Source organism: Cervus elaphus, chromosome 27, assembly GCF_910594005.1.
Source record: "Cervus elaphus chromosome 27, mCerEla1.1, whole genome shotgun sequence".
Lineage (NCBI taxonomy): Eukaryota > Metazoa > Chordata > Mammalia > Artiodactyla > Cervidae > Cervus > Cervus elaphus.
Window position 1 is genome coordinate 11,849,444 of NC_057841.1, and position 282,518 is coordinate 12,131,961.

General features: G+C 42.3%; 2 protein-coding genes and 1 pseudogene across 7 annotated transcripts; 1 reads left to right on the forward strand and 2 right to left on the reverse strand.

Annotated features, from left to right (window-relative positions):
- Positions 1-33,541: 33,541 nt before the first annotated feature.
- SOCS6 (suppressor of cytokine signaling 6) lies at positions 33,542-66,541 on the reverse strand. 3 transcript variants are annotated; one of them, XM_043889113.1, is made up of 3 exons: positions 66,518-66,541; positions 60,384-60,570; positions 33,542-39,188 (listed from the first exon to the last, which is right to left on the reverse strand). In XM_043889113.1, the coding sequence occupies exon 3, from the start codon at positions 39,057-39,059 to the stop codon at positions 37,482-37,484; it is 1,578 nt and encodes a 525-aa protein (XP_043745048.1). In that variant the 5' UTR covers positions 39,060-39,188; positions 60,384-60,570; positions 66,518-66,541; the 3' UTR covers positions 33,542-37,481. The 3 variants fall into 3 exon arrangements, with proteins under 3 accessions (XP_043745048.1, XP_043745047.1, XP_043745050.1); XM_043889112.1 differs by lacking the exon at positions 66,518-66,541 and adding an exon at positions 66,065-66,206; XM_043889115.1 differs by lacking the exons at positions 60,384-60,570; positions 66,518-66,541 and adding an exon at positions 66,065-66,191.
- A 56,904-nt stretch (positions 66,542-123,445) lies between these two features.
- Positions 123,446-242,222, forward strand: RTTN (rotatin). Of its 4 annotated transcripts, none has more exons than XM_043889088.1 (49): positions 123,446-123,671; positions 123,980-124,167; positions 125,013-125,190; positions 127,399-127,488; positions 129,529-129,619; positions 130,970-131,084; positions 132,027-132,177; positions 135,876-136,041; positions 138,036-138,199; positions 140,736-140,851; positions 147,273-147,443; positions 152,550-152,762; positions 153,981-154,093; positions 155,867-155,993; positions 157,684-157,809; positions 158,363-158,479; positions 159,292-159,431; positions 162,439-162,610; positions 164,153-164,252; positions 166,224-166,312; positions 166,895-167,012; positions 168,589-168,685; positions 169,327-169,395; positions 171,527-171,715; positions 172,366-172,605; positions 173,827-173,971; positions 180,043-180,197; positions 181,548-181,767; positions 186,763-186,891; positions 187,356-187,466; positions 189,370-189,528; positions 190,705-190,776; positions 202,470-202,659; positions 204,118-204,209; positions 213,885-213,978; positions 216,321-216,513; positions 218,034-218,124; positions 221,274-221,427; positions 222,443-222,580; positions 222,894-223,111; positions 223,613-223,718; positions 224,677-224,774; positions 226,469-226,546; positions 229,900-230,026; positions 231,078-231,280; positions 234,420-234,687; positions 239,669-239,772; positions 240,769-240,838; positions 241,915-242,222. In XM_043889088.1, exons 1-49 carry the CDS (start codon positions 123,641-123,643, stop codon positions 241,998-242,000), a joined length of 6,672 nt encoding a protein of 2,223 aa, XP_043745023.1. In that variant the 5' UTR covers positions 123,446-123,640; the 3' UTR covers positions 242,001-242,222. The 4 variants fall into 4 exon arrangements, with proteins under 4 accessions (XP_043745023.1, XP_043745022.1, XP_043745024.1 ...); XM_043889087.1 differs by having other exon boundaries at positions 123,447-123,671; positions 129,526-129,619; XM_043889089.1 differs by lacking the exons at positions 123,446-123,671; positions 123,980-124,167; positions 125,013-125,190 and adding an exon at positions 125,234-126,716 and having other exon boundaries at positions 129,526-129,619.
- LOC122684769 lies at positions 145,908-146,772 on the reverse strand (annotated as a pseudogene).
- Positions 242,223-282,518: the final 40,296 nt, after the last annotated feature.

Here is a 282,518-nt window from a genome sequence, read left to right on the forward strand (position 1 = left end):
TGAAGAAGCTGAAGTTGAACGGTTCTATGAAGACCTACAAGACCTTCTAGAACTAACACCCAGAAAAGATGTCCTTCTCATTATAGGGGACTGGAATGCAAAAGTAGGAAGTCAAGTAATACCCGGAGTAACAGGCAAGTTTGGCCTTGGAGTACAAAATGAAGCAGGGCAAAGGCCAACAGAGTTTGCCAAGAGAACGCACTGGTCATAGCAAACACCCTCTTCCAACAACACAAGAGAAGACTCTACACATGGACCTCACCAGATGGTCAATACCAAAATCAGATTGATTATATTCTTTGCAGCCAAAGATGGAGAAGCTCTATACAGTCAGCAAAAACAAGACAGGGAGCTGACTGTGGCTCAGATGATGAACCCCTTATTGCCAAATTCACACTGAAATTGAAGAAAGTAGGGAAAACCACTAGACCATTCAGATATGACCTAAATCAAATCCCTTACAATTATACAGTGGAAGTGAGAAATTGATTCAAGGGATTAGATCTGATAGACAGAGTGCCTGAGGAACTATAGACCTATAGACAGAGGTTCGTGACATTGTAAGGAGGCCGTGATCAAGACCATCCCCAAGAAAAAGAAATGCAAAAAGGCAAAAGGATTATCTGAGGAGGCCCTACAAATAGCTGAGAAAAGAAGAGAAGCTAAAGGCAAAGTTGAAAAGGAAAGATATACCCATTTGAATGCAGAGTTCCAAAGAATAGCAAGGAGAGATAAGAAAGCCTTCCTCAGTGATCAATGCAAAGAAATAGAGGAAAACAACAGAATGGGAAAGACTAGAGATCTCTTCAAGAAGATTAGAGATACCAAGGGAACATTTCATGCAAAGATGGGCACAATAAAGGACAGAAATAGTATGGACCTAACAGAAGCAGAAGATGTTAAGAAGTGGTAGCAAGAATACACAGAACAACTGATCAAAAAAGATCTTCATGACCCAGATAACCACGATGGTGTGATCACTCACCTAGAGCCAGACATCCTGGAATGCAAAGTCAAGTGGGCCTTAGAAAGCATCACTACGAACAAAGCTAGTGGAGGTGACGGAATTCCAGTTGAGCTATTTCAAATCCTAAAAGATGATGCTGTGAAAGTGTTGTACTTAATATGCAAGCAAATTTGGAAAACTCAGCAGTGGCCACAGGACTAGAAAAGGTTCGTTTTCACTCCAATCCCGAAGAAAGGCAATGCTAAAGAATGTTCAAACTACCGCACAATTGCACTCATCTCACACCCTAGCAAAGTAATGTCTAAGTAATAAAGAAACATTAAAACAAGCCCAAGGATTTCAGTCTGATGGGGAAACTCTGCCAATCAGATGTCTGGAGCAGTATAATACAGGAGATACTGTTTTCCAGGCTATAAGTGCAAATGTAATTAGACTTGTTCTAAGAATTGGTTTATCTTTTCCTCTTGTGTTGTGTTTCCTCTTAAACCTGTTCCTTTTTAATATGATACCACAGATCTCATTAAATTGCAAATGTAAATTCAACAAACAGCTACAAAGGTGTTCAAAGCGGGAGAGAGGTATGGAATGTTTGCTTGTTTCACCAGATAAAGTTAAAACTTTTATTTTTTTTTTTAATCACTGGTTCTCTGATGCCTCAGATGGTAAAGAATCTGCTTGCAATGTCGGGGACACGGGTTCTATCCCTGGGTCAGGAAGATCCCCTGGAGAAGGGAATGGCTACCCACTCCAGTACTCTTGCCTGGAGAATCCCAGGGACAGAGGAACCTCACGGGCTATAGTGCACAGAGTTGCAGAGAGTCGGTTAGACACAATGGAGTGACTGATGCTTTCACTTCCTGAATCCTGGAGAATGTCATTGTAAGCTACTATTGCCACACCAAAATACTAGCCCCTTTCTTACGTTCTCTGTTTTCAGCAGATATTTGTATTTGCTTTATATAAGAACACTGACTAAGCAAAATTATAGAATATTTATAAATGCTTAAAATAAAAATTACCCTCAGAGCCCAAGCATAACAACTGTTTTCATTCTTCGTATCTTTCCATCTTCTTTCCCACAATTAGTGTTAAGCGTAAGATAAATTCAAGTTTATATTCTGCCTTTTTCACTTAAAATCATAATATTTTCACAAATGCCCATGGCTATAATTTCTACTTGCTGTCTAATAGTGACTTCTCTCTGTACTAGATACTGATTCTTATAGATGGGACTGCAGTTAATAGCTTCATGTTTATAGAACAGGAATACTTAGGCAGAGGCGGATGACTCTTTGGCAGGGCTGGCAGCAGTTATCATGTGTGGCAGGGGAGGGGAAGTTACAGTGCACACACTTTAATGTCTGTTCAAAGATAAACAGAGGCATACTTAAAATGCTACAGTTGGGACTTCCCTGGTGGTCCAGTGGTTAAGACTCTGCCTTCCAAGGCAGAGGGTGAAGGTTCCACCTCTGGTCAGAGAGCTAAGATCCCAGGAGCTTCAGGGCCAAAAAACAAAAACATAAAACAGAAGCAATATTGTAACAAATTCAGTAAAGACTTTTAAAATGGTTCACATCTCTTAAAAAAAAAAGAAAGAAAGAAAAGTTAAGAGTTATTGAGTAAAAATTACTGAGTTACGAGTTATTGAGAAAAGTTATTGAGTAAAAATGAATTCCAGTTGGGCAGCACCAAACTGGAAGTGGCTAGGAACTGGGAGAGACTTGAGAGAGAAAGTGAACGAGAAAGTCAGGACGTTATGGGCCAGCTTAGTTGGGTGTTCATGATCAATTGTCCTTAGATTTCGATTTCATAACCTTGAGGCATTTACAGGCTTATCTTTTTTGGTTTGCTTCCTAACTCTTCATAGGCATGAGTGCCCCTGGGTCTTCTGGCCTCCTTGGTTAAGTGGGTTGACATGTCCTTGCCATCTTTAAATTCTGCTTCCCACCAGCACAAGAAAAAACCACAAGTGGTCTCACTGATCAGACAACCAGCGTCCAAACCAAGGATGTTTGCAGTAGGCTTGTCCAGTCCAACCAGGGCCCCAAGGGATTTTGGAGTCTTGACGTCAGTGAGGGCACGGGCGGTTACAACCATCACTGTGAAATGCCTCCACCAGGCATTTAAGACAGAACATCCCTCATGGCGCCCAAATTCTGTGTAAGCTGCACAGCCCAATCCTGACTCACGCTTTCTCTGGGAAAAGCAAGACACTGTTGAAAAGGTCATCTCGCTGACTTGTCCCCCATGGATCAGGAAGCGGAGGTAGAGAGAAACTCAGGATCCGTGGGGACCTCGGCCAAGGCGCAGAAGTACATGAGCACATTTGCAAAACTTCCTTGGAACACGACGCCTCCGTGTGACCCAATCAGTACTGTTAGGGGAACTACTGACCGAAACCACCCACGCCGGCCAGGCACCATAGAAACCACTTGCATGAGTTATCTTTTTTTTTTCTAATTTATTTTTAATTGAAGGATAATTGCTTTACAATATTGTACTGGTTTCTGCCAAACATCAACATGAATCAGCCATAGGTATACATATGTCCCCTCCCCCCTGACCCTCCTTCCACATGTTATCTTCCACAGGAGGTCATGGTAAAGAAACGGGGAACTAACACCAACCAGAAGAACTTGGGAAAGGTCAAAAGGAGAGAGGAGACACTGACCACATGCCCCACCAACCTCCCAGAATCTTCCTCTCTGGAATCCACCTCTGGAAGGACTCTGAATCAGAGCGACTGACCACAGACAACCCAGAAACTGAGCGCATCACCATAAAACCCGAGACTGGGAGCCACGTGGTGGAGCGCCCTCCTGGGCTCCCTCGCCCCCGGCTCTCCACCGGGCGCCCCTTCCCAGCGAAGGCCTTTGCTTTGTCAGCACACGTGTCTCCCCCGCAATTCACTTCTGAGTAGACAAGAGCCTGCTCTCAGGCCCTGAAAGAAGTCTCCCTTCCTGCAATAGTCCTGGGCTCGACTCCACTAGGTTGCAAATACCTACGCTGCTGTTGATCTGATGAGCAAGTTTCTTATTCTGTGTGCCTGCGTGAGTGTGTGCTCAGCCGTGTCTGACTCTTTGCAACCCCACGGACTATAGCCTGCCAGGCTCCTCTGTCCCTGGGATTCTCCAAGAATACTGGAGTAGGTTGCCATTTCCTTCTCCAGAGGAACCTTCCCAACCCAGGGATCAAATGTGGGTCTCCTGCATTGTAGGCAGATTCTTTACCAACTGAGCTATGAAGGAAGCACCTGCTGCTGCTGCTGCTGCTAAGTCACTTCAGTCGTGTCCGACTCTGTGTGACCCCATAGACGGCAGCCCACCAGGCTCCCCGTCCCTGGGATTCTCCAGGCAAGAACACTGGAGTGAGTTGCCATTTCCTTCTCCAATGCATTACAGTGAAAAGTGAAAGTGAAGTCACTCAGTCATGTCCGACTCTTAGCGACCCCATGGACTGCAGCCTACCAGGCTCCTCCATCCATGGGATTTTCCAGGCAAGAGTGCTGGAGTGGGGTGCCATTGCCTTCTCAGGGGAAGCACCTAGGAATCCCCTTATTCTGGGAAGGCTATAAATAAGACATAATTTACAGAATACCTGATATCCTGTTACTTTGATTCATTTAATCCTCATGATTAACCCCATTAAGGAGCTTTTTAATTGGCTTTTTGTGATATCCACCCAAACTCCTGTCATGGAAGTGATTGAATTCATCTTCCCAGATAAACTGACATTCTATCTGGAGAAGAAAAGAGAAAGGAAAAAGAAAGAAACTGGTGTTCATCCATGCTGCTGCCTTCTGGGCACTAAAGTAGTCATCAAAGGGATAAAGCCAGAAAGAATAATAAATTATCTAGACAAACAGGGGTGTGCCAGGACCTGATTTGTGTTTTACAAAGATCAGGCTCGAAAACACAGAAAATAATGTAGAGGCAGGAGATTTGAAGCACAGAGAACTTTTAAGAGACTATTATCAAAACTTCCCTGGTGGTCCAGTGGTTAAGACTCCAAGCTCCCCAAGCAGGGGACCCAGGTTCCATTCTCAGTCAGGGAACTAGATTCCACATGCCCCCAACTAATGGTTCACATGCCTCAACCGCATGCCACAGTCAATGAAGAGTACTGCAACTAAAAGCCAGCTCAGCCAAGTAAATAAATATTAAAAAGAGAGGGAGAGAGAGAGAGAGAATATTATCTTTGGCTTTGTCTTCTCCATTCAAGTCTAGTTTTTTTTTTTTAATCTCATACTGACCCCAGGCCATTTGTATCACCCATCTGCATCTCATACTTAACATATCTAAAAGCAAACTTGCCATTATCCTCTCAGAGTGAAATGCGTGTGACCTTGGCCACTCACTTGAAATGGCAATCCCCACCACCTCCCCCGCATTTCTATCCCCTGACATTGATTTTTCTGTTCCTTAAAGCCCTTCCTCCTTCTAGATTACTATGCAATTCACTTTTTTTTTTTAATGCTTATTGTCTGATCTCTCTTCTAAATGAAAGTTATTAAGGCAGGAATTTTCATCTGTTGTGATCACAAATATATCTCCAGGGGCTACCCTTATGCTGGGAAAGATTGAGGGCAGGAGGAGAAGGAGACGACAGAGGATGAGATGGTTGAATGGCATTACCGACTTGATGGACATGAGTTTGGGTAAACTCCAGGAGTTGGTGATGGACAGGGAGGCCTGGCATGCTGCAGTCCATGGAGTCACAAAGAGTCGGACATGACTGAGTGACTGAACTGAGGGGCTACCCAGCAGGCCCTCAGCTTCCAACCCAGGAAAGAAGGGATGAAAGGGGAGGTGCTCCTTCTTGAAGTCAGGAGACAGGCCTAAGGGAGTGGTGGGCAGGGGGCTCCTTTCCTGTGAACTCTTAGAAATAAGTGGAGAAACCTTCCAGAGCTGGATGACAGGAGAGTCGGTTACAAGATACACATGAAATAAGTATGCAGTATAGCAGATGGCTTCCCAGGGGGCGCTAGTGGCAAAGAACCCACCTGCCAATGCAGGAGACTTAAGAGACACAGGTTCGATCCCTGGGTCGGGAAGATGCCCTGGAGAAGGAAACGGCAGCACACCCCAGTATTCTTGCCTGGAGAATCCCATGGGTAGAGGAGCCTGGGGGGCTACAGTTCAGTTCAGCTCAGTCGCTCAGTCATGTCCAACTCTTTGCAACCCCGTGGGGGTACAGTCCATGGTGTCAAAGAGTCAGACAGGACTGAGCCACTATACAACGACAACAAGGAACCCGGATGATAAGATCATAGTCGATTTTATTTACCGAGGTGTGTTCTTTCCTCTTCCTTCCCTTGTCTTCTGGAGGAGTCAGTGAAAATGAAGGTCATGGGAAAACACAGTGATGATGAAGCAAGGCCATGGGGGTGGCAAGGGGAGTCAGGGGAGTCTTCTGTGACCGTTTCCTCATTCTGCCTCCCGGCGGCGGCCTCGGGCCCAGCCAGTCACCTCTGACACCGGGTTTAAACTTCGAGACATTCTGGTAGGAGGAGCAGTGGAAATAAAGAACCTTGTTGTGAAATAGCAGACAGGCTCCGCCGAGAGGCTGCAGAGGAGGAAGAAGTAGGAAGAGCTGAGAGAGGCCCTGAGGTGCTGAGGGTGCTCAGGCGCTCAGTCCTGTCTGACTCTCTGTGACCCCCATGGACCATATCCCACCAGGCTCCTCTGTCCATGGGCTTCTCCAGGAGAGGAAACCGGGGTGGGTTGCCATGCCCTTCTCCAGGGCTGGGGTGTTGAGCTCTCTTCAACTAAGAGCATGGTCGTGTCAACGTTGAGACCAGGAGGAACCCCAAGGGCAGATTTTGTTCCTCTGCCCCTGGTTTGGAAGGGAGGGGAGCCAGGAACAGGCGCAGCCTCACAGGTTTTGGGGGAGCTTTGCTTCTGTGTGGAATTAACCGGGCCTGTTTGAGCAGAGCAGGGATCAGACTTGGGTTTTCAAAGGACGACTTCTGGGCAGCATTGCAAAACCACTTGACTTTTGTGGTCATGAATTGAAAATAAACCAGTCAACCCAGCTGTGGGTTTGCATCCAGCTGTGGCCAGCTCTAACTGGGCAGACAGACAGATGTATGTGGAGGTTTAGATTTGCTCAGACAGCTCAAAGAAGGGCAGGGTGGCAGGTTCAGCGTGTGAGATTCCACAGAAACTCACAGAATGCTTTGTAGTTGTTGTTCAGGCGCTCAGTCTTGTCTGACTCTTTGCAACGCCATGGACTGTAAGCCCAGCAGGCCTCTCTGTCCATGAGATTCTCCAGGCAAGGATATGGGAATTGTGTTGCCATTTCCTCCTCCAGGGCATCTTCCTGAACCAGGGATGGAATCTGTGTCCCCTGCATTGTCAGGCGGATTCTGTACCACTGAGCCACCTGGGAAGCCCCAGTCATCCTGAACATTCACGTCTAAAAAAATTAAGCTTCTTGGAATTCCACTTTCAAATTTCTGTCTTGAAAAGTTTCTGTATTTCTCTGTTACCTGCAGGTCTGGTTTGTATACTTTGGTCCATGGATTGGACCATCTAAAGAACTTTAAAAAGCTGCAGGTTATAGGACTCACCAAGTTTCTGGGGCAGTCAACTAGAGGCCCAGGAGTCTGCATTTCCATAAAGCTCCCTGGAGAGCCTAAGACACTACCAGGGGGCAGAATGGTTGATTTATGAGATAAAACCCAAGCTCCTTCCCAAGTGTGTCAAATTTCTCCGCAATACATTACTACCTGATCTATTTATCCCTGTTTATTTCTCTCTCTCTCTCTCTAAGTCTCTCAGTCAAGTCCAGCTCTTTGCAACCCCATGGACTGTAGCACCCCAGGCTCCTCTGTCCATGGAATTCTCTTGGTAAGAATACTGGAGTCCAAGTTCGATGCGTGAGACAGGGCACTCAACGCTGGTGCACTGGGACAACGCTGAGGGATGGGATGGGGAGGGAGGTCGGAGGGGGGTTCAGGATGGGGGACCCCTGGTTGATTCATGTCAATGCACGGCAAAAACCACCACAATATTGTAAAGCAATTAGCCTCCAATTAAAATAAATTACCTAAAAAAAATAAAAGATACTTGAGTGGGTTGCCATTCCTTCTCCAGGGGCTCTTCTTGACCCAGAGATGGAACCCAGGTCTCCCGCGTTGCAGGCAGATTCTGTGCCATCTGAGCCACCAGGGAAGACTTGCAGCCCATATCTTCTATCCCAGGAGAGGAAATCAATGCAAGGATCTTTACAAGGCCGGCTCCCTCCTACTCCTGTTCACGCCATGCATCATTTCGGCTGGCTCTTCAATCCTGTGTGCCTGTTCCAAAACCGGTCCATCGTCCCAGCCCAAGTCCCCCTCCACCCTCCACAAAGCCGTCGGGATGATCGCTGCCCAGCGATGGATTCCGGCTGGGCCTAAATAAAGTATCACTTGATACTGTTTGACTGAACTTATGGCATTATGTGCAACTTGTCTAAGGAAACTGCTAGCTCCTCTTAGATAGGCCGGTGTTCATAGCCCTAGGGATCCGAACTACACATGGGACGAAGGCTGGAGGGAAGAGTCTACATCACATGCAAAGCCCCCAGCACTTTCCTCTTGCCCTTTCCTCACTCCCACAATGTAACTATCATAAGATGCTTTCAGATATCTTTTAGCTATCATAAAATGAGGCAGCGAAGATCGCTTGGGTCTCGTTTGTTATTCTTTTAATCCCTCACTTTCTATTAGTTTTTTCAGGTGGTACAGGGTAAAGAAACCACCTGCCAATGCAGGAGAGGTAGGTTCCATCCCTGGGTCAGGAAGATCCTCAGAAGAAGGAAATGGCAACTCACTCCAGTATTCTTGCCTGGAAAATCCCATGGACAGAGGAGCCTGGCAGGCTACAGTCCATGGGGTCACAAATAGTTGAACACCACTGAGCACCCACATGTGCATTGCTATTATTATATTTACAAAGAACCACAGATAAACTAATGTACTTCAGCAACTGCAATAAAATAATTTTTACAAAGCACATGGGCTGTGTGCTTTATATGTTTTTTTGTACCTTTTTGTTTTATATTTTCCTTGAGCAATAATATTCATCTCATGGATTTCACTTCTACTTATGGCTGATTACACTTCCTGGTTCCCATAATCCAAAGAATGTTGCTACTATAATTTTTTGTCCCCCATTCTCTGATCATTTCAAAATCATTTTAGAGATTTTTATTGATCTAATAACTCCTTGGTGTTCCACTTTAATAATAAATCCCCAGTGAGGAGCTTCATCAATGTCTACGTTCTTAGTTCTGTGATAGAACAGAAACACCCAATTTAAGGGCTTTTAGTGTCATAATCAGAGAAGGCACTGGCGACCCACTTCAGTATTCTTGCCTGGAAAATCCCATGGACAGAGGAGCCTGGTAGGCTACAGTCCATGGGGTCTCGAAGAGTCGGATACTACTGAGCAACTTCACTTTCACTTTCATGCATTGGAGAAGAAAATGGCAACCCACTCCAGTGTTCTTGGAGAGTCCCATGGACAGAGGAGGCTTGCAGGCTACAGTCCATGGGGTCGCACAGAGTCGGACACAATTGACGCGACTTAGCAGCCGCAGCAGAGTCATAATGGGAAATACACACTGCACATCACTATTTTCCTGGGGGCTACTAGGGGACCAAATCTCTATTTTCTGTAAAGATTTTAGAGGAAGTTGTTATTTTAGTGAAGGCTACTATACACAAGCTGCTGTAAGATTTCTTTCTGGTCTAGACTTTTTTCCCAAAGTTGACATTTGCAATCTATCATTCATCAGGTTGCAGAGTTGGACACGAATGAATGACTCACACACACACACACACACACACACACCTATAAATTTCATGAAAGCAGGAGTCATAGTTTCCTGTTCAGTGTTTTATCTTGTTCGGTGTCCAACATGGAGCCTGTTCATGGTACTTGTGCATGGCAAAAGAAACCATTAACAAAAATGAAAAGGCAACCTACTTAGGTGGGAGAAAATATTTGCAAATTATATATCTGACAGGGGTTAACATCCAAAGTATACAAAGAGCTCATACAACTTAACAGCAAAATAAATAAACAATCCAGTTTAAAACAGGCAGAGGATCTGAAAAGATATTTTTGCAGAGAAGACACACAGACGGCCAATAGGTGCATGCAAAGATGCTCAGCATCACTAATCGTCAGGGAAGTGCAGATCCAAGCCACAAAGAGGCAGTGAGATATCATGTCACACCTCTTGGGATGGCTATTACCAAAAAGCAAGAAATGACAACTTTTGGCAAGGATGCGGGGGAAGAGAACACTTGTGCATGATGGGTGGCAACGTAAACTGATGCAGCCACTGTGGAAGACAGGATGGAGGTTCCTCAAAAATTAAAAATAGAACTACCATATGATCTAGCAATTCCATTTCTAGGTATTTATTCAGAGAAAATGAAAACACCAAGTTGAAAACAGATATGCACCCCTGTATTCCTAGAAGCACTGCTTACAACAGCCAAGATATGACAGCAACCTCAGTGTCCACCAGTGGATGACTGGACAACGTGGCACATATACCCTGGAACGTCATTCAGCCATAAAAATAATGGAATCGTGCTGTTTGCAACAACATGGATGGACCTTGAGAGCACTATGCTAAATGAAATATGTCTAAGAGAGAAACACGATTACATGATCTCACTTAATACATAGCATCTAAAAAAAAACAAAAGTTTACCAAAAAAGCAAGCTCAGAGATATGGAGAACAGATTGGTGGCTGCCAGAGGAAGGGGCTAGAAAAGTAGGATGCAAAATGGATGAAAGGAGTTAGAAGGTAGGAACTTCCAGTTATAAAATTAAAAAGTCGTGGAAATAAAATGTACAGCATGGTGACTATCAGTTCAGTTTAGTTCAGTCACTCAGTCGTGTCCAACTCTTTGTGACCCCATGAATCGCAGCACGCCAGGCCACTCTGTCCATCACCAACTCCCAGAGTTCACTCAAACTCATGCCCATCGAGTCGGTGATGCCATCCAGCCATCTCATCCTCTGTCGTCCCCTTCTCCTCCTGCCCTCAATCTTTCCCAACATCAGGGTCTTTTCCAATGAGTCAACTCTTCGCATGAGGTGGCCAAAGTACTGGAGTTTCAGCTTCAACATCAGTCCTTCCAAGGAACACCCAGGACTGATCTCCTTCAGGATGGACTGGTTGGATCTCCTTGCAGTCCAAGGGACTCTCAAAGGTCTTCTCCAATATCATAGTTCAAAAGCATCAATTTTTCGGTGCTCAGCTTTCCTCACAGTCCAACTCTCACATCCATACATGACCACTGGAAAAGTCATAGCCTTGACTAGATAGACCTTTGTTGGCAAAGTAATGTCTCTGCTTTTGAATATGCTATCTAGTTTGGTCATAACTTTCCTTCCAAGGAGTAAGCATCTTTAATTTCATGGCTGCAGTCACCATCTGCAGTGATTTTGGAGCCCAAAAAATAAAGTCTGACACTGTTTCCAACTGTCTTGCCATCTACTTCCCATGAAGTGATGAAACCAGATGCCATGATCTTAGTTTTCTGAATGTTAGCTTTAAGCCAACTTTTTCACTCTCCCCTTTCACTTGCATCAAGAGGCTTTTCAGTTCCTCTTCACTTTCTGCCATAAGGGTGGTGTCATCTGCATATCTTAGGTTATTGATATTTTTCCCAGCAATCTTCATTTCAGCTTGTGCTTCTTCCAGCCCAGAGTTTCTCATGATGTACTCTGAATATAAGTTAAATAAGCAGGTTGACAATATACAGCCTTGACGTACTCCTTTTCTTATTTGGAACCAGTCTGTTGTTCCATGTCCAGTTCTAACTGTTGCTTCCTGACCTGCATACAGGTTTCTCAAGAGGCAGGTCAGGTGGTCTGGTATTCCCATCTCTTTCAGAATTTTCCACAGTTTATTGTGATCCACACAGTCGAAGGCTTTGGTTTAGTCAATAAAACAGAAGAAGATGTTTTTCTGGAACTCTCTTGCTTTTTTGATGATCCCGCGGATGTTGGCAATTTGATCTCTGGTTCCTCTGCCTTTTCTAAAACCAGCTTGAACATCTGGAAGTTCTCGGTTCACGTATTGCTGGAGCCTGGCTTGGAGAATTTTGAGCATTACTTTACTAGCGTGTGAGATGAGTGCAATTTTGAGGTAGTTTGATCATTCTTTAGCATTGCCTTTCTTAGGGATTGGAATGAAAACTGCCCTTTTCCAGTCCTGTGGCCACTGCTGAGTTTTCCAAGTTTGCTGACATATTGAGTTCAACACTTTCACAGCATCATCTTTCAGGATTTGAAATAGTTCAACTAGAATTCCATCACATCCACTAGCTTTGTCTGTAGTGATGCTTTCTAAGGCCCACTTGACTTCGCATTCCAGGATGTCTGGCTCTAGGTTAGTGATCACACCATTGTGATTATCTGGGTTGTGAAGATCTTTTTTGTATAGTTCTTCTGTGTATTCTTGCCACCTCTTCTTAATATCTTCTGCTTCTGTTAGGTCCATACCATTTCTGTCCTTTATCGAACCCATATTTGCATGAACTATTCCCCCTTGGTATCTCTAATTTTCTTGAAGAGATCTCTAGTCTTTCCTATTCTGTTGTTTTCCTCTATTTCTTTGCACTGATCACTGAGGAAGGCTTTCTTATCTCTCCTGGCTATTCTTTGGAACTCTGCATTCAAATGGGAATATCTTTCCTTTTCTCCTTTGCTTTTCACCTCTCTTCTTTTCACAGCTATTTGTAAGGCCTCCTCAGACAACCATTTTGCCTTTTTGCATTTCTTTCCCATGGGAATGGTCTTGATCCCTGTCTCCTGTACAATGTCATAAACCTCCATCCATAGTTCATCAGGCTCTCTGTCTATCAGATCTAGTCCCTTAAATCTATTTTTCACTTCCACTGTATAAAAATAAGGGATTTGATTTAGGTCGTACCTGAAGGGTCTAGTGGTTTTCCCTACTTTCTTCAATTTTAGTCTGAATTTGGCAATAAGGAGTTCATGATCTGAGCCACAGTCAGCTCCCAGTCTTGTTTTTGCTGACTGTATAGAGCTTCTCCATCTTTGGCGGCAAAGAATATAATCAATCTGATTTCGGTGTCGACCATCTGGTGATGTCCATGTGTAGAGTCTTCTCTTGTGTTGTTGGAAGAGGGTGTTTGCTATGACCAGTGCGTTCTCTTGGCAAAACTCTATTAGCCTTTGACCTGCTTCATTCTGTACTCCGAGGCCAAATTTGCCTATTACTCCAGGTGTTTCTTGACTTCCTACTTTTGCATTTCAGTCCCCTATAATGAGATGGACATCTTTTTTGGGTGTTAGTTCTAAGAGGTCTTGTAGGTCTTCAAAAAACCATTCAACTTCAGCTTCTTCAGCGTTACTGGTTGGGACATAGGCTTGGATTACCATGATATTGAATGGTTTGCCTTGGAAAGGAATAGAGATCATTCTGTCGTTTTTGAGATTGCATCCAAGTACTGCATTTCGGACTCTTTTGTTGACCATGATGGCTACTCCATTACTTCTAAGGGATTCTTGCCCAGAGTAGTAGATATAATGGTCATCTGAGTTAAATCCACCCATTCCAGTCCATTTTAGTTCGCTGATTCCTAGAATGTCAACATTCACTCTTGCCATCTCCTGTTTGACCACTTCCAATTTGCCTTGATTCATGGACCTAACATTCCAGGTTCCTATGCAATATTGCTCTTTACAGCATCAGACCTTGCTCCTATCACCAGTCACATATATTGCATATGTGAAAGCTGCTAAGTTCAAAAATCTTAAAAGATCCCTTCAGAAGAAAAAAAATTATGTATATATGGTGGTGAATGTAACTAGACTTATTGGAGTGATCATTTCATAATATATACAAATATAAAATCATTATATATTCTTAAAATTAATATAGTGTTGTATGTTAGTTACATAGGCTTTCCAGGTGGCTCAGTTTTAAAGAATCCACCTGGATTCTCCATTTGCAGGACATTTGGGTTTGATCCCTGGGTTGGCATCTTATATATATATATGACATTTTCAGGTATTGTTTTAAGTGTTGTTTAGTTGCTAAGTCATGTCCAACTCTTTGCGGCCCCACAGACTGCAGCCTGCCAGGCTCCTCTGTCCAGGCAAGAAAACTGGAGTGGGTTGCCATTTCCTCCTTCAGGGGATCTTCCTGACCCAGGGATGGAACCCATGTCTCCTGTACTGGGTTCTTGGCAGATGTCTCCTGCCAGATTCTTTACCACTCAGCCACCAGGGAAGTATTGCCTAAAGTACTTTTCATATATTGATTCGTTTCCATATAGTGACTTATTCCATATATTGGTTCAAGGCATGTCTTTCCATATACTGACCTCACCTACTGACTCATGGTCTTCACAAAGGTCTGACAAATGAAGACACCTCGGGACAGAGCAGTGCAGAGACCAGTGAGGACAAGGCTGGGATGCGAACCCTGGCCTCGTGCCTGAGTGTCTGTGCCATGCCCTGCACAGCCCCATGTTCAGTTCAGTTCAGTCACTCAGTCATGTCCAAATCTTTGCGACCCCATGAACCACAGCATGCCAGGCCTCCCTGTCCATCACCGACTCCCGGAGTTTACCCAAACCCATGTCCATCGAGTCAGTGATACCATCCAACCATCTCATCCTCTGTCTTCCCCTTCTCCTCCTGCCCTCAATCTTTCCCAGCATCAGGGTCTTATCCAGTGGGTTGGCTCTTTGCATGAGGTGGCCAAAGTACTGGAGTTTCAGCTTCAGCATCAGTCCTTCCAATGAACACCCAGGACTGATCTCCTTTAGGATGGACTGGTTGGATCTCCTTGCAGTCCAAGGGACTCTCAAGAGTCTTCTCCGACACCACAGCCCCACGTGGTAGCCATTAACCACATGTGGCCATATTTAAAATTTAAATTAACCTAATTATGCCAAAGGGGAGGGGTGTGGGGAAGGGATGGTTAGGGAGTTTGGGATGAGCAGATGCAAACTATTACATTAGGATGGATACATAACAGGTCCTACCATACAGCACAGGGGACTATAGTCAACATCCTGTGATAAACCATAACAGAAAAGAGCATGAAAAAGAATGTCTATACAGGTATAACTGAATCACCGTGCTGTACTGCATAAATTAATGCATTGTAAATCAACTATACTTCAACAAAATAAAGTTTTAAGAATAAATTAATTAACCTAATTAAGAACAAACAATACTACAGGTTCAGTTCTTCCATGGCACTAGCCATGGTTCAAGTTCTCAATAGCCATGCATGGCCCAAGGCTTCTCCCAGGCAGAGCAGATGGAGAACATGTCCATCATCACAGATGCTTCTACAGTCTGGTGCTCCTGACCAAGACACTTCCCTGCCTCATGGACTCCAACAGTCTGTCTGCTCTGCCCAGCTATCATAAAGGTTACAACCTGAATTCAAAACAACTGTCTCAGAGCCAGACACGACTGAAGCAACTTACCACCACCACGACTATCATCACTCTATTATTGAGCAAAAAGCTTATTCTGAGCCTACATTTTACACAGCTATTCAATATAACACAGGTGGCAAAGCAGCCTGGCAAGACAGTGGTTTGGATCCCCGTAATTTAAAGAAATTGGGCAGGGAGTTTGGGGGAGAACGGGTACATGCACGTGTATGGCTGAGTCCCTTCGTTATTCATCTGAAATCATCACAACATTGTTAATCGGCTATACCCCAATACAAAATTAAAAGTTTTGAAAAAAAGTTAAACTCAGGTAGGAGTCAAGAAGGGCTTCACAGGTGGCGCTCATGGTAAAGAACTTGCCTGCCAATGCAGGAGACGTAAGAGACATGAGTTCAATCCCTGGGTGGGGAAGATCCCCTGGAGGGAGGCATGGGAATCCACTCCCGTATTCTTGCCTGGAGAATCCCAGGGACCGAGGGGCCTGGCCGGTTACAGTCCATAGAGTTGCAAAGAGTTGGACTGAAGCAACTTAGCACGCACGTGTGCACAAGAATCAAGAAAAAGTAATTGCTTGCACAGGAGTGAGGTGGAAGGCTATTGGTACAAACCTAGCAGCGGAGTCAAACTGCACCATGTCTGGGATCATCTGTCTCTAACCAAAGGCAAGAACCCAGAAAGGAACAGAAACGCTTGACGACCATCAGCTGCTTTCCATCAACATCTCTGCTCTCTGCTCTGCTTTCCATCTCATCTCCCATCCTCCTACTTGGTCTCTGCTTTTCTTCTAACGTCCCCTGAGAGTGCCACAGTCTTTTCAGGATCCGCAACTTCCACGATCCCTTGTGAGAATTTGGGAATGGGTTCTTCCCTTCAAACCCCTCCTCCTCCTCTTTCTCCACCTTCTCTTCCTGCTTTTCAATGACAGCAGCTGCCCTAATGGGGAATCTGTCACTATATGCCAAAGCACTGTGTGATGTGTCTTATTTTGTTATCTCATTTAACCCCAGAACAGCCTCCTCTGGTAGGATTACAAAACCCTGTTACAGAGCGGAAACCAAGGTGTAACTTACCCAGGCCACATGGTAAGAGCAGACGCCTGGATGTGGACTCAGGTCTGGGTGTCTCCGAGGACTGTGTTCTTCATGGTGCAGGAGGCCGTCTTCAGCATCCTCAAATCAGGTTCACCTGTTATAGTGGAAAGAGTTTTTTAACTGAGGGAATAAAAAAAACCCCTCACTTTTCACCCTATTCCAGAATAAGTTCACTGATTATTGTGGGGAAATTATCTAATGTCTCTGGACTTCACTTTCTTTTTTGACCCTGATGCTGGGAAAGATTGAGGGCAGGAGGAGAAGGGGGCAACAGAGGATGAGATGATTGGATGGCATCACTGACTCAATGGACATGAGTTAAGCAAACCTGGGGGAGATGGTGATGGACAGGGAAGCCTGGCGCGCTGCAGTCTATGGGGTCGCAAATAGCCAGACACACCTGAGCAACTGAACAACAACAAATCTGTCAGATGAGTTGAGGGAGAGGATTTTTTAAGTCCCTTCCAGCTCAAAACTAAGAATTCTATTCTACCGATATATTTTAGTTTCCTCCTAAGTATCTAATTTTTAACCACACTTTAACTGATGGCAACTAGTATTCACTATTGTCAATAGGAGCCAGGCATTTTAGACTCATCTTGATCACAACCTGGGGAGGCGAATTCAGCATGGATTAAATTAATTCCATCATGCAAGAATTGAAACTCAGGGCAGCTAAATAACTTGCCCCAACATTTTTTTTTTTAATTTATTTCTGGCCGCTCTGGGTCTTCGTTGCTTCGTGCGGGCTTTCTCTCGTTGCACCAGATGGGTCTCCTCTCCCACGCGGGCGCGGGCTCCTCGCTGCTGTGGTTTCTCTTGCTGCAGACCACAGGCTCTAGAGGCTCAGGCTCCAGCTTGGTTGCTCCTCGGCAAGTGGAATCTTCCCAGACCAGGGATCGAACCCATGTCCCCTGGATTGGCAGGCGGACTCTCAACCACTGGGCCACCAGGTAAGTCCCAACTCACCCCAAGTACGAAGGATGGTGGCTGAACCCAAACTCAAGGCACCTGGCTCTGGATCAAAGTCTGCACTGACCCCTGGGCACACCCACAGGTCCTCCCTTCCCTGGTCAGAGGCCATATGCTAGACTTTTCATAGCACACAGACATCTAGCACTAGACAGGAGTAGTGCAGAGACACATTCACTCTCAAGGAAAAGTACACAGCAGAGAAAAAAACAAGCAAACATATCTTGATGGCCGGCCTCCTAATGGGCTGTGAGGCGGCAGGCATATTCAACTTTTACCTGCCTCACTGAACCCACAGAATAGACTTTCATTTGTGAGTTAAGCTGCAAGGGCATGCGTGCTCAGTCGTGTCCGTCTATGCGACCCTGCCAGGCTCCCCTGTCCATAGGATTTCATGGAATCTTCAAAAAAAATCATATGACAAACACTGATTGTAGTAGCTCCACTAAGCTTAAAATCCCATGTAATTTGTTTTTTTTTTAATTGGCATTTCTCCCTACAAGTTTAATAAAAGTCATTTTTAAGACTGGAGACGAGAAAGGCTACCCACTCTAGTATTCTGGCCTAGAGAATTCCACGGACTGTATAGTCCATGGGGTTGCAAAGAGTCGGACACGACTAAGCAACTTTCACTTTCACTTAAAGACTAGGTAAATTCTGGCTCAGTAATGCTATCAAGAAAGGAACCTTTAGCACTTTAATTGCCTAAAGTCCATGTACACCAGAAGCCTTATACGGGAACTGAGCCCCTCCCATGTTTGGCAAACAATAGTGGTTTATAAGGGCAATTAAGATATTTCTGGAGCTATCACTGATTATTCTGTTGAACTAGGAACTCTCCTCATGTAAGTAAGTTTATAAACTTTGTTTTTTAATTAGCTTAATCAAATGTATCATACGAAAATCCCCGCTGTGGAGAGAATACACGGACAGATATTTGACGAAGCAAACACAGTAACATTTTAATTATAGAATCTAGGTGATAGTGACATGGATGTTGACTGTACAGCTCTTTCCACTTTTATACTTGAAAGTTTTTACAGTAAAATGTTGGGAGAAAGATCCCATTTTATAAAATATGTATTGTATATTCTATGAATGGGCTTCCCAGGTGGAGCTAGCAGTAAAGAACCCACCTGCCAATGCACATAGATACCAGAGACAAGGGTTCCATGCCTGAGTCAGGAAGATCCCCTGCAGGAGGGCATGGCAACCCACTCCAGTATTCTTGCCTGGAGAAGCCCATGGTCAGAGAATCCTGGCGGGCTACAGTCCATGGGGTCACAGAGAGTCAGACACGATGGAAGAGACTTAGCATGCATCTCTACGAATACTTCTTGACTCCTTACTATATGCCAGGCACTGGTATATGCTGAACACTGAGCTCGGAGTTTGATGCAATGATCCTGCAGCGTTGGCTTAGGCTGGACTTAGAGCCCACGGCAGAGGACCAGATATCCTTTCAGTTGAGACACGAACACCCCCATGGCCTATCCGTGAGAAGACTCCCCCCCCAAAAGCCTAAGGACAGTTAACCAATCCAAGACTGTCAAATAAGTTTGCAAGTCAGTCTGAAGACTCCTCACCCACTACCCATTCCTACCACCTCCAAACTATTTTCAAAAACCCCACCTGAGGGAACAATCCCTCCCAAATAGGACAATGACCAAAGACTGAAATTTCCTCCTTTTACTCTACAAAATCATCCTTTCAAACCCCTTTGAGTCTCTTCATTGTTGTTTAGTCACTCAGTCATGTCTGACTCTTTGGGACTTCATGGATGGTAGCCCGCCAGGCTCCTCTGTCCTTGGGATTGTCTCAGCAAGAATACTGGAGTGGGTTGCCATTTCCCCCTTCAGGGGATCTTCCCAACTCAGGGATTGAACCCCAGTCTCCTGTGTTGGAAGGCGGGTTCTTCAGCGCTAAGCCACTGGGGAACCTTGAGTTTCTTATAGGAGTGCAATAGTAATGGACTCCCTCTCAACTTGGATGAGCTCCACAGGTGATCTTCAACCTTCAGATAGTCCTCAGCTACCATCTACATGCTCAGTTAAAATCAGCTGTGACAACCCTTCACAAACAAATCGGTCCTTGTTAGTTATTCTTTCATAGGTTCTTGTTGGTTATGCATTTTATATATAGCAGCGTGCACACGTCCATCCAAAACTCCCTAACTACCCCTCCGCCATCCCTCCCCCAGCCCTGAACAAACATAAGTTCATTCTCTAAGTCTGTAAGTCACTTTCTGTTTTGTTAGTAAGTTCATCTGTATCTTTTTTTTTTTTTTTTTTAGATCCCACACATAAGGGATGTCATACTGCATTTCTCCTTCTCTGACTTAACTGCTTCACTCAGTATGACACTCTCTAGGTTCATCCACAGTGATGCAAAGGGCATTATGTCATTCTTTTTAATGGCCGAGCTATATTCCATTGTGTGTGTGTGTGTGTGTGTGTGTGTGTACATATATATATATATATATATATATATATATATATATATGTACCACATCCTCTTCATTCATTCCACTTTGCTTTTTCATTTGACTGTGCCTTAGTTGTGGCACACAGGATCTTTGATCTTCATTGCAGCATGTGGGATCCTTAGTTGCACCATGCAAGCTCCAAACTGTGGCTTGTGCAAGCTAGTTCTCTGACTGGGGATCAAACCCTGGGCCCCTCAATTTGGGAGCACCAGGGAAGTCCCCTAAACTCCATCACACTTCTCTTGCAAGGTGAGCTGCTGAAGTCAATATTTTATTGACTACAATAAAAACAGAGAGAATATCCAGGATAAGGATGCCAGGATACGCTTCCTATTTTCCTATCCGCAGGAACTCTTCTAGAAGTAACACACAGAATTGATTGTGCTGTATATTGCCTAGTGATAAGGTCATCCTATGCCATTCTTCAACTAATTAGAGCCAACAAAATACAAACTTCACTATAAAAGCATGGAAATCAGAAACAGTGATTTAAAAGGACAGACCCATGAATTTCAGATGAATTCCAGCTGTCCATAAACTTATACCAAACACGTTTTGGACAGAAAACTCATAGTCCAGGCACCTTTGGTCATTCAGAGCCTAGAAATGAAACTGTTCACACCTGATTCCTAGAATCTGAACTATTACCCCTTTAACTGGGGCTTCCCAGGTGGTACAGTGGTAAAGAATCCACCTGCCAACGCAGGAGATGCAAGAGAGGTGGGTTTGATCCATGAATCAGGAAGATCCACTGGAGAAGGGCATGGCAACCCACTCCAGTGTTCTTGTCTGGAAAATTCCATGGACAAAGGAGCCTGACGGGCTACAGTCCATGGGGTCACAAAGAGTCAGACATGACTGAGTGACTGAGCACACAGACACTCACAGCACACCCGTTCAACCTCTCATCATTATTTATAAAATCAATAGCATCAACAGTTGCCTGCCCCCTTCACAAGGCAGTTAAGAGCAACAGATCCCCAGTGGTAGAGCTTTACCCCTCGATTCTTCAGCTTGCACAGTTTTGTGGTGCTTTGGGTAAATTTCAAAGCGATTTAAACGAACCTGCTCTGTTCACCAACACACAGGAGCTGATCACCTTTCGTGTAGCCAAGCTGGGAACCCAACTCTTCCATGCTTGGTAGGAAGTGTCAGCAGCCACCGTTGTAACTTTCTCCGTGTCTGTTCCTGAGCCGGGGAGGCTGTCGTCAGATGCTGCCGTCTGTAAACAGAGTAGAAGCCAGAGAGAGAAATAAAGGGAGCTGGTTAGTTGCAACAAATGCTTTGGTCAGCAGTTCCCCACCCCTTCTCTCCCACCTCCAAATGCAGATGCCGAAAAAGCGAGAGCCTTCCTTTTCCAGCCACTTACGTGGCTCAGAAAGGGAAGCCATGAGACCCCTTCTGCCCAGAGAGATGTAGGCAGAGCGACCTCCGGGAAAGATATTTCTCCGCAGATACAGGAGACAGGTGTGTGGGAAGGGTGGCCTTTTCCACCCTGACAGCCCTCCTCTCCTGCATTCACACTTGGGCATGTGAAGACCTGCTGTCTGTGGGTGTGGGAACCACCTGGTGACCTTGAAGCATGCCACCTAAGGATAAAACGAGAACCTGCTACAGATGTTGAAACATAAGGAAATGTGACTTCCCTGGTGATCCAGTGGCTAAGACTCCGTGTCGCCAATGCAGGGGGCCCAGGTTCGATCTCTAGGCAGGGAACTAGATAAAGCGTTCTCATGACACAGTGAAAGATCCCGTATGCTGTAACTAAGACTGGGCACAGTCAAAATAAATAAATAAAAGTAATTTTTTTAAAAAAAGGAAACGTAAGGAAAGAAAAGAGCACGGGACTCCCATGAAACTAAATCACAAACCAATTCAGAAGCACCTCCCGCTAAACATCAAGTTAGCAATAAATGTGTTTTCTTAACAGGACACCTAAAAGAACAATACTGACTCAGTTTTAGCATTGGGACCTACCAAATCATAGGGGTTCTAAAAATACAACACAAAAATAACTCAAGACCTGGCAACAGTAACGGCCAAATCCACGAACAACCAGTTTAAACAGCTTGTTCATGGAAATATTTACCTGGCAAGAATAAGAACCTGCTGGAACAATTCCAGAGTTCCTCAGCCTCCAGGTCAATTCAGAATGAATGCCAGACTTCTCTGGAAGGAATTGCACAACACCCTCTTCATTGAGAACATGCTGACTTACCCTACAGACACAACTATAAAGACCAAGGAGGGACTTCCCTGGTGGTCCAGTGGCTAAGACCCCACGCTCCCAAGGCAGGGGGCCCAGGTTCCATCCCTGGCCGGGGAACTAGATCCCACATGCCGCAACTAAAACCTCTCGCATGCCACAAATGACACCTGATGCAGCCAAATAAATATTTAAAGTAAAGATATATTCTTTTTAAAACAGACCAAGGAAATAATGAGAAGTGTTTCTTAGATAGGAAACACCTCCAGAAAGATTGGCAATTTTGTTTTTAATAGTAAATCATTGGACTTCCCTGATGGCTCATCAAGTTAATAGTCTGCCTGCAATGCAGGAGACAGGAGACTTGGGTTCAATCCCTGGGTCGGGAAGATTCCCTGGAGGAGGAAATGGCAACCCACTCCAGTTTTCTTGCATGAAAAATTCCATGGACAGAGGAACCTGGCAAGCTACAGTCCATGGGCTCACAAGAGTCAGACAGAGTCTTTGCAATATCCCAGTTGGGGTGGGATAAAGAATAATTACTGCCATTTTACAGGGAAAAAAATACAAATAACATGAGATTAAGTGATCACTTATACATCATAGTCAACATTCAGCCCCACGTAAAGATAGCCAGGGACTTCCAATAGTTAAGACTCCACGCTTCCAGAGCAAGGCGCCCACCTTCAATCTCCTGTCAGGGAGCTGATGGGAAGATCTGACTCATTGAAAAGACCCTGATGCTGGGAAAGATTGAAGGCAGGAGGAGAAAGGGACGACAGAGGATGAGACGGTTGGATGGCATCACTGACTCAGTGGACAGAAGTTCGAGCACACTCGGAGAGATGGTGATGGACAGGGAAGCCTGGAGAGCTGCAGTCCATGGGGTGGTAAAGAGTCAGACACGACTTAGCGACTGACCGATGACCTGCCATCCGAATGCCAAAGTCTGTTTTAAAGTATTTTATGAGTATATACTATTATTTCTGTATTTCTTGTTTAAGCCTTAACATTAAGACAAATATTTAACTCTTCTGTGTGCCCACACATTCACATCATACCTACTCCTCCTTTCCCCATTCTACCAATTTATCAATGATTTAACCAAAAATTATATCCAATTTTTGGTTAAATCATTATCCAGGTGTTTACATTATTAGAAGCATGTAAACATTTTTAGGCTTCCCTGAGGGGTCATATGGTAAAGAATCCATATGATTCTATGCAGAAGACATAGGAGACACAGATTCCATCCCTGGTAAGGCTGCTCCCTGGAGAAGAAAACGGCAGCCCACTCCAGCGTTCCTGCCTGGAGAATCCCACGGACAGAGGAGCCTGGGGCCTGCAGTCCGTGGCGTCGCAGAGTCGGACACGACTGAGCACACGTCGTGGAGACCGGGGGTGGGGGGGGGGGGGGTGTCCACAGCAGCCCGGAGCCGCGGGGTAACAGAGGACGGCTGCGGAGGCGTCGCCCAGAAGGGCACCTCCATCGTGGCACGTTCTCAAGCAGATCACTTTTAGAAAACAGCAGACACTTGCCAATCTGGGACATGGTTCTCTTAGAATATCCATGCCTCCATGGTTGAGAATAGTTTTCATGTATTTTACCTCTGGACTTAATCCACACGCTTCACACAGTTTGAGGACCACTGTTTTAAAGCATTAACTCTTTCTGGTAACGTGGGATTCAAAAGGCAAAAAGAAATAAAAACACGAACTTTCTTATGCTCTCCTTATTTTTAACTTGGCGCCTTTACTATTTTTTTTAACAGAAGCAAAGAGCTTTAGTTACTTTGTTCTTCTGAAACACTTCCTCCTTCCACCTAACAGAATGGGGTGGGGAAAGTGGCTCAGCAGCTTCGATGTGATCCCGATGTTCAATAACCTGTAATTCCCTAGAGTCTAGAATACGCCAATAGAATCATCAACGATGACCATTTTCTTTTTTTCTCATTTAAAAATTTTAACTGGAAATGTCTATGGTCCTGTTGGCAAGATGCGAACATTTTAAGATGTATATGTACACTATAGACAAAAAAAAAAGAGAGATTCATGATATTTACAGATTTTAAGATAAAGATGATTTTAAGAAGTCAAGATAAAGAAGAAAAGAAAGATCTCAATAATTTTCCAATCACCCTTATCTTTATTGTGAACACTTTTGGCATATGTGCCTGCTAAAGAAAATTATTATTAATTTTAGTAAAATTTTAAGAAAGTCACCAAATCCTAGATGCTGAATATTATGGAAACATTGTAACTGTACTTTCCAGGTTCTTATCATCTGTTTGTGGAGACCAGACAGTTAATCAGTTAAACAGTGTATGATTAATTGCTGAAATGAGAGCTATGAAAATATAATATCTTAAACAAAAGAAAATATCTGATTCAGGATCATTAAAGACTTAGACTATTAGGAAATTTGCTCCAGAACTTTATCTTTCATTTATTTAGATGAAAAATAAATTTGACTAAGCTGTGAATTGCTGAGAAATGCAACTGAAAAGTTGACACTAAAATTCATACAGATTACCTTAATATATATTCAACCTCTGGGTCTAAGCATATTCATTTCTACCAGAAGTTCTGAATAGAAACAAACATGATACTAAAATTGAATTTTAGTCTAATGCCAACACAGAAACAAAAACTGAAAAACAACAGCACAATATGGTACATTTATTTCTTTTATTCGGAGTTTTGTGAAGAGTTTGAAGCTATTTGAACATTCAGACTTCTTACATTTTAACTTCCTCTGAAAACAATAGACATATATTCCCACCCTGTTACAATTTTATCTCCCAGTTCCTATAGAGAAATCCTTTCAACTGAAACAGTTTACAAAAAGGTTAAAATCCAAGATTCTATCAATTAATGATGAAGTTTAGCAATTTAGTAGTTGATAAATGTTACATATTTAATGTACTTAGATGAATTCTTTCATGCCCTTGAGCTAATAATGCAAATTAATTAAATTATTAATTTAGTTAAATGCAAAATTAACATTTAATCTTCTTGTTCCATGGCAAAATTATCTTTTCATCACATGGCAAATGCTGATAACTTGAAAAGCCACAAATGATTAGATATGTGTGTAGCTATTTCAGTATATAGAAAAGAAAAAAATTTAGTATCTGGTTCACATTTTTCTAAAAACTCAAGTTCAGACTTCCCTTTTCAGTCAGCATTTGCCACACCTCTGGATTCCACTAATTGTCTCTAAGTTGTAAGCAGTGAAAAACTACTTCTTCAGAAGTAGACCAAGAAAAGAAAGAAAATGAAATCCCCTTTAAAGCAATGAAACCCAACCACCGACCATCATTACTAGGGAAATAAGTAGTCAGGGTTTCAGTGAGACCCGAATATAAACTTCCGCATACCACACCTGAGCTGTGCTTCTCATCCGAAGGCTCCAAAAATTACATGGTTTCTAACAAGTGAATTGGGCTTCCCTGGTGGCTCGGTGAAGAATCTGCCTGCTACTCAGGAGACCCGGGTTCAGCCCCTGGGTTGGGAATATCCCCTGGAGAAGGAAATGGCAACCCACTCCAGTGTTCTTGCCTGGAAAACCCCATGGACAGAGTAGCCTGGGGGGCTACAGTCCACGGGGTCACAAAAGAATCAGCTATGTTAGCGGCTCAACAACAATAAGTGAAATAAATTTGTATTTTTTCCATAATCAAAGGATATAGATCAAAGTTTGAGTTCTTTAAGCAACCTTGTTGCTTCCTGAAGTGGCATTCTCATGCAAAAATGAGGCCATCACCGGGTAATCAAGACACCAGCTCAGAAAGCGATCAAAGTAGTGAAAAAGTCATTTTGTAAATTATTGAGGGGTATGCAAACACACTCTATTGAGAGTTCCAAGGTCACAGCAGAGAAAAGTATTGAAGTATATTTTTGCCTTGTGCTTTATCATTTTCATTGAAACGGCTTCATTTGGAGGCCTATAGGGAAAGGCAGTGTTGTACCAAAAGAAGGTAAAGAGGCTGTAGATTTTAACATTTCATGGAATCATTTAGATTTCCTTTTTTACCTTTAATCTATTCATGTGGAAGAAATATTTTGGAAATGAGCCTCTACCTTTCCCCGAAAATCAATTCTTGTTTTTGAACAGGGAATTTTGTTAGATATTGCTCATCTTGCACAAATCAATATAGAATGAATTAAAATGTTATTTCTGGAAAGAAAAAAAAAAGGCTGAGTTACAGTTGGAAGACTTCTGGATGGGGGGTGGCAAGAACAGAATAAAAGCAAATTAATAACAGGATGTTTTCCATCCTGAGCTAATTCATCTACTGACAATGAAAGGGTTGGAAAAAATTCTCTTGGTTATGGATTGGGTTCGGAACTTTTAAACAACCAAAAACACTGTTACAAATCATATGCGCCATGAGAAACACTGTTACAACTAAACATTTAACTAAATGGGAAAAAAGTTCTGCCCATTAGGCAATGCTAAGTTCTTAACTTTGTTATAATGAAAGTTGTCCCTTTAAATAATTCAGTAAAACAAAGGCTTTTCTTTATTTCCATAAATGGGTCAAAGGTATATGCAGGAACTGATAACACTCTATATATAGAGTAAGCGCTCTGAGCACAGCAGTATTCATACCCCTGCAGACAATTCTTTTAGGAAAAAAAAAGAAAACAAAAAATAGAAATAACGTAGAAAATTTCATTCTAAGGGAATCTTGTATCTATTCTGCAGCTAATACACCTAAAAATTATTAGTTATCAAATGATTGTCAATCAGAATTATTTTTAATTCAGTTCAGTGCAGTCACTCATTCGTGTCCAACTGTTTGCGACCCCATGGACTGCAGCACGCCAGGCCTCCCTGTCCATCACCAACTCCGGGAATTTACTCAAACTTATGTCCATTGAGTCGTTGATGCCATCCAACCATCTCATCCTCTGTCGTCCCCTTCTCCTCCTGCCCTCAATCTTTCCCAGCATTAGGGTCTTTTCAAATGAGTCAGATCTTCACATCAGGTGGCCAAAGTATTGGAGCTTCAGCTTCAGCATCAGTCCTTCCAATGAATATTCAGGGTTGATTTCCTTTAGGATTGACTGGTTGGATCTCCTTGCAGTCCAAGGGACTCTCAAGAGTCTTCTCCAAAACCACAGTTCAAAAGCATCAATTCTTCGGTGCTCAGCTTTCTTTATAGTCCAACTCTCACATCCATACACAACCACTGGAAAAACCATAGCTTTGACTAGATGGACCTTTGTTGGCAAAGTAATGTCTCTGCTTTTTAATATGCTGTGTAGGTTGGGTCATAACTTTTCTTCCAAGGAGTAAGCATCTTTAATTAATTATTTTTAATTAAGATACTTCAAATTGTTTTAAGTGTTTTAGTTTAGGCAATATTTATTAAAGTCAAAACATAGAAAAATCAGAAGTGAAATTCAAATAACCTCCTCTCTGTTCCTCATTTTAATGAGATGACTTTATTCTAAGAGGATTTTCACTTTTCTTTGATCTCTATCAAAACTCAACATAAACTGACTGATGTAATCAGTAGACTTACAAGGTTCATAAATGGTAGCTGGAGAAAACTAACGAGAATTTCTGACTAGCGGAGGGAATCTTTTAGAGTGAGCAGAAACTTTTCAGTCAATGAAGCTCACCTGCCACTAATGGGTCAATAATTGTGTGCACTTAGTCGTTTCAGCAGAGAAGGCAATGGCACCCCACTCCAGTACTCTTGCCTGGAAGATCCCATGGACGGAGGAGCCTGGTAGGCTGTAGTCCGTGGGGTCACGAAGAGTCAGACATGACTGAGTAACTTCACTTTCACTTTTCACTTTTATGCATTGGAGAAGGAAATGGCAACCCACTCCAGTGTTCTTGCCTGGAGAATCCCAGGGATGGGGTCGAACAGAGTCGGACACGACTGAAGTGACTTAGCAGCAGCAGGAGTCGTTTCAGTTGTGTCCGACTCTTTGTGACTCCATGGACTGTAGCCCACTAGGCTCCTCTGTCCATGGGATTCTCCAGGCAAGAATACTGGACTGGGTTGCCATTTCTTTCTCCAGGGGATCTTCCTGACCCAAGGATCAAACCCGCATCTCTTATGTCTCCTCCACTGGCAGGCAGGTTCTTCACTAGTGAAACCTATTGAGTGATAGTTGCTCAGTCATGCCTGACTCTTTGCAACCCCATGGACTGTAACCCACCAGGTTCCTCTGTCCATGGAATTCTCCAGGCAAGAATACTGGAGTGGGCTGCTATTTCCTTCTCCAGTGAAACCTATTAGAGGTAGTTTATTTTTAATTATAATACAAAGGCACTGAAAAGATTTCAAATGTTTTCACATAATTTTCCAAGAAATGGTCAACACTGGTATACTGTCCCACATCTATGCCTTCTAGATACTTTATTATCTGATGGGGACAAGTTAGCCAGGTAATCTCACCATTCTATAAAATAAATAAATCTAATCATGCTTACAGTAGCTAATCCTACTTGATTACCTCATAAAATACAATGTGGAAGATCTACTGCAATATTTAAATGTGCTTCATAAAAAGTGATACTTAACACAAGCTATTCATGGGAAAGTACTCACATTTTTATACATATTGAACTATTTTGATTTTATTAGCACGTGTTTTGGTTCATTAACATAGTGAAGCATTAGGTACCACCTTCCCCTCTGTGAGCAAGAAGGGGCAGGTCTAGTTGGAACAGACTCCTGTCTTCCCACCATGGAGTAGCCATGTGACCCCACTGGATGCATCTGAGAATTTTATTATTCTGGCCACAGAGATTCGTTCAAGAATGAATATATGATCCAGTTTAAGCAAATTAGGAGTCTTGGCTAGGATCACTCTGCTGTACCTGAGAGGAAAGAAACACCTTTACTCCACTGATTACAAAACTATAACAATGTGTCTTGGGGACTACCAGCAGTCAGGTCCCTCATCACATGGAAAAGCTGGAGAACAGAGCTGACATCCAGAGACGACAGGTGAAATGAAAAGGTCAGGATGGCATGGAATCCCTGGTTCGAGCTCTGGGAGTGAGCCACCCACCAAACCATGAAGTTATAATCTATGATTTGGGGGAGTAAAGGCATTGCTTATTTAAAGATGGAATAAACTATCTTCAGTTCCTTGATAACCACCTCCCTCAAGATTACATTAGGTCTTACTGAACCCTACCTTTCTTTAACACTCATCTCACTTATAATTACTTTTACAGTTTGGACACATAATAGAAGCTCAAGAAATACTTTTGGAATCAATGAGTGAACCAATGATAAAGGAATCCACTAGCAGTGGAACATGAAAAGTGTGAAAGTGTTAGTCGCTCAGTCGTGTCTGACTCTGCGACCCCATGGACTGTAGCCAACCAGGCTCCTCTGTCCACGGAAGTCTCCAGGCAAGAGTACTGGAGTGGGTAGCCATTCCCTTCTCCAGGGGACCTTCCCGACCCAGGGATTGAACCTGTGTCTCCTGCATTCTAGGCAGGTTCTTTACCTCTAAGCCACAGGGGAGCCCATAAAGCAGGTATAAACCGTTATTTCCCAGAAATGTGGAAAGGAATGTTCCTTAGATTGATCACGGCATTTATCATATGAACAGGTGGTATATTTTTCTACCCATTTAAATGAAGGCAAAGAAGCTAAAGACAAGAGTTTAAGTATAGCTAGAACTTCTTCTGTAAGGAAGTTCTTGCTCAGGGTGTGGAAAGAGAGTTGGCTAAGCACTGGAATAGGAAATGAAAGAGAGAAGGTGGACAATCACGGCTACTAGTACAATAGGGCAATTTCATTATTTATTAGCAAAAAAACCCAGAATTAATGCTTTTCCTTATGCACCAAACATGTGGAGAAGTCCTCCCAAGAGTTCAGCTTCACTGAATCTTGTTCTTATGTTAGTATGTTAGGTAGTTAAAAGAAAACTTGACGAGACCATACAAGGGACAGCAGAAGTCACCTCCCTCAGTAATAGAAGATAAAGCCCCCCAGATACACCACCAGCCAGGCTTCTGTCAGTCTTTTTCTGCCATTGCTTAGACAAGAGTATTTTTTGCTTAAGCCACAGAGTAATCCCCTAGAGAAGATAGTAGGTCATTCATTTACTTACGCTACAGTTCTTTCCCAGACAATCACAGACAGAAACGCTCCAAATAATAGAAAGCCCCGAAGAAAGGAAGGAAGTATATCCTACAGGCTTCAAACATAGATTTTTGGAGCCAGACCGTATGACTTTAAAACTGGTGGGGTTTGTTTTTTTTTTGGTATGTGGCTAAGGGAAGGTTCACCTCTGTGTTTCACTTTCATTTTTTATAACCCTCAAGTGTCTGCCTTGCATGGGGCTTAGGAAATGTGAAATAAACGTTAAGCGTTAGAGGTATCAGGTATTAGAAATATGACTTAGCGGACACGACTTAGCGACTGAACAACACTGAAGCACAGTTCATTTGCTATCATAATTGAGAAATAGTGCCAAATCCAGTTCTCATTTCACCTACTGATTCCATTAACTGTATTCTGGGAAAACTCGTATTTTCTTGCAGACTAATGGATTCTTCTGCATTTAAAGATATATCAATGCATCTGTTGATTTTCTGGGCAAGTGTCACACCCCATGGTCACAGTTAGGCTTGTAATTCTCAGCGCCAAATGGGGCTAACGATTTGCCAGCCACAAGAAAAAAGGTGCCAAAGACTCCAGTGAGAAATGGGCTGCAGTGAAGGCCATTTAGGTGAGAAGGAGGCTTCACAGTGACACTTCTCAGTGGGGAGGACCAGAGACTCCACGTTCTGAAGCTGTTACATGTGCAGTGGGGACAGAAGGCAAATTATTTACACAGAGGAGAGGTTCTCTTTAATGAGACTCCAAGATGGAAGCCCGTATACTTAAAAGAACATTTTATGGGCTTCCCAGGTGGCACCAGTGGTAAAGAAAAAGATCTGCCTGCCAGTGCAGGGGATGCAAGAGACAAAGCAAGGAGACGCAAGACAATGGCAGGAGAAGCAAGGGTTCGCCCTCTGGGTTGGGAAGAGCCTCTGGATTGGGAAATGGCCACCCACTCTAGTATCCTTGCCTGGAAAATTCTACGGACAGAGAAGCCTGGCGGGCTACAGTCCACGGGGTTGCAGAGTCAGACACGACTGAGCACACACACACACACACAACTTATGACCTAAGCTGTTATCAAAAACTAGTGTGTATTAGACTTCCATAGGGTCGCAGAGTTGTACACAACTGAAGTGACTTAACACACTCACACACACATTAGACTTACAGAACAGAGACCAGAAAAAGCTAGCCTCCTAAAAGAATCTGTGCTTCCTAAAAACTTCCTTGGTGTGAAATCCATGGCTCGTGATCGGAGTCTCTTTCCAGCTTGAGATGTACCCTTATTTGCAAGCCAGTTAGCAAGGACAGAATTTGACGGCCCCAAATGACCTCTAGGCCAAGGCAACTGGCCCTGTTCATAAATCCTGTAAAAGTATTGATAATCCCTGCTCTGGTCAGCCTCTCCTGGGCTTTTACAATCTGAAGGAGCCTCTCCTAAGAGGAGACTCCTCTAATTCTTCCGGAAGAGGTGGGAGGCTACCTGGTATGAAACAGGGAAAATGCAATTCAAAACAAAACTCCAGGAGTCTAACGACTACAAACTTCAGCTGTGCCCAGATATGGATATTTAATGTCAATGCTACTGAGCTCTTTGTCAGTGTCAGGCTCTGGTGCTATCAGGAGGCCCTGGATTCTGGGGAGGTAGCTTGGGGAAGGGGGATGGGGAAGGCGGATGAGGCCAAAACATCCATTAGCAAGACAAGTCATGCAAAAACAGCAGGAAAAACAGAAGTCAATTTTTTTTTTTTTTGAGATGTTACTGGTTAGGAAGCCCTTAAAACTGGAAAATGGAATACAAATACCAAAAAGAATTAAAGGATTTTTTTTTAAATGAAGTTTAAGTGAAGCTAAAGAGTTGAAAAAAGACTGGAGATTAAAATAGCAGACAATAAGGACTAAATTCAAGTGAAATAAAGGTTAAAATATTTTTGATTCAGAAAAGTTGAGAAGCATAAGTAAAACCTGTGGGGTTAAAAAAAAAAAGAATTTAAAGATGAGGTGGCAGCGAGTACTGTCTGCATGACCATCAATTAAGAGGAGCTTCATCTGTATTATTTCATCTGATTGATGACTGTCATTTATCACTTTATAGATACTTCTGTCTCGGGTATTCCTTTGGAAAAGGTGTACGGATTCATTACCTATTCTAATGAATTGTTTATAGGTTATAAGCTAAAGTCAAGCATGTATCTGCTGATACTTTTTAAGTTGACCTGTCTTTATACTTAGAAATGTCTCTTAATAGTAAGCTACCCCGGTGGCTCAGATGGTAAAGAATCTGCCTGCAATGCAAGAGACCTATGTTCGATCCCTGGTTCAGGAAGATCCCCTGGAGAAGGAAATGGCAACCCACTCTAGTATTTCTGCCTGGAGAATCCCATGGACAGAGTCGGACACGACTAAGCGACTCTCACTCACTCTCAGGATGTTCTCAGTAAGTCATCTCTACTGTAGAAACAGGTCTGCTCTGTTTGAAAGAGTAAGAATCTATTTGGCTAGGGTGTTAAGTCTGTAAAGTCTAAACTTCTACATAGTTCTTGAGGCCTGACCATCTCTTTTCCTTAATTTCCCATTTCATTAGCACCACCATCAGCAAAGTCTGATACTGGAATCAATCCTGTCAATTGATACCAGTCCTAGAAAACATGGTTAGAACAAGACATTATTTGCATTCTATGAAAGTCAAAATTTGTGATATATTCTCAACCAGGTCATTAAAAAATTTATCTTTGTATTAGCTAGAATAAAAGACCTGTTAAAATGTTAACTGAACGACAAATTTTGAAGTGAACGTTCAACCCGATGTGGTGTTTCAAGAACTTCATAACACATAAGGCAACTCAGTGGCTATCAGAAATCATTTTCTATGAAAGGATTTTTAAGTAACTCCTACAGAAAAGATCACCTGATTCTATTAAATACCATGAAGTAATAAGGGACATATTTTTTAAATGTCAAAATCCAAACATTTTTATCATTTGGCCTAACATTCTGTTAGAGAGGTTTTATTATTACTGTGTTCACTTTAATTAGTCTTTGTTTTGCAAATGTTCTGCCAACTCTCTCCAGCCTTTGTGCTGAAGGCTTTAGGATATTAGCAACACTGACTGTCTCCCCATCACCATTTCACTCTTCCCGTTTTACTAAAACTTGGTCCCTACCTCCAGTCTCTGCCCAGTTTATGGGACATCCAGAAATTATCTAGTTAGCTCTATACTAATTACAGGTCAAACTCTGCATCTGATTATTAAATAGACCACAAGGCAGATCTTGTGAACGAAATTTTTATTTACACATTGTATCTAGAAGCAGATACATAAATTCTTTATACGATTAATCTCCAAAAATGTGCAAGAAATTACTATAGTTTGTTTACAAACCAAAACACGTATTAAAATCAATGGACTTTGGATAATTCATTCTGTGGTGTTCTCAGTACAAATGGTACACACCTGATTCGAAACATACAGAAAAAGTGTAAACTACAGCAATCTGGATTGCAAGTATTAATTCCATGGCACTCCGACAACTATAAAACTTCTTTAACCCAACATGTATACTTATTACAAAATTCTATAAGAATTTTTCATCATCTCTGGAAGTAGAGGTTGGATCACTTTTCAGAAACAGCAACTACACATTCGCCATGTTATGACTGATTAATAAAAAGGATGTTTATAAAAAATCTTCTTTACAGGATTAAAAAAGTATTAAAAGAAACCGAATTTGTGATTACTAGCGTACCAACACTTTGTTTTAGAATTTTAAAGTTATTTATGGAACTGGCAAGTGTTCCTTATTAGAGTTTTCAACGAAACTGTCTATTGCTGGTAGTGTGATTTCAAATTAAGACTTCACATTGGATGAAAAGCCATGAAGATTTAAAACGGATTATTTTGAATCATTCATAAAGCAAATCTCTCTCATATACAATGTGAACTGTACAATGATCAAAATTGGCATCCTGAAAGCATTGTTAAGAAAGAGATTCAGGCTGGTAGCACTAGCAGGGACACTGAATATAACCTACTGAAGATTTCAGTAAATTTTATCCTGTTTTGGTAATACTGGCTCAGAAATTATCATGTATATTGTACTTGGGTTTTATTTCCTATATTCCAATGGTTTAGCCTTTTGGCACGACTTCTTTTAACAGCAAGATGGTTGCCCTGTGTAGCTGGTTTCCTTAAAAACTCTTTTAAATTCTATGATCGTTTCCTGTGACATTTTTTGACCTTCTAAAATTTTCAAATTATTGCACCAAAATGGGGCACAGTTTTCCTTAGGAAGAGAAAGGAGACTTTTTCAAGTACTTTCTATGCTTTCTTATTATTTGTTAAAAAAAAAAAAGCACAATAGTGTCCTAGTAAGCCTGGAAATAGCTTCTGGCTTCCATCATGTCTCTGGGATGTAATATTTGATAAAAAGCAACTCTGATTCATTTCGTACGGCAGAAGGATACAGCTTTCCTGTGTTTCTCTTGCCTTGAGCTCAGATTTTCAGAAGCAAACATTTAAGAAATCACTTATAAGCAGCACCCATGTCATCTAAGCCACCATTCTACGGAATCCAGAAATTCACCCAAATGCTACCTGCAAAAAAACTACAGGGTGAAGACTTCTCTTTTTCCCCTTTCCATTTTTAACCAGACCATTTTACTAGCCTATAAAGCCAATTGTTCACATTATGTTGTGCTGCCTCAGCCAAATGGTTCTCTCTAAACAAAAGCAAAATAATTTGCAATATTCCTTTCTGTTTGTAAATGATTTCTTGGCAAACACTTTTATTTTTATTGATACACTATCAGACCCTAGCAATCTGAAATTGGATTAGAATAGGGCATTTTACTTAAAGGTATTTTATATTATGAACATACAAAAGCATACTACGAATTGGCTTTCTGAATTAGAACAGTATCAAGACTTGCCCTCCATAAAAACACAAAATACAATTTTTAAGACATTTATATGGAAATCAGGATGATCTTAACTTGAAACCAAATGGCTCGATCTTAAACACATGGTTATCATGAGGAAGGCGTGGGGAACAGGCTACGCCCACACAAGACGGGGTTCAGGGCAGTCCAAAGACCTCTGTGCACCACGGTCTCACAAAGAGTACATGTCAATGCTTCTAGAAACACGGAGAAGCCATCTCAACACTTATTATTAACACACAGTGACTCTGTGACAATGCCTGCCATCTAATATAGATGCACAGGGACTTTTAACTCACCCTAGATATACTTTAAATTGTTTAAAAATAAATAGTTTTGCAAAAAAATAGTTTAAATGTCTTGCATTAATTTGATAACAAGTTTACAACTCTGTAATAATTCTTAATCCAAATAGCTTATAATGAACACTTAAATTATATTATTACAGTATACTCCATATTCCATCTTATTAGGTGAAAACATATCAGAAAATGAATGAGGAGTCTTTGCAACAAGGTACAATCAAACATTCCACCAAAATTAAGTACCTTTTCCCCTTTAAGTCAAAATACCATAACACAGGTATTAATACACTGGGCCTTTTCTTGGTAATCCTCAGTTGACTCTAAAAAAAAAAAACAAAAACAGAAAAAAAAATGGGGATACTGATATGTCTGAATGACAAAGTTATTAAATTTGACCTAAGACCTTTACTCTGTTTTGTTTTTTTTTTAAATGGGGTTAAGAGATAGGAAAAGGAAGAAATGTCTTAAATTACATGTTTCATTGGAAGGGGAAACATTTCCTTTAAAATTATGTAGCTAGAAACATCTTCTGGATGGAGCAATTTCAAAACACTAAAGAATCTGCAGTAAACAGGCACTGCATTTCAAAATAACTAAAAAGTATTGGCTATAACATACTACCCCCACCCCGCAAGGGCTGAATCAAAAGAGATGAAAAAACTAATGATGCTAATTTACTTAAGACTTAGCTAAATTAAAAACAGAAACCCTATTGGTAATGGCAGTATATATGGTAGGTAAATGCACACACCTGACTCAGTGTTAACATTTCTGTTACACAGTGCGCCACAATTTCCACAATTTTTCAACTAAAGTCACTGGGATTTTTTTGGTTTTGTTGCTTGTTTTTTTGGTGGGGGAAGGAAGTGTTAAATCTAGCACATTTTAATGGTGACGACATTAAAGAAAAATATAAACCCAACTTTAAAACATTTTCTTTCTAGTCAGATCAATTTAAAACTTTATATAGACTTTAAACGTTGCAAGAGGATCTAGTCCATTCATGAAAAGCATTTCGACATCAAGTTCACCCAAGAAAATGTTGTCTAAGCTAAAGAAATCACAGATAAAACATTTTACCAGAGGAAAGTATAGACAACAAAAAATTGCTTATCACAGGAAACTAAGATCATCTAATAATTTCTTTAATAGTTCTAGTTCCATAGGTCTTTATACATTAAGCCAATTTGTACCAGAGTTTAATGACAGAAAAGGCAACAATTTTTAAATTGGTGGTATACATTTCTTTACAACTTTTTAATGTAAGGCCATTTATTAAAAACAGACGAACCACAAGATGAAAACGAAGGCAACAGAAACATCCAGCTTCTAAGAACCAAAAGACAGCACAACCTCAAACATCGTTTAGAAACGAATGTGGCAGAAAGATATGTCGCAGACCTGCATTCTATTACCCAAGGTGATGTCAGTTCACAATTCTAAATAAACCTTTGTAGAGCATGAAATTAAAAATCATTTTCGCTGTAGGTGTAAACTCTTGTGATGAATCACACGGCTATGCTGACTCAACACTATCTTTGAAGATGGGCCATTGAAAGAGAGACATAACAGGTTCATTCTGCAAGTTTCATTCAACTTTACTCAGGATTGGATACACATGAAATGTGCTTTTAATGCATAAAATCACAGTGGATAGCAGCAAAGGACTGGGGGTGGGTGGGTAAGGAGAATCTGATCATTCACATTGTGATTATTCTGCGCGCTGATGGAAGAGACTTCACACCTCCTCAAACCTCCAGACTTCCCTTTGTAAAGAACGAAAATGAACCCAAGACACCTCGCGGACGGTTCCCCACCCCTAAACGGACTGGACACTCTTTTACACATAAAACTGAAATAAAGAGTATGGCAGCAAAAGATTCTGATGGCGATGAAGAGTCTGTAAACTGTATCTCAGTCTCTCTCTCTCTCACTCCCAAAGTGCACGATGCCGGGCTGCGGTCCTGTCAGTAGTGCTTCTCCTGTAGGTAATCCTTCATTTTGTTGGGCAGGGGCAGCTTCTGGATCAGGTCTATCCGGGTGTACTGGCGGATGACGAAGCGGCACAGGTACTGCAGCGAGCGCACCTGCATGAAGCGCGACACCGGGTTGGTGAGCCGCACGGGGTAGGTGGCGGAGCCCGGCAGCCGCGAGCGCGAGTAGCAGAAGGCGCCGTTCTCCGAGTCCCTGATGGAGTGCTCGATGAGGTCCACGATGGACGTGTGCCCCTCCACGTCCGGCTGCTCGTAGAAGCTGAACCGGCCGTTCGAGTGCTCGATCCGGGTGTGCAGGGTCTTGCCGTGCGAGCGGAAGCTCAGGCTGAGCAGGTAGCGGTCGTCCGAGCTGTCCCGCACCAGGAAGGAGCCGTCGGGCACGTTGGCCAGCTTGCCCTCCGCCTCCCAGCGCGTGATGGGCCCCCAGTACCAGCCCTGCCGGGCCAGCTTCTTGAGCTCCTCCGTCAGGCTGGTCACCGCCAGGGGCCCGCTGCTCTGCACCGAGTCGTACACCCTGGCGACCCCGGGCGCCGAGGTGGGGTCGAAATTCAAGTGGCAGCGCACGCTGTCGGCCGCGTGGGCATCCGGGCCAGCCAGCCCGGAGAAGGTCCTTTGGCTCGGGTCGGTCTGCAGCGGAGGTAGCAGCGGGGAGAGGGGGGGCCCGTCGTCGGGGCCCGCCCGCGGGCTCGGCAGCACCCCCGCCACGGGGCCCGCCAGCAGGCCGCCCGCTGGCGGGTCGCCGAAGAGCTCGGGCGCCTGGCGCCCGGCGTCCTCATCGCGGCGGGCGGGGCAGGGGCCCCCGGCGGCCGGGGGCGGCGGGACGGCCGAGACCTCCATCGGGGAGGAGCCGTCCAAAGGCACGGTGTACGGGAGGTAGTCCTGAGGCAGCAGGCCCAGGACCACAGGCACGTGCTCGCCCAGGCGCAGGCGTAGGTCCCCGGCCGCGGGCACCGGGCTCCCGGGCGCGGTGGGCGGCTCCGGGCACGGGCAGGCGGGCTCGGCCGCCGGGCGGAGCTCACCGAAGTCCTTGCGCACGCCGTTGAGGGCCGGGCCGGCGCCGGGCGAGTGCACCAGCGCCTTGACCCGCACCTCCATCCGGATGCACGTCTCCTCCGAGGCGGTGGGCCGCAGCGGCCAGGGCGTGGGGCTGTAGTGGTGGCTGCGCAGCGACGTGGACCGCATGGGCCGCGGCGCCCGCGCGTCCTTGAACACCAGCGGCGCCGACGAGGACGAGAACGTGTCCTCGTCCGCCGCACCCCCCGCCGCCGCGCCGCCCTTGCCCTTGGCCTTCTGCTTGGCGCTCAACCGCCTCTTGAGCGTGCCCATGAGGCTCTCGCTCTTGGCCCGGTTCTTGCCGCCGCCGCCCTTTTCGTCCTCGCTGTGCAGCTCGCAGCCGGCCATCTCCTTCCCGTAGCAGCTCCCGAACAAGGACTCCTCTTTGCCGAAGTCACCGGCTAGTGCTGGCTGTTGCACTACCATGAATTCCGCGTCTTCTTTGCTCTTACTCAAGTTGAAAGATTTCCGGAAGGTCTTAAGGCTGATCTTCTTCATTCTGACGAGCTACCTGATCCGAGGGGCTCAATTTCTCTCGGGGAGATTATCCGCGAACATCTGGGCAGGCTGCAGGCGAGGCTGCATCCATGCGTTTTTCTAGCTTCATTTCCCCTCTGGAGTCACTGTCTAAAATAAAAAAAAAAAATTAAAAGGTCACATTAAATAACGTCTCCACAAGTCTTGGTTTTAATTCTTCAGCTTCTGAACAAGGATGCCTGAGTATAAAAAGACTGCAGCAGATTTTTTTCCCATTTCACACAGCACAGTAGATCGCTGCGTATTTGACCAACATTTGATAATGCTTCAGGAACAAACCCTAACTACCTTTTGTCCCTGCACCTCTCCTTTGGTTTAACCCTAATTATGGTCCATGTGCCTGTCCTTCTGAACACTGAGTCAGTTGCCCTTTTCACACTGACCCACACCGGTCCTGCCGCTCCTGCCACCAGCCTGTCCTGCAGACAGCCAACACTCAGCAAAGGAGGCACCACGTCGGTAACAAGCCCAACCGATTCTTCAACAACCTACATGTATTTTTAAATGTTTAAACAGCTGTAAAAATGAATTAAAGGAAGTCCATAATCTGTGACAAATTATCTGGGGAAAGCCTAGACATGTCCTCCATAGCCAGGAGTCTACTGAGAACAGTCTGTCCACCTGCAAGATCCCAGAGCCTGCCCAGCCCAGACCTCCCAAGACAGGCGCTTTCCCCGGCAGGGGACACCCGTAACAAGAGGTACAGTTCTTCACAGTAGGAGAAACTGCGTTATTTGTCTTAACAGGCAGAAAATGGTGATGTGAAGACTAATAAAAAACTCCGAGCGTTAAGTGGTCATTTTCTGGCTCACTAGCAACGAATCCAATTTTGTCCACCAAAAAAATCGCCATCAATTTACAGAGATTAAGAAAACTTAATTACCAATATCCATAAAACTAGAGGCAGTGAATACAAGAGAAAACAAACATGCTTAGCCCCCACAACAGAGATGCTGTAAAGAAAGTACCGTTTATAATAAGAACTGAAAATCAGCAAATTCTTGATAAACTAGATCAATGGCTCAGTATCCAAAATGGATTATGTCTGGTGTGTCTGGAGTGTTACCCCAATATTTCCCAAACCCAAGCAGGTAAACCTGTTGTACTTAAAGCTTGACCTAGTGGGTCAGGCCCCATCGGCTTTCTATGAATGGTATAAAATGTTAGTTCAGCTCTCTATTATTTAAAAAAAAAAAAAGCAAACCAAAACTACAATGAGGTACTAGCTCACATCCCTCAGAAGGGCTGTCATTAAAACCTCTACAAATAACAGGTGTTAGAGAGGATGTGAAGAAAAGGGAACCCTCTCCTACACTGCTGATGGGAATGCAAGTTGGTACAGCCACTATGGAAAAGAGTATGGAGGTTCCTTAGAAAACTAAAATCAGAATTACCATATGATCCAGCAATCCCACTCCTGGGCATATATCCAGAGAAAACTCTAATTCAAAAAGATACATGCACCCCTTTGTTTATGGCAGCCCGATTCACAACAGCCAAGACATAAAAACAACTTAAATGTTCATCAATAGATGAATGGATGAAGAAGATGTGGTTTATACACACAATGGAATACTACTCAGCCGTTAAAACAGAACAAAGTAATACCATTTGTGGCAACATGGATGCAACCGGAGGTTATCATACTAAGTGAAGTAAATCAGAAAGAGAAAGACAAATACTGTCTGATATCACACATACGTGCAATCTAAAACATGACACAAATGAACCTATCTGTGAAACAGACTCACGGACACAGAGAACAGAACTGTGGTTGCCAAGGAGGATGGAGAGGGGAGGGACGGACTGGGAGGAGGAGTTTGCAGATGTAAACCATTACATACATAACGGATAAACAAGGCCCTACTGTGTAGCATAGAGCACAGGGAACCAGTCAATATCCTCTGGCAAACCCTAATGGAAAACTGCCTCATTTGAAAAACAGATGAACATTTCTGAATAAAATGCAAGATGTTAAAATGTTAAAAACAATCGCCTAGAGTCATTTGGAGCACTCTGGGAGGGCTATCCAAGCTTTCCCAGCACTCCCTGTAGCCTCTAAAATTTTCTAACAATGAATGGGCAGGAAGAGCTCAAGTTCAACACATAAGCACTGGAGAGACTCAAATATGAGTCAATTGCTAACATCTAACTTCCATTTGCAAGTAATTCTTCATAAGGTCCCAATTTTGTGACATAATTTTAGGGACATTAAGTAACATTCAGCCTCAGTTCTGGCAGGCAACAGCTGCAGCTGCAAACCCTTCTAGGGCCACCAGTTACGGCTATACTGATCATTAGAAACATGTGTGTGCAGACACAGTTAATGCAGCGAGGAACACACACAGACGTGTGCCAGGGCTGGAGGGAAAACCTCTGCGGCACGTGCCACATGCTGTAAGTCCAAGCTTCAGAGATGCATAAGGAGGTTAAGTCCTGAAAAGCAAGCCCAGAAGATGAAGAAAGATCCAGAACACGATGCGGAAAGGAGGCCTGACTAGGAGAGAATCCGCGGCAGGATCTGGACTGCCTGATCCTGCCCACAGACACTCTGGTCTCCCTCAAACCCTGCCTGCCCCACTGCAGGACGACCTGAAAGAGCTTCTGGGCTCCCTCAGTACAGGACACAGGGGCCTGAGGCTCCCGTCCTCAGCCCGTTCCTCCTGGTGCTCAGAACACTATAAACTCGCTGCCATCGAGGGCCTGGGTGCTGGCTGCAACATTATAACCCCCCACCCCCAGCTTCGGTCAAGTCTTCCCAATGGTCACCTTTTTGATGAGACCTGCCCTGATCATGACATTCAGGCTGCACCACAAACCCTCTTACCCAGGACAACCGAAGTGTCTTGCTGTAACAGGCTCTCCGTCACTCCCCTCCTCTTCCACTCACTGACGTGTCCCAGGCATCCAGGACCGTGGAAGGGGCCCAGGAGTTGCAGTGATCGGACACCCCGCCCACCTCCACTTCCCTCACACGTCACCTCAAGAGGTAATTCATCATCACAGGAAAAGGTTACACAGCTCCTTAACACGGTCAATAAAGTTCTACACGGTGTGGCTGTCCTGGGTGATTTCTGCTCCACTCATATTCACCATATCCTCATTCAACACAGAACTTTTTAACACACTGCTCCTTGGACCTGAACTGCTTCTGTATTCCTTCTCCTCTGACTAATTCCTTTGAACTTCAGCTCACCTGTCAGTTCCTCAGGGAACATAAGCTGCTCTTCCTGATTAGGTGAAATCCTCCAATTAGGGGATCTGAGGACACTGCACACCTCTCCAGCTTCTAATTTCCATCTGGGATGTGTGCTTACATCTATCTGTATGATTACGTGATTAATGTATACCTATGACCCCAGAAGGCTATAATTGACACAAAAGCAGAGACTAGTGTCCATTTTTTTCTCAGCATGTTATCCCAGCACCCACCATGGGTCTGGCCCAAAGAAGGCACGCCACAGATATCTGTTGAATGAACAGCAAAGTAAAATGAGTGAGAACACTCAGAGGAAAGGTCCGCAGTGACCGACAACTCGATGCTGATGTGTGCAATTGCCTCAACAGCACAATCAGTAACCAACTCGGATGTGCAAGTGTCATTTCAACTCACCCTTACTAGGTCTGGCTTCCCTCGTAGCTCAGATGGTAAAGATCTGCCTGCAATGCAGGAGACCCGGGTCCGATCCCTGGGTCGGGAAGTTCCCCTGGAGAAGGAAATGGCAACCCACTCCAGTATCCTTGCCTGGAAAATCCCAAGGACAGAAGAGCCTGCTGGGCTGCGGTCCACGGGGTCGCAAAGAGTCGGGTACAACTGAGTGACAACACTAACTAACTACTAGGTCTGTGGGTCAAATGTCCCTGCTTCCCACTGTCGCATCCATCTCACAGAAAACAAGACTGGTAACTACACTAAAACTACTTGGTAACTATCCACTTGATGATAATTCCTTTTTTCAACTATAAATCCATATGCAACTTAATAATAACACTCAATAAACAAAATTCAAGCCCAAACATAAGAAACTACACAAAGTTCTATCAGGCCATATGGTCTTTTATCTCTTCCTTTCCTTTCCTAGGCAAAGATTACTCTGGAATTTTTAAGAGTATCTGTTTTTCTGTTTGCACTTCCAAAAATATATGCCATCTTTTTATAGGACTACCATCTGTCTCATCATGCCTAAGTACATGTTCTGAATTAGTTTCACTGCTTTTCTAATTGTAAAATTTTAAGTTTACACATGTATTGGCTTGGCCAAAAAGTTCACTCGGGTTTTTCCATAAGCGCTCACAAGAAAACCCGAACAAACTTTTTGGCCAACCCAATACTCGCACATGTGCATAAAGGTTCAAGGGGAAGTTTTAGACGTGAATACGCCACCCAGGCAGAAGATAACATCTTCAAATAATTTCACAATCTCTTTTTTAAGACATGATGGGTGGTAGTCATGCTTGGCATTGTAATACCTAATGAAAAAACTTTAAAAGACAACATCAAAACAACTACTTAACCTTCAACGAACAAAACAGCTTTATTAACCGTCAATTTTACAAGTAAGGAAACTAAGTCTCAGAGAGAGAAAATTTGCCCCAATAGATTAGATAACTTGCCTCTAGGAAAAACAGCAGATCCAGGCCGTAAAGCCAGCTGTTAACGCGAGACACACACTTTCTCCTCTAACAGCCGCCCTGTTGGTCACGATAGCGCTGAAGTCAGTGGTTCCCAAACTTCCAGGTCTCGGGACCTCTTTTTCCTCTTAAAAATCACTGAAGATTACAAAAAGCTCTGTCTATGTAGGTTATATAGAAATTATTTCTAAAGTCAGTTGCTCTGGGAAATCTGAAAGCTTTTTTTTTAACCCTATTACATTCAATTCCTATTAGAAATTAAAACTGAGATTTAAAAACATTAATTCGTTTAAAATGACAATGTACTCATTACATGTTAACATAAACCACTTTTCAAGAAAAATAGATACGTTTTCCCAAAGAATTAAAATTCAGAGAGAAGGGGCACTGTTTTACATGAGTGTAAATCTTTTCCTGTCCAATTTATTAAGACAACTGGACTCTCCTCTGTGTTTGTACGGAATGTGTTACAATATGTTGTCTTAAAGTGGAAGAAGAAAACCCAACCTCTGACAGAAGCAGAACTGGAAAGGCAGGATACTTTAATAACCTTCCGTGTAACTGTGGGTGGTCTTCTTGTGATAACAGAGCAAAGTCAAGGGATAGTTTCTTAAAAGTCAGTATTGCTGAGAAATCTACAACCATATCATTTTTTTTTACTCTATTACATTTAAATCTATCGGTCTAGGTTACACTTTGAATGAATCTTTTATACATGCCTGAGTTTTTAACATCATGTATTAGTTATTTCATCATACAATATGAAAAAATTACATTTACTATCACCACTGATCTCATAAGCAAAGTCTTTAAGTATTGCGAAGCTGTGAAGCCAAGAGTGGTAGGCAGAAGAAGTTTTGCAGTTGATTTTTGCTTGAAAGCTTGAATTTAACATGGGCAACAACACTGTCAGTGAAGTGAAAGGCTGTACTTTGACCATTTATGAGAAACCATCTACTAAACACTCAAGATGATTAAGTATCATCTGTCAATTGTTCTTTTAGGTAAAAGCAGTGCATCATGAAAAAGCAGCTAGTTAAGTCAGTTGCTCACACAAGGCTTTACTGTGGACACCTTCTCTAGTATGTGGTAGAAGTGCTTCCTACACACTTCCATTTCATCGTAAGGATTTTTAAAAGATGTGTACTCAGGGTCAAAATTTGATAAAAATAATAATTTTTATAGCCACCTCAATGACATTCTTGAATGTAACAGGAATCTTTTTCCTACCACAGTGCTTGGAGGTGAAGAACATATGGCCATCATGGAAGTTTAATACGATCACAGTCAGTGCCCAGCCTTGTTTGTGAACAGGCACCATCATTTTTATTCACGGCACTTTTGCACCTTCAGCAGAAATGGCAAAAACAGTGGAAAAGGCAAATAATGTTTCAGCATTATGATGAAAGGGGATCCACAGACCGTATTTTGAGGATTGATAAGTGAAAACTATCTGTGAAGACAGTTTAAAAGAGAAAGACTTTTAATGTAGGCAAAGTATCCACATAAAAAGTCAACAAGACAGGAGGCTGGTTCACCACTGTAAATATCTCTCTGCAGGTCAACGTCCAGCCGGTCTTCACGCACACTATGGCTCATGCCTTCCAGGTCAGCGCCCTGGATCCCACTCCCTGCTCCTGAATCTGCCAGCTCACTACCTGTCATCACCTTTACCTAAAAAAAGGGAAAATAAAAAACAGATACAAAAGCCTTTCCATGAAGGGAGAAACAGAAATGAGAGAAAGGAACAGACCAATAAAAAAGAAAAGAAGGGTAATGGCCAATGTAAATGAGATGGAATTTATGGCCCAGGGCTTGCTGCGACAATAAATATGAAGGGGGTACCCCCAACTGTAAGAAGAGAGCGACTTTCAGAGCTGGTTTTTAAAACTCCAGTCATATGTTATAATTTTTTATCAGCTGAATTATATCTGCTTGTTTACTACTTTAGATCTGGAGCACTCACTATTACTTGGTCACTAGTTGGACCCTATACCTGAAATAGTTCCTGGGCACTGCTGACATTCATCCAGACTTTGCTAAACTTAAGATTCATTGTTTTTTTTTTTTTTAAGTTCTTTCTATTAAAAAAAAGTTAACTGATTTGTAAACACTAAATAAATGCAGACAGCTAAAATTTTTTTCTATGGAATTAGATGTAAGCAAAAGCACTCTAAAAAACTATGAAAACAGTACCTTAAAAAAAAAGAAAAAAAAAATCTAGGCCTTTGTATGAAGACTGCTTTGCAAATGTGATTAACTTCTAATTTTACTTAAAACTTAAGTGCCAAACTGGAAAATCATAGATGACGCATTATGTAAAGCCAGAGATGACATAATTCAAACCAAGTTTAGTCACTGAATATTTAAAGAAAGACATTGGTCCTACACTTGGAAACAAACAGTGCATATTTACTTCTTTTAATTTAAAACAAAATGTTTAAAAGTACAAGAGTACATACTTTCATGCAATTTTTCAATGAACTAGTAAATATCAATACTAATTATTTTCAGAAAAGATCCTCTAACAGAAAAGAATGAAAAAAGGCATATGCTAACGACAACTGGCTGTGAGAATCAGGAAAAAGGGGGGAATGGATTCATACAAAATTGGAAATGGAAAGAGCAGTTTAACAATAAATCTATAAGAAATCAAAATATGTAAAAGTACGTGGAGATGCTATGAAAATTAAGCTGAAACTCAGAAGAAATGGACAATTTTATGGCTAATATATATTTTTACACCAAATTCTATCAGAGGAGGCAGGAACCTAAAACAGGCTGACAGCTGTCAAAGAACCTGAGAAAGTTACCCAGGAACTACCATGGCCTTCTCTTCCCCTGAGGAGAAAAAATGACAAGTCACTGAAGACATACGTCCAATATTCCCATACTAAACTACGTCCAGTACTCACTAAACTACTTCAGGGCAGACAGGGAAAAATTGGCTCCCAGATTTATTTTTGAAGTCAAAAGAACATTGATACCACAACTGGACTAAGACAACAAATTAAAAAAAAACAAAAAAACACCCAAAACACCAATCTAACTTATGAATACCAAAATAGAACTCTTAAATATTAGCAGACATTGAGAGTGGTAGGGGGAAACAACTCAAATTAGATAAGATACATCCCAGGTTTGCTGGTATTACTGTGTATTTGTAAATCTACTAATATAATTTACCATAGATCAAGAAGAAATATTATGATCACAGCTGCAAATAACAAGAAAGATCTGAAAAAAATAACATTAATTCTTGATTCCCCTCAAAAGTAGTCTTTGCAAAATAGAAACAGATGGACATTTAACACAATAACTGTAACAAAATATGAGCCATAATGAATAAATGCTGACAGGCGGCAACAAGGAGGCCAATTATCAATACTATTAATTAGCATTATTTTAACTGAGTAGACAGTTAATCTGTCAAGAGTAAGAAGCATAAATATTGGAAAGGAGGAAACAAGTTGTCATTATTTACAAATGACATGATTGAATGAACACTTGGAAATAACAGATGCAGCTGAAAAACTATTGGAGGGGGAAGAAAATTCAGTCAAGTAACTACTTACAAAATGTATACATAAAAATCACTAGTAATTCTATATTTTTTAAAAAGCTGATAAAATATAAAAGACTAGATTCTACTTATAATGGTTTTTAAAAGATGGAGGGTCAGGATGGGGAACACATGTATACCCACAGGGAAAAAAATGATGAAACTAATTTTTTAAATGTCCCGAACTTTATGAAAAAAAATTCTTCAAACTCCTCAGAAGGGAGCATAAAAGACCTAGACACATTATGTTCTTCAATAAAACAGTTCAATCCTCTCAAAAGACTAGTTTCAAGAGCCCTTGAAAACATCAGTGATGTTTTTGCAAGAAACCTGACAAGATGATGTTGAGCTCAGACATACAAATGATGAAAAGAGAACTAAGGAAGACACTACAGGACAAACAAAAAGGATGAGCTGCACAGGGTCACCACCCACTGCCGGAGCTCAGACCCGAAGGAAGCCTGGAAAGTCAAGAGACAGACCACGACGCACGGAAGGAGTCTGTGACGAGGAAGACAGCTTGAACTACTGGACGGAAGGTGGGTTACTAAGGAAGCGATGAGAGAAGGCTGGAAAACCACTTGAGCATGGTGGGGAAAGCAAGACTTTGACTTCATTTCTTATGCAACTATAAATTTCAGAAGGATCAAACTCGCAAACAAAACAGATAAGTGAAAGTTGAAAGAACTCTTAAAAAACTTAAGACGAAAAAAAAAAAAAAAAAAAAAAAAAAAAAACTTAAGACGGCAAGTTTCTATGCATAACATAAAACCTTGACTCCATAAAGGAAAAGATCGACAAACGTTAACAATGCAAATGTACGGCATAAATAAACCCAAAAAACAAGCTGGAGGGAAACTGCGACACATATGTTGCTGTTGTTTTGTCTCTAAGTTATACCTGACTTTTTTGTGACCTCTGTGGACTGAAGGCCACCAGGCCACGGGATTCTCCAGGCAAGAATACTGGAGTGGGTTGCCATTCCCTTCTCCAGGGGATCTTCCCGACCCAGGGATCAAACTTGCATTGGCAGACAGGTTTTTTGGGTTTTTTTGTTTTTCTCTAAAAAACACACTGAGCCATCAGAGAAGCCTGCAAACACACACGACCAAGGATGAATTTCTATCACAGAGACCATGCTCTTAGAAATCAGCAAGAGGAAGGTACACGTTCTAGAAGCAAATGAGCAAAATATAAAAAGGAAAAATTGACACAAAAAGAACAGAAGGAAAGTCAGGAAAACAACAAGAGAGAAATCAAGCAATCAAGAGAAGGAGACAAATTCAAGTGGCCAGTCAACACCCTAGAAGATCCTCAACTCATCCACCACGAAGAAATTAAAGGAATCTGGGCATGATGGGAACTCTACTGATACACTGAGATTGTGGTGGTAGCCACATGACTGAGTGCATTTGTATAAACTCAACAGATTGTACACTATACAGGGTGAGTTTCACTGTATTTAAACTATTAAAGAGATGGGAATACCAGACCACCTTACCTGCCTCCTGAGAAATCTGTATGCAGGTCAAGAAGCAACAGTTAGAACTGGACATGGAACAACAGACTGGTTCCAAATCGGAAAAGGAGTATGTCAAGGCTGCATCTTGTCACCCTGCTTATTTAACTTATAGTGCAGAGTACATCATGTGAAATATTGGGCTGGATGAAGCACAAACTGAAATCAAGACTGCTGGGAGAAATATCAATAACCTCAGATATGCAGATGACACCACCCTTATGGCAGAAAGTGAAGAGGAACTAAAAAGCCTCTTAATGAAAATTAAAGAGGAGAGTGAAAAAGCTGGCTTAAAACTCAACATTCAAAAAATGAAGATCATGGCATCCAGTCCTATCACTTCATGGCATATAGATGGGAAAACAGTAAGAGACTTTATTTTCTTGGGCTCCAAAATCACTGCAGATCGTGACTGCACCCATGAAATTAAAAGACACTTGGCTCCTTGAAAGAAAAGCTATCACCAACCTAGACAGCATATTAAAAAGCAGAGACATTACTTTGTCAACAAAGGTCCACCTAGTCAAAGCTATGGTTTTTCCAGTAGTCACGTATGGATGTAAGAGTTAGACTATGAAGAAAGCTAAGTGCGGAAGAAATGATGCTTTTGAACTGTGGTGCTGGAGAAGACTCTTGAGAGTCCCTTGGACTGCAAGGAGAAAAACCTGTCAGTCCTAAAAGAAATCAGTCCTGAATATGCATTGGAAGGACAGACGCTGAAGCTCCAATACTTTGGTTACCTGATACAAAGAACTGACTCATTGGAAAAGACCCTGATGCTGGGAAGGACTGAGGGCAGGAGGAGAAGGGGATGACCAAGGATGAGATGTTGGATGGCATCACCAACTTGATGGACATAAGTTTGAGTAAGCTCTGGGAGCTGGTGATGGACAGGGAAGCCTGGCGTGCTGCAGTCCATGGGGTCGCAGAGTTGAACTGACTGAAACTATATGTTAACTTTAAAAACTCACTAACAAGAAAATTCAAAACAAAACAAGACAATATCCTTCACCAGTGAGTTTGAAAAAACTAAATCAATAACAATGCTGGCAAGGGTATGGGGAACTAGCCCTGACAGTTAACCAACTGCTCAAGTGTAAACTGGTACAACTTGTGGAGGATCACTTGAAAATATTTATCGAAATTTTAGAATTCACATATGCTTGAGCGAAGTAATTATGCTATTAGGAATTTGTCTTTTAGATATATATACATGCCAAAAACAGGGACATATGGAAAATGATGTGCTGCAGAGAATTAAAAAAAAAAAAAACAGAAATATTACTTCATCATTTACCTAGTAATGACCTACTATTAGCAAATATAGGCCACATATTGGCCTACTATGTACCAGGCCTTGGAATATACTGCGTCTCATTCAATCCTCATAACCCAGTGAGTTTGGTTCTAGGCACAAGGAGTACCAAGTCTGACACAGCGGGACGCACTCACCTGGAGCCAGACTGCTCCGGGTCACCTGCATCCCAGCTCCAATTTCATCAGCTGTGTCATCTCAGAGGTATCAGTGTCCATCACCCAAGTTAGCGGTGAGATTTCAATGTGCCCATATATGTGATGTCCTTAAAAATGCCACCCACAGATTAAGCTACACAGGTGCTCGCGGCTAAAGGCAGCAGGAACATGAGTAACGCCAGCTCTATACGAGTGGGGAAGCTGAGGCAGAGATCACGGCGCTCGCCTGCGATCACACCCTGATTCTGCAGGATGATCTGCTTAATCTAAACTGCGCGAAACTTCTGCTGCATAATGCATTCTGGTAAAAACGTGGAATTGATCTGAATATCAGGGAGCAACAGTGAAAATACACATCAAAAGTTAGTGAACTAGTTTAGTAAGTTATAGTCCATCAATATGATGGAGTATTATATACATAAAGAAAGGGGTCCAAGAGACACTGGAAAAAGGCAAGTTACAAAAGAAAAGGCAAATATGATCCCATGTGTGTATTTATATGGCTAAATATATACAGTATATTTACTGTATATCACTGTGTATCAGTGACCACACGTCCAGGTGGACGACACGGGATCAGGAAGCCACAGCTGCAAGGAGACACACGTTTCCCACAGAGGACCTTCCCGTGACCACGGAGCAGGTTTTACTTTACACAGAGGCACCAACACTGCCTCCTCCCCGCGGGCTAGGGAAACAAGTGTGTGTCTGTGTGTTTTTGCCACCTGGGTCACAAAAGCAGGACGCTGATGCCCTCGGGGTCAAAGGTCTCAACAGCTTTCCTGAGTCGCCCATCTCTGTGGACCCTCTTGAACTGCTTCCAGTCCTCCCAGTTTCCAAACTCGTGATGCACCTGCCCCCCACCCCGGGCCTGGCCTGGTCTCACCCCCGGTACCTCACTGTCTCAGTCTTCCGCTTCCCCACTAAGACTCCCCCCGGGCTCCGCTCCTATGAACAAAAGCCCTGGCGCCTGACAACCCCAGGACCTGAGCTCAGCCCGGACAAGGCGTCCTCACCGCTCACTACGGTTTCTGTAAGCTCCCTTAACCGCGCTCACCTCTTTGCCTCCCTCTCCTGCGGTATTTATCACTTCAGCTCACACACGTGTCTTGACACTGATAAAACACTGCACTTCCTCCACCAGTGTGAGGCGAGAGCTGCAAACCAGGGATGAAAGATAAAGTCCTGACCCTCCAGGGCCTTCGATCCTAGTGCAGAAGGTAAGTAAGCAAACATTTGCAGAAGGGTTGTAAAAGACACATATTTACAGCCCAAATGACGCTCTCATCCTTGAGAGGAGAGACCTCGCTCACACCAGGAGGCAGAGGCTTCTTGTCACCCACTGCGATCACTTCTGCTGCCAGACTACTTCCAACGCCACCGCAACCAGCAACCCCAGGGGGATTACTGAGCACAAAAAAATGCACATGAATCTTCCTGAATCCTCACAAGAACTCTATTTTCAAGGTTCCAGCTTTATTTCTGTTTTATAGAAGAATAAACTAAACCTTAGAATGTTTATCAGTTGGCCTGAAGTTGCAAGGGAATTTGCCAACCAACAGACACAAGAGCTGACTGTCGGCAGTTCCCGACAACGTGCTGTTTTATCTAACTGCGTTAACGCCGAATGGAGCTGGGAGGACAAAGCCTCGCGGTTCTGAGCAAGACTCTGCAGTCACCACTGCCTAATGACCCTGGGCCCCACGCCTCAGTTTCCTCATCTGAACATGAGAATTTAAAAGCATGCACCAAGAGGGATCCACTTCTGGCATGATGGAAAGGGAGGCTGGTAGATCTTCTCTCTAAAAAGCAGAGAAAAACTCTGCAAAAACTATAAAGTTTTTTTCCTCTGTAAAAACTATAAAGCTGGGCCAAACTGTCGACAGCAACCATTTCAGCATTTTAAAGATAAACTAACAGAATACAACTGAGAACTGATTCATAAAAACCACTAAGCACTGGGACTTCATTAAAATTAAAAACTTACATGCTCCAAAATGCATTGTTAAGAAAAAAGACAAGCTACAGATCGGGAGGAAATATTTGCTTACCGTGTATCTGATAAAGGAATTGGACCCACAACAAATATATAAAAAACTCTTAAAACTGAATGATAAGACAATCTGTTCTTAAGTGGGCAAAAGATTTAAATAAGACCTTTTACCAAAGACATACAAATGGCTAGTAAGGACATGAACAGGTGCTTGACACTACTGGTGGTGAGGAAAATGTAAATGAAAACCGCAATGAGGGACCACTACCCAGCCCAAGGAGGGCAAGACCTAGGGTCAGCAAGGAGGGAGAGAAAGTGGAACCCTTCTACACTGCTGGTGGCAATGTAAAATGGGCTCTTTTAAACACTCTTCCTTTTTTCCTTATTATAGGGAGAATTACTAAAATGCATAAGTAGATGTGCACATCACAAAGGCTTATGACAAGGCAGGTGCGTTTCAGACCCCTAGGACTCACCCCGTCAGTTATACAGATCATCTACTTTCTTTTTTCTACACTGTATAGTACTTGTGTCTTGACTTCTTCCTCTTCTTGTGGTGTCCTGAGGAACTGAAGTTTCTCAATGTATTTCAGCCGAATCTGTAAGTTTTCTTTTATTGTCGGCTGCTTCTATTGTCTTAAGAAACACCTTCAACACAGAAAGCATGCTATCTCCTGTTATTTTCTCTAGAAAAGTATTACAGGGTTTGTTTCTCACAGGTAAGTTCTCACAGGTGAGTCCTTGGTTAATACTTGGTTAGTACTGACTCAAGTGTGAGGAAGGGATTAATTTGCATCTTTGCACAGGGGTAACCAATTAGCTCGACATATTCAGAGAAGAACATTGACCCTCTAAGAATCCAAAGAAATGCAAATTAAAATAGTAGTGATTTTTCACAAATCAAATCAGCAAAGATTTTTCTAAACAGTGATATGCATTAGTTGAAAACACCTTAATATAGCTGTAAAACAGCACCTGGCTATATGCAACTCTTAAAAACATACTCTTTGACCCAATAATGCTATTTTTATGAATCTTGAATATAAAAACAAAGCATAATAACATCCCCTGCGTTTATAACGTGGTGAAAAGATAAAATAAATTTAAAAAAAATCAGAAACATTCTGATTTCCAACATTATGAGAACTGTAAACAAAATTCTTGCACATCTACACAATGGAACTTTAGGGAACCACTAAAATTGATATTTAAACAGAGTTATAAATAACATGGGGGAAAAGTTCATATTGTTCATTTGTAACGTGCAAAAACACAGGAAATGAAATCTTATGTAAAATGTGGCCTCGATTATGTAGAAAGAATGGGGAGGAAAATCAGACCAGAAAGAAATACAGCGTAACTGTCAACTGGATCACAGAAGACTTTGTAAGTATTATTTCCAATACCTTATTTTCAAAATATTCTACAAAAAACATGGAGTGTTTTTTCCAGAACAAGGTCTGTAGGCTTGTTTGTTGGTAAGGCACTGTTTAGAAGGGGATGGCTGAGTAAATCCATCAAGTCAGAGCAGAGTGCAAAGCCTTTCCTCGGTTCTCAGGCACGGCATGATCATCAAATAATAATGCAGGTCAACAGGTAAAAAGTTATTATTTTTGCTGTATTAAGAACCTAGACAGCCTCCTCCTCCTCCTCAGCCCACTTAAAATAACTTTTTGCCAATCTGACATTACATTTTATTTAGTGTATATGTAGTCTGGACTGAAACATTCGGAGTTTAAACGTTAAGAGTAATAGGCCCACCAGCTCTTCAATGGCCTTACCCTGGCTTGTATTCCATGGTTAATCACCGTCATTCCATAGAACATTCCTTCAATTCCCTTCCCCCATTCTCACTCTGAAAAACGGTCCTGGCAGAACCACAACCCTGGGGACACCGGCTGCCTGCAGCCTCCCCGGGAACGGGGCTGGAGAACCCGGCCGTCTGGCTGGTCTCAGTCTGCAGCCGTCTCCGTGAGCCGCAGGGCAGCCTGAAGGCACGTGGAAGTCAGGCTCCAGCCCCGGGCCACTCAGCTCTCCCCTTCCTCGCCGGGACCGTCTCACGTCTCTCTTCCCGCAGACCTCTGACATCTCCCCACCCTTCGATCTCAGCTGAGGGCCCGGCTTCCCACTTTTCGGAGACAATCCAGACCTTCAGAAGCAAAGGCGAGGCTGCGGCCCGCGTCAGCCCAGGCCCGCCCTAGCCCAGGCCCGCCCTGTTACCGTAAACCCCGGGGCCTTTCCACAGGCCGCTCCGCTGGTGCGCGTGACTCCTTCTGCCAAGCGGCCCCTCGCTGGGTCACTCCTCAGGATGCCACTCCACAAAGACACACACCAGCCTGCCCCACCGTCTATGCTTCGCTCTTTAATCCCCCCTGCATCTTACCACACGTATACGTGAGGACTCCCTTGCCCCCATTTTTCTGAAACTCCCACCAGAGACCTTCTCCCCCGCGGTTACAGGGACCGCTCTCGCCAAGGTCACTAACGCCGGCTCTGCTGCAAATCCAGCGCCCGCCCTCAGGCCTGCGCTCGCGGACCAGCCGCACCCCCGACACGCTCGGCCAAGCACTGACTCGGGTCGTTTCTCGTCCGTCTGCACTCACATCCGTCATCCTCACGCACGAGATCACAGATGTGCAGCCGGCTCCCGAACCGCCCCTCTGTTCAGTCCAGTTCCCGCCAGGTCCTCTTCTCTGGACTCTGCCGCTGCGCTGTCTTACAGATACCTGAGACTCAAGCACGTTCAAAATGAAAATTTGGATTTTTTTTTCCCATCCCAGCCCTAAACCTGATCAAGCTGCACTCTTTCCCACTTTCATTCATGGCTACTCTGTTCTTCCAGCTGTTCAGATCAAAACCTTCAGCACCATCCAGGGCTCTCCTCTTTCACTCCACATCCAATCTCAATCCCTATCGTCAAAATATATGCAGAGACCGCTCACTTGTGGGTCCACTCACCACACCGGCCATCACTGCCGCAGCCTCCTCACTGGTTTCCTGCTCCATCTCCCCCCGGCCCCACATCTTCCCTCCACATGGCACTGGCAACAGATGCCTGTTACCATCCTGAGTAATAAAGGCCTTTATCTCTGACCCAGGAGTCTCATGTCTTCTGGCAGCAGCAATGAAACTGTTTTTGGCGAACTTGGTAGCCTGCAAGTAGCATAAAATCTCTGACTCTTCACTAAATAAGTGAAATGCAATAAACATAACAGAATCACTTTGACTTCTTTTAGAGTCTCTGATCTTTGCACAATAAGCTTTAAGAAGTCATATGAATATTTGCATGGCTATAAAGGTAGATAAGTGGGTTTCCCAGGTGGCTCAATGGAAAAGAATCCCCTGCTAATACAGGAGACGGGGGTTCAATCCCTGGGTCGGGAAGATCCCCTGCAGAAGGAAACGGCAATGCACTCCAGTATTCTTGCCTGGAGAATCCCGTGGACAGAGGAGCCTGGTGGGCTACAGTCCACGGAGTTGCAGAGTCAGACACAACTGAGGACGCACACACTGTGTTGACTTAAGTCGCAGAGTCATATCCGATAATCAAGTTAAGAAGAATGGACTTAAAGTTGCCATATAATTTAAAATTAAGAATGATGTTTATGAGTACAACAAAAGCTCTAATAAATTTTCAAGTTCCAACTCCCACTTGTGGGCTAGATACAAAACTATACCGTGGCACTAAGTTTTCTGTGTGACACAGTCCATCTCCAGTCTCAAATCTCCCATATAAAATGAAGACGCTAATCTCTAAAACACATGCAGCTCTAAAATTATCTGATTCAGTGAGAACAAAAATGTGCAGAGACTTAGAAATTTAACCTGTAGAGAACTTTTATGTGAGCACTTCTAAATACATTTTCCTATTACTGTGTCCAACACATTCCTATTAAATTGAATACAGAAAAATTCATAAATTCAGTCATTTAAACCATCAATGGAGCTAGCTTATAAGATTTGATTACTGAAATAAACTCGCTCCTCGATTTTTCAACTGAGATTTTAACACTTTGGATTTGAAAAGTGTGTGTGCGCGCAGTTGCTCAGTCGTGTCCAACTCTTCGCAACCCCATGGGCTGTAGCTGCCAAGCTTCTCTGTCCATGGCATTTTCCAGGCAAGAATACTGGAGTGGCTTGCCATTTCCTATTCCAGGGGATCTTCAGAACCCAGGGATCAAACCCACATCTCCTGCATCAACAGGCAGATTCTTTACCACTGCACCACCAGTTACCCATTAAAAAGCAGTACACCTATTACTAGTTCATTACTGTCTCTATGTATACATGCTAATGTTTATTTATTTTTATCATTTATTTTCAAATTAATGCTATACTATCTAGTGTTATTACACTGTCTGTTTACTGTGCGGGGTCTCTGTTGTTGCTCGGGCCTCCCTTCTTGCTGAGGACGGGGGGCGCCTCTCTAGCTGCGGTGGGTGGGCCTCCACTCCTGCTGAGGACAGGGCCCCCTCTCTAGCTGCGGTGGGTGGGCCTCTCGCTGTGGCGGTGTCTCTTGTTGCCCGAGAACACAAGCTGAGGAGCTGGCATGCGTGGGCTGACGTGCTCCACAGCATGTGGGGTCCTCCCGAACCAGGGATCGAGCCTGTGTCCTGCACTAGAAGGCAGATTCTTTACAGGAGGCTATGCATCTTCTGAATGTATACATTTTCACACCTTTCCAGGCACTTACCAATGTTTTAGCTAAAAAACAGCAAATTTCCAAATAATCTCACCACTTTCACTGCCGATAAGAAAGTATTAAACTATTGGTTAAACTACCAAGTAGGTAAGATCCTTTGAGAATTCCTGACCAACTGTTGACAATTAAGCAGGGCCCAAGTATCTGTCTGTTATTTACTTTTATTCAGGGGCAGGGGTGCTGTCCTAAACAGTGTAATGATGAAGTTCCTTCATTACTTTTCATTCTTCAAGATTTGTTTCTACACAAGGTCTATGAAATATACTGAACTACTAAAGCAAAAATTTTTAACTCCTAGTGGCAACATGCACATAAAAATAACTGAAAAGTAAAGCAACTGCTTTGACTGTTTTCAGCCTTTCGGTCTTAACACAAAGCTCCAATCTAAAAGGCAATTTGTCAATTACGTGCTCAAACGCTTTTGCACAAACATTTAAGTTTTTCATTTGATTTGCATTAGAGAATAAGAGTTTTTAGCTAAAACAATCTTTTCCTCATTTTATGTAAGTATACACAAATAAAGAAGAGCACATTTGAGATACAAAAAGTAATCCACATAAGATTTATTAAATGTATATTAACAGTGAATGTAAACTTCATTCATTGATAAGTAGCGATAAAGGAGATCCCATAGAGCAATAATTATTCAAATGAATGATACAGCCCTATTAAGCAAATATAAATATCTTACAAAACGGAAAAGGTCATACACATTGTAAAATGGTAACTTAATTGTCAAAAGTAATCACTAATTCAAGGCTGCCAAACAGGGGACATTTAATACTTTTAAAATGATCCAAGTGAAAATAATTCACATTGCCCACTGCTGATCAGCAGGTATTTCGTAAATTAAGTTCCACAAAGTTCAGTGGCATGGGTGTGGCTTCATGACAGCACTAACTGAAAACACAATGAAAATCTTTATTTAAAGAAAAATCAGACTCGGGTTTCCCCGAAAGTAAAAGACTTTATTATTCCCTGATGCTGGCAAAACAAACACTTTGGACAAGCTTCTGATGAAACATACACTTCTTTATCACCACAAAAAAACCCACAAGGAATGTGGAATTTCCTGGCGATCCAGTGGTTAGGACCCGGTGCTTCCACTGCAAGGGGCCTCGGTTCAATCCCACCAGCCACTGAGCCAAAACATTAAAAAATTAAAAAAAAAAACAGGAGGACAATGAAAACTGGAATGCAAATAACAGCAGATGACAACAGTGTTAACCAGCTCAGACAAATGAGAGAAAGCTGAAATTTAAGCCTGCTACAAGGGCAGGCAACAAAAACAAACCTAAGAAAAAATATCACAAATCTGAAACAAGAGTCAGATGCTAGTCATTAAAAAGTGGGAGTAGAAAACAGTTAGAAAACAAAAACTCTTACAGCCAAAATTAAAATTCAATAGAAGAAAAACTGAGAAAATCCTCCCCGCCAAAAAACCCCCAAAATAAACTGACTTAAATATTTGAGAAAAAGCTAAAAAAAAAAAATTAATACATCAGTCTAGGAGACCCAACACCCAACAAAGAAGAGTTTTAATCAGGAAAGGGAAGCAAATGAAGAGGGGGAAAAATTATAAAAGAAAATTTTAAACTTTTGCCCAAACTGAAAAATGCAGTTTCCACACTGAAAGACTCCATGGAATGCTCAGTACACACACCCAAGAAAAAAAAATAATAATCAGGCACATCGCGGTGAGATTTTAAAATTTAGGTGATAATAGAAGAGATATTATAAAGTTCCAGAAAGAGAAAAAAATGTCACGCACAAATGAATGGGAAAGAGATGGCAGCTGACACAGTGGCAACACTGAAAGCTAGAAGTCAGCCTTCCATTTCAGGAGGAAGCCCGCTCCCAGTGCGGCCCACGTGCACGTCACCAACTCTGCCTGAGCACACCCCCCGCACCGCACCCGCAGGGCCCCGTGAGGGCTTCCGGCCAACCGACTTCCAGCAGCAAGGGCAGTCACTTCTGGGCGAGACAGCTCGTGCCAGCTAACCAGCTCTCTTCTGCACCTGCTGGGGTAACCCGGAGCCACCAGGCGACACGATGGGGGACTGCAGGAAGGCGCCAGGGGAGCCCCCGGCAGTGGACTTGGTGAAAGCGAGCAAGAAGCATCACTCACACACGGAGGTTTCAGACTTTCATCTGCCACTGCAGCAAAACCTATCCTGTGCCGACTAACACAGCGACCTCGCGCTTCTCCAGGCAAGAACACTGGAGTGGGTTGCTGTGCCCTCGTCCCGGGGACCTTCCCGACCCAGAGACCCTGGTCTCCTGCGCTGCAGGCAGATTCTTTACTGTCTGAGCCACCTAGGAAGCCTGAACACAGCCAGACAACAAATCAAATATTTAGAACACAGACATTTTCTGACATGTAAGATCTCACGCTCCATCACCTTTCTAGGAAGTTACGAGGAGGATGAGCTCCATCAAATCAAGGAAGTAAACCAAGAAACAGAGAACGGGTAACGTCACCTAGAGAGAAGAGAAAGCAGCCTCTAGGTTGACGGCTCCCGCTGCTCAGCCTGTCTTCGATACTGTCCTTTCACCTACAGCCCTGACGAATGCTGCCCCAGAGTCAGCTCAACTGTGACATCCTCCTTGAAGACACAGTCCACGTTCCCTGGCTACCAGAAGTAATACATCCTGCATCGATGGCCAGGGGAGCTGCATTCTGAAATCTGCCAGCGACGTGGTACGCGACTCAGGCACGCTACATTAGCACTCTTACCTGCCTCCTCATTGTCTGCATGAGGATAAAGTTATCAGAAGGTGCCCTCTAATTCGAGAAAGGCAGTAATTCTTCAAATGAACAAAAGCACTAAAATCCTAATATAATTCTTTGTTTGGTATACGTTATACACTCTGACAGCGATACTTGGTAGTAATGTTATTCCCTAAATATATATACGTATATTTTTATGTTAAAAGCAATGTCAATAGACAGAAATGACTTTCATCAGAGGGACGATACCTTCTTTAAAACCAAAACTCAGGTATAATAACAGACACTTTCATTATTATTATAAACATCAAAACAAAAGGGAAGTCACATGAAGTGACAAGTCTATCAGTAAAAATTCATCTTCCTTTTTTAAAAAGAGTATTCATTAACCCTGCTGCTCCCACCACCCAGCATGTTGCTGATGTGGCCAGAATACCGCCCATCACAGTAAGGACAACAGCAGGCAGCATCAAATGATGATCTGCAGCACCTGCTGCATACATCTTTTCCAAACAGTTCGAAAGAGTAACATTAAACTGTCTTTGCAAGAACTGTTGTCTAAGAGCAGGTATATATTCCACTGCCTTCTTGGAAGAGACACTTTACACACAAGCGTGAGATGCCACTAAACCGCTCCAGACAGACAGACATCTCTTCACATGGCCAGACTCACCTGGTGGCAGGCTTCAGGACGGCATGGTGACGCCGGCAGGGTTCTGACGCCCGACGCCTTCGGCTCCCAGGCCTGCAGAGCTGTGGTCTCGTCCTCTGTGTTCCTCGTTCTCTACTACGCGAGAGTCGGCTCCCCAGGACAATGGAATAGCCACCGCTCCCCAAACATAGTCTCCAAGTGTGATGTCCTTTTAATAATTTTAAGAAAAAATTTCAGTGGGATGGCTGTTAAGAGTGATAACACAACATTAAAACACATAGGAGGAGAACAAGCGCCAGGGACCTTGCAGGTAGCCGTGTGTGGTATGTTCCACTCAAGATTTCCCACCAATCGACCACGATGACCCGGGGCCAGTTAGCCCACCGCTGCTCACACTGTCAAAGTGTCAGTCGCTCAGTCCTGTCTGACTCTTTGAGGACCCCATGGACTGTAGCCTCTGTCCATGGAATTCTCCAGGCAAGAATACCGGAGTGGTTGCCATTCCTGTTTCCAGGGGATCTTCCCAACCCAGGGATCGAACCCAGGTCTCCTGCACTGCAGACGGATTCTTCACCACCTGAGCAGCTAGGGAAGCCCCAGTGTAGCCACGTGTAATCCTCAAACTCTAGTAGCTGCACCAGCAGTACTTCCGTAGACGCCCATTCTCCTTCCTCTTTTATATCCATTCTTCTCCTCTTCTTGGTTTCACACCCTTTCCCCACAGAAGGCTTGCTCAGCAAGAAAAACCAAGTCTTATGCAGATACTGCAGGTTAATCAGAATACTTCTTTTAACTAATCATGGTATAAGGGAAGTGGAGTCGCTCAGTCGTGTCCAACTCTTTGCGACCCCACAGCCTGTAGCCTACCAGGCTCCTCCGTCCATGGAATTCTCCAGGCAAGAATACTGGAGTGGGTTGCCATTTCCTTCTCCAGGGGATCTTCCTGATCCAGGGATCGAACCTGGGTCTCCCACCTTGCAGGCAGACGCTTTACCGTCTGAGCCACCAGGGAAACCACCCGTCATGGTATAGCTTAAACTAATTATTACTGTTGTGCATGCTCAGTGGCTCAGTCATGTCCGGCTCTGTGACCCAATGGACTGAGCCCACCAGGCTCCTCCGTCCACGGGATTTTCCAGGCAAGTGTACTGGAGTGGGTTGCCATGCCCTTCTCCAGGGTATCTGCCTGACCCAGGGATCAAACCCAAGTCTCCTGCATTGCTGGTGGACCATCTGAGCCACCACGGAAGCCCCTTACATACATCATCTCATTTAATTTTTACACCAATGTGGAAGAAGACACACTATTATTATTTTACAAGAAGATAAATAAGATTTTTATTTTATTTTAAAAATCACTGCCCCATAAAATCACAGGGCTGAAATTCAGGCCTTGATCTGCAGCCCTATGAGAGTGCGCCTTCACCAGCTACGCTCAGAGTCACCTAGGTCTCTGGCTGGTCTAATTCCAAATGAGTTCTTCCTTCCTGCTGCATCCTGAGGGTGCCAGAGGTTGCAGACAACTGGAGTCTCATCCCACCAAGTTCTGTAAAGCAACTTCAAGGGAAACGTGCCCTGGGGCGGGTCCTCTCATCACACTCTAGGCAGCTGTGATTCCAGACGAGACAGACCAGCCAGCCGGGTGCGTGAGTGAATTCATACAAACACCTCGGCCCGACAGGTAGGGGTGACTCTCTCCACGTGCGGCTATGCAGGCCATGGAGTTTCAAGAACTCAGGCCTCATTAGTGCTATGATTTATTCAGCTGAGCAGATCAGCACAGCCAGGGGTGAAGAAGAGAAACAAAAAAACCAACAGGCGTCCACGATCCAAGCTGCACACCGCTGCCTTTACTGTGTGGACAACCACGTGGAAACCACAAGAGCTTTCTGCACCCGCATCCCCACCCAGGGACAGGAAGCACGAGAAGTGTGAGGCGGACAGAGGAGGAAGACCACAGCCCAGGCCCTCCACAAGTAACTCAGTAATGAACGTTAGATCAGAAACACACCAACTGATAAATGGGATTCCTGAAGGAGCTGTGAGGAAGCGGAGTCATGGAGGGCTTCCCTGAGACGGTGACCCTGGCGATACAATCCGAGGATGAACCAACCTCAGGAGGAGCCAGTGAAGAGCAGCCCTGGGCAAGGTGAGGACCGAGATGCAGCCGGAATGCCGAGGGAGAGAAGGGCTGGACCACGACCGCGCGAAGGCAGAGAGAGGTTCTTCAAGACGAACCGAGAAGTCAGGCAGAAGTCTCACTTGTGACAATGGTAAACAGCTTGCACTCACAGTAACTCTGTCAGATGGATTATTACCCCCATCGTAGCCCCAAATGAGGTATAAAACTCCGAGGGGATATATAGTGTGTTCAAGGTCACAAGCTAGCAATGTACACTCCCCTCCAAAGACTTAACGCCTCCAAAATGTCCTCTGTATGCAAAGGGAGTGCGGAAAACTTCAATGACTTATCTGTCTCCGACTATTCGTCTATTCTTCAAACATCAACAAGGCCAACAGTCACCCAAAACAAATGTCACAACAAAGTAAATGTAAAGTCTGCATGAATCATCAAAGACGACCCCAACGGCGGTTTAAGGGGAAATAGGCCCTAAGTCCAAACGTCTTCCCTACTTAACAGATAAAGCAACATGTTATGCAGCATAATAAATTAACCATAAAAACACTAATGACAATTTCACTCTCAGTACACTTTAGAACACGTCCCACTGTTGTTTCTCTTTTACTACCTGGATAGCTTTTTTTTTTTGATAACTCTTTCAATCAGGCTAGTCATACAAGAAAGTTTCCCCTTAGCATGACACACTAATATTATAAATGTCTCTCTTGCAAAATGACTTTCATAATTTTATGAAAGTACCTGGACACCACAGATGTGCCATGTCCACAAGTGGAAAAGGTTAGGAATGAGGACGGAGAACTGAAATAGACAATCTTCATTTCCCATAAAAGATGCAACAAGCAGAAAACAGCAAAAGGCGATCTTTTTACCTCTAGGTCATTTACCTACCTGCCCTTTTTAAGTATTAAAATAGATGCATACACATCCATTAGTTACACCAGATTATAAATAACATGGGGAATCTGACCTCACGTGTGTGTGTTAGTTGCTAAGCTGTGTCCAACTCTTTGCAACCCCATGGATTACAGCCCACCAGGCTCCTCTGTCCATGGGATTCTGCGGGCAAGGATACTGGAGTGGGTAGACATTCCCTTCTCCAAGGGATCTTCCCAACCCAGGGATTGAACCTAGGTCTTCCACCTTGCGGGCAGATTCTTTACCAGCTGATCCACCAGGGAGGCCTCATACTTCAACATATTTGTTGAATACCTGACTTCATACTTCAACATATTTGTGTGTATCTTGTGTGTGTGCATGACGCATTTTGCATGACTGCATATTTATGAGCGAATAATAACAGTAATTGCCACAAACTCAGAAATGATCCTCACAGTTTCCTCGTTTTTGGAGTACTCTATTAGTTGCTCGGTTGTGCCAGACTCTGCGATCCCATGGACTGTAGCCCACCAGGCTCCTCTGTCCATGGGATTTCCCAGGCAAGAACACAGGAGTGGGTTGCCATTTTCTTCTCCAGGGGATCTTCCCGACCCAGGGATCAAACCCGGATCTCCCACATCGCAGGCGGAGTCTTTACTACCTGAGCCACCAGGGACTTGGAGTATTGTATGTTATAACTCTGAAATAAGATCACACGATTACTTCCATGAGCCAAATAAAAGAAAATACCAGTAAAAAAACAGCTTCTTGAAAACTGATCACACTGAAGAAAACTACCCGAGTTTTCTCTAAAGAGTGACGGTTACCTAACAAGACAGGCTTAAGAAGATGCTTGCTTCTGCTCCCTAAAAAGAGGGCCATTAAAAGGAGCCTGAGATGATTAGGAATCCAGTCAGCACTGCTGAGTTTTCCTCCCAGGGCACTGCCCAGCCCAGGCTGGCTGTAGCCCAGGTCAATGGCACCCCAACCCCTGCTTGGCCACTCCCCTGCAAGGTGCTACAGGGGAGGGTGTCAGGTGACACCCAAGGGTGTGCCCCTGGGTCCTGTGAGGCCATGTCTGAGGCCTGCCCATCTTCCCACTAAGAGAAGGGAAAGGGGCAGGGCCAGGCACTTCCCACCAATTCAGGAGGTATTTAAAGATCCTAAGGGGGAAAAGTGCTTCAAAAGAGATGCTGAAGGGAGGCCCCAAAAAGGTAAAGGTTCCGGTGAATAAGGTGGGGGATCCTATCCAGACCAGAAGAAAGTACTTGCCAGGTCACAGGTGAGCTCTTCTAAGAATCCTAGTTACGTCCAAGGTCAGTCTGACAGCTTCCCCAAAGGCAACAAGAAACCATGAGGGACACTGTGGGAACCAAAGGGTTGGTCACATATTCTGCTTGGAGCAGGCGTGGCCTCTGAAACTTAACCATATCCATGCTACCTGATGCAGAAATACTGAGAAATAAGACAGCACCGGAAGCAGATCACAGGCTGTTTCCAGGTTTTCTCTGTGAAACTTGATAAACAGCGCCATTCACGTTTTTAAATAAAACATTCCCCACAGCACTACATATTCCACTGAACATTCATTCATTCAACTAAGCTAAGTAGATTTCATGTTGTGATATTTGTTGCGATAACCAGAAAAAGGAAAAAAAAAAAAAAAATCAAGATCACTGCACATCTACCGCGACTGGGAACACCTCGGACGTTTCATCTTAAAGAAGAGGGCAGTTTACTTTTGTTTGATGACAGACATGTGTGTGGCCAAGGACCGCCATCCATGAAGAACGTATTTGGGCAACGTTTTGTGTCTCATTCACATCGTAACTGTGATTACTACGTTCTCCATCCTCATCCACAGGAAAGTGGCAGGTCGCCTTTTCCAGGGCAGACGTTTCAAGAAAACATTCGTGGAACTGAATCCAGCATTATTATATTTCACTACCGGAAGCCTGAGGTCTGCCCCCATATTCCCACCTGGCCCTGAGTTCCAAAAAGTGGGGCTGGGAACCCCGAATTCCACACGCCGACTAAACGTGAAGTTGGCCTGCAGACGACCGCACACGTTCCAAGTTCTGGGCCGGGACCTGCCCCAGGAGAAATGTCAATAGATGCGACCCAGAAGGGAGGCACCAAGGTGTCCCCAAGCGAACCGAACGCCGCGGCCCGGCCCGGCCCCAGGGGCGGGCTCCCGTCCGCCAGTCCCCACGGCCACGAGGGTCCGGCGGCGCGTCCCCGCGCGGAGCCCACCGGGGTCCCTGCCCCGCCGCGGCCCGGGCCTCCCGTGCGCGCCCGCCGGCCGCCGGCCCCGGGGTCCGAACACGCAGGCCCCGCGCCGCCGCCCCAGGCCTCGCCGAGCCCCGGCCTCTCCCCGCCGGGCTGCGGGCAACAAAGGCGACGGCCCGGGCCCGGCGCGCGCGGCGAAGGGCCGGAGGCCCCGGGGTCGGGCCGGCGCGCGCGGCGGAAGCAGGCCTCGGGCCTCCCCGGCCCGGCGCCCCGGCCCGGCTTCCCGGACGCCGCTCCTCGCCGGCCCGGCGCCCGCCCGCGGACCCGCCGAGGCCCTGGCCGCTCCCCGGCCCGCCCGCGCCGGAGCCGCCCCGCGCCGGCCCGCGGAACCGCGGCGCCCCCGGCGCCCGAGGGGAGCGGGCGGACGGCCCGGCCCCGCGCCGCAGACGCTCACCCGGCGGCGGCCGCTCCGCGTCCTCGCCCCGCGCCGGCGCGACTGCCGCGCTCGGCCCTGCTCGCCCGCAACTCCGCCTCCCGCCGCCTTCCTCCTCCTCTTCCTCCCGCCTCGCCGCCTCCTCCAGGAGCGGCGCGCCGGCCGCCGGCCCGAGCGGAGCCGCCGCCGAGGAGCCGAGCGGGCCGCCCCGCGCCCACCTCTCGGCCCGCGGCGCAGGCGGGCGTCGGCGCGGGGGGCGGGCCGGCGGGCCGGGGCGGGGCCGGGGCCGGTGCGCGCCGGGGTCCGGGAGCCCGCACCCGCCCTCCGGCGCCCCCGGCCCCTGCGCGCCTGCCCGCCCGCCGCCGCCTTTACAGCCTCGCCTCCGCGGCGGCCGGGCGGACGCGGGAAGGACCATGTCCTCGGCCCTCGGGCGCCGGCCCCGGCCTCGTCCCCCGAGGTCGGGGGTCCGCTCACCTGGCGCGGTGGCCGGGACCACCCGGCCCCCGCGGGCAGCGGGACAGAGTGGCCGAGCGCGCGCGCCCGAGCCGGGCCCTTCCCACACCTTTCTCTAGCTTAACCGTGAGATGTGCTGATTAAAAGAAAAACTTACTCCTTGTTTCAGCCCATCTGCTTTTCCCTTTAGTTCTTGTTAGTGGGTGTTTTGTTTTTTTTTTTTTTAATGCATGGGTTTTTTTATGCGTGTTTTTTTTTTTTTTTTTTTTTGTAACGCAGGAATAGTTTATTGTTTGTGCCGCCGAGTTCCAAGGCAGTGTGATGTCAAGTTGAGTGTTGGTAACTTGACTCACTTTTTGGAAACCAAACCCCGTTGATTCTTTGCTACCTGCATATAGAATTAACAGCAAATTGGACTTTTGTCAACGAGAAGCTACAGGAACATTTTTTATTTCTCTTTTCATCCGAAGAAAAGTGGTTAAAGATAAGTATCATTAAAATCTAACTTGAGAATTAGTGTTGGCTTTGAAAGTTGTATTTCTTGAATAGCATGGAGCCTTTAAAAAGGAAACAAGGCTAGGGGAGAAAAGTCGTAAAGTTTTTCCAAAGTGAATGTATATCTGAGTTATACCTCAGTAAAGCAGTTAGTTTTTTAAAAGTTCAAGTAATTGATCTTAATTCTTATGAATGTTGGATATATAATTCTAATCTAAACACCAAGTCTAGATTAATAATTTAAAAATTGCATTGTCAGGTGATTCAGCTGGTTTGTATGACTGAATAGTATATATATAAGGTTGATGTCATCTGTTACCTGTGATTCACCAGACCTTTATCATCTTTAGTTCTTATTTGAATTTGTTATTAAACTCCTACAGGATCTTCCCTGGTGGTCCAGTGGTTAAGACTCCCTGCTTCCATTGCAAGAAGTGCAGATACCATCCCTGATCTGCGAACTAATAGCCCGCATGCCTGGAGGGAGGCGGAAAAATAAGTAAAAATAAACTCCTATTATTAATCTGATTTAAATGCAACTCAGTTCTCGAATATCCAATCACAGTGAATGTTGACTGAAATAGACCTGTCAGAGTAGTGAAAATAGTAAGTAGTAATTAGAGATGAAGCAAGACAGAGGATGAAATGGTAGGATGGCATCACTGACTCAATAGACATGAGTTTGCGCAAACCCTGAGAGAGAGTGAAGGACAGGAAGCCTGGCGCGCTGCAGTCCATGGGGTCGCAAAGACTCAGACAGGACTGAGCCACTGAGCAACAACAACAGAGATGAAACAAACTTTTCAACCCACCCCTCCTGTGGTTCAGAAGACCGTTCAGAAGGAGAAGGCGCGGGACAGGCTGGAAATCGGACTGGTGTTTCCAGTCCAAAGAAGGCCAGTAGTTGGAGGCCAGGGAGCAGGGCCGATACGCACAAAGCTAGCAGTGGGCTGGCTGCTCCTCCAGGAGACAGGATCAAGACCCCGGCTTCTGAGTCTGGCAGAGCTGGTGTGGCGCTCAGCCTTGACAGTTCATGCAGATGTGTGAGCTCAACCAAGCTTCTCAGTTGTAACCTCAATTTCTTACAAGAAGCGGGGTGAGAATGGCGGAGGCATTTTTTATATTTTTGTATTAACTCTATTAAATCAGTTCATTTCCGAGTCTTTGAGACCCCACGGACTGTAGCCCAGGCTCCTCTGTCCATGGGAGTCTCCAGCCAAGAGTGTTGGAGTGGGTTGCCATTTCCTCCTCCAGGGGATCTTCCCGACTCTTATATTAAACAGTTGTGGCGATTGCTTGAGGTAGTGCTCAAAAATGTTTAACTCAGTACCTGGTCCATAATGATTGCTGTTACTAAGTAGTGTGTATTTTACAAGCAAAGTATGCAAATATTTGGGGGCATATATTATCTACTTTAACAGTCAATTTGTAAGATCTGTATTATCATCATCCTCACATTACAGGTGAGAAAACTGTGCCTTCTTGGTTATAAGTAGTAAGTAACTTTCCCAAGTCACACCCTGCTAGGAGGCAGAGTTGGAATCCAGACTTAGGTCTCTCTGACTCCAAAATATGAGCTTTTAACCACTAAAATAAAATAACAGTGATAACAGTATGAATAATACAACAACAACTTTAGGGTAGAGATACCCCAGTGGATAAATACACTATTAAAGTCTCCATGCTAATCTAAAGAAATGGTACTGATGAACCTATTTGCAGGGCAGGAATAGAGATGCAGACGTGGAGAACCGACATGAGGACGCCGTAGGGGAAGGAGAAGGTGCAACCAGTTGAGAGAATAGCACTGACATATATTAAATAGATAGCTGGTGGCAAGCTGTTGTATCACACAGGGAGTTCAGCTTGGTGCTCTGTGATGACCAAGAGAGGTGGGATGGAAGGGGGTGGGAAGGAGGTTCAAGAGAGGGGCTATATGTAAACATACAGCTGATTCATTTTGTTGTATAGCAGATACTAACACAATATTGTATAGCAATTATCCTCCAATAAAAAAATTAAAAAATAGAAATAGTGCTGTAGATAAGAAATAACACACTAATTACTAAAAAAGTTTTTTTTTTAATAAAGTCTCCATGTTTGGCTGAATTCCAACATTTTGGCTTTAGTCAGCACTGTCTGATAGATGTGCTCAGTCATGTCCAACTCTTTGAGACCCCATGGACTGTAGTCTGCCAGGTTCCTCTGGCCCTGGGGTTTTTCAGGCTAAAATACTGAAGTGGGTTGCCATTGCCTCCTCCAGGGGATCTTCCTGACCCAGGGATTGAACCTGTGTCTCCTGTGTGTCCTGAATTGCAGGCGGTTTCTTTACCACTGAGCCATCCGCTGAGGAAGCCCCTGTCTGATAGACATACTTGCTAAAAGACGGTCCTGGCAAAGGGGCCTATTGGAAGGAGCTCAGTTCTGCCTCTTCCTCCTGATGTCACAGCTTGTAGGGCCAGAAAGAACCTTCTGGACCATGGTCAGCATCCTCATAGTATGGAGGAGGAAAGAGATTCTGAGAAATCATATGACTTGCCCAGGTGACAGACTTAAAAGTAGCTGAGTCATGACTTCAACTGCCATCTCCCAATTTCACCTCTGGCTTGATTTCTAGTATTAAAGATCTTATTTCCACCAGAAGAGGAAAAATGTGGACCTTGGACTGGAGAAAACTGGGTAGAAGCAGGATGGGACATGGTGGGTAGCCTTACAAACTCATCCTGACATTGCAAGTCCATCCTTGGTGCTAAAAGTCCTGGGGGAAATTGGCCCAAGTAAGCAACCCTGAACACTTTCTACATCCTTCTTGCTTCCCACTGCCGTTCTGCTGCCTTGCACCTTCTTGTCTTTGAAGATCTTGAGAGGTCCTCCACTCATGCAAAGTTCCCTGATCGATATGGGATGGAAGAGTGTCCCCAAAGATTCATGTCCTTCTCGGAACCTCTGAGTGTGAACTTGTTTGAGAGTGGGGTCTTTGCAGATGTCATTAAGTTGGTACGTGGTCATACTGGAGTAGAGTGGGCCGTTCATCCCATTTGATTGTTGACTTCATAAGAGGAAAAGAGACACAGAGACATGCAGAGATGCTCAGGGAGAATCCCCAGAAGGCAGAGATGGCAGCGATGTGCCCACAAGCTAAGGACAGCCAAGACTGCTGCCTACACCTGGAGCTGGAAGAGGCAAGGGAGGATCCTCCCCTACAGCTTCAGGGAGAGCATGACCCTACAGGCAGCCTGATTTCTGCTGCTATCCTCCAGAACCAGGAGAGGAAGTACTTCTGTGGTGGTAAAGCACCCGGTTTGTGGAGCTTACCCAGTGGCTCAGTGGTAAAGAATCCGCCTGCAATGCAGGAGACTCATTTTCAACCCCTAGGCTGGGAAGATCCCCTGGAGAAGAAAATCGCAACCCACTCCAGTATTCTTGCCTGGAGAATCCCATGGACAGAGGAGCCTGGCGGGCTACAGTCCATGGGTTTGCAGAAAGAGGTGGACATGACTGAGCAATTAAATAAAAACAACGCAGTTTGTGGTGCTTTGTTGTGACAGCCGCAGGGACCCAATGCACTGGTCCTAGGCCTGCCCACCCCTCCACCCCTGCCCCTTCCACCCTGAGGGCCTGTTCTCGGGAATGAAGTCACTGCAGTCGCCTCCCAGGCAAAGCTTCTCCTTGTAGAGCTTCCTAGTTACTAGAGTCACCGAACGCCCCAGTTTGCCCAGGATGGCACCAGGTTATAACTATCGGTCTGGCAAAAATGTGAATGGTGCGCCTTTCATCCCAAAGTTGTTCCTGTTTGGGAAATAAATTCTGTGTTCACCCTGCCTTCTCCATAAAGCACAGAAGAGTGACTCAGTTACTTGGCATTCAAAGAGAGAGTTGGACCCAACCCACTTCTCCAGCCCCGCCATCCACTGTTTCCTCATATTACACTTTGCACGGCCAAGCCGGGTAGCTCCATCTGCAAGCAGTCCCGCCCTGGGCTTTTCTCTTCGCCTAGAATGTTCTTCCATCTCAGCGCACCGCCACCCCGCCAACAAACACACCCTCTGATTACTTCTATACATTGAAAACCTTGCTCATCATCTGTCAAGGCTCAGATCCACCCCATCAGAAAAGACGTCATGCTATCGAGAAAGCCCACGTTGGATTTTACAGCACATCCTATATTCTACCCTGAATTGTAGCAACTCTCTCTTCTCCTTTTGAGTGCAGATACATTATCTTATTCATCTATTATGCTATTAGTACCTACAATGAAAAATGTTCACACAGTAGGGACTCAGGAAATCTTTGATAAATAAATTTGAATATTTCATTCCTCTCTCCATCTATTTGAGAATAGCCTGATGATAAATGAGTTTTCAAAACCCCTTTTAAAGATCCACTTTAAGATAGAAGAGTGGCTAGTTTGTCGTTCGGGAAGTAACAGGTACCTGATCTCCAGAGCATAATTATGTGGACTCCCAAAAATATTGCCTGCCACGTCAGTAAACGTCCAACAAGTTGCCCACTGTCAAGCCTTCAGCCACAGTCGCAGCTCTGAAGGTGCACCCCGAGGGGAATTCAAGATGAAAAAACAAGATACTGCCACTAGATAGTTAAGATGCTTATCAAAGGAATCATCTCCACGAAGCCAAACACTTGCATCTTCCCATACATGGAAAGGCACTAAAATCATTATCTTGGGATGCCTGGATGTTTTGGTGTGATTAGCACTAGGTTTTTGACGTTCAACTACATGTGTTTGGAGCAAAAACTGCTGTATATCCTTGTGTGTGAGGGGGGATGTGTGTGTGTGTGTGCGTGCGCACGCATGCGTTCAGTCGTGCCCAACTCCTTGTGACTCCATGAACTGTAGCTTACCAGGCTCCTCTGTCCATGGGATTTACCAGGCAAGAATACAGGAGGGGGTTGCCAATTCCTTCTACAGGGGATCTTCCTGACCCGGGGATCAAACCTGCATCTCATATGTCTCCTGCATTGACAGGTGGGTCCTTTACCTGCAAAGCTTCAGTATATCCTTACTCCTCCTTTAACCCTTTGGAGCAGTTCCTCAGAGTTCTCCAAGAGGCTGAAGCTCAGGCTATTGTCCTCAGAAAGCCACTGAATAAAAGATAATTCTCAACTCCTAGCTTGTACTATTTTTTTCAGTTGACAATTATTAAGAGGAAGTGCTGCAGTCCATGGGGTCGCAAAGAGTCGGACACGACTGAGCAACTGAACTGAACTGAATCATTTTCCTGGGCTATTTCAATCAGTAACTGGATTCTGCTCAGTGGGGATATGTTGACTATAAAGGAATGGTGCCTACCTCCCAAATGATGGGATCTGAGGGTTTTTAAGACCTGGCAAGAGGTATGTGGGAACCGATTTGTTTGCTCAGAAAGGTGGCACTTCCTCAAATTATTGTCCCTACATGGTGACAGTCCCTTGTAGGCTGTTTCCTATTTATTCTTCATTTTCCTATATTCCACATATATGTGTTATTTTTCTCTTTCTGACTTACTTCCCTCTGTATGACAGTCTCTAGGTCCAGCCACTTCTGTGCAAGAGAATCCCATTTGTTAAAAAAACTCCTCTTTATAGCAAGATAACGCACTGAACTCAAAACCTAGAAATCCAAAGCAGGATCAGCATTTTATAGAAAAGTAAACTTCTACCAATGTTCATAATTTTAAAGCATCAGGAAGACCTAATGATCCATAAACAAAGAGAAAAAATACTGTACTTTCTATGGATGGATTAAAATTTTGTATTAGAGCATTGTTCCATTATATTTGGTGTCATTAAAGTACAAATTTCTCCCTAGAAGCAATATCAATTTAATCATCAGTTGTTTATATTCTGTAACCTAAATATTACTATCACATTGTTATTTGATTTTTGCATCATTTTTAACTTTTCATATCTGTTTCCCCATTCACCTATAGTTTATATGAAATTCATTTTGCTCTTTTTAATGAACAGCAGACATTTAAAAGGTGTGAGATTTCTCCGAGAGCAAGAAGAAATATTGGTCATTCAAATGTCTTGTCATATAACAATAATGAACACACCTGAAATTGGCATGCACACATTTTCCATCCTGAGTCACATGTTAGTGGCTGACAGAGAACTTGAGATCAAAAGGCACTCTCTTTGAAACAACACCCGCCATAAAATTTCCTGTGAATGACTTTCCAACAGGATCCATTTGAATGTCCCCCTGGCCTTGAGTTTTGATGGAGACTGGGAATCATAGGCATAGGTGTTAAGTGCTAATCTGATCGCAAAAGGAGTGACTGCAAAACCTGTTTTGCCTGAATTAGCCAATCTGCATAGCTTCAGGGTGCAGAGGAGGCTCTACGCATCCCTTCCTCCAGTGAGGGAGAGAAGGGGTTGTCCCCTCCCCATTTGAAACCATGTAAGGGAAAGTTTCAAGAAAACCAGAGCTCTGGACCTAAGCCCTTGGAGGACCTGCTGTAGGACAGGAAAATGCTGAGAAGATAGCCCAACTAGAGCTGCCCTCCCCCAGCAGAGAAAGAGGGGACCAGCCCACACCCCCGAGCAAGCGACGCCCTTGGGCTTTGTGGGCATCCCTGCTGGCTCAGTTGGTAAAGAATCCACCGGAAATGCAGGAGACCCGGGTTTGATCCCTGGGTTGGGAAGATCTCTTGGAAAATGAAATGGTAACCCACTCCAGTATTGCCTGGAGCATTCCAGGCAGGATTCTTGCCTGGAAAATCCCATGGACAGAGGAGACTGGCAGGCTATACCGTCCATGGGATTGCAAAGAGTCGGACAGGACTGAGCATCTGAGCATAGAGAAATAGAGATGCGAGCTGGAGGCAGGAAGTGCCCAGAGGACTTCTTTCTGTTCTAAAAGGATGCTAAAGAGGAAATACAGTTAAGTCCCCTACGTACAAACATTCTGAGAGTGCTTTGTAAGTCCACTCTGTTTGTAAGTCCACTTTGTTCGTAAGTCCAACAAAGTTAGCCTAGGTACCCAACTAACACAATTTGCTATATAGCATTGTACTGTAATAAGTTTATAATACTTTTCACAGAAAGCAGTACATAAAAAATGCCAAAAATAAAACATTTTTAATCTTACAGTGTGGTACCTTGAAAAGTACAGTAGTACCAGTACTATTTCCCTGGTGGCTCAGTCAGTAAAGAATCTGACTGCAATGCGCGGGAGAACTGGGTTTGATCCCTGGGTCGGGAAGATCCCCTGGAGGAGGGCATGGCTACCCACTCCAGGGTTCTTGCTTGGAGAATCCAGTAGACAGAGGAACCTGTCGGGCTCTGGTCCACGGGGTCACAAAGAGTCAGACACAACTGAGCAACTAAGCATACCAGCTATACCGCCGCTGCTTTTATGCTTGCTTCTGGATGTCCTGGGCTGGAAATAAAGATCCTGTATACTACTGTGGTCTATACAGCGCCGTACAGTAGGTTAAACGAAGCTCAACCACTTGCAGAGAACACACGCATATGACCATGCACGCCGGACACCTGAACTAACTGATGTGATTGGACATGTGAACACGTGTGCATCTTTGCAAGTTTGAAACAGGAAGGTTTGTGTGTAGGGGACTTACCGTTCTCCGACACTTGTTAAAACAGTAAGTGAAGTCGCTCAGTCGTGTCTGACTCTTCGCGACCCCATGGACTGCATGGCCTACCAGGCTCCTCTGTCCATGGGATTTTCCAGGCAAGAGTACTGGAGTGGGTTGCCATTTCCTTCTCCAGGGGATCTTCCCAACCCAGTGATCGAACCCAGGTCTCCTGAGTTGTAGACAGACTTTACTTTCTGAGCCACCAGGGAAATGTAAGGAGGGCTTTATTTTGATACGTGTCAAGACTACAGCAATAGGGCAAAGTGGTTGGGCTTAACTCTGGGAACAGTAAAGACAGTCAGCGATTTATAGCCAGGGAGCAGGGTGAAGGGAGTCAGTACACGGAAAATTATTAAGAGGAGGCATGAAGGGCAAGGGGGGTTCTTGCTAAACCACCCCCATCTTGTGAGGGGACTCATGCAGCCTGGGAGGAAGAAGCCCACATGGACGGGAACAGAGGCCCACACCCAAAACCCACACCACACAGTGAAGGTTACTGGGAGCCCGAGCCGCAGACAAGCCTTGGAATGACGCAGCCCACACCTTGACCGCAACTTCCTGAGACCCTAAAGCAGAATCACACAGCTAAGCTGTTTCTGAATTCTTGACCCAAAGAAACAGATAATAGGGTTCATACCCCGCCTTAATCATCACATACTGCATCTCTGCCACTGAAAGAGAAGTGTGATGTGCAGTCTGGGGACAAATAGGATTTCTAAGTAGCCAATAGCTATCCGGGTATCCCAATGACACTATTGTATTATATGATTGTTTTCAGAATTTTAAATAAACTTTAGAGAAAAGTAGCTGATTTTTGTTTTAATCATCAAGGCTTTGCAAGTATTTGAATGTACTCAGAAGCTGACAATGCTTGATTGAATGTTTTATAATAAGGATATTATTGGGGGGGTCAGATCTTAGTTCTCTGACCAGAGATCAAACTCACACCCCTTGTGTTAAAAGTGTGGAGTTTTAACCACTGGGCCACCGGGGAAGTTCCTATAATAAAGATTTTTCTATGCTTTTTTCATTAATTTTGTGTGGGGGGAGGGGAGGCGGGAATATATTTCTTTTACCCTGATTAACCTCCCATCTCCATTCGTATGAGCCTAGATTATAAAATTTGATTTGTGATAGACTGAATGGTTAATTTAAATAACCCAATGAAATATAAACATATTAAGAAAATAACATTCAACATCCACTCATGAGATTTCAAAATATAGAAACTGCTTCCTTGTTCTCATTAAAAAACCAACCAACACCCCACCACCACCAAAAAGACCCCCACACCCTCACCTCATTCTTTTCGAATCTCTCTCCCTAGTTTCTCTTTACTCTTGACGTCAAGATTAATCCCTTGCTGTGCCTGTGGTAACCATGTTTTGCAGGGAAGAAATAATGCAATAATTATATGAAAAAAAGGGGGGAGGGGCTGACCAGTTTTCAGCGTCATCTTATTGCTAAAACTTTTGCTCCAGCGGCGCTGGGAATAACTTGAAAGTAGAGTTAATGTTGATCACAACTTGGTAAATGCTGAGTCAGCCACCTAGACACTTCTTTCCTCTCTCCTTTTCTTACCCTGTGGTGGTCCTCATGAAAAAGTGTGACTTCAAATGAAACCCAGAAGTAGAAAAGGCCTTACACTCCCTTAAGAATAGCACTTTGCAAAGAATTCTTCATTATGCAAGGAACTAAGGAAATGTCTAGCAATAAATACCCATTTGACTATTACATTTTCATTAGCACATAGTGCATACTTTAGTAAGGTAACAAACTAACGCCAGTTAAAAATAGTCGATGAATAATTGGGACCCAGATCTTCAGTAATAGTCTTCTTACAGATTCGCCCTTTAAAATAACTGCTGAGTGTGCGTAAACTCAGGAAAAATCTGGCACCTCCAGGATTTAACTTGAAAAGAGAAAGCTGCAGAAGACCTGGGGAGCTATTAAGGAAACATCAGTGTGATTCAGACTTCCTTCTGTCACTGACTGTTTTCAGGTTCAGTTTTGTTTGAAAACAATTCTCCTGGGATGGGGAGCAAACAATAGCCGTCCCAGCACTTAGCTGTTCCTTTTCAGAGGACTCGCTGGAGCCCTGACAGGTCACCACCACAGAAACACGCCTCAGCTCAGTCACTGCTAAGCTTGAGAGGCAGAAGTATAAACACTTGATTCCTGACAAATGGCTGGAGTGTATTTAAGTCTTTATTTCCGGCCAGTGCAGAGAAGTCGGCTTAACTTTGGACAGACACACACAGGGAAGGTTGAGAAAGCCCACAAGGATAGATCTGAATTCAAGATTCTTCCTACACTGGCCCACAGGTTGTTCCAGGGCCTTCAGGAGGGCAGACCGAAAACACCCTTTCATTTTACCTCTGCTCCGTCATTCTGACAGGCAATGGAAGGCCCAGAGTTCAAAATCGTGCTTTAACAGGGCAAAAAGTTTTACCAACTAAAACGTGTATAGAGCAACACAAAATTCAGACATTTTCTGTGGGGTGACATAAATTCTCTTTGTATTTCCTAAGGTTCTTGCTGATTTTACACCCTTGAGTGGCCCTTCTTATTTTGAAAGAGGAGTTGATAATCCATACAGTAAAAATGAAGAAATACCCATGCAGGTTTAAATAACACCTAAATTTCAGAAATACTCCGGTTAAACATTTTAACATGAATGCTGCCCGTTTAGAATGACTCATTGTTTCAAAAATATTTTGGTTGAATTTTAATGTTGGTTTATTTTAAACTAGTGAATAGAAGAATCCAAAAGGCAATTTCCTCTCTAATCTTATTTATACCTTTTAGTTTCCTGCATCAGAGGCTTTTAAATCATTTACCTAATATATACATAATATTTAATTCCATCTTGTAATTCAAGACTGTTACAAGAATGAAGTGTTTCCTAAGTAATTACTACAAGAAAGGAAGGAAAAAACTAAAATTATTTTACTCAAATTCATACTTTATAAGGCAAGGCCAGAGCTTTCTTGTTAATTTCTTAATTAAATATCATACCAAAGAACAGAAAGAAAAAAATTTGACAATTCCTTTCAGATCATCAAATCAGTGGAAATAGACACATTGAAATGGACATTCAGTTCTAATAAAATTAATTGATATCAATAGCTTAGTTTTGAGAAACTCAGGTAGGTTGCAGAAATGTTTGCATAGGATTTCCTATTTTTAGTGTTTGTAAAAAAGAGTCAAATGTTTGTCCAAGAGTAGTAATGCTCTTTATCAGTGTCAGAATAAAAATTCAAATTTTTAACATTCAGAAAGAAGCAGAATAGTGTTGTTGCTTTTTTTTAACTGAAAATTGAAACTGTAACTCTGTAAAATGCTTTCAGCTGTTTATCAAAGCTACCTTGAAGCCTGAGTTTCTCTCAAGATAAAATTTTCCTCATCCATGCCAGTATTAAAGATTTCTTGTTACTGAAAATATAGCCACATTCTAGGAAAGCATCGATCAATGAATAATTAATAAATAGAAAACCCCATCACTAAATTAAGAAGAAAAAAAAAGAACAAAAAAATCTTTATCTCAAGGTCTGAAACACTCAACAAAGATGCCTCATTTTAAGACTATTTGCGAGATGTTCCAGCCACTAGGGATCGGTTCAGGAAACTGGCTTCATTTGCACTGTGGTTAAAGTCCTTGAGAGAATTTCTTAAAAAAAACAGAAAAACTACTGTAAAGGCCATTCTGGGCTCGATTCATGGGCTCGGGACCAGCGCTGCTGCTTGGCATCCAAGTCAGAAGGTCCCACAACTGTCGGTTAAGGCTCTGTCGTGGAATTGAGTGGCTTTCCTTTAGCATTTGAGTTTTTTGAGTGAAGCGTGCTCTAGGGCTTGGAGTCTCAGCTCACACGTACTCCAGCTCCCACTGTCTCCTCGTCAGGTTCTAAGTCACGCCCTCCGGTTCTCCGGCCTGGTCTTTGCCTGAGGTCCACACGCGCTGAGATGCAAGCGGGAACTGGGGCCTGAAGCGCATGCGCAGCACATCCTGGCGTGGGGCGTGGCTCGCCCAGGGCTGGCTGCCCCTTGGTTCTTCGTGGATGACACACAGGAGTAGGCTTTTGCCCTCTTCCTTCCAGCTCCCTAGAGCACCCCTCAGAGGAAGTTGCAACAGTCTTGGCCTTTGGGAGGGGGCAGCTGGCCCAGGGGCAGGAGAGACGTTGCCCCTGCTTCCAGGCAATGCAGGCAAGGCATGATGGTTTGATGCCAGGGGGCCGGAGGCGCAGAGAGGGAGCGGGGACCCAGCCGTTGATGACCTGCATGCACACCAAGTCGGGGGTAGGGGCATCTGTGAGGGTCTGCACTAGCTTTGTGAGTGTCCTGGGGCCCGAGGGAGCATGGCATCGAACAGCAAATTAAAACACACCAATATGGCAGAGAGACAGACCCTTAGGAACAAGTATCTTCTAAATAGTATTTCTGAGACATTTGTCAACCCTTGTAAAATTTACACAATTCTGTTACTGATTTGTAACTTCAGTGGGATAAGAATGAAAAGAAAGTGAAGTCGCTCAGTTGTGTCCAACTCTTTGAGACTCCATGGACTGTAGCCTACCAGGTTCCTCTGTCCATGGAATTTTCCAGGCAAGAATACTGGAGTGGGTTGCCGTTTCCTTCTCCAGGGGATCTTCCCAACCCAGGGATGGAACCTGGGTCTCCCGCATTGAGGGCAGATACTTTACCATCTGAGCCACCAGGGATAAGCAACTGTCTATTCAGGTACAGATGTTGCTTATGAGGGGTTTCCCAGGTGGTGCTAGTGGCAAAGAACCCACCTGCCGATGCAGGTAGATATAAGAGACATGGGTTCGATTCTTGGGTTGGGAAGATCCCCTGGAGTAGGAAATAGCAACCCCCTCCAGTATTCTTGCCTGGAGAATCCCACGGACAGAAGAGCCTGGCAGGCTACAGTCCATAGAGTCGCACAGACTCAGACGTGAGTGAAGCGACTTAGCACGCACACATTTGCTTATGTAAGGGGGCTATTTTGGTATAGGTTGTTTTTGGCTGAAATCCACCCTGAAGCTTCTCCTGTCTGTGCTGTGTTCTAGGAGGCTGCCCTCTATGGGTCACCGGTGTCCAAGTAGGTCCAGCAACGTTAGGAAAGAGGATGTGAGTAGAGACCCACAGTGGAGGGAATTTGGGAGCTTGTTTCCCTGGTCTGTCCTTGCAGAGGCTGCCTTCCTCGGTTCTAGGTCTTCTAGACAGGCCTCTCGGCCACCTCTCCCTGGTTCACGGGGGTTGTTCCCTCTCCTCTCCATTTTGGTTGGTAATGGACTTCCCACTCTTGCCAATTCCCGGGTGTCATTGTCTGGTGTTAGTCCTTACCCGTGCTCACCACGCTGTGTACTCTTCCTTGGTGTGGTGTCCAAGTTGCTCAGTCGTGTCCAACTCTTTGTGACCCCATGGACTGCAGCACGCCAGGCTTCCCTGTCCTTCACCGTCTCCCGGAGCTTTGCTCAAACTCATGTCTGTTGAGTAAGTGATGCCATCCAACCATCTCATCCTCTGTCGCCCCCTTCTCCTCTTGCCTTCGATCTTTCTCAGCATCAGGGTCTCTTCCGATGAGTCAGCTCTTCGCATCAGGTGGCCACAGTATTGGAGCTACTCTTCCTTCCTTAAGCTTTCTTTGATGAAGCCCTTTGGGTCTGCCTTCTGTTTTGCCAGAACTCTGAGTGAGACGGCACCTCTTACTGACAGAGTGTCCAAATGGCTGCAGCTCAGCTTTCTAGTTTGGAGGGGTTTTACTGGAGCGTACATCTTAGAAATGCTGTCATTTCATTTCTGGATAATCTCTAAGCATCCTCTGGTGGCCTGGCAATATGCTAACTTGGCTGAGACGAACCAGCAGTTCCCGGAATTCTCTTCCCGGGGTATTTCTGGTTAGGGCTGGCCACAAAGACATTTGAAAAGGGGAAGTGAAGTCGCAGTTACATTACTTGTATGCCTGGGAGATCGGTGGAGAGGCCTACGGGGCAGTTCACTCCTGATGTCGTGTACCTTCCAGCCCACCTCGTGGGTGTCCGCAGCTGCTCCATCATCCCCCATCCTGCTTTTCACTTTTGTGGTACCTGGACCAGGGGTGTGTGTTTAGCTCTAAGATGAAAAATGCCAGGTCCCCGTGTGTCTCTGTGGGCTCCAGCTCAAGTTCATGCACCCAGTTAGCTCCCTTTCCTCCCCTCCAACCCTTCACCTCCTTCCCTTTCTGCCCCTGGCCCTGTAGACAGAAGGTCAAGCACTACCTAACCAGTTGCTAGGATTGTGGGAGGTCAATCTTCATAACATAACCTTATTTGAATGATAAAGAATATATATATATATATATATAAAGAATATATATATATAGTGGTTCTGTGTCTCTGCTAAATCCCTCACATAGTGACACTACTATTCTCTTATCTTCCCATATGTACATTAGATGTTCAAATCCTTTTGTTATATTTTTATCTCTCTTCTTCATTAATGCCATTTCAACTCATTTCAGAGACTCATTACCTTCTAAAATATCTTAGAAATAGCACTGTGAGACTGTATTCTCTTTGAGAACATAATTAAGTAATTAGCATCAGTCTGGATGCTTGATTTGAGGCCATTAGCATCCTCCCAGAAGCTAAGATTTGGACATTAAAATTCAAATTAGCTATTTTTCATTTTTCTCAAACTGTTGTATGATAGTTATTAGGTTTTTTAAAAATATTTTAAAAATCATTAACTTATAAATTTGAAATGTTCTGTGCATTTCACTTAGCTGTGTTAATCCTACTCTTTCTCATCCTGTTTCTCTTTTGTTTATGGGTGCCTAAATTGGTCAGAAGTACTAATGTATTACACCATAGTGGTGGTTTATTCGCTCAGCCTTGTCTGATTCTTGCGACATCATGGCTGCAGCCCGCCAGGCTCCTCTGTTCATGGAATTTTCCAGGCAAGAATATTGGTTTCCTCCTCCAGGAGATCTTCCCCACCCAGGGATTGGATCTGCATCTCTGGTGTCTCCTGCCTTGGCAGACGAATTCTTTACCACTAGCGCCACATGGATGTCTAATTTGGTCAGAAAATGGGTGTTATTTATTCTTTTCCTAAACTAGTAAGCAGTATCCTTTCATTCATTATTTTACCAGTGGAAGGTAAAGACTTCCTATTATTGGACCAGTAAAAATCCATCCATGTGAACACATTTCTGATTGTGACATCCTTTGCAATCACAGAAACATTTTTCATATTCCACATATTTGAAACTCATTATTATGTCACCCATGCCCTTTGTGGGCATAAGAAACAAAGGATGCTAATTAGTGTACTTAAAAATAAATCCTAGATGTGGCTACATTCCTATTTCTTTTCTTACTTTGGAATTTATCCTTCAAAGTTAGGACTCAGATGCATAGTTTATTCATTGCCTGATATCCACATCTGATTTTAAAAAAAGGTGATATGTTAGGTAATAATATTCAGAACAAATTAGGTCAGGATTTTTTTTTATGAACATCTTTGCTTTTATGGATTATGTGATGTTGTGGATTGCACCCAAATATTTTTATATTAGAAAAGGGAAACATTTATTTTTTCAAAGATAAGTGTAATAAACATAATCAGTATACCTAAGAATCATAAGATCTTTTGTTTATTTTATAAAGGAAAGTGAGTGAGCAAAACCTGAATCTTAGCTTGTTAATTTGTGAGGTTGCCTAAGTATAGCACAATCATTATTTGGAAAAAGTTATACTTCAAATATCTTTTTATATACACCAGTCTGAAAAATATTATTTAATATAACCATTTTTTTTGTTACTATGTGAACTCCATCTTAAGAGATAAGTAAGAACATTCATATTAATAAGGACATGCATTATCTTATTTAATTAAATACCATCCACAGTGGAACTCATCAATCTGAAGAGGATACTGCACTTGAGTAATGGTAGACCATTACAGAAACTTAGCCAAGACTTTCTTCTAATTTTAAAAATCATTTTCTAAATCCAATAGATATATTGGCACAGTGTTCATTTTAGTTAAAAGATGTTTGCTTTAAAAGTGATTGACACAGAACCTGGCCAGTGTTCTAATACACTAATTTTATACTCCTGGGCTACTCACTACAGAGATGAGAGGCATGGTCAGTTCTGAGCAAGAACTAAGTTTGTAATTAACATGGAGTTTGTTTGGATGGTCTGAAGGAAGGAGAGAGAAATAAATTCATAGCAATGGCATCTGAAATTAATATTAAACTTTCCATACTGAAATATATTTTGTATAATTTACCACTAGCAAATTGGTTTTATTTGTGTGATATATATCCCATAATCCTTTAAAATATAGACTAGCATGATCAACAATGATATCCAAAATAGTCATTACCTAGATTTTAAAAAGTCACTGGAAAAGAAGCAACCAATTTCTGTTTTCAATGTGTAGAGAAAGGAAGGGACATTTGCCCTATGCATTTAATTCCTTGCTTAATGGAACAATTATTGGACATTTTGGAAAAAAAGAAAAAATTAATATTTCAACAAAAGAAAATGACCATGTAATCTTAGATCCAGAATTCCTGGTGGGATTCCAATAGATAAATTAAAGTGCTACTTTCTTTTTCAGGAAAACAGAGTAATTAAATTATCTTCTTTTAAATAAGATTGATTTTTTAAAAATTCCTTTTACATTGATCTAAGGGTGGCTCAGACAGTAAAGCGTCTGCCCTCAATGCGGGAGACCTGGGTTCGATCCCTGAGTCGGGAAGATCCCCTGGAGAAGGAAATGGCAACCCACTCCAGTACTTTTGCCTAGAAAATTCCATGGATGGAGGAGCCTGGTGGGCTACAGTCCATGGGGTTGCAAAAAGTTGGACACGACTGAGCAACTTCACTTTTCACTTTAAGGTGATTTCAATATTTTCTAATTTGTAACATTGAAATGATCCTTTCACATAGTGTGATAATATTAAGCACATTATTTTTCTTGGATTAGATGCCTAGCATTCTAGTTCAAATTAAAGTTATATATTCACTTTCAATCCCCAGTACCTTACTCGTGGGTGCTAGCTCTTTAACTTTCTTAATATATTAAGATGAACAGAGCAAACATTTCAGTGCATCAGTGTGAGCATATTTACATGTCTGGAATTTTGACCAGACCCTCACTCTGTTGGCTTCAGCAGCACCAAGTTACAAGAGAAATTTTGGATGATGCCGTTCAGATTGATTTTCCTACGTGAATTCAAAGACAAAGATGGAGGTTTAAGTCTAGGAAATTTTATTGCCAGAAACAAGTCTTTAGTGTTCTAAGTCTATACAAAAAGAGTCACTGGACTTTTTCTCACCCATATTTTAATGTTATGAAGTAAGTTACCTCAACTCTCCTGCACGGGTTTCTACTCCAGAATATAACTGCAATGCTAAGCCTTTAGTAGAGGCCAATCTATTTGCAGAATTGTCTGTCATGAAATTACTGATTGATCCCTTCGATTGAACCCTGTTAACTGATTACTTCTCTTTCTTTTAGATAGATTTATGGACCTATTAGACATCACATAAAGCTAGTAATGTAGAAATGTTCCTCAACAAGGCTGCACAGACCATGTTAGAAAGTATGAAGTGAAAATTTTAAAAGCAGGTTTAGAGTCTAGAACCACCTTTAACATTTTTTTCCTTAGAAAATTGCAAATCCTTGAAAATAATGAGAACTTCTTAAAAATAAATTAAACAATATAGTGCATCAAAAACATACATGAAAAGCTTTCTTTTGACATTAATCATACACTTCTTGCCACTTATTATATTTTGATGCTTTTGCAAATTTCTTCTGTGGTCAGAGCACAGTAGAAATTTAGAAAATTCTAAATAATCAAGCGTTACAACTTAATATTTTATCTGAATTTCAAGATAATTCTAAGTGTGTTTAGTTTTTAAAAGGATCTTTTGTTACATTGATGAATGAGTTGTTGATATCCAGCAGTTTGTGAACTCTTTGGGAAAAAGGCCAGGATCATAAGGCTATGGCGTGGTTTCACTATATCAAGTCATGCTGCACCAACCTTATTTCTTTTTTAGGCAGCGTGACTAAAGGGGAAATTAAGGGGCATGCTATAGACCCAGGGTTTCTGGACTTGAGCAAAGCATTTGACGAGTTCTCTCACATAATGTCTTTGAGGATCAACAGAGAAATGCTAGCTGGAGGCAAAGACATATTGCTGGAAGGAGCTCTAGATTAATGATTATCATCAAGGGCAAACTTGGTCTTTGGCCCTTTGCTGATCGAGTTTATTAGTGATTTAGCTAAAGAGCCCTTTAATTTACAGCTTGTATAAAAAACTGAATAGAATGACCTGGACAATTGGGTTGAACTTACAAAAGTGGAATTTAATCCAATAAATTCATAATCCTTGGTCTTTAAAATTTTTTTTTGAACAAGTGTGGTTGGAGGAAATTTAGCTCAGCAATTTTAGTGAATATATGAATCAGCCATATGATATGACCTCAGCAAAGCTACCCTGACCTTGGGCTATATTACTGGCCCTATAATATCCAGAGTGAAGAAGACAATTGTTTCAACCCACTCAATCAGACCCCACTTGGGAATTACAATTTCTGTGTGCAAATTGGAGCCTGTTCAAAAGAAAGCAACAAAAATGGTAAAGGAATTCCAGAAGCATATGATCTGGGAAACAGCTAATGAAATGGGGGTGTTGAATTGGGAGACAAGAAGGCTAGAGAATATAAAATCGTGGCTTTACAGCATTTGAAGGATGGCCAGGAAAGCAAGGATTAGACTCCTGTCTCGTCCAAAGGGAAAACACTGATGATTCTCCTTACAGAAGCGGAAAAGCTCTTCCTGCAGATCAACGTTAGCTTATTAGTCGCTCAGTCACGTCTGACTCTGCGACCCCATGGACTGTTACCCGCCCGGTTCTTCTGTCCATGGAATTCTCCAGGCAAGAAATACAGGAGTGGGTAGCCATTCCCCTCTCCTGGGGATCTTCCTGACAGAGGGACTCGGGGATCAAACCCAGATCTCCCGCATTGCAGGCAGATTCTTTACAGTCTGAGCCACCCAGGGAAGCCCATAAATGTAAAAGGATGGATGGAATTAACAAGTCAGCCCTTCACTAACTGTGATTGAAATCACTGCCTCCAGCCAGAATAATCAATGGACACTAAAACTAGGAAGAGAAAGGTTGGTGAGAAACAAGGTATTCATATGGTATCAAAAGCTTACTTTCTGCTATCACACTTATTTTATTTTTTTCTCTTTTTAAAACCCACATTTTGTGCAGGCATGGAGAACATACTTGTGGACACTGTGGGGGAAGGAGAGAGCGGGATGAATTGAGAGAGTGGCATTGACATATCTACATACATTCAAATTTGTTTACTAGAAAAAAAAATGAAAGTAATTACTGTCAAGTCAATATTGTAGTGCCTGATATTCAAAACTACAGCCCCCTTCATTGAATCATGGGTTTCAGGGAATTATATTGGAAGGCCATGAAATAAATAAATGGTTCATTTGTGTGAAACCTGTGATGATAAGCCTTCCCTGGTGGCTTAGGCAGTAATGAATTCTCCTGCAACACAGGAGATGTGAGTTTAATCCTTGGGTTGGAAAGATCCCTCAGAAAAGGGGATGCTACCCACTCCAGTATTCTAGCCTGGAGTATTTCTGGACAGAGACTGGTGGGCTACAGTTTGTGGGGTTACAGAGAGTCAGACATGACTGAGCGACTCACATTTTCTATGATGATGAGGTGAGAAGGGTATTCTGAGGAATAATAGCATTGGTGTGAAAAAATAAGCAAAGACTTTTAGGGACCATTCGTTAAAGTAGGACAAAAGCAAAATCTACTAATATGTTGGCACAAAATCTTGATTCTAAAAGAATCATTGTGAGGTCTCTGTGCCTGCAAATCTTGTCTTGGCCATAACACATCAGTCTGCCCTACTGCTGCTGCTGCTGCTAAGTCACTTCAGTCGTGTCCGACTCTGTGCGACCCCATAGACGGCAGCCCACCAGGCTCCCCTGTCCCTGGGATTCTCCAGGCAAGAACACTGGAGTGGGGTGCCATTTCCTTCTCCAATGCATGACAGTGAAAAGTGAAAGTGAAGTCGCTCAGTCGTGTCCGACTCTTAGCGACCCCATGGACTGCAGCCTACCAGGCTCCTCCGTCCATGGGATTCTCCAGGCAAGAGGACTGGAGTGGGGTGCCATTGCCTTCTCCGCCCTACTGCTTAGAGAAGACTATATCAGAGAAGCTACTGTCATAGAAGTTCATCTCAGGTAAAAGCTATCTCAAGTTTTTAATAAGACAGATTCTTTTTCAACTAGTAAAAAAGATAAACTCATTAGGGAAAAATGTCAGTTACGTGGCCTATGTTATATAAATCTGATTTTACTCTTTAAGTTTTAGAACCAGGTGTGATAAACCGTGATCCCACTGTAGTCACCTGTGATTTATTACAGCTCTTCACCACTGACAGAGCTTTGCTTTTTTTAGACTTTGGCTTTTCTTTGAATTGTTCTTTTTACATTTTCTCTACCGACGGGAAGGAAGTCAATTTTATTTACATAAATCTAAGACGGTTTAAATATCAGCTTATTTCCCAAACCCAAAAATTGGGGATCAGTATATCAAAAGTGAGGCTTCCCTGGTGGCTCAGATGGTAAAGAATCTGCCTGCAAGGTAAAGAATCTGCCTGCAGTGTGGGAGATGCAGGTTCAATCCCTGGGTCAGGAAAATCCAGGTCAGGAAGATGCTACTCTCTCAATTCTTAACCCTTATTATGACTTCTGGGATTCCCTGGTAGCTCAGACGGTTAAGAATCTGCCCACAATGTGGGAGACCTGCGTTTGATCCCTGGGGTCCACAAGAGCCCCTGGAGAAAGGAATGGCAACCCACTCCAGTATTTGTGCCTGGAAAATCCCATGGACAGAGGAGCCTGGCGGGCCGCAGTTCGTGGGGTCACAAAGAGTCGGACATGACTGACAGACTAACACACACGTGTATAAAAATGGGGGCTTCCCTGGTGTCTCAGGTGGTAAAGACTCTGCCTGCAAGCTAAAAAATCTGCCTGCAATGCAGGCGACATGGGTTCGATACCTGAGTCTGGATCAGGAAGATTCCCCTGGAGGAGGAAATGGCAACCCACTCCAGTATTCTTGCCCGGAAAATCCCATGGACAGAGAAGCCTGGTGGGCTACAGTCCATGGGGTTGTGAGAGTCAGACACGACTTAGTGACTGAACCACCACCATGTCAAAATTATAAGACAAATTGTTACCTTCCAGTTTTTTATTCAGAACAAAATTTTCATATAATAGACTTGACCTCTGTCTCAGAGAGTCACAGGTTAGAGCAAAATTAATTCTTATGGAGAAGAGTACTGGGGAAATGGGAACTGGTTCTAGGTTCTGAGTCCTGTGGGCTGTGAATGAGACAGAAAGTGGGGGAAGTGAGCCTGGGGTCACAGTGGCCGCCCCAGATAGGGGCTCTCATTGCTGCTACGTCTGACACCAGCATGCTAGAAAAAAGAAAGAGGATTTGGAGACAACATTGAGAAGCCAAAAGGACTAGTACATTTCACACACTGGTGGATGCATACATCTTGGAGATGATTTTTTTGCATCATATTTTTTTAAAGTATTTTTTTGATGTTCACCATTTTAAAAGAATATTTTATTGAGTTTGTTACAATATTGTTTGTGTTGTGTTTTGATTTTTTTTTTTTTTTTTGGTCACATGGCATATGGGATCTTAGCTCTCTGACCAGGGATTGAATCCACAGCCCCTGCATTGGACAGTGATGTCCTAACTACTGAACCACCAGGGAAGTCCCCTTACACCATTGTTTATAGTCAAAATATGTCTATTATTTTTGCATAACAGATAACTTATCTCTTCCTCCCTGAAATCTGTAACTTCCAGAACTCTGACGTCTCAATTTTAACTGAGAGCTGGCCACAGTTTACAGTTTCTTTCTTTCTTTTTTGCCACGCCCCGAAGCTTGTGGGATCTTAGTTGCCTGACCACAGATCAATCTCGAGACAGTGAAGCAGCAGAGTCCTAACCACTGAACCACCAGGGAATCCCCTACAGTTTGCAGGGTCTTGACTTCATGTTGGGAGCCTTCCCTAGACCATAGATACCATCCATCCTCTGTCTTCAAGGGGCTCAGTGTTGGAGATGGGCAGGAGGAAAGAAAGAAGTTCATTCCATTTTTTTCCGCCTCTTCTCTTCGTTGATTATGGCTTATTTGATTGGTATATATACTTACTCTACACGCTCCCACCACATTTCTAAAGCAGTCGAGGAAACTGTCCCCCCACTCTGCCTTTTTGTGGCCTTGGTTTTTCCTCAAGGGAGACTGAAATTTATTTAACTACATTTCAGCTGGACTAAACTGATAGTTAGGAAGAGAAAGAAGCATATAATGTGATTACGTGTGCCCCAATACTTCCTAGAAATAGCCCCGTGGACCAAATTCCCCTAAGGAGACATTTTGCCCTTGTATAGTCCACACAGCATCTTATAATTATATAGCCATTTATTCCTTTTCCTGCTCCCAATCTGACTGATTAACTTATCTAACCATGCCTTTAAAACCCATGTATCATTTTTCACCATTAATCAGTTATTCATGAGTTTTATTCATGTCTGAAGTATGTTCATCAGGAAAAATGGCTTCCATTTGCATTTTAATTGACCAATATATAGTGGGATCTGATAATACACATGGTGATTTCTGGCTGAGTAAAAGCTGATGTTTAGGAAGATTAAAATTATCTTTATTTGACAGTTCTCTGATGTGATTTTCATGAATGAACTAAAGTAAAAAGTAGGAATTGCTTATATGTTAAACTGTTTTTAACAATAACCATCCAACTAGGATTGCCAGATAAAATATAGAAGAATTTAAATAGAAAACAAAAGTTTTTTCTATTTTTTCTAAATTTCTAAATTTTAAGAAAATAGCAAATAATTTGGTATATAAGTACACATACAATATTTCAGGGACATATTTATAAGAATATTGATTGCTTATATGAAATTGAAATTTAACGAAGTGCTCTGTATTTTTATTTGCTAAATCTGGCAATCCTGAATACATATGTATGTACAACTACGTACAAAATCAAAACAATCACTTTAATAGCCTACTGTTAACAAGGGTTTCCTATGTTAACTGTGTATTCATGGTAACCGTGAATGCTCTTTAAAGTATATTTTTGATAATTTTGAAAGTAATTGCTTTACTTGAAATTACTGAAGTCTTTTCAGATTTCTTTGTCTATAAAATATAAACAGACTTATCTCTATATAATCTTGAATGACTTTATCAGTAGCAGCAGGAAACAGTGTTGACTTTCACTTTCTACAAGGCCTTCTAGAACTAACACCAAAAAATGATGTCCTCTTAATTATAGCGGACTGGAATGCAAAAGTAGGAAGTCAAGAGATACCGAGTAACAGGCAAATTTTGCCTTGGAGTACAGAATGAAGCAGGGCAAAGGCTAACAGAGTTTTGCCAAGAGAATGCACTCGTTATAGCAAGCACTGTCTTTCAACAACACAAGAGAAGACTCTACACATGGACATCACCAGATGGTCAATACTGAAATCAGACTGATTATATTCTTTGCAGTCAAAGATGGAAAAGCTCTATACAGTCAGCAAAAACAAGACCAGGAGCTGACTGTGGCTCAGATCATGAACTCCTTATTGCCAAATTCAGACTTAAGTCATGAAGAAAGTAGGGAAAACCACTAGACCATTCAGGTATGACCTAAATCAAATCCCTTAAAATTATACAGTGCAAGTGACAAATAGATTCAAGGGATGAGATCTGATAGACAGAGTGCCTGAGAACTATGGATGGAGGTTCGTGACATTGTAAGGAGGCAGTGATCGAGACCATCCCCAGAAAAAGAAATGCAAAAAGGCAAAATGGTTGTCTGACGAGGCCTTACAAATAGCTGTGAAAAGAAGAGACTCTAAAGGCAAAAGAAAAAAGGAAAGATATACCCATTTGAAAGCAGAGTTCCAAAGAATAGCAAGGAGAAATAAGAAAGCCTTTCTCAGTGACCAATGCAAAGAAATAGAGGAAAACAATAGAATGGGGGAAGACTAGAGATCTCTTCAAGAAAATTAGATATACCAAGGGAACATTTCATGCAAAGATGGGTACAATAAAGGACAGAAATAGTATGGACCTAACAGAAGCAGAAGATATTAAGAAGAGGTGGCAAGAATGCACAGAACTATACAAAAAAGATCTGCATGACCCAGATAACCATGATGGTGTGATCACTCATCTAGAGTCAGACATCCTGGAATGCGAAGTCAAGTGGGCCTTAGGAAGCATCACTACAAACAAGATAGTGGAGGTGATGGAATTCCAGTTGAGCTATTTCAAATCCTGAAAGATGATGCTGTGAAAGTGCTGCACTCAATACGCCAGCAAATTTGGAAAACTCAGGAGTGGCCATAGGACTGGAAAAGGTCCATTTTCATTCCAATCCCAAAGAAAGGCAATGCCAAAGAATGCTCAAACTACCACATAATTGCATTCATCTCACGTGCTAGCAAAATAATACTCGAAATTCTCCAAGCCAGGCTTCAACAGGACGTGAACCGTGAACTTCCAGATGTTCAAGCTGGATTTAGAAAAGGCAGAAGAACCAGAGACTAAATTGCCAACATCTGCTGGTCATCAAAAAAGCAAGAGAGTCCCAGAAAAACATTTACTTTTCCTTTACTTACTATGCCAAAGCCTTTGACTGTGTGGATCACAACAAACTGTGAAAAATTCTTAAAGAGATAGGAATACCAGACCACCTGACCTACCTCCTGAGAGATCTGTATGCAGGTCAAGAAGCAACAGTTAGAACTGGACATGAACAATAGATTGGTTCCAAATCAGGAAAGGAGTACATCAAGGCTGTATATTGTCACCCTGCTTATTTAACTTATAAGCAGAGTACATCATGCAAAATGTCAGGCTGGATGAAGCACAAGCTAGAATCAAGACTGCTGGGAGAAACATCAATAACCTCAGATACACAGATGACACCACCCTTATGGCAGAAAGCAAAGAAGAACTAAAAAGCTTCTTGATGAAAGTGAACGAGAAGAGTGAATAAGCTGGCTTAAAGCTCAACATTCAGAAAACTAAGATCATGGCATCTGATCTCATCACTTCATGGCAAATAGATGGGCAAACAATGGAAACAGTGACAGACTTTATCTTCTTGGGCTCCAAAATCACTGCAGATCGTGACTGCACCCATGAAATTAAAAGACACTCCTTGGAAGAAAAGCTATCACCAACCTAGACAGCATATTAAAAAGCAGAGACATAACTTTGCCAAAAAGGTCCGTCTAGTCAAGGCTATGGTTTTTCCAGTAGTCGTGTATGGATGTGAGAGTTGGACTATAAAGAAAGCTGGATGCCGAAGAATTGATGCTTTTGCACTGTGGTATTGGAGAAGACTTTTGAGAGTCCCTTGGACTGCAAAGAGATCCAACCAGTCAGTCCTCAAAGAAATCAGTCCTGAATACTCATTGGAAGGACTGATGCTGAGGCTGAAACTCCAGTACTTTGGCCACCTGATGTTAAGAACTGACTCATCTGAAAACACCCTGATGCTGGGAGAGAGTGAAGGTGCGAGGAGAAGGGGACGACAGAGGATGAGATGGTTGGATGGCATCACTGATGCAATGGACATGAGTTTGAGTAAGCTCTGGGAGTTGGTGATGGACAGGGAAGCCTGGCGTGCTACAGTCCGTGGGGTCACAAAGAGTCAGACACGACTGAGTGACTGAACTGAACTGAACCTGCTGTTGAGATAATCATGTTCTATCTTTCCAAGTTTTCATTGTGTGAAACCATGTAATACTTGCTATAAAATTTCGTATCTATCAGGTAACAAATACACAAAATTTTGCATAGCTAAGTCTTAAACATTTGTTTAATTGACGTGCAATTTTCTTCTTTCTTAGAAGAGTTAAAAACAATCTTTTGAGTCAGTTCATGTCCCTACTTCAGAAAAACAATGAACATACTGTAATCTAAAAATAATCATCAGATCACCCATCTTAATTTTTATTTCTCATTTTCCTTGACTTCAAGGGAAATATATTAGTTTCCAGTTACTGCTGTAACAAATTACACAACCTTAGTGGCTTAACACAAGACACATTTACTCTCTTATAGTTCTACATGTCACAAGTCCGAAATGAATCTGATGGGGCTAAAATCAAGACGTCAGCAGGGCTGGTTCCTCCTTGGCGCTTCTGGGGAGAATGCATTTTTTTACTTTCTCAGCTGCTAGTGGCCCCTGGCCTTCCTTGACTCATGACCCTGTTTTCATATCACCCCCACTTCCTGCTCCATCATCACATGTCGGAGGACTCAGTCTGATTTTTCTGTTTCTTCTATCTGGTCTTACTGACCACGTTGGGTTCACGCTAGGAATCCAGAATAACCCTGATCTCAGAATCCTTGATTTAACCACATCTGCAAAATCTCTTTAGCATGTAAGGTCACACGGTCACATGTCTGGAGAACTCGGATGTGAATCTTTGCAGGAGGGGGCCAGTATTCAGTCAGACTCAGGGAGGGATTTCCACAGCTGTTTTATGAATACATTATACACACACACACACACACACATATATGTTACAGAGTTCAGGAAGTCCCAGGGTCACGTACAAGCTGGAGGATCAGAAAGGCTGATGATGTACACTGAAGTCCAAGTCTAAAGTCCTAAGAAGCTGGAGTGCTAATGTCTGAAGGCAGGAGAAGGTGGACGTCCCACCTCAAGCAAACAGCAAATTTTCACCCTTTCCCTGTGTTTCTGTCCTCCAGATATTGGAGGACGCCCACCTGCAAGGGAGGACAACCTTCTTTACTTAATCTGCTGATTCAAATGCTAATCTCTTCCGGGTAACACCTTTGCACCTGTTCCGAGAAACGCCCTCAGAGACTCACCCAGGTATAATGTTTCACCGGCTATTGGGGTATCATTTAGCCCTGTCGACTGGAGACATAAAACTAACCATCATGCTGTCATTCTTCATTGAGTTTAGGGCAGGTTTATAATTCTAGGTTGAAATCTTTCCTCTAAAGGGTGACCGCACGGCCCCACCCCATGGTCTTCCAGCTATTGAATTCCCTGCCTTTACATAGAACCTGTTTTTGTTTTGTTTTTCCTTCTAGGAGCAAGTAAGATCCTCCTCTTTTCCCCATTGCTTTGAAATTTCATAAAATAGTTTCTGTTTTATCCTAGATCTTTTTAAAGACTTAGACATTTTTTTATTTCTGTTTTATTTTTTATTTGTGGCCGTGCTGGGCCTCCGTTGCTGCTCGGGCTTTCTCTAGCTGCAGCGGGCAGGGGCCACTCTCCAGGCGCAGGGCTCGGGCGTCTCTTCGTGGCGGCTTCTCCTGCTGCAAAGCGCAGGTTCCAGGGCTGGCGGGTTTCAGTCACTGAGGCACGTGGGCTCAGCCGTTGTGACTCGGGGGCTTCAGTGTGCAGGCACAATAGTTGTGATACACAGGCTTAGTTGCTCCTCCACACGTGGGACCTTCCCAATGAAAGGGTTAGAATGGGACCTCCTAACCCTTGTCTCCTGCATTGGCAGGCAGCTTCTTTACCACTGAGCCACTGAAGCCCCAGTCATTATCACTATTTTTTTAATGTGGACCAATTTTAAAGTCTTTATTGAATTTGTCACAATAAGCCTCTGTTTTATATTTGGGGTTTGGGGGCACAAGGCATGTGGGATCATAGCCCCTCAACCAGGACTCATGCCCTCACCCCTTGTCCTAGAAGGGGAAGTTGCAACCACTGAATCTCTAGGGAAGTCCCACTAAGACATTCTTTGACGTTGGTCTCTTCCCATTCATTGTGCTGTGCTGTTAATAGGGGGTTTATTAGTCTTATTTTTCAATCTGTGCGATGTTCTGTTACACCTTTGATAAGTCTATTTTCTCTGTTCTCTGTTCCTGGAATTCTTACCAGCTGGATGCTGGGTCTTTATTTTGTAACCTTATTCTTTTTCATACTTTTCTCATATATTCTATCTATGCTTGTAATTCTCTGAGAGGTGTGCTCCCCTTTATCTTCCAGTCCTTCGATTGCATGTTTTATTTCTGCTATTGTTAGGGGAAGCACACTGACCGAAACCGCCCACCCTGGCCAGGCCCTTTAGTAACCATTCGCATGAGTTGTTTTAGGACAGGAGGTCCTGGTAAGGAATACGGAACTAATAAGCCGCCACCAACTGGAAGAGTTCAGGAAAGGTCGAAAGGAGACACCGCATGTCCGTCCACTTCCCAGAATCCCTCTCGCTAGCATCCATCTTGGCTGAACGAGGCGTGCGCCACTAGGAAAGACTCTGAGTCACAATGATTGGCCAAAGACCACCCGGAAACTAATCCCATCACCATAAAACCCGAGACTGGGAGCCATGCGGCAGAGCCGTTCTCCTGGGTTCCTTCACCCTGATTCTCTCCACCCGGGCACCCTTTCCCAATAAAATCTCCTGCTCTGTCAGCACGTGTCTCCTTGGACAATTCTTTTCTGAGTGTTAGACAAGAGCCCACTCTTGGGGCCCTGCAGGGGGGCCTCCCCCTTCCTACAACACTATCATAGTATTAATTTCCCAGAGCTGTCTTGGTTTTATGAATGCTCCCTTTAATGCAAGACCAGACTTTGTTTCATAGAGGAAATATATTCTTGTGTAACTGAGAATCTATTTTTTTTTCCCCACTGCTTCTCCCTTTCCAGGTTTCTTTGTTTCGTTCTTGATCTTTCATTTCTGTGGGTGTGTGCTCAGTCGCTCAGTCGTGTCTGAGTCTTTGCGACCCGTGGGCTGTAGCCCGCCAGGCTCCTCCTGTGGGATCTCCCAGGCAAGAATACTGGAGTGGGTTGCCATTTCCTTCTCCAGGGGATCTTCCCGACCCAGGGATTGAACCTGCATCTCCTGCATTTCTGAGTTTCTTCAAATAAGTAGTGAGCGCTCCTGGTCTATTCCTACTTTAAAATGAGGCTCTATAAGAGTTTTCCGGAAGCTCTATATGTTTGAGCTGGACTTTCTGTCTTGGAGGTGTCTGGGACACGGACCTATCTTTAATGTTGGCTTTTTTGTTTGCGTGTTTGTGTTTTCTTTTTTGACTGGCCGGTTTCCTCAGAAAGGACGACGTGGCTGCTTACGTTCTGAAGGAGGGGGCAGAAGACACGTTCCATAATGAGGACTTTCACTTAACCCATTCCCCCCTTCTCAGCACAGGGGGAAGTGTGCATCTGTTTCCTGCCAAGGCCCAGCCTGCTGTACTTTTGGCGTTGCTAGAAATCTGTCATCAAGAGCCCTCTACTTCAGTGCATTCCACGAATAGACCTCTAGTCTTCACCGTACATGGAGGGAGGAAACAAGTGTTGAATTCGTACAATAGGATACAAGTTATCTACAAATTACTCTGCCCACATCCTATTTCCACATACCTCCTATATGTTTATATAGGCATTCACAATATCTGGAAAAATATACATTGTGCCATTAACAGGGTTATCTCTAGGAAATGGACTGTGGGGAGAAGGAAGAGAGTGGGGACTTCCAGTTCCTAGTTCTTGCAGCTCTACACTTTCCACGGCTTTATCATAATTTTCAGAAATAGCTCCCAGTGTAACTGTGATGTCCATCTAGACTTGGAACCACTGGCCATGATCTGACTTCTAGGTTCCCGTCTCATCAGTATGTTGGCTATAATAGGAATTACAGCAAAGGCTGCATGCGTAGATGAAATAAATTCTGCAGAAGTCTTCCTGTATGACGCTATGGGAATGTGGGTGTTAGCAAAAAGGAAATGGTAAGCTTGGAATTCATGGGGTTTTTTTTTTTTTTTTTTTCATTTGGTGCATTTTTGGCATAAAAGTGTCTGACTGGTTATTTTACAGAGTACTGTGGACATTTAATAGGTATTGATAATTATACCAACAGTCTACCCATGATCCTGAGCAATGCTGTAGAACATGATGCAACACAGCTTTAAGTTGAGTAAACAATTCTGTATAAATGTTCTCTTATACTTAAAATATACATACGGAAAACCATTGATATAAATTGATTCTTTTTAATATCTATGTATCTCTACTTATCTTTATGTGTGTATCTATCTATATCAGAATATTTGTAAAAACAAAGAAAGGCGTTAATAACCTGACCACCTTAACACAATGACTATTTTAAAAAATATTTCTTTACATCTGAGGTTTTGATACATTCTCCATGTCAATAAAAGTTCTTACATTTTGTCTGACTTTTACGGTTCTGAAAATTATTTCACTTTTCAATACATGTCACTTTTTTGTACACTGGTTTTTTTAATAGATAAACTGCAATATGTTTGAAAACTGTTAAATAAAGAGTAAAGTACTATGTTTCTAAGTGTCTGTTGTTACTCTTTCCACCCACTAAAAAAACATTCCATTGCTACTCAAAAAATGTCACTTTTTTTTTCCTGAAACATTGTCAGAAATTCCTGCTATAGTCTTTTTCTTCTCTTAATTCTGTACTAGGGTGGAAGGGAGTGAATATTACATTATAGACTTTTGTCTTGCACACAATTGTGATTAGATTGTAAGAAACATAATTTTAAGAAAGAAGTAAAGCACTAAATACTTTATTTGTAAGCACAGTTAAATCATGTGTGGATCTTTTGTTTCTGGATATGGAGAAGGTAAATAGAGCAGTTCCTCTTATTACTCTGTGGCAGGTTCCATGAAGTTTTCACGTGTGCCCAAGTTAGCAAACAATGTCATTTGTTGGTATTCACTGTTAATTATTGGTCTTCACACAAATCCAGGGAATTATTTATAATTCCTTCAAGCTCGATCAATATTTTGCCTTGCATTGTAATGCCCTGCAAATTTGTGTATAAAGGAAAAATGCTGTATTAAAAAGAATTACTTCAAGACTTTCAGTGAGACTATTTTTTATCTGGCTCCAGTTTGAACATCAGAGTAAGCAGTGCACTGATTTGTTAGTTTTCCATTGTCTGTGAATTAGGTATCCTCTTATGCTTTTGTTTTTGTAAGCCTTTAACGCCATGCGGACTGTGGGCTCCGCCACACCCTAGCTAGTTTTTATTCACAGAGGCACACCTTTGAGAAGAATGCAGCATGCGCTGTCAGTTTTTCCTTGTTATACAATCTCACCATGGAGTAACGATGCTCTTGGTGTTTAAGCAATTGCATAAAGCTATGATGAATAAAGAGTCATTTCTCGTTTATTCTAACAGCAGTGCAATGGTTGGAAATGGCTATAAATGTTCAAATGGAAATCATTCTTGCCAGACTTTCATTTATTGAACGTGCCCTTCAAAGAGATTTTTATCTCAGAGTTCCTTTTTTCTGCTCCCGAACAAGTTGGAGTTACTCAAGAAGGCCAAATGGAATGCTTTGTGAGCCGAACTTACCGTGTTTTACTCTCTTTTATCAGATTTTGGTAAGTGTCCTGTCCCACACTGTTCCTTTAACCAGAGAGCCTGGAGGATGTAGCCCAGAGCCCATCTGCCCCCAGGATCCAGGACTCAGATGGTTGCTCAATCCAGGCTCACGCACCAGAGGCTCTGCTTTAGGCCCAAAGAGCCAGACGTCTCCTGCTGCTGCCGGTGTTGAGTCCTGTCTGACTCTTGGGGACCCCACGGCCTGTGGCCCGCCAGGCTCCTCTGTCCATGGGATTTCCCAGGCAAGAACACTGGAGTGGGTTGCCATGCCCTCTTCGGAGTCGATCCCTCTTGACCCAGGGATCTAACGCAGGTCTCTTAAAGTCTCCTATGTTGGCAGGCAAGAAGCCCCATATTACTCTCCACTTGACATATTCATGTGACTTTTCCCAACTCTTAATGACTCTGGTGGGGGTTTCTCCAGGAGTTGCTTCTTCACTAAACTGCTCCCCTTCATCATGAAGTCAGGCCCTCTTTGATACTGTGGGTGAATTTTACCTTTTTCTTCTCACTCGTGTTTCCACCCACATTTTATGAGGAATAGGAACGGGACATTCTGTGATTGGTTTCTTTCCTCTGCCTAAACTTCCCGTCCACCCCCACCTGATGTAAGTGGGAGTATGGCTGAACGACACGACGTCGTTTTGCCCAGGTGACTTACCGCCAGTGAGCTTCAAAGCAAGCATCTGAGTGGGGCTGACTCCCAGCCCCGCTCTGCCCGCCCCAGGAGTCGGGAGCTCCATGGCCTCAGGGCCCATCAGGTGAGGGAATGGAACCAGCTGAGCGGGGAGGTGGGCAGACCTGGGGCTCAGCGACTCCCCAGTGCCAGGTTCCCCGGGAAGTCAGCCTGTGGCTTTTCACTCCATCTATAGTAACTTCGGCTTCCCAGGGGGCACTAGTGGTAAAGAATCTGCCTGCCAATGCAGGAGACACCAGAGATGTGGATGGGTTTGATCCCTGGGTCAGGAAGATCCCCTGGAAGAGGGCATGGCAACCCACTCTAGTATTCTTGCCTGGGAAATCCCATGGACAGAGGAGCCTGCAGGACAACAGTCCATGGGGGTGCAAAGAGTCAGACACGACTGAGTAACCCAGCACACACACACACACACAGACACACACAGACACACACACAGACACACACACAGACACACACACAGACACACACACACAGACACACACAGACACACACACGCAGACACACACACAGACACACACACACATAGACACAGATACACAGACACACACAGAGACACATACACACAGACACACACACACAGATACACACAGACACACACACAGACACATACACAGACACACACACAGACACACACACAGACACACACACAGAACACACACAGACACACACAGACACACACAGACACACACACAGACACACACACACAGAGACACACAGACACACACACAGACACACACAGACACAGACACAGACACACACAGACACAGACACACAGACACACACAGACACAGACACACACACAGACACACACAGACACAGACACACACACAGACACACACAGACACAGACACACAGACACACACAGACACAGACACACACACAGACACAGACACACACAGACACACACACAGACACACACAGACACACACACAGACACACACACACAGACACACACAAACACACACAGAGTAACTTCAGATTCCTTTACTTGCCCTGGTTGGTCCCTGTTATCAGGATCTCAGCAGAAATTAAATCCAGGTAAAAGAGGCAAAATGGTGATTTCATACCCACAGACAAGCTGTCAGCTGGATGCTAGGTCCACTCACGTTTTCCATCTGAAACCAGGGGAAGATGAATCATGTAAAAAAAAAAAAACTGAAACAATTTAGTGATGTGTTCATTGACAGGCGGATTCTTTACCCGTGCACCATCCTAAAAAAAAGATGATTAAACTTCCTCAAACATGTGATAGCCATTGAATTCAATACTGTTTTGAGAGGCAATTTTTCAATTAAGAACAAAACTTATTTGTTACCTTATTCCCATGTATGGAGAAAAGTGAATAAACCATGTATCAATAGAACTTAATTTGAAAATAGTCACAGAATTTTAGTGACTGTGATTGGGAAATACAGTCATTTGGGCTTTCAGATAGAAAGCGATGCTGAGTAAACTGTAGATATAGCCACAAAGGAACTTATGCATTATTCAAGACACATTTACTCAGAGTTTAAGAAATCTTAATGTCATTTTTTCTTTCTTGGCTGTTTTCTGTGATTTTTTTTTCAAGACTAAAAATATAATAACTGTGGGAAAAGCAATAAATTAACCACACTGCAATTCTTCATAAACTTATTTTTGTAAGATCTTTGTGAAATTCAGAAACTTCTAAGGAATTTACTACTATTTGCCTGTGTTTGACAAAATGGGAGTGAACTCATCTAATGCTAATCTTCAGTTCAGATACATATATCATATTTTGCTTATCTTTTGTGTGGTGATCAATTCTCAAAATTGGAAGGCAGCATAATTCACAAGCAGGTTATTTACAAAATTGTTTTGATTTATTTTCTAAAGGCAGATCTATTTTAAATACATTACTTTTCCTCTCTGGAAGATAGATTGGTAAATACTGGAGCAGTATATTTACCAGGTCTTTTCTCATGCATCACCACTTTTGATTTTCATAATACTAAAAGATAAAGAAGTGTTCACATCATTTTCACTCCGCAGATGGAGGTGGAGGTCCAGGGATGGAGTTCAGCCACCCAGCCAGGGCAGAGCTAGATACTGAATTCAGATCTTTTGACTCAGTAACCCATTCTTTTTGAATTAGTGAACATGAACCTGGTCAGAGGGCCTGTTGGCATAAATACCCAAAGTGAAAGTGTGGGTTTCTTTCCTAAATTTGTAAATGATTGCTGGGAAGGTAATGAGAGAACTTTTGGAACTCTCATACCCACTTTTTTTTTTGTAAGGTATATATTTTATTTTTATTATATTTAAAGTCAAAATTAATATATATAAACACATCCAAATATTTTTATAAGAACACGACTGGCATGAAAAACACCAAATATTGAGGTGCTTTCCTTTGATGGGAAATTATTGGTAATTATTGGGAATTTTCAAATAATTGTTAGTGTTCTATACATTACAGAATTTCTTATACTGCATGTGTGTGTGAAAATCACTCAGTTGTATCCAACTCTTTGTGAACCAGTGGACTGTAGCCTGTCAGGCTTCTCTGTCCATGGAATTCTCCAGGCCAGAATACTGGAATGGGTAGCCTTTCCCTTCTCCAGGGAATCTTCCCAACCCAGGGATCAAACCCAGGTCTCTTGCATTGCAGGCGGAGTCTTTACCAGCTGAGCCACCAGGGAAACTGCACAAACATTTTTATAAATGGAAAAATATAAACGTTATTTAACAGTGTCATTATTTAATAGACTTCAAGATACTTCTGATTAGAAACAACATACTAAAGTTTATATTTCATTGACCCTAAGAACCATTTTCACTGAAGTCTCATACCTACTTTTGATTTGCAGAGTCTGATCCTTACTTTCTTTGGTGAAGTCATAAAAACTATCTTAGAGTCTTGAAAAATACCATGGATGGGACTCTCCTTATATTACTTAGAGTTAAGGAAAGGCACTGTTTATCAGATGCTAAAATAGCTCAGTTGGGAGATAAGCAGGCTGAAGATCTAAAGGTCCCTGGTTCAATCAGGGTTTCTGCAATTGCATTTTGGGCTTCCTGGAGACCTTGGTTTGATCCCTGGGAGGGCATGGCCACCCACTCCAGTATTCTTGCCTGGAGAATCCCATGGACAGAGGAGCTTGGCAGGCTACAGTCTATGACAAGACTGAGTGACTAACATTTTCACACTTTCACGGTTACCAGACACTGGCTTTGCTTGATTCCTTTTCCATCTTGGCAATTGATTTTGATCTCAGACATAGTAGTGACTTTAATTAAAAGTATAATGAGGGAGGGGGGGTTGGAGGGAAATTGAACATGGCGTGGATGTTGATTCACACCGTTGTATAGCAAAAACCAACACAATATTGTAAAGCAACTATACCCCGACTAACCATATCCCAATAAAAAAAATATTTTTTAAGTGTAATGATAGGCATGCTACAGAGTGGCATGGTTTTCAACAGGAGGCTTAACATCAGACTTTGAACCAAGAGGTTCTCTTGCTGCTGGCAAGTTCCAGAGTTTTACACAGTCGTGACATGTGTAATGACCCCTTGAAACTCTGGGAAAAGAAAACATTTCTAACGAACACCAGCTCTTATGCACTTTTATGGGGAGAGTGAGACTCTCACTTACTAGTTGTGTGTGTGCACGTGTGCTCAGTCGTGTCAGACTCTTCGTGACCCCATGGACTGGAGCCCGACAGGCCCCTCTGTCCATGGGATTCTCCAGGCAAGAATACTGGAGTGGGTTGTCATTTCCTCCTCCAGGGGGTCTTTCCGACCCAGCAATTGAAACCCGAGTCTCCTGCATTGGCAGGTGGATTCTTCATCATGAAGCCCCCTGGGAAGCCAATTCTAGACAAATGTCTTTAAGCTTTTTAACTCATTCTACTCATGTGTAAACAACCTCCTCATAAAATCATGGAGATTCAATGAGGGATTAAGTTGTGGACACACATATATTCAGTTCAAGTCATAATTATTATTAAACATAAGCATTTTCAAGATGGAGAGTCTGTGAGGTTAATAATTATTCCATAATCTTCCTGAAATCCGAGAGCCCTACCACTGAACTAAATATAGGCATGTTTACTCACTGCACTGCTCCGGTTAAGCAACCTGCACGCCCATCAGTCATTTAAAAATTGCCAGGAATTTCTGATTTTAAAGGAGGTACAGTCTTCAAAGTATTATAAATAAAACTCTCATCTGTTGGCACAATCATTGTTTGTTTATGTCTATAAACTAAAACTTCATTAAATTCAATTACTGCAACCAGCAATAACAAGTTCTTAAAAGTTCCTACTGTAACCACATCAACAAAAAACTAATTTAAGTGGTTAAACAGAGGAGAAAACTGTAGATTATCCAGTGAAAATAATCTGGAGAGTTTGATCAATGACTCAGTTTCACTGGAAAAAAAATCTTGTTTGACTTTACCTTTTCTGTAACCCTGTGTATGTGCTATAGACAGTGCTTGAACGTGTGGATTAAACAGATAACATATCGTAGGTACTTTCTCGCTAAGGCGGGATGCAGAGACCAGACCGGATGAGTAACATTGTCACAGTATTTCCAAGCCCTACATTTGGATCTGAAACCAGGCGCTTTCTCAAGCCAATAATTGGATTCAAAGATTGTAGAAGGAATATGAATGCACATGAAGGGTAGAACTAAAATCTTAGATTTTACTGAACTCCAAGTTCAGTAAAACTTGGGGCAAGGAGAAGTAACATTTTTTTTTTTTTGAGAAGTAGCATTATTTTTATATCTCTGCAAGAAAGACATTTTGAATGGATAATTGATAAATGCATAAAAATTGTTATATCAAATATATTAAACAAAAATCTCTCTCTCTTTTTTTTGTGTGGCACACGGGATCTTAGTTCTCCGACCAGGGATCAAGCTTGTGCACCCTGCATTGAAAGTATGGCGTCCTAACCACTGGACTCTCAGGGGATTCCCTAAAGTGGTTAAAATCTGGACATGTATCCTTCAAAAAATGTTTTCCCAATGGAGACGACATTTATCATTGGTCAAATGATATTCTTCATGAAAACAGCATCTCTTGTTATAGTGCACAATTCTTACATATTCTTCTATTATGACAGAGGCGATAAATCATTATTATTTTAGCTGACAGATATGTAAAACTAAAGAAGAGTATCATTATTGATATTACTAATATTTGAGCAAACTCTGGGAGATAGTGGAGGACAGAGGAGCCTGGCGGGCTATAGTCCATGGGGTCACAAAGTCAGGCACAACTTAGTGACTGAATAATAACAACAACAAATATTACTTTGAAACCACTTATAATAAGTAGAGTGTGCAGTTAACAACTCTTTGAGGCCAATCCTAGGTTTGGTTTTACTCTGCTTTTTTTTTTAAGTTTTTATTTTTTGGGGTGCTCAGGGTCTCTGTCGCTGCTCACAGGCTTTCTCGAGTTGCTGAGAGCTGGGGCTACTCCTCTTATGAAGCAAGGACTTCTCACTGCGGTGCTTCTCTTGTTGCAACTCAAGGGCTTGGTTGTTCTGTGGCGTGTGGGATCTCCCCAGACCAGGGGCTGGACCGTGTCCCCTGCGATAACAGGCAGATTCTTAACGGCTGAACCACCAGGGAAGCCCCAGTTTTACGCTGCTCTCAGTAATATGATGCAAACCTGCTTAAAGTTAAAACAGGGAAGATGTAACCTCGATGGATTGTGGGGTTTTTCCACCAACTCTGTGGTCTCATTTAAGCAATATGACGCATATTCTTCTGTGTTGTAAGAAGTCATACAGAGTATATGGGGCTCCATTAACATTGCATATTTCTGGTTAATTATTAAAATTTCAATATAGTCTTGAATTTCTACTGCTATTTAAACACAATTCAAGCTACATGGGTACGTGCGTGCTAAGTCACTTCAGTCGTGTCTGACTCTGTGCAACCCTATGGATTGCAGCCCGCCAGGCTCCTCTGTCCCTGGGATTCTCCAGGCAAGAATACTGGAGTGGGGTACCACGCCCTCCTCCAGGGGAATCTCTCAGACCCAGGGATCAAGCCCACATCTCTTGCATCTCCTGCGGAGGCAGGCAGGTTTTTCACCACTAGCACCACCTGGGAAGTCCCTCAAGCTGCAAATCTGTGATTAATGATATTGATATAATTTCCTTGATCCTTACACTGAGCTTTATGCTACAGAAGTAACTAAACATAGCCAGTGTAATAATATACCTTGAATGGAATTCCTTTTGAACCACAGTCTAAGTATTTCAGTAGAAGGATGGCATCAAGGAAAGAATTGACAGCCAGATGTAATAGCCCATGGGATGGAGATAAAAATTTACACGGCAATGGAGAGCTACCCTTCATAGATTTGCAGAAAATGGAGCAGTTACTAGAGGTTTAAGCTTAGAAGTATCTTACCATTATATTCTAACAAAAGCCACCAATAATAAACCTTTCTGAAAGCCTGAAAGTAAAAGTGGGTTATAAATTAAACATTCAGGAGGATAAAGAATTGACCATTAGCTGACAATTCATGATAGTTTTCCTATTCAAGAGAGGAAAAATATATTACTCCTTTGGGGACCTATTCTTAGGCTTCACCTAGACTAGAATGCCAGTTTACCACACACAGAAATAAAGATTGGCCCTCGTCACTTCAGTGCACATGCAGCCTGATGTTGGGGAGGAATTGCTGTGTGTTTTTTAATAATAATATTGTGCTCAGTCCATCAGTCGTGTCTGACTCTTTGCGACTCCCATGAACTGTATACCCCACCAGGCTCCTCTGTCCATGAGATTTTCCAGGCAAGAACACTGGAGTGGGTTCCTATTACCTTCTCCAAGGAATAAAATTAATAACATATAAGAAATTATCCAACCACAGTGGACAGAATGGCGGTACTAGTTACTGAATCATTGGTTGTCAGTGCCAAAGCACCCTCTCTACAAGGCTTCGTGACATGGGGTTGGGGTCTCTGCAACCCACGTCTCAGCTCTGCCTACTGGTTCTCCGGGGGTCCTGCCTGTGGTGGGGGCAGGGGCGCTGGAGAGAGGCTGGTCAGCTGGGGACAAGGACCCCCCGTTCCTGAGGGTCCAGTCTGCTCCTGTTACTCCAAGCACCACCCTGGCAACAACAGCAGGAGACGAACCAGTCTGCAGTTTTTCTAACCCATGAAGGGCTAGCCTCAAAGTACCTCCTCGAGACACACTAGCATCAGCCAGCTTGCAGAAGTCTTGATCCCAGTGCCAAGGAACAAACCGTCCTCAGGGTGTCAGCTCTAAGGGACTCCCCCCCACCCAACAAGTTTCTGTTTAGTTCCTCAAAGAGGAGGGAACACCCTGCAGTTGTTACTGTGGTGGTGGGTTAGTGTTCCCCTTTTTACCTTTTCAGCACTTCAGACACAGTGAACATCAGTCTCTTTCTTTCTTTCTTTCCCCTTCCTTTCTTTCGGCCTCACTGCTAAGCTCAAACGATCTTAGTTCCCCAACCAGGGATGGAACCTGCGCCCCCTGCAGTGGAAGCAAAGGTCTTAACCACCAGACCACCAGGGAAGTCCCCATAGTTTACAATTCTTTCTGTTAAACTATGTTAAAAAATAAATATCATTTCTGTCTCTTGACTGACACAAGTATACTTAGAAGAAAGGGATGAAAACCATTCAGCTATTAAAAAACCATCAACTATAATGGCTGGGACTTTACAGACGTCCACAGTTACTTGGAAGGTCAAATGTCTAAGCTTACGATATTTTATAAAAAGGGGAAGTCCAGTTTATTTTTTCCTTGGTTGCTTGCACTTGTGGTGTCATATCTAAGAAACCATTGCCTCAGTCAAGAGACATTACTTTGCCAACAAAGGTCCATCTAGTCAAGGCTATGGTTTTTCCAGTGGTCATGTATGGATGTGAGAGTTGGACTATAAAGAAAGCTGAGCGCCGAAAAATTGATGCTTTTGAACTGTGGTGTTGGAGAAGAGTCCTGAGAGTCCCTTGGACTGCAAGGAGATCAAACCAGTCCATCCTAAAGGAAATAAGTCCTGGAAGGACTGAGGCTGAAGCTGAAGCTCCAATACTTTTTGGCCACCTGATGCAAAGAGCTGACTCATTTGAAAAGACCCTGATGCTGGGAAAGATTGAAGGTGGGAGGAGAAGGGGATGACAGAGGATGAGATGTTGGATGGCATCACCAACTCAACAGACATGAGTTTGAGTAAGCTCTGGGAGTTGGTGATGGACAGGGAAGCCTGGTGTGCTGTAGTCCATGGGGTCACAAGGAGTTGGACATGACTGAGCGACTGAACCGAACTGAAGTCAAGGTCATAAAGAGTCAGACCTAGGTTGTCTTCTAAGAGTTTTATGGTTTTAGTTCACACATTTATTAAGCAAATAAACCTGTACCAAAAAAAAAAATTCTAAAGTAAAAGTAAAATATAATTTCCCCTTTTTCTACCTTTTTGCAATTTCAAACATGTCTTTCATGACAATAATCATTTTGCTATAAAGTGAAAGTTCCAAGCATATAATTTTAAAAGCCCAATGATCTAGAACTATTTGGGAACTTAAAATACCCAGACTGAACTATAAAAAGGACAATTTGTTCTTTCAAGAGCTTACAGCATGTTTGTTTCTACAATGCTGAAAATAAAGCTGCTGCATTTAATGTCAAATTGACATCAGTTAATTGTACATTTTTTTCTTTTTTTTTTTGCAAATTCTAATGTTAAGTAGCTCAGGCGCATTCATTTATATACTGTTTAGATTCAAATCATTTCCATATTCTACTTACTAGGTTTGTTTTTCTTTTTTGGCCAAATAGGTTTCAGTTTTGTTTTTATTCCTCATTAAAGCTTACTCATGCTATACATTACTATGGAGAATACTTATATTGCTCAATAATTAGTGTATGTTGTTTAAAAAAATTTATGAGCAGCAAATTGTGCATTTGACACGCAGGAAGTCATTTTTATTTCTCTTGGGGTAAATAATTCAAATTCTGGCTGCAGAGTTCAGGTCATTATCAGGACAGTCTGATCCCTCAAAACTCGTGACTAGTCATTTCATGCATATGAGGAAAAACAAATCAATGTCTCTTACATCTGCTGTCCACATCGCCTGAAGCAGATTTATATTCGTGCATAGGGCTTCCCTGGTGGCCCTGTGGGTAAAGAATCACCTGCAATGCAGGGGACACAAGAGAAGTAGCTTCCCTCCCTAGATCAGTAAGATCCCTTGGAGGAGGGCACAGCAACCCACTCCAGTATTCTTGCCTGGGTGGTCCCATGGACAGAGGAGTCTGCCGGGCTAATAGTCCAAAGGGTCAGATGCAACTAAGTGACTAACACTTTTTTCATAAGAAAATGATTTATTGCTTGAATCTCCCCCATCCTTAAAACTCGCCTCTCACTAGCTGAATCCTTTGAGCTGATGCTGTGCAGAGGTTGGAGTGTATCTGAGCTCCTTATCCTGTAAATGTCATGGCTCCCTAATTGGAAAAGGGCTTTGCTTCTAATTTCATTATGGAAAGACTATGCCCCATAATTTAATTAGCTGGTGATTCTAATTTACTAGTTTAACTTCTTTTGAGCAGTGTGTCACTTGGCTCAACATTTTGAGACTTCATGGAAAAGCGCACAGTTTCCGGGCAGGATGCCTTCATTCGCTGAACCAATATGGCACCATCATTATTTGAAATAACTCTTCTGTTCTTCGGGAAGGACTGGAAGGTGTTCAGTCAGACCTATTGATGTGTGCTCTGAGTGGCCAGTTGTGTACAAAGCACCTGCTTTCCTGAGAAAGGATCTTATTTCTAAAACACAGCTAGTCCTTGCCAAGAGGCGGGCTTACATTTCGTTGGCTGGCTCGATGCTTTATCAGGGTGCCTATTTGGGCTTTGTCGCTGCGGTGCTCAGTCCAAATTTCTTCCTTCTCCCTTTGTTCTGGGAAGGTCCTGCCACAGTGCATCAGATTCCAACCTTCCTCTCAGAAGCTGGATCGTGCTGTGCCCGGCCCTGCAGCGAGATCGTGCCGTGATATGAATACAATGGCTCTAGTTCCTGCCACCTTCTCAGGGGAGTTGTTCCGGTCCAAGGACAGGCAAAGAGATACAGTCTGCGCCTCCCCCTCCCCACCGCGGCCAGCAGACACCGCCCCTCCCACGGGCCCCCTCCCCGCCGCCCGCCTCCCTCCCTGCTGAAAGGACTCCCGTTGGAATCAGGGGGCAGGGCCCCGCAAAGTCAGGGGTCGCGTTATCATCTGTTCCTTTTGTTCCAGGACAGATGGTTCCAGCAGACCCGTCTGGAGAACGGAAGTACTCCCTCAGGGGGAATCACCTGAAACTCAGCGTACCTGAGCGGAAAAGCCGCCGCAGACCCTCCCCAACTAACTCTGTGACCTTGGGCTTGAAGCCTCCTGTCTTCACATCTCAGTTTCCACATCTGAAAAAGATGGGAGTGAACTAGATTACTTTATTTCCTGCAAATGGATCAGCGCTTTGGGAATCTGATGAAACCCATGGACTTTCTCTTGAAATAGTGCACACAGACAAATAAGAGAAGATGATAAAAAGTTAGGGATTGGCTGGCACCCTGGAGGTCCAAGGCCACTGGGTTAAAAAAAAAAAAAAAAAAGAAGAAGAAGCAAATAAGGAAAACCAGAAACACAGCCTTTAAGTTCACTTTGGTGTCTCACGCCCTGTGGTTCCAGCCCCTTCGGTCCAGGCTCTTGAGCTGCCTTGAGTATCCTCAGCTGTCCCGATGCCTCACTTCTGGGGGACCTCATGGATTTGTTTCCCTTAGTTAACTGTGAAGCCACACTTGGGGGCAAAATCATGAAACCTTGATGAGACACTACAGGACCGGATCATTGGCCATTTCTTTTCACTTTCAAATCTTATCCCTCCTTTTTATTCTTACTTATTTTGTAAGTAAGTAAGGGGTCTTCGTTGCTCAGCGGGCTTTTTCTAGTTACGGTGAGAGGGGGCTCCCCTTGCTGGCGGTGCATGGGCCTCTTGATGCGGTGGTCCTGTGTTGCGGAGCACAGGCGCTAGGTGTTTGGGCTTCAGTAGTTGCAGCACGTGAGCTCAGTAGTTATGGAGCACAGACTTAGCTGCTCCGTGGCATGTGGAATCCTCCCAAACCAGGGATCCAGCCCCTGTCCCCTGCATTGGCAGGCGGACTCTCAACCCCTGAACCTCCAGGGACATCCCCATCTCTCTTTTTTAAAAATTATTTTAAAAATTGTGGTAAGATATACATTAAAGTTCACCATCTAAGTTATTTTTACCTGTAGAGCTCATTGGCATACATATGTTCACACTGCTCTGCAGCCATCACCATTATTCATCTTCAGAACCTGTTTTCTAATCTTCCTAAACTCTGGACTCATTAAACAATAACCCTTCATTCCTCCAGCTCCTGGCAGCCACAATTCTACTTTCCATCTCTTTAAAGTTGACCACTCTAGGTATTTCATGTAACTGGAATCATACAGTATTTGTCCTGTGTTTTCTTATTTTGCCTTGGTCCTTGTGGTCCATCCACACTGTAACATGTATCAGAAGTCCATCCCCTTTTTTAAAAAATGGGAGTATAATGGCTTAACAGTGTTGAGTCCATTTCTGATGTACAGCAGCGTGAATGAGTGGTAAGTATGTGAATGTGTATGTGTATATCCCCTCCTCTTGGGCCTCCCTCCCGCCCTCCCATCCCCGCTCTGCAGATGACCAAAGAGCGCCGAGCTTGGCTCCCTGCGCTAGACAGCAGCCCCCACTAGCTTCTGTTTCACACACGGCAGCCTATACATGTCCGAGCTGCTCTCTCGATTCACCTTTCTCGATTCACATTCTCGTGGACCTTCTCCTCTCCCTCCTGCATCCACCCCTCCGTTCTCCACGTCTGAGTTTCTATTTCTGCTCTGCAAATAGCTTCATCAGTACCATTGTCTAGATTCCACATAAAAGGCTGAATATTATTTCATTGTATATGTGAAAAAACATTTTGCTTGTCTGTTCACCTGTTGAGGGACACTTGGGTTGCCTCTGTGGGTTGGCTATTGTGAGTAAAGCTGCTAGGAACAGGTATAAACAAATATCTGTGTAAGCCCTTGCTTTCAGTCATTTGGGGTCTATACTGGTGATTCAGTGTTTCATTTTTTCAGGAACTGCTCTACCAGTTTCCACAGCGGCGATACCATTATACATTCCCACCACCACTGCTCAAACATTCCAATTTCTCCACATCTTGGACAACACTTATCACTTGTTATATCTATATATTTTTATAGTAGACATCCTAGTGGGTGTAAGGTGATATCTCTCTGTGGTTTTGATTTGAATTTCCCTAATGATCAGTGTTGTGGAGCATCTTTTCCTGTGCTTATCTGCCATTTGTATTTCCTCTTTGGAGAAATGTTTATTCAAGTTCTTTCTCCCTGTTTAATTCATACCTCGACATTTTTCTGTGCTTTATTCCCTGGTCCTTTTCTCTGTTTTAGATTTTTGCTTAGTCAATGGTGTTAAATACACACATAATTTAATTTTGTGGTAGACTTTAGTGTTTAAAAGGGGGCTTCCCTGGTAGCTCAGCTGGTAAAGTATCCATCTGCAATGCAGGAGACCCCGGTTTGATTCCTGGGTCGGAAAGATCCCCTGGAGAAGGGAATGGCTACCCATTCCAGGATCCTGGCCTGGAGAATTCCATAGACAGCATAGTCCATGGGGTCACAAAGAGTTGGACACAACTGAGTGACTTTCACTTTCACCTTCACTTTAGTGTTAAAAAAAGGAACAATTGCTTAGTTTTCTCTTATTTATTACTATACCTGTTATTGCATTTTTGTTCCTGAAATTGAAATGAGTCTAAAATATAAGCAATAGAAGAAACTTGCATGTCAGTTATAAAACAATTCTCATTGCCTATCTGCCTACTAATGTAGACACACTCTGAAGATTTTATGCGTCTATCAGATTAACTTACCTATTTCCATTGGTGACATTTCACAGGGTTAAATTTAATTAACACTTTGCTCACTAATTGTTAAATAAATGTCTACAAAAAATTACACCATGGTGTAACACTGAAACCAGAAAATAAAGATCTCACAGAAGATTGTTATATACCAGGGAATATAATGAAAAAAAAAAAGAAAACCGGCGATATCTGCCAAATTATCATAGAAATTCATTGGAAATTATAAAATGCTCACGAGGAAGGAAAGGAACAGGCTGAGCTGACTCCATCTTGAGAAAGACGGAAACTGCATCTTGCACTTTCAGTGAGCTTTGGGCTATGTTCCTGGTAGCCATGGGGATCACATACCTACAGCCGAACTGGCTTCTTGGACTGATAAACCCCAGATTCCATACCAAGATTTCCCATCGCCAAAAAGAATGCAATGATCCCCTGTGCGGTCAGTCACCTCTGTAATCTTTAGGGCACCCAGGGGTTTAGGCCACAATGTAGAAACAGCTGGCTCTTCTGATTATGCCTCATGGCTGTAACCTGCTTGTATCTCCCTTTAATACTTTCCAGGCTATGTTTAAGGAATCTGGGGATGTGGGCTTGAGCAGTACATTTAGGGTATACAAGGTTTTCACAAAAGTCAGTCAGGGCCCTTGGCTAAGAGGAGACTCTGCCTTGGGCCCGCCGGTGTAATAAACCACACTCCACTATCTGCATTGTCCTTCTGAGTGAGTTTGTTTCCCAGGACGTGTGACTACAACACTCAGAGATAAGCATTACATGCCAAAAATTTGGGGACAAATCTAAAGCAAAATATAAATTTATGCCTTTGGATACATTGGTCAGAAAGCAAATGAGAATAAAGGCCTTCCCTGTCCTTTGAGATCAGACATGTCCTAGAATAGCTGCTGACCTCTGAAATGCAAGACATACAAGCAGGCCTCACACATCTGTATCGCCTGCTGATAGCTGCGCTTTTGTGAGATGGAAATAAATTTCTGTCTTATTTCCCTTAAATATTTATGCGGCTACACCTGGTCTTAGCTGCAACATGTGGGATCCAGTTCCCTGGCCAGGGATCAAACCCGACTCCTCTGCACTCAGCGTGCAGTCTTAGTCACTGGACCAGCAGGGAAGTCTACATTTCTATCTTTCTTAAGCCACAGATAGTTTGGTCTCTGTTAGAATAGCCGAGCCAATATCCCAATCAATGGAGATCTACTTCACACCTCTTAAAAGATAAATTCCACCTCTGTGAAGCGGAAGCCTGATGGAACAGGTAAGCCATGACACTAACCATGGAAGGCAAAGGAAATGTCTTTGAAACTTGGGGTGGAGGAGGTGTTTAAAAGAAGACCCCCAAAAGTACCATACATAGTGACTAAAAATGAGAGAGGTTTGACTGTGTAAAAATTAAGTGAAGATCTTTGTTGAATGAAGGACAACACTGAAAAAATTAAATGAGTGACAGACAAAAAAGGATATTTTCAATATCTAGAATATAGAAGGACCCTAGTCAGTCAACAAGAAAAAGATGGGGAATGGTATTCATTTTCTGTATGCTGTTATAACAAATGACTAAACTTGGTGCTTTGAAATAACACAGATTTACATTTTACCGTTTGGTAGATCAGAAGTCTCATGTGGGTCTCACTGGGCTAGAATCAAAGTGTCTGCAGGGTTCTGTACCCTCTGCAGACCCTAGAGGAGACTCCATCTCTTAGCTTTTCCAGCTTCTAGAGCTGCCAGTGTTCCTGGGCTCATGGCCCCTTCCTGCATCTTCAAAGCTAGAAAAATCAGGTTTATCTCGCTCACATTGCCTCACTCTGACCTCCCTTTCTAGCTTGCTTTTCCACCTTTAAAGCCCCTGGTAACCACACAGAGCCCACTTGCACAATCTCGGACGATCTCCCTGTTCTAAAAGTTAGCTAATTAGGAATCTTAGTTTTCTTTTGCCCTGGAAAAGAACATACGTGCCAGGAGTTAGTACATTGACATCTTTGGGAGAACCATCGATCGGTCCACCAGGAACACACCAGAACAAGATGGGGGTATGAGAGCCTCTAGAAAGAGGAACACTAATGCTTAGAAAATTTGGTTCCAAAACTGCCGGCACAATGACCTAAGCAGCATCAGGAAATTCATTCACTTATTCAATCAGAATATTTACTAAGCAGATATCATGGACGAGATTCCTACAGAAATGGAGAGTTTCCAGGGATCTGCTATAGGCCCCCTTGAGACCCAGCCTGTCCAGGGCCATAAGAGGTGTCCTGAAATACTATAAATAAAAAGTCTATTGACTGTGGACACCAGCCCTTTGAAAGATGTTCTATTTCCAAGATTTCTGTCTTTATTTGGGAGTCAGAATGACACAGGGTTTAGTCTAATGACTGTGCAAAATTACCTTCCCAATTAAAGAGAAGATCAAAATTAATTTATTTTAAAATTACCATGTTAGCTCTGGACTACGTTTTTGCCTTAACTGATATCTCATTCTTCCTTAGAGATACCTAACTTTAAAACTGAGCCAGAAAAAATATCTGCAGTATCAAAATGCATTCTGTGGCAGTGATTGGAATCAGTATTTTATTTACAGAGCCCAAGATACATTCAGCACAGCCATATTCATCAGCCAAAGCAGGACTGAAAGTCAGGGTCATTTTCAGAACATAGATTAAATAGATTACTTTCAGCTGGAGCACAAATGAAATTCATTATTACTAAAGTTGAGTTGAGAGAGGTTACCCACATGGGAATCACCTGAAGATCACAGGAATCTATATCTATGTGCTGGATCTCAAAGGAACCGGCTTTTTTTTTTTTTTTTTGGAGCTGGCTTTTTTTACATTTTCCTGAAAGTAACACTTGACCAGCATCATATAACTGATGGTCATAATGAGGTTATGTGAATTTACAGGTTGAAAAAATATCTGAACATAGTCACAATATTGCTTTGAGCTTCCCCTGCACTCTTTATCCAAGGCCTTCCCCATCATTAGCTGGTTAAATCTCACAGTTTGGAACTCAAAGTATACATTTACCTCATTTTAACAAAGAGAATGTTTTGGGAAGTTAAAATACAGAGTAGACAGTTATCCCAATGGGAAGTAGAGGAATGCGGCAGGTGCATCTTGCATTTACTGAATAATGTAGATGATAAACGTAATGAATCTTCAGGGTTCACATAGGGACCACCCATCTAATCTATCACTTTAGAAGGGCCACATTTAAATGTCACCAGATAGAGGGGAAAAACGCTCTTACAGATTTGTGGGAAAGGATGCTGTGTGTCTTTATGAAAATAAGCTCATTATAAAAGAAATTCTTGTTCTTAATGTCTTCTTACTGCTTTTCATTTTGTAACACTTATTTGAGATATAATTCATGTAGCATATAACTCACTAATTTAAAGAGTACATATCAATGGCTTTTAATATATTCACAGAAGCGCAACCATAACCACAAACAATTTTAGAACATTTTTATCATTTCACAAAGAAACCCTTCGCCCCTTAGCTATTACTACTCTGTGCCTCCAATGAACCCCAAATCTAAGGAAGCGGGAAACCAGTTTCTGTCTCTACAGATTCGCCTATTCTGGACATTTCCTATAAATGAGATCATGTAACTTGTGGTCTTCTGCGTCTGGCTACTTTCACTTGACGCAATGTTTCCAAGGTTCATTCATGCTGTGGCATGTATCAGTATTTCATTCCTCTTTTAGCTACATAGTATTTTATTGTATAGCCATGATTTACCCATTCCATACATTCTTTGTTTCTCTTTTCATGACTTGATGGACCTTGGGTTGTTTCTACCTTTGGGCTCTCATGAATAATGCTGCTCTAAACATTTGTGTGTTAAGTTTAGCAGTTACATATGTTTTCACTTGAGGGGTATACACTTACAAGCAGAATTGCTGGGTCATATTCTAACTCAGTGTTTAACTCTTTGAGTCACTGTTGACTATTTTTCAAAGTTGCTGTCATTATTTTACATTTTACCAGCAGTGTAGCAGGGTTGTGATTTCTCTAGATTCTCTCTTATTGTTCTTTGACTTTTTTTTTTTTTTTTAAGTTTCAATTAATTTTTTTCTTGAGGGAACATTCACATGACAGAGAGTTAACCTTTTAAAGTATACCAGTCAACTGCATTTAGTACATTTCACTATGTTGGGTGACCATCATCGTTATCTGGGTCCAAAATGTCTTCAATACCCACAAAGGACACTTTGTAGTCACCCATCAGTTATTCCCCATCCCCCTTCCCACCAACCCCTAGCAAACAGCAATCTGCTGTATGGGTCTGTAAATTTGCCTATTTTTGGATATTTCAAGCTGTTATAAACTCAATGGCTTGCCCCCTAAATCCGTATGTTGAAGTTCTGACTCCCAATGTGATTGTGTTGAGTTGGCCAAAAAGTTCATACAAGTTTTTCTGTCCAATCTTATGGAAAAGATTGGACCCTAGCAAACTTTTTGGCCAACCCAGTATTTGGCAGGAATAATAAAGAAAGGGTTTCCCCGGTAGCTCAATGGTAAAGTTTGCCGATTCAGGAGGTGCAGGCTCAATCCCTGAGTTGGGAAGATCCCCTGGAAAAGAAATGGCAACTTACTCCAGTATTCTTGCCTGGGAAATTCCATGGACAGAGGAGCTTGGCAGGCTACAGTCCATCGGATAGCAAAGAGCTGGACATGACTTAAAGCAACAAATAAAGATAAAGGAAGTAATTAAGGTTTAATGAGGTCAAAAGGTGAGGCCTCAATCCAAGAGGACTGGTGTCCTTATAAGAAGAGGAAGAGTCACCAGAAAGGTCCCTCTCCCCACCACGCCTGTCCCCCCACCACTTAGACACAGAGGAAGGCACATAGTCAGAAGGCAGACTTCTTCAGGCCAGAAAGACAGGCTTCCCCAGAAACTAAATTTTCAGGCATTTTGACTTCTTGCCTCAGGAACAGTGTGAAAATGTTTCTTTTGTTTATGCCGCTCAGCCTGTAACATTTTTGTTATGCCATCTGGAGTAGACTAACACACAGATAGTTGGAACCATGAAATATGTGGCCTTATGTGACTTGCATCTTTCACCAAATAGAATGTTTTCAAAGGTCACCCATGTGGTGACATAGATCACTCCTGCATTCCTTTTTCATGGCTGAGTACTATTCAATCATACAGATATGTAGTATTTTGTGTTTCTATTCCTCCATTTATGGACATGTGAGTTCTTTTCACCTTTGGCTATTGTAAATAGTGCTGTTATGGATACTTATGTGCAAGTACTTCCTTGAAATCCTGTTTTCAATAATCTTAGAGTAGGAGATGCCAAAGACACAGGTTTGATCCCTGGGTTGGGAGGATTGCTTGGAGGAGGGTGTGGAAACCCACTCCAGTATTCTTGCCTGGAGAATCCCATGGACAGAGGAGCCTGGTGGGCTATGGCCCAGAGGGTTGCCAAGAGTTGAACACAACTGAAACGACTTAGCATGCATAAATCTAGGAATGGAATTGCTCAGTCATATTTGATTCCATGGGGCTTCCCAAGAGGCGCTAGCAGTAAAGAATCCGCCTGCCAATGCAGGAGATGCAAGAAACTTGGGTTGGATCTCTGGGCTGGGAAGATCCCCTGGAAGAGGAAATGGCAACCTGCTCTAGTATTTTTCCTTGGAAAAATCCCATGGACAGAGGAGCCTGCTGGGCTACAGTCCATGGGGTTGCAAAGAATCAGACATGACTGAGCAGAAAGTACACACACACAAGTTGATTCTGTGTTTGTCTTTCTGAAAAACTGCCAGGCTGTTTTCCACAGTGGCTGTACCATTTTCCACTTCCACCAGCAATGTATGACGTTCACAGTTTCTCCATATCCTTGCCAACAATGTTATCTTCAACATTTTTTATTATAGCCATCCTAGAGGGTGTGAGTAGTATCTCATTCTGGTTTTTGATTTTCATGTCTTTGATGACTAATAACATTTAGGATCATTTAATGAGTTTACTAGCCATATCTATATCTTTTTTGAAGAATTATCTATTCAGAATCTTTGTGCATTTTAAAATTCAGTCATGTGTCCTCTTATTGTGGAGCTGTGAAGGTTCTGTGTATATTTCTGATAATAGATCTTTATTAGGTATATGATTTGTACATATTTTCTTTCACTCTTAGGTTATCTTTTCACTTTCTTGATAGTGTCCCTAGAAACAAAAAAGTTTTAAATTTTGATGGTCTATAAATTATCCCTTTTTTTTTCTTGTGTTTTTCTTTCATGTCTAAGAAACCATTGCCTAATTCACACTCCTTAAGATTTATGCTTATATTTTCATGTCAGAATTTTATAGTTTTAGCTCTTGCATTTAGGATTTTATTTTGAGTTAATTTTATAGATGATGTGAGGAAAGGATCCAAATTCATTCTTTTGCATGTGGATATCCAATTCCATTTGTTGTTAATAAACAAACAAACAAACTATTCCTTCCTCCATTGAATTGTCTGGGAACACTGATAACCAATTGACTATACATGTGAATGATCACTTCTGGATTTTCAATTCTATTTCATTAGTCAACATCTCTGTCCCTATGTCAGTAGCAAGCATTCATGAATACTGTAGCTTTGTAGTAAGTTTTGAAATGGGGAAGAATAAATCCTTCAATTCTGCTCTTTTTGAGATTGTTTCGGTCAGTCTGATTTTCTTTATTTCCACATGAATATTATTTTCCTATAGATAAGCTTGTCAATTTTCACTGAAAAGGCAGTTGGGTATTTGACAGAAATTGCCATGCATCTGTAGCTTAATTTAGGGAGCACTGCATCTTAAAAGTAGTAAATATTCCAGTCAAGGACACAGGATGTCTTCCCATTTATTTAGGTCTTCTTTAATTTCCTTCAATGATATTTTATAGTTTTCAGTGTAGAAGTCTTACATTTATTGTCTTAAATTTATTTTAGGTGTTTTATTCTTTTTGATGTTATTGTAAATGGAATGACTTTCTTAATTTTTGCATTTTTTATTGCTAGTATATAGATATATAATTGATTTTGTATATTGATTTTGTATCCTTTAACCTTGCGAAGGTCTTTTTTTCTCTAATAGTTTCTGTTTTGATTCCTTAGGATTTTTCTCTATATAAGATCATGTCAATGGCAAACAGAAATAGATGTACTTTTTCTTTCTAATCTGGAGGACTTTTCTTTTTCTTGCCCAATCACCCTAAATAAAAAGTTCCAGGACAAAATTGAACAGATATATCGATAGCAGACATCTGTGTCTGCTTTTCTACATCTATAAATAAGACCCTTACTTATTAAATTATACAAAAAACCAGCAGGGTTCAAATTTATGTTGCTCTGCTATTTGAAATGGAACATGAATATATCTTGTTTCCATCCTTCCACTTTAAAGGGGCATGAAATATTTATGAACCTTCTATTTTGGTATGGGGACAATAAATTAGAATTTGACAATCCCCTTAAAAATTAAATATTATGTAAATTCATAGGACAAAGTCATGGGGCATGATTAGGAAAATTCATGAGTGGGGAATGAAACCTCAGGCCTCAACCACTTTTCTTTCTTAGAGATCAGAATTATTAATAAATCATGATCTTCATTTTTAAATAAGGCAGGCTGGGGTCCAGGTGACTTTCCTGGAAGGCACGCAGAATGCTTGCTGCCCTGGGGCACTGTGGAGAACTTCCACACAGCTGTTGGGTAGAGCTCCTTTTGTTTAGGAATCCTGCTTTCATTGTCTCCATAAATAAATTAGTATCCCAATTAATATAAAAGTAGCCTGAAAAGGATTTCCCCTTTGGACCAATAATTTCTTCCCTCTGAAAAATGAGGAAAAGGGATCGAAGCACTGCATTTTTTTTTTCCCCCTCACTGGAAATTTCTCCTGGATATGGCTCTACAAATGGCTGTAAGGCTGAGAGCACCTCCAACGATGCAGCCTCCCTCACTGAGCAGCAAGGTCATTTCTGGGGCCTCTGATGCTGGTCATTTCAGATGCCTCTCTGACGGAGCATCTACCTTGTGGTTACACTTGCAGGTAGCACTGGGATATGACTTGACATTGCATTTGATTCCTAGAAAGAGGATTATTTCAGTCCTTTGGGGCTACTATAACAAAATAGAATGGATGACTTGTAAACAAGTGTATTTCCCATAGTTCTGGAGGCTGGAAAGATCAACACCCTGGCAGATTAGTGTCTGGTGAAGACCAGCTTCCTGATTCCTGCGTGCATGCTCCGTCACTTAGACGTATATCTTTGCGACCCCATGGACTGTAGCCTACTAGGCTTCTCTGTCTATGGGATTTCCCAGGCAAGAATGCTGGAGTGGGTTGCCATTTCCTTCTCCAGGGGATCTTCCTGACCTAGGGATGGAACCCATGTCTCCTGCATCGGCAGGTAGACTCTTTTACTGCTGAGCCACCTGGGAAGCCCTCCTGGTTCTTAGATGGCTGTTTTTCTGTGTCCTCACTTGGCAAAAGGGAGGAGGGAAACCTTTCCTCTCGGAAACCTCTTTTATAGTAATATAAAAGCACAAATCCCACTCATGAGAACTCCACCCTCAGGAGCCAATCTCCTCCTAAAGGTCCCACTTCCCAATGCCATCTCAGTGGAGATTAGATTTTAACATGACTTTTTTTTTTTTTGGTGTGGGGGTAACTCCAGTACTCTTGCTTGGAAAATCCCATGAACGGAGGAGCCTGGTAGGCTGCAATCCATGGGGTCTCGAAGAGTTGGACATGACTGAGTGACTTCACTTTCACGTTTCACTTTCATGCATTGGAAAACGAAATGGCAACCCACTCTGGTGTTCTTGCCTGGAGAATCCCAGGGACAGGGGAGCCTGATGGGCTGCCGTCTGTGGGGTCGCACAGAGTCAGACACGACTGAAGTGACTTAGCAGCAGCAGCAGCAACAGGACAAACATTGTCCATGGCAAAGATCCTTGCATCGTATCCTGTTATAATATCTAGTTATCCTCTTCTGCTCTTAGATAAGGGCTTCCTTGATGTGGGCTCAGATGATAAAGAATCTGCCTGCAATGCAGGAGACCTGGGTTCGATCCCTGGGTCGGCAAGATCCCCTGAAGAAGGGAAGGGCAACCCACTCCAGTATTCTTGCCTGGAGAATTCCATGGACAGAGGAGCCTGGCAGGCTACAGTTCATGGGGTCCAAAAGAGTGTGACTGTGTGAGTAACTCACTACTGCTTAGAGAGTGAACAGGTAACCTAGGACCAGGTATGGAATATTTCTTGCTGTATCAGTAAATGAAGACTATCATGGTCTGCAGCAGTTGCAGCCACCACCTGATGAGGAACTCAGGGAGGGAAGGCTCCCTGCCACCTAGCAGCCATCAGACTGCAACCTCTGGCCTAGGGCTGTGAAAACACAGGATACTGGCTCGACAGGTGAGGCGCACGTCACAGGAGGGACGTCAGTGAGCCCAGACACCTGCATTTCCTCATGTACCTAGAAAAGCACGCAATTCCTTCACTTGAGATACCCGGTTTTCCGTTCAGACTACCTGCCCTCAGACTAACTACTTGTTGTTGCAAAACTTCTACATAACCCGGCTCCCCGCTTCGCCTCCTTGGAACACTTCTCTCAGGGTTTTCCTGAGATTCTGCCTCTCGGGCTTGAAGTTTTAAAAATTCCCACCGAATAAAACATAACTCTCAGCGTTTAAGTGGTGCATATTTTTTCAGTGGGCACCAGGCCACCTTAGGTCCCCGCTGGTGGAGTCTTGGTTAAATATCCCCCCTTCCCCACTCCCTCGATTTCCTCCTGGCCTCTCCCTGGCCAGAGCTAACTCAGTGCTGGAGGCCCCAGTGCCTGGCTGGTGCAGCCTTTTCACGTGGACAAGTCAGTTACCTGCAGGTCTGGCAAGTGGAGCGAAGCCACTGGAGGGGCCACGTGGAGAGGAATGGGCAGGCTGGCTGCCCCTTCTCTTACTCCCAGACCTCACCCAGCCACCAAGACTTTCTCGTTTTCAGAACGACTCTGACAGACTCACTCTGATTTTGGGCCTTTGCATATACTGTTTCCAAAATTAACTGCAGATGGTCACTGCAGCCATGAAATTAAAAGACGCTTGCTCCTTGGAAGGAAAGCTGTCACCAACCTAGATAGCATATTAAAAAGCAGAGACATTACTTTGCCAACAAAGGTCTGTCTAGACAAAGCTGTGGTTTTTCCAGTAGTCATGTATGGATGTGAGAGTTGGACTATAAAGAAAGCTGAGTGCAGAAGAATGGATGCTTTTGAACTGTGATGTTGGAGAAGAGTCTTGAGAGTCCCTTGGACTGCAAGGAGATCCAACCAGTCCATTCTGAAGGAAATCAATCCTGAATATTCATTGGAAGGACTGATGCTGAAGCTGAAACTCCAATACTTTGGCCATCTGATGCGAAGAACTGACTCATTTCAAAAGACCCTGATGCTGGGAAAGATTGAGGGCAGGAGGAGAAGGAGACTACAGAGGAGGAGATGGTTGGATGGCATCACCGACTGGATGGACATGAGTTTGTGTAAGCTCCGGGAGTTGGTGATGGACAGGGAGGCCTGGCCTGCTGCAGTCCATGGGGTCGCAGAGTCAGACATGACTAAGCCACTGGACTAGACTGAACTGAACTGATATACTGTTTTCTCTGGCAGAAACTCCCTCACCCCTTTTCACTGCATGGAAAACAAACAAAGCCCAAACTCCTACTGACCCCTCAAGATCCAGCTCAAATGTCAGCACACCACAAGCGTGGGTTTTGCCTATACACTTGTAGAAGCAGCCGACTCCAAAAGGCGGGACGAAGAAACTTAAGAGTCCTCAGTCAGCCACTTACTAGTCGGTGTGACGGTGCTCCACGAACTTCTCAGATTTTAAGTGCCTCTCTCCTCTTTTGTTTTCTCTTCAAAATAAGAATGGGAATTGGTGCCTCGACATCCCTTTTCCCAGGAGGAACAGGTCCGCGAGGTGAACTGTTCTCTAAAATGCAAATCACTTTACAGATTTCCTTTTATCATCGCTTTTGCCATTGCTTAGATTTTTTTTTTTTCCTATTGAGATCGAAGTGCAGCAGTCAACTTCAGTGGCATTCAAAAAAGAATCCAAACCCCTCCTCAACCCTTTTCTTTGCACAGCCCCCTTCTCGCCTGTGCACTCCCCCTCCGCCGCACTCACGCCTTTTTCCACTTGTTTACTCTGAACCGTGACTTCATGGGTTACATCAACCTGGATGTGTTACATCCCACAGTTAAAGACGTTGGGTCGTTTAGTCACGGGAGGGAGACAGGTAGGGGTGGGGCGGGGTGGGTAATCCTAACACATTCTAAATGGTAAAGGAGATGGACTTCTCTGGGAGGTGAGAATTCAGACTGGTGGGGTGCTGAGCCAGCCCCTCGCGGAGGCAGGACGCAGGGCGGGGTTGAGTTTCTGCAGAACCCGCGGCGCCGCAGCCGGCGCGGGCAGGCCGGAACCGCGGGCAGGCCGGAACCGCGGGCTGGCTGGAACCCCCGGCAGGCGGGCGCGGGGGCGGGCCCGGAATTCCGGGAAGGGCGCACTGCAGCGCGAAGACTACAATTCCCGAGATGCACGGCGGCACACCCCGTTCTCTCTCCGCTTGCCCCCTCTTTCTGTCCAGTGCTTATGATGGAGACCGCCGTCTATGAATCGCATACTGGTAACCGTCGAGACCGTATACGCTCTCCTGGCAGCGCAAGGGCCGGGGACAGCTCACGGAGTATGCCTTTCACTCTTTGGGTCCTTCGCGCACACGGTGCGGAACCCGCCTTCGGAGCGGCCGGGTTTCTCGGGGGGACGGAAATTGTGGCCGGACGCAGTGGCGCGGCGGTTTAATTCTCCGGCGGCGGCCGAACGAGTGGAGAAGAGACGAGATGGTCCTGACGGGGCTTATCCGGAAGCTCGGTAACCGTCCGCGTTCCCAGCTGCGGCGGCCGCCTGCCGAGGATGGCCGGGCCACGTTCGCGGAGGCCTGGCCATCCCGGCGACGGCTTCCCGTGGCGGCCGGGCAGCCCCCTGGGGACCCACGTCGGACCCCCGGCGTTCGCGTCGCGGGTGCTCCCGCGGCCTGCGCGTGTAGACGGAACCGGCTTGTTCCTTTGCCTCTTCGGCCCGCTCCCGCCCCCGGCGAGGATCGGGAAAGCGTTGGGGTGCCTCCTCGGCGGGCGGCTCTCGGGGTCGGGAAACAGACGTGTGCTGTGCTGCTTTGACAGGTCACCCGCTGGCCGAGATCCGGGAGCGCGCGCTCAGGAGTATTCTCTGCAAGCTCGAGCACAGCTTGGTCTGCGGCGCGGACCTGGCTCCGCACAGGCTGCTGTTTCTCCACCTGCTGGAATGGTTCAATTTCCCGTCCGTCCCAATGAAGGACGAGGTCCTGGGTCTGCTGAGCAGACTGGTTAAGGTTAGCATCCCTTCGAAACAAGCAAGTGTTCCGTAGTCGCTTAGTTGGAGCTTCGGTTGAAAATTATTAATTAAAAAAAAAAAATCACAACTGGAGATGTTGAATTTTAATTCATCAGGATATATAATGTTCCTCCTTTTGTCTTCTGTGTGATGTTGAACCTCACAGTGTCTCTCATGTGCTCTGAGTTAACACGGTTTCTGAGCTCAGGGATGTCCCCCCCTTTTTGGACATCATCTTGGAAAGTTAATATTTGTCATGCTGTTTCCCCTTATGGTCTCTTGTTTATTACATATTAAAAATTAGAGGTACTTTTGTATGAAAGAGAACACATGAAAGATGATGTTACAGATCACGATGATGGACAGCACAAGTGTTGTTTTGTTTTTTTTTTCTCCCCACACCCGGTTTTCAGGTTATTTTTCTGTCTTGAGAGTAGTTCGTTGTCAGGGTCAAAGAGCTGAGTGCTAGTTTAGGGTTTCTAAACTTTAAATCACATGCAGTTGTAGGGGGTACTTATTACTTTGGCATCCTGTGAGTGGTTGGAGGTGGGAAAGGATAGGGCCAGTGTCAGTGGAGAGAAGTAATCCGTGTAATAAATAAATAAAAGTAGGAATTGATAATATGCATTTCTAGTGTTCATTGTCTGGGCTTTTCTCTCGTCAGTGTTACCAAATATTTGATATATGTCTGTATAAATCCATGTCTCATGTACATCATTGCAAGTTTTAAGAAAGGAACATCTGATATACTAAAAATAGTTTCATGTTTTAATTGCTGTAACATAAAGCCTAGAGATTTTGATATTCACAGTTTTTCTGAAGACTCTTCTTTTCTGGTTGCAGTATCCCCCAGCAGTGCAGCATTTGGTTGATCTTGGTGCGGTTGAATTCTTATCTAAACTTCGCCCTAATGTGGAGCCGAATCTGCAGGCAGAAATTGATGGCATTCTGGATGGACTTTTTAGTCTTCCTTCAGAAGTTCCTGAAATGTATTCTTCATCTTACCAGACCAGTCAAACTGGTAACTCTCTGAAATCAATCTGATGAAGTCAATCAGTCAATCATTTTGTTAATATATTGGTTCTAATGGTTAATTCTAAGGAAAGGGACCTTGGTGGTGGTGGTGGTAGGTGCTCAGTCATGTCCGACTCTTTGTGACCCCACGGACTATAGGACACCAGGCTCCTCTGTCTATGGAATTCTAAACCTTTCCCCACTCCCCTGTCCCACAGCTTACTTTTCTTATGTTAACTTATATGAATTTGACCATAATTCTCCTCCTCTAACATTATACAAGGAGTTGTCTGTAGGTCATATTGTAAAGAAATTTACGTGCAGTGCAGAAGACCCAGGTTTAATACCTGGGTCAGAAGATCCTCTGGAGAAGGAAATGGCAACCCACTCCAGTATTCTTGCCTGGAGAATCTCATGGACAGAGGAGCCTGGTGGGCTACAGTCCATGGGGTCGCCAAGAGTCGGACACAACTGAGCAACTAACACCACCAACATTATAGAGAGGAGGACAGTTGTATAATTTTGCTTTTTTGGTTGAAGGGCATAAAAAGATGCAAGTGACTTTCTTTTTGTGAGACTACTTTGACCATTTGTTTTTTAAACAATAACAAGAAATATTCATTGAGCACTCATTACTATGTGCCAGGCATTGTTTTAAATGTTTTATACTTTCATTTAGGGACTGTGTTCTTCATATAGAGGTAATATCTGCCCGGCCCATGATTTTGTTATGGGATACAATGAAAATGAGCTACACATTTAGTGTACCTCCTAAAATCAGAGTCAAGGACACATGGATTTGTGTCCCAGGTCTGCCACTAGTTGTGTGGTCTTGGCTAAGGGCCTCAGTCCCCCCAGGCTTTGTTTTCTCATCCAGAAATTGGTACAATAAACGAGAACATTCTTACAAGATTTCTGTGAGGCTTAAGTGAGACAGTACTTAGCATAGAGCCCAGCATATATTAAGCCCAGAACCCCTATTTGATGTCCACTAGTTCCTTGCTCATGGAAAGCATTTAAATTGATCTGAAGAAAAGCAAATGCTCTTGAAATTTATGAAAAGTATAAGATTTTCATACTTTTGAGTATAAAATTTAAGTAGAAGTATAAAAAAATACGTTTTTGCTCACTTAATCTGTTAGACTCGACTTTTCTCTATACCAATGCTCTGCTGTCCCTGCTGTGACCCTCAGTCTCACTTTCAGCAGGAGATAACAATAGCAGCTGCCATTTACTGAATTCTTGTGTGATTGTGATTTTTAACAGTGTATTTTAGAATTTCTTTGTAAGGGATAGCAAAGAAAGTGTAATCTTATATCATGAATTTTCAACCTAGTTCGTGCAGGTGGGATTACAGGAATGGTCATGGGCTAAGTTGTAGCTCTCTGTATCAGTCTGAGGACCACTGGCATGAGAACTGCAAATGGAAAATTGCATAACTGAGTTTAAGCGTTTTCTTCATCCTCAGTCTCACTGCAGCTGAAGTGCTGAATGTAATCACGTACAGTAGGGGATCGTCAGAGTTACCGAAAGGTAGTCCCTGATTCTTGCTTTGGCAACTTTTATCTTAAAAAGCATGAATGAAAATTGAAGTGATGGGGACTATGTAGAATGAATGGAGGGAGATGGGCTGAGAAGCAGAGGTGAGCAGCCCTTGAATTAATACCTTGTAGCAAATTCTTTAGAAGGCAATGGCACCCCACTCCAGTACTCTTGCCTGGAAAATCCCATGGATGGAGGAGCCTGGTGGGCTGCAGTCCATGGGGTCGCTAAGAGTTGGACACGACTAAACGACTTTACTTTCACTTTTCACTTTCATGCATTGGAGAAGGAAATGGCAGCCCACTCCAGTGTTCTTGCCTGGAGAATGCCAGGGATGGAGGAGCCTGGTGGGCTGCCGTCTATGGGGTCACTTAGAGTTGGGCATGACTGAAGTGACTTAGCAGCAGCAGCAAATTCTTTTTGTACATTGTGCATGTTTTCATTCTAAGGAATAATTGCAATTAATTAACAGTAAAAGAAGAAAATCCCTCAGTTTGAAATTGACTCAGCAGTCACATTTTTTTCCTATTTAGGAGGACAGATTATTCAGAGAAACATAACTGCATTATTTTTCTAATTTTTAAAATGATCCAGAAACTTAAACCATTAATATTTGAAAAGAGCAAGTTTCAATTTCAGTAATGCACCAGTAACGCATACATTTTCTTTTCAGAATTGCCGCAACAACCTGAAATCTTAACAGGATATTTTCCGCAAGACAAAAGTACTTTGCCGCAGATGGAAATACCTTCACGACCTGTAGGTGAGTGTCTGTGGTGAAGTAGATATTGTTGACCTGGGAAACTGAAACATAAGGTACTTTTCCTCATTGTCCTGAAGACATATCGTGGTTAGACTTAAATGTTTCGGCACCAAACTGTTTATTTCCTGTAATTAGATTAGGATAGTCTAAAGGGTCCAACTTAAAAAAAAATAAAGGGTCCAACTTTATTGTTCTGACTGCCTTTGAGGCGCCGTGTGGGTGTGGTAGTGGTGGCCGAGGTCCTTGGTGCTTGGTGAGCGGGGAGTCTCTGTCAGGAGCTGAGCTGTGCCCTGTCCTGTCACCTCGTGAATTCTCCAGCTCACCCAGCAGGACTGTCCATCCAGTGACGTTTGTTTCTCCCTCTGTCTTTATCCCCACGCCCAGTTGACCGGTGAGTTCTGGTTTGGAGCCTCCCGGGAATCTCATCCAGGGCTTCCTGTGTCTGGCCTCTGCTCACTTGCCACCTCCTCAAAGAGGCCTTCCTGTGGACTCCAGCCAGGATCACTTTTTCTCTGTCTTTGGTTTTCTCCTTACATGTATTTGTTAAATTGTGTGTTTATTTACGTCTTGTTTGTCTCACTCATTGCAAGCTTAATGTCAGCCACCGGAACTGCTTCCTCCGGTGTGGGTGTGGGCAGCAGTGCCAGAAATGTACCCGGTGTTCAGTCTGTATTTTTGTAACGAATGAGTGAATCTTCCTGGAGTCCCAGATTGATACTGTTAATGACCCCATTTTCCCAGTGAGGACCTTGAGACTTAGAAAAGGATAAAATCTTTGTACTAGATGACACGGTTTGGGCACGGTTAAGTGAGCATGAACTTTATATTTTGTTGCCTGTGAAGTTGAAATGAAAAGTCTGTTTCCAGCAATATTTCTGTGGATGTCAAGTATTCAGTTCCATTCAGTTTGGAAGCCCTCTGTTAAAGAAAAGATTTTGTAGAAATTCTCAAATTGAGTCCAGCATAAGCAGGAACAGAAAACTTGCTCAGCTGTTAAAATACTTGTCATTTCCTGCCTGTAAAAGTTTTGTTAGGTTTCCTGGGAGCTTAGGTTTGATACGGTAGTTCTTTGTGTTTGTGGCTGAGAGGCTTAATGCAGTGACAACCGGAGACATCTGAACGGAGTGTCTCCAGGGCTGGGAAGGGTGGGTATTTGAGTGAAGCTGTTGAAAGCATCTAGAAAGATTGAGATGGTGACGCATTTTTGTGTCAGTTGTAGTTTGTGGGTTTGCTGGTGTGGTTTCTTTAGACACATCTTTACATCCTTCCCAACTCTTGCTTTTCCCTTAGACGGTAAACCCTGCTTTTATGTTAACACTTTTGAAGGAAGCAACTGTGCTGTGTTTGGGAATTTAATAATACCATTACCTGAATTTTGCAATCCCATGCTCTTTTCGAAGCATGTGGCAGAAAAACTGTTTGTCGTTTGGAAGGGCTTATGTGTTGCCACCTTAACTTGTACACTAGGAGATCTGTTTAAAGATAATCTGAAGGAGGGTGGTATAAAGTTGGATTCGGTTTCTCAGATTTCTCTTAATCTTGTTTGAGCACTGATATTTGATCTTTAACCTTATGGTCTTCAAGTCATCCTCAAAGAGTAACCGTTAAAATATCAAACACTATTTATGATATGAGCTTGACTTACTAAATACAGTGTATGATTACATTTATATCGTTTTTAATTTCTATAGTTAGAGATCTCCAAATACCAGTTTCTTTTTTGTTTAAGGTCTCTGTTCTGGTTACCCACGTCGTAGAATAAAAAATTTAATTGATGCTATAAATATCATTCAATATTGGTTTGTGTTTAATGCCCTTCTTCTAAAAATAATAGGAGTTCTGTTTTAATTGTGAAAAGAGATCTGTTATTTATTCTTTGAGGACACAAATTTGCAGCTGGTCTTTTTGACATACTTCAGGGAACTGTGCGCTGTAATTTTACTTGGGGACTTGTTTTGAAGGCAAAGTGTTCCTCGGGACGTTGTGAATCTGTCCACCTTGCCTCCTTCGCTGCCTTATGTTTTGGTTTTCCATTAGCAGCAAATCCGACTGCGAAGTGTTTGAAGTTTTCTACTTTCCCCTGGCTCCCCCTGACCGCAGCTGACAGACACGTTCTCTCGTCCAACGAAAGGTACTGTGCCTGATGTATGGCAGGTGTTTTGGCTTCTGGTATTTGTAGCCGTGAAGTCTGAGAGTTATTACTATACATTTTCATCAGGAAAAAAAAGATTCTAAAAGTGGCTGTGGTTGGTAGTAAAGGGAGTATATGAATCATTTTCAGTATTTAAAAAAGCAAGCCAGAAAATTCCCCTTCGCCTTTAATCAGGCTTCACATCAAGTTTCTTTTTTGTGCTTGGAATCCTGTGCACTCTTTGGTGACATGAGTCATCTTTTATCAACCAGATTAGCTGGCCATTGCTTAGGCCCTTGGAGCAATTAAACATAAAATGCGGTCTTTTTAGTAGACAATATATTTCAAAACATGGACTCTGTTAGGAGAAGGTTGGGGACCTCTGATCTGATTTTATGTAATGGATTTTATTTGGTCATTACTTCTAATAGATGATATCTAGAAGTTTGGAGAGTGTTTTAAAGTCTAGTTTCACTTTTTGCTAAAACTGCATTTCAGTGAATGCCACATCAAATGCGTTGTCTGCCTTGTTTGGTGAGAGTCTGAAAAATAAAGACCAACTTCTAGAGTTCGGGCCAAATAGGGGGATGCTATTAAGTGACTTCCGATGATGGCCTTTCCAGACCAGCAGTGAATTCTCTTGGAACAACATGCTGAAGAGGTTGCATGCAGCTGGGGTTGAGGTGGGGATGGCATTGATCTGTCAGTTCTGAGTTGGTTGCTGAGGAGGAGATGAGGTCTCTAGGGGGTGCGTGTAGGTGGTGAATGGTGGACGAGCTGAACTGAGAGCGGGTTTGGTTTCTTGGGGTGAGAGGTGAACAACCGCCATCGTGCTGGGAAGGCAACTGCTGTCAGAGAAGTTGAGGGGTTCATGAAGTTAAGGGGTCCCATGTGTCCATAGGACAAGAGAGGAGTACCAGCTTGATTCCTCCCAAGTAGGGAAGAGGAGTTAAGGAATCTAATACCTAGAATTTATTTCTCTATTATGATTTCCTCTGTCTTACATCCTGATTCATTTAGCAGATTTCATTGATCTCATTTCATGGCGCTGTGATGGTCTCTGGGCATACAAGGGGTGGGCACTGTGACGTCCCTGCTCTTGAGGAGGGTCCAGGGGTCTGTGGAGTAGACAGGCAGTAGCCGCAGCACAGATTCTGGGCACGTTGAAAGAACACCTCTCCCAGGCTAGCTCATTGGTTAGGGGGGAGAGCTGGGAATGTTTCCCAGGGGACAATGTGTCAGCCGAGACCTGAAGGGTTCTGATAGTGTCATTATGCTGCCTGGTTCCTTAGAATCTGGTATGGGTATACGCTTTTTAAAAATAAATACTGTATTTTGTATATTTTGCAGCTCTTTAAGAAGTAGTAACCACACTGTAATCTGGAACACCTGTGAACTGTTGAAAGATGTTATCATGCAAGATTTTCCTGCTGAGATATTCCTTCAAAGGCCAAAAATTGTTCAGGTGCGTCTCCTCTGTAATTGTTTTGGATTCGAAGTGGGGGACTTTTTGCAGTGAGACACAGTGTGCAAATAGGCGTCCTTGGGGGGGAAACTCACACTCTCACGTTTAGATGATGAACCGCCTGGCTTTTCAGACCCGTTATTCTTCAGCTTACCTGGACAGAGGTGGTCCTCCTGATGCGAGGTGGTCTCATTTGACACGCTCAGTCCAGTTTGACCCCTTTGACCTTACCACTGATGAACCACTTGAAGGGGAGAACGGACGTGGGGCACTGAGGCTGGGCGGCCCTGACCAGCCTGATTGGTAGGACTCGCATCGCTCTGAGCGTGTGGGTTCCTACGCGCGGTGCCGGCTGCCGTGGGAACGCAGAGGTGCGCGGTGTGGCTGGTCTCGGCGCTGCAGCCTGCCGCACGCGTGTGCAGCAGAGGCGCTGGAGCCTGCGCTGGGCTGCAGCCTGTCCACAGCGTCCGCAGGCCCGGCACGCTTGCTCCGCCGTCACCAGGCTGAGATGGGCGCCGGTGCGCGGCGGCTGTGATACATGCTGTCCCAGCTCCGAGTGGTAGCAGAGGAACAGCTGTCAGTCCTCAGAATGTGCCAAGTGATTTAGCTGTTTGACATGAAAAAGGCTTGCTGTGCTTTAAAAAAAAATACTCTGTAACAAAGTCTTGAGTGGGGACTGTTTGCTGTGTTCTTTGGGATAGGTACTCAACTAACAGTTCAGATATGAGAAACACTGACTGTTCCCCTTAAATTTGACCTTCGACCCATCTTCCAGCGTTACGCTAAGTCATTTTTACCCGTTTCTGCTGCTTCTCTCTTATAAATGTTTGGCACCTTATCGTGATTCCTTCGATTGTTCATTTAACCTTGCGTAAGCGCCACATCCTTCTTTGAAGTTGAGCACTTTGTTCCGTTGATCGTTTTCATCACTCTTCGTTTCAGAGCCTTTTATCTCTGTTGAAACTGGCCTTTGGAGGAGATGGAAAACATCGTCTGGCCTTACAGTCAGTGTCCTGCTTGCAGCAGCTGTGCGCATATTTGAGAAACAGACTCAATTTCCACAGAGATCCAAGTTTTTTCTCTAATAAACAAGGTATTTCTGTTTGTTTATTCCTTGTGCACTGGCAGTATTTGTAGATTCTTCAAGAACTCCCATCAGGCTTACGGTGTGTGTACATTTTCACAGCAGGAACGCCCCATTCCTGAGCATTTATCAAATCATAATCTTTGAAAACAGCATGTTAATGACAGAAGCACTCATGAGTCCATCCTCTTTTTTTCTTTAAACAGAATGAACTCCTTAACTTTTTTTTTTGATTTGTTTGTTTGGCTGTGTCTGGTTGTAGTTGTAGCACGCGGGGTCTTCCTGCCTCATGTGGGACCTTGGGATCTTTTGTCGCAGCGCATGGACTCTGTTGTGGCTCGCGGGCTTAGTACTTGCGACATACTAGCTTGGTTTTCCCCGGCGTGTGGGATCCTAATTACCCGACCAGGGAGGGAACCCACGTCCCCTGCATCGCCAGGCGATTCCTGGACTGCCAGGGAGGTCCCCGCATCCTCTTTTTTGGTACGGGACGGCTGCACGGTGTTTTTCTCCATGCGTGCAGTGGTGACAGGAACTAAGGACTGGGATTGTAAGTCCAGCTGATCACGTTGGGCTTTGGGCATTTTAGCAGGTTATGCATTGTGTTAAGAAGTTGTTCGGTTTGAACAATGCCTGTCTGTATTTTATGGAAACTATTTTAATGCAACTTGTGTAGGCCATGTTTTCTATTGATTTGATAGCAGTGCCAGACTTCTCGGGGAAAGAGCACCACCTAATGGCCAGCAGGAGTTCTGGGCTGGCCTTGCCACAGCCGCACTTCAGTTCAGGGTTTCTGTGTCCTCACGCAGTGTGCACTGAAAGTCGAATGTTTGATCACAGTGACTTGTCGTGCTTCAGAGTTACGCTCTGTTTTGTTGAGAGCATCACTGATCCTGTGCTACTTGAATACTTACGCTTTAATTAGCTTTATTATGGACCCCAGGGGACATGGAGTTTCCGCAGTAACTTTCTTGAGAACTTGCGGGTACCCCATATTTCAACAGAGAAAGAGTTAAATGCAATTTGGTTGGTTAAAGTAGTGGATAAATCAGAGGACTTATTCATCTATTAAATAAATGTTTATCACCTATTCTGTGCCAAGCAGTGCTTGCGGGCAGGGGTCCTCAACCTCCGGGTGGTGGACTGGTACCTCTTGTCGGGTAAGTGGCAGCAGTACATTAGAAGTAAAGCACACAGTACATTAATGTGCTTGAATCATCCCCAAACCATCCATCCACCTGTGGCCTCCTGTCCCTGGAAAAACTGTCTCCCGCAAAACCGGCTCCTGGTGCCACAAAGGTTGGGGACCACAGCTCCAGGGGGCGAACCACTGAACAGGGCAGGGGAGGCCCCCGCCTGCCTGAGCTCATGCTGTGGAAGGCTGGCACACGCCGCAAACACAGGAGCGTTGAGGTAGGAAGTGCCCGAAGGGGATAGGAAGGGTGCTGTGACAGAACGCGACCCAGGAGACGGGTCACCAGGATGGGGTGGTCAGGGAGGGCCTCCCAGAGGAGGTGGCCTGGTGCTGAGTAGGAACCTCCACTTGAACAGCTGCAGGAGGAGAATTCAGGGAGGCCAGAGGCCTCAGGCACGAGGGCGAGCTGCTTGAGCAGCAGAAGCCAGGCTGGAGTGAGTGAGTGCGGTTAACCGGGTGCGGGTGCAGGAGGGGAAGGCGGACGGTCCGGGAGGTGGCCTGGGGCAGCGAGTACTGGGACTCGCAGCTCTTGGTACAACTTTGTATTTTCTTTGAAGTGCAGTGAGAAGCTCTTGGAGAGTCGTTAATGTTCCTCCCTCTGTAAATGTCTTTGTTTTACCTAACTCTTTTTAAAAATTATGGTAAAATACACATAGCATAAAATACACCATTATAAACATGCAGTTCAGTGCATTAATTGCATTTATGCTGTTGTGCCCTCATTGCCATCATGTGTTTCCAGGCCTTCTACATCACCCTAAACGGAGACTCTGTAAGCATAGCAGAATCTCCCTTTCCCCTTCTCTGCAGCCCCGGTAATCTCTAATCTATTTTCTGTCTAGGTTCTTCATCTAAGTGGGATCGTACAATATTTGTCTGGCCTATTTCATTTAGTTTAGTGTTTTCAAGGTTCATCCGTGTTGCAGCCTATGTCAGAACTTTACTCACTTTTATGGCCGAGTAATATTTCATTGTATATACACACCACATTTCTGTTCATTCATTCATCTGTGGATGGATGTAGGGGTTGTTCCCAGCTTCTGACTATTGAGTAACGCTCTGGTGAACATTGGCATATCTGTTGAAGTCCTTGTTTTCAGTTCTTTTGGGTATATACCCAAGAATAGACGTGCTGGGTCTTGTGCTAATTCTGTTTATCTTTTTGTGTGTATGCATGCTCAGTCATGTCCGAGTCTTTGCTACCCTATAGACGGTAGCCAGCCACGCTCCTCTGTTTGTGGGATTTTCTAGGCAAGCATCCTGGAGTGGGTAGCCATTTCCTTCTCCAGGGGATCTTCGGCCCAGGGATCAAACCTGTCTCCTGCATTAGCAGGCAGATTCTTTACTGATGAGCCACCTGGGAAGCCCTTAGCTTTCTGAAGAACCATCAAAATATTTTCCACAGTGGCTGTTCAATTTTACATTCCCACCAGCAGTATATGAGGTTTCTAGTTTCTCCACAGCCTCTCCAACACTTTTTTCTTTTTAATCATAGTCATCCTAGTAGGAGTGCGGTGATCTCATTGTGGTTTTTGATTTGTATTTCCCTAAGGCAATGGCACCCCACTCCAGTACTCTTGCCTGGAAAATCCCATGGGCAGAGGAGCCTGGTAGGCTGTAGTCCATGGGGTCACGAAGAGTCAGACACGACTGAGCGACTTCACTTTCACTTTTCACTTTCATGCATTGGAGAAGGAAATGGCAGCCCACTCCAGTGTTCTTGCCTGGAGAATCCCAGGGACGGGGGAGCCTGGTGGGCTGCTGTCTGCGGGGTCGCACAGAGTCGGACACGACTGAAGTGACTTAGCAGCAGCAGCAGCATTGACAATTAATTAATGACTAGTGATTCTCTAGTGACTTTTCATGTGCTTATTGGCCATTAATAGATTTTTAGAGAAATGTCCATCAAAGTTTTTTGCTCATTTTTAAGTTGGGATATTTGACTTTTTTTTTTTTAATGATGAGTTTTGGGAGTTATTTATTAGCAGGTGTTTGATTTGCTCCAGTTCTGTAGGTTGTTACTTTGTTGATAATGTCCTTTGATGCATGAAAGTTTTAAGTTTTGATGAAGTCCAGTTTATCTCTGTTTTCTTTGGTGGTTTGTGTATTTGCTGTCTTATCTAAAAATTCGTTACAAACCCAAGGTCATGAGGATTCACCCCTATGTTTTCTGCTAAAGAGCTTTATGGTTTTAACTCATATTTAGGTTGTTGTTTAATTTTGAGTTAATTTTTGCACATGATTTGAGGTATGGTCTTTGAGAGGGCTTTAGGCAGGAGAGTAGATGATTTGTCTCTGCTGTTGTAGGTGAATGGTGTTGGCTAGAAGGTTCTGTGTAATCAGGTCAGTTTTATATGAACCTCATGTGCTAAGGGAGTTCTGCAGAAAAGGTTTACCTTCACTTTTACCTCAGGGAAGCATTTCTACTATTTTCATTTTTTTTTTTTTAAATGACAAAGAGTCATAGTCGTTTTTCTGTACCAGAGAGTAATTTTATTCTTTTCTCCCCCAGATGCCGTGTCCCAGAACTCTTCTCTGTCTTACTGTCCTGACGTCAGGGCGGCTCCGCATTCCCAGAACCCGTCTCCCGGAAGCAGCAGCCCCCGGCCCTCCGTGGTGGGGCGCACCGGCCAGCGGCCCCGGGGGGATGGCCAGGACTGGGACGCCGCGTCCTCCAGGTGACGGGGGCCGAGGGAGCTTGAGCGCCTGTTTCAGTTTAGAGGGAGGTCGTCTTTCTCTTCTTTTTCTCTTTCTCGTCTTTCTCTTCTGTCTTATCTTTTGAAGCATTAACTCAGGTGTTGGCCTTGTGTTAACCAGTGGCTTTCACACTTGTTTGACCATGACCTCCAGTAAGAAATAAGTATTATACTGCAACCCAGGACTCAGAGCACAGACATATACCCTGTGTGTGTGTGTGTGTGTGCCCCTGTGTCCGTACTCCAAAACAAAATGTTCACAAAACCGTTCTTTGATTCTGCATGTCACACAATGAACTGCATTATTTGTTCATTTCTGTTTCATCAAGAAAATGGCGATTCTGACCCACTGAACTGTTCATGGCAGCCACAGATGGAGTGTGATCTAGTTGAAAAGCATAGTTTTAAAATGTTGGATGCATCTTGATAACATTTTAAACCCACTTTTGGACTTCATTTAATTATAATTTAAATGTATTGGTGTTTACTGTTAAAGGGAATGATTGGAGAATCAAAATAAAGTCCCCTTCAGGGTGCAGAGTTGATGGTGTTCATGGTGTTTTTTTGTTTGTTTGTATAAAGAAAGATTTTTACACATTGTTTCCTTAAAGGAGCTGGCACGGTGTTTGTGTGTTATCTCATCCTTAGGCTACGGGCATCTTGAAAACTTAGTCTTTTCCTTAGGTTCGTTCCGCTAAATGCTCCCTGAGACCAGCACTTGTGTGTCGGCCTGATTCTTTTCTCCTGACACAACTAGTGTGGCCGCTCCAGGCTAACACCGACTCCCGCTTGCCATGTTCCTGGTGTTACCTCAAGGGCTTCACGTGCTTTGTCTCCTGTGGTGTCCTCACAAGAGTCCTGTGATACGATTGGGATGATTATTGTCATCATTGTATAGAAAAGCCTGAGGCAGGAGGGGCCGGGAGCCGGGCCCCGGTTTGCAGGGCTGGGGGCGTGCATGCAGGGGCTGGCAGCGCGGCCCGAGCTTGGCGCCTCTGTTTGCAGGGCGGGTGCTGTGGATCAGCGTGGTTTTCCTCCTCAGCTCGTTCTCTGAGCTGTAACTAGTGTGCTGCGTGCTTGTAGGTTTTCACTCCTGAGTGAACTTCCTTCCAGGCCCTTCCAAGTGAAAGTTAGAGAGAAGCCCAGCTCATTCCCATATTTTGGGATGCTGGGTATGTTTGAATTGAAGGGATGACAACGTGTATTAAATTGTACGTGTTCAGTAGCGTCAGCACGTCTCTGTGATTCAATTTAGCTGTGGGTAACATCAAAAGTCAACATTTTGGGGTGCTTTGTAAACATGACGTTCAAGCCTTTCTATGGCACTTTGATCCCCACCCCACCCTTTATACCCAAGCTAAAAATTTTTTTTTTTTAATAAAGAAAGCTAAGAAAGATGGGATGTTCCATTTTGGGTACATTTTCAAAATCATACGATGTTGACTGTACTAAATAAAGTAATCCATTTCTCATCATGTTTTTCTGGCATTTTCTTGCATTCTTCAGTTGCTAACATTGGCTTACTTAGAACATTTGGTGAAAAATCACAGAAAGTCTAGAGAGCCATATGAACTATTTAGTTTTTTTTTTTTTTTTTTTGAACTATTTAGTTTTTGCCTTTAGAAGTTATGGAAGAACTTTGCTATGAATCTGTTTGTGTTCCTTTAGAGATGGATGGGTTTTCAGTGCTTATGTCTATTACTGCTACAGGATTATTGACATGTTTGGAGAATATCAATTTGAAGAACAAAATATAAATGCATTCTTGGTTTCGCTTACAATTTTGAGCCATTTTTATGGAATTTAATCTCATAAACTTGTCAAGGTTTCTACCAATCTGACCACAGTTGTTCTGTGGAACAATATATTGGAGCCGAGTATGCAGCTTCTTAACATGCCAGACAGCAGCCATGCAGTAGTCTGTCTGGGGCGGTTTCCCCGGCCCAGGGTCGTGACTGTCCTTGCTTACTTCACAGTGGAAGCAGCAGCCACGCGCACGTCAGCTCGCGGGTCTCCGCCCCATCGCCCGTGGACCTGCCGGAGCTGGCCGAGGACGCGCTGGAGCTGCGGCTGCAGCAGCTGAGCCTGCCCCAGCTCTGCCTCTCCGTCCTGGAGGCCGCCGCGCCGCTCCTGAGAACAGGTCGGTGCTCCTGTTCTGAACAGGTCCAGAGCTCTTTGTGTGTGTACACTTCGTGTGTGTTCCTGTCTGTTTTCTGGGACTCTCGTTTTTCTCTTTTTCACCTTCTGCCTTACCGTCTTTAAAAATCTGTATTTACTTAGTAAATTCACATTACTGAGGACTTAGTAAGGTCTTTATTGTCTCTCAGTTAAACGTGGATGTCATGGAGCACTGTTCAGATAGAGTATCCCCTTTGACTTCTGGCCTTTTATGGCACAGATGTCCACTTGTGTGTGGCTATTTAAAGGTAAGCAATGAAAAAAAAAAAACACACTGGAGTGAGTTAGAGAAGGTGGACTGGCATGAATAGACCAGAAGAAAAAGCTCCTTGGCTTTTGCTCCTTAGAGATTTTTTGAGTTGCTTCCAGTTCTTCAGTCTTCCCACTCAGTTTTGACTTGAGTGATAAGTGAAAGTGAAAGTCACTTGGTTGCTTCTGACTCTTTGTGACCCCACGGGCTATACAGTCCATGGAATTCTCTAGGCAAGAATACTGAAGTGGGTTGCCATGCTCTCCTCCAGGGGATCTTCCCGACCCAGGGATCAAACCCAGGTCTCCTGCATTGCAGGTGAATTCTTTACCAGCTGAGCCACAAGGGGAGTCCAAGAAAACTGGGGTGGGTAGCCAATCCCTTCTCCAACAGATCTTCCCGACTCAGGAATCGAACTGGGGTCTCCTGCACTGCAGGCGAATTCTTTACCAACTGAGCTATGAGGGAAGCTTGAGTGATGGGGACATGTTAGAAACCAAAACAGTCCCAACACTGGACTGTACTTTCGCAGTAATACCGTCCTCTTAAGAAACAAAGCAGAATTCGTAAAACCCAAACCTTCTGGTATGACATTTCCTCACCACTGAGCTGGGTAAGTTTGCACAGATGTCCTGCAGTGAACTCTGGGAGGTGGCTGTGATCTTCCTGGAGAAAGAGCGGTGTGGCCAGTGTCCAGGGCAGTCCCGCGGTCAGCGAGGTTACCGCGCTTTGAGGCCCTGCTGTGTTCAGCTGCTGGACAGGGTCTGGTGTACATTTGCCCACGTGCTCCTCACACCAGCCTGTTCGGTCCACCCCTCAGTGGTAGTTACTGCTCTTCTCCCTGTTTTACAAGCAGCTGAGGTTTAGAGTGCTCTAGAAACTCACCCAAAGTCAGCGAAGAGCAGAGACTTGAACTTCAGTTCTGAGGCCAAAATCCATGCACTTAGCACGTTGCAAGGTAAAGGAAGATTTGCAATCTCCTTTGTATCTGTATTCTCTAAGTATATACATTTTAAGTAATTGATAAACTTGTCAAAATATAAACACAAGACACATTTTGTTTTGTTTGGTTTATATTGGCCGAGTGATAAGGGTATCCCATGCTAATGGTTCTGTAAGTTCTGTGGCTATTTTTTGCTTGCCTGGAAGTGATACAGAAGAGGCAGGAGGTAAATGTATATTTGGGAACATTAACAGTTTTTATTCTGGGAACAGTATACCTAAACTTCTTACTGATTGGAGAACTCTACTTCGGGAGTGAGGAGAACAGATTAATTCATGTACTAGTAAAGTGACATGAAGGAAGATCTGAACTTCTTCAGCATCAAGTGTATATGTTTGTCTGCATGGTGTACTGAGGAGAACAGTTTTAGATTCAGTGGTTTTGCATTTAACCTTTTCTTAATTTGCTGTAGAAAGTCAGATTGATAATTATAAAGCTGTGTCATGGTACATAAAATTTTCTAAATGTTCTCTTGCCCTTTGGTAAAGGCACATTATTGCTTAATTTGTAATTGTTCAATGTCATTAGAGATTTCTAAGAGAATTTGCCCCAGCCTTTCTAGTGAAGCAATTAATCTGGACCCTCATGATCCAGTAGTTTGTTTTACTCGCATTCATTAGAAATTGACCTTTGTAATGTGGGGCAGGAAAGTCTTGATTGAATACTCACCTCATCAAGAGTTACGGGTGGTGGAATTCCTTTGTTATTCTGTCTCTGGAGAAGAAGGCTGCTCCGGTGGGTTGACAGCACCCTTTCTTCTGGAATGTTTTTAGACTTTAAGGTGAGTGTAGGTTTCCCAGACTCCTGTGTGGGAAACTTAATTCATGACAAGGCTTAAACCTAGTCCCAAGTGGGGAATTTATTAGACCATATCTTCTCAGCTGACCTGTGCCTTGTCACACATTACATGTAAGGTGGATGGTCTCTGAATTTGAAAACTGACTCTACTCTGTCTCACAGTGCTTGGAGTTATATTGTTATTCTCTTTCTGGCTGTCTTTCCTACTTATGAGCACATTTGATTTTTTTGTAGCTGAATAGTGTTATGATTGAAACAGAAGGCTAATAGTGACTGTATACTGTGGCTTCCCTAGTCATCTCTCTTTTAACAGTTCTAAAGATACCAAAAAATAAGAAGAGAAATAGGAATTTGGGGGCATTAGCTAACCAGAGGATTGAGCAGTATGCTATTCAGCTTTACCTGGAAGTTAACTTTTTTCGTTCTGTCTCCTGTTTGTATTTCCAGGTAGCAGACAGATGATAATACAAGTTCTGGAGTTGCTCGCGGAAGTTGTGGTGCTTGTTGGTGAAGCGATTTCCGCCCATCTGTGGGATGACAGCAGTCTTTTTGCTATAGATATGGTGAGACTCAAGGTTTTCCTTGCGGCGTGGGTAATAATATCAGTCTTTTGTTTTATGTTGGTCCTTTCAAGCTGGCTTCATTGTCTCATTAGCCTTTGAAATCTTTGTGTTAGGTACAGTAGATCCCAGGCTTATTTTGTATAGTGTCTGGAATCGACTATTTCTCCAGAGATTCTAGTTACTTTTAATGGGGCTTCCATGTAATGGAAACCATATCATTTTTTACATTTCCCATATATCATAAATCATTTGCTTTTTTATGTCTTTTATTTTCAAATTATCATCTGATAAGCTTGCTTTTCTGAGCAGAACTGGTGTTCTGTTTTTCTATTAATGTAAATTTGTAACTTATGCCTTACTTTTCCTTTTTTTTTTCCTTTGTCAGAGAATTAGAAGTAAAATTTATTAGTTGTAAAAATATATATCACCTCCTAGAGTTAGCATTTTTTCCTCTTTATGTTATTTTGATCTACCTAGATCTATCTACATTTTATTAAACTTTGCTATAGGCTGCCTGAAATCCTTGTGTATAGGTGTTAAAACAGAAAAACTAAATAAAATCCTGATGTTTACTTAATACCAGTATCTATGTGTGAAGAACTCCCCCAGTTTTCTTATATACACAAATCTCTTGAGAAGAAACAGGACTTAAATCTTTTAGAACAGGTTTAATAAATTGTTTCATGTCCTTCAATTTCCTTGTTTATAAAATAGGGATTATAGTTCTTAATCTTAGTTTTCTGATAGTTCTTAAGGTTATCCCACTATTTTGTAGTACTTTTAGAAGATTTTCACATATTGAAGATTTTCAACAAGTGAGTTTTTCCTGAGAAGTGTGAAGAATGTTTTATCAGTTGCTTCTTAAAATAGCTTAAATTTCTTGGCCAGAACATTTATCTGTAGAAGTTAGTCATTCACTTTTAACTTTTGGCTGCTGATCTTTTATGATTCAATGAATTATTTTTACTTTAAAGGTTAAATCTGTTGTACAAGAGCCAATTGGTATGTTAGAAATGTTAAATAAAACAGTACTGCTTGAAATTATATTTGATTTACTTATTTAAAGGGAAAAAAATGCTCCCTAGGAAAAAATCTCATTCCTTTGGGTTGTATATTAATAGAATCAGACAATTAAGTAAAATTTCTTAATGTCCTTACTTTTGCAAAGTTTAAAAAGAAAACAGAGGTATATTTTTGTTGTGTCATTAAAGGAACAAAATAATAAAAGTTGAGTAGTTCAGTAATTGAATACCTGAAGATGTGTAATAAACTCTCTAGAACTTTCCAAATATTGCTAATAACACTCATGGAATTCCATAATTCAGTGTGTATAAGCATAGTCAAAGACTTTTTTTCTCTATAAACTGAATATTTTTATTTCACTTGAAGCAAATATTTTCACTGAAATTGTTATATTTTGTTAAAATTAAAAGTTTATTGATAAGTGTTTGTAAACGTTAGAAAGACCCGAAGGATGTCATCCCTCCTTTGCCTCTCTAGGAAGTTGTGTTTATTTTTCCTTATTTGCCTGGTAAGTTAGCCTCACAGAGTGAGGCTCTCCTTCCTCTGCCAGCTGGCTCCAGACTCCTGCGACTGCTTTTGTTCAATTTTTGCCCTTTTCCTCTCTGTCACTGCCGTCCTGCAGTGTCAGGGAAAGCAGTCTTTGCACCTTCTTTATTACTCATTCTTTCTAAATTCCCACCTGACCTGCTGTGAGCTGGTAACTTAGATTTCCCGGTTTGTTAGAATTGCTGGTTGAAGTTCAAGTGAAATTGTAAGGATTGTGAAAGAGTCTAGAGAGAGGGGCTTGATATCCAGTAAGGGCTCAAGAAGGGTAGTTGAACCAGATTGTGAGTTTATTAGTTGGCTGACCGGAATCTCTCATTAACATATGCCTTCCCTGCCACCACAGAGACAGGTATTTTAGTCCACCAAACATTCTTCATACTGTTCGCAAAGAGTTGGACACGACTGAGCTACTGAACTGAACTGAAACATTCTTCGATGGCTTTGTTTATGCTTGGGCGCTGGGGGTGCAAGAAGAATGAGCAGCAATTCTTTTCACTCTTGTGGGAGGGAGAAAAAAACTGACTGTTCCCCATGCTGTACATTTCATCTTCGTGACTCGTTTACTTTGAAAGCTGAAGTCTGTACTCACCCGTTTCACTCATTCCCCACTTCCCTGCCCTCTGCCCTCTGGCCGCTCCCTGTTAGTTCTCTGTATCTGTGAGTCTGTTTCTGTTTTGTTTGTTCATTTGTGCTTTCTTTTTTTTTAGATTCCAAATATAACTGAAATCATACTGTATTTGTTTCTACCTGCCTTATTTCTTGTAGCATAGTACCTTCTAGGTCTATCTGTGTTGTCACAGCTGGCAAGATTTCATTCTTTTTATGGCTGAGTATTTTTCCATCGTATGTCTGTGTGTATGTGTGTGTGTCTGTCTGTTTGCCCCAGCTTCTTCATCAGTTCCTCTGTCAGGGGTCACTTAGCTTGTTTCCTCGTCTTGACTATTGTAAATAATGCTGTTATGAACATTGGGGTGTGTGAATCTTCCTGATTTGGTGTTTTCATTTTTTTGGATATAAACCCAGGAGTGGGATTGTTGGATCCTGTGGTTGTCCTCTTTTTAGTTTTTTTGAGGAACCTCTGTACTTTTTTCTACATGGCTGCATCAGTTTGCATCCTCACTGGCAGTGTACAAGGGGTCCCTTTTCTCCACACCCTTGTCAACATTTGTGTTTGTGGCCTTTCCTTGGTAGCCGTTCTGATAGGTGTGAGGTGATACCTGACTGTTGTTCTGACTTGCATCTCTCTGACTAGGAATGTTGAACATCTTCTCAGGTGCCTAGAGTGCTTTGAAAACACTCCCAAGCTGGCACTCTCAGGGAGGGATTTTGCAAATCATGGGATGAGCTGAGTTGAAATTATGAATATGTTTAGGTGAAGAAAGTAAGGGTTGGGTTTTTTAACCTGGTGACGGGGAGGAGTGAGGCGTGCTGGTTGGTGGCCAAGGGTAGGGCTCTTGGGAGGAATACAGACAACCAGAACACAAAAAGTGGGGTGGGTGGGCTGGGTGAGAGGCCCGGGGGTCCGCCGGGGTCTGCTTGCAGAAGGCCGTGGTGCTGAGGAGTGCCTGGCGGGACTTGCCGGTGGCTGCCTTGTGAGAGGGAGAGGGGGAGTGTGAGGCTGGAAGCATTTGGAGGAGTCACTGTGTCAGATGCTTTATAGCATCCAAAACCTGTTAATATTGTGCAGATAGCAGAGAAGTTGTGTTTGCACCGTAAATTTTGTTTCATTGGGAATATTTAGAATATTTTGCTCATCTGGTATTTTAATAATAATTTTGTTAAGCTTTAAAAATATCTTCTGAAAACTGTCACCCCAGCCCATATCTGCTACCTTATAGCTGTTTAAACATCTTTAACCCAGCAAATTAAAACTACAGGCCAGATAGTATTGTTTTAAAATCCTTTCTTTTTCTTAAACGTTAAAAACAAAAGCACTTTCTCTTTTTTGGCTTGGAAGAAGTGCTGGAAATAGTGAAAGGTACAAGATTGATTCTGATAGTACCTCCTTTTTTGCTGTTTTGAAAAGTTGATTCATCATTAGAATTAGCAAGTTTATTTGAAACAATTTCACAAAGTAAATAGATTTTTACAGAAAGCCCTGCAATACCGAGCACTTAAACATGTTCACTGATTTAAATTGTACATTGTCAAAGTTAGTCTTGAATAACAGAGATATGTTGTTTGTAGGTATTTAAAAGTATTATTTTAATGGAGAAGTAGTGTGTGGAAGAGCTGCCTGTTTATGTAATAAGGCTGTCTCTGTGTTTCTTGTTTTCTCTAGACCAGTGGTTTTTAATATAAGGACTATTAAGTTTCTCTATTTTAATTTTGTAAGGGTGGTCCTAGTTTTGGTTTAAATTTTTTTATTTTTAGTTTTATTTCTTTGGGCTCAGAGAACATAGTCTTAAATATACATTGACTTTGTTTTGTGATTAAAAGAGTTAGTTTTAGTCATTGTTCCTTGGAAACTTGAGGAGGTGTAGTCTTTGAAATGTTCAAAGTTTATATCTATTTAATTTATTAAGTTGAAAAAATATTGAGTTAAAACCTAAAATCCAACTTCAGGTTTTGCTTGGTATTTATATTATTCAGACCACAAAGACTCATTCCTGTTGAGTCTTTACTCTCTATTACTCATTTCATCAATAGACAATTATCACTTCTATCTAATTCTTTTGTTCTGAATTATTCATTATTTACACTTTATAGATTTTGTTCATATTTCAGTACACTAATGTTTTTAATTGAAGTATAGTTGATTTACAGTATTGTTCCAACCTGTGCTACAAGCAGAGTAACTCGGTTATGCACATATACCCTTCCTTTTTCCCAAGTCTTTTCCATCATGGCTTATCACAGGACAGTCAGTGCGGTCCCCGTGCTGCGCATCAGGGCCTGGCTGTTTACCCATGCTCACCGGCACAGTCTGACCTGCCAACCCCACACCCTCGTTTCACCCCTTTCCTTCCTCGCGGCCCCGTGACGACCGCAGGTCTGCTGTGTGTGTCGGTGAGTCTGTTTCCGTTTTGGAGGTAGGTTTTTTTGGTGCCATATTTTAGATTTATCGAATGATCCATGTAACAGGTTAACTTTAAATAATTTTTCATTTTAGTTTTCATATCTTTCCCATGGAAAGATGAGATGAGAACCGCAGTGTTTTTTTCCTTCTACCATCTACTGATGCTGTCCTTTCAGCTGCACGTTTATAGATACATGTTGTTATGATTTGCCAGTCTTGTCTAATGTATTTTACCTTTCTCTTCATACTTTATGCATACCTTTCAGTTTAAAAGATACAACTACTATTTGAGTCGTAAGCTATCTAGAAATTTATGATGGTGGAACATTTGCTCTGAATCGGCCTTGTTACCTGAAGAAAGATTATATAATTTAATATTTCATTGTGTTTTTTTTTATAAAATGGAAATTTAATCTATATTGATTTTGACCACTTCCAAAATTAGCATTCCATAATAACTCTTAAAACAGTCAACAGTCCTTTGACTAAAAACACAAGTTATTTATAAACCACTTAGTATTTACTTTTGTATGTGGACTGTAATCCAAGAAAAACAAAATAGTAAATTATGGTTAAGATATCTTAGGCAGCACTTGACTTCTGGGCTTCAGAAAGATGTGGAAACTTTTTCTGAAGAAACTTTTCTTTCTTTCGTGCTAAACTTATCTTGCTTGCTTTGATGCGGGCTTGTTTCTCAATTCTCAATCTGACAAAACGTTCCACGTAGGGCATTGCAAAACATCGTTTTCTACTGTATATTTTATTTAGATACCAAGGTATAGGCCACTACTTGAACTTGTGCCAGATGATTCTTCCAAAAATGTCTCTTCTCCAAGCACCAGGTCTAGGCTTTTCTTGACCAGTCTGAAGAAGTCTGAGGGCATCTTCCCTTTCCTGGACAACTTTATCTAATGCATCCATGGAATCCACTACCTTTTCTAAGCACTCCGGGCTTGGCATTGGCAGCCTCTGCCATTTAGCTTCCTGTTCTAGAGTTAGGAGCATGTTTCTTTCTTTCAGGAGAACATACCAAAGTTTATGTAAATCTTCATTACTTTTGTTCCTTAATTGCTGACAGGTCCATGAAGCTCCAGATTTCACCTTTTCTTCCCCCAGTTCTTTGGGTCATCAAAAAATTCTTCCAGTCCTCTCCTAGACAATGTGGTATGAAGTAATCTACACTGGTGAAAAGATGTGACATCTGATGTATTCTTAGTCAACAGACTAAGAGAAAACCTGCAACCTGTGCTAGCAAGGGCTTGAGAACTTATTCACGACGTAGAAGCCTTCAGAGTGGCCGAGACTCTTCTGCAGAAACCAGTCAAACTGGCAGCAGCCATTTTTCGTATATCATTGTGTTTTTAATTATTTGGCTCTGGCTGTTTCATGTCTTAAGTAAATTTGGGATCCCTTTGAGGGCAGAGATCATGTCTCTTGAACTAGTGCCTTTTCCCCCACATACTTACCGCTGTGTTCAGGAGACAGTAAGTCCAATAAGCTACTGGATGAAAGTTGCATGTTGTGTTCAAAATTGGAACAATTAAGCACTAGAAACTAGGAGGAATTTATGGTTCCTTAAGTTTTTATATTTTGTTTACTTTTATTTATTATTAGAGTTCATCATGTTACATTCTTAAAACTTGTAGCTTTAAAAAAAATTTAGGTGTGCTTATTTTTCTGTCCTACCATTAAAAGAGTCTCATCATGTATTGTTTATTCTTACCGAGAGGAGTACATTTGTATTATTTAATGATAAAATTTTATGTCCATGACATTTGCCTGTTGGCCCCTACAGTTGACTGTGGTCCCTGATTGGTGTTTAAACGTTTGCAGAAAGAGAAGCTGCTGATGGTGCTGGCGTCCCTTGGAGACACCGTGTGCTACCATAAAAGCAGCGTGAGTCTGGAGCAGCCGGAGGCGCTGATCGTGCACCACAGGATGGCCTTTGTCAGCGTCGCGCTGTTTGCGGTCCGGCTCCTGCAGACGCTCCTCCCTGTGGAAAAGGTGAGGCGCCTGGTGTGGCTTGTTTGTAGTTTGCTGGGTGTTACGGCCCCTGTTGTAGCTCCTTCTGATCATTTCACGGTGTGCAGAGATTACACTGGAAATGTGGAAGTTGAGAAATGGCTAGTTTTAACATATTTGACTAGTTTTGACAAATCAGTTGATAGAAAAAAGCACTCATTTTGTAAAGTTCTTTTTTTTTTTTAAGGTGCTTTTAAAAAATTCTTATGACGCATGTTTAGAAAAGTGCATTCTTACTAAGCGACTGTGTTGTTGCTGTTCAGTCACTAAGTCGTGTCTGGCTCTGCAGCCTCATGGACGGCAGCACGCCAGGCTCCCGTCCTTCACTGTCTCCCGGAGTTTGCGCAGATTCATGTCCACTGAGTCGGCGATGCTGTCTGTCCACCTCATCCTCTGCTGCCCCCTGCTCCTTCTGCCTTCATTCTAAGTGACTATCTCTGTTTAAAAAGTGACCACCCCCCCAAAACATGAGGTAGAACACGGCCAGCATTCCACTGCCCCCTCCTGTCCTTTACCTCTCCTGCCCCCCCCCCCATGTTAAAGGTGATTTTAATCAGTGTGACTATTTCTTTTAAATCCCCTTGTTGACTGTACTTTTAATTGGAGGATATATCTCTGCATTTGAATGTTAGTAGTAAAAATATCTCAAATGACTCATATGCAAATGTTGTACAGTGGACTTACTGCAAAAAGAAGGGTGTGGCATCATGCTTAACTGAAGGTATGGGAGAAATTACTGTAGCTAAATAACTGTTTCTTATATCTTTTATTGTCCTTTGTTATAGGTACTTTCCCTTTTGTTTCCTGGAATCTGCAGAGCACGTTGTCTAAACTATTTAATAACACATATGCAATATATGTAATATATTACCAGGTCATCTGGGAAAATCAAAATAAAACATTAAAATTTAAATATAGTATTTTGCTTTAGAGAAAAGTTACATCATTTCTGTTGATTTTAATTTTTAACTTTTATTCATTAGTCATTATATTTCTGAAAAGCCTAACACTCTGTTAAAGAGTGATAATTTTCCAAGACATTTGTTGTTGTTTAGTCACTCAGTCGTATCTGACTCTTTGTGATCCCATGGGCTGTAGCACGCCAGCCTTCCCTGTCCTTCACTATTTTTTGGAGTTTGCTCAAACTCATGTCCATTGAGTCGGTGATGCCTTTCAGCCATCTCATCCTCTGTTACCCGCTTCTCCTCCTGTCCTCAATCTTTCCCAGGAACAGAGTCTTTTCTAGTGAGTCGGTTCTTTGCATCAGGTGGCCAAAGTATTGGAGCTTCAGCATCAGTCCTTCCAATGAATATTCAGGACTGATCTCCTTTAGGATGGGCTGGTTTAATCTCCTTGATGTCCAAGGGACTCTCAAGAGTCTTTTCCAACACCACAGTTCAAAAGCATCAATTCTTCAGCACTCAGCCTTATTTATGGTCAACATTCGCATCTGTACATTACTACTGGAAAAGTCATAGCTTTGACTATATGTACCTTTGTCAGCGAAGTGATGTCTCTGCTTTTTAATACGCTGTCTAGGTTTGTCATAACTTTTCTTCCAAGGAGCAAGCATCTTTTAATTTAATAAATTCCAAGGCATAAGCATAATTTGAAGGATTTTAGTCATAAAAAACTGGAATTGCATTTAAAATATAGGTGTCTCACTTTACATAATATCATCATGTAACTGAAAACTTAGTAGTGCTACAATAACTTGTTAAGTATCACCAGACTCAACATTCTATATGCTGAATACTGTTGGAAAAGTTACTTGTTGTACCATGGAGCTCAATTTTTGCTTTTTTGATTGTACATGTTTTTCATCTATATGGTTATTTGGGCAGGAATCAATTAAAATAGAAATCAGTAATTTATTTTATTTGAATAGAATAATATAAAGCCAACTCTCCATGACTTTTTTTTCTTAAGATACTTACTTTTCTTGTTTTTGAGGGCAAATCAATATCTGCAGTTTTTGGTAGGTCTTTTAAATATATAACTTGGAACTTCATTAGAGCAGTAAATGGGTCAATGAAGAGATTGTAATAAAAGTATCAGTTTATAGATGGTTACAATTGCTTTGATTGAGAACTTTAAAGTGAAATGTAAACAAAAATGCTCTTCTTCCGTTGCTATTAAATTTGTCCTTTAGTTGATATAAATACAAGGTTTTGCTGCCCTCTGCCTGTTGCTAGCCCACCAGAAATTGAACTTGAATCTGAACTCTGAAACTTTCTACACTGAAAGTAGCTTTTAAATATTTGAGTTGCCACTTACCAAATATGTAATTGGAAGTTGGAAAACGATAGTGTGACTCTATGTAAGCATTTCCTGAATTTGAAAATTTTGACAGAATGCCCTGGAAGACCTTTTTTGAAATTGGTAATTGCTGATTTTTAGATGAATTTGAAGAATATCCGCATATAGGTTAAAAGGAGGCATTGGTAATCTTATGAAAAATGCTCTGCTTGGGTAAATCAAATTGGTGGAACAAATGATGTTGACTCTTTTACCTAATGGTGGTAATAGCATTCCACTGAAATATCTTCATTTTTAGTCCCACCTCACTGACATGTGATTAATGCCTGGAGGACTACTGTCTTCAGTCTGGGGTGTAAACTATGACGGGTCCTCTGGCCCTCGAGAGGATTAAATGTACCCCCTTACCTTGGTGCTCTGAGTTCCTGAGATGAATTTCAGATGTAGGTATGCAGAATGAAAAATGTCAGAATTCCTGAGTCATGGGTGAGAAGAGGAAAGAGAGGAAATTAATATTTATTGAGTGGGATATACCACATACTCTACTTGTTTAATCCTCACGTCAGCTATTTTTTTCTGCTTAAAGTCAGAGAAAGCTCTTTTAAACTAGAACACAGCATCTTTGGAGTTGATCCACTAGGATTTACTATCTCAGCGCAGTGCCCAACTCACTCAGTCTTTTTTGCTAATTCCTCTCTGTCTTCCTAACTTCTTTTTATTTTTTATTTTTTTCTTCCTAACTTCTTAAAGGGGGAGTACCCCAACACTGGCCATGCCCCTCATGAAATGTCATCCCATTTTAAGTCTTTAAATGCCGTTTATTTGGGGACACCTCCCAAACTTATATTTCCAGACCACATGTGTCATGTGAACCCCAAACTCCTATGTATATCCTATATCTTTTTGCCTGCTTCACTTGACAGTTTGTATCTCCAGCTTAACAGGTCCCAAGCCTAGTTCTTCACTTCCCTCCCAAGCGTGTTCTTCCTCTGGTCTTCCCATCTCAGTAAATGACACTTTCATTCTAGTTGGTAGTTGATCATGAGAAAACCTTACAGGCATCCTTGATTCCTCTCTCTGATACACTTAGGTCCAATCCCTGGACAAAGTGTCTTTCTCCTTTGAATATCGGTCCAGAACCTGAGTACTTCTCACCACTCCCACTGCTACTGCCTGAGTTGAAGCCGCCATCCTGTCTTGCCTGGGTTGTTGCAGTGACCTCCTCCTTGGTCTCTCAGCTTCCACCATTGCCCGCTTCCACCTGTTCTGTTTGGACTGATCCTAATATTGGCCCGAAACCTTCCAGTACCCGCTCAGAGGACAAGTCCTTTTGATGACCTGCAGCCTTCCCTGATCTGGCACTACTGCCCCTGGAGGCCATCACCCCACGCCAGCTCCGCTGGCCTCCTTGCTGCCAAAGGTGCTCCTCGTCTGAGCCTTTGTGCTTGCTGCTCCCTCCGCCGTGACTGCTTTTCCCTCAGACATCCACGTGGCTCCTGACTCCCAGGTCTCCACTTCAATGTTGCCTTGTCAGAGGCCTTCCTCTGCGCCCCGCCTGTCACTTCTCAGCCCCTGTCCATCCTTCCTGTCTCCTGTTCTTAGAGTTTTCTCAGCACTTCTATCCGCACCTGACAAGTGTGGCTTACTCTGCTTTCTCCCCTGGACTGTTAACTTCATGAGGGCAGAGGTTCTGTGTCTCTTCCCACTGTGTCCCTAGGAACTGAAATGGAACCCGCACACTGTGGGGGCTCAGTGAGCGTTAGCCAAGGGAGCGAATAATTAGTCATGAGGTAATTTAGCTTCTCTCTCTTTTCCATTAGGAGTGTTCTTCATAGAATAAGAGAAATTTCTCTTGACTTTATCGTAGTTGCTGTCTTAATAGTTTTTGGTTTTTTTTTCCCATGCTTAATAACATAAAATTTTGATTCCTTTACTTTTTGACTTTCATTTGGCAACTTTATTTCATGTAAAAGCATTGTTTAGCTGATTTAGCTCTTAGGCCTTCAGGCAGTTAATGCTTATCCTTAAAATAAGTTATCCATGAAAATATTATGTCCAAACCTACTAAAATAAAGGCAGCATAGTACTGAGCTCTTCTCAAATGATTTTCTCTTAATGTTGAATTTTCAGTTCTTTTCATTTTCTCAGTTGATGCATAGAATCCTATCACAAAGCTAAAATCATTAAAAGAAAAAAATCTTAACAGGGTTTTCTTAGTTTTAAATCAATTAAGTTATAAAATGGGCCCCTTGATTTTATACTAATTAAATGTCAATTTTTGTGAGTGTTCTAGAACTGTTTTAAATATTATGTTGAATTTCTCCTTTCCCTTCTAAAACACAAAACCAAGTGGAAATTAATTTCTGTTCAAATCAGTGTATAGTTCTCCTTGATTTAGTGTTATTCAATTCAGTGTGTAGTTAATAAGGCCTGGGCTGCATCCTCGGGTTTACTGCATTTTTCCTGACCATCTTTGTGTGCCTGCACGGGATACTTAGAGAGAGAGGCCTTGCGCGTCCTCTTCAGCTGCAGTGGCCTGAACTAGGTGTGGGCTCCGGGGAGGGCTAAGGGTTGCTGTGGGGAAGGGGAGGTGTCCCAGACCTCAGGTTTTGGAAAGGAGTTGAAATTTGAACTTGGGATATTTTGGGCTTAGAAAAAATTGCATTGAATAAAAGTGTAGAGGTAAATCAAGTCTTGGGGGATAGAATTTTCTTTGAAAAAACACGGACTTTGTGATATAAAATTACTAAAAAAAGTTGAACTGCGTTAAGATTATAGTTTACTATGTTTATCTAACAATGGTTAAATTTTTTTTCTTAATTTATCAAGGCAAGCCACTTTTTACCGGAGCCTATGTCAGCAGCATTATTTTTTATTTCTTTGGACATGCCTGTTTCTTTGGAATATCCAAACATTCACGAAGCTGTTGTGGCCTATTTGGAACAGCTGAATTCTGAAAACTACAGTATTTATAAACGAACTGCAGAGGCCGCTTATTCAATTGAGTGTACCTGTAACTTCCTGTCTGATGTTGGGAAGGAGGTAAAAGGTTTTGTTAACGTCTCTTTAAAATTCCTTTGATAAAATGTTTAGAAAATTTAACCTATAGTTTTCAAACTGATGGCCATTTAACAATTGAATTCTTTGGGGTAGGATTCATTATTACTCAGTGGCCCAAATATAAGATTAAGGATATGATTTATATAAAATAAAATGAAGATTTGGATTAATGAATGGTGTATTTTCATGAGACCAGTGGTATTTTTTTAAAACAATTATTATCAATATCTTTATTAGATTGAGTTCCTCTTTGAAGTGGTTTACTGTGTGTGAACAGTGTGACAGGTGACATAAACAGAATTATAACGGCAAATTTAGTGCTTATTTGTAGACATATTTTCCCCTTAATATTTTATAGACCTTTATTTATTTACATAAAGATTAAATAAAATCTTGAACAGCATTATAAGGTAGGTCTACTTTTGGTACCCTTTTATAGTAGTAATTATGTATTTGTTATTTATCCCTTTTAGGATATTATTTAGTATGTTATCTAAATAACATAAGTAGCAATTTCTAAATGAAAGTATTAATGAACCTTAAAATAGACATTGCTTACAATAGTTGTTTACTGTCTGAAATACCAAAATGGGTCCTGAAGATTTTGAACTATTAGGAGCAAAATTCTTACTCCTTTTGGCCCCACAGTGGACTTTTTGGGAACCTCATATTTTAAATTTTCCTTATTTACCAATTATTGTTTATTTTTATTTTCTTTGCCCTTTATCTTTATGTCACTGTATCTTGTTTCCTCCATGACAGAATTTTGAATTGCTGTTTAGTTGAATTATTCCTGTGGCATTTTGCATGGCTAGTCAATCATACATGTATTGATCGTCCCCTGTTTTCCTCAAACCTGTCAGGATGTTAGAAGGGGGAGGTGGATCTTAAAATACATGGGTCCTGCCTTGAGCTGCAGTTAATAGGGAGACAGGGACACAGTCAAAGAGCCGTCAAAGAACATGCCACTCAGAGGTAAATAGTATAAAGTCTCAGGTGGTGTTGAGTTGGGCATTTTCCCCTCATTTTTCCTCTGAGGCTGACCTTTTCGGTCTGCTTGTGGAGATGGTTGACTTAAGCAAATGTGAACAGTGTCAGGGCCTCTGGATGATCTAATTTCTTGAAGCTGCTTTCTTAGCTGTTGAGAATCTTACTGTATATGACCTTGACATTTACTGTTGCATTCTGCTTCTTTTTTAGGGAGAGAAGAATCTCTTAGAATTAGTGGAGCTGGCAGATCAAGCCTTACGTAGCTTTTCCTACCATCAGCATTTCCCCCTAATAAAGGAAATCATCTACATTTGTTCAAAAATGTAATTTTTTTCTTAATATGATTATATTATTATAGGTTTTGTGTGTGTGTGTGTAAGTTTAGGGACAATGAAAATGAAACTGGCTTTCAGTCTTGTTATTTTTTAGTTTAAATTGCTTTTATATGTTCTGATTTTTAAACTGGGTTTATAGCTGCATTAGGACAGTTAAATGTTTTCTTCAGGAGTAAACTAGAAATGTCGTGCTTATAGTCAACATGAATTATCCTTAGATTTTTATACTTTTGGATGTCTTTCCAAATAAGTGTTTAAATTTGTTAATTTATCTTTAACATTGTAATTAATAACTCAAATTGAGGGTTTTTTAAATGTAAATTTCATTATTCCTATCTTTTATATAGATTTTTGGAAAGCATAATGCATTAACTTATTTTGGGGACATTGGAGCAGAGTTTGCTTTAAAACCTAGTATTTTCATTGCTTTTGGATAGAGTAAATTCCATGGTGATAAATATCCATTAAATATGGAATTTATTTTTCTATCTCTCTTGTGCTCTGTCAAGTTAATCACCTCACTTAATTACCTGGTGAGAACTACATTAAAGATTTACTCTTAATAAATATCAAGTGTACAAGACAGCTTTATTAACCACGGTCCCCAGAACTTACCTGCCCTGTGTAACTGAAACCTTGTGTCCTTTGACCCACATCTGCATTTCCTCCAGTCCCTGGCAATCACTAGTTCTACATTCTGCTCCTATGAATTGACTTTTGTAGATTCCACAGGTCAGATCATGCAGTATTTGTTTTTCTGTATCTTGGCCCATGCCACTTAGCATGTCCTTCAGCTTCATCTGTATTGTCACAAATAATAGGATTTCCTTCCTTTTTCAGGCTGAATGGTATTCCATTATGGGGCTTCCCTGGTGGCTCAGTGGTAAAGAATCCACTCGCCAGTGCAGAAGACGCAGTTTCAATGCCTGGGTCAGGAAGACCCCTTGGAGAAGGAAATGTCAACCCACTCCATTATCCTTGCCTAGAGACCCCATGGACAGAGGAGCCTGGTGGGCTACAGTCCATGGGGTTGCAAAGAGCTGGACGTGACTTAGAGACTAAACAACAACAATATTCCATTGTGTATATTTAAACATTGATTGTTTTCATGTGTTGGCTATTGTGAATAATTTTAGAGTGAGCATGGGACTGCAGATAGCTGTTTGGGAAACCAATTTCATTTCCTTTGGTTATATACTTAACAGTGGGACTGTCGGCTCATACAATAGTTCTTATTTTTAGCTTTTTGAGGAACTTCCGTACTGTTTTCCATAATGGCTGTACCATTTTACATTCTAAATATAGTTTTCTAAAGACATTTTTTTTGTACTCTTTAAGAGAATATTCTCTTTCTTAAAGCTAGTCACGTGCTAAGTTGCTTCAGTCGTGTCTGACTCTGCTACCCGCGTGCACTGTAGCCCACCAGGCTCCTCTAAGCATAGGATTTCCCAGCAAGAATACTGGAGTGGGTTGCCATTTCCTTCTCTGGGGGATCTTCCCAACCCAGGGATTGAACTCGCATCTGCCATGTCTCCTGCATTGGCAGGTGGATTCTTTTACCACTGAGCCACCTGGGAAGCCCGACTGGTTTTAAGGCTACTTAAAACAAGTAGACTTGGCTAAAAATTAATTCTAGGTTGGTTGAATAAGACTCCAGGTGGAGGAGTTGGAATGGGAAGAAATCCCGCTCACTGTGCTTTTCAATGTCATGTTTGGTAACTGACTTGCCTTAGATGTCTTGGATGTTTACCTTCCTACCAGCTGGAAGTCTGCGCAGGCCAGTCCTTTACTACAAGGAGAAAGTCAGAGGGTGTTTCTGCGGATGTTGTCTCACCCTTTGCTACAAGTGAAAGTTGAAACCTACCACTGCTGTCTGGAAATTGTTAAGGTAGGTTGTTTTGGTTTTTGTCTTTTTTTTTGTTGGGGGGGAAGCATTAACAGTGGATTCTCTTATTATAACACTAAAACTAAGAATTATTACCATAAAATTAGATGGTAATTATTAGTCAACTCTAAAAAATTTATATTATTGCCTGCGTGCTGTGTGTGTGTGTGTGTGTGCTAAGTCACTTCAGTCGTGTCTGACTCTCTGCGACCCTATGGACCGTAGCCCGCCAGGTTCCTCTGTCCTTGGGATTCTCCAGGCAAGAATACTGGAGTGGATTACTGTGCCCTCCTTTAGGGGATCTTCCTGACCCAAGGATTGAACCCATGTCTCTTAAGTCTCCTGCATTGGCAGGCGGGTTCTTTACCACTAGAGCCTCTGGGGAAGCCCCCCAAAATTATTAGTCAACTCTAAAAAATTTATACTATTAAATTCTGTAACTGCCAACTTCTTTTAAGTCTAGCATCTGAATTGCTTTATTAGAAGTTTTATACATGGGTCCTGCCTTGAGCTGCAGTTAATAGGGAGACATTTATGTTGTTATTTAATGATGGAAAATTTGTGAGGGAAAGTTGATTTCTATCAGGTATTCAAAGTGATTTCTATGTGCAGGAAAAGTTTTAGGTTACAACAGCTTAAATTTTATAGTTTCAGATCTGTTTTCTTAGTAATATTTTTTCTTTTTTTTTCTTTCAAAACAAATATTTCCTATGTTTTTAAATTATAAAATATTTTAGGATAGAGTAGTATATAAATGTTAACTATTTTGATATTGAAAAGAACACTGTATTTAGGACAATATAAAAAAAATATATGTTCCCATGTATTCTTGAAAATGTTATCTTGTATTCAATACTTGTATAAGTACTATCTAGGTATAATGTTTACATTTTGCCATTTTATGATCATTTTTTATTCAGAGAAATAAAAATATTAGTTACAACTGAGGCTTCTTTCCTTTCTCCTGCCACCAATATAACCATTCTTAAAAATTGGTGTTTATCCTTCCCATCCATGTGCTTTACATACATATTTTACATATATGGTTTATAAATCATATATATTATTGTTTCTGCCTTTTTAAAGTATATAATTTCATGCTATACACATGTTTTTATGGCCTGTTCTTTTCATTTAATCTACCTAGTTCATTCATCTTAACTGCTCTTTACTTTGAATGTATTTTCTTCTATTTATTGTTAAGTATTTAGATTTGGTCTACTTTTTACTGGAATTAAGTTTTTCAGCATTTTCAATGACAGTCTGTAACTGATAGTGCATGTTTGGAAGTGTCTTGCTTTCACCTTACTCCTGAATGATTGATTAGCTGAATATAGAATTGTAGATTGACTGCTGTTTTTTCTTAGTGCTTTTCCAATGCTGCTTTGCTCTTATTAGGCTCTGTCATTGTTGAGAAGTGTGCTGTCAGTTAAATTACAAATTTTTTGTACTTGCTTTTAAGATCTTTTCCTTATCTCTGGTGTTCTTCAGTTTCATTGCAGTATAACTTTGTAATAGGTATGTCATGCAGACTCAAAACTTGTCAAGAGAATCTTTATCTCCTACCAGTTAAAAGAAAAGTTTTAACAACTTAAGTTCTAAAATTGGATTTGAATTATAAAGAGAAGAAAGAGGAATCCTTTGGAAAAGTCAGTGTCACTGATTTTTAAAAACTTTTTGTATTATTTTGCAGGAATGTTTAGGCATCCACAATATCAGTAAACCTGTGTCTTCCCTTTGTAATGGAATTCACTTTCTACTTCACCCAAAAGTTCTGTATGAAATCTCTGCATTTGGCATTCAAGAGCCCAAAAATGAGGTATGGCAACCTTCCTCTTAACCTCTTCCTTTTAACCTTCCTCTTAACAAAGAGGGAGTGTCAGTACAAAAGACTAATTCTGTAGCTATTCAGCTAAATCAAGGTAATATTATAATGTAACAAGACAGTAGGATGAGAAAGTAAAAAGAAACTTGTCTTTGATGTGTGGGTTCAGTTAAATTGTTGTTAAAAAAATGTTAATAAAGAAAATGAGAGTCAAAATACAGGATATCCTTGTTCTCAGAGAACTCAGATCAAACAGTAAGTTTTTCATGTAAGGTGTAGGAATGATGTAGTAGTTATAGTAAGAGTATTTCCATAAGGAACATTTTTATTCAATGGAAAAGTGCACTTTAAAGATAAAAAGAAAAGGGAAACCATTAAAGGGGGAAAGACTGGTTGAGAACAGAATGTAAGATGATGCTGTGGAAATAGGACCTCTGAAGGAAGAGGTGCTGACTGTAGCAGCTTCCCAGACCTCGCGTGGAGTGTCACAGGTACGTGAGATGACGTGGCGGCCACCTCCCTGGACTGCTATCCGTGTTGTTGGCAGGTGAGCGCCGCGGCCAAGGCCATCCTGCTGCACCTGCTGCAGGGCCGACTGCGGGTGACGGCGCCGACCTGGAGCAAGTTCATCGAGGCCCTGTGCCCCGTCGTCGCCGTGCTGCAGGTACTCTGCGCTCACCCGCCCGGGCGCCGTTCCTGGGCAGCGAGCGGGGTTGAAACGCACGCTGCGGGGAGACGGAGAGACGCCGGGCCGCTGTGCGGTCTGCCCGCGGGCGCTGTGTGTCTGGGTGGGAGGTTAGGAAGTGAGGCACTGGCATTCAGCACCGACTGTGGAAAATAGAGCTCAGCCTCATGCAAAGGCTTACAGGCAAAGTGAACCGTGCTTTTCAAGCGGACTTCATAGAATGACCCTGGCTTCGTGGATTCTACCTGTTCATATATGGATTAGCGTGATGGGTTGATTGCTGAGCTCTCAGAGACCCAGCTTTGTTAGCAGCCCTTCTGGGCTCAATTAAAGGAGTGAGTGGCGTGCAGGGCCCCCCTCCCTTGGATGAGAAGGTGGGGAAGATGGGAAAGGCCCACCCGCACGGGGGCAGTGCTTCAGAAGACAGAGCTGGGCCCTGGCCACTGCAAGACCGCTCTGTGCATGGGCTGGGGGGTGCAGGGGGCAGCTCTGAAGATCTGCAGGGGCCCCATCCAGGGCAGCCCCACAGCTAGACTCCTGGAGAAAAATGAGCACGTGTCAGGAGGGTTGGCACATTTTGTTGAAGTTCTCCAGTATTTTTTAAATACAGTTGGATGTAGGCTTCTTACCTCATGTTGGTTATTTTGAAAAGTCCTTATTCAGCTGAGTTGAAAGAAATTTGTGAGTTGCCTGACAGGTCAACACAGCTTCTTATTTTTCAAGGTAAAGAATGAAGCAGCATGTTATGCATACAGTCAAATCGTAACTTGCCTCTTGATGAAATCCGTTAGGGCTATGCTGACACTGAAGACCCCCTGGGGAGCTGCATCCTCCACCTCAGCAGAGAGAGCGCGGAGACCGATGAAGGGGTGCTCCCCTGTGCCGCCCGGCTGAAGTCCATGCTGCGGCTCCTGCTGGTGAAGAAGCCCTCGTAAGTAGAGCAGGTCCTCTGAGTGTGCGGGGCCTCGGGAGCATTCTGGGAAGTGAGTGAGTCCGTGTGGGACCAGAGACGGTCAGGGAGAGTGCTTCTCCTATCAGAGGGCCCTGTGGGCGGTCTTGTGGACGCTTTCCTCGGTGCCCCCTCCTCCTCCAGCCTCGCCGCCAGGCCCGCCTGTGTTGTGGCTGCTGTCCTCACTGCGGGTCACAGCGCTGCTGCAGGCGGGGTAGAGCCGGGCAGAGAAGCGGATGGCAGGAACCATAGAGCATTCGCACTGTCTTCTCTCTCTAGAGATTGTTAGTCTCCTGGAGTGAAACTTCTCCAATGAAATATTTTTTCATTAAAAATTAAAAATTTTCATTAAAAATCTAAGTTTTTCATGAAAGTGTCATGGACCAGTTGCCTCACATACCAGGGTCTGTTGTTGTGCTCAGCTGCTCAGACGTGTCTGACTGCAACCCCACGGACTGCGTCTTGCCAGGCTTCCCTGTCCATCACCAGCTCCTGGGGCTTACCAGTGTGTGGGTGTATTTTCATCTTGTTTAGCTTGTCCTCTTACCAGGGAAACTGAAGCAGTGTCCTGTCCTCCACCATTCGTGTGTCATTTTAACTAAAAGGAGAGGAGGAGGGAAGGATTGTCTTTCTCCCTTCTGTCAGTGCAGCATGAATCTTCTGTTACTCTCTTGGTGTAGCAGGGGTTAGATTTTCCCTCACCGAGAAGAGAAAAAACACAAGTCCAGATGGATAAGCAGTGACGGAGAAGGGACCAGCTGGAAAGGCTGGGGGACACAGACAGACGTTCTCTTGACGATGGGTAATTTTGTTTTCCCCTTACCTAGTCAGGATGATACAGTGGCTTCTTTGTAAACAGGCAGTCAGACGAAAAAATAAGGAAATAGGTGAAATAAAGTAGAACGATAAGAGAATGGAAGGAGGAAAATCAGGAGACTAAGCACGAGCCTCCTGCAGGGAGGAAGCTGTGGGTGATGCCGGAGAGGGCGGGGCAGACGCCGTTAGTGTACGGGTGCGCCTCGGGATCAGGCTTCTGCAAACGCTCCCGAGACCCTGGGCAGTGTCTTTATTACTCCTGTGCTCATTTAGTATTCCCTTCCTCGAATTTGGTAATTTAGCAAAACAGATGTTTATTTCTGGATCTCCTTTCCCGGCCCAAAGTCTCCAGGTAAACAGAGACGCTGTTCTCAGGCAGGACATCTTAGGGGCTTAGAGATCCCCTCCCAGGATCCAAGGACACGGGTGAGGTAACTCTCAGTTACACAGAGCTTAAAGCAGTGTAAATCAGTGCGTAATTGTTTTCATTATTTGACTAATCTTCTCTCATCTCACCAGACCATAAACTCCATTAGACAGGAACGCTGTCCACTGGCTAATCTTTACATCCTCAGACCTTCACTGACCACCTTGGGCATAAACATGCTCAAAATATATTCACTGAAAGAAACAAGTGTAGGGAAATAGTCGGATTCTGGTGCTCTTGCTAAACCTAAGAAAATGCGAAGTTTATCTCCCAGAGGAAGAGATGCATAAATCCATGTTTGACATGTTCCCCTCTAGCCTTTTCCCTGGGGGTGGTGGCTGCCCCTGCACCGGTGACCCCAGACGCTAATGTGGAGCATGGGCACAAAGGAAGAGCGTCATGTGGCTGACACAGCAGAGGCGAGAGGGAGCTTTGCCTGACTTCCCACACCATCTTGGAGCAAATGTTTGCCCTTCAAAGATGGTACCTGCTAGTAATACAGTAAATTCCTGCTTTCTGTCGATTTGGGAAGCCCTTGGGGACGGTGGTCGGCTGTAACCTGGCAGCACTCAACACAGACACGACACGGCCCTTCTAGAACTGGGCGTGTAGCTGAGAAGAGAGATCGTGTCGGTCATACTTGATTACTGATTGTCACAGAGCGAGACCAGTGATGGGGGCTTCAGGGGGACGGAACGCAGGCTTGCTGTGGTAGGGAGGCCTGCGCGGGTGTGCGGGTTTTCACTGCAGTCTCACACGTGGAACCTGAAACCTGGAGCTCGATCACCACTTACAAGGCCCCAGTGTCCCTGTAGTTCAAGGATCTGTCTCAGGATCTCCCAGCTCTTTGCTGCTCGTCCACTTGCTGGTTTTTCTAGTTTTCCATTTCATTGTCCTAATAGTGTGCAGCGGTCAGTCTTTTCTTGGAATCTCCCACCTTCCCACTCAACTGGCTTTAAAGCTAATCAAGTCCAGATAAAATAGAGTTTTGATGGGAGCCAGAAGTATTTGCATTTTCATATTTGAGGGGATCTATTTCACTCCGAGTATCTTACTTTAGCTATTAACATGATTACTCTCCTGGAGGTTTGACCTGTTGTCTGGACTCTGTTCCTACGTTTGTGATAGTTTTCATGATTGATTGAGGTAGATCACTCGACATGGAGGCAGGAGTCAGGATTTTTAATTTTTAATTTGGAGATGAGGCAATATTGACTGAAGTTTGCAGTCACAGTAAGTCTGCATCTTCACTTGTAATTAGCAATTATTCTTTATTTCTGTTGCCTATTTATAAATGTAAAATGCAAGAATAATTGTAGATATACAGTAACTATTTTAATAGAAAAAGTAAAATGTCATCCATAATGTCAGTATAGTAGAAAATGAAAAAGTCAAAAGTGTTAGTCAGTCGTGTCTGCTCTTTGCGACCCCATGGACTGTAGCGTGCCATGCTCCTCTATTCACGGAATTCTCCAGGCAAGAATACTGGAGTGAGTATCCATTTCCTCCTCCAGGGGATCTTCCCAACCCAGGGATCAAACCCAGGTCTCCTGCATTGCAGGTGATTCTTTACTGTCTGAGCCACAGGGGAGCATGAGCATGGCTGATGATTGTGTTGATTTGTAATAATTCTTTGTGATTATACTTTATCACAAAGTATAATTTCCATACTTTGTTTCTTTTTTTTTAGCTGTTTATATTCAGTTTATGTTACAAAATGTTGACTTAAAGACTTTGTTTCTGCAGGGTCCGGGTGCTGGCCTTAAAGCTCTTAGCATCTCACCTTTCAAGGGAAGAGGGTGCTGATACCAAGCGCCCTTCAATAGATGCCAGAGTTCTCTCCAGAGTTACTAATTTATTTATTGTGAAAAAACCTATTGAACTCAAATTGGATGACCGAAGAGAACTGATGATTAAGGTGACTAACTTTCAAGTTTACTCATTTGTTTATAACTGTGTGATCTATTTTGTGTTACATTCTTTATTCCATAATACACCAGATAGGGAGAGAAATGGTAGCTTCATGTGTGGAGTTGAAGTTGTGTCCTGGCTTTTTCTGGCTTCTGGATACATTTGTTTATTGAACAGATATTTCTTTACTGCCCACTGTATGCCAGACATCGTGTTCCTTTTCATTGAGAATATGGACTGGAAAGGCAAGTTCATTTGAATAGTATCTTAAACACAACATAAGGCTAATCTTGAGGAAAGAAATTCTGTGATGACTCTTAAAAACAAATGTCACTGACATAAAAACTATTCTTTTTCTTCTCTTGGAAATGTTCGAAAAAGAAAATATTCCTGTGATAAAATTTTTCAGCCTTTTCATCACAGGAAAAATATATAGAAGGCAAAGGCAGTTTCTCTTAAATGTTACAGTGGTTCTGAGATATTTTTTTCATCTCTTTTTCTGAATCTTTGGCTTTTCCCCTCTCTTCAGAGGTTTAGCCTTCATCTGTCTGCCCAGGGCTGCACCCGAATCATGGTGGACTCGCGGGATCAGTAACAGCTCGCTGTCCAAGTTACCTTCATTGGTTCATTCCCAGGTTTCATAGCTTCTCCTGTGACTCCAAGTGTGCAGTCTGGTGGTTTTTATTTAAGTTTAGAGCAGCCCTCGCGGCCCCGGCAGTGCTGTAGAGCCACACGTAATACAGTGGATTTTTAAAATGGGGAAACACGTTCCGCGTTCTCCTAACATGAGTGTTCGGGGCCATGTGATGGCCCTGACAGGTGGTTGGAGCACCTTCCACGGGCCTTAGACCAGGTCCTCTTGGCACCATCCTGCGTACTGAGCCCCTGGTGTCGTTCCTGGCCCTGTGTGTGGTGTGGAGGAGGGAGTGGGTTCTGGAACTGTCTTTTCCAAGTCCACGTCAGGGCTGCAGATGGCAGTGGGCGGGAGGAAGGAAGAGTGGTCTGTGTCCTCTTCTCTCCCCAATTCCTGTTGTGTTTTGCGTCCTCAGACTCTGTCCTGGCAGGAAGTGACGTTCGGGGACTGGTATGGGGCAGGGGCTGGTTGGAGAGCTGGGCAGCCTGCCGCAGAGAGCTCTCTGCTCCAGGGTGCTTGAGAGAGGAAGGGGAGCGGGCGGGGGAGAGAAACCACACAACAGAGCAGAGCATCTGGGGTCACTGTTCTCAGGCTAGTCGGCTTCCACCTGGAGTGATATTGTGTAACTTCAGTATTTTCTGTGAGATTGTTAAAAGTGGCTGCTAATGGGTTGTGAGTGACTTCCTGGCAAAAATGTACATTAAGAGGAGAGGCTTATTTGACATGATGACTCTGTTTTAGATCTGAACTCCCTCCCTGATCTAGCACATCTTTCTTCCAAATATAAATACATCGATTACTTAAGTTGGCTTTTGAGCTTTTGTTTTTATGGTATGAACTTTTAGAATGCTGTAGAATTTTACTGGAGAATTGGAAGTAGATGAAAAAATAATTTTTTTTCTTTTTGGTTTTCAGTTGGAGACCGTTGAGAAGGTGTATGAAATCTTTATCTCAGATGATATTGATCTTGTTTTGAGAAAGTCAGCCGCAGAGCAGTTAGTGGTGATTATGCAAGGTAATGTCTTTTAAGGAACGTGCTGCTGAGAATGGAATTTCGGATTGCTGCATACAGTAGTGCCAGGGGTTGGCAGACTGTGGTTTGTAGGCCATCTGGCCTGTGCCCTGTTTTTCTTTCGCAGTCTTCAAGTTAAGGGTGATGTTTACGTTTTTAACAAATATGCGACGAAGGCCATATGTGGCCCACAAAGCCTGATATATTTACTATCTATTCTTTACAGAAAAAGTTTGCTGACCTCTGGTCTAGATTATCATTATGTGACCTATGGAATGTCATTTGATAAGATTGTCTTCCTTTTAAAATGTTGATATAATTCGAACAGTAAATTGCATCTTCCTTTTTCTCAGTTTACCTAGTACATGGTGTTCTGTTTGTTCCCTCTTGCTTAAAGAAATAAATCAAATTGTACTTTGTGGGTAGGTAAGATAAAAATAGTGCACTGTAACTATGTATTTTCTTTAAAGGTTTATTTTTAAAAAGAAGTAGCAGAATGTACTCTTAGCTTTGTTTGTAGTGTTGTTATTCTTAGTTTTTAGTTTTTTCCTATGTGATGTGTGTAAATTGCCATTAATGTTTGAGAGAAGTACCTTTGCATTTACATAAAAGTATTTTTTTTCAACTTGGAAGGTGGGATATGATGAATGTTACCATCCTGACAGAGTAACATGGAAAGGCATATTCAACATATTTGTGGTTTTAATAACAGTAGTAGAAACTACAGAAAATCAGGCTCAAGCAAATGTGGAATGCCTCAGCCAAGAAGATTAAAAGAAGCTTTTAGAGAGTATTCTTTTAGTATTGTCTAATATTTCAAAAAGAAAGCTCATAATTTGGTATGCACTGTATTGGAGGGTAGTGGAAACTGCCTTTTTAAAGTGGCAGTTGAAGATAGTTACAGTGATAGCTACTAATTCAATATCAACTTTATGTTTGCATGTTTTTCTTAATGAGAATATAGGAGGACAAATTAAGAAAATTTGTCTGCAAGTTATGAAATACTTATATCTAACTTAGAAGCAATGAGAGTTTTTGGCCCTAATGATATCTCTAGTACCTGTGTGTGTGTATGTCTTAGTCTTTTAGGGCTTCTGTAATAGAATACCACAGACTGGGTGACTTAGAAACAACAGACATTTATTCTCACAGTTATGGAGGCTGAAAGTCCAAGGTTATGGTGCCGTACATTCAGTGTCTGGTGAGGGCCCATTTCTTGGTTCATAGTTGGCTGTCTTCCTCCTGTGTCCTTACATGGAGAAGGGGCAACGAAGCTCTCCTCTTTCTATCAGGACACTAATCTCATTCACGAAGCCTCCACCCTCATGATTGATGACCTCCCAGAAGCCCCGCCTCCTTGAACCACCACTTTGGAGACTGGTTTCACACAGATGCGCTCTGTGGGGCACAGACACCCAGACCGTGCCAGTGTGCACACACACATCCGCATGAATATGTTTATTGAAACAGAGTTCATGTTCTTTAGAAATATGTAGAGTATGTTACAGGCCCTTTCTTTTATATTTTCTATTAAGAGTTTGAGATTAAAGAACTTGTGTTAATAGAAAAATTATGTTGCAAGTGATATTTACACATTAGCTTGTGGAGAATTTAAATGTTTTGAGATGATGGATGTGGAAAAGAGAAATGCCAATGAAAGAACCTAAAATAATTTTCCATGTACAAATTAAAGGATTCATTTGTATACTTAAAATTCTGGTACTTTTCAGAATCTGAACTAGTTCATTTAATGATTCTCTTTAAATAGTTTCTTTACATTATAGAAGATGTGCTTGTTACTTAAAAGTTTTCAAATTGTTGAGATGTGTATAAAGTAAAAAGTTTAAGCTGTCATCCTCTAATTTTCAACTATTTTTAACAGTTTGAAAGTTGTATAGATGTCTGTTCTGTATTTTTAAGACTACAGAAAATGTTCTTTAATTTTTAGTAACTTTTTTTTTTTTTGGTCTACAGATATTAAAATGCATGCTGTGGTGAAAAAATTGTGCTTAGTTGACAAGATAATTGAGTATTTAAGTGAATGTGTGGGTCAGGATGGTGAGGTAAGACATATTTTTACAGACTGCTGTTTTTATTAATTAAATTTGAAATGAATTCACCTGGATTTGGATGAGTTCTTGGAGTGTCAGTCTTGAGTAACACCCACGACCTGTTCATTTTTTTTTTTTTTAATTTCTTAGAAGTGAGGTCTCTAAAGGAAAAGTAAGCTTAAAATTCCTATTCCATGTATAAGCAGAAGTATATACAAAACTTACTTTTAGTGGAAAGCACTTCTTAATGTTTGCTTTTTAGTTTCACATAATTTTGGTGAAAAAGCATGAATTTAGAATAAGATAATGTTATATTTTGGAGCTTCCCAGGTGGCACAGCTGGAAAGAATCTGCCTGTAATGCCGGTTTGATCCCTGGGTTGGGAAGATCCCCTAGAGGAGGAAATGGCAACCCACTCCAGTATTCTTGCCTGGAGAATCCCATGGACAGAGGAGCCTGGTGGGCTCCAGTCCATGGGGTCATAAAGAGTCGGACATGACTGAGCACACACGCACGCACACACGTATGCAAAGTGTATTTAGTCTCGTCTTAGAACCGATGACCATAGAGAACTGTGTTTGCCCCGCCGGCCAGGTGGTGGAGTGTCTGGTGCAGCCGAGCCTCACGCTCCTGAGGAAGGTGCTCTGCGCCGACCCGGTCCTGCGAGTTTCTCTCTCCCAGCAGACTTCTCTCCTGACCCTGCTCTTCAGAGGTACATAAATTCTGATAGCAAGGAGCTCAGTCTTAAGCTTTAAGTGTTTATTCTTTAACTGTAGGTGACATTTACTTTCCACTTTACTAACAGAATATCAAAGTGGGTATGCCACTAAAAAACCCATCACAGTGGAAAATGTTTAACACTTCTGTGGAAATTTTCTTACAATCCTGTTTCAGAGTAGGCCTTACAGGCAGGAGGGCTGCAGCCTCTGACGGCCCCTGCGCGGTGAGGTGGCTGTCGGGGGTGCGCGGTGGTCAGTTCTGCCTGCAGAGCGAGGGGCTACGGCTGCCGTCACCACTGCCTTCTTCCCAGCATCTGTTTCCTCTCTGTTGTTTGTGTGTGCGTGTGCCTTCAGATCCGACGCTTTGCTGTGATAACCACTTACATTCTTAAACTGGCCTAGAGGGTATATAAACCCAGTCTGGGGAGTGGGAACTAGACCATCCTGAATGGCTCTGAGCATCAATGTGTTATGTTACATTTTATGAAGTGTGATTTTTTTTTTAACCCCTTTCAGTTTGGTTGTAATTGAGTAACGTATTTAGATGGGAAAACTCCATGTAATTTTTGTCTCTTTTTAAATTTTTCTTGCCTTTTCTGACTGTTCTCAGTAGAGAGCTTGGCAACATTATATGCTGTTTTCTTTCTTAGAAGTGTAGGGCCCCTGCTTTTAAATATTCTACAATGTCTTGATTGGATGTCTCAGTATGCTTAACCTTATCAGTTATTAGGCATATTAAGAGATAAATGATACTTGTGTTCAAAATATTCTTAGAATATAGTCATTTCATTTTAACATTTTCTTATCTTCTAATGATTCCTGCTTTCCAAGTTAAAGTTAGGACACAGTTTAAATAATATTGATAAAGCTTCTAACCAGGTAAAGTTCTAGAGACTCAGAGTGTTCAGCCTCATATATTTTGAGTAGTGTGTAAAATTTTATAGTTTTTTAAATAGATTGATGTGGAAGACTAGCAGTTATGGATCTGTAGTTTTCCTTCATCTCATTAATAATTATCTTCCTATTAACCTCATTCAGAAGAACTTAATTCCAGTTTACCATTTCTTTATGATTTTAACTATTCAAGCAGTCAACTAATTATGAGTGCCTATTAGATTCAAAGGTGTTTTCTAAACTAACATAATCTGTACCCTTTTTAATACTTTTTCTATCTCATTGATGTTTCCAATCATTACTTGAGTCTGAGAATAAACAATAATATCTGTCATTAATGAATTTAGTTTCAGGGCAAAATTAGTTTTTTACCTAGGTACTCAATAAGGAAAATTAGTTACTCAGCAGACATCCGTTGACTTCATACTCTGTGCTAGACCAGGAGTGACATCCTCCCAAATGTACTACATCAGAACCTCTGTTAACAAACCCTACAAAAATTTGCATAGATTTGAAAGGTTGAGAGCCACTGTTTTAGTAATGTCAGTTTATCTGGGTTAACATTGCATTTCTCTGAGAATGGCATCTCTTCTCTTTGAGTTAAGATATTTTAAATTTGAGGTTCATTCTTTCTTGAGGTGAAAATATAAAATTATGCTTCTTTTTAATTCTCAGTTTCCTTGATATTTCATGAAGATTGTACCATTGTGACTGAAGTTGGAGCTTTGTTTTGTCTTCTGTTATTTGATGAAGTATCAAGAATGGATATGTGGTGAGCTATAAGAGTTTTAAATGAATTTTGCTCTGAAATATCTGTGTAAGGTTTCTGATGCAGTCTTGCAGCAATACATGGAAATTTCTGACTTAGGAAGCTTATGCTTTCCATGGTAGATATATGTGGTATGATTTTTGGTTTGGGTAGGCAGTATTGGTAGGTGCATTGGCTCAAAAAGTCACCCTGAACTTTACTTTTGAACATCACTAAGTATAAAATTTAATAATTACTATAGTAAATTCTATCATAAATGCATTTTTTAGTATATACTCTCAATTTTGTGTTTTTTTTCTTGAATATTTAATGTAAAAAACCTTGGGGATGATGTTTAGGATGGTAGCATCTGATTAACACTGACCTTGAGCAGGATTACTGGGAGGGAGACACGGAGGCCCCCTGCCAGGATAGCACTTGCATCGTCTGAATCATTTCTTACATGGACTTCTTAAAGAAAAGCACTGTTTGATCTCTATAAGTAGATTGGGGAGTGGCGCCGTGTTGTAACTGGACTAAATGACAGAATCAGCTGCAGCTGTTGATCTGAGCGTCGGTTGAGGAGGGGATGCGGGTTGTGTTTGTTCAACATAACGACGGTCCACTCAGTTGTTCTTTGCTTTTATGTTTCTTCTGTGAAATAGGTCTGATAGTCCTTCCTGCAAACCATCCTCACCATCAGTCTTCAGTTTGCCTGTTTCAGTTTCTAGAAGGTAAAGAATTTCTTTCTTCGATTTTCTCGAAGGTAAAATACCGGTACTGAAAGGGAAATAAAAATCTGATTTGCTAAAGTTTTCATCTAGCTTTTCATCACATGCCTTGTAGCACTTTTGTGTTTCCTTCACAGGCGGGCTTCTGAAGGCTCAGTAAGTGTGCATCCCCTGTCACCAGATATTTGGTTTGGTGGTGTTCACATCTATAGCAAACTTGAGAGAAAACAGGCAGTGAACACTTGCATATACTGCAGTCTAGATTCAGCAACTGTTAAGACGTGGGCCTTCCTTCCTTCCTCCCTCTCTCCCTCTCTTTCAATACATTTATTTATTTTTATGTAATCTTTTTCCCCAACCAGTTTAAAGATAAGTTTCAGACATAATTTTACTTCCCTTCTAATTATTCCAATGTGTACCTCCTTAAATTAAGACATTATCTTATATAACCACTGTACCATGAATGGTCACATTTAAGAAAATGAAAAGCAATTCTGTAATTTGATCTAGTTTCTCTAATTATATCCAAAATATCCTTTATGGATTTTTTTTTTTTTAAAGCAAGATCCAGTCAGGTCATGAATTACATTTGGTATTCATCTTTCTTTAGACTTTTTAAAAAGTAAGTTGTTTTTATGGAAGTGTACACAAAGTTTACAGATCATAAATTTTTCTAGATAAATACATGCATGTATCTAACACATAAAGTACAAAATATCACTAGCATGCCAGAAACCAGTTTCATGCTTCTTCCTTACTTCCAGTGCCCACAAAGGGAATTCTGCTTTCATTTCTGTTCTTGTACGTTGTTCTTGCACTTTATAAAGTGTATCCGTGTCTTTGACTTCTTTTGATTAACTTGGGGAGATTTGTCTGTGTCATGTCATGAAGCACTATTAGGTTTATTTTCATTGCTGTATAGTGTTCTGTGTGAGAGTATACAGCCATATAGTTTACATTCTACCCCTGATGGATGCTGGGTTTTCTGTTTGGGGCTACTATGAATAAATGACTGCTAAGAATATTCTTGAGCATATATAGGTCAGAGGGTATTTACACGTTTAGCTTTAGTAGGTGCTCCTAAACAGTATTCCAGAGTGAGGCGCTGGAACCACCAAAGTGATTCACCCTCCCGGCCCCAGTGTAGCAGCCCCTGCCGCTCCACACCGCATATATTAATATAACGTCCGGATTCCCCCCCAGGCACGTCCATGGTTCACCTTTGATTTACCTGTTTCAGACCTCCCATTAGCCATTTCTCTGAGGAGCCCTGGTTACTCCTAAGGAAAATTCCAATCTTTAAAATTTACCTTTTCTTAAATTATGCAGTCTCAGTTGTAAACAGAATCCTTACCTTATGATGCTTGAAATGAAGAAGCACCCTAAAGTTCCTCTTAGAAATCCTACCCAAGTGTGTTTACCTGACAGTTACAAATATGTGAATTAGGAATTTGGGGTTTATTTTATTAGCAAAATTATTCTTTTAACATTTGAGATGCTAGACATTGCTGTACTGCTAAACACTGTTAAATTAACTTTAAGAGATGCTGCTATTGAATATTTCTTAGATCTAAAAATATTTCTGGGTTCTCTTGGTAACACAGAGTGATTGAGCTTATTGATGATGCTGCTGTGTTCTCAAGTGAAAATAGTTAAGTTGTGATTCTGTCACTTGTTGACTGCTATGAACACAGGCAATTCATTTAGCCTCTGTAAGTCTCATTTTGATCATCTGTAAAATGGATATGCTACTGCCATGCCGTGTAACTGAATAAAAGGTAACATACATTGTTAGCATACAGTGGACATTTGTGCTTCAGATGAACACCATGTATGTGTCGTTCACTGTAGCCATGGGCCTTGATCTCAGGGGCTGTCAGTTCCTTCTGCAGACAGCTCTGATACAACAAGGACTGTGGTAAATCCTCAGTTAAGTGTTTAATCAAGTGTTTTGGGAAGTTTGGAGGAGGGCAGAAGGATAAAGCATGACAGCTGCTCAAAATCGGGACCATGAGAGAGATCTTGGTGTTATTGTAAAGTGGGAGGCATAGAACTAAGTCTCTTTGTGGCTCGCCCTTTTGCATAGCATTTAAGAGTTTAAAAGTTCGTGATCATTTTTATTCCTTCTCTTCAGGTATCATCTACCAGTGCATGTACTTGGCCACCACGCCGTGAGTCCTTACTCCATGGTTTTGCCGTTATCTGCTGACTCTTTGGCCTTGAAGCCGGTATCAGATATGCTGAGGATGGCTTGGAACCTGTCGTGGTATCACGGGACTGACAGTGTGTTGAAGCAAGTGAACTCCGAAGCTGAAATCCAGGAGTAAGTGTGACACATGTAGAAAAGCATTCACATTTCATTAATTTAATTAGGTCTTATTTTTCCTGTAGATCAAGTAGCTGTTTTACTTACAGTCATCTGCTTTTTCACTGAAGATAATAATTTTTACTCTGTTTTATAGGTTATATGTATTCATTCCTTTTGAAAAACTATCACACAAAGAAATTTAAACACGTTGTTCTCTGCTGTTTTAGAGGTTGTATAAAGTTGGGTTAGTTAATAGATTAATTCACTAGGAAAAGTGCTCTGGGTTAGTGTGAAAGCTTCCTAAGTCTATGTGCATTTGTTGTCATTACTATGATGGTGATGATTTTTAAATATATTGAAAATTAGTGTTTTCTTTTGGATGAAAATTATTTTATATTTCTCTAAGCAGGAAAATGTCAATATAAACATCCTCAAGCTACTGTCAGTTCAGTTCAGTCTCTCAGTCGTGTCCGACTCTTTGCGACCCCATGAACCGCAGCACTGTAAAACCCTAATGTTGACAGATACACATAAGATTTTTCTTTGGCTATGAGTCACCCTTTAATTAAAAGGAAGCAAAGATAAAACAGAATTTGGGGGAGCTAGTTGATAGTAAAAATAATTGTGAGCTTTTATTTAAATAGCTTCTATTGCTCTTTGTTTAGATTTTTAGATACACTGAAGTTATCCACCGAGGACACCCTTACTCTGAAGATGACCCACACACCCAGTGGACTCAAGGACTGTCTCCGCTCCATCGTTCAGGCCGCAGGCCACAGGGAAGTGAGGGCCGCCCTCACAAGGATGAGTTTTTATCTCCTAAATGACAGATTGTCTTTCAAGGGCGGCACTGGCCTGTGTGGAGTTACCCTGAAGTCCTTGTCTTGGCACACCACACTAAACAGGTCAGTGTCAGCTCAAGGTGCCAGGCCAGAGACCTGGACTGGATCATGTTTGGGTTCCTCTCCATACACTTAAGATAAGAGCGTGTGTTCTTACTGTTGGTATCGTGAGAGAGAAATGTGTTTTTTAGAAAGAAAAACTTAAGGATTTTTAGTTATCTGTAACACATAGCTAATAACAGCAAAAGAGAACATTTGAACATAATTACTGCAGTTTGGAGTTACAAATAAATTGTTACAATTTTTTATAGACATTAAAGTTATTCTACTTAGGTCCTATCATAGAAAATCTTAGTTTATCTTACAAAAGTAAGTGATTAGGATAAGACGGGGTAAACTGAATGCTTATCCTGTCCATATTATAAATGAGCTATCAGGGAATTGATTAAAGCCTTGGTAACCCGGGCTGTTTTATTTGCTTTTGCCTTTGTTTTGTTCTTAAGTAAATTATCTCATTGATATTTTTATTCTAAATTTCATGAAGTTGATAACCATGTGGAGGTACTTTGGTAGTTATTGGAAAACCCCGGCCTGTAAATTTAACACATTTAACTGATAGCAGATGGCTGCATTTGAAACAAGACGGATAAACAGCTGTTGCCAGCAATTTTACATTTCAGTCTTCATAGGACTTTAGTATAAAATGTATAACTTTCTGTTAAACAAAGTGTGCAGTTTTCAAAATGCAAGGTCATATGAGTTTCTAAGATGTGGACGCTCGTTTAGTGTAGCTCTCACAATTTAGATATCTAATTTGCCTTTTCCAGTGGTGTGTTGGAGTGAGCTAGGACCGCCTTGTTAGAGAGCTGCTGGTTAAATTATCTGAATTTTTGCAAGTTAGTTGTTAAACACAATCACTCTTAAAAATTATATTTTGTAAACTTGCAGCCAAATTATATGAAAGATAAAGGTAACAATTATGCAAAGTCATCACTTCCTAATTATTTTACGACATTTCAGTGTTATCTGTGTTCTCGAAGCTGTTTATGTGGATCTGTCTGTGTCACTGGATGCTGTGTGACGGTGAGCTGCAGGCCTCCCCACACAGCTGGGTGGTCCCTTGGTGGACGGCAGGCAGACACGGCCGGGAATCTACATTGTAGAGGTTGGCAAGCACAGCAAGTCAGCCTCCCCCTCACTGCTCAGCCACTGGTTAAATGCTTATCTGCACACCACTTACTTTAAAGAGCTAGAAACCATGGTTATGGTTTTCTTTTATTGTAGGTTTTTGCAAGTTCTTCCTGCTTGCACTGAAGATGAGAAGCTATTAATAGATATCATACATTTTCTCAATAAGTTATTGAAGGAACAAAGGAAAAATGTACCCGTAGAACTTCTAAACTGGCTTCTAGAATTACTTCTTAGACAAGTAAGTGCTGTTAAGGAATTTGAATTTTAGGTTTGACAGATGATGTGTTTATAAAGATTATTAATACTGTGTATGGAAATATGGAGAAGTATAATTTTTACATAGCTCATGTTTAGCAAAGTAGTCCTTCTGTGTAATCAATAGCTTTTAGCAGTGTGCCTTCCTAACATGACTGAGTTTAAGTTAAAAGTCTGTGGACTAAATGGGACGTTCTGTCTTGGTGTTCAACAAAACCTGATCTCTGCGTGAACTTTCAGCTTGCAACCGTATTTTTCAGTGAGGTTCTTAGAGCGGAGAAGTTCAGATAGGCCTGTGAAGAGGCAGGGAGCCAAGCCTGGAGGCAGAGGGACAGTGCTGGGGAGGTTGGAAAGAATGAGTCAGACTGTTCAGACTTCAATGTAAGTTTACCGTAGTATTTACCCTTCCAGCCCTTACTACTCTCTACTTTTTGTAGATAAATGTGTTTTAAGAAACCTGCCGAGAACCCAGGAAGCTAGCGTACTTTTTATAGCTGGTCTATGTGTTTTATTTTTACAGATACTGTATGGATTTACTTAAGCTACTAAAGACAAACCTTTGCACAATCATGAGAAAAACACAGTAAAATTAGGAAAAAGGGCCTAAACTGCAACCGAAGATAGTAGACGTTATAAAACAAAAATGTTTCATTATATGTTAATGCATTGCAAAGCTCATTTAAAGACTCGATTCTGTATAAAAATGCAAGGTGCTCATATAATGTAAGTTAGAAATTCTAATTGAGAATGCTTTTAAAAGTAGTTATAGATTTAAAAGGTATGTATATGAATGTTTACGTGTGTAAAGCTTGTTTTGATGTTGATTGTCGTCTACCTTACTGTGATTGGTGTGAAGGAGGACTGTTTTGTTCACAGCTCCATACCCGGCATCTGCCATGGTGCAGTGGCCACAGTGAGCACTCAGTTCAGTCCTCAGTCGTGACTGACTCTCTGCAACCCCATGGACTGCAGCACGCCAGGCCTCCCTGTCCATCACCAACTCCCGGAGCTTACTCACACTCATGTCCATTGAGTCGGTGATGCCACCCAGCCATCTCATCCTCTGCCGTCCCCTTCTCCTCCCGCCTTCAAGTGTTCCCAGCATAAGGGTCTTTTCCAATGAGTCAGCTCTTTGCATCAGGTGGCCAAAGTATTGGAGTTTCAGCTTCAGCATCTGTCCTTCCAATGAATATTCAGGACTGATTTCCTTTAGAATGAACTGGTTGGATCTCCTTACAGTCCAAGGGACTCTCAAGAGTCTTCTCCAACACCACAGTTCAAAAGCATCAATTCTTTGGCACTCAGTTTTCTTTATGGTCCAACTCTCTCATCCATACGTGACTACTGGAAAAACCATAGCTTTGACTAGACGGACCTTTGTTGACAAAGTAATGTCTCTGCTTTTTAATATTCAGAATGGTTGTCTATGGAGGCTTTACAAATAGCTGTGAAAAGAGGAGACGTGAAAGGCAAAGGAGAAAAGGAAAGATACACTCATTTGAATGCAGAGTTCCAAAGAATAGCAAGGAGAGATAAGAAAGGTTTCCTCAGTGATCAGTGTAAAGAAGTAGAGGAAAACAGTAGAATGGGAAAGACTAGAGATCTCTTCAAGAAAATTAGAGATACCAAGGGAACATTTCATGCAAAGATGGGCACAATAAAGGACAGAAATGATACGAACCTAACAGAAGCAGAAGATATTATTAAGAAGAGGTGGCAGGAATACAGAGAAGAATTATACAAAAAAGATCTTCATGATCCAGATAACCACGATGATGTGATCACTCACCTAGAGCCAGACATCCTGGAATGCGAAGTCAAGTGAGCATTCAGTAAACATTTATTAACTCACTAGTAAATGTAATATTAAGGAAGCTGGGTAATTAATTACAAGAAACACACATTACCCTCATTTCATTTTTTTTTCCATTTATTTTTATTAGTTGGAGGCTAATTACTTTACAATATTGTAGTGGGTTTTGTCATACATTGACATGAATTAGCCATGGATTTACACGTATTCCCCATCCCGATCCCCCCTCCCACTTCCCTCTCTACCCGATCCCTCTGGGTCTTCCCAGTGCACCAGGCCCGAGCACTTGTCTCATGCATCCAACCTGGACTGGTGATCTGTTTCACCCTAGATAATATACATGTTTCGATTCTGTTCTCTCGAAACATCCCACCCTTGCCTTCTCCCACAGAGTCCAAAAGTCTGTTCTGAACATCTGTGTCTCTTTTTCTGTTTTGCATATAGGGTTATCGTTACCATCTTTCTAAATTCCATATATATGTATTAGTATACTGTATTGGTCTTTATCTTTCTGGCTTACTTCACTCTGTATAAGGGGCTCCAGTTTCATCCATCTCATTAAGAGCTGATTCAAATGAATTCTTTTTAATGGCTGAGTAATATTCCATGGTGTATATGTACCACAGCTTCCTTATCCATTCGTCTGCTGATGGGCATCTAGGTTGCTTCCATGTCCTGGCTATTATAAACAGTGCTGTGATGAACATTGGGGTGCACGTGTCTCTTTCAGATCTGGTTTCCTCGGTGTGTATGCCCAGGAGTGGGATTGCTGGGTCATATGGCAGTTCTCTTTCCAGTTTTTTAAGGAATCTCCACACTGTTCTCCATAGTGGCTGTACTAGTTTGCATTCCCACCAACAGTGTAAGAGGGTTCCCTTTTCTCCACACCCTCTCCAGCATTTATTGCTTGTAGACTTTTGGATAGCAGCCATCCTGACTGGAGTGTAATGGTACCTCATTGTGGTTTTGATTTGCATTTCTCTGATAGTGAGTGATGTTGAGCATCTTTTCATGTGTTTGTTAGCCATCTGTATGTCTTCTTTGGAGAAATGTCTGTTTAGTTCTTTGGCCTATTTTTTGATTGGGTCATTTATTTTTCTGGAATTGCTTGTATATTTTTGAGATTAATCCTTTGTCTGTTTCTTCATTTGCTATTATTTTCTCCCAATCTGAGGGCTGTCTTTTCACCTTGCTTATACCCTCATTTCATAAGATGTTGCAATACAACATAAATGGAAACTGCGGGCCATAGTACGTATGTAAGTATATTTATAGAATAATAACTCCTAGAACTATAATTGCTGGAGTCAATTACAAATTGCAGAGACATGTGTATATGTGTTTCTGTTGAGTTTGTTTTAAATAGATAACCCTTATTTTGAATGACATGAAGATATTTACATGATTGGAGCTCTTTTGTTTCCTTTTCCGTGAATTGTCCCTTGATGCCCTTGTTAAGTTTTGCCCCACAGTTGGGTTTTTTGTCTCCTCTAGCACATGTGTGCTCACACACACACCCTCTCCCCCTTTGTCTTTCGTTTTTGGTAACAGAAGAGCCCTTCATAAATTAGCCCTTTATCCGTGATATGGGTTACAAACTTTTTTTTCATTAGTCTTCTGACCTTACTGTATTTTTGAGTTATTTTCCTATTTTAGGCACCCCTTTCATCTCCTAGCTTTTGTTAGTTGTTTCTACTTTTCATCTTTCATAGTACTTAAACTGTGCTCCATGACCTTAATTTCTGCATTTAGGCATAGTCTACAGGGGTGTGTGTGGTGTGTGTATATATATATGTATGTGAGAGAGTGAGAGAGAAGAATCTGACCTCTCACCCCTTGACCATTACTACCCCAGCCCGAGCCATCTACTATAAAGACATGGGAAACTGAGAAAAATACTTATAATGTAAATGAGAGACATAGTACGTGAACCATGAAATTCCAGATATTCAAGCTGGATTTCGAAAAGGCAGAGGAACCAGAGATCGAATTGCCAACATCCGCTGGATCATTGAAAAAGCAAGAGAGTTCCAGAAAAACATCTACTTCTGCTTTATTGACTATGCCAAAGGCTTTGACTGCGTGGATCACAATAAACTGTGGGAAATTCTGAAGGAGATGGGACTCCCAGACCACCTGACCTGCCTCTTGAGAAACCTGTATGCAGGTCAGGAAGCAACAGTTAGAACTGGACATGGAACAGACTGGTTCCAAATTGGGAAAGGAGTACGTCAAGGCTGTATATCGTCACCCTGCTTATTTAACTTACATGCGGAATACATCATGAGAAACACTGAGCTGCAAGAAGCACAAGCTGGAATCAGGATTTCTGGGAGAAATATCAATAACCTCAGATATGCAGATCACACCACCCTTATGGCAGAGAGTGAAGAGGAACTAAAAAGCCTCTTGATGAAAGTGAAAGAGGAGAGTGAAAAAGTTGGCTTAAAGCTCAACATTCAGAAAACTAAGATCATGGCATCTGGTCCCATCACTTTATGGCAAATAGATGTAGAAATAGTGGAAACAGTGGCAGACTTTATTTTTTTGGGCTCCAAAATCACTGCCGATGGTGACTGCAGCCATGAAATTAAAAGATGGTTGCTCCTTGAAAGAAAAGCTATGACCAACGTAGAGAGCGTATTAAAAAGCAGAGACATTACTTTGCCAACAAAGGTCCATCTAGTCCAAGCTGTGGTTTTTCTAGTAGTCATGTATGGATGTGAGAGTTGGACTATAAAGAAAGCTGAGTGCCAAAGAATTGATGCTTTTGAACTGTGGTGTTGGAGAAGACTCTTGAGAGTCCCTTGGACTGCAGGGAGATCCAACCAGTCCATCCTAAAGGAGATCAGTCCTGGGTGTTCATTGGAAGGACTGATGCTGAAGCTGAAACTCCAATACTTTGGCCACCTGATGCAAAGAGCTGACTCATTGGAAAAGACCGGATGCTGGAAACAGTTGAAGGCAGGAGGAGAAAGGGACGACAGAGGATGAGATGGCTGGATGGCATCGCCGACTGAATGCACCCAAGTTTGAGTAGACTCTGGGAGCTGGCCATGAGCACGGAGGCCTGGCGTGCTGCAGTCCATGGGGCGCAGAGTCGGACACGAGCGAGCGACTGCCTGGGCTGACCGAGAGATGACATGCTCACTCCCTGAGTTCTCAGTTTGAGTTCCTCATGAGGTGATTGTCCTTCCAGAGGACATAGGCGTATTGTTCAAAGTTTACGTTTCTGTTACTTTCCCAAGGATGCTTTTGAACTACTGAATTTGCTTTTATTTTCTCTTTTCCTTTAATTACTAAAAAATTAAGGAAACATTTGGAGGCAAAAATTGCCTGAAAAATTCCTGAATATTTTTAATAAAGCAAACAGGAAAACCTAATGTCATAGTTCTTTTAACTTTTAAGTCTGCTTAAGTATTTTAGAGATTAGATATTAAGATATTATTAAAATAATTTCTATAAAGCTTTTCCTCTGAATGAGTTTTTTGATAACTTGAGTTTTGATCTGTACACTTTTTTATAACTTCATAATATTTTTGTTCATTTTAAGAAAAGAATAACCTTTAAAACAATCTCCTTCTTTGGTAGAGTTCTTGTACACTGGGAATTGTGGTGGCTTTGGTTTCTGAAAATAGGTATATTTTGGGCTTTAGTTTTAGAATCTTTTCTTGAAAATCTGTACAATAGTTGACTGTTTGTAAATAAGGCTGTACATAGTATGTAACAATAGAAAAATTAAAATATATTTACCTAAATTGTGTAAGTATAGTCAATTAAAACTTTATATTTCAATGATTATGAATTTTGTAGTATGTCATGAGTGGTGATATATATTCCATAATTTATTCATAGTTTTGAAATTAAAATGAAATTTATTCACAGTGGTAGATGATGATACTGTAATGTTAATGCAGTTTTAGAAAAGGATTTTTGGTATTTGTTTGACTTTGTGTGGTAGTAAAGCTGCTTTAGAAAACTTTTCTCTTGTCTTCTCATATATTATCATGACTAGTGTTATAAATAATAATAATACTTTTAAGCATGAGCAAAGTAACTTAAGGAGAATTTACTCTCTAATATCATGCTACAAGGGTTAAATTATTAAGTGTTATGTTAAATCAATAAGTCTTAGTTTCTCCAGAACATGATTAACAACACCAAACAATACAACCTTTTGGGGGAACAGCATATAGCTCAATTAGAGAGTAAATACATGTTTTACAAACTTCATTTTTTAGAGTCCAAATCCACTATTGGACCTGCTGGTTCTGACGGAGTCCCAGACGCGAGAGGAAATGGATGATGTCCGCACTGCGGTCAGGCAGCAGCTCCAGAAAGAGCTGATTGCTCTCTTCAGTACCTTGCTGCTCAGTTTTGAGGCCGTTACTGACAGGTACCATTGGGATCATTGGAGGTTTGGGGACATTTATGTAGAACCTGGTTTTCTTTTGATTTCCAAAGAGTCTTTTCACTTGTTTCAAATTAAGAGGAGGAAAGATTTCAGTAAAAATCAGTTGTGGTGGTCTGTTTTTATTTCAGTCCTGATTGTAATTTCACATATACAACACGTGCGTGCACACTATTTTGTTGTCTCTAGGCTTAGTTCTTGGGGCTTCCCTGGTGGTTGAGATAGTAAAGAATCCGTCTGCAATGCAGGAGACCCAGGAAGATCTGGAGAAGGGAATGGCAATCCCCTGTAGTCTTCTTGCCTAGAGAATTGCACGGACAGAGGAGCCTGGCGGGCTGTAGTCCACAGAGTTGCAGAGTTGGACACACAAACTCAAGAGTCAGACACGATGAAGGGACTAACACTTTCACTTAGTTCTTGGTTCTCTCTTACTTTGCTACACATCTGACCGAGCAGTCATACCCATTTCTGTGACTTCACAAATTTTTGCATTGATGATTTTCAAATGTATGTCTGTAACTCTGACTTAAAAGTTTTAAACTCATAATTTTAACCATAATTTAAAATTCATAGTTTTAATTTTAAAGTATACAGTTGAGTGGGTTTTGATATATATACAGTGTGCAACTATCACTGGTTAATTCCAGAACATTTTCATTACCCCAAAGCAGTCTGTCGCCATTCACCCTTACCCAGACCCCTAGTAACCATTGATTAATCTTCTTTCTCTATGAATTTGTGTATTCTGGACATTTCATATAACCGGCGTCAAGCAATATGTGACCTTTTTTATGTCTGGCTCTTTTCATTTAGCATCATGTTTTCAAGGTCTGTCCACATTGTAGCAGATGGCGGTGACTAAATGATAGTCCATGGACAGATGTGCCGCGTTCTGCTTATCTGTTCACCTGCTGGGGGCCTTTGAGTCCTCCTTTCACTGTGGTGAATTGTGGTGTTACGAACATTCATTTACAAATTTCTGTGTTAATGTGTGTTTTCAGTTCTGAGTGTATACCTACGACTGGAATTGTGGGTTCATGTGGTAACTCTGTGTTAACTTTTAATTTCATTATCAGTTGTCAACACTGGTACCCATTTATGCATTTTTCAGTGTAATTGTTACTTGTATTTTAGATCATATATTCTGGATGGTATATTCACTGTGTTTTCCTTGGAAAGACTTGTTTTAAGAGGGGATATTTAGTGCCATTTCCACTAGTTCCTACTTTTATGATACAGTGAATTGTTAGTAACCCTCTACCACCAGTAAGAAAGCCCATTAAACCCATTAAATTTGTTCTGTGGTTGATTTTTTTCCCTCCTTCATGTACACAGAAAATGCTTGGAGCTTTTTTACGTTTTCCAAACACAGCTGGCCCTGAAACTACTCCAGTGTCTGAGAGTCACGGACGCTCCTCACTTCTATGGCCTGCCGTCCCTCGAGAGGACATTGCGGGGGATGGCCCACCTCACGGCGTGTCCGGGGTGGAGCGCACACTCTCCTCTCACAAAGCCACTCGACATTTGCGGGAAATACTTGTCAGGTCTCCTTGAAGTAAGTAAAAATAGCCACTGACTGTAAACAGCAATAATACAGCCCTAGATCAAAGCTGTTCACTGTTTATTGATCACTCGGTGTGTGCCAGGCACAGTATGAAGTGCATTGTGAGTGCCACTGTATTTAATGTAGATGATTACTGTTTGTGTTGTTGGCCAGTCTCTCAGCTGTGTCCGACTCTCTGCAACCCCATGAGGTGCAGCATGCCAAGCTCCCCTGACCTTCACTGTCTCCTGGAGTATTGTTTATGACTCATCATGATTAAATGTTTTAATGATTTTTATTATCAAATGTGTAACTAAGGTTACTTTTATGAATAAACTCATTTTTAAGAAAAGTAAGGCTTACACTTAATTAAGCCCCTTTATTTGGGTAACTTGTTTATATATGTTTATTAACCCTTTTGTAAATCATACTTCAGATGATATTATCTAGGATTTGTTTCCAAAAGTACATCTTACTTTTTTTTTAAATTTCAAAATTTTAAATACTCCCATCTGTCCTATAAAGTTTAATGTGACTATAATGTAAAATTTATTAGAGTCACTTTAGTGAACTATTTTTTTGAGTAATTATAAATACTGAAAAGGAGCAAAGTATCAGTATATTAATTAGTTATTTCATATTCATGGAGTGGGAAACAGCAACCCATTCCAGTATTCTAGCCTGAAAAATTCCATGGACAGAGGAGCCTGGTGGGCTACAGTCATTGGGTCACGGAGAGTTGGACATGACTAAGCATACACACACACACACACATCTCATATTTAAAGGTGTCTGTGGTCAGAAATATATGCAATTCTGGAACAAATATATTAAGTAAATACTTACCACTTTTTTTAAAAAGTCAACTCCTCCAATGCTTTTAATGTAATTCAGTCTACAAATATTCATTGGAAGGACTGATGCTGAAGCTGAAACTCCAATACTTTGGCTGCCTGATGCGAAGAACTGACTCTTTTGAAAATACCCTGATGCTGGGAAAGATTGAGGGCAGGAGGAGAGGGGATGACAGAGGATGAGATGGTTGGATGGCATCACCGACTCAATGGACATGAATTCGACTAAACTCTGGGAGTTGGTGATGGACAGGGAGGCCTGGTGTGCTGCGGTTCATGGGGTCGCAAGGAGTCAGACACGACTGAGTGACTGAACTGAACTGACTTACAAGTATCTACTTTATAGCTTTATTTATAATGCAATGTATAAATACTCCTTTATCAACCTTTTGGAACACATCGCCTCTATGAGGTGATTCTGTCAGTTACAAATCAGGAATATGTGAGGACCTGCTATAGCAGTAACTGAAGAAATATTTTGCTGTTTATATTTAGAAACCATCAGAAGTGCTTTTTGTTTGTAAAAGCTGTGTAAGAGGAGAGACTTCAGATCACATCTGTGTTTCAAACACCCAAATTAAAATGAGCTTTCCGTGTTATTGAAAAACAAAAAGGTTTAGTTCTAGGTAAAAAGTCAAGGCAAAAAGAACATACTATCACTCTAAGCTCAGTTGTATTTGGGTAGTGAAAAATCAGCACAGCTAAGGAATAGAAGAAAAGTATGATCCTAGTTTTATGAAAACTTTATTAACAAAGCTTTGGAATAAACACAGGAATGCATTTTATCTTCATGTCAGTATAACATCTTGGGAAGAAAATCTTTATCTTTAAATGACAGGACAGTAATACATATTTAATCTTATTTGGGTTCTTCTGCTTACTTCAGTAGCTAAACAGGTTTCTTTTTTTTTTTTACTACTGACTAAATTGATCCTTCCATAGTTTATTGTCATCCATACAGTCAAAGGCTTTGGCATAGTCAATAAAGCAGAAATAGATGTTTTTCTGGAACTCTCTTGCTTTTTCGATGATCCAGTGAATGTTGGTAATTTGATCTCTGGTTCCTCTGCCTTTTCTAAAACCAGCTTGAACATCTGGAAGTTCATGGTTCACGTATTGCTGAAGCCTGGTTTGGAGCATTTTGAGCATTACTTTCAAGCGTGTGAGATGAGTGCAATTGTGTGACAGTTTGAGCATTCTTTGGCATTGCCTTTCTTTGGGATTGGAATGAAAACGGACCTTTTCCAGTCCTGTGGCCACTGCTGAGTTTTCCAAATTTGCTGACATATTGAGTGCAGCATTTTCACAGCATCATCTTTCAGAATTTGAAATAGCTCAAATGGAATCCCATCACCTCCACTAGCTTTGTTCGTAGTGGTGCTTCCTAAGGCCCACTTGACTTCACATTCCAGGATGTCTGGCTCCAGGTGAGTGATCACACCATTGTGATTATCTGGGTCGTGAAGATCTTTTTTGTACAGTTCTTCTGTGTATTCTTGCCACCTCTTCTTAATACCTTTTACTTCTGTTAGGTCCCTACCATTTCTGTCCTTTATTGACCCATCTTTGCATGAAATTTTCCCTTGGTATCTCTAATTTTATTGAAGAGATCTCTAGTCTTTCCCATTCTGTTGTTTTCCTCTATTTCTTTGCATTGATCGCTGAGGAAGGCTTTATCTCTCCTTGCTCTTTTTTGGAACTCTGCATTCAAGTGGGTATATCTTTCCTTTTCCTTTGCTTTTCACTTCTCTTCTTTTCACAGCTATTTGTAAGGCCTCCTCAGACAGCCCTTTTGCTTTTTTGCATTTCTTTTCCATGGGGATGGTCTGATCCCTGTCTCCTGTACAGTGTCACGAACCTCAGGCCATAGTTCATCAGGCACTCTGTCTATCAGATCTAGCCCCTTAAATCTATTTTTCACTTCCACTGTATAATCATAAGGGATTTGATTTAGGTCATAGCTCAATGGTCTAGTGGTTTTCCCTACTTTCTTCAGTTTAAGTGTGAATTTGGCAATAAGGAGTTCGTGATCTGAGCCACAGTCAGCTCCCGGTCTTGTTTTTGCTGACTGTATAGAGCTTATCCATCTTTGGCTGCAAAGAATATAATCAATCTGATTTTGGTGTTGACCATCTGGTGATGTCCATGTGTAGAGTCTTCTCTTGTGTTGTTGGAAGAGGGTGTTTGCTATGACCAGTGCGTTCTCTTGGCAGAACTCTATTAGCCTTCACCCTGCTTCATTCTGTACTCCAAGGCCGAATTTGCCTGTTACTCCAGCTGTTTCTTGACTTCCTACTTTTGCGTTCCAGTCCCCTATAATGAAAAGGACATCTTTTTTGCGTGTTATTTCTAAAAGGTCTTGTAGGTCTTCATAGAACTGTTCAACTTCAGCTTCTTCAGCGTTACTGGTTGGGGCATAGGCTTGGATTACCGTGATAGTGAATGGTTTGCTTTGGAAATGAACAGAGATCATTCTGTCGTTTTTGAGATTGCCTCCGAGTACTGCATTTCGGACTCTTTTGTTGACTATGATGGCTACTCCATTTCTTCTAAGGGATTCCTGCCCACAGTAGTAGATATAATGGACATCTGAGTTAAATTCACCATTCCAGTCCATCTTAGTTCACTGATTGCTAGAATGTCGACATTCACTCTTGCCATCTCCTGTTTTACCACTTCCAATTTGCCTTGATTCATGGACCTGACATTCCAGGTTCCTATGCAATATTGCTCTTTATAGCATCGGACCTTGCTTCTATCACCAGTCACATCCACAACTGGGTATTTTTTTTGCTTTGGCTCCATCCCTTCTTTCATATGCAGGTCAGGAAGTAACAGTTAGAACTGGACATGGAACGACAGACTGGTTCCAAATAGGAAAAGGAGTATGTCAAGGCTGTATATTGTCACCCTGCTTATTTAACTTCTTAACTTATTTAACCCCTATGTGTGGGACATTATATGATGTACATAGACATGTTTCAGAGGAGTCTGTAACATATTTTCAAGGATTTTCTAAGTCAGATGGAAGGACTTTTTCCTCAAATGGCTGTCTCCTAACTCCCTATGTTCATTCTGGTTCAGCTTCTCAGATAAGGGTCTGTTGTTGTTCAGTTGCTAAATCATGTCCAACTCTTTGTAACTCCATGGACTGCAGCCCGCCAGGCTCCTCTGTCTCCTGAAGTTTGTTCAGAGTCATGTCCATTGAGTCGGTGATGCCATCCAACCATCTCATCCTCTGTCATCCCCTTCTCCTTTTGCTTCAATCTTTCCCAGCATCAGGGTCTTTTCCAGTGAGTTGGCTCTTCACCTCAGGTGGCCAAAGTATTGGAGTGTCATCATCAGTCCTTCCAATGAATATTCAGGACTGATTTCCTTTAGGCTTGACTGGGTTGATCTCCTTGCAGTCCAAGGGCTCAAGAGTTTTCTCCAGAACCGTAGTTCAAAAGCATCAATTCTTCAGTGCTCAGCTTTCTTTATAGTCTAACTCTCACATCAGTACATAACTACTGGAAAAACCATAGCTTTGACTATACAGACCTTTGCCCAGAAAAGGGCAGATAGCTTTAAATAAGAAACATTTCTTTTGTTGTTATTGACGGAAATATGTTAAATCCCTCAGATATGTGGGAGATGAAAAGCTGACAGCCAATGATTTAAACAACTAATATATATTTAGATATGGAATAGAAATCTAAGATGGCTTATGAATGGAGAAACTGTTTACATTTGAACCATAATTCTAGAAACCTAGCCTAACTCTGGTGGTTAGTAAGAGTTCTGTATAGCTAGCATTGTCTAAGTATACTTTTCAACAAGGTATTTATAAACTGAATTCTTACTTCAAAAGGATATTATAATATTTGAAATGTTACAAGCATATTTTAAATCACAGAATCTCCTAGGTGTATACTACACACGCTTTGTTAGAATTTTGAAGGAAAAAAAGTTTGTATGAAGAATGTTTACTTGTGATGCAATACGTGTAACGAAATTTTACCTTCTGAACCATTTTTAAGTGTATAAACTGAGAATCTGACAGTGTATGAATACTTTACGTGGTGAAGGTCCAGCTCAGACGAGTCAGTAGAAAGGTATATGTTTAGCCTCGAAGAGTAAAGCTGCCCCCGAATTGTGTGCGTTTGCTCTTCAGGTCATCACATCCTTCTACGTGGAGCGCGGAGGAAATGCGATGTCCTTCATGGGAAAAGGGGTCACAAAGAGCACCGTTCTCTGCCTGCTGCACTTGTCGCACGAGATGATGGCCCAGGCCCAGAGCTCGGTGAGCGCGCTCGCAGCCGCCTGTCCTCCCACGGTTGCCAGGAAGGGAGTGCGCTGTGTCTGATGTTTCAGGCCTGTCTGTTTACTCGAGAAAAATGTCTTTTCATGTCTCCTTTTTAGGAGACAAAAATGGTTTTTAACTAAGCAGTTTCTTAGAAGCTGTATTTTATACAAACCTGAATTTTACTTTTTTATTTTACTTGAAATCTACATGCCCTGGAGAACTGCTTTTTTGTCTAAATTACCGGGAAAATAGCAGTTCTGAAGAAACAAGGGACATGTGTAACTTCTTAAGGAGGAGCTGAGATTTTTGTTTGCCGTATGTTGGCTAAATAATGAATTAAAGCCAAGTCTTTAGTATAAAATTTTTACTTTGTTTTGCTTTTTAAAATTCAGATATTTTAAACTCTGTTTTTTTCCTTAGAAACTTACCTGGTGTGTTTCTGTTCCCTTTTTCCATTCTAGGACTGGATGTCACTTTGGTTCTTGCCTTTGGGGAGTCAGAGTGAAGACCATGCTCCCACTCAGCAGGGATTGGCTTGGCTGATTCCATTGTGGGTTGACCGAGACCCAGAGGTCAGTGTGAAGGAGAATCGAGTCTATTATGTGTGGATTAGAGAACAGATGAAGCAAAACACACATGTATATACATGTTCATATTTTCTAAATAAGATTATTTTAGTGACTAGACCTTAAGCTGTATTTACCCCCTATCTTGAGCAGGTTGGGCTGCATAATAAAGCACCATAGACTGGTTGGCTTGATCAAAGATACTTATTTTCTCACACGTCTGGAGGTGGGAAGTTGGAGATCTAGGTGTCCACCCACATGGTCAGGTCTGGCAAGGACTCTTTCTGGCTTTCATGTGGCTCCCTTTTCACTTCATGCTGATAGGACCTTTTCTCTCTTCCCCTTCTTACAAGGCCACCAGTTCTGTCAGATTAGGACCCAATCCTCATGGCCACATTTAACCTTAATCATCCCCTGGAAAGCCCTATCCTTAGATACTCTGGGAGTTAGGGCTTCCACATATGAAATTTGGGGGTACATAATGCAGTTCATGGCACCCCCATATTCAGCCAAATTCAGAGTGCAGATTAAAAATAGAAAGAGGAAGTATTATAAAATCTATCAGTCAGATTTATAAAGAACAGTGAAAAAATTATTGGAGAAGTCCAGCCATTTTTGAACAGTTTAGAGGAATAGTGGCCAAGTGACATTTGACTATCATTTAATAGAATTATAACACTACACTGCAGTGTTTTATATTAATGAGTTTTCCTGTTTGGCCATTTGTCTACTGATCTTATTTTTTTAAACCACTTTATTGAGGTATGGTTGCCATACAAGATTCTGTACATATTTGATGTGTGCATTTTCATGAATTTGGAGATAAATACACACCCGTGAAATATACCTCACCAGAATCAATGCCATAAACCAGTCCTCCACCTCCAAAAGTTTCATTTTGTCTTCTTTACTGTTTGTTTTTGTGATTAGAACACTTACCGTAAGATCTACCTCTTAGCAAATTTTTGAGTATATATTAATGTCCTGTGCTTACTTGCTCAGTCGTGTCTGACTATGTGTGACCCCGTGGACTGTAGCACACCAGCTTTTCTGTCCATGAGGACTCTCCAGGCAAGAATACTGGAGTGGGTTGCCATGCCCTCCTCCAAGGAATCTTTCCAACCCGGGAATCACACCCAGGTTTCCTGCATCGCAGGGAGGCTCTTTACCACACAAGCCATCAGGGAAGCCCATACATATTAAAGATATGTAGTGTTAACAGCTAGAAGTACATTCTTTAGCCACAGTGAACTTGGGCTTGTTTCTTCACTGTGTTGTGACTGCATTGCTTTTTGTTACCCTGTGGTTATCCCAGGGAAGCTCTATTTTGTAATCAGAATTTGGAAGTTCACCAGAATACATAGCTAGAACAGCAGGAGTACTGTGGCAAACATATTATATCATATCCATCTTACTTGAAACATTTTTCTTTTAAAATAATTTTGGGGCTGAATGTGTTATAAAAAGATAATTCAGTTATTTCTTTTTGAAAAGAAATTTCAAAGAAATTTAAACTGTTTATTTGAAAGAAACACTGAAAAATTAAGGAAGGTAGAACAAAATAATAATATCCTCTTAAAAATGGGAAATAAACAAGAATCATGTTCATAAAAGATATGTAAGTACTGTATGCTTTCTCTCAAAAAAGGCTTTTAAACTGTGGGTTTTTTTAGTCTTCTTATTTATACCTGATTTTGACTTTTTGTGATATTTGCTTTTATTATTTATATTAGGTATAGAAGTTTTATTCATCCATAGATTTATAGGACAGTATTCTTTGTGTCTTATAATTTAGGATTTGCCAAGACAATGTCATAAGAATATGGTATTTTATGTACCAGAGAAATTAAGAATTCATATTATGAAATCAGGTTTTTTTATTTCACAACATTTTCTCTAATTTGACCAGGTGAGGTTCACTTCATTGGGATTAGGATCAGCACTAACCACCCTTGAAACTGGCTGTGTGGCCTTGGCAAACAGTTGTCAAAACATTTCTGGTGGGCTCTGGGGAACGGTGGTGAACATTCTTCTGGACCAGTCGGAATGCAGCATGGTGCGCCGGGAGGTAGGCTTGTCTGTGTGGTTCTTCCTTCCTGTTCCCTTGGAAATCTGTTGTGAATGTTCTTGTAAACCACACTCCCTGTTCACTGCGGTGGACTGATTGCTGACCTTTGTCTCTTCTGCTTGCAGAAAACCCAGATGACATGGTTGTAGAGAGCAGAATGGTATTGATTCACAGTAAAAGCTGGAGTCCTTTGCTCTGAAGGATCAAAGCAGAATTGAGTCTGTTTTAGTACGGATTCTTCTAATTTATTACACGTTAAAAAGTAGTTCACAGGAAAAAAATTATCTCAGTGTTCAAGTTTATAAAGCTTTTCTTAAGATAAGGAGCTGTAAAAATACTCATAGCATGTAAAGAGGAAAAGTCAATGCTATTTTAATTCTCTCTAGACAGTTTGTGATTTTCTTTACTGCTGCTTTTATCAGAGATGATTGACGTAGACCATTTTAGAAACAGTAATCCGATAGTGCTTAGAGACTTGTAAAGAAAACATCTGCTCCCAGGCCCACCATTAGCCAGTTTCCAGTTCCAAAATCCAAAGGCTGTAGGTTTCTTGTTAACTTGTTTCTTGGTAGTAATGCTTAACCATATAGCTTCTTCTTGATTTACCAACTGTTAAGATTATCTGTTGGCCTCCAGTGAAGAGTGTTGAAAATTTCCCTCCCTCCGATCCCCTGTTACTCTGGTTGTTCTCCTTTTATAATGTAATCTTCCATTGAATAGGTAATCAGTGTTCATATTAGTGTGATTATTTAACTTGGCTGTCTTCAGGACCTAGGTCAAGTTGGATTTTTGTAATTTGTGTTTCTAATTTGCCATTTCTTATTGAGAGGAGCTTGTATGAGAGAGGTAGAAAGAGAGGAGGAGAGAGATGTGTGCATATGATCTGAAAGAGAGTAATAGAAACAGGAAATATATTTCTTAAATGCTGCCAGAATAGTTTATGTTTTACATATCATTTTTTGGAAAGACAACATTCTGAAATAGGAAAAAATATCTTTCCTGATGAAGTAATTTCTCCCACTATTATGGCAGTTGGGGAGTTCTCATGATGATCTCTTAGCATGTTCAGCTGACCAGGGATATGCTTTTTTTTGTTATTAAATTACAGTATATTGGTTATTTCAGATATGACAACAAGATGGCAGTATTGACATTTTTTTTTCCCTTTAATTTCAGGCTGCATTTATTTTTCAGAATCTCCTTGTAATTCCAATGCCTTCAGTAATTATAAAGGATTATACTTGGCAGGTAGGTGCCTTTAAATAGTTATCAGCCTTGTAGATCTTTGAGATTAATTGATGATAGAGTTTCAGCATATATATTTTTATATTTGTATATATTTCTTTGGTGATGAAACTTCGTACAAGCCAACAGGATCCCTTAAAAGAGAATATAGAGATCTTTTTATGCTTGATCATATTTACCAGTTCTCTATGGTGTTAAAAATAATTTTAAGCAGAAATAATAATCATTAGCATGGTGTTTACTGTGTTCTAGGCACTGTTCTAGAAGCAGTATAAATATCAACTTGTATAATGGTTTGAGTTGCGAACCATTATTCTCCTCATTTTGTAGAATAAGAAAATTTAGCACAAAGAGTTTAAGTCATTTGCCGTACATCACACCCTTTTGCTTTCAGTCCAGCCAGTTTCTCTTTCCCACTGACTGTATTGTTTCTCTGATAATAAGCAGATTTGTTTGTAGGTAAATGCACATTGATCTTAACATCTGCTTTCTGGGTTAGTACACAGTGTCATAACTTAACCTTTCTTTGGCTTCTGTTGGATTAATTTTCTGTTTCATGTTCTAAACGTTAAGTCAGTAAATAGTTTTAGCTGACTTTTTTATAGCCTGCTGCTTTTTAGATGTTTGGAAGATAGAAAAGTGCTCTCTGTGGGGAGACGGGACATGCTCTCTGCCCCGTGCCTCATCCACATGTCCTCCTCCCATATGTGTGTGTATGCATCACGTTGTGGCATCTCACACCCCAGGGTCTTGGATAAGATCTCAGATTCCTTTTTCAGTTTTCGTTAGAATACATCTTCGGGGGAGTCACTGAATCTAGTTGAGGTGTATTGAGGGCAGCTTTATGGGCATTCAGGTGGTTGTTAAGGCCTGGATCTCCTTTAACTTTTGGAAAATTCATTTTTCCAGACTTTACAAACCTCGTAATGCTGCCAATTATTGAAAATCCCAGGCAGCTTTTGCCCTGGCTCCTCTTGTTTGTTTAACAGGCCTTCTGATAATGGTTGTTATTTACAGTCCGTGTTGTGGTAAACCCATAGGAGAAAAACTAGAAAAGAATATACAGGATTAATATTTATATTAACAGTGCAGTGATTTTAATGCCTATTATCCAGTAATCAGATTTAAAAATGTGTTGTTTTTGGCTCAAATGCGTAGAATCTCTACTCTCATTGTTAACCTAGTGACACTTTTATACTGTAACCTTGTTGATGTTCTGCCAGTGAATTTTTAAAAAAATAATTGAAATAAATGCAAAGGCAAGCCTAAGAAGTTTTCTTGGTTCTGTTAAATAGAACAGACCCGTGTTCTGTATTATAAGATAGAACCATGTGTAGAAGTTCACATTTTTTTTTCCTAATTAGTTAAATAGTCTGCAGTTCCTTTCTGATGCTGCTGATGTGCTCAGTGCAGCCTTGTGGTTCTGCTATGCTCCGCTTCTTCATCACAGAATTAGTTTTCTATTAAAAAGTTGAAAACAGTGGTTTACATATTCTTTCAGAGTCTTCTGCTTTGCCTGTGTTGGCTAGAATCAAAGATATTTTGGGAGCTACTCTAAAATAGTACTTGATGATGAAACTTCTACTAGTCTTAAGCAAAATTAGAAAAGTAAGTCTAATTTTCGGGGGGTCATTTTTAATGTATGCTCATTTTCTTCCTGTCTTTTTTTGATCTGCTTTGGTTATTAGTTTTTGTTTTTAAGTGTCCTCAGTTGGCAGTGTAAGTAGTTGGTAATCTAGTATTTGTCCCCCGGTTGTAAGAAGTCTGTGCTGTGCTAAGTCGCTTCAGTCAGGTCTGACTCTTTGCGACTCCATGGACTGTAGCCCTCCAGGCTCCTCTGTCCTTGGGATTCTCTAGGCAAGAATACTGGAGTGGGTTGCCATGGCCTCCTCCAGGGGTATTTGTCCCTCAGTTTTTAAAAAGTTTACTGGTGCTTTAAATCTCAACGTGGAAACAACTGCTCTAGTAAGGGAGAAAGATGGTCTTACGTGTAGAAAATGGAATTTTATAATCTCCAAGAAGCGTGACCTCCACTGTTTCACTGCAGCCAAGAAGGAAGATGCTCCTTTTTCAGTGCTTTAAAATTACAACTGTCTTTGGTAGAATGATGAATAATAATCTTATTCAACAAGATGTTTCATTTACTTGTCTTGATGTGTATTTTGAAGTGTTATGGGGGATGTAGCAGGAAGTAGCATTAGTATCTAGATGCTCATGGTTTCCAATAAGGGGTCACTGCTTCGGTGCCCTCTCAGTGGACATAGCTAGACTGTCTGCATGTGTTCATGTCTGTTGTATAGAGATGGCCGCCTCATTTATAGTTGTAGTATGTGCTGTTTTCATATTTAATGGGAGAATTATCAGTGCATATTTTCATTTTCTACTGTGTTCATCATAAATCATTATGGGTATTGATTTCACAAAACAGTAAAATGCTTGGTGTCAGAGAAACAATTTCATTTTAACTGAATTCTTAACATGTAGTTAGGAATTTCTTATGTATTTAAGGTCATTTTTTTCAATTTATACATTACATTATAGCATTTTACAAGTTTATATACAGCAAAATAATTCCTTTTTCTTCTTGAAAACATACTTCTTATATGTAATTTTGTTTTGCTTTAGTTCCTTTTGAATCATAGCTAGTGGGTATGTTAGTACCATGACATGTTGAAGTAAGAGGTTTAATTTTAATCATATCCTTAAAGAGAAGAGTTAAGGAGAAACTCATCTTAATGTAATTCTACCTTTAACTTGTAATTCTACCTTTAACTCTTACTTCATCTTCCTGGATAGTAAGTTTATTTTCTTTGGCTTTTATTTATTTATTGATTTACTTTTCCATTTATTTTTATTAGTTGGAGGCTAATTACTTTACAATATTGTAGTGGTTTTTGTCATACATTGACATGAATCAGCCATGGATTTACATGTATTCCCCATCCCGATCCCCCCTCCCACCTCCCTTTACACCTGATCCCTCTGGGTCTTCCCAGTGCACCAGCCCCAAGCACTTGTCTCATGCATCCAACCTGGACTGGTGATCTGTTTCACCCTAGATAATATACATGTTTCGATTCTGTTCTCTCACAACATCCCACCCTCACCTTCTCCCATAGAGTCCAAAAGTCTGTTCTGAACATCTGTGTCTCTTTTTCTGTTTTGCATATAGGGTTGTCGTTACCATCTTTCTAAATTCCATATATATGCGTTAGTATACTGTATTGGTCTTTATCTTTCTGGCTTACTTCACTCTGTATAATGGGCTCCAGTTTCATCCGTCTCATTAAGAGCTGATTCAAATGAATTCTTTTTAATGGCTGAGTAATATTCCATGGTGTATATGTACCACAGCTTCCTTATCCATTCGTCTGCTGATGGGCATCTAGGTTGCTTCCATGTCCTGGCTATTATAAACAGTGCTGTGATGAACATTGGGGTGCACGTGTCTCTTTCAGATCTGGTTTCCTCGGTGTGTATGCCCAGCAGTGGGATTGCTGGGTCATATGGCAGTTCTCTTTCCAGTTTTTTAAGAAATCTCCACACTGTTCTCCATAGTGGCTGTACTAGTTTGCATTCCCACCAACAGTGTAAGAGGGTTCCCTTTTCTCCACACCCTCTCCAGCATTTATTGCTTGTAGACTTTTGGATAGCAGCCATCCTGACTGGCGTGTAATGGTGCCTCGTTGTGATTTTGATTTGCATTTCTCTGATAGTGAGTGATGTTGAGCATCTTTTCATGTGTTTGTTAGCCATCTGTATGTCTTCTTTGGAGAAATATCTGTTTAGATCTTTGGCCCATTTTTTGATTGGGTCATTTATTTTTCTGGAATTGAGCTGCAGGAGTTGCTTGTATATTTTTGAGATTAATCCTTTGTCTGTTTCTTCATTTGCTATTATTTTCTCCCAATCTGAGGGGTATATTTTCACCTTGCTTATAGTTTCCTTTGTTGTGCAAAAGCTTTTAAGTTTAATTAGGCCCCATTTGTTTATTTTTGCTTTTATTTCCAATCTTCTGGGAGGTCGGTCATAGAGGATCCTGCTGTGATTTATGTCGGAGAGTGTTTTGCCTATGTTCTCCTTTAGGAGTTTTATAGTTTCTGGTCTTACATTTAGATCTTTAATCCATTTTGAGTTTATTTTTGTGTATGGTGTTAGAGAGTGTTCTAGTTTCATTCTTTTACAAGTGGTTGACCAGTTTTCCCAGCACCACTTGTTAAAGAGGTTGTCTTTTTTCCATTGTGTATTCTTGCCTCCTTTGTCGAAGATAAGGTGTCCATAGGTTCGTGGATTTATCTCTGGGCTTTCTATTCTGTTCCATTGATCTATATTTCTGTCTTTGTGCCACTACCATACTATCTTGATGACTGTGGCTTTGTAGTAGAGTCTGAAATCAGGCAGGTTGATTCCTCCAGTTCCATTCTTCTTTCTCAAGATTACTTTGGCTATTTGAGGTTTTTTGTATTTCCATACAAATTGTGAAATTATTTGTTCTAGTTCTGTGAAAAATACCGTTGGTGGCTTGATAGGGATTGCATTGAATCTATAGATTGCTTTGGGTAGTATAGTCATTTTGACAATATTGATTCTTCCAATCCATGAACAGGGTATGTTTCTCCATCTGTTTGTGTCCTCTTTGATTTCTTTCATCAGTGTTTTATAGTTTTCTATGTATAGGTCTTTTGTTTCTTTAGGTAGATATACTCCTAAGTATTTTATTCTTTTTGTTGCAATGGCGAATGGTATTGTTTCCTTAATTTCTCTTTCTGTTTTCTCATTGTTAGTGTATAGGAATGCAAGGGATTTCTGTGTGTTAATTTTATATCCTGAAACTTTACTATATTCTTTGATTAGCTCTAGTAATTTTCTGGTAGAGTCTTCAGGGTTTTCTATGTAGAGGATCATGTCATCTGCAAACAGCGAGAGTTTTACTTCTTCTTTTCCTATCTGGATTCCTTTTACTTCTTTTTCTGCTCTGATTGCTGTGGCCAAAACTTCCAACACTATGTTGAATAGTAGTGGTGAGAGTGGGCACCCTTGTCTTGTTCCTGATTTTAGGGGAAATGCTTTCAATTTTTCACCATTGAGGGTATTGCTTGCTGTGGGTTTGTCATATATAGGTATGTTCCTTCTATTCCTGCTTTCTGGAGAGTTTTAATCATAAATGGATGTTGAATTTTGTCAAAGGCTTTTTCTGCATGTATTGAGATAATTATATGGTTTTTATCTTTCAATTTGTTAATGTGTTGTATTACATTGATTGATTTGCAGATATTAAAGAATTCTTGCATTCCTGGGATAAAGCCCACTTGGTCATGATGTGTGAATTTTTTAATATGTTGTTGGATTCTGTTTGCTAGAATTTTGTTAAGGATTTTTGCATCTGTGTTCATCAGTGATATTGGCCTGTAGTTTTCATTTTTTGTGTCATCTTTGTCTGGTTTTGGAATTAGGGTGATGGTGGCCTCATAGAATGAGTTTGGAAGTTTACCTTCTTCTGCAATTTTCTGGAAGAGTTTGAGTAAGATAGGTGTTAGCTCTTCTCTAAATTTTTGGTAGAATTCAGCTGTGAAGCCATCTGGTCCTGGGCTTTTGTTTGCTGGAAGATTTCTGATTACAGTTTCGATTTCCTTGCTTGTGATGGGTCTGTTAAGATCTTCTATTTCTTCCTGGTTCAGTTTTGGAAGGTTATTCTTTTCTAAGAATTTGTCCATTTCTTCGAAATCGTCCATTTTATTGGCATAGAGCTGCTGGTAGTAGTCTCTTATGATCCTTTGTATTTCAGTGTTGTCTTTTGTGATCTCTCCATTTTCATTTCTAATTTTGTTAATTTGGTTCTTCTCCCTTTTGTTTCTTAATGAGTCTTGCTAATGGTTTGTCAATTTTGTTTATTTTTTAAAAAAGCCAGCTTTTAGCTTTGTTGATTTTTGCTATGGTCTCTTTAGTTTCTTTTGCATTTATTTCTGCCCCAATTTTAAAGATTTCTTTCCTTCTACTAACCCTGGGGTTCTTCATTTCTTCCTTCTCTAGTTTCTTTAGGTATAGAGTTAGGTTATTTATTTGACTTTTTTCTTGTTTCTTGAGGTAAGCCTGTAATGCTATGAGCCTTCCCCTTAGCACTGCTTTTACAGTGTCCCATAGGTTTTGGGTTGTTGTGTTTTCATTTTCATTCATTTCTATGCATATTTTGATTTCTTTTTTGATTTCTTCTATGATTTGTTGGTTATTCAAGAAGCGTGTTATTTAGTCTCCATATGTTTGAATTTTTAATAATTTTTTTCCTGTAATTGAGATCTAATCTTACTGCATTGTGGTCAGAAAAGATGACTGGAATGATTTCAGTTTTTTTTAATTTACCAAGGCTAGATTTATGGCCCAGGATGTGATCTATTCTGGAGAAGGTTCCGTGTGCACTTGAGAAAAAGGTGAAATTGAATGTTTTGGGGTGAAATGTCCTATAGATATCAATTAGGTCTAGCTGGTCCATTGTGTCATTTAAGGTTTGTGTTTCCTTGTTAATTTTCTGTTTAGTTGATCTATCCATAGTTGTGAGTGGGGTATTAAAGTCTCCCACTATTATTGTGTTATTGTTAATTTCCTCTTTCATACTTCTTAGCGTTTGCCTTACATATTGCAGTGCTCCTATGTTGGGTGCATATACATTTATAACTGTTATATCTTCTTCTTGGATTGATCCTTTGATCATTATGTAGTGTTCTATTTTGTCTCTTTTCACAGCCTTTATTTTAAAGTCTATTTTATCTGATATGACTTTTGCGACTCCTGCTTTCTTTTGGTCTCCATTTGCGTGAAATATTTTTTTCAGCCCTTCACTTTTAGTCTATATGTGTCCCTTGTTTTGAGATGGGTCTCTTGTAGACAGCATATATAGGGGTCTTGTTTTTTAATCCATTCAGCCAGTCTTTGTCTTTTGGTTGGGGCATTCAACCCATTTACATTTAAGGTAGTTATTGATAAGTATGGTCCTGTTGCCATTTACTTTGTTGTTTTGGGTTCGCGTTTACACAGCCTTTCTGTGTTTCCTGTCTAGAGAAGATCCTTTAGCATTTGTTGAAGAGCTGGTTTGGTGGTGCTGAATTCTCTCAGCTTTTGAATTCTCCTTCATATCTGAATGAGATCCTTGCTGGGTACAGTAATCTAGGTTGTAGGTTATTCTCTTTCATTGCTTTAAGTATGTCCTGCCATTCCCTTCTGGCCTGAAGGGTTTCTATTGTTAGCTCAGCTGTTATCCTTATGGGGATCCCTTTGTGTGTTTTTTGTTGTTTCTCCCTTGCTGCTTTTAACATTTGTTCTTTGTGTTTGATCTTTGTTAATTTGATTAATATGTGTCTTGGGGTGTTTCACCTTGGGTTTATCCTGTTTGGGACTCTGGGTTTCTTGGACCTGTGTAACTATTTCCTTCCCCATTTTAGGGAAGTTTTCAGCTATTATCTCCTCGAGTATTTTCTCATGGCCTTTCTTTTTGTCTTCTTCTTCTGGGACTCCTTTGATTTGAATGTTGGGACGTTTCACATTGTCCCAGAGGTCCCTGAGGTTGTCCTCATTTCTTTTGATTCTTTTTTCCTGTCTGCTTCATTTATTTGCTTCATTTATTTACACCATTTTATCTTCTACCTCACTTATCCTATCTTCTGTCCCTGTTATTCTACTGTTGGTTCCCTCCAGAGTGTTTTTGATCTCATGTATTGCATTATTCATTTTTAATTGACTTTTTTATTTCTTCTAGGTCCTTGTTAAACATTTCGTGCATCTTCTCAATCTTGTCTCCAGGCTATTTATCTGTAACTCCATTTTGTTTTCAAGATTTTGGATCATTTTTATTATCATTATTCTAAATTCTTTTTCAGGTAGATTCCCTATCTCCTCCTCTTTTGACTTGGTGGGCATTTTTCATGTTCCTTTACCAGTTGGGTATTTCTCTGCCTTTTCATCTTGTTTAGATTGCTGTGTCTGCAGTGGGCTTTCTGTATTCTGGTGGTCTGTGGTTCCTTTTTGTTGTGGAGGTTTCACCCAGTGGGTGGGGTTGGACAATTGGCTTGTCAAGGTTTCCTGGTTAGGGAAGCTTGCGTCGGTGTTCTGGTGTGTGGAACTGGATTTCTTCTCTCTGGAGTGCAGTGGAGTGTCCAGTAGTGAGTTTTGAGATGGGTCTATGTGTTAGGTGTGACTTTGGGCAGCCTGTATGTTGACGCTCAAGGCTATGTTCCAGCGTTGCTGGAGAATTTGCGTTTGCTCTGGAACTTATTGGCTCTTGGGTGGTGGTTGGTTTCAGCGTAGGTATGGAGGCTTTTGGATGGTCTCTTATTACTTAATGTTCCCTGTAGTCAGGAGTTTTCTGGTGTTCTCAGGTTTTGGGCTTAAGTCTCCTGCCTCTGGATTTCAGTTTTATTCTTCCAGTAGTCTCAGGACCTCTCCAACTATACAGCACTGGTAATAAAACTTCTCCACTAATGGTGAAAAGATTCTCCACAGTGAGGGACACCCAGAGAGGTTCACAGAGTTACGTGAAGAAGAGGAGAGGGAGGAGGGAGATAGAGATGAGCAGGAGGAGAAAAGGGGGTGCTCAAGAGGAGAGAGACAGATCTACGCAGTTCTCTGTTCCCAAAGTGTTCTCCATAGCCCAGACACCCACAGAGATTCTCAGAATTGGATTGAGAAGAGAAAGGGGAGGGAGGAAATAGAGGTGATCTGGGGGAGAAAAAGGAGAGTCAAAAGTGGGAGAGAGTAATCAACACACTCTTGAGTAAAAATGGGTACTGAATATTGGATTCTTAAATGTCCAAAATTGATATCAAATACTGAAAAACAAAGATTAAAAATTTAGAGTAGAGATTAGACTCTTAAAAATACAATATTAAAAACAAAAACAAAAAGACAAAAAATTTTAGAAATATATATGAAGTTCAGTTTAAAAATAGGGCCTCTTTTTTTTTTTTTTGCAAGTTTATAGTGAAATGAAAATGAAAATTAAGGAGTAATAGAGGACTTTAAAAGAAAATAAGAGGAAAAAAAAATAAAAAAAATTTTTTTCTAATAAAAAAATAGTAAAAATACATGAAAATGATAAAGAAAGTTAAGGAGTAATGGAGGAGTAATAGGGAATTTTAAAAGAAAAGAGGAAAAATTTAAAAAAAAATAGAAAAAATATATTTTTTTAATTAAAGAAAAAAAGGTGAAAATATATTTAGGAATTTCTCTGGAGCTGTTGCGGTCAGTGTGGGTTCAGTTCAGTTTCAGATAGCTCCTCATTCCAGTTTACACTTCTCGATATCTATAGGCCCCTTCCGGTGTAGTCGGTGTTAACTGCAGGGATTTTAATCTGTTGCACCGGTCCCTTCTGAAGCGGTTCCCTTTGTTTATTTGGCTTCTGTTTGCCGGTCTCTTCAGTGTCTAATTTCCGCCCTGACACAGGTGGGTGGAGGTGGTCTCTTGTTCAGGTTCGCTGGTTCAGTCGCGCTGTGGGGAGGGAGGGGCGCTGCAGGCAGATATCGCTGGCGTGTGTGGGGAGCACTCGCCATGTTCCGGCCACACTGGGTTTGCCCCCACTCACGGGTGTGTGCTCTCCCCGTCTACACTGCTTAGGCTCCTGGCTGCTCTGTATGGAGCGTGCCCTGTGTTGCGTGTGGTTCCAGTTTTCGGGTCGTCCACAAAAGCGCGGACTTGATTGGGCCTGCGTTTTGTGTCTTACCCGCCCGAGCAGCTCAGGCAGCCAGGAGCTTGACGGCGCACTCTCCCCGGGTGCAGTGAGCCTTCTCCCCTCCGCGGCCCCAGCCTCAGTTTCCGCGCACACCAGTCCGGTGCGTGCGCCTTGTGTCTGTTCTTGGGAGCTGGCCTCTAGCCCTGACCCTCCCGGCGGATGTCAACCATACAGAATCTCAGGAAACTGGTTAGAAACTGGGAGCCTGTTTGCAGTTTGGTAGGGGGTGCCGTCTCTGGGGCCGAGTTTGCCCCTTTCCCCTCCCCACTGCCTCCTGCCCCTGGCGGCGGATGGGCCGGTCCGCAGCCGGCTAGCTCTTCTCTGGGATTGCTCAGTTCTTCCTTTGTTCTGCCAACGGCCCGCAGTGTGTTAATTTTCTCTCTGTCTCTTGCTATCCCACAGTTTAAGTTGCTATCTCACCTTAGCTCCCTCCGATTGCCCTCAGGGCATTCAGGCCCGGTCCTTACCCTAAGCAATGCCGCCGGCTCCTCTCCGTTCCGCCCCCACTTGCTGGTGGTGGATGCGGGCATCTGGGGTACTTTTCTGCTGGGAGTTGCTTTTAGGCATGTAATCTGTGGGTTTTATTTATTTTTCCTCCCAGTTAGGTTGCCCTCCGAGATTCGAAAACTTCCCCCAGACCCGCAGGTGAGAGGGTTTCCTGGTGTTTGGAAACTTCCTCTATTATGACTTTCTTCCCGGGAAGGGTCTCCGTCCCTAGCTCTTTTGTCTCTCTTTTTATCTTTTATATTTTGTCCTACCTCCTTTCGAAGACGATGGGCTGATTTTCTGGGCGCCTGATGTCTTCTGCTAGTGGTCAGAAGCTGTTTTGTGAAGTTTGCTCAGTGTTCAAATGTTCTTTCGATGAATTTGTAGGGGAGAAAGTGGTCTCCCCGTACTATTCCTCTGCCATCTTGGTTCCTCCTGGATAGTAAGTTTTAAAGGTTCATCTTTCCTTGGTGATCAGGGGGCATGAGAAGTGTGGCACATATACAAATTTCATAGTTAATGCTATATTTGCAGACCTTTCCTGTTGGCACTTAGCTTTTTATTTTTTGTTTTTATTTTTCTCTCTCTTTAAAACAGAACTGTTTTAAAAGTCTGAACTATATTATCATTTTCGGAAAAATAGAAATAGTTTTGAACTCAATTCTGTTCAGTTCAGCTGCTCAGTCGTGTCCGACTGTTTGCGACCCCATGGACTGTAGCATGCCAGGCCTCCCTGTCCACCTGGTGATGTGATAATTTGCATACTTTAAACTGATCCTTGGCATACTTTTCACTGATTGCTTGGTTTTTGTCATTTTGATATTCCAGAAAACATCATGAGTGGCACCTCAAAAAATTATTTGGAAAAAAAAGTGCAAAGAGATTAAAACTATGCAATGGTAGATTCTTCTCAGCCTTCAACTGGAAAATGTATATGTGTGTGTGTTTGTGCATACGCATGTGTTTGTGTTAGCGTGCACACATGTGAAATGCCCTTGGAAGAAGGGTTCATTCAGTGGAAAATAAAGTGACAAACAGATTTTACTGTGGATATTAATGAATGTTTTCACTTTATCTAGCTTACTGATAGGCACAAAAATAATTTTGAATAAAATAACTTGAATCACATTGTTTCAGATATTTTAATACAAATCATTTCATTATTTTGTGTGGGTTGCAACCTACTACTTTTACTGTATTTGTGGCTGAGGTACATAATTACTTGACTAGAGCTATACCATTTCATAGAAACGTTTTAATCTAAGTGGCCCCTCAAGAAAGACTAGATCAGCTTTCTGCCTTTAGTGGATTTTTTGACAGTAGAGAGCTGGATTAACTTCCCAGGTCAGGGTCAGGCTGGTGTACGTGTGGAAGGACAGAGAGAAGTGAAGGAGTGTGGTAGCATTTGTTTCCTTAAGGGGACTGTGGGGAGACAGTGGGTCTTTTTGAAGAAATTATGTAGTAAATTCCTGTCTCTCTCTCTCTTTTCCTATAGGGCCCCTGTGTCCATGATGAGGACTCTGGCCTGTCTCTCATAGGAAAACCTGCCCTCCAGGCTCTTTTATACCACTGCCATTTTTATGAACATTTGAGTCATATGGTAAAACATTGTTACCTGGGACGGTATGCATTTGATTTCAATTGTTCAGCTCCTAATGGACCTTCTGAAGGCAATGATTTAAATGGTAAGGGTATTATGTTTATATTTTTAATAAAATATATTTCTTAAATTGTTTAAAACCTTTGTGTTGGTTACAAAATGTTTGAAAAACAATGAAAAATACACAGGAAAACATTCATATCTAGTTCTACTACCCAGAGGTTGCCAGTGTTGCATTTAGGATGTGTATTTCCTTCTAGCCTTCTTTTTCTGTATAGCTTTTGTTTGTTTTATATAATTGTGTTCATATCTTATGTACATTTTTGTATTTCCTCCTTTCACTAAACATTGCGTAAGCATTTTTCTGTGTTATAAATTCTTCATGAAAACCATTTTTGACATCTTATTAATGTTTCATAAGTTATTTCATGCCCTTCAGTAAAATTTTATAGTTTTTTCCTCTATTTATGTCTTAAATTTTTTTTTGGAAGGCTCTTCTCAGGCAATCAAGAATGAGACTTTTCCTACTAAATTTTCTAATTTGTTTTGCTAGTATATTGAAAACCTGTTTTGGCATATTACTCATCTATCAAAATATTTGCTGAAATCTTTTAATTTCTACTTGTTTGTAGATTCTCTTGGATTTCCTAAGTATAAGATCTTAGTGCCTATAAATAATAATTGTGTCTCATAAAAAGAAATAGCAATTTAATAATAATAAATAATTTAATAATGAAAAAATAGTTTTAAATATAAATAATAAAAATTTTAAAAATTTAAATTTTAAATTAATGTTAAAAAACCTTGACATAATTTCCCACAGAAAAGGTTTAAGAGTAGAACAAGGAATTCCCAGATATTAACATTTTACTGTATTTGCCCTCCCATGTGTATGTATGTACATACAAGAAAAATTTGTTTATTTATATGCATATATATATTTTTTTCTGAGCCATTTAAGAGTAAATTGTAAACATGAAATTTCTTTATCCTGAAATACTTAAGTGTACGTTTCTAACTCACTTTTCTGCTCACTTCTTGGAGGAATTAAGAAGAGAATGACATTTGATGAAGTTTCTGAACATTCTAAACAAATGTCCCTGTGGCAAAACACCCCTTTAATTGTTTGGATTTTCTGTAGTGGTGTCACTGGACGCATGGCCCTGGAACCAGCAGCGTTAACATCTGCTCCCATCTTGTTAGAAATGCAAATTTATGCCCCCCCCACCTTGATTTGCAGAATGGAATCGCTGGGAATAGGACTCAGGAAACCTCTCTAATAAGCTCTCTTTGATTCTTCTACACTTTGAAGTTTGGGAACTGGTGCTCTCCATAAATTATGTTAGATTAAGCTATAAAGCATAGTAAACTAATTGCTATTTTTTTGTGAAACATGCTGTATATATTAATTACGGATGATAAAAGTTAGGTATAAATACTCTTTTCTTTAGTTCTGGACTGGTTTCACGTAAGGACTACTCTTCCTGTTAATTGTTAAGATGCCCAGAGACTGTTAATGTTGACAGTTTTCCTGTTGTCACAGGTTTAGATGACTCGTTCAAGTTCTGGAGGGCTCCATCTCGAATGTCCAGTCAAGATCGAGATCCAAGCTCTCTCTCTACATCAGAAACAATGGTACTTCCAAAGAACGCAGAAGTGCTGCATTTTGAATTTCTGCAAAAATTTGCATTTACATAGTGGAGGGATAAGAATGGATGTGAAGAATCAGGTTATGATCACCATGGCAACTGGGATTTAGTTGAAGTGCTGTCTGTCTAGAACTAGGTTCTACCTGGCTCAAATAAGTGTACTGAATATAATTTTAGATGAACTTTCAACCTATTTTCTACCTTTTTTTTTTTGATAGAAGTTCAAAAGTTTTAAAACATTTATCAGTAGTAGCAGAAGAAAGGGCTTCCCGGGTAGCGCAGTGGTAAAGAACCCGCCTGCCAGTATTACAGGAGATGGAAGAGATGTGGCTTTGGTCCTGGGTTGGAAAGATGCCCTGGAGAAGGACATGGCAACCCACTCCAGTACTCTTGCCTGGAGAATCCCATGGACAGAGGAGCCTGGCGGGCTACAGTCCACGGGGTGGCACAGAGTTGGACACGACTGAGCACACAGTAGCCGAAGAAAACAAACCCCATGTGATTAGCAGTGCTTGATTACCCTGAAATTTTGATTAAGGACCAGACAGTTTGAAGAATGTTGACTCATTCAGGCGATTCCAGTGTGGTACTGATGACTTTAAACACATTTCTAAATAGTTGCATCAGATAGAAGCTTGTCTTTTTTTTTTTTTAAAAGCTTGTCTTAATTATCTGAAATGCTTGATATTTATTTACACCTGCCTGCCTTTCTTCCTTTTTATTTGTAAGTTGCTTTGTTCTAAAAAGTTTGAGACACTAAGTATTTCTAAATAATAACATACTAGGTTTCATTTGTTTTGGAAGCATACAAAGTCATTCTCAACTGGAAAACATTGCAATGTATTTTTGGAACAATCACTGTGTAGTAGAACCAATTAGGAAGGCAAAGGTTTGACTCGGCTGCTTCCAGGAGCAAAAATAATATGAGAATTAAATAATTATACCGGCATTAATGAGATTCACCTCCCGCAGTTTCTCAAGAGAGTGGTACTTTTTGCTAAGTTTTAAGAGTCTCCCTCCCTCCCCTGCCTCCAGACTCAGAAGAGTTTATGTTTAGTGCTAAATTGAACCTTTATTTAGAAAAATAGAATAATTATGCCAATTCCAGTAGAAGTGATGCTCTCCTTTGCAAGCTAGAAATAGTATGTATCTTTGTTTCAGTAAGAGACATAATGATATGACTCAGTGCTAAAGAGAACTGTAGTAATTGGCTATTTAGTTCATAGAAGGACAGTGTTAGTTATGTGCTTAAAAATAGTAATTCTTAGGTTTACCCTTCTTGTTTAAAGGGCTATAGGCTAACTTTGAAATCTGTACTTCCTTCAGTTCTTTGTTTATAGAAGGTATGTAGTAAATAGTAATTGCTCTAAGTAACTTTGAGTTATCTTAGCTGCTTGGTAGATAACCAAGTTGTATTTTTTTCTATACAAGGAGACTTACAAAACCCAAAAGCAAATCAAGCATTTATATTTCTTTATTTTATAATAATATATAAATCTTGCAGATTAAGATACTAGTTTTTCTGAGAAACACTTTGTAAATATGTCACTTATTATAGTAATTAAAATAGAAGCACCTCTATTAATCCAGGACAGGGAAGCCTGGCATGCTGCAGTCCATGGGGTCACAAAGAATCGGACATGACTGAGTGACTGAACTGAACTATTTATGCAAGTCTTTAACTTGTTTATGTGAGGATATCACATAGACTTTGAGAAGTATATACCAATAAAATCTGTTGTTAAGAATTCTTTTGTATGCTACTGCTGCTGCTGCTAAGTCGCTTCAGTTGTGTCTGACTCTGTGCGACCCCATAGACGGCAGCCCACCAGGCTCCCCCGTTCCTGGGATTCTCCAGGCAAGAACACTGAAGTGGGTTGCCATTTCCTTCTTCAATGCATAAAAGTGAAAAGTGAAAGTGAAGTCACTCAGTCATGTCCGACTCTTAGCGACCCTGTGGACTGCAGCCTACCAGGCTTCTCCATCCATGGGATTTTCCAGGCAAAAGTGCTGGAGTGGGTCACCATTGCCTTCTCCGATTCTTGTGTATAGTCCTGTGTTTACTTCTCAAAAGACTACCTGTTAGAATTTTTACAGTCAGCTCGCTCTTTCTTTTTTGGTTTCCAAGCAGAAGAGTTTTGGTGTTGGTAACTTACTCGCCAAATTGCTGACTTTTATTCACAAAAATTATTCTAATTACTCCAGTAATATGAATTGTCTTGTTTTCCTTATCATATGAGAGGTACTATATTTTTTTTATATATTTTTTTTCCAGCAGGAGACAAATGTGGAGAGTTGTTATTCATTATGTCAGTGTTACTTTAAACCTAAGCACTCAGTACCCAGACCAACTAATGCTTCCTCAGGTATAAGAAAATGTTGAAATTACAAATTAAGGTATCAGTTAAAGGGATGCAAATCTTGCTAATAAGCGTCTCTGGTTATTTAAATCATAGTTTTGTATGTCTTCCAGAATTGAGAAAAGGCACAACTTGTTGATCGGTTTGTTCTCCCACTTTGTCTTTCCAAGGAGAGCATTACCTTTCAGTGTGGGTCCTGCCATTCAGCGCACTGTGCCTGGGCCATTGCCTTCCTTGTGGCCTGATGCCGCATTAGGTACTGGAATGGTGTTATCTAATGAGTATTGGTGTAGTTGACTGCAGCTTGTATGTTTTGTGAATTACAGATAGAGTAAGGAGTGTCACTCTTACCTTGGGGGTGTTGCCCTATAAATAAAGTCTTTTTAGAGATGGCTTTCCTCAGCTCACTGTCCCCTTCCCCAGGGCAGGGGTGGGAGTGGGGGGGTCAGGCATCAGCTGTTTTTCCTCCTGAAATCACATTTCTACTTCTCAGAGATATTCAAACTAGATGGGTATTTATGCCTTGGAAATACCAGTGTGTATTAACAGCTTTAACACCAAAGTTTGGTCTTTTCTGTGATCTTGAGCAGAATTATGTCTGCTTTATCAGTTTTCAAAGTAAAGGACATGTGGGTCATTTCCTTTTGAGCTTTTCTTTGTGAAATATGTGATTCTTTCAAACTTTCCGGAGCACTAATTTAAGGAAAGCTGATTTTATTTTAACATTTATAGAGAAATTTTACTCATGGGTCCTCATACCCTTTAAAAAACTGAAAATCATTTTTACTGTCGCTATTTTACAAAAGAAGAGATGAAGGCATGGAATGAGTAACTATCTTGTGCAGGGTTCCAGCATTGCTGACTGGCCGAGCGTTACTTGAATCCAGAAGTGCATTTGGCCTTTGTGCGCAGGTCGTTGGCCGTGATGTCTTGCCCCTTCACCACAAGGCAAATGTGACTGGTGCCGAAATAGATGCGACAGGGAGGGTGCAGTGAGCTTAGATGAAAAGAAATGATGAAATAGGGGGTGATTTTGTGTGAGAAGTGGCAATTGAAATGTGCTTTAAAGGATCAACACCTTCTTTTTTATATTATGTACCCATTTACAAGGAGCTAAAAAGATATTCAAATATGTCTTAGAATTCAGTGCCCACATATGAGATTTGAAAGTCTAGTTGAGACATAAAGCATAATTAGAAAATAACTGAATACCAAGCTGTGTGGTGCTGGAAGCATTAGATATTCAGAAAATGCATGGAGTTGTTTGGAGTGTGGGAGAAAGGCTTAAGTTTGATTACTGGTATGACCAGATGGGATTAACCAGGAGACCTGAGTCTGGGTTTATGGATTTGAAGAGAGAATCTGTAATAGCTATAAAGATGTAAAGATACTTCAGCAGAGTGAAATGTCATGAAACATTATAATTGATATTAAAGAAATATGAATTGACATTTGTTCGATGGTAGTTAAAAGTTATTTTATAGACCAGGATGACAAATAACACATTCACATACTGGTGTATATTATTAAATATGATCAAATGAATGTCCTTTGCAGATTATTTTCAAGCAAGCAAGACTTGAGGACAGTAGAGAGCATGTCAGCTTAATACATTTTTATTTTTATCTATTAAAATAGTAATCCTTGGTGACTCAGATGGTAAAGAATATGCCTGCAATGCAGAAGACCTGGGTTCGATCCCTGGGTTGGGAAGATGCCCTGGAGAAGGGAATGGCAACCCACTTGAATATTCTTGCCTGGGGCATTCCATGGACAGAGGAGCCTGGCTGGTTATAGTCCATGGGGTTGCAGAGAGTCAGACACGATTGAACAACCAACACTTTCATGCTAATATAGCAAATTTTAAAAATGCAGATTGTTTAGTAGAAATATAAATAACCCCAGTCAGTTTTTAAAACACAGTATATTGGTCTAGAAAGACGTTCTTATGTTTTATCAACCAAATGGGGTGGGATAAGTTAGAATGCAACTATTAGATACTTTCTGAAATCATATTTTTCAAAATTTGTTTGTCCCTTCCTCGGCTGATACTGAGGAAGAGCCCAGTGTTTATGAAGGCCTGTTTGTTGCATTCTTCTAATGAGCCAGGTATTTAGTGGGTCCTCAGAGGCTTTCTTTTCCTGCAGTGAGTGTAATCTTCATCAGTAGAGAGGACTGCCTGAGTGTTCGTCAGTTGAAGCGATGTTCAGTGAAAAGACAGAGGATTTCAGCTCCTCGTCCTCTAAAATTTTTCCCCTATAGCCAAGGGAGCTCGTGGCTGGAGCCAGGCTCCTTTGGCGGTCCTGTGTGGCTGTGACGTCAGTCTCAGTGTGTGATTGTTGCTTCACAGACTGAAACTTACCTGGATGTCGATTGACAGGAACTTTTTTTTTTTTTTAAAACACATCTCTTAAAAAAAATAAATAAGTAAAAACACATCTCTTATAGCCAGTTATAGGCAGATATAATTTTAAAATGTCTTTAGGTTTTTCCCTCCTCCTATGTGGATCTAATGTTATATGAAATAAGACATTTAGTACATGCTTATTTGTGAATGATTTATTGAGACTGAGATTTATCTAGCCTCCATCTGTAGATGACTCTCTGCTCAGCTTACAACTTTTGGCTGCAGCTTTCTGTCACTTGGCTGTTACTACTGTAATGTCATACTTCAAGTGGCGAGAGGTGATTGAGGTCAGAAATTGAAAGAGGGATTTTAAAAACTATTAATTTCTTGTGCCATTTTCTTCAAATTCTTTTTCTTTTTACTATCAGAAACTGCAAATGAAAATAACCTTAGGTTTTGCTTTCATCCTGTCAGATCAAGTCTAAGGTACCCTACATTAAGGATTAGGACAAATAGGGAATCAATGTACGGATACCGTGAGCTGTACAGTGTCTGGGTCTGTGGTAGGTTGTTTCATAAGTTCTGTTCACAACTTATTTGTGTGCATGCATGGACCTGGAGCTGACACAGGTATGGGACGTTTATGCTGTCTCAGAGAAAAGAAACTGATGGGAGGATACAGTAATTTTTACATAGGAGGTGTTTGACAGTTTGGGCTTTTTCAGCTTTAGAGTTTTTCAGTTCACTTCAGTCGCTCAGTCGTGTCTTACTCTTTCCAACCCCATGAATCGCAGCACACCAGGCCTCCCTGTCCATCAGCAACTCCTGGAGTCCACCCACACCCATGTCCATTGAGTCGGTGATGCCATCCAATCATCTCATCCTCTGTCGTCCCCTTCTCCTCCTGCTCTCAGTCTTTCCCAGCGTCCGGGTTTTTTCCAGTGAGTCAACTCTTCTCATGAGGTGGCCAAAGTACTGGAGTTTCAGCTCCAGCATCAGTCTTTCCAATGAACACCCAGGACTGATCTCCTTTAGGATGGACTGGTTGGATCTCCTTGCAGTCCAGGGGACTCTCAAGAGTCTTCTCCAACACCACAGTTCAAAAGCATCAATTCTTCGGCACTCAGCTTTCTTTATAGTCTGACTCTTACATCCATACATGACCACTGGAAAAACCATAGCCTTGACTACACAGACCTAGTTGACAAAAAAAAAATTTTTAATTTGCTTTTTAATATGCTGTCTAGGTTGGTCATAACTTTCCTTCCAAGGAGGAAGCGTCTTTTAATTTCATGGCTGCAGTCACCATCTGCAGTGATTTTGGAGCCCAGAAAAATAAAGTCAGCCACTGATTCCACTCTTTGCCCATCTGTTTGCTATGAAGTGTTGGGGCCAGATACCATGATCTTAGTTTTCCTAATGTTGAGCTTTGAGCCAACTTTTTCACTCTCCTCTTTCACTTTCATCAAGATGCTCTTTAGTTATGCTTCACTTTCTGCCATAAGGATAGTGTCATCTGCATATCTGAGGTTATTGATATTTCTCCTGGCAATCTTGATTTCAGCTTGTGCAGCATTTCTCATGATGTAGTCTGCATATAAGTTAAATGAACAAGATGACAATATACAGCCTTGATGTATTCCTTTTCCTATTTGGAACCAGTCTGTTGTTCCATGTCCAGTTCTAACTGTTGCTTCCTGACCTGCATACAGGTTTCTCAAGAGGCAGGTCAGGTGGTCTGGTATTCCCATATCTTTCAGAATTTTCTACAGTTTATTGTGATCCACACAGTCAAAGGCTTTGGCATAGTCAATAAAGCAGAAATAGATGTTTTTCTGGAACTCTCTTGCTTTTTCGATGATCCAGTGGATGTTGGCAATTTGATCTCTGGTCTCTCTGCCTTTTCTAAAACCAGCTTGAACATCTGGAAGTTCACGATTCACGTATTGCTGAAGCCTGGCTTGGAGAATTTTGAGCATTACTTTCCTAGCGTGTGAGATTAGTGCAATTGTGTGACAGTTTGAGCATTCTTTGGCATTGCCTTTCTTTAGGATTGGAATGAAAATTGACCTTTTCCAGTCCTGTGGCCACTGCTGAATTTTCCAAATTTGCTGACATATTGAGTGCAGCACTTTTACAGCATCATCTTTCAGGATTTGAAATAGCTCAACTGGAATCCCATCACCTCCAGTAGCTTTGTTTGTAGTGATGCTTCCTAAGACCCACTTGACTTCACATTCCAGGATGTCTGGCTCTAGGTGAGTGTGAGTGATCACACCATTGTGATTATCTGGGCTGTGAAGATCTTTTTTGTACAGTTCTTCTGTGTATTCTTGCCACCTCTTCTTAATATCTTCTGCTTCTGTTAGGTCCCTACCATTTCTGCCCTTTATATAGCCCATCTTTGCATGAAATTTTCCCTTGGTATCTCTAATTTTCTTGAAGAGATCTCTAGTCTTTCCCATTCTGTTGTTTTCCTCTATTTCTTTGCACTGATCGCTGAGGTAGGCTCTCTTATCTCTCCTTGCTCTTCTTTGGAACTCTGCATTCAAGTGGGAATATCTTTCCTTTTCTTCTTTGTTTTTCACTTCTCTTCTTTTCACAGCTATTTGTAAGGCCTCCTCAGACAGCCATGTTGCTTTTTTGCATTTCTTTTTCTTGGGGATGGTCCTGATCCCTGTCTCCTGTACAATGTCATGAACCTCAGGCCATAGTTCATCAGATACTCTATCAGATCTAGTCCCTTAAATCTATTTCTCACTTCCACTGTATAGTCATAAGGGATTTGATTTAGGTCATAGCTCAATGGTCTAGTCGTTTTCCCCACTTTCTTCAATTTAAGTCTGAATTTGGCAATAAAGAGTTCATCATCTGAGCCACAGTCAGCTCCCAGTCTTGTTTTTGCTGACTATATAGAGCTTCTCCATCTTTGGCTGCAAAGAATATAATCGGTGTGATTTCAGTGTGACCATCTGGTGATGTCCATGTGTAGAGTCTTCTCTTGTGTAGTTGGAAGAGGGTGTTTGCTATGACCAGTACGTTCTCTTGGCAGAACTCTATTAGCCTTCACCCTGCTTCATTCTGTACTCCAAGGCCAAATTTGTCTGTTACTCCAGGTGTTTCTTGACTTCCTACTTTTGCATTCCAGTCCCCTATAATGAAAAGGACATCTTTTTTGCATGTTATTTCTAAAAGGTCTTGTAGGTCTTCATAGAACTGTTCAACTTCAGCTTCTTCAGCATTACTGTTTGGGGCTTGGACTTGAATTACCATGATAGTGAATGGTTTGCTTTGGAAATGAACAGAGATCATTCTGTCGTTTTTGAGATTGCCTCCGAGTACTGCATTTCGGACTCTTTTGTTGACTCTGATGGCTACTCCCATTTTTTCTCGGGGATTCCTGCCCACAGTAGTAGATAAAATGGTCATCTGAGTTAAATCACCATTCCAGTCCATCTTAGTTCACTGATTCCTAGAATGTTGACATTCACTCTTGCCATCTCCTGTTTGACCACTTCCAATTTGCCTTGATTCATGGAACTAATATTCCAGATTCCCATGCAATATTGCTCTTTACAGCATCAAACCTTGCTTCTATTACCAGTCCCATTCACAACTGGGTGTTGTTTTTTCTTTGGCTCCATCCCCTTCATTCTTTCTGGAGTTATTTCTCCACTGATCTCCAGTAACATATTGAGCACCTACCGACCTGGGGAGTTCATCTTCCAGTGTCCTATCTTTTTGCTTTTTCATACTGTTATGGGGTTCTCAAGGCAAGAATACTGAAGTGGTTTGCCATTCCCTTCTGTAGTGAACCACATTCTCTCAGAACTCTCCACTATGACCGTCTTGTGTGGCCCCACATGGCATGGCTTAGTTTCATTGAGTTAGACAAGGCTGTGGTCCGTGTGATCAGACTGGCTAGTTTTCTGTGATTGTGGTTTCAGTCTGTCTGCCCTCTGATTCCCTCTCTCAGTGCCTACCGTCTTACTTGGGTTTCTCTTACCTTGGACGGGGGGCATCTCTTCACAGTGCTCCAGCAAAGCGCAGCTGCTGCTCCTTACCTTGGACGCGGGGTATCTCCTCTAGGCTGAGGCTCCTGACCTTGGATGTGGGGTAGCTCCTCTAGGCTGAGGCTCCTGACCTTGGATGTGGGGTAGCTCCTCTTGGCCACTCCTGTGCCATCACAGCTGCCCCTCCTGCATGTGAAATTTTGTTTTCTACAGAATTTCTATCATGTTTAATGTTTCCAAAAGATGTTTTATGAAGTACAGTATAGTTATGAAGTACTGTACAGTACAGTACCAGCATAGTTCTTAATTTTTAAAAACAGTTCATTTGTTACACGGGAAGAGATAGAGAAAAATCTCTTAATACTTCTGCTAATTCTTTTATAGACACTATTAAAATTTGTGTGTGCCATTTGAAACTAAAAAGACTCTTTACTTATGAATTAAGAAGTGCAAATTAAAGACACAACAAATCATAGTTAAAGTAGTATGCTTCTTAGTCTCTCAACATTTGAGCATTAAGTGGGAATGGGCTTTGTGTGCATGTTCCGGTAATCTTCTCAACCTAGGGTTGAACCCACGTCTCCTGCATCTCCTGTTTTGCAGGCGGATTCTTTACTGCTGCGCCACTGGGGAAGACTGGGAATGGGCTCTGTCAGGACCTTAAAATCCTACATGAGCTTCAAATCAAAACTTTGCTCCTTTGAGTTAACTGACTTACATGAACTGTAACAGGTCTAAGAAGCAGAAAATGCCATTCCAAAAACTGTTATGACTCTCAAGACATGGAGTGCTTTTCAGTTATACTAACTAGTGTGCTTTTGTGATGAACCTTTTTGTGTGAGGATTTCTTGTGTGTATGTTGCTGGTGTTTCATTTCCCAGTTGGTGATGTTAACCAGTGAGTGCTCCACGTATGAAGTAACTGTCTTTGCTAATCCCTAGGTGGCAACTTCGTCGGGCAGTGCTGAATTTCAGTCCCTCGTCCTCTCCGCGGCGCCTCACCCTGAAGTCACACACGACCAGCTGGTGGCTCAAGGTATCCTTTTAGGAAGGCATTCTACTTTCAGAAAGAAGAGTGACAAGTTGATCCTGACAGATATTTGAAAGTAAATTTCTGGATAAAAGAACCAAATTAAGTCACAGAACAAACTGTCCAGATAAGAACAAAATGAAATGTCACAGAACATAATAGAATAAGTACAGAAATTAACAAACAAATACTCTTAACTAATAAATGGGAATTTGGCCATCAAGTAAATACCCTGATTGCCATATGGTTCCTTATTAGATAATAATGGGTATTTGGTATTTGAATCAAGGAACTGATAGATGTTAATTAGCTTTTTTCCCTTCTTTTTGGAACACACCTCAGTTTGCCACTTGAAAAGTGAATCCACTTGAAAGTGATGAGAAGTGGGTTCATAAGGATTTTTCAAAGCGTATGCTTTTGTTTTAAAGCACACAAAATATTTCGAGTCCTTATTTTATAAGAAGGTCGTGCTGAGTAGCCTAGGATTTATTTTTATTAATGACAGTGTGTATATTTTATTCTTTTGGGGACTGTTGCCAGCTCTGTCTGCTTCACACTTTATGTATTTGTATAGATTACTGCTCGCTTTTGTTTCTTCTAGGACAGTAGATAGGCCGTTATTCAGTAGCGTTAAACCCCTAATCTGTAATGAATATACTATCTAAAAAGAAGGTAATTTTAAACACTGAAATATAAGCATCTGCAGGGAAAATGCTTTCTAAAACTTCAGAAATATTTGCCTAAGTAAGACTTTACTCTGAATTTTCCTTACAGTGTTTGTTCCAGAACTTCCTGAACAGTGTCCCAATTTGGTTTTTAGTAATTTATGTTAACAACATATAAAAATGTTTAATTTTAGAAAGTACTCATCTGATCCTCTTAAGAACAAAAGAAGCAAACTCAGGTTGTTTTCAGTAGCTTAGGACACAGAGCATGAAATGAAGTTTGATAACGAATCTCATGAACATTTATTTCTAAGAGTATGTTGAGTTACTGTTTTTTACACAGCTTTATTGAGATATAATTCACATTCATACAGTTCACTCATTGTAAGTGTACAATTCCTTGGTTTTTAGTGTATTCACACAGTTGTGCAAACATCACCACAGTCAGTTGTAGAACACTTTTATCACCCAGAACAAAACTTGTTCCTGCTAGCAGTCACTCCTGATTTCCTCTGCTCTCCCCAGCCTGCTGCAAGCACTAGTCTGCTTTCCCTGTTTATAGATTTGCCAGTTTGGGATGTTTCATATAAATGGAATCTTATTTAGGGATCAGGGTGAGGGTATCTTGGGAATTTTTTTTGTACTTTTGTGTAAGTTTGGTTTATTCAAAATAGAATGTTTCCTTAAAATAGAAATAAGAAGTAAAGGTCATGAGGGAGTCTTGAGGCAGATTAAATTGTCTTGTTAACAGTCCCTTGCCGAGTCTTCTAGGAAAGTTCCATACTCTCGTATCTTCAGTTCTAAAATCCAGAATTTCTGAAAGTGAAAAGTTTTCTCAGAACTTAGGTGGCAGTAAGCCTTAGCTGTGCCCTAATACATTTGGTTACAAAATCTGACCAATTCTAGTTGGAAGTTGTACTTGCTTATATATTTGTCCTCCTTGTTATGATTACGTGTCTGCTGCACTGCAGAAAGATTTGTTTCCTTGTGGGGCGTTGCCCAGGATCCCACTGGGGTTGTTAATTAGTGTAGGGTGGTGGTGGTTCTTGTTTAGTCATTACGTCATGTCTGACTCTTTTGAGACCCCGTGGACTGTAGCCCACCGGGCTCCTCTGCCCATGGAATTTCCCAGGCAAGAATACTGAAGTGGATTGCCATTTCCTTCTCCAGGGGATCTTCCTGACCCCAGGATAGAACCCGTGTCTCCTGCATTGGCAGGTGGATTCTTTACCACTGAGCACGAGGATACATGTACCTTATTACTTTTCTAAAATCTAAAAATATTTTGAGTGCTGAAACGCTTCTGGCCCTTAGTTTAAAAAACAAAAAGAATTGTGGTGCATCTGTTTGTTACCCAGTGTCCGAGGGCGTGAGACACAGAACTGTGTCCTGCCCTTCTCGTCCTGGGGTACATTGTCACCCGAGGTGTCCCTCAGACACACGTGTGTACATGCACACGTGCGTGCTCACACACGTGCACAAAAACACACGCTGGAGGAGCTGGATGTCTGACAAGCTGGCCTCAGGCTTGAGGTGTGCTGAGCAGTTAGGGGAATTCCCCAGCAGACTGTCTCTCTTTAGCACTTGTAGGAACTTTCATCTGATTATCAGAACTTGTGAATTTTGTATGTAACCACAGGCTAAACACAGTGGTGATAATTTTCACACCTATCTCAATAATAGGTCAGCGTGAAGCTGCGTCTCCACGGCTTCCTCCTGATTCACCCCTCTCTGCTCCTCTGCCCAGGCAGTGTGTGTCTGTCACCCCGCCCCTCCTCTCCGCGATGTGCAGCCTCCTAGACAGTCTCTTGGTGACCACTCCAGGAGACACTGCCGGCGCTTTCCGACGAACCCGTCTCATTGAGCAGCTCTGTAGGTAAGCAGGGAGACTGAAGGTTTTCGCTTTTGCCAGATTTGTCTGGGCAGTTTTTATTTTCAATCTGTTAAAGCATTTGTGTTGCTTTGTTTCACTAACTGTTAAACTTCCCTTACCCCATCCTGATATTTTAAAACTCAGAAGTTTGTCCTCTGCCACACTCAAGGAATATGATACAAGTCTCCTTGATTGTTCAGAATGGAAGTGAAGGAGTTCTGGGCTTCATCTCCCTAGTGGTCATATCAGAATAACGTCATTGGGTTGAAAAGTCATTTTTAAAATACATTTGGAATTGTTTAGTTATGGGAGCCTGAAAGTTTTAAGAGAAAGTAGTCTGATAAACTTTAAGGAAATCATGATTTGGTTCTTTGATGTATCTAATATTAATTGGCATCTGACTGGACTTTTTCTGATTTTCTGATTGGCTGTATGGTATAGTTAAAAAGGCCAAGGAGATTGGATTCAGTCCAACTTAGGGCCTGATTATGGTTCATTCTCTCACTAGTGTTGCTGCCTTGGTAAAGGCATTTTAATCTCTGATGCGTCATTAATAATACTAGTTAATGGGATGACTATTAGGATTAAAAAGAGGTGTTGTCTACAATACTCTCTTGAGTAAAGTGTTCCTTCCCTCGGGACATCCTGCTTATTCCAGCCACGTGTACCCATCTCCTCTTCCCCACATGCTCATTTGCATTTCTCTCTCTCTGTTTCTGCTCTTTGAACATCTGCTCTCTGAATTGTCTTCCTTCTCTTCACCAAATCACAGCGCTTTCTCTTTCTTTTTGGGATAAGGGCAGTCTCAAGAGGAAGAAGTCTGCCGTGCTTCACTTAGTGGTGTCTGTTTCTTTACTCTGCCCCTTATAGTAGGCAGGAAGATGAGACTGTGGTCTGTTTACATTTCTTGTCCTACTAGAGTTGGAAAACGAAACTGCTAGGCGATTGTCTTTCCTTCTTAAATGTTTCCTATCTCAAAAATGGTTAAAATGGAGTGTTAGGAATATTTTTGCTTCTGCAGAATCTGTTAAGAGTCTTTTGTGACGTTGAGGGCACGGAGGTATTAAAGAATCTTATAGGAAAGGCTTATATTTCCATCCTTGCTATTTCTGACTTAAATTTTTTTGCTGTTTTTTTTTCTTTCTTTTTTTTGGTTTTTACTTTGTAAATCAGAACTTACTTCCTCAAAAGTGTTTTTCCTATTTTAAATAGGGACATAAGCACCAAGATCTTTCTCTTGTCTTTTCCTTCTGAAAGGACTTTATTATATTCTGCTTGTAATAGGTTTCACTATATATTTTCCTTAGAATTCTTGGTTTCCGACATTTACCTGATGATATCTTTTCCCATGTTCTGAAATATTTTAGGGAAACTTTTATTAACACTTATTTCCTTCATTTCATAAAAAATCCCTTTTCTTGAGTTCTGTTCATGGTCATATCCAAATTGTAAATTTGGATTTGTTCATCTTCAGTAACGAGCATCTCGATGGTCTGAAGGGTGCTTCCTCTCTTCCTTCACAGCATTGCAGATGCCACCCTCCTAGAGACAAGCGTCCAGGAGCTCCGGGCCCTGCTGCCCACGTCTCTTCCTGCTGAACACACTCAGGCTCAGGTGAGCACCCACATCTCCCTCTCACCTCGTCTGTATGTGCGTTTCTGTAGCCTTAAGTGCCAGAAACAGAAATCCTGATGAGGACATACCACAGGAGAGGAGTGAGAGTCTCTTAGGGTGTATGTGGTATGATGAGGTTGTTTGAAATTGGTTACTTAATATTCCAACCACAGACGTCTCTGGTAGCAAAGAGCAGTGAGAGGTTTGAGGTCCTAGATTCTACGCCTGGTTCCATCATTAACCAGCTGGACATGTTTCATCAAGGATCTGGCTACCTTTGAACACTGTATTAGACAAAGGGGAATGTTCACTGTATAGCCCACCTTCCCCCTCTGTGATTTTAGGTTATCTCTGTTATTTCTACCTAAATTAAAGTTGTAGAAATACTTAGTGAGTAAATTCTGTGTATTTTCAAAGCTCAGTTTAATTAGGATAAATTTATGTTTGTTTCTTCACAGATATTTAGTGAAGTTGTTGCTAACAGAAATGGTACCTTAAGATCAGATTTTTAAGAAGGGCCACAAGATTTATTTGGGGTGAGAGATAATAAGTGGCCCAGACCAGTATCTCTTGCTCTGCGGTGTCTTCTTTGAGCTTTCTGCGTAAGGCAGACCCCTCCTACAAGGCTGGGTAGCACTGCACATCATCTTCCAAACGCTGGTCCAGCGCAGGGTTTCCACTTGTGAGTGTGCTTGTTTGTGTGTTGGCCATCGCCCCTGATTTTCTGTCTGTCCATCCAGCCACGTCTTCACTGGGGGCCTACCGAGCAGCAGGATCTTCCCTAAATGAATAAAACAGAGAACCTTCCCCTCAAGTGGGGAGTGTAGACAGTGTTTGAATACATACATGCCTGATGATGTCTTAGGCAGACACCTGAGAGTAAAAACTAAAGCAGGAACAGGGAGTAGCGTCAGAGCTGGCAGCGCAGGGCTTTTCTGCGTCGAGGGCTCGGGGAGGGGCGCTCAGACAGTGACACGGGGCCTGCAGTGAGTGAGGAAGCCAGTCCATGGGGCCTCACGGGGCCCCTGAGAGTCACCCTGTTCAGGAACCAGCATGGAGCGGCTGGTGCAGAGTCTGCGAGGCGGAGATGAGGCCAGAGGGTCCAGGACTCTGTGAAGGTGGAAGTGCCATTAGGGCCTGTTTTATAAAGGAAACGACGAGCCCAGCAGCGAGCAGCTTGCCCAGGACGGCTCCCACAGTGAGAGGCAGGGCCAGGGTTCCAGCCCCTGCAGGCTGCTTCTGGAATCCACAGTCTTACTCTTGCACTGTGTGGCCTGTGTGGACTGACTGCTTCTTGCCTTTTCATCCTTACATAAGATGGTTCATTCATTCCAGAAAACCCTGGAGCATATGCCCCGCTATATTGTGCTGTAGGCGCTAGTGATGCCTCTGTGAACAGAGCAGGCATGCCCCTGCCCACACGGAGTCTGGGTCCTCGGAACGGGAGACAGTAAACAGTAAATAGCAGTTACAGGTTTTATCAGGTGGTGATGAATGGTGTATAAAGAATCAGTGAGGATGGGTGATACCTCAGCAAAAGCCTCATCGAGGTGAGATGTGAGCAGAGCTGAGGAGACAGGCTGTGGGTGGGGAGGCAGAGAGTGTGGCAGAACTCTGTGGGGAACAGAGACATGAGGTGCTGAAGCTGAGGGTCGCTTGGTCTGGCCTTTTTTTTGTTTGTTTTTAAAGAAAGAATTTCAAACATTAAAAAAAAAAGATAGTTGCTTTATGAACTATCACACTGGTAGCTGACTGAATCTTCGATACGGTAGTTCACGGGAGAATCTGACAGCTCGGGCGTTCTTGCCCAGGCTTCCTGCTGGCTCTCCCCTCCCCTGGATTGTCTGGTCATGGTCACACCACACACGCAGAGGGCAGACTCACTGTAACTGCAGTGGTGTGGCATAGCAAGGGGTCAGGAAGTACTTCACAGCGATAAGGAAAGTAAATGTCACCAACTGCTTGCATTTCACCGATAGGAAAAACGTAGAGCCACCTGTACTTTTGTGTAAAATGTGTCCACAGATTAGATAAAGGGAGTACCTTTCATCCAGAGAAGTAGGACAGAAGAACTCTTTGGAAGCAGTCTGACACCATTCACCATAGAGGCACTTTATGTTGTTTAGTCGCCAAGTTATATCTGCATCTTTTGCAACCCCATGGACTATCACCTGCCAGGCTCCTCTGTCCATGGGATTTTCCAGGCAAGAATACTGGAGTGGGTTGCCGTTTCCTTCTCCAGAGGATCTTCCTGACCCAGGGAGCAAACCCGTGTCTCCTGCATTGGCAGGTGGATTCTTTACTACTGAGCCGCGAGGGAGACCCTGTAAGCACTTATGCCTCAACAAATGCCTGGCAGTCCCTGACTCTGAGAGTAACATGGGAGGAAAAACTGTGAGTGTGTGTGTGTGTGTGCACACGTGTACAGAAAGAGAGGCCAGAATGTATCTGTGAAGTTCATTTCTATGGATTGTCGCGTTGCTTGGACGTGGTAGAGAGATGTCATCAGAGTTTGTTCTTTAATTATTACATGTCCAGAGAATTTTTTTTTCTAAGTATTTTTGCCCATTAATACTTCTTATGGTATTAGTATCAACCAACATTCCAGAGGTGGTTTTATTGGTAATTTTAAGGAGGATTTAATTGTTCTTTTAAAACTAAGAATAGTATTTTTATGCTGAAGGATAGTTGAGGGCAAACATTGGACATGTTTTCATTTTATTTATAGCAGTCAGTAGGCTGTTAGGCTGACTTCTCCCACCCCTCAATTGTACACCTTGAAGAATATGTTATAATCTTTCTTTACAGAATTGTAGAGCTTTGGACTGCCTTTTTTGCTTCTTCCACAGTTTAGCTACTTGAAAACCATAAAGGCTTTCTCTCTCTAAATAGAATTCAGAATTTGGCTTTGAAAATGATGTTTTGTTTGGTATAATTATAGTTGACACTGTTAATGTGACCGTTAATGACATGCTTGTGAGAAAAATAATGCTTTGTCTGCTGTGTGTTAATTTTAGGTCTTTTAAAATTATGATGAATATTTTATGACTTTTTTGTTAACTTGTATTATAAAGAAGTGACACTTCATCACTGAGATGAGCTTTTCATATGACATGCTTTATTTTTACTGTATCTCCTCTTTCGAGCAGGTGTCCTTTCTCCTAGAATACCTGTCCTCCTTATCCCAGCTTCTGCAGTCATGTTTATTGGTGGATCCTGACCTTGTGATTCAGGATGAGCTTCTGAAACATCTTATCCCTAACATCATCCGAGTTCTCACGCTATGTACCAAAGATAAATTAGGTGAGCTTTATTTATTTATTTATTTTAAAATTTATTTATTTATTTTAATTGGAGGCTAATTGCTTTACAATATTGTAGTGGTTTTGCCATACACTGACATGAATAAGCCATAGGTGTACATGTAGTCCCCATCCTGAACCCCCCTCTCACCTTCCTCCTCGGTGAGCTTTATTTTTATTTAAATTTTTTTGTTGTTGTTGTTTAGAAGTAAAGTAAATAATGTGACTTTGCACCAGGTATTCAGATCAAGGTCACATTTTGGGTTGTTCTTTGCTAGTGTTTTTGGAAGACTTTTCATAAAGTGTCTTACAGGTTGGATATTTTAAGTGGCTACAGGAGACTGTTTGAGGCAAGTACACAGTGTAATGAAGGACCATTCACCAATGCTGTCATTTTAAATGAGGGTAAAGTTCTTTATGTAATGTTAGAAAGTACAGTGAGTGTTAGATGTTAATTATTCTTATAAGCTATGACTAAATAACAAGTTTAAGTCCAGAATATAATATCAGAAATTTCCAAAGGTCTGCAATTCTTAAAAAATATACTCTAATGAAATGCTGAATATAGAGCTTACTAGTGGGGAAAACTAAAGCAGCATAGCTTCTTTCTCAAAATTAAAAGATGATAGTTGTCTGAGAGAGTTTATAATGAAGTAATCATTCATTTGGTAACTCTCTTTGCCCATTAGCTCATTCTTGTTTAGGCCTTTGCATTTATGGCTTTGCAGGTTTGGGGTCTGGTAGGTGAAGTGGTTTACGACGCCCCGCAAAGGCAGTCTGCAGTCTCGTCAGCACTGCGTTACCCCAGTGCCGGGGGAGCAGTAGTTACTCAGGTGCAGGTTTGGCAAGTGGCAGTGATGTCCGCGTGAGCTGACAAGGTTACACCACGTGTTCCCTAAGAGAACGGGGTGAGACCCCCCCAGGGAGCAGGAGGTGATTTTTACGTTATTTTTCAAAAGGCTCTTTTTCTTCTTTGTGTTAATAAGTCGAAACATTTTGGTTGCTGTTTTTTACAGATGTAGAGTTAACGTCAGCTTTTTATCAGACGTGGACTCATCTGTTCAACCTTCTGGCCGCACTGTTGAGGCGAGCTGGCCCTGCCTCTTTCCCATCTGTTACCATGAGTCTGGCCCGGTCCTGGGCAGCGGTGATCGGTAAGGAGATGGTCTTGCTGGGCTCGGGGTGGTTTTGCTCATAAAATTAAGATAATCCCTTATTTACACACACTCACACATTCTTATAAATAGGAATCTATATAAAAAGAACAAAACGAAAATGAAATCAATTCCTTGATCAGTAGGTTGTCTTGGTACTATTTAATTTACCTTTAAACACTGCAGTTATTGCTGTGCTAATAAACTTCATTAGCATTAAAAAACCTATAAACTTTGTTGCTCAAATAAATTTGACTCACTTCTTTAATTTTGAAGATGTTTCCAGTCATTCATACATGAAATTATCTTTCAGATACATTCTGCAGGTGTGCACGTTTGTCTGCCACAAGCCCCGCTCTGTATACCGCCAGCCTGCAGTTCCTTTCTATTCTCTTGACCGAAGAAGCAAAAAGGCATCTCCAAGATAAGGATAAAACAAGCTTATGCCACATTCCAACAGTGGTTTCACTTCTTGACAAAACCCAGGAAAGTCAGAACTCTCTGGAACGACTTACTGAAGTAATTCTTCAGGTTAGTGGTTCTTGATTTTTTTAAATTTGGTTTAGTTTTTAAATAATTGACTCTCAGTCTTGGTCTTCTAAGAATTTTATTCAATCATTTGAATTAAAAAGCAATGCTTATTACAACCATTTAAATAACAGAAGAAAGGAGGAATTTGATAATCGTTCTCCAGTTCTTCTGTTTTCTAAGGGGCCTTTTAAATAAATCACATGTGTGTACCTGCATCCCCTGTGAATTTGACTAAGTGCTTAGACTTGCTGTATGTTAATGCTCAGCGTAGCTGTCTCCTTTAGAGGTGAATCTTTGGGGGTGATTCTCAATCTTCTCCATATTATGGATTTTTTATTCAGTCTCATCCTCACAGAACATTGTCAGATCTTAATGATTTATCAAATTCTAGTGGATTTCATGAAGTAGTTGAAAACTAACGACAGCTCATAGTTTCATTCATAAGTGTTTTGCTACAGCTTAAGTTTTTCTCGAAGGCAGTTTGACTTGCATTCTTTGCAGTGCTATGAAGGAAAAACTTCCAAAGATGTCCTGAAGAGGGTCGCTGTGAACGCACTGATGTCGCTTCTGGCCGTCAGCAGAAGAGCACAGAGACACGCTCTGAAGGGTGAGCCACCTGACGCCTCAGCTGCTTTTAACTTGTATATTTTACCGCCTGTTTATTTTAGGTGTAAAGAGCTTAAAATTGTAGTGTCACTGAAAAGAACAGTTTTTTCCCCCATACAGAAACATAGTAAACATACTTTGTTATTTTAAAAAATTTTCTGTGAAGCATTCCATAGTTTTATTTGCAAAGCAGAAATAGGGACACGGATGTAGAGAGCAAACGTGTGGAAACCACGGGAGGCGGGGGGTGGGGAAAGCTGGGAGACGGGCTGACACACGGGCCCCGCCGCGTCCAAGCAGACGTCTGGGGAGGGCCTGCTGCGCTGCACAGGGGCGCCCCTCGGCCCCCGGTGGGGCCTGAGCGGGGAGGGGGCCAGACGTGCGTTTCTGTCAGAGCACAAGATGACACAGGTGGGCTACTCTTTGTGCAGTGAGTCTTTCTCTAGAGTCTATTAAATCTTAGAGAAGTTTTTTAATGTAACATACCACTCAGTTTCATAATAATCACGTGTTAACCACAAGCACATATTGCACACACAAAGAAAACATGTAGTTTCAATAGGAATAATAACCACCTTAGATGATCCTATATTTTCATATAAATTTCCCTCTGGAGTGTTGTAATTTCTCATCCAGATTCAGGGAACCACAGGTGTTTGAGATGAAAGAGAATATCAAGTCCACTGATTTCAGTTGTAACTTTGCTACTGAAACTCCACACGCCTCCAACATAAATGAGATGTGTGAAGAGTAGTACTAAGTTAAAAACAAGTGGGTTTTAGCATTTTAGTTGTCCTGTGTTTTTTTCCTCTGGTTCATTAATGTCTCACTGCAAATGTGAAAATAGAATTGGTTAGACACAGAAAATATCATTTTTTGAGAAATTTGATTGTTGAGTATAGTTTTTACTTATTTGGAAATATAGTATCTTTCTGACTATTTTGGACGTTGTCTTCCAGCCCATCTCGTAGACAGCTGCGTGGAGCAGATGAAGCACATTCATGCACAGCTGAACCTGGGTTCTCTGAAGCCAGGGAGGGCAGCGCTGAAGAAAAAGGTCAGTGAGTTCTCAGACTCTGGGAAGCAGGGGTCACCGTCTCTCAAGTCCTTGTGCTCATAAATGACACCCATGTTTGGTTGAGGTGAGTGTTTTAGAGGAAAGGTACAGCCACATAAATTAATGGGATTTCTACATTAGCAGGTTTGCATTGGGATTTATTTGTATGTGTGTGCACCTTATTTCTCACTTGAAGATCTTTAAGTGAGATTTATATATGATATGTTGTTGTTTTAAGCCTTTTGGAATGTGTAAGATACATTTTTATTCTACAGAAAGAATATCTTTCTCTCATAGGTCCTCTAGAAATAGAATAACTTAGTAAGTGTTTTCTATACGGCAGGCACTGTGCTGAACACTTCATATTTATTATCTGCTGCTCACTCATGACAGTAATCACAGAACCAGTAATGGGTAAAGCCCGTGTCTGCCCCGGGTCTGGGCAGTTGCAGAGCCGGTGTTCCTAATGTCAGTTCATTTCCTTCTCAGTGACTTCTCAGCGTCTCTTTTTAGCACTGAGTCTGCTGGACTCGTGACAGGCTGCGTGTTCACTGTCAACTTGATGTAACATAGGTTTTTAAGGAAACTCTTTTATATCGAAGTAACTTGGGTTTATAACACTGTATCAGTTCCATCTGTACTGCATGACCTCTGTTTATGTGCACACTATATCTACTCATCACCAAAAGTTTAGTCTCCGTCCATCACCAAACAGCCGACTCCCTCCACCACTTTACCCTCCGCCTCATCCCCTCCTTCCTGGTCACCACTCCTCTGCTCTCTGTGTCTATGTGGGTTTTTGTTTTTTAGTTCTGGTTTGGTTTGTTCATTTATTTTGTTTTTTTGTTAGTTTTTAAAAATATTCCACATGAGTCTAATCATGTAGCACTTGTCTTTCTCTGTCTGACTTATTTAACTTAGCATAATACCCTCAAAATTCATCCCTGTTGTTGCAAATTGCAAGATTTTTCTGTGGCTGACTAATATTCCATTGTATATATACACTGCGTTTTTTTAATCCATCATCTGTCAGTAGTCCTTTAGATTATTTCCATATCTCAACTATTGAAAATAACAGTTTTTATATAATAGCAGTGGTTAATAATAATAACTATGGTTAAAAAGATCTGCCACAAAAGCTTACTGAGGAAGTGAATATGTGTGTGTATTTATAAACATATCTGCATAATATATCTAAGACCATTATTACAGCAGTATGTATAATGACTTATTTCTACTGCATCTAATAACAAACCAAGAAGAAGCCTTATTTAATCATTTTATTGGTCTAGGTGCTTATATGTTTGTCAGTTTGTTTTCTTGCGTCTTTCCTTTTTCCTCTCATGCAAAGGCCCTTTACTTCATCATTGAGAAAGTCAGCCGATACCTGATAACGATTGAAAACCAGCCAGTACGTGCTTTACTTTGTTGAGATGAAACATGGGGCTTATCACATATCTCAGTCCCTCTGTGCCTGATAGATCAGAAATAGCTTTTTTGTGGTGGGTGCGCTTCTCGAGACGTGGTCATCTTTCAGAGATCGTTAGCCTGTCAGTCCCCCCGAGCCGTGGTGGTCAGGCCCAGAAAGAGCATGGCTGTGGTGTCGCGTGACCCAAGGGAGAAGGAACTATTGTATGCAAAAGTGGAAGATGCCATTGTTGTTCACATCTTTCAACTGCTTTTTGTTTAAACAGGAGGATGGTTTTATTAAAGAATTAAGCATTGCCATGCAGCTCCTAAGAAACTGTCTTTATCAGAATGAAGAATGCAAAGTAAGTAGAGCTCCTTCTCAGTTTTGAAAGCAGCGCTGTTGTGAAACAGTTTAAATTTCATATGAGATAATTGGGAAACTGAAAAGCTCTTTGAAGTTTCCTTAGATGCATGGTTGATTGGTTCATAAGCTCAGTGTTGATTTCAGAAAAGAACGCACCTAATCTTACCGTTGCTCGTCAGCCCTGATGACATTTCTTGTTCGTGTCAGCATTTTAACTTTATCCCTGAAACTTTGACTTCAGGCAGCTAAAGCAAACTTGAGTCTCTTTTTTCCTACTGTTAGCCGTTTCATTTTTTTTTAATTTAATTTTAACTAAGATGGCGTGAATGACTGTGTATGTCTTCTAGGCAGGATTTTTTTCTGCCTAGGCAGTTGTTAGGCAGTTGCCTAGGCACCCGTCTGTGGGGAGGTGTCCATACGCACAGGAAAGATGAGGATGTCTCCTGCTTCGGAGGAGAGATGGTATTGCTATGTTGATGTCAGGGAGGTTCTTCAGTCCCAGCTCTGCTGCTCGTGGGGCCCCTGGCGCAGCCCCTCTGTCGGGACCCTCGAGGTGTTTTGCTCTGTCTGAGCATTGGTGCTGTCTTTTTACACAGCCATCGGTGCTCTTACGTAGAACACAGTGTCTGGAACACTTTAATTTGCTTTGTCATAGTGATGGGACACTTCTGAAGCACTAACCTCCACACAGAACTACTGTGGAAAATGAGTAAGTCAAAGATAACTTATGGACGCTTTCTTTTTTAAAAAAATTTTCCCACTTCTTTTTAAACTTTTTATTTTGTTTTGGGGCATAGCTGATTAACAATGTTGTGATAATTTCAGATGAACAGCGAAGGGACTCAGCGATATGTATACATGTATCCAATTCTCCCCCAAACTCCCCTCCCATCCAGGCTGCCACATCACATTGAACAGAGTTCCATGTGCTATACAGGATTACCTCTTTCATTATTTTACTTGTGATAAAACTGGAAAAAGTATACTATATCTTAGGAAATGAACGTTTGGAGCACATATTCCTTAAACTGTATAAAATAATTTACTTAAGACACATGCCTAACAGTTTACATTTCAAAACAATTTCATGGGAATTAAGTATTGATATGTCTCATTAGTGATGTCATTTACTAAGTTTGATGGTGTCCTTGAACTGGATGCAGTTAGTGTTCGTGCATGACACCCCCCTCAGGCAGCACTCCAGCACACTCCCCAGGTGGTCTTTGCCTGTAGATTCAGGAGATGCCGGCCTGGGTTCCGGGTGTAAAGGTAGTGCTCACATTTGTAACACATTAGCCAGCTATGAAAGTGTAATCTCTCAACAGGTCAAAGCATGTGTGCATTTCCAAGTTGCTTAATAACGAATAAATCCAAAGAAGAATATTCAGATGACTCTTGAGGATAAACATAGTTCTGTGGGACAGAGAGCCTTAATTTCTTTTTCTGTTCTAGCTTACCTGAGGGGTGTCACACACTCCCAGTACTAAGTGTTGGTCACTCTTGTGGTGACTCAGTAAGTCCTCCATGCCCACGCCACCCTGGTGTCGGTAAACGTGTGACAGTGAGGAGCTTTCATACTGGGATGAGCCCAGGGCTGGTGAGGTCGATGGACTGAGGGTTAGAGGTGGGGACGGTGCTGGTCAGGCAGGAGGTGGTGAGACCTTAGTCGTGGCGAGGAGAACGGGGAGGGAGGAGCGGACTTGAGGATCCGAGGGATGAAGAGATGTAGAACGACTTCCAGGCTCAAGTTTAACACAGGCGTGAGTTGCAGAGCAGAATGTAGGCGTGAGTGATGCTCACGTGGGGTCCGCCTGTCTCAGTGCAGGGTCTGTGGGACATCAGGGTGGAGCACGGCCGGCAGTCAGTGGGTCATGTGGGCCTGGGGCTCTGAGGAGCAGCACAGACTGGGGGGGTCTTAGGAGTTAGCACTGGATAGAGGTGTTTGTAGCCGTGACTATTGTTGAAATTTCCCAGTAGAGTATGTAGTGAAAGCCTAGGCCATATCCTTGGGAAATGCAACTGTTTAAAAATGAGACTGTGTAGGGAATGCTGGAGAGTTTGGAGGTGATCAAGGATAGAGGGGCTGCATGAAAATGAAAAAAGAGCCTTTAATAGATGCCACAGTGCCTGAGGGTTTGGCAGCTACAAAGGTAGGAACAGTTTTACCAGCATCATCAGTTCAGAAAAGAAATTGAAGATTAAGTAACAGCTGGGGAATGACAGCACAAAGCTTGGCTATGAAAAGCATCATTTGTAATTGAGAATATGTAGCTATAAAGGAAGCTAGCCTGTATTGACTTCTTCTAACACATAGCGCTTAAGTATAGCCAGACGTGAGCAAATCAAGGACTAGTTATTAAAGAGAGGAAGAAACGACCTCCTAGATGAACTCAGAGCCCTGAGGAGGCAGCAGGCTCTGTCCAGGACACAGATGGACGGATCAGTGCTGCCAGAAGGACTCTGGGTCCTCCCTGCCAGGCGGGAAGGAGCAATGGGAGGAGACCCAGATGTGCCGTGTGGAGTTGAGGAGGAGCTCATCCCTGCCCGGCTCTGTCTTCTCCGAGGGACAGCAAACGTGGTCATCCACTGTGGTCATGGGGCTGCCTCCAGGCTCGTGGAGAGTGGGGAGCAAAGGGAACAGCGTTGGGAACAACTCGCCTCTCTCTTCCTGTGTGAAGTTGTGAGGGCATTGTACAAATGCCCACGTGTGTGTGCATGTGTGGGTCTACAAACTGCCTCATCAGTCTCTTCATGAAGAAATAGCTGCATTTGCTGCCAATAGTTATATTTTATCCATAATACTGTGATCTTCATAAGAAAATCTAAGTTCCTTAAGAATTATGAGATAGCATAATATTTTGACTGAATTTTGCCATATTCAACTCATTTAAAAGCAGTGATCTTCTGATCTACCTGGCCACACACACTAGGTACGTATATGCACACAGGGAAAGAGCGGGCGGGGAGGACTCAGAGTTGGTCAGCGTGTTTCCTTAACCAGAGAATCCCTTTTCTTAACTGTATCACAGCATTTGCAAGGGCTCATTCAGTGCTGTAAGATGTCACTGTTTTGCTTGGTGTACGTGTTCAGAAGCTGGTTTTCTACATTTCTTACCTAAGTTGCACATCCTGGTCACCCCAGTATTGGAGGAACTTCCTGAGACTGTGGGCTCATGGTCACGGCAGTCCTGGCTGCAGGGTGCTGAACCTACCCATGAGATTCTGTTCTCCAGTCAGAACAAAGTGAATTCTGTTTTTGTCTCCTGTGTTGGTGAAGATGTTTTGGCTTTGATTTTCGTTCATATTTTCATTATTCAGACTAATGCCGCCTTGCCTCTCTTCCCGCCCCAGGAGGCGGCTCTGGACGCCCACCTGGTCCCCATCCTGCACGCGCTCTGGCCTTGGCTCTTGATGGATGACTCACTGATGCAGGTTGCGCTGCAGCTGCTGTGTGTCTACACTGCGAATTTCCCAAATGGTAAATTGAGCCCGATGCTGCCTTTCAGTAATGTACTGAAGTACTAGTGTTGTTAAGGTGGAAAAAGGAATATACATTTTGAAGTGTTTCTTCCACTTATTTCAAGGGTGTGTTGGTTAGAGGTATGCTTTCCTGTAGGGATTATAAGAGTGAACGGTTGTTTTAAGTACCTATTTGATAAGATAGAAGAATCATCAGACAGCTCAGGGCTTAGAGGGAGAAACTGTCCTGATGATACAGCAGGAGAACGCTGGATATAATAGAATTGGGAGAGGGAAAAGTGTGATGGAAGACCTTAAAACCCAGGTAAAGGTTAAGCTTTATAGATTCTAGAGCAGGAGGCTGGTGTGATGACAGGTGGTCCTGGGGTCGGGTGGCTTGGTGACAGTTGATGTCACCGGGCTGCCTCTTTCACTCACGCCTCTGACAGGCATTTTATTGAGCGCCTCCCATGGGCCCTGTTGTTAGTGGCCGGCAGCTGAGAGTGAGAAAGGCGGGTAGGCGCCGACTTGGGAAGGGAGGAGAAACTGAAAACACTCTCTGAGCAGAAGAAACGGGGGCCTGCAGACAGTTATGCACTTCCTGTGTACACTCAGAGGCATGGAGTTGAGGTTTAAGCCAGCAAGTCTGGGGTTCGCCTGCTTTTTCTAGCAAATTCAGCAGCTCAGCAGTTGGCTTTTCCAAATATCAGAAGACAGAAGGGAGCAGAACTGGGGACAGTACACAGCCTGTGTCGTCACTGCTGTGCCGAGGGTGGCTCACTCCTGAGTCTGACCTCAGCCTCCACTCTGGAGCCGCCCGTCCTCGTGGCATTTGTCCTCCGGCCCCCGGATTATCGTGTTCCTCGATTTTTCCTTCTGTAAAATGGAGGCAGTAGCCATGGTGCTTTCGGTGCTTTATTGAGGTCGCCAGCCCCCCAGCCCATCAGATCACCAGCACCGGCCTTTAGGGTTAACGGCCACGTCCTTCCACACGCACACGAGCTCCCCACTCAGGTGGCTGAACCAAAGCGTGAAGCTGAGCCATCTTGTGACGGCTGCTGTTTCTGAAGGTTGCAGCTCCCTCTGTTGGTCAAGTTCCGGACAGCATCCTGTTCAAGCTGCGCACCGAGGGGCCCCCGGCAGCTCTCTGATGCTGTGTATCCTGAAGATGGCTTCCCAGATGCCTCCAGAGAACACGGCCGTTCAGCAGACAGTGTTCATGATTCTTTCAAACCTGGCCTTGTCTCATGACTGTAAAGGGGTAATTCAGAAAGTGAGTATTACACTTGCCTTCCTGTCATAAAAAAGAGACTCCGTAAAATACCTCTACCACCCAGGACATATGTGAAAAGTCTAGAATTCAGTTTTTAGGGGAACTTATGATTTCAAGCATTTTATTTTAAAGGATTGTAAAGAGATCAGATGGGTTCGCTGTGTTTAAAGTCTATTGATACATGAAAAGTGACGGAAACTAGAATATGATTGTATCGTTTCCTTTTAATTTATCTTCTTAGCTTTTGGATTGTATTTTCTGTCTCTCAAAAATGCTAGTTTTAGAAAGGCAGCTGTCTGACATCTGTCTGAGGTCATAAGAGTAGTATGTGCTGTGCTTAGTCGCTCTGTCGTGTCTGACTCTTTGTGATCCCTTGATTGTAGCCCACCAGGCTCCTCTGTCCATGGGGATTCTCCAGGCAGGAATACTGGAGTGCGTTACCATGCCTTCCTCCAGGGGATCTCCCCAACCCAGGGATCGAACCCCGGTCTCCCGCATTTCAGGTGGATTCTTTACTGTCTGAGCCACACGGGAAGCCCAAAAGTAATATATTGGTCTCTAAACAGACCAGATTGGGAAGTGACAGTTTCAGTTCAATTTACATTATCAAATGAATTTTGAAATTGCAACGCTCTTTCCCCAAGTTAGACCTAACTTCGTTATGACACAGGTGATTTTTCAGTCATCTGGGACTCCTGTGCCAAAACTTGAATTCTTATTGCTGGTTTTAACTTAGGGCACTTTAAAGGAGGCTGACTGGTTTAAACAAAATCTACTACACATGTTCAGTTAGACTGTATTTAGATGTATATAAACAGAATCCCTGGTCTGGAAGATCCCTGCCAAGACAAATTGAAAAAGTTGACAGTTCTCGTAAGAATTGAGCCCCCTCTTCCTCTATTGTATAATCACCCCAACCACCCCCCTCAAAAAATATATATACTTTGAGTACAGTCTCTAAATAAAGTCTTGCTAAAGAAAGATCTTTTCTCAGTGATATGTTGTGCTAACTCAGCATTGGTTCATGAGTCTCATTGATCATTTTCAAGAATTTTGCAGTCCAGCTGACATCATCATGGTATCTTGAAATCAGCCGTGGTGGGAATGTTCAGTCCATGGAAATCAAGGACCTACTGCTTCAGCCTCAGCTGTTTATTTACTAGCACATGGCTGGATATCTGGTCATGTGTATACGTGTGACTATCCTGGACTGAGTTTTTGTGGTTGCCATCCTTCCACATGTGTTGAGAGCACAGCCTGGGGGTGGGGAGACAGTGCTTCCTGCCACTTCCTTAGGGAGAGCATGTTGGAAGGAAGCGAAGTAGGGATTTCCAAGTGGAACATAAGCTCTATTCTTGGATCTGACGTGTGACTGAACTGGTGCTTATTCTCTTTAAAAAGCTTCACTCAAAAAATGTTTAGGTCAAACAAAATGCTTTCTAAAGTATTTCAACTCCCAATCTCTGATCTGGCTGCTGAACTTCAGCATACTCTGATACCAGTGCGATCAGGCTCTGCTCCAGGTAGAGGTCAGTCAGGTTTTTTTCCCTCTGCTGCTCTGTCACGACGAGCCCTAGACACTTGCAGTGACACCTCCCGTAACTCTTCTGTAGTTACCAGAAAGCGTCCCGAGTGCAGTTATGTAATTGAGATTCTGAAACCTCTGTGTTGCGTCTGCCGTGGCATGTCTCTCCACACGCTCACCAGGGTGGGCGTCATCTGCAAAGGTCTGTGTGTGTGCACGCTTGGTCACTCAGTCGTGTCTGACTCTTTGCGACCCCATGGACTGCAGCCCTCCAGGCTCCTCTGTCCATGTGATTCTCCAGGCAAGGATAACAGAGTGGGTTGCCATTTCCAACTCCAGGGGATGTTCCTGACCCAGGGATTAAACATGCATCTCTAGTGTCTCCTGCATTGGCTGGCAGATTCTTTACAGGTCTTTAGGCCCAGCAAAAAGAGCGAATGCCCAGAGCTTATTTACGATTAAAACTCTGCCATGTATTCTATCACCGTTGTCAGCTCCAGGTCTCCAAGGCCACGGCAGAGCCTGGCTGAATGGGAAAGGCAAGGGGTGAGTCTAAACGGCCTTCGTTTGGGTGAGTGATGGCTGCAGGACAGGACGGGTGCAGTTTGACCGCTCCCTTGGTGCTCGGGTAGGGTGGCTAAGGCTCCTGTGGCTCGTTTTGTTCTTGCACTGAGTCCTTTTACATAAAAGTGCTAAACTTATTTTACAGATTCACGCCAAAATCTTGATGTAGGTGTAGGGGAACCCAAGAAATAAGCCCAAGTAGATTGTTAAACAGGAAGAGAGATAGGTATGCTGGAGAGTTGTGAAAGCTAATGTTCCTGTTTCTGAACCCTGATCAAAATGCTCGTCTGACTGGTTCCCGCGCTGCCCCAGGCTGCTTCTTGATGACACTCTTATGCTTTCTTTCCTGTTGCACATAGATTATTCTAGGCAGTAAGTTACTGTCTTTCTCATAGTCCAGGGTTTGGTGTGGTTTATGGAAGGGGCTTTATTTGGAGGTTGAAACGACTCTTACAGTTAAGTAATGGAGCCTTCTCATCTCTCAGTTTACAAGAGTGACACGTAGCCATGACAAATCATCAGTGATGATAAGCGGCTGGGGTAAAGTGGATATAAGATAAACCCACAGATTAAAAAACAACAACACTTGGAGCTATAAAGATTCAAATAGCCTTGGTACTATTAGAGTTATAAACTGGTGTCCAAGACTGACTGAAGTTTTGTTTCTCTTGCGCTGATAGCTCTCAATGAGTAGCAAAGTTGCCAGAAGGCAGACAGGAAGAGAAAAACCCAAGAAGCCTGAAACAGTCCCCAAACTGAATGATCAATCCTAAATAACTGAGTTGACTAGTTGCTTTATCCATTGTCAGGGATTGATTAGTAGGAATTAAAATTTGAGCACTATTTTGTTCTCCTTTACTTTTTCGCTTCTACTTGGAAACAGTGTCGATGGAGTATTGGGAAGGTATTGGGAGGAAGGGGAAATTCAAGTTTCTTAAATTTAAAGGAAAACAGGAACAGGATGCTGGTTAGTTGATCTCTGTGGGACTCTGAAAGTAATGCAAAGACTCAGGGAGAAAGCACAGTAACACTCTCCCCATTTACCCACAGAGTAACTTCTTGCAGAACTTTCTGTCTCTGACGTTGCCGAAAGGGGGAAACAAACATCTGAGTAACCTGAGCGTGCTCTGGCTGAAGCTGCTCCTGAACATGTCCTTCGAAGAGGACGGGCAGCAGGTGATCCTGCGGCTGGACGGCTGTCTAGACCTGCTCACGGAGATGAGCAGATTCAGGCACAAGAGCAGCCTCTGCATCCCCCTGCTTATTTTCCACAACATCTGCTTCAGTCCTGCCAACAAGCCCAAGATCCTGGCTAATGGTGAGTCTTCTTGTGCACCGCATGAATCCACCGATACATGTGCGTATCCACACGGCGTTCCGTTCGGGTTAAGGCAGAGTAGTTTTAGAAACAATCTGCCCGGTGTTCATTTAGCACCAGCCATGTTCAGGGCGCTGCCAGAGGCAGAGGCTGTAGGAGTGGATCGGGGGTGAGTCCTGCCCGGCGCTCACGGGTCACCCCACGAGGGCCACGCGGGGTGTAGGAGGCAGCAGCTGGGAGAGTTAGGGCCCCTCTCCTTCCCCCATCCCTCCTCCTGGTCCTCTGACTCTTGCGCCTTTGGGCAGGCACGGCCCCACCCTTGGACCATTTCCAGACCAGCCTGCCTGCATGGTTGGTGACCCCCATGCCTGCCTCCTGCCTCCCCCACCTTCTCTCTCTGCCCCCTTCCCCCGTTTTATTTTCCTCTGGAGCGTCACCATCAGCTGATACGCTGTGTTCAGTGTACATCCGTGCATTCCTCCTCTGCCCGCGCTAGAGCAGAAGGTCTCATGGGTCAGGAGGTTGCTGTCTCTTTGGCTGTGTGTACCCGGGGCAGCTACGATCATGCCTGTCACGAGCGGGCCCCCGGGAGGCACGTGAGATGGAGAGAGAGAGCAGGCCGCAGAGTTGAGGACCCGGGAGCGCAGGATGACAGGAGCCCCACAGCAGCCTCACTCCCTGCCCTCGGGACAGATGGGGGCGAGGATCGGTGAGGACTCAGAGATTTTGAAACAGAGGGAGAAATGGAACGCTCTGTTTCTGCAGCCATGCGCTGTCCCCGTGAGGAGCGTGTGAATTTCAGGCTTTATAAGGAGACGTGTTACCATGAGAAAAAGTAGAGGGGAGGTGGACTCTAGACCCCACATATCCGGTGCTGGCTGCCAGGCCCTCGGGTGTTGCTTCTCTGGGTCCAGTTTCTTCATCTGCAAAAGAACCCCTCCTTTCCTGACTTCAGTAGGATCAGTTTTAACACGTAAAGTGTCCAGCCCTGTCTGTGGAACCATGGTAGGTGCTCCAGATGTATTAATTCTCTTTTCTTGTCATGTCTTCCACTTAATCTCTTCTTAGAAATGTTTTTCTACGAAACACGGAATTTCCCAAATGGAAAGCTGCTTACATTATTGTGTATAGTCATGATTCTATTTTCTGATGATAATTATTGAATTGTTAAAAATTCAGGGAACGATTTTAGAAGCTTAGCCAGCCTTTAACGTACCTGAATTAACTGTCACATCCTTTCCCGGGGAGGGGTCGAGGAGGGGGCTCAGGGGCTTTGTTTCCAGGTTTCCACCCTCCTTCACTGTGTCCCCCTCTGTCCTCATGTTGCTGAAACGAGGGTGACAGTAGGACCCTACCTCATGGGACACGAGAGCCTCTGGGAGGCACCTGTCCCCGTCCGCGGTCTCCTGTTAGCATCAGCTTTCTCAGGAGAAGTTTCTCCTTTGGGGACCAAAGACTGTTTCTTCTTTGCAGTTTTATTGTTGAGAGGGTCAGGAAGAAGTCAGGCTGTAGGGAGCTGAAGGAGAGAAGCCTGCATCTTCCGTTTCTGGATCACTCAGGATTTATTTTTAAGCATTCCTTGCATCAGCAGTATTCTCTCCACCATGAGCTTGAAGAAGGAGCCTCCCCAGCCCCACAGACGTGAGATGAGGGCCTCCAAGGTGGCTGGGAGGCAGTGACTCTGCAATTTCTCCGTGAATGTGTCCCAGGCGCGGCCTCCATTTCCACCTGGGGATCCAGAGGAAGGAAGGAGCTTGGCCAAGTCAGGCAGCTGGAAGATCTCCCCGGCAAGGCCGCGTGACTGACAGCAGCAGCCAGCATCCGGTTTTGGTTTAGGTGGTCTGGAGTGGAGTGGGCAGTGGGGCTTGGCTCTGCTTTGAACAGATCCCAAGGGCGCCTTGTTGCCGGTCATGTCGGGCCAGGTCTCCTCTGAACAAAACAAAAACGTGCCAGATAAAATATATTAAAATTCACCTTAAAAAAAAATCAAATAACTGAAGATAGTGGGAAACTTCCAGGTCAGTTTTGATCTACAGTCTGTGCCCAGAATGGTAAGAAGTCTGGAGAAGTCTCTTCCGCTCCAAGGACGTTGGCAAGCCCGTGTGTTTGGGCTTTGGTCCAGGAGTACTGAACGGGAAGGGGTCGGTCCTCAGGGACAGACTCACTCAAGTCTTATGGGCCATCCTGCAGATATTAAGCTGGAATCTCAGATAACTAACCTCTTGGAAAAAAGTGAAAGTGAAAGTCGCTCAGTCGAGTCCGACTTTTTGTGACCGCATGGACTATACAGTCCATGGAATTCTCTAGGCCAGAATACTGGAGTTGGTAGCCTTTCCCTTCTCCAGGGGAGTCTTCCTAACCCAGGGATCGAACCCACATCTCCCGCATTGCAGACGGATTCTTTACCAGCTGAGCCACAAGGGAAGAAGGTGAATCAGAATTAAATTGGTGCCCTGAGCCTCATCCAGGCAGCGATAAAGAAAAACAGGTGCCACGCAGACCACCCCTCACAGCTCTTCAGCCCAGAAACGCACAGACAGGTGGCCCGTGACCTTGGTGGGAGCTGCGCCTCAGTTGAACTGCCCTCTGATGGGGAGGACAGGTTCATCCTGGGCCTCAGGGAACCTCCACAAACAGTCTTTCAGAAGCATCAGCCGATTCACAGTTAAAGCTGACCAGGCATGTCAGGAAAACGGCAGCGTGAAAGAGCAACAGCAACAGAGGGGCAGAACACCAGCTTACCTGCCTGGATTGCAGATGTAGGGATTGTGAAACACAGATTTTCAAACAACTTTAATGATGCCACGTTTAGATAAGCAAACACAAGCTTGGAAGTATTTGCAGGGAATAAGAAACTGAAAAATTGAAAGATGTGAAAAAAGAAGCAAACAGAACTTCACTGTTGAGTATGATAATATCAGCCCCTTACAGGTGTTTAAATGTAAATTAATTAAGATACTCAATTCGTTTATCACACTCGCTGCAGGTGGCTATTGGCTATCTTACTAGACTGCAGACATATAAATATTTCCATCCTTGTGGGAAGTTCTTTGGACCGGAGACTGTTACAAAACCTCAATAGCCAAAATTAAAAACTCAGTATACATGTCTGGCAGCAAGTGGGTGTAGTGGAGGAGAAAATTTAAGCATTCAAGGATAGGATAGATCAGGAAACAATATCCAGAATGTACCACAGAGAGCTAAAAAAGGTGAAAAAGGATTAAAAGAATAAAGGGTTATGAAAAAAAAAAAAGCTCAGTGACAGAGTGGATACACTGGACAGTCTGATTGCATGTGCATTCAAATCCTCGCAGAAAAGGGGAAGAGAGAGAAAGTGTTAGAGGCAGCTATCACTAAACATTTCAAGAACTGTTTTCATCAGACACTATTCCACAGATTCAGACTCACATAATTCCAAGCAGATAAATAAAAGTAAATCCACATCTCTTCCCTTGAGATACTTATATGTCTCTGTGAGAGTTCACTTCGTACCTCTTGGTTAAACTCAAAAATGTTTTATATGGTTTTTTTGTGTGTGCATGTTACATTTCACAGTAAAATGTGATTTTTTTTTTTTTTAATCTACTTGCATTATCAGAGGGGGCACTACATGAATTGTCCTATATATGTACTTTCTTTAAAAAATGTAAGAGATAGTAACTGGTCAGAGGAGTTGTATCAGCTTATTTAGACCACAGGTTATATGTTCTGGGGGCTTGCTGCGAAGTGTGAAAATGTCCCTGGCTGGTACTCAGATGGGGAACGCAGAACTCACCCTCCCATCTGATGCTGTTCCCTAAGAGTCTGCCACGCATCACCTCCCATGATGAATTTCACCAGAGCGCTGTCTTTGTAGGCTGGCTCTGGGAGGTTATGGTGCAGGAGAGGCAGAGCGCGCAGAGCAGGTGGTCAGGCAGGAGGGGTGGGTGGTGGGAGGCGGCAGCACCCACAGCGCCTTCCGCCCCGTCTGTCCCTTGGCTGCTCAGAGATCACTTTATGGAGCAGCTTTTTATTCATTTTTTCCTAGAGAAGATTTTACATTTCTTAAAATGTCTTTAAAAATTCTAGATAGGATCACTGAAACAGCATTCTTGTTTGCTTTCATCATGGGATCTTTCATCCAGCTAGTGTTCATTGAGCCCCTACAGTAAACTTGCTCTGTGAATATTCGCCAGTGAGCAGATTGTACACAGACTCTGCCCTCAGCATGCACAGGGAGAGAGTTCCCAATAAGAAGTGTTTCACCCCTAAGAATGCAGTATGTCTTGAAAATCACTCATTTTAGAGGGAAAATAATTTGATAGAGTTAAGTAATAAAATGGGTTTCTGTATTGCTCTGAAACTCTTGGACAGTCTTCTTGGGGGCTAGATGTCTCTACTTTAAAAGGAGGAGGCTGCTGTAGATAATCTCTAAGTCTTGATTCCATACTCTGGCTAGCTTTGCTCAAAGAGGGTGTATCTTATATGTTGTTATGTCTTTAAATAACCTCATACACACACACACACACACACAAATACTTTTGAAATGCTTAGTCCTTTCTTGAAAGGCTTAGCTAATATGGTATTTCTTGATTTTTTTTTATAGTAGCCCATGCTATTGATATGTTTATAATGTCTTTATAATTTTTCATAAAAGCAAGTTCTGTTTTCCTCCATGTGAAAATGTCAGCTGTGATTGAACAGCTCATTAATAAGCTCATTGTGTAATTACTTATTTCTGCCCTATCGTTGTCTTTAAAGGAGTGTGGCTTCGTTGAATTAGGGCCAAAAAAGTTAAGCATCCATGGCTTCTGTGGTTCTGCACCTGTTCTAAAAATAGTTTATTTTGGGGTTGTCCTCCCACATACCACATGATGTAAAAGACTGTTTTTGCCAACTTCGTATGTATTGGATGGGGGAAACGTGGGTATCTTTGACTAGTCTGAAATGTGAATACTGCTGTCTGCGCCTGACCTTTTTTTTTTAATGTGTTTATTGTTAGAGAAAGTCGTTGGTGTGCTCGCTGCCTGTCTGGAAAGTGAGAATCCGAACGCTCAGAGGATTGGAGCAGCCGCACTGTGGGCTCTCATTCACAATTACCAAAAGGTCAGTTGTTAAAATCGTTGTCCCTGGGGGGCAAAAGCCAAGCTTCTCGGGACGTCAGAGGAGTGTCAGCAAGGAAAAAATGGAAGACAAAGGCAGTGTTGCCTTTGTGCATTCACACCATTAGTAAACCGTTGGTTGGACTCTTTCATGTTATCATTTCCATAGGAGGGGCCTCAGTCCAAGTGTCTCTCTTGAGTGAATTCTCCCTTGTTAATAGAACTAGATTTGCCATATTCGGGCAGCGTTAGTATGAATCAGTTTTTCTAAAAGATGTGTCCATGAGAAATGCATCTTGACATCCAGCCAGACAGTGAATTTTTATCCAATTGTGGGATTCGCTTTTCTCCCGGACATGTCATCGCTGAGTTTTGAAGTCCGCGCACTTGTCACAGGGCCAGCCCCGTGAGAGTGGCAGGCAGCTTCTCTGGCCTCAGCTCTCCTGATGGCAGGCACCTCACTCCTCAGAGAGATACCTGCGTGTCCCTGGCGGCTAGGTGGTGTCCCCGAGTGCTGCTCAGGCAGCCGGCCAGCCCCACTGAGGGCCTGCCCTCCCTGCCGGCTGGGTCAGCGCACGGGGGACAGAGGCCACGCCTGTCCCCAGCTGCCCTGGTGCCCAGGGCCCAGCACATGCTCGGGAGCTTTGGAGTCCCTCAGTAAATACCTGACCAGCTGACCAGCTGCTCATATTCCATATTGTTGACCTGAAATCTGAGGCTTGAGAGAAGAATGAAACACTGAAACTAAGATTGCATAGCTGAAAACAGCAAATTGAGGCTGGGGGAGTGGTGGGGGGACGGGAGGAAAGGGAGCGCGGGAGGCAGAGGAAGAGCCCGGGTAGACGGGGCGGGTGTGGGGCACAGCGGGCCGGGCCGGGCTCTCGGCTGCTCCCTTCTCTTCTGCAGCGCCTCCACGGGCGCGGCGTTAGTACTGTGCCGTCCTGATTCTTAAGCACGCGGGACTAAACCTGATTGATGGATGGCTGTGTATTATCTCTAGGCAAAAACAACTTTGAAAAATCCATCAATAAAGAGAAGAGTGGAAGAAGCATATTCCTTAGCGAAGAAAAGTAAGTTTTATTATTAAACAGATTATAGTTAAACTTGAAATCTATACAGACTTCCCTGATTAATGAAGTATTTGGACAGTTCACAGCAAAATGGCAGTTTCCTACACGGATGTTTTACACTGACATCTGAGGAGCTTTTTTGTGAAAGCATTCTGAGGACGCAAACTTCTTTGTGAAGGCATTGGAAAGTGGGCCAGTATTTGGTCCATGCTTCTCACTGTAAATATTTTTTTTCAGTAATAAAATGCTGTAGTGGATGAGAATATTTGAGACAGTAGTTTCTCAAGACATGTCAGTGGTCTTTCTCTCGGTCATTTTTTTTTGTACCAAATTTCTTTCTGCCAATGGCTACCACTGCTCCAGTGTGTTCTCAGGTGGTAAGAGTTGGGCCCAATTAAAATTGACCTTGAACAGAAAACCTTGATCCAACCTCAGGGAGCTGAATTACATTCTTCCAAGAATAGATCCCATTGTCCCTACACCCACTCAGCCCTGTGATGTGATCATGGTATGAGGCAGGGTTTTCCTCTCAAAGGGCATTTTTCATTTTAAGTGACACCAGTTTTCAACAAGCTTTATTCTCTAAACCTTTTTTCTGTTAAGACACTGAACTGTCTTTCCTGTACTGTTCTGTGTCTATTGGTTATTAATTTGTGTTTTTATAAAGTGTGATTTTTTTTTTTGCAAGTGGTTCAGTTGTGGGGTTTTGGTTTTTTTCCTAGCTGTGACTGTGAGTTTCTGTTGATAGTGAATAACTGAGTTTTTGTGTTAGGGATGGTACATAAAAAAGCAAGACATTCATGTGGCCTTATAGGTAATAGTGTCCATTATGGGGGTATATTATTTTTTGTTTATATTCTTTGGCTAAACCATGAACTAAAGATAAATTTCACAATGTCTTAATGTTTAAAATATATTTTAAATATTAAATTTAAAAATATTCTTACAGTGTTAGCACATCAAGAGTTGAGATGGGACTGGAAGCCACACACAGCCCTGTCCACATACGTTAGTGAGTGTGTCTGCTGCCCAGGGCAGTGCTGAAGTGTAATAAACTCGCTCTCCTGTGCCCGCAGCTTTCTCAGACTCAGAAGAAACCCCTCTCAGTGCCTATTATTTGAAATGTCTTGAAAACCTTGTGCAGCAGCTTAACTCTTCTTGAGCGCCCTGGGGTGCTCTGCCCCGAAGCAGGCAGCTGCTGGACCGGTGAGCCAGCCTTGAAGCAAGCTGTGTGTAGACCCGTCCCCGCAGACATGCTGAGCCTCCGCAACAAGAGACGTAGCGAGTCCTGGGAACACAAGCATTTTTACCTTTTTCTATGCAATGTGTTTTGTAAAAATCTTATTTATCAGTTATTTAATAAAATATTTTTAGTAACTGAAAATTGACTACTAATTTCTGCATGCAGGTTTTTATCAGTCTCATGAATATAAATTTTAGGAATGGGAAGAAGACATTCTGTTCTGATTTCCTTTTTTAAAAAAAATTTTATGTAAAATTTGGCTCATGTCAATACAAATCCTTATTTTTCAAAATATACACATCACTGAGGGGATATTTGTAGTAAATGTGTTTAGTTTGGTGAGTAGCTTCTTTTTGCAATTTTTAGTGATATTAACTCCTTTCCATATGATTTATAAATGTGTTATATTTTATTATTTTCACCTTTCAACTTCTGAAATGCTGTATAGTAAAAAAAAAAAAAAAGAAGAAGTGGAATGTATGGCCATTTACACCTGGATTCAAATTCTGTCTCAGCTCAGAACATCATGAAGAAAAAGAATGTGAAAAACCTAATAGGACCAACTCTGTCATAACTCGTAAGCAACATGTAGTTCTGAACTCAGAACTTAAGGTCAGGAGTTCCCTAGTGGTCCACCAGTTAGGACTTGGCACTTCCAACCACTGTGGCCTGGGTTTAGTTCCTGGTTGGGGAACTAAGATCCTGCAAGCCACATGCAGGGGAAAAAAAAAAAGAGAACTTCAGATGTAATCACTTTCAGCAGTTTTCCTGACACTTTTGAAATTAAGAAGAGAAAATCTTGTCCAAGAAAAGAAAAAAAACAGAAATACATATATGTATGTGTGTATATACACATCTCTGTATACACACATATACCTCACATATATGTGATTTGATGATGATGGTTTAGTCATTCAAATCATGTCCGACTCTTGCAACCTCATGGGTTGTAGCCTCCCAGTCTCCTCTGTCCATGGGAGTTCTCCAGGCAAGAATACTGGAGTGGGTTGCCACTTCCTTCTGCATACACACTCCATTTATTTAGGAAAAATTTCTAATTAAATTATGGTTAACAGGAAAAAAAACTTATTAAGTGCTGTTAGCAAATTGCTATCATTAATAAGATAAACCATATAATGTTATTTAAGCTGGAAGCATGGGGACAAAATATATATTAAATACTGAGATAGAAACAGATAAATTTGTAGTGTCTGAAAATTATTGATTAGAGATCTGAGAAATAGATCTCGGAAGTTCAGAAGTTTCCAGGCAGCCCAAATTAATTTGAAGCAATGGACATGGCAGTATTCTGAAAAATTCTAAGAGCAGGAACCTTGGGAATTATTTCTTCCTTTTTGCCTGGTTTCTTATATTTATGCCATTTCTGGGGTATTACCTTTCAAGTCCTCACTGACAAATGATAAAATGGATTTCTTTGTAGTTTCATTTAAAGAACTTCCTCCACTGTGTCAGGCACTATTCTCAGAATGTTTATTATTTAATCTGTCTTCCTCTAAAATACCGCCATTGTTCCCAGGTTGGAGGTGAGTGAGTGGAGTGGCTTGGTGGTTTGTCTGTGGCTGACGGACAATGCAGGTGAGGTTGGGGCCCAGGATAACTGCTGACTAGCCTGGGGGTTCCAACCACTGTGCTCTGCTTCCCCCGCTTCTTTCCTCCTCATTGATATCCCTGTCTTTGTGTTTGGATCTTATAGATAACTTCCATTTTTTCTACAGAAGTTGGGTTTCTTCAGGGAAGTCATCACTTCCTTTATGGTTCATTGGTTGATTGAGTCACATCTCAGGGTTTGCTTTGCCTCATGTACTTGGAATCAGAGAGAACTGTAATTGATTGTATTCTCTTAGACTTCCCTGGTAAAGCATCTGTCTGCAATGTGGGAGACCCGGGTTTGATCCCTGGGTAGGGAAGATCTCCTGGAGAAGGCAATGGCAACCCACTCCAGTACTCTAGCCTGGAAAATCCCATGGATGGAGGAGCCTGGTAGGCTACAGTCCAGGGGGTCACAAAGAGTTGGACATGACTGAGTGACTTCACTTTCACTTTTCAGCAGTTCAGGGTAGTATGGGGGGATTTGTGACTCCGCAGGGACGTTATAGATGGGCCGCCACCCTGGAAAGTGGGAGGGGGGTCCTGGCTTCGGGAGAACGCATCCGAGGTGTGAACCTCATGGGCATGTGGTGTTCCAGGGCCCTGGTGGCCTGCCGCCTGTCTTGTCTCTTCAGCTTGTGTCCAGCCAACCCGTGGGGAAGCTGTTGAGCAGACAGTCCCTGAGGTCACTGGCCCGCCGTTTCGGCAGCCGCCGTGGCTCTACCTTGAGGAGGACCCAGCAGCATCAGAGTCCCCAGGATGCCTTGAAATGCAGATTCTTGGGCCACCTGAACCATAGTCTTAGGCCTGTGTCTGGAACGGTTAGCAAACTTGCCAGGTGATCTTGATCCTCATCACAACTTGAGAACCACTGATTAATCCCTCAGCTTTACAGAAAACTGCCTAGAACATGGAAATGCTCTAACATCACTCAGTCACTTGGTGAGGAAATCGGGGCTTGAGTTTGGGTCTCTTGCCTGCTAGCCAGATGTTCTTCCCATCACGCATCCCTCATTTCAGCAGAGGTCCAGTACATGACAGGGTTGGGGCGGGGACTAGCTCACACCTCCCCGTCTCCATACTTTCCATTTCCTGGCCATTTTCTTGGCAGGGTTAGTTTGTGTCACTGCTAAGAATGAGCTCAAAGACTGCCGTGTTAACCACAGCAGGCCGACACTGATCCTGAGGTGTCTGTGTTCTAAACCTTGAGCCCTCCGGGGGAGAAGGTGACCCCCCATTTTGAAAACAAAGGAAACAAGTTGAATAATTAGCTGACCTAGTTGGAGCCCTTCCTCACTCTTCCAAAAATTGCTTTCAGAAGTGAATAACTGGATGTTCTTTTCTTTGGTATTCTGTAAATAAGGGAGTGAAAGATGGAATTTGCAGGTTTAACTGCAGGTCACCCGTGTCCTTTTGGAGTGCTGAATGCACTCATCATCCATAGTGATTTTCTATCGTCAGTCTGTGGCCTCCATCTCCTGAGATCTGCCTGACCCCTCATGTTTCCCATATCTGGCAGATTGATGGAAAAGAATAACAGTTGGCACCCCTGCTCTTGGCACGTGAGGTGTGTCCACGGTTCTTTCAGCTAACGAGAGAGCGTGGCGCAGTGGTTCAGGGTCTAGGGCTCTGAGGTCTAGGGACCCGGGGCCAGCCTGGCCTCACCCCACATGGCTGTGAGACCTGGGACAGCCTGCCGCTTCTGCTGTCCCTGGGGATACGGACACCCGCCTTGTAAAGTCAGGGAGAGGACCGAGTGCCTGGTCCTCCCTGTCCGTACGTGATTGTCTCTTGGACGTTATCAGTGATTGATTATTCCTATGATCTCAACTATCTTTCATTAAAACATCAACACTTTTGTGTCCTTGCAACACTTCTGTCCCTTTCCAGATATGCTGGAAAGTGAGTTTTACTCAGAACTACATTCCCCAAAGATCATCCGTTTCTGGTGGAGGCTCATGTCCACAGTCCTATGGTCACTAATGGCAGACACTGAGCAAGTCATCAGGGAGAGCTAAGTCTTGTAAAGCATTGCATAGAGGCGCTTTATACACCTGGGTGACTTGATGCTTTTTCTTCTTTGACCCATCAAGTTGTCTTGATTGAATGTCAGTTGGTAAAATATTGCTCTTTCTCCATTTGAATTGTGAAAATGGAAAACAGGAAATTATAACCTTAGCAGCCAAAAGAAAATCTTAGCCTAAAGAACCATCAGTTTAGGAGCTGATTTTTCCTCTTGCTACTTGTTGACCTCATGATCCAAGCAGTTAGGGAAATGGATGACAGAAGGCCATTATTTTGGGGAGTTAGGAGACTTAGTTCCAGGGGATTTAGAGTTTATTCTTAAATCAGAAGTTATTCATCCCAAGAGGTTCCTTTTAAAACTCAAGTAACAAGTCACCTGGTTCCAAGTGAGATGGGTATCCTGAGCTGAGGATGGTAGGCCTTGAGGCTCAGAATGTACAGAAGACCAAGCCAAGACCTGGGTCCTGAGGCTTGGTAGTGAGATGTGAAGAGCTCCGCGTGATCCCGTTTCAGATGTTCTCAACAACGTCTATCTTTGTGTTTCGTTCACTCCTGCCTTTGGGAAGTCTGCCTGAGAAAAGAAATCTGCTCTTTTAAAACATTCCATATGGTGATGTTCAATAAATTTCTCTTTAATCCAAGAGAAGTGTATGTGTGAATGTAGACTGCAAGGAAGATTCTTTCATGCATTTCTCCATTTCCAACAATGTCAGTTGCCTTGTGGCTTGCCCGTGGCTGTGCCTTTGGAGGAGCATCTGCGTCCCATTCCATTCGTTCATGTAGGCAGCGATGCTCGGTGATCTGATAGCAGATTGCCAGCGTTCTGGGCACATTCTGGAAACATGACTTCCTCAGAACCTCTATTAGAACATTCTTCCCTTGGCTTACCCTGGGAAGAAACAGATTATAAAGTGAAAAACTGTTTTTAATCATTTTCTGATGATATTTGTAAAGCCTGAATTGCAGAGAATCAGTTTATGGATATGGTACCTCTTATAAAAGCTTACCTCTTCTATCTGTTAGGAAAAGCCATGATTGCTTTCTGTAGAGTATAAAGTCCAAAATGATAATGGCTTCAGTAAGAGAAGAGTTTTATTTTCTTGTTCTTTGTGTTTGTTTGTTTTTTGTTCCCACATCCAGGAAGCCTCCCTCACCCCCCTCCTGCCACTGGAAGGCAGTCCTCGGGTACCAGTGTCCCCAGTCTCAAGTGCCCATTCTTCTTTGGTGCATTCTTCCTCCAGCTAGTTATCCTGTGGACATCCGGAAGGAAAGACCTCCCCCAGCTGTCTGTTGCCCTTTCAGGAGCCTTGTCAACTCCCCTTTTATCCTCTTCACGTTCTCTGGCTTGCTCCTCCGTGCCCTTTCTCTTCCTGCCTCTTGTTTTAATTCTTCAACTTTCCTCCACCAGCGTGCCTCCACCCACCTTTCGTTTCTACTTCTGCCTGCTTTCAAAGGCCAAGAGCAAAGGTCACCTCTCCTGTGAAGCTGTGGCAGATTCCCCGACTGGCAAGAACGTCTTTACTCTTTGAGTTTCCACATCGATTTTAGTTTAGATTTTTTTTTAACCTTTATATCACTTAGCCCTTTTCCCTTGTATTATACTCATTTGCATAAAGTCATTTTTCCCACCATCTGCTTCAAAACATGACTTCTGACAGCTTGAGACTCCCTGCCTCCGACAGTGCCTCACAAATGCAAGTGTTCAGTTTATATTGATTTACTTGAATGAATGGATGGATGGATTTGGAAAATGCTTTATTAGTAAAAGCTGTTGAATTTCATCATGTAAGTTAGGCTAAAATTCTGTTGACTTTGTCAAAATAGGCATTATTATAAGCTTTTATGAGAGTAGATTTTTGTTAGGTGTTTAAAGAATGAAAGCAAAAAGCACTGCTTAAAAACACTTTAAAATCTGTAGAATTTTTTTTCTTTTTTTAGTTTCGTAGAGAAAGAATAAAACTGCAATATTTTAGATATGATTTGAAAATATAACTGGCACTGACGTGGAACAGAGATTCTGATCTAAACTGTCAAGGCCCATTACTTATGAGGAATCTTATTAGGCTATTCTTTTTGGGAGGCAGGATGTAGGTATCAACTTTTTGCAAACAGAACCTTCAATTCTGAAAGTTATATAAGCTGCAGCTCCAGCAGTGTGGAAAAAACAGAAGAAGCCAGTTTGCATCACCCATGCTGTGTACAAAGCACAAATCAACAGATAACCTGTTGGCTTCCTTCCAGTTTGATTCTTCGTGCCCACATTTTGGCAGCAGCAGGCAGGCACTGTGAGAATCTTTGACGAAAATAAACGTGAATGTGACAAAGCTCTGCACAGACAGGGAGGAGGGGACAGTGATCAAGGCCGAAAGGAAACTTTAATAGTTTGACTTGAAATGGGGGGAAATGCTTTTTTGGTTGGTACCAGTGCAATAGGGAATGAAGTCTGGGATTGCATTGCTTTGTGTTTTTCATGTATATTTTCTATCTCCAGCTGAAAATACACAGTTCTGTCTACAAGGTGAGGAAATACTTTAGTGCCTGCACATTTTGACCCAAATGGGGAAGTTTTAAGTATGCAGAGTCTAACTGAAAACTGATAGATCCAATGCGTATGACATTTACTCAGACTTAAAGATTTGGAGTTGCTAAGGAGATGGGGGCTGGTATAACCACAGTGTTGCGCTCTCAGGACTGCGGGCCCACCTTCCCCAGTTCACTCCCAGTTGGAGAGGGAGCATGGTGAGCGAACCCTGGAGTCACGGGGCAGCTGTTGGGACCGCTGTGTGCAGTGGGCAGTGGTGTCTTGACTCAGGGGCAGAAGACAGCCTGTTCTCACATCCATCAGCCATCGCCTTGAGGGAAGCAGTGCCTGCCTCTCTGTTCAGATCTCTGGGCCGGGGGGGCTTCCAAACAAACTCGAGGCTGCAGCGCAGAGTCCCTGTGCTGCCAGGGAATTGGTCTCTCTGATGCCCGTCAGGCCCTCCTGTGCCCTGACGCTTCAGGTCCCCAGGCCTCGACATGCAGTCACAGAAGCGTCCCTTTCTCACGCTGCTTCTCACTGACCAGCGGTGGGTTTTGGTTTTGGGGTGACTGACTGATGGGTGCCCCAGACACTCCATTCTCCACCCCTTGAGTCAACTGGGCCTCTACAGACCAAGGCCTGGCCTTTCACTGTGAGTAGTCTCCTGCTATTCCCTTGCCAAATATTGAATAACAAGACATTTGAGAACTATAACCACTTTAGAAGGAAAATCACATGCTGAAAATATATTTTTCAAAGTGGTAGCAATGTCAAAACAGCTGAGCCAGGAATTTTAAATTAGCCAAATAAGTACATTGAAAGAGATAAGAAATTAAAAATAAAAGACCTACATGAGGAAACATGAAAAGGTACAAAAATATGTACAATGGATATGAAAGTTGAAAGACGACAATGGGTAGGACAAGTAACATGGTAACATGGATCCAACTGAGGATGAATTAATCAGAAAACATGATTGAGGAAATTTTTGAGAAAGTTGTTGGGGTCCTTTAATGGACCAGAACCTGGTGGTCCAGAGTCGACGATGAGAAAGTGAAAGAAGGAAAGAGGCTAATATTCCCTGGATTACGCAGCCAGCCTTCGCGCTCCAGGGAATCAGCCAGAAATAAAGAAAGAAAGACACAGGGCCCCAAGCTCTGATGGAGCAAAGGTGCTTTATTGAATTCTGTAAGAGTATATATACCAGTAGCTTCTTTAGATAAAGATCAAGAGACCAGACTTTACAAGTTTAGCAAGGAGCAATAGAGGCCATAAGGCCAAGAGGCGATCCATATCAAAAGAGAGTCGTAAATAACCCCTTTCACCAAATGGAAAAGCTAGTGAAGGAAATCCTATGCAAGCATCCCATTTCTTTGTTTTTGTTTTTTTTCCATTTATTTTTATTAGTTGGAGGCTAATTACTTTACAATATTGTAGTGGTTTTTGCCATACATTGACATGAATCAGCCATGGATTTACATGTGTTCCCGATCCTGAACCCCCTCCCACCTCCCTCCCCATCCCATCCCTCTGGGTCATCCCAGTGCAACAGCCCCGAGCACTTGTCTCATGCATCCAACCTGGACTGGCGATCTGTTTTACACTTGATAATATACATGTTTCAATGCTGTTCTCTCATATCATCCCACCCTCGCCTTCTCCCATAGAGTCCAAAAGTCTGTTCTGTACATCTGTGTCTCTTTTTCTGCCTTGCATATAGGGTTATCGTTACCATCTTTCTAAATTCCATATATATGCATTAGTATACTGTATTGGTGTTTATCTTTCTGGCTTACTTCACTCTGTATAATGGGCTCCAGTTTTATCCATCTCATTAGAACTGATTCAAATGAATTCTTTTTAATGGCTGAGTAATATCCCATGGTGTATATGTACCACAGCTTTCTTATCCATTCATCTGCTGATGGGCATCTAGGTTGCTTCCATGTCCTCGCTATTATAAACAGTGCTGCGATGAACATTGGGGTGCACGTGTCTCTTTCAGATCTGGTTTCCTCAGTGTGTATGTCCAGAAGTGGGATTGCTGGGTCATATGGCAGTTCTATTTCCAGATTTTTAAGGAATCTCCACAATGTTCTCCATAGTGGCTGTACTAGTTTGCATTCCCACCAACTGTGTAAGAGGGTTCCCTCTTCTCCACACCCTCTCCAACATTTATTGCTTGTAGACTTTTGGATAGCAGCCATCCTGACTGGCATGTAATGGTACCTCATTGAGGTTTTGATTTGCATTTCTCTGATAATGAGTGATGTTGAGCATCTTTTCATGTGTTTGTTAGCCATCTGTATGTCTTCTTTGGAGAAATGTCTGTTTAGATCTTTGGCCCACTTTTTGATTGGGTCATTTATTTTTCTGGAATTGAGCTTCAGGAGTTGCTTGTATATTTTTGAGATTAATCCTTTGTCTGTTTCTTCATTTGCTATTATTTTCTCCCAATCTGAGGGCTGTCTTTTCACCTTGCTTATAGTTTCCTTTGTTGTACAAAAGCTTTTAAGTTTAATTAGGCCCCATTTGTTTATTTTTGCTTTTATTTCCAATCTTCTGGGAGGTGGGTCATAGAGGATCCTGCTGTGATTTATATCGGAGAGTGTTTTGCCTATGTTCTCCTCTAGGAGTTTTATAGTTTCTGGTCTTACATTTAGATCTTTAATCCATTTTGAGTTTATTTTTGTGTATGGTGTTAGAGAGTGTTCTAGTTTCATTCTTTTACAAGTGGTTGACCAGTTTTCCCAGCACCACTTGTTAAAGAGGTTGTCTTTTCTCCATTGTATATTCTTGCCTCCTTTGTCGAAGATAAGGTGTCCATAGGTTCGTGGATTTATGTCTGGGCTTTCTATTTTGTTCCATCAATCTATATTTCTGTCTTTGTGCCAGTACCATACTGTCTTGATGACTGTGGCTTTGTAGTGTAGTCTGAAGTCAGGCAGGTTGATTCCTCCAGTTCCATTCTTCTTTCTCAAGATGCAAGCATCCCATGTCTTTGATCTCCGTCCTGGGAGAGGCTTGCCTGCTCCTCTCGCCCGACATGGACTGATAAGGAACAGAGGACTCAAGAGAGACAGGAGACAGCACACAGGAAGCCTCCTGTTAAATGCTTCCTGACAAACAGTGACTCGGAAATAGAAAATAAAAATATAAACACTCGGAGATGTGGAGGCTAAAAGTAGAAATGCTCACATCTGGATGGCAGAAGTCTCAAAAATGGAAAAAAATAAAATTGAAAATAAGTCCTTGAAGAAATGTGGACATAACTTTCCTAATACTAAAAAGAGACAATAAAGTTTGTATTTAAACAGCCCATAGAAAACTGAAGAAGAGAGGGAAGAAAAAGATATGTATATATTATACACTCATTGTGAAAATCTAAGAATGTCAAAGACAAAAAGCCCCTAAACAACCCAGTAGAAAGGATAATAACCCCAAACTGGAAACGACCTAAATGCCCATCAATAGAAATAAGTTAAAAATTACTGTACTATATGGAATGAAATACTCCCCAGCAATAAAAAATAGCAATACCAATAACCACAACATCATGAATAAATGTCAAAACATTAAATTGGGCAAAAAAAAAGCCTGACACAGAAAGAGAATGTACTGGATGATTCCACTTACATGAAGTCAAATGACAGGTAAACCCAACCTCTGGTGGCAGGAGTTTATATACAATAATCTTTTGTCTTGTGTTAACTTAAAAGACACAAAGCAATCCTGGCTCTGTGTCTTGATCTACAGCATATTATCCCTTGATCCAGGTTGTGTTAACATGCATATGTAAAGTCTTAAAAATGTCCATGTTACTGTATGTATGTTATAATAAGACACCAGAAAGAAGGAAAATTATATTTAGATAATACCAACAGCATGGACATTAGTGAGGAGAAGAACAAAGCAAGTAGAAGAATGCTATATTGCTATTGCGAGGGGAATGCAGGTATCAATTTTTGTTTTTAGTGAGGATGAAAAACAAAAGCAGTGACAAATTGAAGGTCTAAGATGACAGAACCTTATGTAAATATATCAATAAAAGTAAATGGGCTAAACTCAAGTGAAAGACAAACTTGAAAGATTGTATGATGAAATCTAAGTATATGCTATCTACAAGGTTGAAGTAAGGATGAAAAAGCAAATGTAGCAAAAATAAAACTGATATTATTGTAAAATGAAATTGACTTTAAGATAAAACATATAGATATGAAAAAGGTCACTATAATGGTAAAAGATTCTATGCTTTAAGAAGATGTGGCAATTTTAACATACATATATCTAACAAAATAACCTCAAAATAGTTGAATCCCAAAGTGACAGAACAATAAGGATGAAATGATGAATCTGTTATTGCAAGAATAGCTTTATATTCATGCTGTTGATTTTTTTTTTCATGCTGTTGATTTTTGATAAGTTTAAGTAGGCAGTAACTCAAAAAAGATATAGAAAATCTGAGTAATACAATTGATAAACTTGATCTAGTGGATATTTACAGATTTCAGCAACCAAGAATTAGACACATTTCCCCCTCAATCCATGTAAAGCATTTAGTTATTCAAGTATCAGGCAACAAAGCCCTCAATAAATTTCAGAGAATAAGTTCATATGGAATGAGCTCTTACCACTTTGTGATTGAGTTAAATTTTAATAAAACAATAAGAATATACACTTGGAAATTAAAAACTTCTAATAACTGACAATGAAAAAAAAAAAACCACAATGGAAAGTTACTGAATGATAATGAAAACTCTACACGGAAAGAATTATGGGATGCGGCAAAAGTGAAAGTCTCTCACATTTTTTAATCCTTGAGAAATTTTTTGCTTTAGATCTGTCTAGAAGAAGGCAGCCTCAAAATGAATAAGCTGTGTGCCTGTCTTAAGAATTAGAAAACTAATGACAGAATAAACCTAAATTAAGTTGAAGAGATAAAAAAACAAGAGCAGAAGGTAGTGAAATAGAATCAAAGATATTACAAAACAGAAGACAAAACAAAAACTGGTTCTTTGAAAAAAATAGTAGACAGATTTCTGCCATAAATGATCAACTGAAAAAGCAAAAGGAGCACATGGTATAATGAATATAGAGGGGGCCATAATACAGGTAAAGTAGCATGAAGAGTTTCTACAAAATATCAGCAGTTCTGTAGGAGCAAGTTTAAAAGCATAAATGGACGAATCCTTGGAAAGATACCATTTACTAGAATTGACCTAAAAAAGAATAGACTTCAATAGTCTTGTAGCTAATAAAGAAATTGAAGTAGTGATTATAATTGTCCCATAAAGAAAACACAAGACTAATGGTCTCATGCTGGTGCTCAGTCACTTCATAGGCAAGTTTTAGCAAACATTCCAAGGACAATCCCAATTTTATTCAAGCTCTCTGCAAGAGTGATAGGAAAAGAGGGAAGAATGCCAATTCATTCTATGAAGCCAGTATAACTGATACCTAAACCAAACCAGGAAAATATGAAGATGGAAAAGTATAGTCCCGCTTATCTCATGAATAGAGAGACAAAAATCCTAAACAGTATTACTAGCATCAAGTAGACAGTATGTGAAAAAAAAAAAAAAAAAAGACATCTCTATGCTTCTCTTTGCTGATAAGATGTAGAAAAAGTACTTGATAATATTCTACTTAACGGCAGACTCTCTTAGTGAATCAGAAGTAGAAGGCAATACGTTAAAACTGTAAGGAGTATATTTAAAAAACATAGAGCACCATCATTCTAAAGGGAGGAACAGTAGGCGTACAGTTCTGCACTCTTGGATTCAACCAACTGTGGAGTAAAAATACTAGGAAAAAAATTCCAGAAAATCCCCAAAGCAGACCTAGATTTGCCACACACCAGCAACAATTTACATTGTATTTGCAGGCTTCCTTGGTGGCTCAGACGGTAAAGTGCCTATCTGCAATGGGGGAGACCCAGGTTCCATCCCTGTGTTGGGAAGATCTCCTGGAGAAGGAAGTGGCAACCCACTCCAGTACTCTTGCCTGGAAAATCCTATGGGTGGAGGAGCCTGGTAGGCTACAGTCCATGGGGTCGCAAAGAGTCAGACATGACTGAGCGACTTCACTTTCACATTGTATTAGGTGTCCTGAGTAATCTAGGTATGGTTTAAAGTGAGGGGGGGATGTCCATAGGTTATACGGAAATACTGCCCCATCTTATATGTGTATCAGCAGATTTTGGTGTCTGTATGGGTCCTAGAGCCAATACCTTGTGGATATTGAGGAGTGATAGTCCCTTGAAATTATTCCCACGAATGGGTGTTCTGCATGATAGCGACTGAGTTTCCTGCAGACGGCTGGCTTCAACAGCCAGTCAGTCATGTGAATAAAGAGCCTTCACGTGAGTCCTGCACCTGGCCACTGCACCCCCCCTTCAGCCTTTCCATCTTCCCACCTGAGGCCCCAGATGTCACGGTAGCTGAAAAACTGTCAGTGCTATGCTTCCTCTGAATCCCAACCCTTGGATTCCTGACCACCAAAATGGTGGCTGCTTCATATCATTAAATGTAAGTTCTTCTCAAACTGATGAAAGTGAAAGTGTTAGTCACTTAGTTGTGTCCGACTCTTTGGGGCCCCATGGATTGTAGACTGCCAGGTTGCTCGGTCCGTGGAATTCTCCAGGCAAGAATACTGGAATGGTAGCCATTCCCTTCTCCAGGGGACCTTCCTCCTGATCCAGGGATTGAACCCAGGTCCTCCCCCACTGCAGGGAGATCCATTATCCTCTGAGCTACCAGGGAAGCCCTCTCAAATTGATGGATAGGTTTAATTGCACCCAAAATGTCAACAGCGTATTTCTGGTAGAATTTGATGAGTTTATTTTGATGTCCACAAGAAAGAATAGTGAGATAGCCAGGACATTTTTAAAGATCAATAGCAGGAGGAGGGAATTTACCTTATTACCAAGCAGCGGAATTTCATATGAAATTATGGTAATTAAAACTGTTCAACATGGTGTGAAGATAAGCAAAACATGTTTATGGAAGTTTGGTATATGTCCAAAGTGGCATGACAGATAATGGAGAAAGGAGGGACAGTTTGATTAACAGGAGGAGAGAAAGTGTTATCCATATGGGAAAAGATGAAGTTGGATTCCTTCTTCGTAACATATGTAAAAACTACAAAGACAAAACATGAACACCCTTTAGACCTGGGGCTAGGAAAGAATTTTTTCTGACTAGTTTTTAAAAAGCATTGACTATAGTAAGATTGATAAATTTTAATAAATAAAGAGTAACTTTATTAATTAAAAAGCACCAAAAAGAAACTGAAAAGGTAAATTATAAACTAGGAGGAAATATTTTCACCATATGCTATTGACTGGAGAAGGAATTGGCAACCCACTCCAGTATTCTTGACTGGAAAATCCCATGGACAGAGGAGCCTGGTGGGCTACAGATAATGGGACCACAAAAGAGTTGGATATGACTTAGTGATTAAACAACAACAAATGCTACTGACAGTGGACTAATATCAATGATATATAAGTAACTTCTACAAATCAGTGAGTAGAACCTAAACAGTCCAATGGAAAAGTAGGCACAAATCATGAGCAGGCATTTCAAAGAAAAGTTCATATGCCCAATACACATATGAAAAGATCTTCAACATCATTTTCATTTGGAGAAGTAGAAATTAAGACCACGGTCCGACTGACAAAAAGTAAAGAAGTCTGACAAATAACAAGTATTGGCAAGGATATAAACCCACAGGAGTTTTTTTATACATCATTAGGGGAAGTATAAGGAAGTACAACCACACAGCAAAAACAATTTGGCATTTGGGGAAGCAGTGTCAAGTTGCAGAGTAGACCTTGAGCTCACCTGCTTCCATGAACACACCAAAACTACAGCTGCATATAGAACAACTCTTTCTGAGAACAACCTGAAGACTGGCAGAAGGGCTGTTCTACAATGAAGGCTGTAAAGAAAAAACGCAGTGAGACAGGAAGGGAAGAGAAGCCATCTGCTTGGGTCCCACAGCCTTGGTGGGTGACCCAGAAGAGGAGGACGAAGTCGCAAGCTTGGGGAGCCTCCCTAAGGAGCAGGGGTTTCAGCCCCACATCGGACACCTTAGCCCAGGGGTCCAGCACCAGGAAGTTGCGCCTCCTTGGCTGGTTTTGGAAACCAGCTGGGCTTACCAGAGGGCTGTAGGAAACCAGGACTCTACTGTTATAGCATGCACCCAGATTTGCTTGCTGCTGGTCCCAGCACAGAGGCATCCGTCTGAAAACTGGCTGGTGCTCTGGACCACCATACTGAGACCACTATAGCATACCCCCCAGCCTACACAGGGCTCTAGCTGCCAACGCACCCCAGGAGAGAACCTGCAGCTCACGCTGGACTGTGGCCCCAACTCCTCCAGCTTCAGCCCCACCCCCACCTTCATAGCTGACCTCTAGCACCCCCAGAAGAAGCCATGACTCATATCTGATACTGGCTGTGGCCACCACACCTGACTCCAACCCACCATCACCAAAGTGACAATCCCAACACATCCTAGAAAAGGCCCGGCCTAAATAAAACCCCAGGAAAAAAACCCTAATGAAATAGAGATAATTGATTGACCTGAAAAAGAGTTCAAAGCATTGCTCACTGAATGTGGAGAAAGAATAGAGAAATACAGTGAAAACTTCAGCAAGAATTAGAAAATAAAAGAAAAATTAGAACTGAAGACTACAATAATAGAAATTTAAAATATACTAGACGGAATTGCCAACAAAGGTCCACCTAGTCAAAGCTATGGTGTTTCCAGTGTCATGTATGGGTGTGAGAGTTAGACTATAAAGAAAGCGGAGCACTAAGAATTGATGCTTTTGAACTGTGGTGTTGGAGAAGATTCTTGAGAGTCCCTTGGAAAGCAAGGAGATCCAACCAGTCCATTCTAAAGGAAATCAGTCCTGAGTATTCATTGGAAGGACTGATGCTGAAGCTGAAGCTCCAATACTTTGGCCACCTGATGTGAAGAACTGACTCATTTGAAAAGACCCTGATGCTGGGAAAGATTGGAGGTAGGAGGAGAAGGGGATGACAGAGGATGAGATGTCATGGCATGGCATCACCAACTTGATCCTGAGTTTGAGTAAGCTCTGGCAGTTGGTGATGGACAGGGAAGCCTGGCGTGCTGCAGTCCTTGGGTTTGCAGAGAGTCAGACCTGACTGAGCGACTGAATGGAACTGAACTGAGATGAAATTAATGGCAGACTAGGTGACAAAAAAGAATGCATAAGCAACTGGATGACAGAATAGTGGAAATCACCCAGTCAGAACAGCGAAAGAAAAAACTAATCTTTTTGGGACCTCTTGGGACAACATCAAGCATACTAACATTTACATGTAGGGGTCCAAGAAGGAGAAGAGAGAGAGAAAGGGGCAGATAATATTTTTGATGAAATAATGTCTGAAAACTTTCCTAACTGAGGAAGAAAACAGTATTGAGGTCCAGCAAAAGCTGCAAGCCAGAAGGGAGTGGCACAATACATTTAAAATTCTGAAAGGAAAAAAAATCTACAACAAGGATACTCTACTCAGCAAGATTATCGTTCAAAATTGAAGGAGATATAGTTTCCCAGACATGCCAAAACTAAAAGAATTTATCATCACTAAATCAGCCTTACAAAAATATGTTAGAGTATTATTTAAGTAAAAGAAAGAAGGTCATAAGAAGAAATAATAAAATATATGAAGGAAAAAAAAATCTCACTGGTAAAGGCAAATATCTAGTAAAGGCAACAGATCAAGCACTTAAAAAAGGTAGTATGAAGAATACAGGAGGGATATCCCTGGTGGTCCAGTGGTTGAGACTCTGCACTTCCACTGCAGGGGACACGGGTGCAACCCCTGGTCTGAGAACTAAGATTCCACATGCTATGCAGCATGACCAAAAGAAGAATAAAAGACAAAAATTGTAAAATCAACCATAACTGCAATAAACAGACAATATACAATGTAAAACATGGCATCAAAAACAAAACTTTGGAGGGGGGAGTAAAAAATATAGTTTTTAGAATGTGCTGGACCTTAAATCTATCTGTTTAAAATAAATATATAATGAATATTATGTATCCATTTATAATATATATCAATAGTATATCAATATATATGAACCTCATGGTAACCACAAACCAAAAACCTACAATAGATAACACTCAAAAAATGAGAAAGGAACCCAAACAAAACACTAAATAAAATCATTGAACCATAAGGAAGAGACTAAAACTACAAAACAACCAGAAAACAAGTGACAAAATGACAATAAGTACATACCTAGTAATAGTCATTTTAAAGATAAATGGACTAAATGCCTCAATTAAAAGACAGAGTGAATGAATAAAAGCAATCAAACAAGACCCATGTGTAAGCTGCCTGCAAGAGAGTTGGGCTTCCCTGGTGGCTTAATGGTGAAGAATCCACTTGCCAAGCAGGAGACACAGGTTCCATCCCTTGGAAAGATCCCTGGAGAAGGACATGGTAGCTCACTCTGGTATTCTTGCCTGGGAAATCCCATGAACAGAGGAGACTGGCAGGCAGCATACAGTCCATGGGGTCGCTAAAGAGTTGGACACAACTTAGCTACTAAACAACAACACAAGAGACTCACTTTAGAGCTGGAGACAAAAACAGACGAATGTCAAAGGATAGAGATAGTCCATGCAAATGGATGCGAAAAGCAAGCAGGGTAGCAACGCTCATATAAAACAAAGTCTACGACAAAAGACACAGAAGGGCATTACATAATGAAAAAAGAGTCAATCCAAGAAGATATAAAATGTTCATAAACATATGTGCACCAAACATAGGAGCATCTAAATATATAAAGCAATTATTAACAGACATAAAGGGAGAGATTGGTAGTATTACATTAATAGTAGAGGACTCCAATTGCATTAATGAATGTAGATAGATGAGACAGAAAATCAGTAAGGAGAACAGCCTTAAGTGACATGTTCAGCCATTCGGAATTCACAGTTACAGAACATTCCATCCCCCAACACAATAAACTGGCTTGAAGTGCACATGGAACTTTCTCCAAGTCACCTGCCAGGCTACTAAAGAAGCCTCAATAAATTTGAGAAAATTGAAATTCTATCATTTCATTTTCTGACTCAAGGTATGAAACTAGAAATTAATTACAGGAAGAAAACTGGAAAAAAAAAACCCAAACATGTGGAGACTAACCAACACGCTACTAGAAATCTTATGATCATCAAAGAAATCAAAGAGAAAACTTTAAAAATACCTTGAGACAAATGAAAATAGAAATGTAACTTTCCAAAATCTATGGGACACAACAAAAGCAATTCTAAGAGGAAGGTTAATAACAATACAAGCCTACTCAAGAAATAAGAAAAATCTCAAATAATTCACCTAAATTTCCACCGGAGGGAATTAGAGAAAGAAGAGCAAGCAGAGTCCAAAGTCAGCAGAAGAAAGGAGATAAAGTAGGATGAGCGACCACCACCAATAAGAGAAAAGATGAGTGAAATGATCTTCAAAGATAAAATTGAAAAACTTTAACCCAGACTCATCAAGATAAAGACAGGGGCGCAAATAAAGAAAACTAGAAATGAAAGAGAAGTTACAACCAATATCATAGAAATACAATCCTATGAGTATACTATGAACAGTTACACACCAATAAATTGAATGACCTATAAGAAATGACTAAATTCCTAGAAGCATATAATCTTCCAAGGCTGAATCAGGAAGAAACAGAAAATCTAAACAGACCAATTACTAGAAATGAAATTGAATCATTATTCAAAACACTTTCCACAAATGAAAGAACAGGATCAGATGGCTTCATAGGGGAACTCTACCAAACACTTAAAGAAGAGTTAATACCTCGCCTTCTCAAACTATTCCATAAACTGAAAAGGAGGGAACATTTCCACAGTCATTCTATAAGGCCGTCATCACCTTGAAACCGAAACAGGACAGAGACCCTACAAAAGAAGAAAATTACAGGCAGTATCCCAGATGAACATTAATGTGAAAATCCTTGACAAAATATTAGCCAGCCAAACCCAGCAATACATCAAAAGGATCGTACATCATGATCAAGGGAGATTTTTTCCAGGGATGCAGTGATGACTTAGTCTGCAAATTAATCAACATGCTACAACATAGTAACAAAATGAAGGATAAAAAATCACATGATCATCTTAATAGATGCTGAAGAAACTTTCAGCAAAATTCAATTCATGATAGAAACTCAACAAAGCTGATACAGAGGGAACATAGCTTGCCTGTGGATGTCCAGTTGTCCCAGCCTCCTTTGTTGAGAGGAATACTGATTCTGGTGGCTATGAGGTTCATAACGCAAACCTTGCTGATCATGTTCCCCTTCCTCTTTTCCACGTGGGCTGCCCAGGGCTTTTGAGTGAGATTTGATGTGTGCACGGACAGTGGAAAGTTTTCTTCTTTCAAACTGTCAACTGTAGAAGTAATCACTTGGAGCTTTTTATTTCATTGATTTTGTAGAATCGATTCCTTCAGTTTACATTCCAAGCTATAAATGTGTGATGGGTTTTTAAAAGTTCATGTCACAAATGCACAGAATGAAACCTGATAATACATATTCATGTGGTTTGCAAGTCTGTTTGGTAGACTGTTTAATTTAAGACTACTCTCTTGTTCCAGTTACATATGAGTAACACAGGAGAAAAGCATTCTTTGATGTAGGACTTGGCAACAAACAGAAACAAATTGGTAGAACAAGAAAAATGGAAATTGTATGTTTCTTTAAAGGGGGTCTAATGGCCAACATTTTTAAATTGAAAAGCTTAAAAGATGCCTTTAACCTATTGTTGTAATTTAGAAAGAACCTCTTGGATTTCATCATTATGAAAGCATACCTAGAGTTTGAGCATTATTGTCTAAAATCTCAAAAACAATGCTATGTACAAGTCTGCTGTGCATTTCGCTTGCTGTAGACTTGTATTAAGTCGGCACACATTGAACACTATGTTCCAGGCCTTGACGCCATGGTTTGAAACACAGAGCCCCTGGTTAAGCAGCTCCTATCCCTCAGGGCAGAGACCAACACATACAGACATCAACTGCTGGGTGACATGACCCGAATAAGATCAGTGAGCTCCTAGAGTCCAGTGGGTGAGGCAGCTAACTGTGCCTGCCTCAGACTGCTAAAGCTGAAGACGGCACTCATTTATGGTTAATGCTGACTTCGTGGGGCATCTTAAAACTAGTTCAGCTCATGTCGCTGTTAGGTTACATCTGAAATGAGAAGAGTAGTATTGGGTTGGCCAGAAAGTTTGGGTATTTCCATAAACTGGTATAGAAAAACCCAAATGAAATTTTTGGCCAGCCCTGTATAATTTGAACTCTTATTAGACATAATCCACAAATGACCTGAATGCATGAATGCTAAGTTGCTTCAGTCGTGTCTGACTCTTTGTGACCCCATGGACTGTAGCCTACCAGGTTCCTCCGTCCATGGTATTTTCTAGGCAAGAATACTGCAGTGGGTTGCCATTTCCTTCTCCAGGAGATCTTCCCAACCCAGGGACTGAACCCAGGTCTCCCGCATTGCAGGCAGATGCTTTAACGTCTGAGCCACCAGGGAAGTCTATTGGGAGGTCGGTGTAAACCCCTGACAGGGTTTCTGCCATAAGCCATATGAGGTCCCTGCGGAACGGCAGAGCAGGGCTCCTCACCTGCTTCGTGCGGGGCATGTCATTCACACACACAAGCACATTGTAGAGTTAGTGAAGTACAGCAGAAAACAGGTCTGTTAGGAGAACAAAGAACTACAACTCCAGGCATCCTTACCTTGTCCTGAAGAATCCCGGATGAGCCCCCAAGATGAGAGTTTGTTGCTGAACCACGGAAGACACTGGGATTCTTGCCTCCAGAGGAGAAGAATTCAATCTGGGGCCAGTGACGAAGCTTGATCGCTCAGAGCTTTTGTGTAATATAGTTTTATTAAAGTATAAAAGAGAGAAAGCTTCTGACATAGACCCCAAGCAGTGCAAACATCTTCAAGTTGATTACTTAACGCCCTGTTTGGGCTCCCGGATTGCTTGGAGCTGGGTGGGCCATGCGCCTGTGCAAACCCACCCCCTGCCCCCGCCCCCACCCCATGCGGCTCAGTCTCCAAGGTCACGGGCGGGTCTGCCCCTATCTGCTGATGCCCTTACTTGGGTCTGGCCACCTTGCACTGAGGGGAGGTCCTCCCACCTCCAACTTGAATGTCCACTGGTTCCCACAAGTAGGGTATTGCTGACCATACAGTGATGCTCAACCTCATTTTACATTTGGATGCCAGACAGTAATCACCAACCTCACTTCCGGAAACATCTGAATTATGGGTTATTGTTCTATATATAGCCCAGTGAAGTTAAAGCTCTGCCTCCTCTCTGCTTAGAGCTGATAAGAGCACAGATCAAGTTAATACAGTTATTAAACTGAAAAGAAAACAACTACTGGTCTGTTTCTGTTCCTTACTCAGAGAATCACATATCCCAAGTTCTCGGGCAACAGCCACTAATTTCCTTCCCTCTGCTTGATCGTTAGGCAAGATATTTTGTACATCTGAATTCAGCATGTGTGCGTGCACCTTGTTGGCCCATAATATTCTTCTCCTAGCATTTTAGGATGGCTACATTTTTTATTACTTAGTCCTTCTTATTTAGCATACCTGTTGGTACTCTATGGAAGAGTGATGTTATTATTTATTGTTAGCTATAGGATGATCACTAACTTGAAAACACTGTGGCAAGGGCTTATGTTTCACTTTTATTTCTGCTCAGCTATGAGCTAGTTCTCATTTCTGAGAATTTGAACCCACCCTAAGATCTGCCTTCTGATCTTTTAAGGACCCTTTAGAAACGTATGGTTTATGGTTTGGTTGGTGTTATTTTTGGTTTAGTTTTACTTTAAACATTCTTCAGCTCTCTCTCCTCTGTACTTTCCCCAAGAAGTCATGTCACCACCCCCTCTGACTTCAGTTATTGCCTCTACTGGGAAGACCCTGGCTCTGCTTGTAAACCCTTGGCTCATTCCTACCATTCTTCTTGCTTTCCACGTGCCTCCCCATTGGCCTGATTTCTCAGGTCCTTTTAGACCTAAGTAGCCACCCGTCCCCCTGGAGAAGGGCATGGCAACCCACTCCAATATTCTTCCTGGGAAATTTCATGGACAGAGGAGCCTGGTGGGCTACAGGGGTCGCAAAGAGTTGGACAGAACTAAGCAACTCACACACATACATACACAAACATATACACAGCCACCTGTTCCAGAGGAATTAAGTTATCCTCCCCTGGTGGCTCAGAGGTTAAAATGTCTGCCTACAATATGGGAGACCTGGGTTTGATCCCTGGGTCAGGAAGATCCCCTGGAGAAGGAAATGGCAACCCACTCCAGTATTCTTGCTTGGAGAATCCAATGGACGGAGGAGCCTGGTGGGCTACCGTTCACGGGGTCGCAGAGTCGGATACGACTTAGTGACTTCACTCACTTTTCCACATCCCATGCAATACACTGAGGAATCATCCAGTTGTTAGCACTTGTTCTTTGTCCCTGTAACTGCAGTTTACTCAGGCTGACGTGACAGCGATCACACAACCAAGGTTATGAACAAACAGTCTCAGCAGAACACGTGCAGACAGTAGAGAATCATGACATGTACATAACTTGGAGAGTTTTCTGGTCTTCTTATCCATAGGTTTTTATGGGAGTTAAGGGCTTCCCAGGTGGGGCAGTGGTAAAGAATTCTCCTGCCAATGCAGGAGATGCAGGAGATGTGGGTTCGATCTCTGGGTCAGGAAGATCCCCTTGAGGAGGAAATGGCAACCCACCCCAGTATTCCTGCTTGGAGAATTCCATGGACGGAGGAGCCTGGCGGGCTACAGTCCATGAGGTCACAAAGAGTTGGACATGACTGAAGAGACTTTGCACATAAAGAATATTGATAAAGTAAATAATCTGGCTCCATGAGGTTGACTGAGCAACTGAGCACAAATGTGGGAATTAAGGAATAATAAAGAGATGTGACTTTGAAAAGGAGTAAAGTATATTACTAGAGACTCATGTTTATCTTTTCTAAAATGTTTCCAAATCTTCAACAGGCAACAATTTTGCTCTCTCATACCCACTGAGCTTGTCAGAAATTATACTAATAGCATAACAGGGACCTCCCTGGTGGTCCAGAGGCTAAGACTTCATGCTCCCAAGGCAGGGGGGCCTGGGTTTGATCCCTGGTCAGGGAACTAGATCCTGCACGTCACAATTAAGATGTTGCATGCTGTAGCTAAAGATTCAGCATGCTGCAACTAAAACCCGGGGCAGCCAAATAAATAAATATTTTTAAAAATTACAGCATAACAGAGTGTGCTTCATGGCAACTCCACCGAGAACACTCTCAGAAGTGGTCCTTTCTTTAATTTTCCACTCCCACTTCCTCTTCAAGGCCTCAGATCATTAGATTCAGAAAATTCACCCAACCTCATTGTGTGGGTGGCTAGATTAAAAGGCACCTCAGTGTCCAATTGTGTCATCAAATATACAATGTTGTTAATGCATTCATAGCCAACGGGGCTATCCAGCTGTCACTGCTCTAGACCCTTCCGGTGGATAGAGCCAGGAAACTTATTTTTAAATTTCATGAGTTTACACTGATAACTTTAATGTTAGCCTAGGAACAGAGTTTTTCTCCTTGCCTCATTCCTTATTTGTACATCTCTTTTTCACAGTGAGAACCCTGGTTCCCGACAGCATCAGAACGAATGTATCTATCATTTCCTCTACCCTGCAACCCCAGCAAAATAGTTTCAGAATCACTCCTCGAGTGATACCACCTGCAGCAAGTTGGTCCTACTTTATTACTTGGTAAAGTTTGAGTTTTTCTGTTTTGTTTTTCTGCAGTTGTTTTGGTACTTAGAATATAGTCTTAGTATTAAAGTTCATAGTCAGAGAACTGAGTTCCAAAGTGGCTTGAATTAATTCTTCTTCTGTGTGGTTATATTTTTGATGTATACTTAGGTTCATTTTTTTGTGATCAATTTCAGTTTGATTTCTTAAATCCTTTAATTTTTTTTCTTTTGACTGTGTAAAACATACATAACTCAAAAGTCAAAATCATCTAAAGAGAAATAGCCAGAGAGGTCTCCTTCCTATCCCTTTGTCCCCACCTGCTTCCCACCAACCACACATAAAAATACCACCCTTAGTTTATGACTTATCCTTCATATTTCTTTTTTTTAATTTATTTTTAATTGGAGGGTAATTGCTTTACAATATTGTGTTGGCTTCTGCCATACATTAGCATGAATCAGCCATAGGTATACACATGTCCCCTCCTGCTAGAACCTTTCTCCCCCACCCCCCACCCACCCCTCTACGTTGTCACAGAGCACCAGGTTGAGCTCCCTGCATCATACAGCACATTCCCACTGGCTGTCTATCTTACATATGATAGTGTATGTTTCCATGCTACTCCGCCAATTCCTTCTGTATTTCTTTTTGCAGTGTATATATTGCAATACATATATTGCTAGCTATGTATACATATATATAAATACATATATATATATATATGAAATTTTTCCTCTTTCTTACAAAAAGGACAGCATGCTGTACATACTCTTTTGTGCTTTTTTCATTTAAAGTATGTCCTGGAAGTAACTCTCCATAAGTTCAAAGGGCTCTTCCTCATTCTTAGTACTCTAGTATATGGATGTGCCATACTTTATTCAACCAGTTTCTCATGAATGAATATTAAGTTGTTCCTGATGTTTTCCTATCATAATAATGCCACAGTTATTAAAAACCTGTTCCCCTGTTGTTTTGTACTCATACAGGTTCAGAGCAAATTCCTAGAACTAGAATTGCCAGGTCAAAGGGTCAGTGCAGATGGAGAGTTTTGTTGCTCCTCCCAGGTTCCTTTGTTGGGCGTTGGTCTCTGCCCCCTTGGCCACCACCTGTCCCTGGAGTATGTGTGAGCCCTGTCTCCCCAGAGGTGCTGTAGGATGCCTGCAAGCTCTGGGCCACACTCCCCAGCATGCCCGGGTCCTGCAGCTGCGATGCCCAGTTTCCAGGTCACTGACAGCTGCCCACCTCCAGCACCTGCGTCTCCATCCTCATCTTGAGGAGGACGCAGGAGTTCACTAGACCCAGAGGGGAGGCCCGTTTCAATGTGAAAGCACAGAGGTTGAAATAGAACGTTTTGTTTGAAGAACAGCTTGAAGTTCGGTGCTGTGAATGTGACTGGAGTGTGTAATTTGGTAATTCATAAAGATCCATTGTGGACAAATTGTGAAGGACACCATATGCCATTTGCCCAGAGCAAACTCAAATGAGTGTCTGCTCTGTGGGACCAGTGTTCGCAGTCACGTGGTCTAAGTGAACTGCTTTTGGTGCATTGTTATCTCTCTGAATTTGACTTTAGCCGTGCCTTTGTCTTCCTCAGAGCCAAGCACATTCACATCCTTTTTGTGCTCACATATTTTAGTTCAGAACCCATTCAGGTCAATCAATACTTATTGAAGACTTTGTCCATATTTTCATGGATTGTTTTACTGCTGTAGGTTATACAAGGCTGACTGCAGCACTTATTAATCCACTCGATAAATGATTACTCATTTGCCTTTTTCATTTAAAAATGTTCTCATCTGATTGTAATATAATACACTTTCATGTGAAATTTGTAACTAAAGAGATTCATAAATAGAAATATAAAGATTGCCTTTAAGGCATCAACCCAGACAACCACCATCGTTTATATCATGGCATCATTTTCATTTCTTTAATCCCCCAGTAAAGTAATTCTCTAGTGGCAGGAAAAATGGCAGATTCATTTTTTAAAATTCTTCTTTATCAAATGAAAGCATGCTCATATTCTAGAGAAAAAGAAAATATACCCATTCTACCACCTGAAGACAACGTAGTGTATTTCTTCCTACTCTTTTCTTTCTAAGCATAAGAGATGAAACTCAAACGTTTGCCACTGTTTTACTGGTGCGGTGTCTTCTTTAACGTGCTAGCATTACCCGTGCTCAAGGATCCTGCCTGCACAATTCGCAGATTTCTTTTAAGTTATGGGGAAGAGGGAACTTTAATGTTTAGTATCTGTGGCTGCGTGGCACAGGGGCAGGGGCTGGGGGCAGCGGCTGCGCAGTGCGGCGTGGCGCAGAGGCGGTGGCGGCGCGGCGCACGGGTGGCGGCGGCGCGGCGCAGGGGCGGCGGTGGCTGCGCAGTGCAGCGCGGCGCAGAGGCGGCGGCTGGGCGGCGCGGTGCGGCGCGGCGCAGGGGTGGCGGCGGCGGCTGGGTGGCGTGGCGCAGGGGCGGCCGAGAGGAGCTACTCCAGGTCCAAATCAGGAGCGGCGGCGGAGAGGAGATACCGCCCTATCCAAGGTCAGGAGCGTCGGTGTAGAGCAGATACCCCACGTCCAAGGTCAAGAGCCAAGGCCCAGAGGAGATACTCCACGTCCAAGGTCAGAAGCTGCGGCTGCGCCTTGCTGGACCCCAGGTGCAAGGTAAGAGAAAGTCAAGTAAGATGGTAGGCGCTGAAAGAGGGCATCAGAGGGCAGAAAGACTGAAACTGCAATCACAGACAACAGGCTAATCTGATCATATGGACCACAGCCTTGTCTGACTCAATTAAACTAAGCCATGCTGTGTGGGGTCACCCAAGATGGTGGGGTCATGGTGGAGAGGTCTGACAGAATGTGGTCCACTGCAATGGCAAACCACTTCAGTATTCTTGCCTTGAGAACCCCATGAACAGTATGAAAAGGCAAAAAGGACGCTGAAAGATGAACTCCCCAGGTCAGTAGGTGCCCAATATGCTACTGGAGAGCAGTGGAGAAATAACTGCAGAAAGAATGAAGGGGTGGAGTCAAAGCAAAAACAACACCCCAGTTGTGGATGTGACTGGTAATAGAAGCAATGTCCGATGATGTAAAGAGCAATATTGCATAGGAACCTGGATTGTTAGGTCCATGAATCAAGGCAAATTCAAACAAGAGATGGCAAGAGTGAACGTCGACATTTTAGGAATCAGCGAACTAAGAATGAAATGGGTGAATTTAACTCAGATGACTGTTATATCTACTACTGTGGGCAGGAATCCCTTAGAAGAAATGGAGTAGCCATCATAGTCAACAAAAGAGCCCAAAATGCAGTACTTGGATGCAATCTCAAGAATGACAGAATGATCTCTGTTCCTTTCCAAGGCAAACCATTCAATATCGCAGTAATCCAAGTCTATGCCCCAACCAGTAATGCTGGAGAAGCTGAAGTTGAATGGTTCTATGAAGACCTTCAAGACCTTTTAGAAATAACACCCAAATAAGATGTCCTTTTCATTATAGGGGAAAGGAATGCAAAAGTAGGAAGTCAAGAAACACCTGGAGTTAACAGGCTTATTTGGCCTTGGAGTACAGAATGAAGCAGGGCAAAGGCTGATAGAGTTTTGCCAAGGGAACACACTGGTCATAGCAAACACCCTCTTCAACAATACAACAGAAGATTCTACATATGGACATCACCAGATGGTCACACTGATATCAGATTGATTATATTCTTTGCAGCCAAAGATAGCAAGCTCTATACAGTCAGCAAAAACAAGACCGGGAGCTGACTGTGCCTCAGATCATGAAGTCCTTATTGCCAAATTCATACTTAAGTTGAAGACAGTGGAAAACCACTAGACCATTCAGGTATGACCTAAATCAAATCTCTTATGATTATACAGTGGAAGTGAGAAATAGATTTAAGGGACTAGATCTGATAGACAGAGTGCCTGATGAACTATGGATGGAGGTTTGTGACATTGTACAGGAGACAGGGATCAAGACCATCCCCAAGAAAAAGAAATGCAAAAAAGCAACATGGCTGTCTGAGGAGGCCTTACAAATAGCTGTGAAAAGAAGAGAAGTGAAAAGCAAAGGAGAAAAGGAAAAATATTCCCATTTGAATGCAGAGTTCCAAAGAATAGCAAGGAGAGATAAGAAAGCCTTCCTCAGCCATCAGTGCAAAGAAATAGAGGAAAACAACAGAATGGGGAAGACTAGAGATCTCTTCAAGAAAATTAGAGATACCAAGGGAATATTTCATGCAAAGATGGGCTCAATAAAGGACAAAAATGGTATGGACCTAACAGAAGCAGAAGATATTAAGAAGAGGTGGCAAGAATACACAGAAGAACTGGACAAAAAAGATCTTCACGACCCAGATAATCACAATGGTGTCATCACTCACAGTCACCTAGAGCCAGACATCCTGGAATGTGAAGTCAAGTGGGCCTTAGGAAGCATCACTACAAACAAAGCTGGTGGAGATGATGGGATTCCAGTTGAGCTATTTCAAGTCCTGAAAGATGATGCTGTGAAAGTGCTACACTCAATATGTCAGCAAATTTGGAAAACTCAGCAGTGGCCACAGGACTGGAAAAGGTCAATTTTTATTCCAATCCCAAAGAAAGGCAATGCCAAGGAATGCTCAAACTACCACACAATTGCACTCATCTCACACACTAGTGAAGTAATGCTCAAAATTTTCCAAGCCAGGCTTAAGCAATACATGAACTGTGAACTTCCAGATGTTCAGGCTGGTTTTAGAAAAGGCAGAGGAACCAGAGGTCAAATTGCCAACATCGTTGGATCATTGAAAAAGTAAGAACATACCAGAAAAGCATCTATATCTGCTTTATTGACTACTCCAAAGCCTTAGACTGTGTGGATCACAAAAAACTGAAAAATTCTGAAAGAGATGGGAACACCAGACCACCTGACCTGCCTCCTGAGAAATCTGTATGCAGGTCAAGAAGCAACAGTTAGAACTGGACATGGAACAACAGACTGGTTTCAAATAGGGAAAGGAGTACGTCAAGACTGTATATTGTCACCCTGCTTATTTAACTTATATGCAGAGTACGTCATGAGAAATGCTGGACTGGATGAAGCATAGGCTATAATCAAAACTGCCGGGAGAAATACCAATAACCTTAGATACGCAGATGACACCACCCTTATGGCAGAAAGCGAAGAACTAAAGAGCTTCTTGATGAAAGTGAAAGAGGAGAGTGAAAAAGTTGGCTTAAAACTCAACATTCAAAAAACTAAGATCATGGCATCTGGTCCCATTACTTCATGGCAAATAGATGTGGAAATAGTGGAAACAGTGGCTGACTTTATTTTTCTGGGCTCCAAAATCAGTGCAGATGGTGACTGCAGCTATGAAATTAAAAGATGCTGGCTCCTTGGAAGAAAAGTTATGACCAACCTAGACAGCATATTAAAAAGCAGAGACATTACTTTGACAACACGGGTCTGCCTATCAAGGCTACGGTTTGTCCAGTAATCATGCATGGACATGAGTGTTGGACTATAAAGAAAGCTGAGCACTGAAAAATTGATGCTTTTAAACTGTGGTGTTGGAGAAGAGTCTTAAGAGTCCCTTGGACTGCAGGGAGGTTCAACCAGTCTATCCTAAAGGAAATCAGTCCTGAATGTTCATTGGAAGGATTGATGCTGAAACTGAAATGCCAGTACTTTGGCTACCTGATACAAAGAACTGACTCATTGGAAAAGACCTAGACAGTGTGAAAGTTTTAAGGCAGAAGGAGAAGCCGATGTCAGAGGATGAGATGGTTTAATGGCATGACCGACTCAGATGGACATGAGTTTGAGCAAGCTCTATGAGTTGATGATGGACAGGGAAGCCTGGTGTGCTGCATTCCATGGGGTTGCAAGTGGTAGGTCATGACCGAGCAACTGAACTGATGCTACTATATCACCTTATGTTTGAGGTGAGAAAATCACAGGCAGTGCAGGAATTGTAACTCTCAAAAGCCTATGTTAAATACCCTTCTTAATGGCACCTAACAGGTGAATGAGGCCCCAGTTTCATGTCTTTGCAGGCGACCCCTGGTGGTGGATAACCGGAGAACCATCGAGGTTGTGATGTGTGATTGCCTTCTCTCTTTATTTAAAGTGAATTTTTCACTGAGATAATTGTAGATTCACATGCAGTTGTAAGAAATGATATAGAGAGACTCCATATGTTTTTCACTCAGTCTTACAAGACTTTTTCAACGTCTTACAAACCAGAGTACAGTATCACAGCCAGGACACTGACGTTGGTGCAATCCACCTGCCCTGCTCAGCTTTTCCCAGTTTTACTTGTACGCATTTGCGTTTGTGTGCTTGTGTGTATAAGTTCCAGTGTGTTAAGGTGTATAAGACGTGTTACGTATATCATACTAATACAAGAATAATTGCATTAATTATTTTAAGGTCTATACAATATTATCACCTATGTAGATCTGCGTATCTCCCAGGCGTTTAGTCAAGATACTAAACAGTTCCAACATCATGAGGATTCTTTGTGTTGCCAGTCATAACAAATACTTCTCTTCCACATCACTCCCAATTCTTAACCTCTGGAAACTTCTCATTTGTTCTAAAATTTCTAAATTGCAAAAAATGCTTTGTCATTTCAAGAACATTGTATAAATGGAATACATTCTGTGTGAAACCCTTGAGGCTGACATTTTTTACTCAGCGTGATTCCCTGCAGACTGATCCAAATTTTTGCATGTATCATAGTTTGATCCTTTTTATTGTTTAGTAGTAGTATCCAACAGTATAGAGTATGCCAGATACCTGTCTTTTATTTTATTTGGAGTGAATGTAAATGGTATTATGTTTTATATGTTGGGCTCTCTGTTATTAGCATATGGAAATGCAGTTAGTCTTGTGGTGTTGATCTTGTATACTGCAAGATTATTGATCTTGCTTATTAGTTCTAGATGGAGAAGGAAATGGCAAACTCTCCAGTACTCTTGCCTGGAGAATTCCACGGACAGAGGAGCAGGACAGGCTTTAGTCCATGGAATTGCAGAGTCGGACATGACTGTGCAACTAACTTTCACTTTCATTAGTTCTAGAAGACTTTATAGATCTCTTGGGTTTTCTACATAGACGGTCATGGCCTCTACAGGTATGAATAGTTTTATTTCTTGCTTCCTAATCTGTATGCCTCTTGTTTCTTTTCCTTGCTTTATTGCAGTGGCTGGAACATTCAGTGCTATGTTGTATGTTGTGGTTGTTTAGTTGCTGAGTTGTGTCCAACTCTTGAGCAACCCCATTGACTGTAGCTCGCCAGACTTCCTTGTCCATGGGATTTATCAGGCAAAAATACTGGAGTAGGGTGCCATTTCTTTTACCAGGGGATCTTCCCAACCCAGGGATCGAACCCACATCTGCTGCATTAACAGGCGGATTCTTTACCTCTGAGCTACCAGGGCAGCCTGCCATGTTATATAGCAGTGAGTAAAGCAGACCTTCTTACTTTCCCCCACAATCTTAAGGGGAAAGTGTTCAGTCCTAGCTATAGGTTCTTTGCAGATGATTTTTTATCAAATTGAGATAATTCCCCTCTATTTCTAACTTATGAAGGGCTTTTAATGTGAATGGGTGATATGCATTTTTCTGTCAAATGCTTTTTATGTGTCAGTCAATATGATTACATAATTCTCTCTCTTTAACTTGTTGATGTACTGAATTACATTTATTTTATTCTCAAATAAGAAGCAACTTTGGACAGGTAAAGAAGGGAGTAGACTATGTAAGACTTTGAAAATGAAGGCAAGGTGTTTATCTATGAATCTATTGCACAGCATTTTCCAAAGTGTGTTCTGAGATGCAGGCTAATAGGGGATACAGAAAGATGTAATTTCACGGTCAAATGGATTTGAGAAATAGTAGCTTAAACTAAATTCAGGGGGATTCTTTGCTGCTGAATTTATCAGGACCTTTAACACACTGCATTGAATGATGTCTGTATTCTAAAAGGGGAATAAAGTGTGTAATGTTTCCAAAGCCAGTTTATCCACAAAAATCCACATTTTCCATAATTTCTGTGATAACTGGAAGATGTACTTTGGGAAACATTGCCATGGGAAATAATTTTTCCAGTGAGAATTTCTGACCTGGGGAGTGTCATTGAAGAAAAGCAGTGTGCCGTGATGGCTCTTCCACATGGAACTTCAGACAGTTTCCTACCTGCTGAAGGCTCACTTCATTATCTGTTGAGCAGAGAAGAAACCTGACTTCCATGGGTGAGCAGAGGTGAGCAGAAAAGTATGTGCTCTACAGTCCAATCAGTTCAGTTCAGTTGCTCAGTCATGTCTGACTCTCCCATGGATTGCAGCATGCCAGGCTTCCCTGTCCATCACCAACTCCCAGAGCTTGCTCAAACTCATGTCCATCAAGCCAGTGATGCCATTCAACCACCTCATCCTCTGTCATCCCCTTCTCGTCCTGCCTTCAATCTTTACCAGCATCAGGGTCAGTCCAGTATCTGAGTCCAAATTCTGGTTTTGCTACCCGAGAGGTGTAGGGAACATTGAGCAAATTACGTCAATCTGTGCCTCAGTTTCCTCAAATGTAATGTAAGAATAGTAACAATTCTTATTTTCTAAGATTTTAAAAAAGTTTTGTGAATGAAACATTTAAAGCATTAGAAAAGTGTCACTCAAATGGTGACCATTTAATAGTGCTTTATACCTGTGCTGTTTATAGTTGAAGGATTAAGTGAGATGATCAGAAAAATGCCTAACAAATTTTTTGCTCAGAAAGTAGTTACTGGGGAGGTGGACCCACAGGCAGTTGTAGGATGACTTAGAAGCAGGTGATTATGCTCTCATGTTGGATGTTTTGAGGACCAGCACAATGAGCGTGTGGATGGAGAGGTTGCATTAAAATATTTTCTTTGCCTCTGCAGTACTTGGTGATTAACAATGAGAGGTTGAAAAAGGCAACTCTAAGATGACACCAAGGTTCAGACTTGGCATTTGTGAAATGGCTATTGTACTCCCGCCCGCCATGTATGAAGTGTGTCCTGAATATTAATGTGTCAGCCAGATAATTGTAGCATTCCAATGAAAAAATCATAGATATTTCATTTTCTGGTTTTAATAAATGCAGGAAAGTAAAGAGTTTCGGTGTGTTATGCTAACATATGAAATCGGATCAATGTTGGTAAAGGAACAGTCTGATTACATAGCTGTACTGCAAGGAAAATTATGCCCGCGACACAACTCTGAGCTCTGAGGACGTCTCAGCTTCTTATTTAGGGCACTGATGTGGTGGAATGGCTCCTCAGAGGAAATTAAGAGAGAGAAAGGCATGCTAGTGCTCAGGATGAAGAAAAACAATACAAAGAGGAAGAATTGGAAAGGTCCCTAGAGAAATCAATAAACATAACCTAAAGAATGGGAGACAAGGAAAATGGGATTGCAATTGCAGAGAAGATTGAAGCAAATGGGAAAGTTGGTCAAATGACTGAAAATAAGCCAAGTGTGTACATTTTAACACACACTGCAAGCATAGTAAGGGACTTGACTTTGAGTTAGAATATAGCCCGATCTTGTCTTCATCTTATTTCTCATTGTCTTGTATACTGCCTTTGGATCCCAACCGTTGGGAACCGACCAGAGAACAGGATGCCTTATCTGTGAAACTATCAAGTCTAAAACATTTGATCACAAAATATAAATATTTCAGTGAGTTAGCATTTTAGTCAATAAATGTGCATGCATTTGTGTATGCTCAACTTTAAAGTTTTTGTTCTCTCTCTGTGCTTATTATCTCTTCCCCCAAATCACCTTTTCCACCAGCCCTCAGGACACCAAACTACAGCTCTGAACATCATGAATGAATTTTCTCAGATGATATTGCTTATTTCTGTGTGAAGTATTAGGGCTTTGAATAAACCAGAGTCAGTGCTTTGGGGAAGAATGAAGGAAATCAATTCATTTGCATTTTGTTGTTGTGGTTGGCAGAATAGTGGCATCCCCAAAGTGTTCATGTCCTAACCCCTGGAACCCATGACTGTCTCACCTTTCACAGCAAAGGAGACTGCAGATATGATTAAAGTTGAGGACTTTGAAGTAGGGAGATGATTGTGGATTATCTAGGATGACCCAGGGCAATCACCAGGTGCTTAAAAGTAGATGAGGGAGGCAGAGAGGAAAGTCAGAAGGAGCTGAGACCAGGGAAGAATAGTCAGAGAGAGGCAGTGTTGTTGACTTGAAAGATGGAGCAAGGGCCTCCTCTGGACCACTCATAGCTACCTGGAGCACGGATGCAGGGCGTTTCCAGGGAGACCCTGGCGAGGAGGCTGCTTCCAACCTCCTCTCTGCAGAGCCCTAACAGCTGCCCACCACAGCTGAAGAACAGCAGTAAACATAGTTTCACAGAGAGCATGACTTCAGTTCAGCAGAAACAAAATCCTACTTCTGTTTTGATTTCCAGATCTTGTGCAGGTGCATTTCTTTGGCAGAATCTAACTTAAAAAATCCTGCTGCCAGGGGTCTGGTAAATGCAGTGCCCAGTGTTCTAGCTCCTGGAACACAGGGGAAAACATGGGAGGAGAAGATGGCACTGCTCGGCCAAGAGATGAGCTGGTACATCTGGTCGACCACAGTATCCTGGCTCCTCTCAGGACTCCGTGAGAGTCCAGGAGGAGAAGGTGCTTCCCTGGTGGCTCAGATGGTAAAGAATCTGCCTGCAATGCGGGCGACCCAAGGCTGATCCCTGGGTCAGAAAGATGACCTGGAGAAGGGAATGGCTACCCACTCCAGCATCCTTGCCTGGAGAATTCCATGGACAGAGGAGCCTGGCGGTCTTCTATGGGGTTGCAAAGAATCAGACAGGACTGAATGACTAACACTTTCACTTTCAGCAGGAGAAAGCCTTAAACTCAAACCGACACTCTTATTTTTTGCTTGTTGTTTTTTGTTGGCCATTGAGATTGATTTCATTACTGCAGTATAACCTCCCAACATCTGACTAATGCTTCATCCCCCTCACCCTCCCAGCATAGTTTCATCATAAATATTGAGTGTTTCCATGGTCATGGTCGTGGCACATGCTCTTTCTACATGGTCCATCTAGGATCTCTGATGCCGTTCCTTTCTCAAATCACTCTTTGTCTTCCCTGAAGTTGATTGCTGCATTATATTTCATTTGCTTAAAATTTCATGCTCTTATTACTCATTCAATCCTCAAATTCCTTCCAGTCGTCTAAATCCCTTCTCAAATTATTCAGATCTCATTTCTTTCAGAAACCCCTCTGCATCTCTGGAGGGCTTCAGTCTGAACCAATTGATCTCTGTGGCTAGTGCATAGCTATCACCTTGGGGTCACCTTGAGGTTTTGTTTGCCTCTCTTCTGCCAACACTTATTTATCGAGCTCCTATGGAGCATTTTGGCCCCTTTCCCCTCCCCTTATTCTAAAAACAAACTTGAAAATAAACATTTGATCAGAGTTATTATTTATTGAGCACCTGCTGCATCCTGGGCATTGCTCTTGGGTTGGGGATACAGTTAGAGTGACCAGCTGCCCAGGTATGCCCAGAACTGTCCTGGTTTTAGCACTGAAATCCCAGGTCCTGGGAAACTGCTTGGCCTCAGGTAAACCAGGACGGCAGGTCATGCTTGCCACAACCATAAACAGGCAGTATTTGCTCTCAAGGAACTCACGTTCAAGTTGGAGAATCCAGAGACAGACACAAGACATGAGAATAAGACATAAGGCACAGTTTTACACATAGTGCAACATCAGGTTAGGAGAAATGTGAGCTATTTATATATTGGTTCATCTATACACATTTCTGTATATTAATTTTGTATGCTAGCACATGCATGTTTTGTGCTGTTTTAGAAAGTAAAAAATTTCTTTCAGTGCCCTGGGGTGCAGCAGTATTGAGACTGCAAGAAGCCAAATAAGATATTCAGAGCTTTGGGTCTGCAGTTCCCCGTGTGGGTGGAGGGCCTTGGCTGGGGCAGCGTGAGGGTGGGGTTTGCCGGCCTGCGTGCTCCCCAGGGGCTGGCAGGGTCCGTGCTCTCAGCAAAATGCTGGAGCTGGAGGCCCCACGGCGTGTCCGTGAAGACGTGGGGTTTGAACTCCAGTGTCGTTGCAAAGCCCACACTCTTGTTTATGGGGAAGTGACTCTCTCTCTTGTCACTCACTAACCTTGGTGCAGAGGGAATATTGTCACGTAGCAGCAGCCCAGAGAGATGTGGGAAGCGGAGGAGGAAGGAAGGAGCTCAGTCAGGGGACGGCTGTGGGGATGAGATAGGAATATCTGTGAGTCCCCGTCTGTCCATGGACAGTGGCTTCTCCTGTTTCCTGGGGCCTCTGAACAAATTCCCAGAGAACTGAGTCCTCACTCAGGCCTGATGCTTAGGTCGGGAGCCCTGAAAATGTCTGTGCAAGGTTTGTTTTCTTGAGACCCTGAGACCATCAGGAGAGAGGGGAGGTATACACAGAGGAGGAAGAAGAAGACAGAGGCCAGCAGAGGCCCAGGTGTAGTCTGCTGGGCCCAGCAGCGCCACCAGGTGAGGACAGGCGGGGGCTCCCAGCCCGTGCAGAGCTTTTCTGAATGGCTGTCTTATTTTTAGGAGCATAAGTAAGTAAGTGTTAGTTGCTCAGTTGTGTCTGACTCTTTGTAACTCTGTGGACTGTAGCCCACCAGGCTCCTCTGTCCATGGAATTCTCTGAGCAGTATTCTACTGGAGTGGGTAGCCATTCTCTTCTCCAGGGGATCTTCCCGACTCAGGGATCGAACTCAGTGCATTGCGGGCAATTATGAGCACATGTGTGTTGAAAAAAGTTCTTCACTAGTTATGTGATGTATTTTGCACATTTAAGTAGAGATCTGCACAACCAGTGAAGAGCTGGGGAGTATCCCAGCCTATGGGTTTAGCATCATGATCTGAGTCAGTTCCCTAGAGAAGGGCACGCAGAGAGTTCCCAGCTTTCATTCAAAGAAGCGGTGCTGCAATAAACATTTAGGTGTTTAAACACAGATCTTTGCTAAATTCGTTGTTCTGTAGGATAAATATCTTGCAGTGGCCTTACTGGGTCATATGAGACAATAAGTTATAGCTTTAGTCTTCCATGTAGAAGCTGCAAACCTGTTTGTGTCTGCACTCACGGAATCTGGCATTTATGTTTCTATCCACTCTTTTTTTAAAAAAAATTTTATTACTGTCAATTTATTTATTTGTTGGCCGCACTGGGTCTTGGTCGCTGCTCGGGCCTTTCTCTATTGCGGTGCGCAGGCTTCTCACGGCGGTGGTTTTGCTTGTTGCAGAGCGGGCTCTAACCTGCATGCGCTTCTGTAGTTGCAGCTCGCAGGCTCTGGAGCGCAAGCTCAGTAGTTGTGGCGCACAGGATTAGTTGCTCCACAGCATGTGGGATCTTCCTGGACCAGGAATTGAACCAGTGTCCCCTGCATTGGCAGCTGGATTCTTATCCACCTTGCCACCAGGGAAGTTCTCCATCCACTGTTGTTAACAATGACCACTTTCATTCTTTTCATTTACATATTTACATATGTGAAGTCAAAGTCACTCAGTCATGTCCAGCTCTTTGTGACCCCATGGACTATACAGTCCATGGGCATTCTCCAGGCCAGAATGCTAGACTGAATAGCCTTTCCCTTCTCCAGGGGATCTTCCCAACACAGGGATGGAACCCAGGTCTCCTGCATTGCAGGCAGATTCTTTACCAGCTGAGCCACAAGGGAAGCCCAAGAATACTGGGGTAGGTAGCCTATCCCTCCTCCAGCAGATCTTCCAGACCCAGCAATTGAACCGGGGTTTCCTGCATGGCAGGCATCACATGCAAAAATTACTTGGTCCTTGTTTTCATTTATTACACCTGTTGAGATTGAACAGATTTTTACATTTTTCTGTCTGTAATCCTTCTGATGTGGATTGATGTTCAGCACCCACTGCCTGTTTTGTATTGGGGCATTTGTGGGATTGTTTTGGTCATTCATGTTTAAGTACTTTGCATTTAGTAAATATTACACTTCTGTCATATCCCTCTCCCAATTGTCCCACCTTTGGCTTTACTAGTGTGTAATTTTTGCCAAGTCAGAGTTTTAAGCTTTTATGTAGGAAAAACTATCACATTTTCCATGGCTTTGGCATTATATGTGTGTGTGTGTGTGTGTATTGTTTAGTCACTGTCAATATATATATTATTTAATCACCAAGTCATATCTGATTCTTTTGTGACCTCATGGACTATAGCCCACCAGGCTCCTCTGTGCATGGGATTATCCCAGGCAAGAATACTGGAGTGGGTTGCCATTTCCTTCTCCAGGGGATCTTCCTCACCCAGGGATCGAACCCACATTTCTTGCATTGGCAGGTGGATTCTCTACCACTGAGCCTCCAAGGAAGCCCTATACATATATATTCAGTTCAGTTGAGTTCAGTCGCTCAATCGTGTCCGACTCTTTGTGACCCCATGAATGGCAGCATGCCAGGCCTCCCTGTCCATCACCAACTCCCGGAGTTGACTCAAACTCATATATATATCTTAATATGTGTATCTTATATATTTTACATATATACATATTGTATGTGTATGTAATCTCAAAACCAAAATTCTGTCCTCACTCTCAGGCTTATAAAACTTATTCTCCCATTTTTAGAATTTTTTCCTATTCAAATTATCAATATGTTTGAAATGTCAGCTGCTGTGAGAGCTGAGTGCAGGGATCAGGGTTCTTAGTCATAACTTTCCAAAACGCTTCCGTCTTAAGTCGAGAAGGAAGCAACTTGACAGGGGACGCGGAACAGGCCTCAGAGTGAGTGGGGTGAGTTGGGGGGAGCCAGCTCCGTGCCGTTGTACCGGCCACAGTCCCCCAGGGCTGCCCCCCGGGGGCCTGGAAGACACCCCCGCGGCTGCCGCTTCGCACCGGCCCCGCCACCAGCCGCACGGGGACGCCCGCTCCGCTGCCCGCAGAGCGCAGGCGCTGCTGTCCAGGCCACGGGTGGGGCTGCAGCCCAGCGGCCTTCCGGCCGGAGCGGAGCCTTGGGGCCCTCCTGATGCCCTGCTTGGAATCCTCAAGCTTTGGAGTCCGATTCTGATGGAATAAATGTATGGGCGGAGCCTAGGTCTGCGGGCCCTCAGTACTGCCTGGGGGTGGCGGACGTCCATGGGCAGGGGTGGGAGCCAACGTCAGCTTTTCACAATAGCTAGGCACTTTCTCTAACACCACACAGTAGGCAGTGCATTCCTCACCCCCCACCCCCGCCCCACCCCGTGCTGAAATCTCACAGTTGTCACGGGCTGAAAATCTGCAGTTCTTTTTTCTTAAACCCCAATTGGGCTTAGTCGCTCAGTCGTGTCTGACTCTTTGTGACCCATGGACTGTAGCCCACCAGGCTCCTCTGTCCATGGGATTCTCCAGGCAGGAATACTGGAGTGGGTTGTCATGCCCTCCTCCAGGGGATCTTCCCAACCCAGGGATCGAACACAGGTCTCCCTCACTGCAGGCAGATGCTTTACTGTCTGAGCCACCAGGGAAACGTGAAAGTGAAAGTTGCTCAGTTGTGTCTGACTCTGTGCGACCCTATGGACTATACAGTCCATGGAATTCTCCAGGCCAGAATACTGGAGTGGGTAGCCTTTCCCTTCTTCAGGGGATGTTCCTGACCCTGGGATCGAACCCAGGTCTCCTGAATTACAGGCAGATTCTTTTACCAGCTGAGCCACACCAGGGAAGCAAACCCCAATTAATTCTGGGTTTATTTAAAAGAGGCCGACAACCTGAGCTGCAGAGCCACTGTCTACTCATTTCCAAAAAATTGTCTTCCCTGTGACCTAACTATACTTTATTTGATGCAACTTAATTATGAGAGAGGGCTTCCCTGGTGGCTCAGTGGTAAAGAATCCACCTGCAATGCAGGAGACATGGGTTCAATCCCTGGGTTGGGAAGATCCCCTGGAGGAGGGCATGGCAACCCACTCTAGTATTCTAGCCTGGAGAATCCCCAGGGACAGAGGAGCCTGGCGGACTACAGTCCATAGGGTCGCAGAGTCAGACACCACTGAGCAGCTAACACTTTCAGTTTACTTTTCAATTACAAGAAAACATTTTACACATATGTGGACCATCTACCCAATCCTGACCGACTGAAACATCGGGTGACACAGGAAATGAGATGTTAGCGTTGAAGAGCTGGTGAGCCCTTCACCTAAGACAGAGAAAGCCCATTTAGTGAGGTAAGAGGGTATTCCACGTCCCACAGGTGCTGGGAGCATCCAGGCGGGCGGGCCGCTCTCCTTCTGCACGAGGCCGCTCCGCTTGGCCCACATCCTTCTGCGGGAGATGAAAGGGCTTCTCACGCGAGCCGCGCTTCGGCCACAGACCAGCTTGCTTCTCTCACTCGCTCCCTCGTTAGCCAGAGGGAGCTCTGATGAAACAGTTGTAGACCGGCTTCCTGCAGGGTTTGCTGCTTATTATGACTCCAAGCCTGACCGAGGCAGAATGGCCATGCCTGTGCAGGTGTCCTTGCTGTTTCTTGGCTGAAGGGATGTAGCAGACCCCCTCTCCTGTCCCAGGAGAGGGACATTTCTTTTGCAATTGTTGAAGGGATCCTGGTTTCTATTCAGAGCTGCTCTCTGGGCCACATGAGATCACTAGACCATCTTCATTTTTCAGGTTAGCAGCACATTTAGGCCCAGTGAAGTAAAGTGAAGTGAAAGGCGCTCAGTCATGTCTGACACCTCCACCAGACGTGGGGGGAGGGTGTTGGTGTAAGGAGGGCAGGCCCCGCACATCTTCGTGGCTGCAGCATCCGCCAGCATCACACACTCAGCCCCGTGTCACAGACGCTAGGAGCTGCCTGTGGAGGAGGTCATGATTGTTCTTTTCTGATCAGCTGCGCTGAATCTTGACCCCTGGACATCTCTAGTTCTTCGGGTCTGCCTCTGAATTCTCCTTTTCACATTGTTGCTTTATCTTGCATTTTAACATCTGGTAGTGCACGATGACCTCACTCCATTTTTCTTCTTATTAAAAGTGCACTTTGCTCTTAGGCGTTTAAACAGAGCTCTTACTCATTGAGAAATGTTTGTTCTATGAACATTCATACACACCAACCACAGCGAGTGCTGATGAAAAGAACCCCGACTGCCTCCCATGGCCTTCGCCATCTCATGAGTCAGCAAGGTTTTCACAATCAGTCTCTCCCAGCCCGACCTGCTCAAGAATATAAAAGATTTTAAAATCCCAGGTAAATTGAAACATTTCTGATATGTTTTCCCAAGATTGGTTCTTGCTATGGAGGAACATAGCATGGTACCTTTATTCAAGACTTATATGTTATTTCCTTCAGTAGAACTCACAGATTTTGTATAATTACTACATATTCTTGTGGAACATTCATATATATTCACACATACATATGTATATGCATAGACTTGCATATA

Excerpts from the sequence above, each read along its gene's own strand:
- SOCS6 (XM_043889113.1), bottom strand. The coding sequence starts at position 39,059 with ATGAAGAAGATCAGCCTTAAGACCTTCCGGAAATCTTTCAACTTGAGT.
- RTTN (XM_043889087.1), top strand. The coding sequence starts at position 123,641 with ATGGTCCTGACGGGGCTTATCCGGAAGCTCG. Across the intron at positions 131,085-132,026 it reads AAAGGCCAAAAATTGTTCAG|AGCCTTTTATCTCTGTTGAA; the intron begins GTGCGTCTCCTC and ends TCTTCGTTTCAG. Across the intron at positions 224,775-226,468 it reads GGGCAGCGCTGAAGAAAAAG|GAGGATGGTTTTATTAAAGA; the intron begins GTCAGTGAGTTC and ends TTGTTTAAACAG.